Source organism: Simochromis diagramma, unplaced genomic scaffold (assembly GCF_900408965.1).
Source record: "Simochromis diagramma unplaced genomic scaffold, fSimDia1.1 OVJJ01000501.1, whole genome shotgun sequence".
Classification (NCBI taxonomy): domain Eukaryota; kingdom Metazoa; phylum Chordata; class Actinopteri; order Cichliformes; family Cichlidae; genus Simochromis; species Simochromis diagramma.
The window spans coordinates 4937429-5139556 of record NW_024387320.1 but is presented as its reverse complement, the minus strand read 5'-3'; the positions used below and the strand labels follow the sequence as shown (position 1 = coordinate 5139556).

The window sequence follows — 202128 nt, the reverse complement described above, 5'->3', positions numbered from 1 at the left end:
GGAGAGAGATTTTAATCCTAATGCTTAGAAAACAAACACAGCCTGAATGGCGCCGAGTGCCTGAGAAATCTGAAACCCTGAATAATATGTATCCCCGTCTTTTTCCTCCAAAGCAACAGCCACAACCTGTGGTTTGGGAAGGTTTTGACATGGAGAATCATATAACTGTGTGTGTGCGTGTGTTTGTGTGTACGCACTGAGGCTCACAAATAAAAGGAACGCTTGACTGCTCAGAAAAAACGAGGTCTGAGACGGAAAGGCCTCTTCTACCTTCCTTTAAAAAGCTATTCCTAACTACAGGAATGGCTTTTTTCAGGATTTTTCACATTTTTCAGGATTTCTAGGGAAGAACATGTGATGAATTTTTTTTTTCTCTCTTTTGTTTTCTTTTCCAGCCTTGGTGTCACAACGGGAGAGATTTAGTCATTCTTTCTGATTGGGTGCAATTTGCCCCCTTCAGTACCTGAAGGGGGCACTGTGCTATAAGAGTTTTCACCAAGAAGGACTAAATTCTCTTTCATCTGCAGCTGCTGTTGCTTGCACTACTGAGTATGATATCCAGAATCAGAGAGGAAGTGATGCTGCCACAATCGTTTAAAAGCAGAACTCTATTTGCAATGTGCTTTAAATTTTGGAGCTTCATTTCTAAATAAATGACCCCCAATGTTTTGATAAGTAGGTTGACGCTGTGTAAAGACAGCTTTGGCGAGCAGCACCTGTTGCAATTTGCCATTTTAAAGCAAAATGCTTTTCGCACATTTTAGAGAAGCCATCAAGCACTAATTCACCTGCAGCTTGAACTGATGCTATAATTAGTCACGTAATTGCAGACACTGTCTCACCAGACCATGGCTGGCAGGCACCATGTGTAAAGAGCAAAGTGCTGTCACGCTTTCAATTAACCACAGGGATTAAAGAAAATGCACTTCAGGTAAATCTATAAGTTCCCAGCACATCAGTATGGACCCGTGAGGCTGCTCCTCATTCATAATAGCACGGCTTTTTAAGAGGCAGTGGAGAATCTTTAAGCAGAAAAGGTGTAGCAATTTAGTAAATCAGTAAAAAGTCAACAGCGTTTATGCAGGCTGTGATTACGTTATGATTACAGCTCTGCGGGCTACATAAATGATGACTGTGCTGGATTGGTTTAATTGCAGCACATGTCTGTGGTGGTGGAAATGATTAGAAAATGTTACTAGATTAAACTGAATGTGGTGCATGTAACTCTCATTCATAGTAAGTATCTGTAAAGGCCATAGCAGCCGTTGAGACGTGAATAGGTTTCATCCATATACAGTCATACAAAAAAAGAAATGCATTCTCTTTTTCAGTCCTGAGGTTTTATAAATCATCTGGTTCTTATCATGGTCTAACATCACTTAACTACAACGTCAGATGAACAATTACACATACATGATGAAATTATTTATTTAACACAAATGAAACCTAACTGCAGAAGCAGCGTGTGGAAATACTAAGTGCACCCTGTGATTCAGTAGCTTGCCTTTAGCAGCAATAATTTGATTGTTTACTGTATGACTCCGTCTCTCACATGTTGTGGAGGAATTTTGTCCCAGTCTTCTTTAAAACATTGCATCAGTTCATGGAGGTTCAGGAGCAGTTGTTCATTGAGCATTGGCAGTGACCCATTGAAACATCTGGATTCTTATCTTTTTCAGACATTCAGCTGTAGATTTGCTGCTGTGCTGGAGATCACTGTCCTGAAGTAGCTCTGCACATTATGATCAAACATCTTCACTTCTTGTCTGTCATACATCCAAAGACAGAGGTCTGGTTGTTTTGTTCAGACACAATTTTACCAAGCCTAACCCGTGTTGCCATGTTCTTTTTGGAAAGAAGAAGCTTTCTCCTGGTAGCCCTTCCAAACCAGCCATATTTGTTCAGCTTTAATCTAATTATAATATCATGAATTGTAACAGTCTGAAATGCATCTCTTGGGTTTTTTGCAGTTTCTTTGAGCATTGCATGGTCTCACCATGGGGTGAATTTGCTGGGACATCCACTCCTGGGAAGATCGGCAGCTATTTTAAATATTTTCCAATTGTAAAAAGTCTTCCACACTGCAGAAAGATGAACATCATATTTGTTTAGAAATGGCCTTTTAAGCCTTCCCATATTGATGCACACAACAGTTTCTTCTGTAAGATCAATGCTGATGCACACCTGAATGCTTCAGACCAGCAAACTATCAAAACTCCTACTATAATAGAGACACTCACACTCGCTGCTGATCAGTTAATCAACGTACCCTCTTAAACCAGGTGGAGGCAGTAAGGATCTACTTAGTTTTTCACATTGATTCTGCAATTTGGTGTAATTTTGCTAATTTTTTATGCCCTGATTTGTAGAAGCTTAGAATTTAAAATGGGTGTACTTTCTTTTCCCCAAGTGTACAGTACATGTACACATTATATTCACACATGGCGTTTCCCATTTTTTAATGGGTTTCCAATTACCTTATCTTTCAGTCATTGGACTATTACGAGTGTGTAAAATTGGTACTTTAGCATACACAGTCTGGGAAAGCATGACCAGGTTCAGTAGTTGCAGCCTTGTTAATGTCACCTGCAGTAACTGTGTTAAATAAAAATCTATTGAAGGAGTAACAAACCATACCAGCACTTCCTCTGTTCATTATGCAAAGCACAGCTGGCTGTTTTGTTGACTGACAACAGCTTATCACCTTGCTTCTGCAGACATGAAGTCATTTTTTCAACTAGATCCCTACTCGTCTTCATTGCTCTAATCCCTGACTCACAAAGGGCAATGTTGATTCAAAAGCGACTCAGCTGTATAGGCAAAGGTCTTTTTTCCCTCTCCCCCACCTTTTTATTCAATAAGACAAGATTCCCATGGATGTCTAAAGTAGTGTGAGGTAAATATGACACATTGACCAGAGCAGGTTAGTTTTCTCTATATGATGAACATGACTCACTGTGAGCAGTGCTCTCCCACTCGTATTTAAGGTTTCACAAAGAAGAACGCTTTTCTTCTTTTATTAAAGAGCAGTATCTTTGCTAGGAAAAAGACCACCGACTTAAAAACGTAATTATCCAAGACATGAAAACAATAAAAAGCAAAGTATTTCTTCTCACCTTCCAATCGGGACCACGAACATCCGTGATTTCGCTCAATGTCCTTAAAGAACACTGATTCATTTTTGTTTCCTCTGGATAGTGGATGAGAAAGGAAAGCACTGGTGACAAGATGCATTTGAATTGCTTTTCCAGTTGGCAGGGAAAAGAAAAGGAGTGCAGAAAGTGTTACACGTCTCTAAAATGATAAGACTACATGGTCACAGCTGGGGCACCCTGATATGCTTGAGACCGCAATATGCCGGAGGTGACAAGGGACCAAGTTTTCTGTCCTCATATTAATTCATCGTGCCTCTGCCTTAAATCTGAGCGTGAGTTGGAATACAGATTTTCAGTTAAGCATTTTCTACTCTTTATGTGGTGTTTTTGTGTGTATGTTTTGAGCAGCAGAAGAAGAACGGAGGAGCACAGTCATTTGCCAAGACTGAATTTGATCAAATCCACATGCGAGGGGTTATGCTCTACTCACATTTTCTATTTGGAGCCTGCCGGATGCTGCTGCACTATTCATCAAAGTAGCACTACCTCTCGGTCTGCTGTATATGCTCAAGAATTGTCCTGACAGGAGGACAGATGTGTGCAACAGTACATGTGAGTGCATGTCACCTTTCCATAAATTGCCAAGTCTCTGTTCCCTTCGCTTTGTGCTTACTTGTCGCCCAGGATTGAAGTTAATTAGGATTTTATCAGAAGAAAACTTAAAAGAAAGGATAGCACTCTCTCAGAGCTGCCCTTTTATTTGATGTCAGGAGATTCATTTTCACGTTTGGACTGCACACACTGCTACAGAGGCAGACAGTGTTGCACAGAGATTGTGTTTGCACTGTCCACCCACAGCATCCAGCCCACTGCTACTCTAGCTGAGGCAGAAATGTCTTTTACCACCTAAAGGTCATTACCATTTTGCCTGTTTACACCAGGTACATTTGAAATATCATAAGCGACACAACCTGTAAACATCACCCCTTTTCACCTTCACGCCACTTCTATTCTCCATACCTACAGATACAAAATACTTTTTTTTTACAGTTCTGAAAAGACCAGCTGATAAAATAGATGGATAAATGGATGGATAGAGAAAGTGTCATTTCCTCAAGTTCCTCAAGTGGCAAGTTGAGGGTGGATCTCAAAAGTGACAGAATCCTTATTGAGGTTTAGCAGTCATGTGACTACTACCATATTGGCTCAAAATGTTACAAGGGAAAAATGTGTATTCTCCAACCAAATGGTGAGCGGTTGGCAAAGGCTGATGGCAGAAATCAATTTGCGAATGCCCCAATCAAACAGGCCTAGAGACAGTCAGCAAGCGTCATCGCTCACTAGGAAAAGATGTGCATTCCCTGATTGGTGGGCAATAACCTCTATGCGATTGCTTCGGTTGCTAGCAGATTGCCATGGTTTGCATGGAACATGCTGACTTGTCTGTTGGCCTTCGAAGCAAAAGCTATGTTTTCAATAAATTGTCGGTTACAGCGCTGAGGCAGAGCTTTTACTTTGAAGGTGAATGTTTTCAGTTTTCAGCCTGCATCTGACTTTTTCAACTTTTACTACCGTTGACATTATCCTGCAGCTTTTAGCAAGCTTAGTTTAGAAGCTGCGTTCAGCCTGTAATTTTGTTGGCCCAAGCAAGTCTACAATGAAATAACATAATCTAATCTAGAGTTGATAAAAGCATGCATGACTGTGTCTGGATTTCTTCTGAATAAGCTTGAACTAATTAGATTTTATGGGATGACTTATATTAAAAAAAAATGCTCTGGATTTATCATGTAAAGAGAGTTTGCTGCTGGATAACTCCGTAGCTCTACCCTTTTCTCCAAATGTGTTCATGCTCTCATTCAAAAACCAGGATCACATACTGAAGGCTTCAGAACAAGTTCGCAAATAATCTTTTTGTGTCTTTGTTTTATACACAAAAGTTCTTCTAACTTTTTATGTTTAATTATATTAATAGAGCAAAAGAAAAACACAAAACATTTTTGGCTCTAAACCTTTACTCAAGCTTGAAAGGAAAATTGGTTTCTTAATAAACAAACAGACCTTGAGTGAGACCTTGAACTGTGAAAGAAATTACTCAAGAATAACAACAACGCTTCATCCGGAAGAAGAGAGAGCATAATTTATGAACACAGACAAGAGGATGTACAAATCAAATTTTAGAAAAACTGTAGGCAGACGCTGGAAAGTTACACTTAATGACTTTGTTTAGGTCCAATTTAAGTCATACTACACATGTAAGTCAAACGTATAGTATTCTTATTAAGATGTGGTTAAAGTGATAGTGAGGCAATATATACTTATATTGGGCAAAGTTTGAAATTTCATATTAGGTCAAAATGAGAGGAGTTTTTATTATATTATATTATATTATATTATATTATATTATATTATATTATATTATATTATATCAAACAGTTATGGCAGTGTGATTCTGCACAGGCCGGAGGGAGCTGAGTAGAGAGTGTTAGTGGATGTGCATGGTTTCTGCTCATTCACAGCTGGCAATGCCAGCATCCACTTTTGTTCCTCTCTCTCTTTCTCTGAATAGCCATATGGGCAACTCAATAATCCTCTGGATAACCCGAAGCCAACCTTAGGCTGAAACAGCCTGATTAAAGCCACACTGACAAGAAAACATTTGCAGTCTTTGCTTTAAATGGTCGTGTAACACACACGAGTGAATCATGACTGTATATGTAATATTTTGCTGTTGTAGACTGCAGTTTCAGTGATTTTAAAAACACAAAAGAAAAGCAGGTGAATGTCTGAATTGGTTTGAACAGCCTCACTCTAATCCTTGCTTTTATTTGGCCTTAAATAGGATCCTTTTGTGGAACTCCAACTACTCTAGACAGATCAGTCTGTTGTGCAGATTATGCAACTCTATGTTGAGCTTGGTATAACAGACAATTTGGCTCCACGGTTTTAACCACCCAGATGCAGGAGGTCATGTTACAGAGGACTGATTACCAAAATCTTCTTATGTAAAATAAAAAGCTGAATAAAGATGCATAGACAGGATTTGGATTATTTCTTTAAGTCACAATATTTCAAATGTCACTATAAAAATTATGTAAAATGAATTATTAACATATATTTGTTTGTTTATTCATTTGCTGTCATAGCACCATCCTGTGCTGTAGAGGCAGCTGTTTACAGTGAAAAGTACCAACAAATCTCCCCCTGCACACTACCTTCTTATCACCAAACAACTGACAGGCGCTGTTGGGTGACACAGTGGAGCATTTAGCATCTAAACAGTCAGATGTTTCCTGACCAAGAATGGAGCTAGAGGAGCAGAACTGCTTTACATTCATCACTCTCCGGGGACAAGACTCCAGAAAAGATGCTAATTATGCTCTGCAGCTGTGCCATGGATAAATAAACAATTGTTTGCAAACTAAATTTAAAGCACGGTAATTTCCATCTTGTGCACACAGTTATTTTCAGCTCTCCCAAAGGCGCCATTCTCTCATAGTAGAAAGTAGAAAAAACAGTCACCTTGAAGCTGACAATGTGATTTTGCGCTATATAAATTGAATTGAACTGAAAATTATTTGTTTAGTACCAAAGCACAACAACAGTTGCCTCTAGGCACTTTATATTATATTTATATATATATAGCCTATTTAGACCCGCTTGTGAACTCATGCCTGCAGCTGTGCTCGATGAAAGGTAATCCAGCAGGATGTGTAACTTTGGTTTGCTTTTAAAGCAGGTCAGTCCACATTTCTCCCTTCTTCCGCTCTATAAAGCTCTCCAACAGGAAGAATATAGTTTGGTCAAGTAGCTCCATGTCAGAATCTAAATGCAGCAGGGGGGTTTCAGGTTTCGAGTTAGTGCGGAACATTTCTTTGAATGTGTGTAAAGACCAGACTGGTGACACACCAGTTTGAAGCATATTTTTAACAGCACATCTTTTCAGAGCTGCACACTTCCACAAAACAACACTTTCAGTGCCTGACTGTGACTCTGCTGCCTGACGTGGATGAGCTGTGTGTGTACGCTTTTAGACACCAATATAAATTTGGCTTCTCTACGCTACACTAGGATGCAGCACGCTGTGTCCTGTTCTGCCTTTGGTTGATGTCAGCCTCGTGTTCTCTCCTCTCAGACATTAGTAGCACTTATAGATGTTCTCAGAGTGTATATTTTGACTAAAGATGTGTCATCTTTCTGTTTTCTTGCCCTGTCAAAACATTTTTTTCTCGCGGTCGTGCTGCGTGTCCTGTAAAAGAATCTAACTTTATCTTTACTGCGTGTTTAGTCATAAAGACCCACTGAGACAGGCTTATGTGCCATGGAGCCACAGTTGTTGAATTTAGGAAAGCTATCACTGTCTGTGTAGATAAAAGCAAAGGTTCTTTCTCATCCACGGTTTAGTTCTCCACTAGAAGTTTAGACTCTTGACTTGACTGAATATACCTGTTGTTGCTCTGACTTTGAAGAAACGCAGGACTGATGGGTGAATAGATTTCTAAAAAAGAAGCAGGCCAATCGAAATGGGACTTTATTGTTACCGCTGCAGCAAGCGGGCAATATTTCATCTGAAAAGCACCACTAGAACGTGAAGCTGTCAGTCCTGTCTTTTGTTTGTGGCCCATTCAGCATCATTATCTCCCTTGCACTGCTGTAATTACTGTATGGTGAATAGCTTTCCAGAACTCATCATTTCCTGCACTGTAAGCTTCTTGTTTTGTTCAGGCTACAGCAGAGGAGCAGAGCTATTGTCAGTATATTGATATTAACAATTTTCATGATGGCAACACAGGAGGAGGGTTTGCGCATATGCTCTGTGTACACAAAGAAAGAAAATGGACATCGAGGAGAAATTGGAGGATGAAATAGCGCCGAGAGTCTCTGAAACATCAAAGAATTGACCTCAGCTGTGCTCTTTGTGAAGAAGAAACCACAGAGGAGCACGATAGCGTGGGGCCTGATGCAGGCATTAACACTTGATTTGTATGAAAGAACTCCTCTAATTTCTTTACAGTCAGACTTTCAGTAATTTAATTTGGACTTAAAGGTTGCAAATGGGTTAGTTCAACTTTCTAGGCCTTATGTCCCGAAGTCCCAAGCGTACGGGTCGTTGATACGCCAGCTGCTATCTTCTTCATACTTGACTGCAGACCCGCGGGGAATGAGGCTGAAGCTGCGGCGGGAACAGGACGCCCTTTAGGGATTCCTCCAGAGCCATGGCCCCTAAATCACTGTTTGACAATTTGTTTGTGTTGGATGAACGCTCATCATTCATATTCACATTCTGAAGGCTGTCTGTAGAGATAGGAAATTAAATTCCAATAGCGTTCTTTCTCATATCCTTAGATATTCAGCATAACTACAAAACCTGTGTCATTGCTCCAGTGCACACAAGGCTAAATGAAAGACTTTCCACCTTGGGGGGGCAAAGGTAAATCCTGTGCTGTCTTGTGTATTTTATTAGCCGCTCTCACGATTATCTCAATTAAATTCTGACTTTGCATATGAAAACTATACTCCCTGAAGATCATGCTGACATGATTAAATACTGGCGCAGACTTTAATTAATGTAAATATCCCTCTGCTAGGCTCCCTCGGTATGCCTTTTTCTCTGATTGACTACACCACAAATTCCACAGTTGGAAAACAAAGTTTGTGTACTCAGACCACCAGTTGCCCCCCTGGTTGTATCCTCCTCTTCCTTTATTGTCTGTTTGCAGTTTAGCCATTACCTCTGTTCATCATTAAACCCTGTGAGTGCTCCGGAGTCATACACAAAGCAAAGAGAAAAGCTGAGCTTATTAGAGTGTTTGGCTTGTTAACTTGCTAATGGCCTGGGTGTTTGCTCTAGGTTATCATGAAAACTTCACTTATGTCCATTTATCTCTAAACTCAATTTCATGCTCTCCTGAGCTGATACTTTATGTCCTCAGGAGGAGGAGATATGAGGGTTTGAGCGGAGTGGATCATCCTTGTGCCACGCATGCTACATGTGGATGTAGTGTTTGTGGAAAAACACTTTCAGGAACGACCAAGAAAAGGTAAAGTCTTCAGACCCACAAGAGTGTCGCTGCGTTGCTGAGACTTTTTTTTTTTAGTTCTTCTACTTGTGTTCTTAATAGTGAGAACTATTTAAAAATGGGAACAACTCAAAGGTATTACAAAGTATTATGATTGTTGCATCCATCCATCCATCCATCCATCCTGCTGTCTTAGAGGCAGGGTACACCCAGGACATTGCAGGATTGTTGTATTTATTAATAATTACTGCAGTGATTATGATAACTACATATGCAATATACTGTATATTATTATGTTATTATGAATTTCCTCTTACTTAGTGGACTGGATGATATGCTTTCCTGCTCATCAGTGTGTATGTACTCTTTAAGACGTCAACCCTCAACACATCATTATAGCCCCCATAGCCTCCTTGTAGTTGCTATGGTTTCCATAGATGAATTGTTTCAGCCTTTGAAGGGCCTTTGATTTTCCATCTATAGTACTATATACAGTTTTCTTTTCTACCTGTGAGATCTCAGCTGTGTGGCAGTCAGCAAGTAGCAACAAAACATCTTCCAGCTACAAGTGAATTCTCTTCCTGTGATATTAGTTTCTGTAGTGCGACAGTCCTGCAGCTCCGTTCATATCATTTTGGAGAATAATCCCTTTACCTAATTAACAACAGCCACGAAGGCGGGCAATTTTTGATAAACACCCGCTTCTCATTGTGATGCCAGCCACTTGAGGATGTTACACTGAGCATTTTTCTCCAAACTACTGATTGATTTCCAAGGCTTTGGCTCTTTACGGCTTCACATGAATCATACAGGCTATTTCGAGCTCTCGGATCTCAAAGGGAGTGGACATAATTTGAGTTATATATCCATCAAGCACACTTCATTTGTATTTTAAAACACTAAAAGCCTAAACACTTATTTGTAAAAAGCATGAATTTGTCTTCTTTAGTTTAAAGGGATTTGGGTTGCTTTAAAGGATTTAAACAATTAGCCTGGCTAAGCCCTGCCCAAATCGGCATCAATACAGATAATAAATATACATGCTGTTTCGTGGTAAATCCATAATAAAATATGGTGTAAAAGCATCGATTTGTGGCTTTATGGAGTGGTTATGTGCTGGACTGCTTCTTAGTTGTTTCTTAGTTAGTGAAAACATCTTGAAGCCTTGACTTGAGCATTTTGCGCGTCACCATTTTGGTGTTTTGAAATTGGAAATGACAGGTGAGAGGTAGATCAGAATTTATGCTCGTGATGTAGGCTGCAAAGCATTCCCTGCATGACTGGCTTTTAGACTGACAAAACAAACTCATCAGAGAAATGTGAGGTCATGTATCAAATGAGTTGAAGGGTTCTTTTCTTACAGACTTCCATATAGTCTGAGACAAGAGGAGTAGCTTTTTGAGTACAGTAGTGATTTAAGGCACTTAAATCACCACCAATATCGGATTTTTAAGACCAACATTTGTCTAACATTTTTCTTTAGTCTTAGCACAAAGTTAAAGCGGGCTGCATCCTCACACTAAACTTCTGTGCTATGAGTGGAATGAGTCTTCTTGTCGAGCTCCCAAAAAGAATGGATTTCCCAAAAATGTTTAACAATTTTATTATATGTTTAAAACTTAAGTGATGTGATTTTAATGATATTAAAAGTAGACCCACATAACCTTTTCTTTATTAAAATGTGTGGATGCTTTGAAGCAGAGACCGAAAACGCTGTTTGTTTGTTGTAGCTCCTCGTTTTTTGTGCTCATTAATCCTCCCGTGCCCTTTAGTAATCTCCACCAACCAGCCTGATTTCCTAACTGAGAAGTGGCAGCTGTTGACCTCTTCTGTAGAGACAGATTTAACTCTAACTGATTTGAGCAGGTTGATTTATTATACTTTTTTCCAATTGTAGATCTTGCCAAAAAAAAAAAAAAATCAGCTTATTCACCAGCTGGATCGCAGCTGCTGTAGGCTGTATTTCCTACAAAACACCACCCTCTGTCTTCCTGACAAACCCTCTTCAATCTAATATGTAATCAATACCACTAATTTGCTGTCCCATCAGGCTTCATCCTGTCTACTGAATGCGTTGCACCGGGTCAATGGCTACCCAGGTGGGGGAGAGATTAGCCAGCTAAGCGAACAGGATGAAGCAGAAGATTCACCCTGGGTGAAGTTGGTTGCTTACTTCAGTTCTGTAACGGCTGGTGGGAGGCTGATGGGAAAACCTGCTGGAGATCAGGGCACAGCTGGGTCGTGAGGGTGCAAACACACCTGCTTTCTGGTAAGAGTGAAAAAGAAGGAACAGCACAGAACAGATAAATGGGCAGTTTTTAAGCCGGCAGATGTTGTTGTTGTTTTATTAGTTTTTCTTGTCTCTTGCATCAATAAAATTTCATCTGTTGAAATCATGTGTAAAGTAGGCAAATCAATATACAGTATTCAATATGTACCAACCTGTTATAAGGCGATGATGAGAGTGTCAATTACTTTACTCATTTCCTGGCATTACCATTAGGCCATTACATAATTTCTTTATTATATAATTGTTCTTGTTCATTAATGGCGTTACAGGAGAGGGAGCCAAGTACCAGTCAGCTGTGATTATACCTGTAACTCTAATAAGCATAAATAGCCCGTCATAAGCCAATGAAAAGGTCGGCTACAAAGCACACCATATCACATAGCACGTTGCTGACAATCATGTCGCTGCACCAAGATTTAGTCGTGGATGAGTCACTGAATTTCAGCCCACCTCTGCATTTCAGCATCATATCTTATACTTATCACCTCACACTTCCTAATCCATATTTCATTGCAGACTGTATGAAGGATTAAGACTTTCTCCAGTTGAAACAATTCCTTGTTAGAAGACAAGAAGGATTTTTCCTATCTGTTACACAAAGGTTTTTGCACTAGAAATTTGCTGAGTTTCAGAAGATCCCTTTGAAATTCTCTTCCCACTTCATAAGAGGAAAAACCTGGCTGTGAATGTAGCTGCTTTGCTAACAGAATATGGCTGGTAGAAATCTTTTCAGATGTTCCACGTCAGCAATATGAGCTGAATGTGGTCGACTAAAGAAGAAAAACGGGAAATGAGACAATATGATTGCCTACAACACTCTGAGAGTATTGGAGTAGGAAACCGAGGCCGGTAATTAGGTCTCTGTAAATTCAATTGACTTCCTCACCGATTCGAGCAAGCATTTATTGTGAGGGTTGAACTGTGTATCACACGGGTCAGTCTGTTACAAGTAGATATTCATTTAAGTCAAATCGCCAGCTGTCTCCTTGAATTGAACTGATAAGTTACGCATATTTAAACTCGAGCTTCATACACATACCCCACAGCCGGGCTCTCATTCCCAGGATCCCACCGCCAAGCATGCAACAACAAAGGAGGCTGACCAGTGAGGGCTCAACATCAAAGCAGTTTGGGCTTGGTGCACCCCGCTCCTGCAGCACAAATACAGCGAATCATGCATACAGAGGAAATTCAGTGGATATCATAACTTGATGAAAGTGTACACAAAAAATGATCACATGGAAACACTTTCACGTGTTTCACTGTTTAGCCAATCACACAACCACACACTGACAGAAGTGATTAAAATTCTGTTTGTCACACTCAGAGCTTCAAAAAGAAACATAACAAGAAAACTAGATGCCACCCTGGCATCGTGTGACCTTTACACCTCCTGAAAAATCTTCCTCAGCGGTGGTGTTGCTTAAATGTCAGCTGCCTCAGCGCGATCCTTGTTTCAGAGTGAAAAAGAAATGCACTGAGTGCAACTCCTCAGGCCACCTGTCCTACTGCCGTCATCAGCCACAATATGATGCCTCATTGTACGGCAAATATTTACAGCTTGGCTGCGTCTTCAACAGTCACTTACACAGTATCATGTTGAACCGCAGTTCTAGTTAATCACTGCGCTGAGCAAAGTAAACAAGCGCATTAATAATTAAAAGAATTTAGCATGGCAGTAGGCGCCCCAGCCTTTAGATAAAGAGTGAAATCCAAGCTGGCAACGTTTTCTCAGTGCTCTTAAATCTTTTTCCTTCCCACCATCTCATCTAATCCGGCACTTGGGTTTGATCCAGTTGAAATGATGAAGGAGACGCTGCCTTATCGCACTCAACCCCCTAAACCCACTTCCATTTCTACTAAGGTATTTTTCTTTGCAGCAATCTCATGTAAGATACCCTACCTGCTCCCACTTTAAACACAGAGGAGAGATTAAAGTTGTGACACTACATCTTCGACTGCTGGTGTAACACAGCGTTGCATTAGTGTTTACTACTGCAGGGTTCAGATCAATGATTATGACAGCACTTTATCATAGTCAGGCAGTCAGGCACTGGTTTTCCCAGCAGCTCTTCGAGTGTCTGACTGAGCCAAGCGTCTTTCCGGGTGCGCTGCGGGAGATCCAACTGAGGGACTGTTGCAAAGAGGAGAAAATACAGTTTTTGAGTAAATACAAAAGTGGCTTTTTGATTGCGGACTGCTGAGCTCAGTGTGATAATGGCCAAGATTGACACACAATTAAAAGTTTCTCTGTGAGAGTTGGGTCAGTGCCGTAAGAATAATGAGCGCCATGATGTCTCCTGGGTGACTCATAAAACAGTCTGAAATCTTGACTAGCCTTGAATTCTTACAGTAAAAGTGGAACTTTCAATTTAATTATGCTTGAAATATAGTGACTTTCATTAGGTGTAATTACCATCAGTATGGAAAAGGCTCATATCAGTGTTATTTAGTGTCCTCTATTACAAAAAATCAAGGGTCCCTTTTTTCCTCATCTATTTATTATTGAACATTTACAGAGAATACAACTTTTAGGTGACGAATGAAACATCACATTTTTGTCATAAACCTGGAAGCCCACTAAACTAAAGGGCTTTGTTCATATGGCAACAACTTTTCAATACTTCTGCAAATCTCCTGTTCCACCACATCCCAAAGGTGTTCGACTACATTATGAGCTGGTGACTGTGGAGCTATCGGAGTACAGTGAACTTATTGTCATGTTCAAGAAACCAGTTTGAGAGGATTTTAGCTTTCTGGCATGGTGTTTTATCCTCCTAGAATCAGGAATCAGATGATGGGTACACGGTGAACGAATGATGCTTAAGGGTCCTTAAGTGTGCAAGAAAAAAATCCCATGATTTTTTCTTACACCCCATGATATAAAAGCAGGATGGATCCATGCTTTCAAGTTGTTTACAGCAAGTTCTGATCCAACCACCTGGATCAATAATCAGAAATCAAGACTCATCAAACCACACAACATTTTTCCAATCTTGTATTGTCCAATTTAGGTGAGCCTATGAGAACTGTAGTTTCCTGTACTTAAGTGGCAGGAGTGGCATGTGGTGTGGTCTTCTGCTGCTGTAGCCCATCTACCACAAGCTTTGACGTGTTGCTTGGCCACAGATGCTCTTCTGCATAACGAGTGGTTATTATAGTTGCTGTTGCCGTCTTGATACTCGTGTCTGACTATTCTCCCCTGACCTCTAACACTAACAGGGTATTTTGACCCAGAAACCTGCATATTTTCTTTTTTTCAGACTATTCCCTCTAAACCCCGCAGATGGTTGTGTGGGAGAATCCCAATAGCTCAGCAGTTTCTCAAATACACAGACCAGCCCATCTGACTCCAACTAACCTAAAATATTCCATCTTTGACATGCCACCAAATAAAAATAAATAAAATCAAAAAGTCTTACAGGATCAATTATCATTTTCAGTACTAGAGTCCACACATGTAGAAAAATGTGCACTTGCCACACATCGATGAAATCTGTTCACAGTGAACACACAGAAAGATTTGTGAATTTTCCATTTCATTATGCGCTCGTTTCAAATGCATCTTTTTTTTTCTTTAATATTGTGATACTGATACAGCATCTCTCCTTAATTACTGCACTTAGTGGATGGAAATATTGCATAGCCTATCCAATCACAGTGTTAATTTACAGGCATTCGCAAGTCGGTTGTGTCTCTCACTTTGCTTTATCCCTCAACCAATGAGTTTGAAGGTTGTGAGAAGAGAGAGAGAGATTTACTGAATCTTCATATAGGAACTGATGTACATGCCCACATGCCTTTGAAGGATTGTGGCAGCAGTTACATTCCTTTTTTTAAATAAAATCTCTGGTGTGATGTTTTTCTAACATTAAAATAACTCCATTGATGCTTGCCAGAACAGCCACTCTAAGCTTTGCCTCAAGGAAGAAGCAGAACATTTGATTGGGATTTTCTGTCAAACAGAGATGCATCTCTGTGCATGTCTACCAAACAGCGCTGGTAACGTTAAACAGTTTCTACGCTCGTGTCTCTGCTTAAGCGAAACTTTGCTAAATTTTAAGCACCGACATTTCATCAGCATCCTCAGCAACGGATGCAAAGTCATGTATATGTTAACCAGTATCTGCATGTATGAATGCACTTGAAAATTCGAGGTTGTCTCAGGAAAAGGAGCCTAGTTCGACCTAGTTATCTAATCAAGCTGTAACCTGTAAACAAGTTCTGCAGAAGAGGCAGACATCTGTCAGAAAAGAGTCAAGCAGATGTTGGATTTTTTTTTTCACCACTTTCTAAGGAAGTATTTCTATAGCACTCCACTCTCCATCACCACTTAACTGTGCTTGGTTCTGAACATGGAAGCAGTCACTGCTGTGATCACATATATAACACCACAGACTTTCAGCACAGCTCATAGTGTAGTTCTGCAACGCTGAAAACAATCCCCCCGTGTTAATGCTTGCTTTGACTATCTACTGGCTGCCTGTCAGAGTGTAACTCCTCAAAGAGAACTGTTTTTATTTATTTTTTAAATTTTGTTTTTAATATATAAATTAATAGGAATCCACCCAGAAGAAAGATAATCCACCTGTACTGTATCCCTGCTGCCTGGTATTGATTTTCTGTGTGTTACATAATATCTTTAGGGGCTTCCATCAACTCCTCCGATGTTTATTCTCCCGCTACAAATAGGGGATTGTCAGACAGCCAGTGTGCAGATGAGCAACACAACACAGCTCAAAGCAAGCGGGATGAAATCACCTGTGAAATGTGTGTACAGAATGTCTTTTTTTTGTTTTTTTCCCCATCAGTTCTTGCTTTGAATCTGATATGACAGATACAGACGTGTATTCCTTTTTATCTGAACACCGCAGCTGTCTCAGTGTTTGTATCAGCTTCTGAAAGTACTGTTGTGATTTGTAGCCCTGAGACTCATATCCTTTAACGTTTCCTCATTTTCATCTATTGTTGTTTGCAATAACAAGCAACAACGGGAGATTTTTGTTCTCAGTCTTGACTAGTGTGAATTCCAGATAATGTTACAGGGAGTTAGAGGAAATAAATTGATGCAATTTTCTTTGTTTAGCTGCGCAACGTTCTTCTGCATGTTATATATTTTAAATAGAAAAGAGAGAAGAGAATAGATGAGAAAGCAAAGGCAAAGAAAAACACCTACAGCAAAAAATGTGCATTTTTCCAGCAGCTTTGAATTCACTCATGAACGTGTGGTTTGAATGCAGAAACTCAGTAATTTGAGTAGTTTTAGGCTGCTGATCACTGCGGGTTTCTGTTTGTAAGTGAATCATAGCTGAAAGTTCAGTTTTTCAGCTTTAAAAAAGGAAAAAAAATAATAAATAAATAATATCCTCAACTTATTTTTGACATATTGCTGCACTCTATGGTCTTTTCAGACCGCAAATAATCAGTCTGCATCAGTTGGCTTCTGCAGGAAATTCTATCTTCGGTCTTCTGCCCCACAGAAATGTGCAAACTCAAACAAAACATAGAAAAGGTCTGGTCTTAATCACGTAATAATAACGTGCTCCTTTTCCATGAAAACCAAATTCGTTTTTGAAAGTCAGTTATGCTTTGAAAAGCATTAGCAAGACTTTGGCAGCATCACAACTAAAATATTTGGACATGGCTCCAAACTTTCTGCATTAACCACCCTACAGAACATCAGAGGGTTCATGCATTTTTATCTTTGCACCAGTTTGTTAAAAAATACTTTGAACAAATGCGTTGTAGTATTCAAAGGCGAGAGCCCCACATGGATGAAGTGACGAGCTTCTTTGTTCTTCAACTGCTGCAATGCAAAGCCCTTTTTCACTACAAGCCTCATTCACACAGTGCACAATTATTCTGACCAAGAACAACAAATTGACGTCAGTGTTATTAACACATGACATCAAAAGTCTCTTAAAAATTAAACTAGCTTACATGGGGCTGGGAATGGGGTCTAAAATTACCAATCAATCAATCAATCAATCTCATAGGAAACATGTTCACCAGCCTGCTTAATACTTACTTGTTAACTTGTTAACCATTTTTGTAACCAAAATTTACACTCTCTCTTCAGTGTAAATTTTGACAATGCTTTGCTATTTAACCTACTACTAGCATTATACTAGCACTATTAAAGGGCACAGATTAAGATGTTTTATCTTATTTACTTGACACCAAAACAAAGCTTGAGGACAATCCGATTGTTAAGTCTGACGTCACTAGCCGTGTCTGGGTCTAAACTCCGCTGCAGGTCCATATATCAAACGATCACTGTGGCATTACTGAGAGTTGAAAAACTGTCTAAAGTCTTTCATCTTTAATAAAATGATCAGCGTTCTGCTCTACCAGGTGTAACAATTGAGTTTAACATCCAGGCATCCATGAAAACGGAATTTATGACATTTAACGGAGTTAGAAGTTAGCAGGGAGTTAGCTCGCTAGCTTCTATCTAAATACAATATAGCATGTCCTGACTGCGGGGTTTTGGAAACAAATTAAAACGTACAGCTTTGCTATCACTTCCAGCATAAATGAAGACAGAAAACTAAACAGCAGTGACGTTTGTAGGGTTACTGAAGTTGGGCTAGCTGGTATATAATGATGTGCTACGTGACTGCTAGCGACACAACTATGTTAGCATAATATAAACAAGCTAACTTTTTTTCCACTCGATAAAAGTTAACGTGAGTGTTCTCGGTGGTCAGGAACAAATGTAATCGCATGGCAGGATGCTGTAAAAGGACCAAACTTCAGCCAGGAGAACAACTGAGATAATCCATCCACAATACGAGGTTAGTCATTCATATACTGCTGCATGGGCTGGGCTGTAGTTACATCCTAAGGTTTTAAAAACTGAGCTTAAATAAATGATTAGTGGTAATAAAAGCCGAGGGAGGTCAACAGGGATCACTGACTGTTTTAGGAGCTTTTTGAGATCAAATAGAAGAAAATACATAACATTAAACATGTTAACAACACAAAAGCCATATTAAACGCAGACTACTTTAGACCCGGAAGTAGGATTCGTCGCGTCATCACTGAACAACCGGATTTATGTCCAGAGCCATTCCTCAGCACTCCAGGAAGTTAGAGCTAAACAGGATATGTCCCATTTTTTATGCTAAGCTACATTAGCTAGCTAGCGGTACTGACTGAGTAGCTGCAAGACTGACGCTAATTTTCATTTTGAGTGAGCCACTTACGTGACTTCATAGTAGAGTGCAGTTCTCAGTGAATGCCGTCTCACAAGCTAACTTGAATGGCTAAAGGGTAGACTGTGAATGAAACACAGGATGCTGTGGTTTCTGTAGAGGCTTGTAATTTAAGTTATTGCTGCCACAGAATCACCCAAATGTTTAAGTAGACTAAAACTATTGTTCAAATGGATTTGAAACTAACAGTAAAAGGCTCAGTGTAGTAAGTGAAAAATCTGTGGAAGAAGTTATTGCCTTTTCCTCGGTAAGACCACGATGCAACAACATACACATAGAACTGTTGCTTGACTTCTTCCATAATGCCACTTGTTCACCTCTTTCCTTCCATTTCTGTCCATTAATCATGGCTATTTCTAAGCTCAGACGTAAGCACTGACTTGATACTTTGGGTTTTTTTTATTTATGCCTCTGCACCCTGTAATTCTGTCTCCTGTACACAAAATTGCTTCCTCTCAAAACCAAGCCAGATGTGGAAAACGTGAAACTAGACCAACGACTCCAAAAGCCTGTCCTCCGAGTTCATGCGGATACCACATTCGTGCAGACGTAACCGCATCATTGGGGATTCTACCCTGATACAGTTAGGAAAGAGAAAAAACTGTGTAAACATGCATTATTTGAAATTTCTATACATCAAAAAATACAAAATATAAACACAGAGTTGAAAATATAAAAATATATAGTATATCATGCTTCACTGTGCAAAAAAACTAAACAAAAAAACGTCTGGTGATTTAAAATTTCAATGTTGAACTTCCGCTTTTGAATTTGGTGTAGTTTGATTTAAAAGATTAACTCAAGGTCTACATGCTAGCTTTTTCTAAAGCATTCAATGATCCTGATAGAAGTGAGTAATGTGTCTTTATTGTTATTGAGGTTTTATTTTGAAATATAAAAAGCTTCTACAACTGAGCAGACACCTTACTTGCTTAAAGGTGCGTATAGATTAGGATTTCAGCACTCTTGCAAGTGTATTGCGTGCTTTTCTGTGCAACATGACTGCAAAATGGTAACAGCTAATGAATCGTCGACTATGAGATGTGGCTGCAATTCCTCCACTGTGTCTCCTGCTGCACTCTCCTGAGTGGAGATATGATAACAGCACAAACATAATCATTGAAGCAAGCGTTTGGGTCTTTCAGGTCAACATTTTTTTTATTACTATTATTTCTTTGCATCATAAACATTTTGTTTGGCCTATTAACCTCCATCTCTTTCATTTGGATCTGTTCCAGTGTTGCACTGATCGGATCATTTCAAGAGACGAACGATAGATAGATAGATAGATAGATAGACAGATAGATAGATAGATAGACAGACAGACAGACAGACAGACAGACAGACAGGTAGATAGATAGATAGATTTTTGAAAAAGTAAATAAAAATAAAATTTAATACAAAATACATTAATGAGGATGGTATGATTGGAGTAAAATCTAGATGTAGATGATATATATTCTGTATGAAGCACACACAAGCTTTTTGCATATAATAACACTGTAACAGAGGCTATCCACGGGTGAGGAAAAACAATAAAATACAACTCTGTTAAGAAACCATGACTGACTAAGGCACTCAAAAATGCATGTAAGAAAAAAACTGAAGACTAGAAAAAAAAGCAGAGCGATCTTGTAAGAAATATAACAACAAACCAACTAACATGGTGAGAAATTGTGAAATGGCTTACTACAGCGAAGCTCACAAAAATCATGTGTGAGGGCACATATTTACGACCCTCAAAAACACGGTCACGGGATTGTTTACAGCCTGAAGCAGCCAAGAGGAAGTGACGTAGCGTGAAGAGGACGGGCATGCGCGGTGAGAGAGAAGACGAGCGGAGCAAAACAAAACACACGTGTCTGGACGAGAGAAGACGCTAGGAAAGACCCGAACAAAGTGTAAACGAGAGGTTAGCGAGACAGTGTGCGGTACCGCAGCGAGTCTAGGCTGGGTTCCCGTCCATGTATGAACTCTGACTCCGGCTACAGCGGCCTTACGGGTGCAGCGCCGGGGCGAAGTGTCGGCGGAGATAGCGCTAGCAGAGGGGCTAATCGAGAGCTAAGGGCTAGCGGCCGCTCCCCTCCAATCTGCCTCAGTTTCCCGGCGTTGCCGGTAGAGTTTGACGGTGAAGAGCGTTTAGAAAGCGAGACAGCACGGCTGGCTGTCTGGCGAAGGACCAGCGAGTTTCCGAGAGAGGAATTGGGCGGCTTCGCTTCGCCCGGCCTGGGGACTGCCGTAGCTCCGATAGCCAGCGGGACCGCCATTTTGGGCCTCAACGTCGGCGGTGTTTGGAGTACCCTGCCACCCAGACGACGCTCCGGATGTTCACCCTGCTTTAACGGGCTGTATGTAAAAGCTTCGCCTACCCGTGAGTTCATCACACCCCATTTCAGGAGGGGCAAAGGTACTGTTTCTGTGTTTTTTTCTTTGTTTTGTGTGGACCGGAGAATGGACATTCTATTCCGGCTGTGGAAGTTCTGGACAGCCTAACAGACTGTAACTCCGGTTAACGACACCTACCCCTAGAACTATCTGTCCGTCCCACCCCAGAGACAATTTACTGGATTAAACTGTAAAGACTGAAATGTTCTTTTGGTGTGTCGGACATTGTAAATGATGTGTTGAGACTGTGTCAGCCATTTTAGACAGGATAATTGCTGTGTTAACTTTTACTGTTCTTCTGTATTGTGAGTGCTTTCTCTGTGACTAAGGTGGGTTGTGCGGAGTCGAGGACTCCTAACACTGGGTCCCACCAGTCTGTTTTGATTTATTTTACCTCATTTTATTTCTTTCATTTCTTTGGTCCTGGGGAGGCTCCTTGCTGTTTTCCCCTTTGCTCTCCAGGGCCCTGTGGACATTGTTAACCAAGTTTGGGGTTTTTTTGAGGGCTCTCCAGATAAATAAAAGGAGCCACATGGTTTAAAAAGTCGTTGTTGAATGCTTTTGTCCGACCCAGGTTGCCTTGGAGTAGGGGCGCCCGAGTTATTTGGTTGGGCACAGGACGACGGAGTTAAGTGGGACCGTGCTAGTATTCCATGTGCAGGCGCTACTATCATTGCAGGTCCGGGCCTGGAGTCCTCCTTTTGTGCCTACTGTTGCCAGGTAACTAACCCCATTCTTACTGAAGTAAGTGTCCGGGTCAGTCGTGCTAGAGGGGGGTTACGGACTTAGATCCCACCACCCGCTAGTCGTTCAAGGCAGCCTGTGCGCCCCTCTACCCCTACATAGCCGGGCTAGTAGCCCCTCACAATTGGCGTCACGAACAGGATTCACCCATTGGCTCGGGGTCGTTATAGAGGAGGAATAGAGTTAAGGCAAACATGTCTGAACTAGAAGATTTGAAAAGGAGCTTTGATGAACTACAGGGGAGGCTTGCGGAGCAGGCAGGTGCCTTACAGCAGGCACGAGAAGAACAGAGAGAAGCTCTTTCTCTCGCAAGGGCAGTGATTGATCAACAGGCCCAAGCTTTAAAAGCCCGGCGGCAATCTATGTCCACCGAGACCGCAAACTGGCAGATTTTAGTGGTTGCCCTGGAAAGAGTGGAGATGATTGTGTGGAAGAGTGGATCGCGGCAATGCGGTCTGCGTTCCAAGTCATGAAGGTGCCAGAGGCGGACCGTGTAGAGCTGGTCAAACAACACATAAAAGATGAGGCCAGGGCAACTGTTAAGTTCATGTTGGATGGGGCAGGAGAGTCCGTCGAGGGCATATTTGAGGTTCTCCTTCAAACCTATGGAGACAAGGTCCCCATAGGTACCAGGTTGAAGGAGTTCTATGAGAGAAGGCAGATGTCCAGCGAGACGGTCAGAACTTATGCCTATGACCTACAGGAGAAGCTGGCTTTGATTAAGAGGCGAGAACCCAACCGCGTTCCCGACTCAGAGACAGTGTTGAAGGAACAGCTAGTGCTGGGCTTGCGGGATGACCTTTTGAGGCGAGAGATGAAAAGGAGGGTCAAGGAGGAGAAAGGCCTAACCTTCATCGGGCTGCTGCAAGCCGCAGTTGACTGGTCCGAGGAAGAAGAAGCCCAGTCCTCTCTCGCCTCCCAAAGTAGGCTCAGAACTAGAGGTGCGGTGAACGCTGCAGTACCGGCCGAAGATAAACCATCCCCCCTCACCCTGGAGATGCTCCACGAGGAGGTTAGGAAACTAGCTGCTCGTCAAGAAGAGCTGTACTTAGCACTACAGAGCAGGGAAAGAGGGAGCAGCCAGCAGAGTGCACAGCGCAGGCGAACACCCCTGAGGGACGGCGAAGGGCGATATATTTGCTACAGCTGTGGGGAGCCTGGCCACACTAGCCGGCATTGTACCAAAAAGCTAGACGCAGGGGCTCTGGCCCCTATTCCCATAGACCCGGCGCAGGTGGCATTTTCTGGCAATCCAAACGCCAAGGGTGGGGCCAAGAAACACCCCACCACACCGGCCATAGGGCGCCAAGCAGCCGAGTGTCTTCTGACAGAGGTGGAGGAGAGCCTCCAAAGGAGTGCTCTTGGGAGGTGTCGCACAGTCCACCTTAAGATAGGGGGGTGGACACCACCTGCCTCTGGGACACGGGGTCAAATGTGACGGCTATTACGGAGTCCCATTTCCGTAGGTGTTTTGGGCCACAGGAGTTGAAGTCAGCAGACTGGATTGAGCTCACAGCCGCAAACGGGCTCGATATTCCTGTCTTGGGCTGCTTGGAGGCCGAGGTTGAATGCGCCGGGAGAGTGGTTGGTAAGAAGTGCATTTTTGTACTCACCGACACTCACCCTCAGGTAGACAAAGCTAATGGGCTCCCAGGGATCGTGGGGATGAATGTTATAGAAGACCTCGAAGCGCTCTTTATCGCAGATGGGGGTCGCGTCCACATGGATCCCCACGCTCCAGGCGAGACAGAGGCCACCATCCGTCGGTTGATAGCCCGAGCGAGGAAGGAGTTCCCGCGCATGGGTCCGGGGGGCAAAATCGGGTTCGTCAAGGTGGCCGGCAGGGAACCCGTTATCATCCCCCCGAGGAGCGAGAAAGTGGTAGAGGGCCGTTGCGGGGTCTCACCTAGGGTTGAGTGCCAAGTGCTGGCAGAGGCGGCAAAAGAGATAGAGCTGCCGCGGGGACTGTTAGTTGCCAACACTATTGCGACAACCAGTGGTGGAAGAATCCCTCTCAGAGTGATGAACACAAGCGAGAGGGCTGTCAAGCTGATGCCAAGAGCCAGGCTTGCCGTTGTAAGCAAACCACGAGCTGTGCTCCCCAAAGAGGTTGTACGGGTAGAGGAGAGAGAGGGGGCACTCGTGGTTAAGCCGCTGGGTCAGGGTGAGAGTATAGCGACAGGGGGCGAGGTTGGGCAGTTGCCGGTCCCTGTACAGGCTAACACCCGGGACCTCACGGAGCTACAGCGTCAAAAGCTTTGTCGGCTGTTAGCCCAACACAAAGACGTATTCTCGGCAAGCGAAGTCGATTACGGCTACACCACCACGGTGACACACAGTATCCCCACCGAGGCACCCCCAATCAAACAGAGGCACCGAAGGGTCCCACCCCATGTCTTTCAAGAGTTTAAGAGGCATGTTCAGGAGCTCGTTAGCCAGGGGATCCTTAAAGAGAGCTCCAGTCCATGGGCCTCACCTGCGGTGGTGGTTATTAAGAAAGATGGAAGTGTTCGATTCTGCTGCGATTACAGGCGGCTGAACGAAGTGACGTGCAAAGACGCCTACCCACTTCCCCGCATCGAAGAGTCGTTGGATGCGCTGGGCAATGCGCTGTTATTCTCGACCCTGGACCTGACCGCAGGCTACTTCCAAGTGGCCATGAGCGAAAGGGACAGGGGAAAAACGGCAGTTACAACACCATTTGGCTTGTTTGAATGGACTCGGATGCCATTTGGCTTGTGCAACGCCCCAGCCACTTTTCAGCGGCTGATGGGTATGGTACTGGGGGACCTCAGTTTTGATATACTCCTTGTCTACCTGGATGACATTATAGTCTTCTCCCGGGACTTTGACAGTCACTGCGAGAGGCTTGAGACAGTGTTCGAACGTTTGAAGCAGCACGGATTGAAGTTGAAGCCGACCAAATGCTTCCTTCTGCGGCCGGAGGTTAAATTCCTTGGCCACGTGATTTCTGCTAAAGGCGTCCAGGTAGATCAAGAAAAGGTCAAGGCCCTGGAGGCATGGCCGGCTCCAAAGAGCGTGCGAGAGGTGAGGCAGGTGCTTGGATTCATGAGCTACTACAGGCGGTTTGTGCCAAGGTTCGCACAGTTGGCCAAGCCTCTGCATGCCCTGGTTGGGAAAGGGTTGAAAAACACGTCGAGGGGCACCCAGATGTTTGTTTGGACCAGTGAGTGCCAGGAGGCACTGGACGAGCTGAAACGGTGCCTGGTGTCCCCTCCAATCCTGGCCTATCCCAACTTTGGCCTACCCTTTATATTGACCACAGATGGGAGTCTGCACGGACTCGGGGCTGTGCTCAGTCAAAAACAGGAGGGCGTAGAGCGTGTGGTAGCCTACGCGAGTCGGGGGCTGAGAGGCTCCGAGAAGAATGACAAGAATTACAGCGCATTTAAACTGGAACTTCTGGCGCTTAAATGGGCTGTTACCGAGAAATTCAGGGACTACCTGATGTACGCCAGATTCACGGTAGTCACGGACCATAACCCGCTGCGCTACCTGGCAACGGCTAACCTCGGGGCTGTCGAACAGCGGTGGGTAGCACAACTCGCTGAGTATGACTTTGAGGTGTGTTACAAGCCCGGGCGGCAAAACACGAATGCAGACGTCCTCTCCAGAATCCCTGACCAAGAGGAACCTGAGCAGGAGGACACGGGAAAGGACTTTATCAAGGTGGGCCCGGAAGAAGTGCGTGCGTGTCTGTGGCCTGCTAGGTTGGAGGAGGATGGTAGGGCTGATCTGAAAGCCAGAGTGCAAGCGACTGCTGGGAAAGCTCTCGGTGGGCACAGCTGGGAGGAGGTCGAAGTGGCTCAGAAAAACGACCCGGTCGTCGGGCCCGTGTATCGGGTGGTTGAGAGGGGCACGGAGATGAGCCATGCCGATCTCCACGCGTTAACACCGGACGCGAGGCGGCTTCACCAACAGCTTGACCGCCTTAGGCTTTATAAGGGTGTACTGTATAGGCATGTCAGTGACCCTCGTGATGGGGAGGAGATCAGGCAGCTCATTGTCCCAGGGGCCTTACAACGTAAGGTATATGAGAACCAGCATGAGCATGGGGGGCATTTCAGTGCAAAGAGCACCCTCGCGGTGATGAGAAGGAGCTATTACTGGCCTACCATGAGTAGAGATGTTCAAGATTGGGTTCAGCAATGCAGGCGGTGTGCATTGGCAAAGGATGTCTTTCCCAACCACAGGGCCCCCATGACCTGCAGCAATGTCACCGCACCCCTGGAGGTCCTTGCTATGGACTATACGGTGCTAGAAAAGTCTTGTGGGGGATACGAAAATGTCCTTGTCCTTACAGACATGTTCACCAGGTTCACAGTTGCCGTCCCCACCAGAAACCAAACTGCTGAGACGACAGCAAATGCTTTGCTGAAACATTGGTTTACCTATTACGGGTGCCCGGCCCGGTTGCACTCCGATCAGGGGAGGAGCTTCGAGGCTAGTGTTATAAAAGAGCTGTGCAGGGCCTATGGGATTGCCAAGAGTCGCACCAGCCCTTACCATCCGCAGGGGAACGCGCAGTGTGAGAGGTTTAATAGGACCATGCACGACATGCTCAGGACACTGCCACCAGAGAAGAAACGGGATTGGAAAACGTACTTGCCAGAGTTGGTTATGGCTTATAACTCTCGTGAGCACTCCTCCACAGGTTATGCGCCCTTCTACCTCCTGTTCGGGAGGGACGCCAGAATGCCCTTGGACCTCCTGGGAGGGAAAGACATGAGGGAACCAGAGGCGGACAATCTGGACGACTGGGTCCGGGACCACCATGAGAGGCTTAGGACCGCCGTGGAGGTAGCAAGCTCGGCTACCCAGGAGGCCTCTAGGAAGAGGAAGAGGATCTACGACCGGAAGTCCCGCGGCGCCCTGCTTCAGTCTGGTGATCGGGTGCTGTTGCGCAATCACAAACCCAGAGGCAGGAATAAGATCCAGGACAAATGGGAACCCAACCCTTATTTGGTGGTGAAACAAAACCACCCCGACATTCCTGTGTTCACGGTCAAGCCAGAGAAAGGTGGCTCAACGAGGGTCGTGCATAGGGATCAGCTCAAATTGTGCACCTTTCAAGCGCCGACATGGCGGCCGAAGCAGGCCAATAGGCTGCCAGCCGAAGTGGAGTCCGATACCGACTTCATGGAGGTTGTTTGTGTTCCACCACTCCCATGTGAGTCGAACCCGAGCGCTCTCGTTGCCCCAGGGGCAGACGAGGTTGGCGACTGTGTCGCCCAGGGGTTGGAGCCGGATTTAGCGGGGGAGGTACAACCAGTTGTGGCCCTAAGTGAGCCAGAGGAGAGCGATGAGGCCCCAGAGGCGAGCGATGAGGTGCACGAGGAGCGAGGGGAGGTTTTGCAGTTTGAACGCCCTTTGAGGCGAACCCGAGGGGTACCTCCTGCGAGGTATAGAGATTATGTTACGAAATGAAGCCATGGATTACTGTTATGCTCATTTGCAATGTAATGTGAGTCATATGTGAATGGTATAGAGTGTTACTGAACATGTGAGTTAATATGTGTTATTCTGTGTTTGTTACAGGGATGAACTGCTTGAGTCGTCGCTGGTGTGGCAGGGTTTAGCTGGGGGGAAATGTGAGGGCACATATTTACGACCCTCAAAAACACGGTCACGGGATTGTTTACAGCCTGAAGCAGCCAAGAGGAAGTGACGTAGCGTGAAGAGGACGGGCATGCGCGGTGAGAGAGAAGACGAGCGGAGCAAAACAAAACACACGTGTCTGGACGAGAGAAGACGCTAGGAAAGACCCGAACAAAGTGTAAACGAGAGGTTAGCGAGACAGTGTGCGGTACCGCAGCGAGTCTAGGCTGGGTTCCCGTCCATGTATGAACTCTGACTCCGGCTACAGCGGCCTTACGGGTGCAGCGCCGGGGCGAAGTGTCGGCGGAGATAGTGCTAGCAGAGGGGCTAATCGAGAGCTAAGGGCTAGCGGCCGCTCCCCTCCAATCTGCCTCAGTTTCCCGGCGTTGCCGGTAGAGTTTGACGGTGAAGAGCGTTTAGAAAGCGAGACAGCACGGCTGGCTGTCTGGCGAAGGACCAGCGAGTTTCCGAGAGAGGAATTGGGCGGCTTCGCTTCGCCCGGCCTGGGGACTGCCGTAGCTCCGATAGCCAGCGGGACCGCCATTTTGGGCCTCAACGTCGGCGGTGTTTGGAGTACCCTGCCACCCAGACGACGCTCCGGATGTTCACCCTGCTTTAACGGGCTGTATGTAAAAGCTTCGCCTACCCGTGAGTTCATCACACCCCATTTCAGGAGGGGCAAAGGTACTGTTTCTGTGTTTTTTTCTTTGTTTTGTGTGGACCGGAGAATGGACATTCTATTCCGGCTGTGGAAGTTCTGGACAGCCTAACAGACTGTAACTCCGGTTAACGACACCTACCCCTAGAACTATCTGTCCGTCCCACCCCAGAGACAATTTACTGGATTAAACTGTAAAGACTGAAATGTTCTTTTGGTGTGTCGGACATTGTAAATGATGTGTTGAGACTGTGTCAGCCATTTTAGACAGGATAATTGCTGTGTTAACTTTTACTGTTCTTCTGTATTGTGAGTGCTTTCTCTGTGACTAAGGTGGGTTGTGCGGAGTCGAGGACTCCTAACACTGGGTCCCACCAGTCTGTTTTGATTTATTTTACCTCATTTTATTTCTTTCATTTCTTTGGTCCTGGGGAGGCTCCTTGCTGTTTTCCCCTTTGCTCTCCAGGGCCCTGTGGACATTGTTAACCAAGTTTGGGGTTTTTTTGAGGGCTCTCCAGATAAATAAAAGGAGCCACATGGTTTAAAAAGTCGTTGTTGAATGCTTTTGTCCGACCCAGGTTGCCTTGGAGTAGGGGCGCCCGAGTTATTTGGTTGGGCACAGGACGACGGAGTTAAGTGGGACCGTGCTAGTATTCCATGTGCAGGCGCTACTATCATTGCAGGTCCGGGCCTGGAGTCCTCCTTTTGTGCCTACTGTTGCCAGGTAACTAACCCCATTCTTACTGAAGTAAGTGTCCGGGTCAGTCGTGCTAGAGGGGGGTTACGGACTTAGATCCCACCACCCGCTAGTCGTTCAAGGCAGCCTGTGCGCCCCTCTACCCCTACATAGCCGGGCTAGTAGCCCCTCACACATGCAAGACCAAAAAACTATACTGTCCCAATAATTTCCTGATACAAAACAAAAGATATGGTTTTAATGAATTCCTTGTCAGTGCTGGTCCTTGTTTGGCCAGAGAAAGTGCAGCGACTGAAGGGGAGGACTTTCCTGGATCCCAAATAGAAAAATGTAATGAACTCTTATAAGATGTGGAGATGAGAAGGAAATTATTGATGTGGAATAATCATTTAAGGGCAAGAAATCAGTGGGCTGTGATGGCACTGATATAGACTCACAGTCACTTACATTAGGCAATGTGGGTTTAGACCAAAAAAAACATGCACTACTTTTTTTTTGTTCTTTGACAAAATAACAACTGCAATATGAAAAGAAAATGTGTGCCCTGTGCCATCATACTGGTATGTTATTAGACATAGGGTAATCAGTCAAACCACTGGTTAAGATAACCTGAGTGCATTTAGCCAGATACGGTATCTTCTGGAGAGTAAGACAATGCAGGATGTGGGGGTTTTGTCATATTCTTTTCCTTTTTGAAAGTCGCAGATGACATTGTCCTTCAGGTCCTTTTGGTTTAATAGAACGTGCATGCAGATTAGTTTGAAACATTTTTTTGTTTTTTCTAGCACATGTTAAACAAATCTGGTTCTTGACTTGTGATCGATTCTAGCCAGAGTGACATGGACGGTAATAAAATCTATACACAAGTTGTCACCTGGACACCTTAAAGACATAGGACAGACACAGATGAAAATGCAGATGTGACACGGCTTTCTGCTTGTTCTCAAAACATTAAAACAGAAATAGTCACTTGAGTTACTATTCATTTACGTAACTGTTTTTCCTGTTCAGAGGACTGGAGTCTGTCCCAGTTGTCACAGGATGCACCTTAAACAAGTCACCAGTCAATCGCAGAGAAACAGACAAACAGACCAAACAGTTCATGAAGAATCACCTCTTAACCTAATGTGCATGTCTTTAAACTCTGGGAGGAATCTAGAGCAACCTGGGAAAAACCCATGCAGGCAAGGAGAACACATGCAAAGACTCTGGGTTTGATTGAACACAGTCTTCTTCTTACTAACCACCATAATGCCACATTGTGAGGTCATCATCCTAAATTTCTGGCACGGCGAGAATTTTGTCCTGTGTACTCTTTGGTTGCAAGACCATTAAAACGCCCAGCTGTAAGCTGCTCTTACAGATAACTACTGGTTACATGTTTTGTCACCACAATCAAAAATATCACAGTGAAGCTTTCATATTGCTCATCTTTCATCTGGGCCACACTTATACTTGGCATAGCCAGTTTAAAAGGGCATCTGATTTTAATAACCGTAGGAATGCAGAGAAAACTGGAATGAAAGGCTTCACCGTGAGACGAGCGGTCCCCGGTAAGTAAGAAAGATTTTACAGAAGTGCACAGCAGCTGTGGAAAAAGCATTTCTATTTGATGACTGTAATTTTCAAAAGAATTCAGCTGCGGTGAAAGGTGGGAGGTTTCATGGCCAAGCGAATGAACGGCGCAACATCTCAGCTCAGGTGATTGGGACACATCATATTAGTCTGAAGACTGCTGATCAGAAATGATCAGAAATCTAAAAAGAGCTGAAATAAGACTGCGACGCGCATTAGGAATTCTGCACAGTGCCAGAGACATGATCTTCTAAATGTGAGATGTGAAGTGAGTTGCTTTGGTTGTAACAACGACAGCAGTGGCTCCAGCGGCAGGTGCTTTGTTTCAAGGTTAGCATTAGTTAGTTTTCAGTTTGTAATTTGGGTATTTAGTGCCTATGAACACAAGTACGCACATGGAACAAATAAATAATCCATATTGCTCTCAGTAATCTAATATTACTGCCTTTATGGTTTTATAATTTTTGCTACTGTTGTTCTCATGATGGCAAAAAAGATCCCACCAATGAGTCATTCGCTACTATGGCATTCAATCCTTTAGCTATGGCCCCTTTTCTCATTTAAAATCCACAGGGTGTGATGTTTTCTTCACAATACCTCCCCTGAGATGCTGTTTAAAATGTAAATAAAAGCTCCACGCTATGAGGGCCAAATCATTTGAAGTCAGATTTATTATAAAATGGTAAAAACAACAATATCCAATCATCTATCCATCCACTTTCTTCCACTTATGCCATTCGGGGTTGTTATAGGGGGCTGGAGCCTATCCCAGCTGTAATAGGGGAAAGACTTGTGATACACCCTGAACAGGTCAACAGTCTGTCATAGGGCTGGCAAAGAGCAACAGATAACCATTCGTGCTCACATTCACACCAAAGGAAATTTGGAATTGCCAGCTAACCAAGCACATGCATGTCTTTAGAGAGTGGGAAGGCCGGAGTACACTGAGAGAACCCACAAAAACCCACAGAGAACATCCAAACTCAACACAGGTGGATGACGAGACGGCCTGTGTTGTTGTGTTGTTCAACCCCCTCCTAAGTTGTACTGCTTTGAAGGCACCATTAGTACTGTACAATACACACAGAGCTTTGAGCAACATGTGCTTTCATCCAGAGAATGACGTTTTTTTGTGTTTCATAAAGCCCAAATATTTTAAAGCACTCTGCTTGCAGTTTTTTGGAAGAGGCTGTACTTGTCAGTTGATGTTGGTCGCCTCATGCTGAACTGATCCTAGTACGACCTTTACCATCACAAATCATCTGACCTGTTATTTATTCAAATAATTGCAGATTCAATTAATTTGCTATCAAACAAGTGGGTCCAAATGGTAATTGAATTAGGCCAGTGTAATGTAATTAAACCAAATTAGCAAAATAATTCATGCCCAATCACATCGTATTCTGTGACTAAAAGGTAGATTAAAGTTGGATCATTCCTACCGAGCATTCTTTTTCTTTATTCAGTCATTAACTGAATAAGGTTGGACTGACTTTTATGTATCCATTACTGTATTTGCAGGGCATGGTGACCAGGTGTTTGAGCTGCCAGTCAGATAACTACAATATTCCCTGTCAGATTTAACCAAGGACCTTTGTTAGGACTCGTATCTCCTCTCCCTCTCCTCATTTCCTGTCAGCCTCAGCTGTCCAATGAATACAAAATTGCAAGGAAGAAAAGAGCCTTGACTGTGAGTGTCTATGTAAACAAGTAGACGCACGCATTTAGATTTCTATTTTGTTACTCATGCAGATTTTAAATGCCTCTATTTTCTGTTTGTGCTCAGTAGAAAAGACACTGAGCAAAATTAAATGTTTCATTTTTATGGGAAGAAAAAAGCTTCTTCTTTCACTGCGGAAAAAAAGCACTGCAGCATTTAAGTGGACTTCAGAAGCTCTGGTTAAAAAAGAAAGCTGCTAGTGCTTTTAATTAATCATTTATTTCTGCACTCACTTGTAGATTTTTCCCTTTCTCTTGAGTTCTCCAAAAGCCTTGTGAAACGCTACACTGTTATGATTTCACATAGCAGGGAGCGCTATCCTCCTGTGAGCCCCGACGGATCCGTATCCCCCCGTTGTGAAGTCAAGTTTAAAATGTTTTGCTGAATTAGAATAATGAAGCCCGTTGTCCAGAGTTAGGTTTGTGATGTGCTAATGAAACCGACTTTGATCTAAAGCGATTGAGGAGGCGTCCCGGGGAGATGCAAGCAATCTGCTGAGGTTCATATCAGGAAGCTGAACGGAGAGAGAACAGCAAATATAACAAGAAAGTGTGTTAGAAAGGAAAGAGCACTAATGATCTCTGACAGTCCAAAGTCATATATCTCTGTGGCTGACCTGCCACCTGACTCAATCTCTGACCTTCCTTCTTCGTTCTCTGTTATCCACTCATCACTCACAGGGAAAAACCTGAAGGCCCATTTATTTCATTTTGACATCGCTGAAAGGTAGCACATTCATGGGACGTGTCCTCCTCAGTATCTGTCATTCATGTTTACTATCTCATACATCATACAGTACTGCATATTGTTCTCATCATGCCTTTATTTATTGCCCCAGTGCTGCACCAAGTAGAATCATTCTCTTCATCCCCTTCTGTTGTTTCTTCACTTTTCTCTCTTGTATTTAGAGTTAATAAGAAAAGTACAGTCAGAGCAACGCTTTTAGATTTCTGACTTCTGTGTTTAATAATGACCCTTTAAAAATTTGTAACAAAATACTAAAATGACTTTGTCTCTAGCCTGAATGAAGCATTACCAGAATCTAAAGCAGCATAGGGTATTGTATTACAGTGGAGACTAGTGAAAACTGTCCTAAAAGACTCTCTTTTGTGATTTCTTATCATTTAATTCAAATTGCAGCTAAGAGCCCTCTCTCGGGAATTGCAAAATTATGCTCTCTGTCTAAAATGTATCAAAGTGCAGAGTGGGGCTGGGTGTGCACGTGGTGCAACAGCTTGAATGATTGGCATAGCAGTGAATAACATCGTTTGCCGCACATGTCCGAGTGGGTTTCCACCCACGGCCCCTGGGCATGCAAGTGTTGTGGAGTCTCTAAATTGCTCGCGCTGCACCGTGTGTAAATGTGGGTGTGAATCCATCATTGTTTTTATGCAGAGCTCCATGACGAATGGCTGACTGATCCAGGGTGTTTCCCAACTTCAGAGCAGTTATTAGCGTGTGGTGTGTTTCAACTTCCCAGAAAAAATGAGAAAAAACATGAAAGAAATTCAATATAAGCTCTTGACCTCTTTTCCCAGATTTGTTTATTACTCAGAACTCACCCGTGCGAGGGTCCGCGTGAGCTTTATTCAAATTCAAAGCACATGAATGTTTATAACTAGTATCAGATAATGCGGTCATATCTTATGAGACATCTTTCGTGTGCCCTGACCATTTCATCCAAGATTTCCAAGACTTCTTTGTATTCCAGGACGGAACTAAATCATTTTAGACAAAAATGATTCTTTTTTTAGCCAAATAATTTACATTTATGCAGCTGTGTAACAATATCTTAGTCACAGTAGTAAGTTATATAACATTGTGTGTGAAAATTTGTCCCAGTAACTGCAGCTGTTATTGCTGTGGTATGTCACACATTCATTCGGGCTGCCTCGTCCCTCGTCTGTTCATCCAGCTGTAAATAATCAACAGATATGATTGGATTTCATGCAGTATGGACAGCGTTACGCTTAAAAATGAGCCTGGGTTGCAAAGCTGCTATCGTGTTCTGTAGGACACTGCTCCTCAAAAACTCCTGGTCTGGCATAATTTCCTCTCACGGGTGATAACATGTGAAAAGTTATCCTTCTGAACAGGATTGTACAATATTAATTGAAATGGAAGCGTTTCTTCACTAGTCTCCACTGGGCTAATGGCTCTTTTCTGACTCGGTTTCCGTTCTGGCTCCACACACCCAAACACACACATATTTTTCCTTTCTTTTTTCTTTTCTTAACTGAGCCTAGGAAGAGAGACTTTATTTTTCCCTAATGTCTTTGTCCTCTGTGTGAGTGCAGCATCATTTCTCCCTAATTTACACTGATTTCTTTGTTGAATAACTCATAACAAATGGTTCAAAGTAAAGTATCTATCACTTGGCTCTCAGGCTTAACTTAGGAGACATACAATATAGGGCAGCTAAACTGGTATCAGCCAAGCAAACATCGCTATAAACATTGCTTATGAGCTCTGATAATATCACCATCTTTTCTTCTCTTTTAATGAATTTGTTCTTTTCAGATTAACTTGCCAGGTCTGAATTTAAGACGGTGTCACTTTGTTATATCTGGAGTGTATTTTTAGACTCTGGGGGTGGATGCACATGCTTATTCGCAAACATTTCCAGTTTAGCTGTGAGCCGGTGTGCATGCAAAGGTAAAGCTAACTTAGTTAAAGTGCTCAAGATATCTTACGGTAGGAAAGGTTGAGATATTGCTAATAACAAAAATGACCTCTTGGTTCAGTATCTCAGCGAGCCACAAGAGAAAGCCTGCATGAGCCATCTTTTGTTTTTGTCACCTGTTCCTTTCCTGATGTGACACATCTAAATGTCACACAGGAAAAGACAAAATTACATAAATGGAAAAAGCCTGTCTGCATAATTATCTTTAAGAGTGCATTTATTATGAACCATTTATATACAAACAGTAATGTCTAAATTGTCATCCTTGTGAAAAGAACCTTTCTCCAACATTCTTGAACCAAATTGAAGCAGAGTGATGCATTTAGCAAAGACGTTCCCTTTGGGTGGATGTCCCGGACCCCTACAGAGACTGTGACTCTGTAAGCCCCCGATTTCCTATAATCCCACCCGTGGCCTTGAATGTGGGGACTTTTTTTTACATGTCTGTTTTGAATGAAACGTATAATCCAGGACTGGCTGTACGCTGGCCAGTCAAAAAAAAAAATCCGTCCCCCACAGCCGAGGTACACCAATCGAATCTCCATTCATCCACAGTCCCTGGCGGACTGAACCCTCCTATTTGTGTGCAGCTGGACCCTTTCATTATTTACACTTGAAATGATAATGACATCATGTGTGCACAGCTGCACTATTTGCATCCACGCTGCGTGCTGATGAAATTGTCTACCAAAATGGATAGGTAGGAGGGAAAAAAGGATGCTCCTGCAATATTTAAAGGCTTGTCTCTTCAGATGTGGAGCTTGTTTGTTGTTTGTTTTTGGTTTTTTTGGGCGGGGGGGGTATAACAGGGCAAAGGTTACTGGGAAGCACATAGCACCTTATAAGGGCAGTTTGCAAATGTGATACAATAAGTGGGAGGCAAGGAAAGTTCAGAGTCAGGATTTTGTAAGTCATGCGTGAGTGCAATGACAGGCAGAGACACTACTCTGTAACACGTCGCTTCTGGGTTAAAACTGTGTGACAAATTTTGTCGAGCTGGCGGCTCCACTGCCACGACGGAGTGAGATTTCTGTGTAGGGCATCTCTCTTTGAGGCTGACTCTTTGATTCCCCCACTGAGGATGGTTTAAAAGGTTGGAGAGAGGTGAATGCCACTATTTTTGTTGTTGTGTAATCTTTGTGCAGACATTAAAAGGAAGGTAGGATGACTGGCAAATGGCTGAGAATAACAGAGTTAGAAGACTTTATTTGTAATGAGTAAGTTTATAACAAATACAACTCTACCAACACTTCACATACAAGTACAATCGTGTCAGTGATAGAACTGCTATAAGAGCCTATTAGATAATACAAAACTTGGCCAAACAAGTGCTCGAGCAAGCCTAGAAGTCACAATGACACTGAATACTAATTGCTGCTGGTCTGTTCCTGGATGCCACTCAATTCACACAGCACTGAGTCAGACATGACTGAAACATTGACATGCAGTTCTATGAGATGGAGATGATGTTTGCAGTGCTTTGAGTTTTGCTCACTTTGAACCTCAGAACAGCTTCATCTTTTCAAGCCATCTTAACAAAATCTTGTGTGTAAAATAATTTGTTGGGGGATGAGGGAGCATTTTGTGTCTAATTTCTGGCAATAATGGAGCAATATGGTACAGTCACTCCTTAACAAAAGTCACCAATCAGCACAGAAACTGCACTACTCTTCGAAGACATTCCTCTGTGGTGTGAAATGTAGGTATATTTACACGGACGTGGCGCGAATGGTGTTGGTTATTCCCGACAGAAAACGTATTCAGTGTAGCTTGTCCAAATTTTGTCCTCATTGGGATCGTTGCTGGTGTAGGCACAGGTGCCCGTGGAGCTGCAGGCCACCATGTGGAACCCCGCTTCTGTCAGCTTGTCAAATGCCTGCTCTAGAAAATTATACTTGAGATAGTACCGGGATGTGTATCTCTCAGGGGGCCTGTCCGGGTCTCTGCTCTCATTCAGCGTGTCCCCAAACACTTCTTTGGCCAGAGAGGTCTTACCGCAAACTGTGATGCGCGCCACTCTCCTGAACTTGGCATCGGTTTGGATGTCTCTGCCAATAGTGTACGAGCCGCGGTATCCTATCGTGATGTAGCCGGACTTTCTAGAGTCCAGAGACGGGGAGCGCATGGCTCCGCTGACAGACATGGTGCGTAAAGTCTCCAAGCCGCCGGAGGAGCCGCACTGCTGCCCGCCGTCTTCTGTGTCGCTCTGGCTGATCTCCTCACTGATTGAATTCTCTTTACTCACCCGGGGATTGAGGCGTTTTGCGAGGTCCCGAAGCTGGAAAAAGTCAGCCTCCCTCTGCAGCCGACTTTTCTCGGGGAAGTAGTCCGGGAGGACCAAGTTGAGGTCTCGGAGATAGTCGAGGATGTAGCGGAACAAGAACCCATCCCTGTCCAAGAAGAAGCGCCCTTTGCTGTCTCTCGCCAACTCCTTTGGTGACTTCTTGCTGAACATGTTCCACAAGAGTGAGTCTGGGACGGCGATCAGAGTTTTGTGTCTGGTGACATAAACCTGTCCGCCGACATTCAGCTCGATGATCTCGGAAAACTGGGCGCCCGAATCCCCGCAGCTGGACACTCCGCGCTCTGTGTCTGCCAGTGCCATCTTCTCTGAGCTGCTTCACTGATGTGGAATCAGTGGAAACACTGAGACACCACAGCGGCAGCAGCTCGTTTATGAAGCTTGGGCTTACTGCGTGCGTGCGTACCGGGAGGTGACTGCTGAATTAACATTTAACTATTGAATGACTGTGAAGAGTGCCAATGCTGCTCTCCCTCCTCATCCACAGAGAGAGAGAATCTATGTATCCACCAGAAACGTCACCTTCCTCCTGACCTTGTAGCGCAAATACCGATGTGATAAAATTACAGCATGTGTGGGTGTTTTTTTTCTCTCCAAATGAATGCAAATCCATTAGGATCACACACAAACCAGAGACTATGAAACTGGTCCAAGTCATTCCCTTAAAAAGATGTTTGGAAAATATGGAAATAGTGACACCCATTGCATTTCTAAAGGAAATGCAGCCAGCATTCAGCGCATGCTCACACATTAATTACAGTTAAGGCCATAACATTTTGTTAGTGAGTTTTGTCACTGTATCTCATCACAGTGGATTTTAAATCTAACAATTAAGATGTGATTGAAGTGTATACTTTCAGCTTTAATTCAAGAGGTTTCACAAAAGTGTTACATTAAGTGTTTAGAAATTATGGCCATTTTTATACACAGTTATTTGTTTTCAGAGGCTAGCATAATTTTACATGTAAGGAACTTTGTTAACACTTGGATGAACATTTTTTGCAGTCGATCCCTACATGAAATCTACAAGCCTATCTCCACAAGAGTGTTCTTGACTTGGCCAAATGTTTTGAAGGTGTTTTTGTTAACCAGGGAAAGAATTCTGTGATCATCCACATCCTTTGTCTTCTGTTGTGTTCCACGCTGTTTCACGTTTCTGAGCTCACTAGAGCCTTCCTTTTTTATTGTCTTATTTTGTTGTGTTATTGGTTGATTTTTCAGCCTAACAATGGCCTCCTTCAGTTGTATTTACCCCACACCAAGCATTCCAAGATACGGTACCCAAAAAAGGTCAACACTTGAAATCAGCACCACGTCTTAGTTTGTTGTGGACAAAAAAGAAAAATGTTTAAATGTTTAATGTTTAAATGTCCAGTCACTTTTGAACCTTTGGAAATGGGGAACCAAGTATAAAAATGGCTGTAATTCCTAAACAGTTAATACAGTCCTTTTATTTCACCACTTTAATTTAAGCTGAAAGTCTGCACTGTAATCACATGCTGATTTAAAATCCACTGTGGTGGTGTACAGAAGCAAAATTACACAAACTGTATCGCTTTTTTTAAATTTTAAGGTCTAACCATCCTAACCTAATTCTAAATGCTAATTAGTAACACACACACACACACACACACACACACACACACACACACACACACACACACACACAGAGAGAGAGAGAGAGCTCTCTAACAGCCATTTAAAGAAGGAAAGAATTACTGTAATTAGTCGTTTCAAACAACAGTTCTTAAGCAGTGTTTTCAGCACTGCATCATATTCCTTCAATGCAGGTCTACTACTAGCCCACTTCATACTTTATTCTTTCACAAAGTGGTTCTAAAGTGGTGCTATGACCCGAGCAGCCCAAGCCGAAGGGGGAAGAACGTAACATGAATGATCCAGGTGGGGAGGGTTGAATCACAGATAAAAGGTTCTGATGGGTATAATTTATTAATTGAGTAAAACCTTTTTAAAAGAATAAATTCAAACCTGTGATACCTAAGTATACTTTCTAAACAAAATGAGAAAATGAGAAAAACCAAACAGAAGGAGTGATAGCTTTAATTCTAGTGTAATCTAGGCAGAGAACCAGCTTATTGTTGTGCAGGAGCAACCTGAGCCAGTCTCGGGGGCCAGACATAAAACAACACAAGGCACATTCAATTTCAACCTCTTAGGAGAATCAGACATGGCAGGCTGTTTACACAGTCCCAAGAATTACATGAAGGCAGAGCAGTCAGTGAACACAAATCCAGACATCAATCATGGGCAAACACTATAAAAAAACATTTAAGCTACAATAGAGGAAGTAGTGTCTAAAATTCTTGCCATATACATAAGAAATCAGTCACATTGCACTATGTGACATGCAAGATAGATGCATAAAACATTAATATAACCCCTAACTTATTACAAATCTTAAACTTAAACTATAGTAATGAAATGACTGACTTTCTGTCTACAAACTAAAGTTCTCATTAAGTCACTTACAAGCAAAAATATGCCAGAAACACATTTAATAATCATCCAGTGCAATATTTGCTTTGCTTCTTTTATGATATTGCTGGTGGTGATTTTCTTGGGTGTGTGTTGTGGGATATTTTGGCCATGGGTGACATTTAGGAAGTTTCAAAGTTGCACCATTTTGTGAAAGCACGGAGCATTAGAGTCACAGTCATGTGGACCTCCTGTCTCAGGGAGAGTGATCCACCAAAGCCTTGTTCTTATAGATTTTTATGTTATTGCAGTTTTTAAGAGCACAGTATCTTTTTTTTTTAAATTTAGTTAGGTAGAAAGTTTTATTCAGCTTTATCTTGGACATAATTACACAAATCTGAGCAAAATGTTACATAGTGTATCAGCTTAATCTGTATAATACAAAAAGAGCAGCTGGAAAGGAAGCACATTATGGAATTACATAATTAAGCCCTTCCATGTAAACTAATCTTTTTGAAAAGAGAGAAACACAACCAAGTTTTCCTCATTTTTACATGAAATGGATGAATTTGTTTCACTTTCATTTCTTCAAAGACTTTGGTTTACCATCAGAGTTTACCCGGAAAACAAATAACAATCAGTGATAACCATTAATAAGCCCACGTTTATATGCAAACTGGACCAGATGGAGATTTGGGGTTTGCAGTTGTGAGCGACTGGTAACAATAAAACTTAAGCCACAGCTTTTGGTTCAATAATCAGCGGCTGAAAATGAAAAACTCTTTATCACGTGATTTTCACCTATTTCATTTCTGCATTTATAAACTTCCCCTTGCACATCAATGAATTTCCATTACTGGGCACCATTATGAAAGTTGAATTAGTGTATGTGTGTGGATGTGCACAACTACAGTATATATCTGCATACACACACATGCATCTATAAATATATAACCCACAATTGTTGGGTTTTTCCCTGTATGTATTATTGTAGGGTCTACCTTACATTATAAAGCGCCATGAGGTGGCTGTTGTTGTGATTTGGCACTGTACAAATAAAATTGAATTGAATTGTAAGATTGGACACAAGAAAAAGCATATTGCATGTTTGGACTGAACATGAGTTTATGTATATGTAATGCATATATCTGAGGGCTGATAAGATGAGTCTGAGCAGTAGATCAGTGCACTTGCACAAGTTATTTACATTGTGAGTTATAAAGTGTACATAAGGGTGTGTGTCCAGAGGAGCAGGAGATTGAATTGGACAGAAGAAAATTGCATATGTAGGATGAATATAGTTACTGTGGGATCGAGTTTAGCAGTCTTACAGTTTTAGGGGCAACATTTTATTTTAAGTCGTGTGATTGAATCATGTGTGCCTACTAAAACACAGAAAACTAAAACACAGAAAATGTTGTCAATTTCAAAATCAGCTGTCACAAGATTTTGTTGTGTGCAGATTGTGCAGACTCCCCAGTGCACTGGCAACCAGCATAAATGAAAAGACAGCATTGAGTCATTGCGAAAGTTCCCACTTCTCATCCTAGTGGGTTTTTAGCCACTTTGGAAATTTGGCAGTCCAGCCCTCAGACAGAGTAATTATAAAAGCCAGCTATGCTTGGATGTTTAGTCACTTGAAGAGCTTGTCAAGACTGAACAATGCTTCGCAAGGTACTGTTGGTTGCTGTATGAGCTTTAATAAAGGCACCTTTTGGAAAGTATTTTTGGCTTTTGGTGACCTGCAGTATAGCTTAGCATCTTAACTTGATTATAGCCACAATAAGCTGCACCTTCTCTGGAGAAGTCTGCATGATTTGAACTGACTAGCCCCGTGGAATGTTTTTCAGGGTATCACAGAGAGCTTTGGAGCTGGGATCCATGCCCTCAACACCTCACAGCTGACAGATGGTGTGATTAACAGGAGCAAAAGGATGATGCTGGACACCCTCGGTGTTGGACTGTTAGGAACCAGAACAGCTGTCTTCAATAAGGCTCTGAAGTACAGTCAGGTACAGTGAACTGCATTTACCCTATAACTGCAAAAGCAACTGCTGACAAATATTTGCTTATGATGTGGGTAGATGTAGAAGATGCTCATTTAATTCTACACAGTAACTAGTAATACATGAGTACTCTGTATCTATTGTCAGTGATCACATAAAAATCTTTATATGGGCTCATCAGAGGTTGTTTGTGCAGCTGAAATTAAAATACTCTTCTGCTCATCGGTGGATTTCCTTTACAAATGATCGGTCCTGCTAACTAACTCGCTTCATTTGTGCCCTGATTGCAATCTTGACAAATTATTAAGTTGTTTTCCATGACATGTTGATGACTGATTATCCAGTCAAGTCTTGCACTTCTTTAATAGTCCGCTTTGTGATTAGAATCTTCTTTCTGCTGCTAGTTATTTTTGATATGCCATTTATACTCATATTAATGTGCCTCCAGTTGTTCACATCGCGGGAAAGGAGCAGCGTTTGGGGTCAATCAGATATAATTCTGCCTCCTCATTACGCTGCATTTGTTAATGGCATCGCTGTAAGTTTGGATTTCTACAAAAGCAAAAATCTGCAGAAAACAGGAATTATGATCCAGCTCTGCTTCGATCCCTGATCACGTCTTTGCCTGACTGTCTATTAGGTTCACTCCATGGACTTTGACGACACTTGGCACCCTGCGACTCATCCCTCGGGCGCCGTCCTACCTGCGCTGCTGGCCCTGGCAGAGACACTTCCCAGCCAGCCCTCTGGTCTGGATCTCCTGCTAGCCTTCAATGTTGGCATTGAAGTTCAAGGCAGACTGATGAGGTTCTCCAAAGAAGCCTACAACATCCCTGAAAGGTATCAATTTTGGAAATATTTTCAGGTCTGGAATAAATTTATTCTCCAGCTCATTTAGATTAGAAAGACTAGAGCATTTGATTCACCAATACCTAGTGCTGTCAAGCCAAGAAAACAGTTTTGGTTTCATTTTGGGTTTTAGAGGTGGATGTGGTGACGGGGTTCTGGTTTGTGCTCACATGAAAATACCTTATAAGGAGAAATCACAAAAACCTTTAAAAATGACTAAACTGATGATTAAAATACATATGAACTGTTTGATTAATGAAGCAGTGATTTCAGTTAATCAGAATCACTATGTCACGCTTGAGTAAATCTTGTTGTTTTGCTTCTCAGATTCCACCCTCCCAGTGTTGTTGGAGTGATGGGCAGCGCTGCAGCCTCGGCTAAGCTCCTCGGTCTGTCCCCTGAACAGTGCATTCATGCTCTTGCCATAGCAGCCTCCTCTGCCGGGGCGCCTTTAGCCAACGCTGCCACACAGACCAAACCTCTCCACATTGGAAACGCTGCTCGGAGAGGCCTAGAGGCCGCTCGGCTGGCCCAGATAGGACTGAAGGGAAATCCAGCCATACTGGATTTGGACAGAGGGCTTGGTGTTTACTACAAAGACTACAGTCCCTCCGCTATGGCGGATTCTGCTGTGAGAGCATATAAATGGATTCTGGAAGATCAGGACGTGGCATTCAAACGCATCCCCGCTCACCTCGGGATGCACTGGGTTGTCGATGCAGCTCTAGCAGCCCGGGAAAAGCTCCAAAACGCAGTTGGCAAATTTGACCTCAGCCAGATCCGGCATGTCACACTTCGGGTGCCTCCATCCAAGTACGTTAACTGCCCGTTACCTGCCACAGAACACCAAGCCAGGCACTCGTTCCAGTTCAACGCCTGCACCGCACTGCTGGATAACAAGGTGACCGTGGCGTCTTTCGGCGACGCTAAAATCGGCCGATCCGCTCTGAAGGAGCTCCTGGGCAAAGTCAGCTTGGAGACGCCGGAAGATAACCTGCCCAGTTTTGACAAGATGTACTGCGAGGTCGAGATAGCGACGCACCAGGGGCCGAGCTACACAGCCAGATGTGACACTTTCTACGGCCACTGGCGGAAGCCGCTGACTCTGAAGCACCTGGTGGATAAGTTCAGTGTGAATGCTTCGTCTGTGCTGTGCACAGAGGGAGTGGAGGGGGTCATTGATGTTATAGGAAACATTGAAAGGGTGGCAGATTGCTCAATATTGGGTTCATATCTGAAAATGACAAGTAATCAAGAGCACCTTGACAGAATGAGGATTTTGTAATTACACACTCATATCTTTATATGAAGCTTTGTATTCTTTTCAAGAAAGTATGAATTAAATAATAACCGTGTAAATATGTTGTACATACTTTTTTCTCTTCTGTGGTCAGAAATAAACGGAACCTTTTTTCTTGTATTCGTTTATTTATTTATTTGTTTCTGAGAACATTATCCTCACCTGCAGCTGATTCTCTAAAATGTGACAGATGTGGGGCGGAGCCACGACAGCAGCAGTAAAACTGACACGCAAACTCAAAAATTCAGCTCACAAGGAGCTCAGTTCTGCTACTCTAGATTATCTTTTAATCACTTCAACACCATTGTGCAACCAGCTCAGCAGGCATCTACCGCACAGCTTGCAAAAGTCTTTTCCTTGTTTCGACCTTCTACTGATTACACTCAGGCGAGTTTCAGGACGCCCTGGACCATCGATCCGATTCCATCAAATATCTCGTGGATCGGAGCGTTGCACATGAAGGCACAGGTGGTGACCAGCTTGTTCTTTTCGTCCAAGTGGCTCTCGCCGACGCCCTTGCTCACGTGCTTGCAGCCCAGCTGGTTGATGGCCGCTGCAGTGTCAGCGGTGTCTGGATACCTGAGAGGTGGGGGAGAAGAGGCACTACTTAATGTTTTGCTGCTCAAAGCCGATTTCTGCAAACATCTTAGGAACATTTGAGGTTTTGCTTTTAACAACAGGAAATTTATATTTATATGTTTTGGAGATGCATCAATTATGCCTGCAAACTGCATTTACAGAGGGACTTTCCACCTTAACATGGAAAGAACCCAACAGTTTTTGCTTCCTATTTACACAAACACACCAGTGATTGTCCTGTCAATCAAATATTTAGCATCCTGCACAGTGCACCAGTGGGTCTCACTCATTAACTACCTAATATCTAATCTGCCAATCACATTACAGCAACATTTAGGCATGTAGACACGGTCAAAGACTGTGTGTTGAAGAGCTAAATCACTCAAAACAGCCGATATTTTATAAGAAAGACCTTTGTTTACCCAGCACAAAGGGGAAAAATAACTAGCATCCAAATCAGATATCTACTGAAACACGCATTGGTTACTGGTATCAGCCACATTTATGTAAAAGCACACTTGCAAGAAGACATCGGCCAGATTAAATGTTTACATGGTACATTTTTTCTTCCTATTCTGTTAATTTTTTAAAATAATTTTATAATATTATTTTGCCTGTAAACAAAATCATGATCTCAACTGATTGTTGGCTTTGACATCTGTGAACCGATCAATTGGTCCAAGTGTCAGTCAGCCACCACTCTGACAAAGACGGATCCTCTCCTAAGTCCTTTTTAATCTAACACTGTAATCAAATTAATTTGTCATGGAAACAGGAAGAAATTGTGCAACAGGACAGGCAGAGTGGCTGTAAACAAGCCCACGCCCAGCACATGGTAGTCTCTGGAAACAACTGTTTGCACACAACAATTGCAACATTTAAAAGTCCAAATTTAGAACGCAAACAAGGAAGTCCATGTTGCATTTCTCACTTGTCGTCCTTTTCGATGCCGACGGTGACCTCGCACCCGGGGATCACTTTGGCAGCCAGCACAGGTGAGATGCAGCAGAGGCCGATGGGTTTGCCTTCGCTGTGGAACGCCTGCAGAGCAGCCTTGACCTCGTCATTTACAGAGCAGTCCTTGCCCTGCACTGCCCACGTACAGAGATTCTTCGCAGCTCCAAAGCCGCCTGTAAAACACCAAAAATGAGGAAGAGGTGTGATTAATGTCTGGATGTACATAAGCCAGAAATACAAACTTCAGTTTCGACCTTACTCAGACCTTCCCAACATCTTTTTTCTGTAGGCTTCGATTGTACCAGCGAAATACATATGAACACAAACCTGGGAAAATAACAGCGTCGTGCTCTTTCACGCTGAGCTTAGACAGATCCTGGATGTTTCCACGGGCCAGCCTTGCGCTCTCCACCAGCACATTCCTCTTTTCCTGAGAAGGCGCACCTTTCAGGTGATCTACCACATGCATCTGGTCAATATTGGGTGCGAACATGTTCACCTGGAGGTGATAAAAGCAGCAGAGACGAGTTCAAAAACAAAAAAACAAAACAAAAAAAAAAAAGCACACCAGGCAACTAATAATGATTGTTAACATCACAAATCTTGAAGCTAACTCAACAGAACTTCTGTCAGAGCAGCATTTCAAAACCTAAGAATATCTGCATTTCGCAACACTTTCCCTGACTCATAGTGGACCTTTGACTGATGACTACTCTTGTAAGCTTGAGACATGTGTCTGGGTCATTCCATGTTAATTCCTGAAAATGAAACTTTGTAAGAGGAATTTGAGAAAATTTCCAGTCCCAACTGTCATTTCTGTCCTTGAGGGAAAAAGAGAAATCTTTCACGGGATGAAGGCAGCTCTGTTTTTAAACATTTATCTACCATTGTTGTTGTGAGGGGTTAGCTAGGTCCTTAAATATGTAGGGTAAATATGAGGTATGGACTCTAAGGAGTGCAATTTGTAACAAGGTAGCAACATGTGCAGTAATAAGACATGTTGCATAATTGAGAAATTCTCTTACACCAATCAAAGTAGTAATAACAATAATACAGTGATATTAATAGTTGTAACCACTTAGTATTACTAAACTGAAGTCCTAACACACGAGGGAAGAAAGTGTTTCAATGCATGTCTTATAGAGGGTTACCTGAAGTATGTGTGCTTTTCTGTTACTGGTGGCTCTTTGAAGAGCACCAAACCTTTTAATAGGCAGGACAAAAATTTCTGTTATGAGATATGCCTGACCAGTTGCTTTGGTGACTGATTAGTCCAGCTGGAGGGTTACGATTGGTTATATTACTAACAGAAATTAAGAAACGCCTCAAGCCTCAAAACTAAAAGAAGTCTCATTAAAACATAAATAAAATTAAAATCCCATCATGGTCAGCTTGCACCTCTACATGCAGAGCGCTATATAGACACCAGGTGGATGCTTCCACTCAGAGGCTCTAAGTTATTGTGATAAGTTTTTGAATTAATTTCCTCAGAGTGCTCCAGCCAAAACTGCAACACTTATAAAAAGATTTAACTGCACACATAGGTAGAGTTGAAAGGCCTTCACATTTCACTGAAGCTACCCATCAGCAGCTCAGACAGGACCATATACTGATCAAACTGGCTGCCTCAGGGACCCTTTCAAACGTCCAGATAATGAAAGAGTTGCCTTATAAGAAACAACCAATTAAACTCAGATGAGGCATCCTTCCTGCTTAACCAGTGAAGGCTGTTATCGGCTATAAAACATATCAGTACTGGTGCATTTGTCAAATATGAAAACTTCATTTCTCTGGGAATAATGGAAAAAATGATGGTGTCAGCAGCAAAAATCTTGTTATGTCAGGACACAGTTTGTTCAGCAGAGTGCAGCATTTTCCCTCAGCAATTACTCTAAAAGACCCACGACAGCTTGAAACATTTGCTACACAAATAATAGCACACCATACTTACTGGTAAAAACAAAAAAAATGGCGGACCAGATAAGCTTTACTAAGAGTTGGGTGTTTTTTTTCTTGGGGGGCAGATAACTGTTGAGGTTAAGGAACTTTAAATACTTCGGTGCATTTCAGTCGTTTATTATTCAGCAGTTTGCACAAAACATTCTGCGAGGCTGTTCGTGTCACTGTGCGCAGTCTGGTTAACAGGTAGAGGTCAAAGGACGCTCACGGGTCGGACTGCAAATAAAAAGTGCAAAAATCGTAGAAACTGCCCAGCACGGAGCAGTGTAAGCGGACATACTGGAAGCTAATGAACATTTCTGATGTGGTGTTCCCTCCAGGGGCAGCGGCAGATAAAATCAGCGTGTCACACTTACAGTCGCACCCCCTCTGCTCAGATGGACCAAAACAGCGGAGGCCTCGTGGATCTCGCTGCCGTCATAGACGCCGCAGCCCGCCAGCACCACAGCCACGCGTTTGCCCATCTGCGCTGAATAATAACTGCTGCTCACGGTCTGGAGGGTCCTAGCTGTCAGTAAGTTACGACCACAGTGCTGCAGAAGACTGAGCATGGCGGACTGTCAGCGGACAAAACGCCCCCGGATGCCGCTTCTTCTTCTGCGCTTTAAAAAATAGTTTGACGCGCCCTCTTACGCCATCGTGTGTCCTCACCTGAGCACTACAGCTTTTTAATAATTGAGTAATACTTAGATTGAACTGCTAAAACTGTGTTTTAAATATAAAGGTTACAAATATTTTGGTAAATATTGTAAAAAAAAAAAAACATGACTCAAAAAACATGTTTTAGAAAGGTTTTTAGCTAAATGTGGAAAAATTGCCATTAATTTCAGCATGTTTCAGTTTAAAAACGGCGCCCCATATTCTTGTCTGGTGTGGTCATGTGATTTGGTATCATCAACAAAACCATGTGATCTGTAATGAGGAAGTTAGAGGCGGTGAGTCATGGGAAGATAGTCCTCTTCGTACCTGCTGTTTTTTTGGTGTTTGTGTTTTTACGGCCTTGACATGTTTCACACGGAGGTCGTTCTGGGATTCAAACTGCTCCTCTTTCTGCACGTCGTCGCTCAGTTCAGGATTAATGGACAGCAGAAGTGGCCCGTACCCTACAGGTATAAAGACCGCACACCTTTCCACGTTCACTCCGCTCTTTAGCGTTAAATCATGTGACAGATAATGAAGAAAACTGGAAAAGGCGATCAAATAAACCTCGTTTTCAATTACGAATGGTCGCTTAGTCCGTTTTGATCAGTACAAAGTTCACAACTTTTATGTTTTTTTCCTAGAAAGCGTGTCTATTCCGATGTTACACGTTCACTGACATGTTAAGAAGACTATTTGTGATTTTGTGTGTTCTTGTTGTCCCAATAAAGCCTTGTTTTAGACAGCAACCCGAGGAAGTATTCGTGGTACGTTCACGTGACTTAAAAATGTTGGAATCTGGAGTATCTCAGTTGTGCAGCAGAATTAGTGGAGTGGGTTTCATACATTTCCAAAAACGCGCCACAAAAATTTATGTAATGGCTCTGTGACCTTCTGTCATCAGCAGGCAGCAGTTCATCTAAAGTGGATGTGCCAGAAATTTTTGCTGCATTCCTGGCTGTTTCTACACTTTAACCTGCATTTGTGGATGGTATGGTGATACAGACATCCATTTCTGGAAGTGTTCTTGAGCCTGTGCAGTGATTTCCATGAAAGAATCATGCCTGTTTTTAATGCAGTGCTTCAGTATTGAGTTTTGACCTTGGTGTTTGTGCACAGAGATTTCTCCAGATTCTCCAAATCTTTGGATGATATTGTGTCTTGTTGATTGAAAGTTTGAATTTACACTAAGGAACATTATTCTGAAAATGTTCCCAATTTGTAGACACCTTGTTTTGGGGATTGGTGAACCTTTCCCCGTCTTTACTTTTCTCTACGAAGCTCTTTTTGACCCGATTATGTTACTGACTTGTTGCCATTTAACCTAATTAGCTGCAAAATGTTCTTCCAGCTGTTAACCTATTTTTCCAGCCTTTTGTTGCCCCCATCCCAATTTTTTTTCCTAAATTGGTACAGTCTTGTCAGTTACAACGTCTGATATACTTTCTAAGTTGTATTGTGAATACATTTTTTTTGAGGTTTGCAAATTATAACAATTTTATTTACATTTTAGTATAAATTAAAACGGAGTGTCACAGCTAGTTCATATTTGAGTTGAAATATTATCCTAAATAACATTATTTAGGATAATATGCTCATTTTTGTAGAGCAACATGAAGTAGATTTGGGCTCGCAGTGACTTTAACCTTGACCAACCATCTGACGTGTCTCATGTCACCCACAGGCGTTTCGATCGTCGGCCTGATGTGGACTCTTACTGTCAAGCTCTCTATCCGTTCTGCCCCACCGGAGACCCAGATGGACGGATTCCCTACATGAGAGACAGCGACACCATCTCGGTGTATCGGCTGCAGACTCCAGTGTGGGAATTCAAGTATGGAAGTTTGCTGGGAAAGTTTGTAAGTGTGTAATTTGAATTCTGAAATGTCTTTTTACAAGTCAGGGATAAAGCAAAAAGCACCAGGGCACATTGTTCTTTTCGTATTTAATATTTTATTCTCTAAAACAGAAGTGAAGAGGCCGCTGTGTTCTGGCTAATAAAAATAGTCCCTCTGTTAAAACAGAAGTGAAGCTGCAGCTACATTATACATAGAAACACACACACACACACACATAAAACCAGAGTATGTTTCTGTTCTCTTTACAGCACATCATGCATGATGCTGTTGGGTTCAGCAGTGCAGAGACAGGAGCCAACTACACCATGGAGTGGTACGAGCTGTTTCAGCTGGGCAACTGCACTTTTCCTCACCTCAGACAAGACGTGTACGCACCTTTCTGGTGCAACCAGGGAGCTGCCTGCTTCTTTGAAGGCATCGATGATTTACACTGGTCACAGAATGGCACCTTAGAGAAAATTGGAGTAATCACAGGTAAGACTTGACATCTGTGCACAGAGAAGCCGAGATAAAACTAGATATGTTACATCATCAGTGGATATGACTGGTGATAATGTGGATTTTACTACAAATATATCCTGCAGAGCATGACCCTGAAACAGCTTATTTTGCTTTTGTAGTTGTAAAACTACAAAATTTGTACTTTGTATTGAGTCAGATACACATCCAGGGTACTTGGTAATCATGAAAACTGTAGAAAGACAGCATGTTGAAACAGAAATTCTGCATTGACTGTTTCACTGGCTTCAGGAGGCCCTGGATAGCTTCCAAAACCCAAAACAGGCAGTTCTGGTTTTGTGACTGATAGCTTGTCTTGTCCAGGGAGAGCTAGAGCACATCCAAGAATTAAATGCCTCGAACATATAAAATGTTTTTTACACTCTTGTCTTCTTGGACTTGGACATGTTTTTCTTTAATTCTCCAGGGCAGCAGTTCAACGACATGGCCCGCTGGGTGCAGGAGGACAACGAGACTGGGATCTACTACGAGACGTGGGCAGTTCGGTCTGACCCCAGCCCCAACGCCACGGTGTGGTTCGAATCCTATGACTGTTCCCAGTTTGTCCACCGCACATACAGGAAGCTTACAGAGCTGGGAGCCAAACTATCCAGCCGATCACAGACCAACTACACCAAGATCTACCTGTACAGCGGAGAGCCCACGTACCTCGGCAATGACAGCGCCATTTTCGGACAGCCTGCTCTGAAAAATCTGGCATTGGACATCCGTAAATTTTACCACACATTTAGGCCACACCAGACATTCGCAGATGCCATGATCAGTCTGCTGGAGGCTTTTGAGACTGTCGTGTTGGAAAGGAGCTTCTACCTCTACTACAACTTTGAGTACTGGCATCTGCCAATGAAACCTCCATATGTGCGGATTACATATGAAGAAGTGCCTTTGCCTTAAAATCCCATTTGACTACTAATTTTTTATTTTATTGGTAAATATTATTAGCTGAAAGGCTAATGACAACAATATTAACATAAACTTCAATGAATGGTTAATTTTTTTTATTCTATTTGGAAATGGCAGTCAAGAAAAAACGTTTCAACTAAGTTGTCACATGACTATGAAGTCCTTCAAAAGCTAAATACACCCCACGATTCAGTGGCTTGCAGAAGTAACTAGTCATTGTTTTCTATATGACTTACATATACGTTACATTACTGCATCATTACATTATTCATCAGTGCACAACCTTCCTAAGGTCCTGCGTAGCCTTTTAATCAGCTTGATGTCTGAACTGTGGCTCGGTCATAATAACAATAACAACAAAAATTCAGCTATTTTGTTGTAGACTTGCTGCTGTGCTTGAGATCTCTGTCCACTTGGAGTATGCAATTTCAGCCAAGCTTTAGCTTATATTCTAGTCAGATGGCCTCACATTTGTCACTAGAATACTTTAGTATACAGAGTTCATGGTTGGCTCAGTGACTGCAAGGTCCTCAGGTACTGTGGCTGCAAAACAAGCCCAAATCATCACCCCTCCACCACCGTGCTTGACAGCTGGTATGAAAGATTTATGCTGATAACATGGTGCTGTGCATTATGGCCGCTTTGGTCTTATCTGTCCAAAGGACATTGTTGCAGAACTCCTGTGGTTTGTTCTGATGCAACTTTGCAAAGCTAAGTCATGCTGTCATATTCTTTTTAGAAAGAAGAGCTGCTCACACTTGCTGATGTTAATCAGTTAATCAAGTGCATTTGATTAGCATCACCTAGCTGCTACTTAATTCCTATGGAAGCATTCAGGGTGTACTTAGTTTTTTGGAGGACCTGAGTCCTGTGAAAAGTTTCCACACAACTGTAGCTGTTCGAAAGGTTTCAATCAAGGATAAAACCTCACTTTCTTCAAGAGAAAATAGATTTCAATTCAGTATTTCTCACCAAGGAGCATTATGTACAGATCTGCTGAGTGCATTTCCTGCTTCATAACATTCTGTGTTTGTAATACCAGTTTAAAAGGTTTAAAAAAAAAAAAAAAAAAAAAAAAAAAAAAGCACTTCTGGGCCTGTATCCCTAAAGAATCTTTGTGCAAAAAGTGGCTCCTAGCGGCCAAATTCTAAGAAAATTCTCAGAGTCATGACGTTTTCTTAGAATTTCCCCTAAAAGTGACACGACAATCCCAGTTAATATAAAAGCTATTCCTCAAGATTCCTAGCGCTTAAAAGGGCTCCTAAGGCGAGATCTGCTAAGAGCAGGGAAGAGGACTTTTAGTGGCTTAGGAGTTCCCCTAAGCAGCTGCACAAAATGGCCAACAGAAGAGGCAGGAGAGATGTCCTGCAAACACTGGATGACAGGGAATTATTGAGATGCTACAGATTGGATCGTGCAGGAATCATGTTTGTGGTGGATCTCCTTAGAGATGCAATTACTTCACCAACTTGACGCCACAACGCTATTACACCGGAGACGAAAGTAATCACAACCCTGAGGTATTTGGCAACCGGGAAAATGCAACAATGCAGCAGTGATGACTTGGGTCTGCAATCACAGACATTGCTAAAAGCTGAGCCGTGTTACCCTCGTTAAGACCACACTGGACTTGTAACGTTGTGATTTCTACTTCATTAAGGACAGCCTCTTGAGATAGGCCATCTTGTTTTCAACGGGGTCCATATGGGAGTGAAAGTACAAAATATGCCAGCTAGGATATTAATATGAGCAAATAAGACACAAATCATTATTTGAACAGGGTGTAATGAGTTTAAGTTTTCACATATTTTAGATTCTAATGGCTATAACCCCTACAGCTTACTATTCATTTTCCAGATATTTTCTTGAATGTGAAATATTATTTACAATTACAGTCAGCATAAGATTAGAGTGTATAATATGTTTATTGATTTGAGGGTACATCCTTTGCTCATTATCACCAAAAGCTCATTTCCATCAAACTTGTAGGATCAACCAATCACGGCTTTTGAAATGATGACTCATACCTAGCAACGGGGTCAACCACACCTCCTCACTAAGATAGGATTTTCCATCCATTCCTTGCTCAGAGTTCACTGAAAATGTTCTGGAATCACTTCTAAGCTAAAACTCCTGGCAAGGAATTTTTAGGTTAAGTTAGGAGCTCTCTGAGAGGATTCTCAGACTCTTTAGGGATACGGGCCCTGGACTTTCCAGTGTTTAAATGTTCGGAAACATTTAGCAGGACTTTTCCTGGCCGAGAAGTGGCGTTTGTGGGTTGACTACATGTTTAAGTGCGATCAGTCCACACACAGTAAAAGCAGGGATTCTGGGTTAGCTTATTTGACAGAAATCTGCATTTTCCTGTTATTTTTGGACATATGATGACCAAAAAGAGACTTCTTGGTAAATAAAGATGCATGTACAACCCCACCCCTTTACTTCATTTCTTCTTGTTATGTAAGAAATAATAATTTAAGAAAACTGTTCATAATTTTCTCATCTCAAATGCATCCCATTTTTATAACGGAGTTCTTTTATGGAGTTCAACTATGTGTGCCTTCGGTTAATAAAGAAAAATAATTACATGAAAGTTGCACAGAGTACATTCACAAATTTTTATTACAGTGTGAGATCACATGTCCAAAACAATTTTAATTTCAAGACAGGTGACCAGTAAAGCAAAGCTTTTGTCATACAGAAGCAAAACTAGAGGAAAGTGTTTAACACCTGTTAACTCCCAAATAAAGTTCAAATAATAATTACTGACAATCATTTGTGACAAAATTTAAATAATGCTCTCTCTCGGTCAGCATTTACCATGTGAAGCTTTTTTTTTCCCCCAGCCGAATATTCCAATAAAAGCAAATACAGACAAGCTCTCAGTGAAAACAGGCTTCACGTTAGGGCCACTGTTTAATGCACTGCACACATTTTCAAATAAAATAACCAGGAGATGTGTTACTGTACCCTTCAGATGCTATTGTACATGAGCAAAGATATCCACTTCTTCAGTGATGAGAAACAAATACTGTGAAGAGGCTATATTCATTCAATAACACTAAGAAGCACCTCTTGCAACAAGTCTCTCAGTTATTGTATATGAAATAAAACTTGAGTAAAAAGGAATGAAATCTGGCAGAAATAAACTACATTTTTATTGACATGCAGTGCTGCCTTAAGGTTTGTCCACTACCAAAAACCTTTAAATATTTAATATGTATACGCCATAAATGCATACTCTTTTTCTCCATCTTCCTCCCATTACCCCAAGCAGTTGTGTGGCAGATGACCGCCCCTCCCTGAGCCTGGTTTCTTCCTGTTAAAAGGGAGTTTTTCATTCTCACTGTCACCAAGTGCTCGCTCATAGGGCGTCATGTGATTGTTGGGGTTTTCTCTCTATTACTATAGTTTTACCTTGAAATATAAAGCACTTCAAGGCAACTGTTTTTGTGTGTTTTGTTAAAAACGCACACACAAAAACAGGGTCTTCTTCCACTACATTAAAGGAAAAAAGTAATAAAATCCCTCCAAGGATCGAGAGTTTGTGGTAGTGGACTCAAAACATTAGGACCACCTGTATCCAACAAAACCACGGCGACAATAGGTGGAAGCTAAACCCAGCTAAACAAAGAAAAATACCACTGCTGGTTGCTTTTGTTTAACTGAAAAACTGAAATTCATTAAAAAAAAAGCATAATCCCTATTAATCAATTACACAGTTTTTAACTTCTCTAGTGGCTATAGTATGAAAAAGATCCATCTAGTAAAGGATAACTTGCACTCTGGTTTTATAAAAGACAAGCCATCAGTTAAAGAAACTTCAAACCCTGACAGAGGGTGAAATAAAGAAATACATTTCTACTCATAATAATCAAACACACAGCGTTTTTATATACAGATGCATTTGACTTCCTTCTTAAAGGAAAAAAACAAAACTGTTTCACTCATCTGACTTGCCAAACCTCTTGACTGAAATGAATGGATGTTTGGAACACAAGAAAAATCTGCAGACAGTGTTTATAATGGGTGAATACTGCTTCCTCTCATGTATACAAGATAGCATGATGAAGAAACAAATGTGGACTAATTGGAAGGGCAGATATCCACAACAGAGAACCAGGGTTTAGAGCTTGAACAGGCAAATGGCAGAAGATACAAATGAAACCTACATAAAAAATATTTTCATTTTAATGCATCTGAGAAACACAAAAGGGTTGGATTTGCATTTCCAGCATGCACTGTAAGCCAACAGCCATACAGACTAGTCTACTGAATCATTACAAATTAATCTGAGCGTGAAGAACTGAGACCGCTGATCTCTACCCTCCAAATTCAGACATTTCTGTGCACTATTTACATAGAATTATTTGATTGTTTTAATTAGAGCTTTACAACTTCAATATGCAGCACTTGGGGATTTGACTCAACAAAGCCCCAGTACAGTATAAATAATCATCATATTTGGTCTCAAGGACCAGGTGTATTCCATCTATCATTTGGTATTCATCTAAGGTGCTTAAGAAATCTAAAACTGTACATAAACCTTTTTCCAAAATGAATAAAATCATTTGTCAGGCCAATTTGTGTTTGATGCAGGGGGAGAAAAAAACCTCAAAATATAACTTTGAGAAAAAATAAAAATCAATGACATCAATCAACACTCTACACCTTCACGTCACAATTTAGACACCCACCCCACCCCACACCCACACACACACACACACTTCTTTTTCTCTCCGCCATCTTCCATTTGTTCAACAGTCGTGGTTTGTGAGACACGACTGGAGCTCCCCAGGCGAGGAGGACAAACAACACAACCACTGTTCTTTAAATTAGGTTAAAATGAGGTGTAGGACCCAGCTACTCTTCTGCAAAATTCAGCCACACATGACAAATACACCTTCTGTCACATCCTATGTACAGATAACCATGCGGTCAATGCCATATTGTATTACAGAGTGCAGAGCTGCTATCTCACACCGGATTTATGTAGGCCAAGTGGTAGCGTAACAACATGCAATTGTGCACCTAATTGTCCCAATTTACTGCTCAATGTTGGAAAACATGTAAACACCCACCCGCACATTCACACATAAATGCACATACTCACACACCCCTCTCACAACACAGATTATCATACCCAGCCTATAATGTACATATAACTCCATTTGCAGTTATAAAAACATTGCTTTTTAGTTAAATTTCCTCTTCTGTGGGTCGAAGCCAGCTTGCTGAATTCCATCTACGGATTAAGCCGAGCAGGAATTCTGTGGCATTTCCATGATAATGTGATAACATTGTGTTGTTGTCGAGTGCCACATTACATCCCTGCACTGCTAACGAGAGTTCAGCAAGTTCATGCTCTCCATGCTGTCATCGAGCTTCCCAGCTGAGGCTTTTCAACGCAACATGGAGGCAATGATTGTTCCGCACCACAAACCCGACATACTGAACTCTGAGCACAGGCTTCACTCTCTACCAGGTCGGCATCATGTCTGGGAACCAGACCCGGCCCAGGTGCTTCGACACCTCCCAGTGAATCTCATCCAGGGAGTATTTATGATCTGGAATCAGTACCTCCTCCATGATGGACAGCTGGGACAGTCGGCGGCCGCACATTTTGACGAACTCCACAAACGCGCTGCAGGACACTTCGCACTCACCCAGGCCGATGGCTGACAGCTGGGTACAGTGTTTGGCGATACGGATCAGCTCCTCATCCAGAGGACGCAGGCCGTTGGCGCACACGACCAGCTCCACCAAACGAGGGCAGTGGAGGCCCACTCGGCCCAGGACCTCTTTGCTCACTGAGCGCCCGAAGTAAAGGTGTGTGACCGGGATTTCCTCATTAAAGAAGGGGCCAAACTCGTCCTCATAGAGGAAGAAGTACATGACCAGGTTAAATTTGGGCGAGTGCCGCATCATAGCGTCCCAGCTGCTCTTCTTGATGGTGTGGAAGTGCTGCCCGGGGTTTTCGCTCACCACATCAATTCGCAAGTGTTCCAGGTGGACGTGCTTCTCAGAGGAGAGCGCCAGCAGGAGTTCATCACTCAGGAGGTGGTAGTTTAGCGCTAGCTCTCGGAGCCCGTGACACTGGTCTGCCACACACAGGATTCCTAAAAGCACAGGCAGATCGTTTCAATTAATGCGACCAATTCTCAAATCATGTTTTCACTTTCAAAGAACAGGTTGACTGCATCCCCCTGACAAGTTGCAGTTTAATCAGCAATCATATTAGCTCAGAATTTCAGGAAAAGGGGATTTCTCTCATATAATCCCAGATGGTCCCTCATCAGACCTACAAATTGAAGGATGGTCTAAATGTACTGAGTCATTGAGGTTAAAAGTTAGTCTCCCACTACCAGTTTTACAGACATATAGTTTTTACTCTTCTCAGGTTTTTTTAAATAAATAAAGTTCAGCTATCAACTCATCAGTTATGTCAAAACCTAAACAATTTATCTCTCTGAATAAAGTTCTGTGTGATTTTTCAATCAATGCAGCGTGAAGTATAAAAGTCTTGAGCCACCTCTCGTTTTTTTATACCTTCCTCAAAAATGTAAAATATGTGCAGCAGTTTATTCAAACATTGACGCATAAATGGAAACGCCACACATAAGGCAAATACAGAGTCTGTGCAACAATAAAGGTGATCAACTTTGGTATGATCGCTTTTATTCTTCAACACAGCCTGAACTCTGTTATGCAAACTTTCCTGAAGTAGCCTTCAGCAATAGTTATCCAGGATTCTTGAAGGACATGCTAATTGTTATGTTTGGATGTCGGCTGCCTTTAATGCTGTGGGATCATCTCAACAGAACACTATGTAAAGATGTGTTTCAACAGCTGAGAAGGCCAATCAATGATTGATGGTTTTTCTATCCAGGCATGTTATGTACACAAGATATAGTCATCCTTTGAGTTAGGCGCCTTTTTATGCTTGAGATGATTCATAGGTCAATGTTATAAACAAAAACATTACTTGGAAAACGTTCAGGTACAAGGACTGTAAAGCAGCCAATGTCTGAAGAAAAACTTTGAAAAGACCTTCAGAAGGTCTGACGAACTACTGATAATGCCCCCCCCCCAATGACACCCAAATTCTGTCTTTCTTTTAAGCAAAACAAAGCAATGAGTGGTGGCTCAAGACTTTTGCACAGCACTATACTCATTTTCCATTCATGCTGGAAGTAGAAAATAAATAAAAACACATGCACTTAGGCTGTACCTGCAGGAGAGACGTGAGGGCAGCTGCTCATTTTCAGCAGTTTCAGGGTGTCGCTGTTGTTGGCCACCAGCACCTTCAGAGATGGATCATCAACTGGCGTGTCGTCAATCTTCAGCGAAGACAACGATTTGGAGTTGACGAACACCACGGTCAGGGCGGAGATGAAGTGAGACTGTGGAAGGACAAACATGACACATTGAATTGTAACGATCTTTAAACCTGACTGACGTCTTCGAAATGTCAGATTTAATCAACTGTGTCTGGAATGATCTTTTACCCAAACATAATCTGTCCCACTAACATACAGTTTTTTGGTGGGCCTGGTACGTCAGGCAGACCTCTGTCATGGCTCACACACCACTATTTGTAATTACTGAGACAACCTTAAACTTAAGAATCTGCTACATATAACAATACAAACACAATCTGCAATCTGAGTACAGTAAGAAACCCTAATGTAATCACAATTAGTGGGTTAAGATTACATACAAATTTAATTTGTAGATTTAATCTGTAGACAAGGTAAACAAATTTGAAATAAAGAAATGCGAGGGTGTGTTCATTTGTGTCTACTGCATGGGTGGACCTCTGAATTAATCTTAAGCTTTGGTGCTGCAGACAGCTAGACTGCATACATCTGTATTACAAACTGAGGACAAGGAAATGGGGAAACCTTTTTGTGCAAAGCATTGGAAGGGTGTCTATTTGACTTTATGGTACATATTATAATAGCAAAAAAGTATTTATGATGAAAATGATGTAATATGTTATTATTTTCCAAAATGTGGAAAAAACAAGTCTTTGTTTTTTTGCATTCAGCTTTCTTTTGGTTCAAATGCTTCAAACAAATGTCCCCTCTGACAGAATGTGAGTAATAATGGCAATTTTGAGAAGATTTTATTATGCCAAAAGGTGTTTTCGCAACTTGGCAACTAGCACCGCATTGTGAGAAAATCCAAGAACAACACGTCCTCTAATATTTATCCACAGTCACACAAAAAGCAGCACAGGCTGTGAGAGGCTTATGCTGTCTTTAAAACAGAAGCTAAAAAGAGCACACCCTGGTGAACGAGTGAGGCCGTTTGCACGTTTCAAGTTCTATGACGTCATCACAGGTTCTTAAACAGCTTTTGAATGTCACAAAGATCTCAAGAGTTCATAAACAAGTGATTTTTTTTCTACTTTAATTAACCTAAAAGTTCTTAAACTTGATTTTGAAATATACAAAAGAATTCAACTAAGATTGTTAAAAACTGGCTCAGGAACTCAAAGGTTTTAAAATGCGAACTGTGACAACAGTGGGTGTGTCAGTTTCTACAAATAGCAGAACGTGCAGCAGGTTCCAATCCTTGATAAAACAAACACACCAAAAAAAGAAACGTCCAGCCCTTAGACTAGTTTGCTCAATGACATCTAGAGTGTCATTTGCCATGCATAAGAATGCTGCTTTTGAGACCCAATCTCAGATAAGATGAGACTGTGGATTTTGCTTACAAATCTAAAGAGCAGGACACTGTAAAGACCCAGACTCCTCATGATTGTGTTAATTATACCTTTGGAACCTCCATGAAACTGGGCCTGGCTGTAGAGATGAGGCCCAAGGTCTTCAGTGAGCAGTTCACCAACTGTGAAAGAATGTCACAAGCCGCCTCTGCAGACTCCATACTACTGTCAACCTGATAAGAACAAGGAAAAGATTGCATATCACTCGAAAAACATCCAAGAAACATTTTTAAACCGAAGCTGCTTATGAACGTTTGAACCCAGAATGAGGACACACACGTTTACACAGACATTTTTACCTTGAAGCTGACATACTGCAGGTGATCGGAGTGCCTCTTTATGATCTGTTTAATAAGATCTGGATGTGTGGCTTTTAGGTAAGAGCTGGCTGGCTGGTTGAGCTCAAACTCAAAGCATCTCCACAGCTCAGGCATGTGGAAGGCTTGGTTCCACCCACGGCACACCTGGGAGGCATAAGCCCGGTCCAGCAGTGGCAGGTACTGGAAGATATGCAGCAGGAGCTCCTGAGGCAGCCGTGCCCAGTTACAGTCCAGCGACTCAGCCACATCTGGCTCCGAATCCTCGCTCAACTGATTTCGCACCTTCTTGCAAACCTCCGCTGGACTCTCACAGGAGGAGTCATCGCTTCCCTCCTCTCCTCCTTTCATCCGTTTCATCTTTTACAAAATAAAATGTACTGATTAATAAATCTACACATGCCCATTACTTTAGAAACGTGTGCCAATTTTCTGAAAGGTGTCTAATCAAGGACGTCACGAATCAATAAGCTCTAGCTGCAGCCCTGCACTAACAGGTGCAGATTAAATGTGCATGTTTATCACTGACGCACTCTGCAAAATAATTAAAACATTCCTAGCAGCTACCATATTGTGCAGATGGTGAGTCTGCAGACATTCCAGCTTTTTAAAAAAATCTCAGTCCGTTTTCATCCCCTCATGTTTGTGTTTCTCTGAATAATCATCATTTTTCCAAAGTACAACAATTAAAGCCTTTAACTGTTGGATTTGTACCGCGCGTTAACTCTCACACTAAAGTTGCACCGCATGTGACACTGCATATTTCACAGGAAACGTGACTGAGGTGACGTTACAAACACAGCCACACAACCGTACTTAGGGAAAAATAAACAAACGTTATTGGGCTTGTCAGTGCTATAGTTACAATGAACGCACACAAATGCAAAAAAAAAAAAAAAGTGGCTCGTAAAGTTAGCAAGCTAATAGGGGAGTAAATGCAACCGCTAACCAAGTTAACGATTGCTTATTTATTAACGTAAAAGTGTGTTACAAGCTAACAGAGCGACTTAGCTAACTGGTGCTGCAAATTCACTTGATTCGCTGCAAATATATCAAACCCCACTATACTCACTGGTCATTCATACCAAGTTCTATTAACATTCATTATTTATTTACTAGTGACTACAGTGGCTCTTACCTTGTTGTTTACACACAGCTAGCTTGCTAGCTGTTAGCTAGAAAATCCGACAACTGACTCGACTCTTCAGCCCGGGCCGACGCTGGTAAAGTTCATCAGCAGCAGCCAGGTAACACGCATCGGAGCACGATAAGAGAGCCGTCGGGAAAACGAGAACGAGCGAGAAATGTTTTCAATGAAGAAACACACACCTCCGCTCGGCTGACCTAATTCCTTCGCGGGAGTTACAGAGCGCCCCCCTTCTCCGCCAAACCCGAAATGGCGAAATGTTGTCGTGACAGCAGCGGTGCATTATGGGATACATAATGCAAAATGGCTGTTGGTAAAGATCGTCTCCGTTTGAGTGATAACTCACCCGAATCCTAATAAAATAAAATCGTATACATTTCCTGTTGGGAGCCTTCATAACGCAATGATTATTTCTAGAGAGCAACAAAATATAATACTGCTTGTTTGAGAAGATTGTTTTTGAATACAATAATACTGTTCCAGAGAGAGAGGTCGACATAAACTACAACTAAAATAACAAAATCCATCTAAAATGCACGATGATAGTGACAAAGTGGTGAGGTGGGGTTTGCTGATCCCCTTCTTGTTGGCAATGGTGATAGGTTAACCAGAGACTGATGTTTAGGGAACAGGTGGAAGAGAGCCCTGAGGTGGAGGTATGCTCTGGAGGGAAGAGGGGGTGAAAGCTAGTAGAAGACTACAGATTGCATGCGTGTTAATAAGAGGGAGAGGAGAAACAGTGGAGCTAGCAAGAAGAGGATTTTAAATGCCTGTGTCCAACCATCCAAAGCAATGGCCAGTGCACAAAAGAGGTGAAGAAGAGAGGGCAGGCAGGGCGGATAACTGCAAAGGGAATGTTTACAAGATGGTTTGGACTTGCTGATATTAACAAAAAGACAGGAGGTTGAGGTGAAAGAGACGCTTAGATTTTCACTTCATTAGAAATGAGTATGTCAGAGGGACAGCTCAGCTGGAGACGTGTAGTGAAGCAATATATCCACAATTCCTTCTTGGAGAGTGGATATATTGGACAAAGGAGGTTGAAAATGGAGCTGCCAGACAGGAGGAAAAGAGGAAGACCAAAGAAAAGTTTCAGTCTGGTCAGAGTATAGCCCTGCACACAGCAGAATTCATCCTGCTACTGCTGTCAGCAATAAACACCAGGGACGCCATACTGAGAGGAGCTCTGCAACAGACCTGCAACCTATGCATGGTGCCAGTCTCTTACTCATCTTCCAGCAGTGCACAGACTTGCATGCACCTTTTTACTGCACATGTGCCCAAGAAACTTCAACAGGATAAAATAAGAAAAAGTTAGTGTGCTTCATTAGTTAATGTGAATTCAGCACTTAAGGTGCAAGTCTGGAAACACACAGCTAAACCTTTTGAAATGCATTAAAGGTGTGTTATTTAATGCTGCTCAAAGACTAAATCTTTCAACCGTCACACTATTATAGTCAGTATGACAAACCTAACATTTTGAATCTATGATAGGATAACTCATTCTTTTACAGTTTCCCCTCTCTTCATTTGCACCGATGTTTTAGCTTTTCCTCTGAGTCGTGAATACAGAAATGTGACCACTCATTAACGGATGACACGGTGTTTACTTTGCGAAAACAGAGAACCTGGTTTATTACCATTTGACTCCATCCACCACAGATATTACAGAGCAGATTCACAAGTATGAAGCTTTTTTTTTTTTTTTTTTTTTTTTTTTTTTTAATTTAAACAGCAGCTGTTTTGTTTCCATACTCCACCCCCCTGACCTCCCCTCTCCCTCCCATTACCCCTGCCTCCTAATAGGGAAAAGCATTACAGGTGCAATATTTTATTTGGTGTGAAGACTGGCACCCTCAAATCATCCAGCTGTAGTCAGTCATACTGTGAGAGGGGTTTTTCCTGTCTTACTATAAGTTTATCCTTTCTTTTTCTTTTTTTTTAAAATTACAACCAGGATTTACATCCACCATCGTTCACTGCAGCCGCCAGGATCCATCTTCTCATTTCCAGACAACAGAAGAGATGTGACATTTAGAAGAGGGGGGGAAATTACGACCGTCTACTGTATAAAAATGTACAGTGGCTTTATTGACATACATTCCATAGGTTAAACAGCTGCAAAATAGGAGGCACACCCAGTATTGCACTTCATTAAAAGTTCTGGCTCAAAACATAACCCAGAATATCAAACAAAACTGAAGTGAAGAGTAGCAACTTCGGAATACAGCTATTTTTGAATAGTATCATTATATACAAGATTAGATAAATCGTACACTATTTTCCTCCCAAACATAATGTTCTTAACAGTCTTATCCACCAACTCAACTCCTTTTTTTCTTCTTCTGTCAACCCATGATGCACTTGACAGCGGAGAATACTGTACAAGTTTACGAAAAAGTTTACATACAACAATATTTTAAATTTATAGTTAGGAAGCTGGAAACACGGCCTGCTCCATATATTCTTTTTTCAACTTTTTTTCAGACCCACGCTGATCCACAGTTGTCTATATGCAAATTAATTCATATTCAATGTTTAAACTTGTATTGTTACACTTGAGTGATCAGGAGGTGTGCAACGTCTATAGAAGCCGAGGGAATACAACGGCCGCATGCAAACACGTCACAAGAAATTTATTTTTTTTTTTCTTCTTTTTTTTTTTTCTTTTTAATTCAATTGTTCTTTTGTCCCCCTCCCTCCCCTCACCCATTCAGGTCACTCTGAACCCAAACGAGTTACTGCTCGCGGTCGCAGCGGATCCAAGGATACTGACGGTGGTGAAAGAGCAGACCTGAGGACTCTCGGCGTAGAGCAGAAACCTGGTCCAGTGTCCAGGAGTCTTGGCAATGCAAGAGCCAAACTTGACGGCTGAGCTTCAGCAGCAGCAGCCAGAAATCACAGTAGACAAACTGGTTTTCAGAAAAAGTCTTGTTGTTTAGAAGGTGTGGGCGTTCCTGCACACCCCGCAGCCAAGAGCAAACTCTTCCCCCGTTGGTGGGTGGACTACATGCAAAGGGCATTCAGTGCCTTCCAGCTGCTTGCCTTTAGGCCCTGTGACAGAGAGGACAACATTTACACATTAGCATTAAACCTTCTGGTAGGCAAATACAAAAAGAGATCAAGCTACTGTACTCTGGGCAGGTGCAGGGAGCGCAGGACAGGATGTCGAAAATATTTTGTCATCCTAGAGTTATACAGATGTAAGAACATCATGTTTCTCAAATAGGCCTGTCACAAAACCTTCCTTTGTTCTTTAGTATCTGTAAAAACTGCAGATACTGTAGACAACAACAGCAACAACAACAGCAACAACAACAACAGCAACAACTGGAATGGGAGATGCAAACACAGGAGCAGCAAAAGGTCAGCTGCGTCTTTGAAGCAGTGTGATCAGGTTACAGCCGATCATTATTCAGAGTAAGAGACGGACACTCTCACTGATCTAAACTCCTCAAAGACAGTGGCTCTGTACACAGTAACCAAGGAGACCAAGTTTCAGTCATTTGTTATTAAGTAGCAACTTCCAGGGTTAAAGATTAAGCCAAGCCGTGGCTACTGCAGTTTCTCAAATGAACACGTGAAGTTGACTCCAAATACAAGTGGAAACACACAGACCTGCATGTTAAGAGGAGAAGTGTGCTACAATAAACAGTTTTGGTTTTTGATGTTCCTCTTTCATACCATCTGAACAGGAACTGTTTTTGTTTTGTTTTCATAACCCACTCATTAAAATTGTACTAAAGTTATCCCTTAGTAGGAGGCATGTATACTCTGAGTGACAAGCAGATGCTGAAACAAGTGGATGCTTCACCTTAATAAACAAACTTGCAAGTGCCTTCACAAACTTCACAGTCTAATGCATAAATGGTTCCAAAAGCTAAGACTGCAACGGTCAAAATGTCAAATTTGTGGCCAATTGCTGATAACATGATGACATCCATGTTTATGTATAGAATTATGACAAAATACATAGGAATTGTTAAGCACCTGCAGGACAATGGGGCAATTCCTCTTTGGGGACGCTGGTCATCCTCTGGAAGTCATCATGGCAGGCATTACAGAAGTGTGTGGTGCCAAAGCAGAAGAAAACAGCCACAGAGCAGCAGTACCGGCATTTATACTCAAGGAAGTCTGTTCCATGCTTGGAGCACATCTGATGAAAGGAGACAAAAGGGCTGGGGTTATATTTTGCTTTTCAAGGACAGATGAGCATCATTTTTAAGGAAAGGTTTGGCTTTCTTTCTTTATTGTTATTCACTTAACAACATATAGGTCAGTTAGTTCTACAGATGTCATATTATTCATTTTAAGTGCTCCTCGCAGACACAATTCCCACCTGAGCCCTGGACACATCTGAGCATGCTCCACAGATCAGTTCACTGGGGTCGTAGTCGTCTCCCTGTCCTGCCTCTGCATCGCAGCGAGCCTCTCCCCCAAAATATGCCTGGAAAAGAAAAGCGTCATTTATTCTCCATCCTTATAACACAGTTCCACTAAAATATACTAGGTCTTTCATCCAGGTGGTACCTTCTTGCACTTGTAGCAAACATAGTATGCATATCTGTTCATGGCAAAGCCTGCAGGGTCATTGTGAAAGCGTGCCCCTGGTGTGGTTATTGCCTCACTCTTGTGCAGACCCTCGTACTCGAGCCTCATCAGAGCCTTCCTCCTCACATCCTCATAAAGCTCCTTAATGGGATCGAGCAGGTCCTTGATCACAGAGTGATTGATTTTGTTCTGCAAACAACGAGACAAACAGGCCAGCAAGTGTTGGGTTTACTTCACATGCTAAAACGATAATGAACAAAAGCAGTCGCAGTATGGGAGGCAAACGCTTTTTCAACAAAGCACTTAAACAAACTTGAGTCAATCAAAATTTAGGTGTGGTGAAAATAGTTCAGTCCCTTTGTCTTCCCGTAAGTCAGAGAGGGTCAAGTAGCATTTTACCTTGCAAATGGGACATAACATGAACCCGAATGTGATCCGAGGCCCCAGCCAGCGATTTTCAAGAACACGCCGAGTGCACTGAAGGTGGAACACGTGAGTGCAGTCCAGCTGGAAACGGATCAAAAAGTTAAACATTAAACAGGAGGACAAATTTAAATCCCGATGTGACGCTTTTAATGAACAAAGAGCTACCTGTATAGCAGGAGCAGCAGACAGGGCTTCAGTGAAGCAGATCATACACATGTCATCCGCATCCTGTTTCAGGCAGCCCGTGTTCTTGTCACAGCCGTGCAGACATGGCAGGCAGCTGTCCTCGTTTTTGACTCCTCCACAAGGGTGTCCGCAGGGATGAGTCTTACTGCACGCCAGTTTAGCGTACTCCTGAGCGGCCACAGGAAAGAGTTGGTTAGTGTTAGGAAGTACAGCACAAAATATCTGAAATTCAGCCTGGGCTAAGCTTAGCTGATTTATTTCTACGATTTTTCTATTTATTTGTAACATAAATAGAAAACACACAAAATTACACTAAAACTAGGGTGAAGGGATTTTTCAAGGCTCATTTCTCATCTTAAATTTTTAAAAAGGAAATCAGCTCTGAAGCTTAAATGTTTTGTTTGGTTGTCAGCAAGTTTCTGCAAAAACTACAAAGTTAAATTTGATGAAACTTTGTTTGCCTGTTCTCAACTTTTCCGCAGAGTTCAACATCACCTCCAAAGTGTGCATCAGCTCTCTCAGACTCCTCACCCAGTATTTGTAAGGCTCACTCCAGATAAGTCTTTTAGACACAACTGAGGACCCTTTAGGTGCAGCTCAGGTTTATGACATTGAAAATATTCTATAACAATTTTTTATTGAAACTAAACCAGGTGCTCACAGTTTTAATAAACCCCTCAGTCCACCTGCATAGACTACAAGCACAGACACAGATTTCATGCCATAGATCAAGCGTGGTACCTGGCAGTCTGGATCTGAGCAGACGCTACCCACTGCAGACAGCTCGGTCCCATTTCTCGTGCCACAGAACCTGCAGGCATCTGAGCTGCTGGACGTTGGTTTACCTACAAAATTATTAGGCTTGGTCAAAATAGGAATAGATGAAAGCCCTGAAAATGCAGCTTCAGCTTACTGATATGGCCATATGTATGCAATGTTACCCAACAAAACTAATTTTAGTGTTACCTGTGTGCTCTCTGAACTCCACCATGGCCTTCATAGTCTTTGAGTCAGCCAGAGCCATGAGCCAGAACAGCTTGGTCCTCCCACAGCCTTCATGAAGATCCACCTTTATGGCCTCCTCTTCCTCTTTAAACACCTAAAACACATTAAAAATGATTGATCGTACACTGCAAGAAAAATTATGTCCAGTGCCTCAACTGCTTGTGAAATATTGAGTAATAAATTATACTTAATAATTACACTTAAAGCTCCCCACCTGAGTGGCTACTTAATATCGTTTAATTTGTTTTTATTTGTCTCTAGTAATAAATTAAACCTCACCTGTCTCTGGTGAGAGCGTGTGCGTCTGTGCAGGTGGAGGAAGCGGTCACAGTCAGTGCAAAGGTTCCCACATATGTTACACAGGATGATGGCTGCTGTCTCACCATCATCATGGTTGTCACACATGGGCTGCAGACACAAGACGAGTAAATGAATAATTATGCTTTTGATGATCTGTCTTTAATAATTTGTCATACAGTGTAGCTTTAAGCTTTTTCTCACCATCTGCTTCTGCTGGCCATCTTTGCCCATCCAGCGACCAGAGGACAGCCTGTCTACATGATCTTGGTCCAGCACACACAGTGATGCCAAGGCCAGCCAGAGCTAGGTAACAGCAAAGGAACGTGATATATAATAAATACACAATATTTTTAAGGTTATGTAATTGCTTATGACAAATTTTTCATACCCTTGTGGTTGCAATACAGCGTACAGGAGACCTATGCTCCTCCTCCATTTTGGTCAGTGCTATGATGGTCTCGGCTATTGCATTTTTGGTAACTCTGGACCAAGCGTCTGAAAGGTGCCCCTAATAAAGAGGTAATGTAGAGGTCATTTTACCACATAAGAAATTTAACACAGCGTGAAACAAGAGATGGCTTAAAAAGTCAGCAAAAACTTACAGCTGCCATGTCTTTAACCAGCTTTATGATGATCTCCGCAATCTGTGGAGGAGTGGAGCCTTTCATCCACCAGTGGCTCTCCCCTCTGCGGATATAGCTGAGCATAACAGGAGGGGGCGACATGCTTAAGAATATAACACAGCTGTCATTTTTCAGGAACTACACCTCAGGAAATTTCAAGCATCCCAAATTTTAAAAAAGACAGAGCCTTACCTGGAGTTAAAGATCATTGGAAGCGTGACTGTGGTGACCCCTTTTCCTGCCGTCATTCCGGCTGCACCAGAGATCGTGGTGCCTTTGGCTTTCAGCTGCACAGTGAGGGCTTTTGCGATACAGCCCAGGAACATGTCCAAGATGCCGAGCTTGTTCCAGTCACCTTTCTCTGTGGAGTGAATGATGTCACTGATGTCTGCCGGTGGCAGAGCCTTCACCCCAATGATGCTAGCAAGACGCACAGGCGTCACCTCCGGCAGGACACGTCTAAGCAGTGAAGTCACCTGAGAAGTAGCCAATCAGATGGTAAGCAAGATTATACTTTCAACAGGCTCACAAGGTATTTACATAAATATCTGTAAAACACAAATATCTTAAAACCTTTTATGAAAAAGTGACTCTACACCAAAATTTACAGTCATTTAAAGACAGAATTTATAGACGTCTTTGTTCTAGTTGGATCTTCTTCTGATTTCTTCACCACACCGTTGCCAACAGTGAGCGATTAAGTCAACTGAAAATCTTTTTTATCGTCAACATTTAACACAAAAATTAAACCACAGTAGTTTGTTTAAAGTTTTTTGTTTTTGTAAACCCTAAAAGCACTCATAAGGAATAATTAGATGGGTCCCAATATTGTCTGTAAATTGTTCAACAGTGATGAACAATCACACTGCCAAATCATGTAATTCCACTGAGTGCCAGAAGGTGGCAGCAAAACAGCAGGAACTGTCCAAGCTGCCAAACTTAAAACTAACTACACTAAGCAGCTTTCAAAATACTCAGAATGTAATGAGGAAGGAAGTGTAATCAATACACAATCGATGCTGATGTAAATGTGTTTACAAGAAAGCCGCACAAGTTTCCTCTGATCATTAAACTGAAAGGTTTTTCTTGTGTTGTTAACATCCTCTCCCACCTGTCTCTGTACTCTTGGAGAAGCTGTGTGCAGCAGAGAAAACAGGTCCTGCATGAGCGTGAGCTGCTGGGCCAGGTACTGGCGGCCGACGTTGGAGCCGCTCAGAGCCAGGACCATGGACAGGAGCTCAAAGCAGTAGGCGTCAGAGGAGGCGTCATCGTCGCTGGGCTGAGAGTTGGCGTTCTCTTTGCTGGAGATGGCGTGTTCCCACTCCTCTCTCACACGCGTTGCCTCCATGCGGATGGCTTGAACGATGTGTGCACAAACCTGAAAATGTCACACCACTGAGGTTAGCTGACGGAAGTAATATTTCCCCGAAATGACAACGTAATTTCACTGTTTAACGGTTTAAAGTGAAATTGCTATTGACCTGTTTCTGCAGGTTGGTCAGTTTGCTCCTGCTAAAAATGATTCCCACCATGTGCTCCTTGAGGTCAGCGTCAGAGGGTGCCTGTTCACAGAAATGCAAGATGAGCACGTATAAAACATCAGGTTTGAGGTCACTAAACAAACAGTTAAATAACTAAAGTGCTGACCTTGTCTTCTCCCTCTGGAGATGAAAGCAGGTTTTTCTCCTCCTGCTCTGGAGTTGGCTCTGCATCTCCACAGATTAGTTTTCCAAACACCTACATTTACAAACAAAGTTTAAGAAAGAGAAACGCTTACAAGAGTTTAGAGCTAATTGCAGGTATGTGGAAAAGGCAGATGAGCAGACCTGTGAGGTAATTAAGCGGAAAACTCTGAGAGTCTCAGCTTCACAGTTCTTCTGCTGGGCCATGCTGGCTGAGATTTGTCCGGGTATCTTGATGGCTTCGCCGTCTTTCCAACCGAGGACCTTCACCTGACGTACTCTCAGGGTGTTTTCAGGACCTTTCAATTCCACCTTGATCACATGATGATCCCCTCCAGGAAGCTCACTCGTCACCCAGCCCATGTGACGCGAGTCGAGGTCAGCCTGTGACAGAATCGCAGAAAGGTAGAGAACTGCCATGTTATTTGATGGTTTGTTTCCTACTCCTTATTTCAAAAGGAGAATCATTTAGACATAAACTGTATATGCAGCCCAGAAAACAAGAGCCATTCACTGTGAAGCAAGTTAAATTATAGATACCTGCTTGATTCTGCAGAGGTCTTCTATTGCTTTTCCACACAAGAATGTCACAGAAGTAACTTTGTTCTGTAAATATAAGGGAAAAAAACAATTTTACTCAAATCCATCAGGAAACTGTTGCAGAAGCAGGGTTTTAACCACAAGGCTTGTTGTGCCGTTGCCTGCTTACCCCAATGTCCCTGGAGTTGTCCACATGAACAGACACCTTAACAGCGTTTATGCCTTTCACACAGCTGATGGTGATGCTCTTGGTTTTGTTTTTGTCTTCATCTCCAGACTCCCAGAAGGTCTCGGTGGAGCCGTCTGTTAGGCTGCCGATCATGGCAGGGCGACTGGACGTCTTGATGTCTACTACACTGGTCAGGTCCTTCAAACAGGTGACCAGGCAGAGATCCTGTACGAGGTACAAACATATTTATCAAGTTAAATCATGACAGATGAGTAAGCTCAGGTGCTGGCTGCTAAATACACTGTTAATTTTCTTGCCTGGCTCATTGCTTCATATCCGGACTGCACGCTGATGTTGAAGCTTTCCTCACTGTCTCCATCATCTGACTTGGATAGGATATTGTTGATGTGATGGAAAACATTGCTCTGGTGGAGGAACTGGTGGTCGGACTGCTTGAACTTGAGACTCCAGCACCTTAAACAAAGAGTCACAATCATTTATATTCCCACAGAAGCTCAGAGCTGCTAAAATTACAAAAGGAGGCACAAAAGAGAAACTGTACCTGAGTGCCATCTGCTGTAGTGAGCTGCCACTGGGAAGTGACATCATGAGGTCAGAGATGGTCTGAAGGAGGCGGTGGAAGGTGTGGGGCAGAGGATGAGCTGCTTCCCCAGCAATAACAATGTCAGACAGAGGGTGTTCGCAAACGCCAAGGTCTCGCTCCTGTGCAGAGTCGATGTTCATAATTAGAAAGTACAGTAAAGCCACCTTCTTATCACCCTCCGTAACTTTAAACAACTCATTACCTGTTCTAAATTTTCTTTGTTCCCCTTATTCTCATCGTCTTCCTCATCCTCAGGTTCAAATGGCGATGGCGTGAGCGATGCTACAAAATGCCAGAGAATATCATGCAGAGAGGTGGTCTGGATCACATTGCACAGAAGCCAGTTGAATGCCTGACAGGGAAATGAAAAAAAATGTATTAGTCTTATTATAATATAGAAATGGGTGTAATATTAAAATACTTGCCTACGAACCCAAGATATTGTAATTAAAACAATAATTAAGGCAAGACTGAGTTGTGTTATTCGGACAACTTTACCTCCATGGCAAACACCCTGCAGGCAGATTTCCTCAGTGCATGCTTCATGGCCACCTCTAGGCCCTCCAGGTCATGGTGCTGGATAACAAAAGCCAGGACGGGCCACTGGAAGTTCCTCTCACCCTTACTGAGGGAGCCATGGGCTGAGATCAGCCGGGATAGCTCAGGGGATGGGTGACGTAACAGGGAAGAGCCAACTTCTGTACAGAAGACAAAGTAGTTTATTTATACACACGGTGCAGTAACTCACTCTGGAAGGACCAATAAGCACTTTTTGAAATGACAAGACGCGATTACCTGCATCACCGCTATGGACCCTGCGTCTGGGCACAGGCTTTGACCCGTGCTGGAGAGGGCGAATGTTGCTTGTCATATTCTGATGCGACAACTGAGTAAGACCTCTGAAACACCGTCCGCTTAGCCGTGTCACTGTCTGTGATTGGACTGGTCTCGAGACTAAAAGACACAAACAAACAAATGCTGGTTACCCCTTAAATATTTTTAAGGACATTCAAGTACTTTAAACACAATATCGAAGTGTTGGCTGACAGAACAGTACATGGACATGTTCAGCAGCTACTGAAGCTGTGGGAGGAAGGGACGCATGAATGTATAGATGTTAACAATAAAAAAAACCTTTACATAAACACAAAGCCTTCTTTGTACAATTTAAGATGTGGTTTGCGATGACAGAGGCGGACGTTTTTAATTAAGTGTGCTGGCTGTCAGAATGTGCAGGGGAGAGACAAGCTGGGAACAACTTGTGCAAACAGTGCCTATTGGTACAATTGCATCATCTGTTGGTCAGTTATGAATAACAATGTGGAAACAAATAACCTAACATATAAACCAAAAAAAGGAAAAAAATCTCTGTAATAAGAAATCAGAGCTGCAATTAACTCTTCTTTTAAATAAAAGAAGTAAAAATTGAATTCATTGTCAATTACCTGGGTGGCATTGATTTCATGTTGCTCTCTGGTTCCTCAAACACATTGGGGCAGGCGTCAGGGGTGACTGAAATATAGGGCGCGGGAACAGATGTTGAGCGTAGATACCTCATCTCATCTTGGAAGAGGTTATCATCTTGGTAGGCTCCAAAGTTCTCAGTGTGTTGTCTAAAGGAAGAGTAAGAGACTCAAATCTTTATGAAAACACGTCACTGTAAGGTTTTCTTTTCTATGTCTGAGCTTTTAATTACCTAGCTAGTGTCTGTAGGTAGAGGCAGCCCATTTTATTGGGGAGTTCTTCTGAGACACCCTCCTTCAGGCTGGGGAGGAGGTGGGAATGAAGAGGCCGAGGAGGGTGGTGGCACAGCATGCTCGGTTCAGCTGCACTGCTGAGGGACAGTAGGAACAATGCGTTGGCCCGAATCACCTGGTGGGCCTCCATAGTGGGCAGCGCCCTTGGAGTCTTCACCTGTAGAGGTTTCTTCCTCGACTGCTTCACCTGGAAAACAAAGGAAAACAATGGAGTTTATTTCATGGAAGTCAGTATGATGTCAGAAGCTGATTCAAGGAGGAAGATTTAAAAACAGTACCTTCTCCCGGGCAGCAGTCTGTTTCTCTCTGAGGTATTTCTCCCGACAGCGATCACACACCAGGTACCAGGTGCTGCCTCCTATGCCGCCGTCTCCACAGTTTCCAGCCCAACCACCACAGAAGTGGCCAATACTGTTGTAGCCCTGACCCCCTGCATACCGGCCACAGCCTGCCATAATAACACAAAGGAGGGACGTTAAGAAACAGAAAAGACTTAAAATTTAAAGTGTGTTACAAGATACCACTGACTGTACCTGGATGAGCCTGCCTCATATGGTACGTGACAGGGTAAGGGTGCGATTCTCCACACAGCTCACAGATGGTGTCTTTCTCCGGTCCACCCATTGCAAGTTGGGCCATCTCTCCAAACAGATTCCCTCTTGGACGCACCTCTGCCTTTTCCCTTTTCTTTTTCTCCTTCTTTGCCTTTTTACTGTCTTTCTCATGCTCTTTCTTTTTTAAGATGGCACTGGATCCCGGACTGGGGAAGATCATGTTCTGAGTTGCTGCCTTGATGGTGGCCATAGAAATGTCCTCCCAGAATGCAACCAAATGCTGCAGTGTTAATGGTAAGATTGATTTTGCCCTCATAGAGGGATGGGAAGTCATTTCATAGGAAATTGACTCTCCTTTTCCATCCTCACACTTCTCTGGCAGCGGAGGTTCCTTCAACATAGACAGCACTTTGTTTTTGTTGATGCTGCCCATTTTGGAGATGTCTGGGCCATGTGGAGCAATATTAAACATGTTAAGTGCAGAGGAAATCTCCAAGGAGTGGCGATTCTTTAATTTGCTCTCCTTCTCCTCAGCGCCCTGTCCTCCCAGGGAGCTGCGAATGGGGGCGTGCTCTTTGGTTAAGTCTGGGTTGAATTTGAGGAAGGAGGAGCAGGCCATGGCATCATGGACAATGCCTTCATGCCACAGGAACGCTGCAAAGACTGCGCGTGCACATTCAGCCACCGAGGGAGACATGGCCTGTTTGGCAGGTTCTGTGATCCTAGTTGTGCTCTCTCCTTTAAACAGAGGCCCGGATTTGTCCTTTTTAGAACGCGTGTGTCGACTGGAGGTTTTGCGGCTGACTTTGGGTGAAGAGCGGCTCTTTAGTTCCTCTTCGACAGGGGCTTTGCCGATGCTGAAGTGCACCTTACACGAGCCTTCTTCAGCATTACGGAGCTCCACATTCTCATCATTGACATCCTCATTGGAGAGGAGAGCGCTAGAGGTGCAGACCTCCACGACTTCACTGTGCAAGTTCTCTTGGGTAACATGTGGTGAGGGAACACGGTTCTCTGCATTGCCGGTCATCCCTTTATTTGGGTCTTTAGGAGACAGTTTAGGTTTGGGGGAGGTAGATCTGCCCCTAAGTGGCTCTGTAAGGGGAATCTTCTTCTTTCTCAGTGTGTCTGGGTCCAGAGTATAAGAGTCTGATTTGGATCTCTCTCTTGGAGGATCGAGCTGGGCTTTGGACGAAGGGCTAACTTTAGGTGGGAGGTTCTTGTCATGGTGGGGTGAAGAAGAGTGCTGGGAAGAGTTGCTGGAGGGGCTAGACCTGCCTGACGTGGATATACTTTTTTGTTTGGGAGAGGAAGAGCGAGAGCCAGGATTCGGAGACTCAGACCGGTTTCCTGAAGTTCTACCATCTGCCTTTAGAGCCTGCAGTGTGTTGTGATTGGGCGAGTGGGAGCGGCTGTGCGAGTCAGACCTCAGTTTGGCCGTGTCGGACCGCAGTATAAGGGCCTCGCTAGCTGTCATTCCACCCTCACTTGTTTTGACCCTGCTCTGCTCAGAGGAGCGACTTCCGCGGCTCTCCTGTTTGGCTGAGCGATTCTCCTGACGGTGTTTGGAGGCTGGGGACATCGGCCGTGCACCAGGCATGAGGTTCCCTCGCTCACCTAAACATTAACAGGTGAAACTCAGTTACACCACAAAAAAGGTATCAGTAAGAGTGAAAAACAAAAACGTAATAAGAAAAACAAAGAAAGGTACAGAAAAACTGAATGAAGAGTAAAAGGAGAGCTAATGTCAGGAATGTGAAAGAAGTTATGTCTTTTAATGTAAATGGCAGTGAAACATTTTATTAAAACAAACTAGTGACTTATGTGACCATCTAGATCAGGGGTGTCAAACTCATGTCATGGGCCCATGCAGCCCACGTTGATCTTAAACGGGCTGGACCATTTCTGGCAGTGTCAGCGCAACTACACATTTAAAATGCCTGAGATATCTTAATATATACGAAAAGGTGCAATTTTCAAACAACATGTCTCGGTTTTTCTAAATGAGAATAGATTTTGTTCATTTTCTTTAACACTAATAAAAAAAATTAAATCTACTTACTGTGCACCCATTGTAAAAACTGAATTAAAAAAAAAAAGTATCCATTACTTAATTACTGTGGCCTAGTATAAACAGCAACGAGCCAGTTCTGGCCCTAATGTTTGACACCTCTGATCCAGATGTTTTGCAAATGAGACTGTTACTGGATAATGGAAGCACTGATGAAAGATGAATCTCAGCCCAGTTCAGGGACCACTCCTGATAATACTAGAAATAGCCTTGGTATTGACCAGAAACCAAGTAATTATATACCAACTACAAATATCCAAAAAATGTCTATTCAATGAACAGCTTGAAAATTCCTTTTTTCTAACTGACTTTAAAATCATGTGCAACACTGAATAAGTCTTAAATGCAGTTTTCCCTCAATTTTCTTCCCATTAGACTTTAAATATTTTAAATTCGGCACCATAATTTAAAGCTTTGCACTAACATAATCCCCCCCCCCAAAAGTTGAGCACAAAGCCCTCGATTCACCACAGAGCAGACTTGAGTTCCTACCAACCATCTGTTCAGTCTGAGGGGAGGCATGATGCATGATGTGATTACCCACCCTTTTGCCTCAGAGCGAGAGATGAGAGAGCAGTACCATGCCCAGCCACGGACACATTGCTTTTGTGCACACGTTCGCGAGAAGCAAGGCTGCATGATGAACCATCTACAGCGGAAAACAGTGGAGCAGGTAAACAAACAAGACATGGAATGCAAGGAGGCCACCGCAGAGAAAAAGAAAGAAGGCATAGAGGCAATGGAGTCAAGGAGGTGGAGTAGAAAGTGGCAAAAGGACAACATGTTACAGTGATGAGGGGATCAACAGACAGACAAACTGACTGGCGCGTAGAAACACTTATAGAAGAATAACAGAAAAACAAAGAACCCTGTAAATGTCATGGACAAAGTTGTGCACACGTTTTAGTTAATTTGTGAAATCCTCTCCTCTTTTGGGGCCAACAACACAACCTTTGGTAGGAGGTCTTAAACGGACAAAGGCTGCAGAACTCACAGTTTAACTGCTTAAGATACTTGGTTATAAAGCAGGTACTTTTTTTGGGGGGGGGGGGGGGGGGGGGATATTGATTTTATTTAAAACTGTATTTCCTGGAAAGGCACTGATTGTGAAGATTGGATTGCCCTACAAAAAAGCAAGATTAATAGATTAGTGAGCTATGTCGAGCTCAAAACCGGAGTTTTCAGTATCATGAAAGTGATCCACTTTTTACCTGGCTAAATCACCATGGTAACTTATGCTGAACCTAACCTGGTCCAGACCAGATTATGTTCAGTTTCAAATAAAGTTTGGAAATCAACTGAAAGTGCCATGTTTTAACCAGTTCTTTCATTTTCAGCATGTTTTAAAGTACAAGATTCTCTACTTGGCAAATGCAACTTGTTAGCCTACACCTTATCATCATGAATGAAGCCCAGCCATAAAGTTACAGCACTGTGCAATGCACTGTCTTTGGAAGGTACATGCATTTCCCAAGAGGAAATATTCTTATACAAAACATCCCTTTTTATGTGAAGACAGAACATGAAGCAGAAAATCCAGCATAACAGACACGTGATAACCATGGTCATGAAACTCATCTCCGACTGGGGTTTTAGGTTTCGTCAAGCCAGCTCACGCAAAGAAAGCTTGACTTTGTTGAACTTCCTTCATAGTACATCCATCTCTGAGTTGATACAGTGTTTTCAGTAATGTTATTTATTTAGTTTCATTTAGAAAAGGTGGCCACTATAAAATTATTGAAGGTTGGAAGATTGCTAGTATACTAAAACAAGAACATAAATTAAGAAGTTGAGCATTAAAAGAATAAAAACATTTCCCTGCTCTCCATGACATCTTCAGGGCTCTGTAACAAATAGATAACAGATTAAAAACAACAACAACAACAAAAAAAAAAACAAAAAAAAAACAACAAGTACACAGGACGCAGTAGAGCAGAGGAAAAGACCAACAGGGAGAAAGGGTGCTACACAGGCAGAAAATATTAGAGACAAGTGAACTGATTTTGGATGGTGTTACAAGACAGTGTCTTTTGAATTGCAGGGCTTTTAAAATTTTGAATTATCCACTTCAAGCGCAAACTTGGTATACGTAGAATATCATTAGTTAATAGCTGATTTTTATTTTATTTTATTTTTTTGTTTAAGCCGTTCATTGTTTAAAAAAAACAAAAAAACAAAATCCCCCCCAAACCTAATAATTGCTATAAACAAACAAGTGTTCAGACTTCTGTTTGCATTTTCTGTCACAGCCTGGGCTGTTTGAGGTGAAAGTGAAACAAGCTGTTACTAAAGGATGGAAGATGCAGATTTCATTTCAAAGCAGCAATGAAGCAGATGAAGAACAGGGTAAAAGGCACGCTAAACAAGAGAGCAAGCACAGCAAGCAGAAAATTAAGCAACTTGGCCAATTACTTGAGCGCATGGCAAAAATATCCCGTTGACTTGGATATAGAGTCTATTAATGTTTGAAATCTTGCTTAGAAAACAAGTGAAAGTACCAGCTCATGGATTATTTAAAGGTCATGTCACCTGTTTTTTATAAGAAACAAGATTTAAGCATGGAATAGACTTGTCGGCTTGTTAAGGATATTTCTGCACCGTACAACACAACTGTGCCGATATGTGTCACATATCATCCTGTTCTCCCCCAAAAGTACAGATAAATTAAAAACAGATTACAATTCCATGAAACGAAAAGTTGGGAGGAAAAGGATCAAAATCTGTGCTAGCAAGCGCTGTCAGAAAGCTGGACAGACTTACTCAGAAGCTGTGGTTGTGGCTGAGACAGTTGGGAGGGGGATTGTCCAAACACAAATGGGCTGTGGACAAGGGAGGAAGAGGAGGGAGGTTGGGCAGCTTGCTCAAATATGGAGGAGGAGGGAGCTGCTGAGAGGAAGGGCCCAGACTGAATGGAATTCAGTATGGCACTCAACCGGTCACCTGCAAACATGGAGACAGAGGAAGGGGACAAACTAAAGCTTTTACTATGGTTTAAGGATTCTAAATGGGGGATGTAGGTCAGTCACCTATTTTTCTTATCAATCATTTCAATCATCGGCCAGGAGGAGGAGGAGTTATTATGGGCATCCGGAGTCCCAGCAGTCGTGTTCATAGATGGAATTGGGAAACTAGCATGAAGCCTAGGTGGGCTTAATACTATTCTGGATGAACTGAGCACAAAAACTTCTAGTATGGTCCTAGGTTTAAAAAAAATAAATCAAAAAAGACAAGCCAAGAAGTATATAAGGAAGAAACTACAACTCCCAACAAGTTTTTTATTGAAGGGGGAAAAAATCAAACTGGTTACTTTAAAAATCTGCCCAGTACAGGGTATCTTCTACCACGTAACTCCAGCAACTACAGATGGTTTATTCCTATTAGCAACAACAAATTGTACTTTTTTCACCACAGCACAGCAGCACTTCCTCCCTTTTCCTGACAGTTTATGGAAAATGTATATTGTTCTTTTTATTTTAGGGCTCAGTCTTACAAAAAACCTGCATGTCCTCAAAAGAAGTTCCAAGATCCTCATCTTGGGAAAATCTCACCAGATAGCTTCTCCTTAGTGAAAGGTTTCACTGCGCACCAAGCTGCACAACTTGGTCGATACACATTCCCAGAGGTTTTTTTGTAAATGTCTATAAAATACACTGTAAAGTGAGGGCTGATAACCATCAGCACACCATTTCTTTTTTGAAGGTTTCTCTGTCCTGCACACTCAGAGCCCACTCACAATGCCGCCTCACAGCATGAAAACTCAAACCCAGAGGTGGCTAGTGATTCAGACTTTCCATTAGATGGCTCAGTGGGGGCTTTCAACTCAGTTGTAAAATCGAGGTGGACATGCTTGTATTAGTTGAGTATTTATTCTAGACGTGCATTTCCACGCACATTTTCTATGTTTCAGTAAATATTTTCAGCGCCACTTTATTATTTTTATAATCTGTATTGAATTACAGATTTAACACCGCTTCTACAGGTTGGTTGACTATGTACCTTGTGTAAATGGGAAGGATTTTTCAGGTCAAGGTAAATACAAACATTCACGACAAACTACCATTGATTACCCAAGCCCCTGTTAAAAGGATGCAACTACATCCATTTCTCCACATTACAAGCAGTCTTAACTTCATCCAAGTATAACGGTAATCTATAGGCACTCCTTGCCAACAGACATTTAGAGAAGAAAGCTTGACAATGTGTTTACAATCTGCATAGCAAAGGTATTATGCAGGAGCATTAGAGTTGCAGATTTATTGCATCTGACATCTAGACAAGTAAAACAACCTTCAACTTCAATCATTGTGCATAACATAACCAGAGTTCCATGATTAGCATGACTAAGAATCCTAACAGGGCAACCTCCTTTTTGTGAAAGAGCAAAGCCATTTGAAAAAAAAAACCCTGCTACTTTGGTAGCAGAAACACTGACTTTAATTGGGTGATGTTTGCAGTATTTGGCAATATATTGTAGAAAACATTGCAAACAAACATTGAAAACAAAGCCCCTAGTAGCCCAAATGACCAGGGGCACACTGACTGGCCCATGCAAGCAAATTTATGCCTGACAATGCAGAAATATCAGGCATGAAATAACAAAAGGTAGACACAATAAAAAGCATGCACAACAAAAAGAGATGAAAGATGGCGCCCGTGATTTGAAAAGACCGACCGACTCCAACTGCATCACTGAAACTAAGGTCTGATACTAGTATACACTGTGACTGCAAATTTCGGCTTTTTTTGACGTTATAAACAAATTAAATTTGATAAAGCAACATATCTGCATAGCAAAAATGAATTAAATTGTTTCATTTTTATACGCAAAGAGTGGCGTTTGGTGAGTAATGGTTTATTTGAAAGGATTTTAGTGAGAAGAGCAACTAAAAGTCCTGATGCCTTTGTTACAATAAAGTACAAGATAAACAAGAAAAGGAAGCAAAGAGAATTTATATCTTGGAAAGGTGATCTGCACATGATGCATTTTTGTAAAGGTAACTCTACTCCAAGCTGACCTTACCTTTGTTGTTGGAGATGCCATAGTCAAAGCCCTGAGCTCCATTTGAAGTTGAGGCTCTATTGAAGGCCTGCACAGAGAAAGGGCTGGGTGGCGGGGTCTGGTTCCCATGCTCAAGCAATGCTTGCTCTGAAAAAGTCAATTTAATAACATTGTTTCATCATAATCTGGCATTAGGAGGGCTTAAATCTGGGTTAGAAACCATTTAATCAGCCACGCCACCTACCATCATCGTGGCGAAGGTATTGGTTTCCACCACGGTCTCTGGCCAGTGACCAGGCCTCTCCTTCATCACTCTCACAGAACTCCACTACACTGTTCTTATCCAGCTGTACCCAGGTTCCCTCTGAGTTGACCACCTGATACATAAGCAACACTATTTATCCATGCTCATACATACACACACACACGCACAAACAGCACATGTGAATCCACTTTCAAAATCAGCTACAGTCAATTTTCTTATTCACCCACCCTACATCCACCGTATCCACCACATACAAAAGGTTCTACGCAAGATCACTGACATGCAAGTATTCATCCCATCTGATTGACACATACAGAATATAGAGCAGCAGATCACAATAAATTAATTTGGTGTATTAGCAGACACAGCTAGACAAAACTGATGAGCTGAAATTAAAAAAATAAATAAATAAATAAATAAATAAAAACAAAACTTACTCTAAGGGCTAGTTTATTGAAAGGTAAATGCATGAAGCTGTGTTTTCTCAACTCCCTGAAATATTATCATTTTGGAAATTCAAAAAACAAATCAGAAAACACACAAACAGATGAAAGTATTAGTATGTGCAGGCAGCATCTCCCAGATCCACACACACTAGTAGAGGCGCAGGAAACTACTGAACAGCATGACACACCACCACCGCAGCCAATGACAGGTCATAACCAAAAGAGGAGAGGCTCCACATCGCCAGGCAAGAAATAACTTAGGTTCTTATATTGACAAAAATCATTACAAGAGCAGGAAAGGTACAGTCAAGGCACAGAAAGGCTCCAGCATTTTGTGATTAGGCTTCCACTGAGAGACCTCAAGCCAGCTGAATGTGACACCCTGAAACTGCAGTGGATTCATAGACAAACTGGAATTAGTCAATCAAGCAGAAAATTGTTGCTGCCACAGCAATGGGTAGAAAGATAGAGAACACACACACACCCAGAAGCAGCTCATGTATTCCCCTTTGAAAGAGAGATTACATTTGAAGGCCAAAATCTACTAAAAATCAGTATAGCTTGATCCAAGCAGTCTGAATAATTGAGCTCCAGCCACAGAAAACACATTTGATTATTTGGGGTGAGTGCGTACCTCGCCTATGGCCTTGACCTTGTTGCCAAGAACTAACATTCCAATGGGGATACCCCTAAGGTTTGGGCAGCTTCTGATGTTGTGACCAGAGGGGCCGGTCTTCACTACCTTATAAAGCCCCGGACCGCCGCCCTGCCCTGCTCTGTTCTGCACCCGAATGGGGGCCTCGTGGGAAGGGCAGCTGCTCACCTCCTTTATGTTCTCCTCCAACTGGCCCCTGACCTCCTGCAAGAGTTAAGAGCATGGATTAGAGTCAGTGCACATCAATAAAATAGGCTGCAAAAATGTTCAAGACCAGCACAGGGCTCAGACTACAAAGCCCAGAAATGTGAAGGTGAAAAGCACTTAGCAGCCTCACAGGGAAATGCTGTAAAAACCATGCAGTTCAGCCCTCTTTACGTGTATTAAGTGCCATCTTTAAGGTCTCAAATAGCATATTTGCTTTTTTTTAAACCAACGGTTCAGTGACAAAACCGATGCAACTCACTTATCCGTTCACTAACTATGAAGCTGCACACAGCAGCCAGCCAGCTGAGCTTGGCACAAAACTGGAAAGGAAGTAAGTGTATCCGTCGTCACAGTAAAATCATACAGCAATTTGCCCCTGATATTAAAAATACACTGTTCACCCACAAAGAATTGACAAACACTCACTTTAGCATTTTAGTAATCCAGTTAAAAACAACCAACAACTTAAATAAAATGCTCTCATTTTCAGTTAAAGGGGGGCATGCTATGGCACACACAGAAACAGGACTAGATATGGCAAGCCTTTCAAACAAGACCTCATGCAACAGTCTGAACATTATTATCTTCATCTCCATGCAACATACAAGCTTTAATACAAACAATTACTATTAATCCTAAATGTGATCACTGCAGAGTCTTCAGTAGCCACCAATATGATGTATTATCACGGTACAGACAACCATGCAAATACAGTTTGACCTCTTATACCTCAAATTCACACTGTGGGACAACTACAAAGTCACAAGGTGTTCGAGGATACAAGAAAAGAAACAGGCGATAGGCTATGGGGCAGTCAAACTATGTTCCCTCCTTCACACAACTCACCTGTGGTGGGAATATAGTTAAGGGGGTCCATGACAAAAAGCCGATATCCCTGACTCCTTGGCTAGCATTAAAGACATTCTGAGCAACAAATTGTAAAACAGTCAAGAAACAGTAGACGACTCAAGAAAGGAGAGAAAAACGGGAAAGGGGAGGTTCTAGTGTATTTTTTTGGAAGAAAAAAAAAAAAAAAAAGCTCTTGGCTCTTGTGGATTTTCCAGGATAAGTCAAGTTAGGAAGACAGATTCAGACAGGCCAGTTAGTTGTGGAGCACTGAAATAAGCCAATGAGTGCAGAATTAAAAGCAGTAACAAAACAAAACATACAAAGAAAAAAAAAAAATGTTGCAGGGGCACTGAAAATTCACTCCCAACACCTTATTGCAATCATGTCCAAATCCATGACCAAATGACTTAAAAAATGTAAAAATAAAGACATATAGAGAAGAAACTTCCAAAAAAATTCCCCATTTGGATGATGTAGTGTGTCATGCTGTTCAGACAGAGACCAGACATGGAAGCCTCCTAGCACTGCATCCCAATGCAGAGGTGGAGTTACAGAGAAGTAGAGGTACAATTATCCACTCAAACCTTTCACAGGCCAGTGACTGCTTCATGACAGAAAACCACCATCTTTGGATACATTCCCATTTAAAACTGCATCAATTTCTTGAATTATACCCAGTTGAATGACCCATTTGAGTCAGTGGCACTTTTAGGGTGGTTTTTGCGGCATGGAGCAAAATGTGTGGGGGGGGAACTCCTTGCCATCACATGCTGCAGTGAGCAACTCTTTATGAACTGTGAGTGAGAAGCGATGAGTAAATGAAGACTCAACAGTGCAGAATAAGCAAAGGCAAACAGCACACAAGTGCTCGTTCACTACATTTTTCCTTGTCTGACAGGCCCTGCATTGGGGTTTACTTTAATGCACTAAACATATACCGCCTCACCACGTGAGCCAAGAGTCCACAGCTAAACACATGATGGTCATGTAACAGTAAACCTTTTGCCTTCAAACGTGAGTTAATGCATGCACACTCCAGCTGCTGTTCCTTTGCACAGTGTGTTAGTCAAAGTTTCATACCGAGATATTCCATGCACAAGAAACACCCCAGCAGGTACACTCTGATAAAATACTCTGATGATTTACCATGCTTCAACGACAAACCCAGGTAAGTCCTTGAAAAGCCGTTATCATTAAACAACACAGATGAGCTCTTCCCCAAAATAAACAGTGCAGGAGCCTCTAATCGTAAACGGAGACAGGCTACTCAGCAGGCCGCCTTCTACTTACGTCGGCTGGGACCAGTAGGCTCCTGCCCAGGTGCTGGTTAAAAGAGAGGCACCAGGCTTCAGTGTACCCATTCATGTTGGGAACATACTTCTTTACAGTTTCATCATTGAGCCTGAGCCACACACCATCATCATTGTGGATCTAAGGGAAAACAAGCAACAGAGTAGAGCAAAGGCATGCCATCCTGTTACTAGGGAAGTAGGAGGGGAGTGCCCTCATACATACGCACGGCATCTCTGAGGCTGCCCAAAGTAATTAGATAACGCCACGCTCATGGTGAAGCAGGATGCAGGTGAAACATTACATGAATGTTTCCGGTACTAACGACAAAAGATGAGAGCAGATATTGTGCAGGGCTGACAAATACAGTCAATACATGCCACATTACATTGCAGTTATAAAGTGCGTAGTAATTTAAGAATTCATCGTCTCATTTGGATTCATGAGGATGGTGTTCAAGCTGTTTATGGAGCCTCAGAGTGCCTTGCAAGAGCAATAAGCAACATAAAGAGCAACAAATTTATGAAGTAGTAATCATTATTGAAAGAGGTAATTACAAAGAAACTACAGAAATCATGTAAAAAGACTCAAAATTACTTTAATCTAGAAAAAAACCTCTAGATTTTACAATAATTCTGAGTCGGCTCTTATTGATTCAAACAAGAAGAAACACAGAAACAGAACAAAAGTGGACCCTGGTGTCCCACATAGAATACTATGTCTTCTGCCTGGTCTAAAGTCAATTACCTCGTCAATGAAAGTGATGGTGCCATTGACATGCACTATGCCTATCTGTTCACTCTGCAGGGAGGGGTGACTACGCACACGCAGGCCTGCGCTGTCCTTGGATACAAATTTGCGGACCTGAGAGAAGCAGAGGGGAGATGGAGACCGTGAGCGGCAGGGGTAAAGAACAGAAAGGAGAAAAATAAAGTCAACAAGAGCAGTAGGAAAAGAAAAAGGAGAAAGCAGTTGACAGTGATAGATCGCATGCTTTAATCCAGACAAAGCCTGCTTCCAAGTACAAGCATACACACAGCAAAAGATGACCAATCTTAAGGAGCTTCATTTCATTAGCACCTGTTATGAAGTTTGTTGTGTGTTATCTACACTGATGCATGAAGAAAAAAATCAAAACAAAACTTTTAAAACATGTCCAAAAGGAGTATACACAAGTGATTGAAAAAGGCACACATTGTTGCTTGTTTCCCCCATTATGGATTTCAAAACTCAAAAGGCCACAAAATGATGATGACCCCAACGTGCATAACATCAGGTAGATGCAATTTCTGCATCTGAAGCAATTTCCAGTTCCTACACCATATTAAGTACTCGTCAACGTACACAGTCTGTATACATGCACGATAGAACCTAACAACCAGACTCACAGTGCTCAGACTTAATGTTTGCCTTCATCTAGTTAGAGGCATCACAAAAGAAAGGACATCACACCGAAATCTACCGTGGCATTATAAAAGAGTTGGATTTATTTGCTCGTTTACTTTGTGACCAAAATATCGTGGACTGGACTGAGGTTCATTGCTTCCTATGAACCAGCAAATCGTTAGTCAGCAGAGCAAACCAAACGAGGAGGCGCAAACAGCCAAAAGCTACACAGAGGTGATATACAATTCTCAGTATGAACTGAAATACTAACAAAACAAAAAAAAAAAAAAAAAGAAAGAAAAACTTTTCAAAAGGTCAAAAAGGATCTCTGTGTTTCTGATGAAACTGATATCAACATACTGCATAAAGCAGCTGGTTCAATCCGTTAGAATTTGGTGCTGGCAGGAAATCCTGTTGCCATCTCTGTTGAGTTGCATTTGCCGGATGACTGCAGGCATGGTAATGTTCAGCGTGTTTGTTCATGTTCATGTCCTAGTTGGTCAACTGAAAGAAAAACTCACCTTGCTAGGCTGAGGCTCAGCTTTTGGCTTGACCATCTGAGTCCCAGGTGGTATCATGCCTTTGGGAGGGTCTTTGACTTCTACCTCCAAACCAGCATCTAAATGATTTAAAAAGGATTTACAACTCGACTTTGTAAATTCACAAGAAATTTATTGCCTCCACATAAATTTCATGCTTCTATGGGGAAAGACTTAAGAGAACGCACCAGCTTTTTGAACGCGCGTTTAGACTGAATTACCTATTTCAATGCCATCGATGGTGACGTGGATCGTATAGAGGCCGACTGCTCCTGGAGTCCAATTGGCACTGTAGGTTCCATCAGTGTTGGCACGGATGAGCATATTCTCGCTGGGTCTGTGTGGGCAATGAACAATAAGTAGACTGCGTCTCCTAGGAAAGTCTGTTCATTTTTCTGCACCGTCTTACCTCTTTGGGGTGGGGGAAGCAAAGCGCAGCTCTTCAAAGGAGTAGTTTTCATATGCCTAAAACAGACACAGATGTAACGTAAGAGCAACAGCAAATACACTAGTTTCCCCCCCTCTTTTTTTTTTTTTTTTTTTTTTTTAAGTCAAGTCACATTCCCCATCTATGATACAAACTCATGATGGGTTCAACAATTTGCCTTTTTCCCCTCTTTACACTTAGTGTAACTGCTGTTTGGTTAATTGAAAGACAGGCACCAATCAGATATTCATTAATGGATTACGCTACAACAACTGAAAGAAAAAGTAGCACACTGTAATTTTAATTCAGCTTCTGTAGTTGTCCGTGAGCTTGACTTTAGCTTTCTTCAAAGTGACATAACTGGGCTACTGAAACAGGCTTTCCATTTAAGTACATCATAAGCTGGAGAGCATGAACACCAGCCTTGTGACTAGCCTCTGATTGATGGCAAAGGAGCACTTTTTTCCATTACTACCATGCAACAAAAACGCACAACTGCCTTTTTGAATGTTTTATATAGCAAACTAAAAGGCTGTCACTCCCAAGGTAAGCCATTCATTTTTGACTTTTTTTTATCCTCCTCAGATACACAGAAGCCGTCCTTCAGTAAAAGTCTGTCAATGCTACTCTAATCTGAACCACTTGGTGGAAGAATTTCTAAGCCCTGTAACACCCTTCTCTCATTCTCATACACAGTAAATGGATTAGAATAACATGGAGCTTTTACAGTCTTCAAGCTACAGGCCATACGCATCCATTTATACACATTTATGTGGAACGTTTTTTCTTTTTTTCAGCTTACATCTGTACTCACTGGCAGGTGTATTCAGATTTTTTTTAAATTTCCCAGTATATTGTTATAATCTTCTTTAGCTATTTCAATCGAAGCTCTGTTTTTAAAATAATTATTATTTAATGTTACCAAATGTTAAATGTTGTATTTCAGAATCTAACCACCCAGCTCCAACTTGAGCTACAGAATCTGCAACAGGCTAATATACACAGGTGAGGTAGCGAGTGGTGCCCCAGTTACACGATGCTGACCTTCATCATGGTAATAGCAATGTACCGAGCCTCTTTCACAATCATGGGCTCATAGGTGGCTTCCAACTTGGGCACTGGCAAACCTCCAAAGGTTAGGTCGGGTCCAGAGGAAGAAGGGGAACAGCTTCCAGGTAGTCGCTGCAACTTCTTCACATTTTCTGGTTGCACTGACTTTTTCTGTGAAACAGGTACGGCCTTCACCTCCACCTACAAACAAAACAAACACAGTGACTGACAAATTCAGTAAACTACTTTTGCAGGTTTGGCACTTGAGACACAATTACATAATTGTTTCTTTTTTTTCTTTTAAGAGAGTTTTCCTGACCTTCATGTTAGGAACATGCACCACATCCCCATACTGGTCTTTGGTCTGAACCACCACAGTGGTTGGCCACCCACAGCGTATATCATCTTTGTTCAGAATCAGGGATGTCTTCTGAGGATCTGCGTAAGAGTCTGGCTGTAGCCATCTGCATTGGTCAAACAAAGAGGGAACGAATATGTAGTAACAGCCCAAGTATTATTTATCTCAAAGAATTGAAATTCAATATGAATAATTTTCTTCTGAGGTAATTTTCATTCATTTTGAATTTTGCTTTCTCGTCCAAGGATGGAAACATACCTAGCCAGACGTCCCCCACTTGAATTCTGCACACAGGTGATGAAGTCCTCAAGGAAGGAGTGCTCATTGGTTTGGATGTGCAAGGGTAGATTCCCCTCAAGGGCCTCCAGGATGGTGGGAGAGTGAGACAAGGCCAGACCCTTCCCAAGGATCCCTGAGTGGGCCTTACACACCTGAGTGGCAACAAAGTTTCGAAAGTTAAGTGCTTAGTAGAGATAGCTTCTTCTTCTTTTTTTTTTTTTTAACTTAAATTATCAGGGAAGGTTTAACTTAAAAGACAATATACCTGAAGAGAGGCTTCCTCAAGAATCTCAAGATCTTCCTCCAACTCATTGCCTACAAAAAATGAAATCATGATTATACGAGTTATGCAAAAGGCTGCCTCAAATGCACTGATTTTACTTTTTTCTGTACCTATAGGAAGGGCCAAGTCTTTCTTCATTAGAGCCGCAGCACACACACTACCCAGGTAGGCCAACTCCTTCTCCAGTTGGATAATACCCTGAAATTTACAAAACATCTGTCAGAAAGGTATTTATTACTTTTTAACAGAGGACATACAAAGTGCTGTAAAACTACAGGCTCAGGGTGGGTGGCACAATTCACTGAAGAGCATCTGTACCTCATCAGGACCGGGGTTGAATTCATATCCCACAGCCACACACTTAAAGCCGTAGAAGCAGGCTTTCTCATCTTTCACATAATCTGAGGCTGTTTCAAGTGAAAAGAGCACTTCATTTCCTGGAAACAGATAGAGCAGAAATACACAGTAATGCATCTAACATGAGACAGTTAGGCAGAGCTCTGTAAAAACAATAATTTGTAAACTAATGGCTGCCTGCTGCGGCAGGTGGCTCAGTGAAGCATCATTAAGTAGAATAAAGTACACAAAGGATGCCAACAATTATCATCAACGAGCTGCAGCTGGCTTGCATGAACATATGTTGGATTAAGAATGTTGTCACTACTCAATCAGAGCTCATACTTAAGTATACAACAGATTTCATTAAAAATGCTGCTAGCTCTCTCACAGTAAACAAAGAATACTGGTCCTCCTACAGAATATGCATCGTCTCTGCCTCTGTGGACGCCGTGGTATACAAGTTTTTTTAGGCGTCTTCCAGCCCGGAGTTCCCTTCTGTCGAAAGTAACGCACGATCCAGGGCAACATTTCACTCCGCTGCCTTGAGGAAGTTCATTAACCACTAAAGACTTATGGCAGAAATATAATAATCCTGCAAAGAATAATACCACTGTAGCGCAGAGGCTGATACACCACATGAGTTTTGAACAAAGGTCACTGGCGATGAAATATTATGCCAGTCATAAAGGACAGATGCATAACTTTTGTTACTAATTCAATAATGTTCATAACTGATTGCTTTAGTTTTGTTAAATGAAAAAAAATATTGGTCATATACAATCTGACCAGTTAAAATTTTTTACATCATTCATCAGCCAAACTTGCTTTAAATATGTTAAAATGAAATAAGATTAGAAAACAAAAGCTGTCAAAGGTTGTGTCTACCAAAAGGTACTAATAATTGTAATATAAATAATAACACTATTTATATGTTATATAAACATCTGTGCCTATTGTACATTTCTGTATTACACCCTAAGGTTAACCAAAATGCGGTGGTCATCAGTTTAGTTCAGAGTTTCCCCATTGACTCCACTAGTGTATATTGGCTTTTCTAAGCCTCTTGGTTTAGAAACATTGGAGTTTATTGGGATTCAATAACACTGTTGTAGCTTATTGTCCAATAAATGTCAACTTGCTATCCTGCTGTTTTGTTGGGGTTGGTCTGCTTGTTTGTTTTCACCTGGCAGCACGAGGACAGTGGTTGGCCAGCCTGTTGAGCCTGAGAACTTTTTGAGCTCAGTCCAGGTGTTGATGGTGTCGTGGATCAAGGGTTTGGCACTTAGGTTAGACAAGTGGAGTGTTCGGCTTGGGATTAGCAGACGCAGGACATCCTCTGGTTGTGCAGTGCCACACTGTGGATCAAACTCAATCGTGGTCCAGCGGACGCAGTCCGGGAATGATACCTGAAGCATGGTGAAGCACAAGGGAAATCAGTTGCAACTTAAAATTCTAGAATTTTCTCTTAACACATTTTAAAACCAGTAAGCATGGCAAGAGATGCCTTACCCTGTACTGAGTGACCCCAGCTTGTTTGTAAGGGTGGTCACTCTCAATTACTGCATAATGGTTAGAGGTGGTACAAGCGGAGAGGCCCTGTTCAGGCTGGTTGCCAGTAGTGCTGTCTGTGGATTGGTTTGGGTTAAAGGTGGGTGGGGCGTATTTTTGGTTCAGGGCAGAGACAGCGGGTAGCAGCTCTTGAACCAAACCAAACACCTCAACAGCAGCCTGGATGTGAAAGAACAAGCAGTTAGCCGCAGTGCTACACCAGAGAGAAATGTGGTATTTTAAGAAGACAGGTAAACCATCTGAGTGTGAACTAATACCTTTGGTACAGATGCAGCCACGGGGCCTATGTAGGCCAGGATGAGGGGCAGGAGCATAGAGAACAGGCTAGAAGAGCTTAAAAGCTCAGGAATATCATCCACTGGAGACAAGAAAGGACAAAATGAAGAAAGGCCGAAATACAAGCAACCAATGTTTTTGTAATAGCTGTGTAAAATTTGCTATGCTTACCATCAACAGCAAATGCCCTGTGAAGGAGATCCTTTGCAGCTCTAACCACAGCACTGACCACAGACAGAGCTCTGCTACAGTTTTTGTCTTCCTCATTGGCTTTGCTCAGCAGCTGAGACTGGAGGTCCCCATCATACTCACTCCTTCAACAATGAGACACTTAAGTCAGAAAACAAACAAAAACAACTTTTGATACAAGCAATTACAAGATGCTAGCTTTATGCATACCTGTAATAGAGAATCTGTGGGATCTGTCCTCTGGTCTGGTTGGTCCCATTGCTACTCAAGCTGCAGGTGCTGAAGGTGAAGGACACACCATCGGAGCACTGCACTGTGGTCATCCCTCCGTCCCCATTAGCCGTCCGGCTACCGTAGTTCCGTAATCGCACTGCATACTTCACCCCCTCCTGCAACACGGTAAATTTATTAAATAAATATTTGCTTTTTAACTATAGACTGTACATAAAAATCTGTACTGTCATTTTAAATTCTTGAGTTTGGCACTTTGCACGTTGACACCTCTTTATCTCTTTTTTGAGCATATAGTGCCAATTTATCAGCTAGCTTGGCAAGCTAAAGGCCTTCTTTAGAGTATAAGGGCGTATCACCCTAATGTTTCAAATACAATTAGCTGCACCACAAGCCATATTATCTGTCAGATATCTGCCTTAAAAACACTCATAAAGGCACTAACGACAGAAACACAGCTGAGAGGTCTAGTTTAATGACTTAGCCTCGGAAACATTACATTATATTAAAGCTAACCATAAATTAAACAGATCAATATATATTAAAAAAAAAATTCACCCCCTACAGAGCAGTCACAAAGAGGAAATTTGTTACTAGGGCCAAACACATTTATGTACCAGGTCGTATACCGCTTATGTACCTTAAGTGGCACAGCCTTATCCAAGCGAATTTCAGCAATATCACTAGGGGAATCGTCAGTGCTGTATGTGCCCTTCACCAGCTCCAGAGATGTCCACCTGTGAGAATGGGCAGAGTCCCCTGGGTGCTCTGTCTGCGCCTGAAGGTCGAGGGAACAAAGAGATTCACAAGAATAAATAATTCAACTGACTGGAAACTAGTTCAGCAGCACCACAAAACAAATAAAAAAAAGCAAAAAATCTTCAGTCACTTACATCATCAGCCAGCACCTCTAGCTCATACTCATGGATGCCCCCTCCTCCATATACGCAGACACCCACAAGCACAACGCCTGGCTTATCCACTGTCAGACAGATGGCATCCGGCGAGCCATTGCCTGTGTTCCAACTGCGGCCCTGGCTTGTTTTGGTGAAGCGGTTCGGAGATGCTTTCACTGAGTGGAGCGAGTTCAGCCCATCAACCTAATAAAGGATGAAATACTAAGAAATATAGCCAAACACACGTGACGACGAAGATAAATAGAAAGACACTAAATGTTTTTTTTTAAATATATAAAAAAATCACAATCCATAATTTTAGGTAGCAATACTCGTAATAAAGTGTAAAATGACCAAAACCCTCCAAATGTCCAGAGTTCAAGCAAACACTGTAAATGATGGATGGAAAAGGTAAATAATTCAAAGGTTGCTAAAACATACAAAAGGCATTCACAGAAAAGAATAAATGAAAGTGAAATAAAACCATTTCATGCTTGGTATGCATTAGTAACTACTATTTATATCAGCCTGTGACTGCTGAGAACCAGACACAGCTGCAGAGGGACCTATCCAGGTACTCTGGGGAGAAATAGTTTCCGTGACAACAGACTTTGGGGGAGAGGGTAAAAAAAAGAAAAAAAAAAAAAAAGTAGTTGTTGAGGGCAGTTGTCAAGTAACGTTACTATGGCAACAAGAGCTAAAGAGTCATGACTGCAGTACATGAGTATAAAAAGAGTGTGATGATAATTAAATGTAGAGTTTGAAAGATGGAGGTCAACAGATGTCTGCCACTCATACCTAATGACTCAGCATGCTGTAAAGATAATACAGAAAAGCTCTGGGCTCTCTCTGGGTGTTTTTTAAAGCTGCAGTAAGGACATAGTGTCTGTCACTGAGAGAAATTACTTCAACAACAATAGAGCCTTGAGAATATGAAGAATATGGCACAAGACAGGACAAAAGAAAAAGAATGAGAAAATGCACGAGTGACAGATTTCTTTTCAAACGTTGGCTGAACTGTAGTGACTGGGATGCAAATTAAATCCCTTTGAAAACTACAAATCAATGTGATCAAAAAGGTTGCTTTGTCAAAGCCCAGAACAATAAGCATGTACAGATGAAATTTCTGGTGATGCGAGTGGGGCTTTGCAAGAGCACACAAGGACCGTAGCTTAAAGCCAAAACAGTAGCCCCACATACAGGCGTACTTGTGGGAGCATAGGTCAATGGCTACTAGAGCACGTTACCTCAGAGCCCAGGGCAGAGGCGGTGAGCTCAGAAACGATGGAGGCCAGCAGGCCACAGGTGTTGGAGACCAAATGTGGTGAGAACAGTTCAACCTCCCTCCTCAAACTCTTCCTCACAGGCAGCACCACAATCACCAGCATCTTCTCTAGTACTTCCCGGAAACTGGTCATGCCCATCAGGTTCTCCTCCGTCTAAAAGGTGGAAGCAATATTACTAACTTAATATGATTGTTTTGATTTCTTTTATAGGCCATCTAGGTATTTGGATGAGAATGTGATAGTGATCAAATGGAGTTATCTCAACATGTCCACTGACTGTATCGATAAACAACTAAACATTAACGCAGTGCCAACTCACATGGCTGAGCTTCTCCATATGGGCCACCAGCAGGGGGAAGCGGTGAGCAAGGGCCGAGTCATTCTCTGTGCTTACTTGTTTGACCAGTGAACGCAGCAGCACCTCCCCATCATAAGCAATGGGCAGGATGGAGGTCAGCTTGACCGATGTGTTACACAGAGCTGACATTACGGCTGCCAGGAGACGGCTGCTGGATGTACGGAAATTAGCCTCAGCGATATCCTGAAATACAGCAAAAATAATGAAGGTCAGATTTTTTCCCCCCTCTTTAAGCCTTCATCTGAAATTATCTGAACATTGTTAGGTAGAAAAAGGGTTTGAATAATCAAAGTACAGTAAAATGTCATCTAAAACTAACAGATTTTTTTTTTAATGTGTCAACAAGCTGTATGAAATCATCATACTTGGTCCAGGCAGTTGAGCAGATCACACAGGCAGGCCCACTGCAGAGCCGGGGTTGGATAGAAGGAGTGGAAGCAGGCGGTGAAGGTGTTGTGGCACTCCTGCAGCACAGCTTCCAGCAAAGTAAGAGGCTGAGACAAGTAGCCTTGTGGGTCATTGTCCAGCTTGGTCAGGCAGTTGTCCATGCCTTCTGACAGGATCTTCTTCAGCAGACTGCGTGTCTTTCCTACGCACTCTGCCAGCTTGCTTGACTCCTCCACCACAGCCTTGGTGCTGGCTAGAAATCAAACACGGGAAAAGAAGAGATGTAATCAGAAGACACAGTTTAACTAAAATGCACTTTTTAAGAAACAAAAATATCACAATCACTGATTGTCTTCTAACTTTTTAATTGTTTTATAAATATAAATCTATGTACATACTATATATCATTTGTTTAATGTATAGTAACAGTTTGAATAAGACTCTTTTGTTGTTGCAAAGAAAGACTTTGACGTCGTCCATCTATCAGTCATCATGCTGTCAGTGATAAAGTGCTTTGTGTTCCTACCTGCAATGGGAAAAATCTCACAGATGTAGACCCTGAGCAGGCGGAGGCAGCATGTGCCAACAAAGCGCAGTCTCTCAAGGTCGAGCAGGGTGGCGGTGTACTGGAAACCCTTCAGCCCTCGCAGTTCCTCCACACCCAAAACCAAGGTGGTCCAGCTCCAGTGAAGGATACTCAGCAAAGACTCAAAACACTCCTACAACGAGATGACACAGCGTTGTTCAATTTTTTTTTTTTTTAAGTGACCTGTTACATAACTTGCAGAGAGACACTTGGACAGTACTCACCACTGAGACTGTACGAGCAAATGAGCGTTTAAGGATATGGACTGGTTCACTGGTTTGCTGTTTGCCTTTAGATGCATTGCCATCATTTGAAGGAAGCCTAATGTTAAAATATGAAAAGAGAATAAAGCTTATTTATTGGACAGGCACCAAAAAAATTAAAACAACCCCCCCCCCCAAAAAACATGCACCACTTTTAACAAAATGAGAGTACTTGCCTGTAAAGCAGCTGAGGTATCTGACCTGCGTTGACATCTGTGCCATTATTTGACTTCTTTGAGCTTTTGAACTGAAAGACAACACTAAATGGGAGGAAAAACATGTGCAATGTAAAAGAATGTAACAAATAGAAAAATAAACCATCAGCTCTACTGATTTATCATGGTGACTGTAAATCAGTTTTACCCATCATCAGTGGTGATGGTAGCCTGCCCATGGGAGCCGCAGTCACTGCTGGGACCAGACACTCGGGCCCACGCCACATACCACCAGCCAAGCTGCAGCAGCACCGGCTCATCAAACATCATTGCATATTTCTCCCTAAAAATAAGATCATCATCAGTTAAAGCCATTTAAAATGATTCTGCAACATTTTCTTTACTGAAATGGCCACAAAACTAAGTGCTAAAACCACTTTCGAAAAATACACACAAATACATTAACTATACCTGGCAGCACAGTCATAAGCCAGTACATCAGTCTCAGCCAGCAGATCACCGTCTGTCTCATGGTCACCACCATCGGGGCCAAGCTCAAACAGCTGCACAACAACAGAAACTGATTAATATATTATATAAATTTAAAAAAAAGAAAAATACTGCCCGTACTAACCCTTAGACCCCTATAAGATACACCTATGGTAGTAATTTCAAAATCCTACATAACCTTGTTTTGACTTATGGTTTTCAAAAACTTGCACATCCATGCAATTAAAGCATTTTTTTGTAAAAATATTTCAAGGGACTGCACACCTTGATTTTGGCAGTGTACTCCCCTCGTCCCCCGAACAGGCCCAGCCCACCCAGCAGGATGTCTGCGTCGGCACAAAAACGGATGGCCTCCACAGAGTGGGCCGAGTAACCCCAACCACCACCGTGACCTGCAACATCGCATAAGGGAACAGTCAGGTTATGAAGGTCACAAAGATGATCACTTACTTTCCATGGCATTTTTTCTCACTGAATGTTACAGATTAAGCAGCTGCCTAGTTTGATATATTGATGTTGATCTCATCAATATATCAAACTAGGCAGCTGCTTAATCCCTTCAATCAGTCAGTGCAAGTCCTGTCTCTTTCAGTCATTACTTATGAACAAGAACTAACTCTCAAAGCGGTTCACAACACTGTAGTCCTCCTTAGAGTAGACCTTCATCACGGCCTGGGTTTCTTCCTCAGCGCTGGCTACACCCATTTTCAGTTCCTGCATGGCAGCCAGTGTATCCAAGCAACCTAAGTGGAAAAAACAGCATAGTTCATCTTACTAACAAATGACAATCAACAGAAGTGGTCATAGCATTCTTGCAATCACATCATTTGTTTGACTGAGGTCAAATCAGTTTTCTCTTGAACTGATTAAAAGGTGATACTACAGTCTCCCATGAAAAACTAACAATAAGAGTTCACTCAAAAAAAGAAGGAAAAACAAAAAGCCAGAAAAACAACTTAACATCCTAATGGGATTCCTACAGTTATATACAGAATAACATTTCTATAAAAGCATAAAATTAAGTCCAACTTGTTAACAACCAGTCTATCACATTGGATAATATTGAATGAACAGCAGCTAAAACTTGAAACACCCGGGAGCTACATAGACTAAGCTAAAGCCCCATCAGAGAAGTTAAGTCAATGATTTAATAAAAGGTAATTACAAAAAGATCATAAGGCCCATAAGCAATTTGACACTGTAAATGCCTAGTGTAAAGGATTACCAAGGATGTGTAGGGCTCCATGAGAGCGAGTGGTGGTTGCTTGTGATCCTGATGGTAATGCAAGCTCTGGACTAAGGATGCTACAGCGAGCCTGCAGATCTGTTGCCGAGGGCATCCTGGCATCAGCTATCACTGCATTGTAACACCACATCTCTCTGGTGGCTGGCAAGAACCTAGAAGCAGGAGGAAATAATGACAGGGATTAAACATGCAAGGAATTAGAAATATTTCTGGACTAATGAAAGTGCAGCAAAGAGTTGAGATGGAATCCAGCTTAACCCTTGGTTAATATTAGCATAGACCTCACACTGACCTCCATATAACATCATACACTGGGTCCAGACAGAGGCCAAATCCTTGCAGGTCCTCCTGCTCAGAGTCATTGAAGGTTCTGCAGCTTCCATCCATTTTGTTGATAAGCAAGCATTTAAATGGTGGTGGCTCAGACACAGAGGAGGGCACGAGGCCAATGATGTGTTTGCTGGCAAAGATCTCTGAAGTAGCTAGGACATGGGAGTTGATAAGAGCCTCATCGATTCGCAAGAATGTCTGGTCCCCACTGGCTCCGATCCATGTAGCTTTTCGTCCATATTTGGCACCGATATTGGGCATAGGAGACGGCTTGGCATTCCAGTAGGGCATGTCCAGGATCGGCCGACCAAGCTGCCCTTTCTGGAAAAGCAAGGAGAGTGTTAAGTTTCAGAAACAAAGTGCACAAGAAATCTGCAGCACTTGCAAAAGCAATCGTGACCGATTAAAACAAAGGTTACATTTGTTACATTTAAAAGATTACTTTTGCAATAGATTCTGTTTACTCACCGAGAAGCTGCCAAATGTGAAGACCTGCCCATCCACGAGGAGAACAGCTGTGTGGTTACTGCCTGCTGTCACCTGCACACTCGGACCAGGAAGAGCCTGCACCAGAGTTGGAGAGCCCCTAAGCAGGGAAAAAATTTAATGAATTTGTGTGTCCACAAAACTGCAGTTAATGTATGATTGTAATGTAGTTTTCCCTCTTAATACCCATGACATTTGTCTGCTCTGCTATAATTATTTAATGTTTAAATAATACTAGAATATACCTGGATAATTACAGAAACTATTCTATGGCTAACGAATAATTACTTTTACTTGAACATACATCTATCACATTAAAGAAAAAACAAGGTCATCTGACAAGAATACCTGGAGTTGACATCCCCATGTCCGAGCTGCCCGTGCTGACCATACCCAAATGTGTAGACATCTCCATTCTCCATGAGCACCACTGTAAACCAACATGACGATTACTGTACTCTTACTAGTTGCTTTAAACAACTTCTATAATTATCAAGGTAAATCTAACCTAGTGATTGCTATGAGGGAAAAGCACCCACCTGAGTGGTGAAAACCACAGCTGACCTGAACTGCTCGCAGTTCACAGTCAAATCTCACAGCCCCCGGGGGGTAGGTTGTAATTTTGCTAGCATCCTTCTCCCCACGCTCACTGCTACCATCTATAAGGCAAACACTGAAGTCAGCATATTTGAGCACAGAACAGAGAGTGAAGTTTAGTAGCAGCTTTAGACCGCTGAGGTGGAAGCCTCTGCACAATCCTCGAAAAAACAGAGCTGGAGGGAAAAGAGGTCTTAAAAAAAAACGAAAGGAGAAAGGGGGGAGAAAAGGGAAAAAAAAAACAAAACAAAAAAAAAAACAACCCGATAGCAAGGAGTGACACACCGTCATAACAAAGGCTTTTGATAACCAGTTCTGTTGTAGCTTACCAACAGTTTTGAAAAAAAAATTGAGGGTTTTTTTTTTGTCTCTTATGAGTTAACAGGAAGTCTGGTTTACCCTGAGCCCTGCAGGAGGTCACAGCTGTGGTGTGTGAGAGGAGGAGGTTGGGATAGAGGAGTGCCATGCATTACAGTGAGTACAGTGACTGAGAATATATTCAGGATTCTTGTTTTTTTTGGACCAAAATAAATATTGACTGGCTCATGGTGCCAAAATTAGAGGGGTTAAGAAATTAGTTCATTGTCACTACACTTAATATTAGAGAATAAAAAGAGTGCTCCTAAAAATGACATCTTAAGCACATGAAAGCAGGTTTGGAGGTCAAAACCAGGCACTACCATAATGCCTGTGAAAACCATGAAGAAAAATGCTTATTAGATGCAACCTAAATGACCTACACTTACAAATGCACTTCAAACATCAAAGCAAAACAGACTAATAAACCACTGAGTGATTAGTGCCAGTGGGACAAGTTATGCTTCTTATGTCTTTAGATGGCACATATCATTATAGTTTTTTGCTTTACATCTGCACACAAAGTGATATATTTGACATTTTTGTAGCCAAATGACATTTTTCTTAATAAAAAAAAAAAAAAAAAAAAAAAGGGGGGGGGGGGTTCAACAGGTATTTAACAGTCACATTATATTATGTTCTCTGTCCTCCAGGATTATGCTGGTTAGACGAGGGGGGGGGAAAAAAGAAGCAAGGATCCATCTTCATATCCACCAGTTGTTTTTCCAAAGGAAAGTGATGTTTTATTCAAAAAAAAAAAAAAAAAAAAAAAAAAAAGTTTAAAAACCCACAAAAAACCCCTACAAATATATGGCCATATTCTACTGATTTGATTAATGTCTTAACAATTTCAACACTTGAGTGTCCAAACAATGAGTGTCCAAACAAAGCTTAATGTTAAGATGACACATCTAAGCCATTTCCACGAAATGTTTCACATTTAAAATGTGTCAGACTTGTCAACTGTCAAAGCTTACTCTCCCCAGTGTCTCTGCTTGTAATGCAGTAGCTTTATCTATTTGCTATGGGAGTGACGGTAAATCCAGTTAGGCAATGACATAGCTTTCTACCTTCGTCTTACTAACTGCATCGTACTCCGTGGATGAAAACTTTGAGACCTGGTGAAGATACAAGAGTCCTGCCTTCAAAGAGTGAGAGGAGGTGGGCGGGACAGCCAGATTGGGAGATAAGTCAAAGGGGTGTCTCTGCACCCGTTGAGTTAGTGAAGACCGTAGTACCTTTGTGCTTGTCCCGTTTATGCCTTAGTGCCTGAAGGGGTCTTATTCTGGCTAGGGCCTGCTCACGCTGGTTCATAAAAATGGGACCGGGGAAAACAAGGGGGCCTGGGGGAGAAAGAAACTTTCACATGCATGCACAATGCTCACAAATGGGAAACAACACATGATAATACTACACCACAACCATACACATATGCTAAAAAATGTAAAAATTAAATAAATAAATAAAAGTAGAGACACAAGCAAGGGGGAAGTCACCAAGGCACGACACCCAAGCTCACAACAGCACCTGTAAGTAACCTGAAACTTGATTATTTATTTATTTTTTTTTAAAGAAAAAGGATGGACATACAGTTAAGCCTATTTGTTACATCCATCTCCATAGTCTCTCCTATTTGAAATGTCTATCACAGAAATGTGTCCTTTCTACATCCCAAAACAAACACTTCTTCATTAAAGTTAGTCCCCTAGCTCTGAATCATACCTCTTCCCTCCTCCAACCTATGCCGGCGATTGATCCTTTGTCGTTTCTCCTCCTGGCGGATCTGAATGTGCTCCTCGATGTTGACTCCTGGAGGGGGAGGGACAGGCACAGCTGAAAACAAAAAGGCCGCAGATACAGCCAGCCCAGACAGGATGCAGGAGGAGGAGGGAAGGCAAAGCAGGGCGGAACAAAACAAGACACACATCAATGAATGATGGAGAGACATGATGGAGAAGCAACGACTCTGCACGACACAAGGATTATAACCAAGGATGAGTGACAAGTGCGCAATGTATTCAAGCAAATGCAACAAACATTATGACATGTAGCATAAGCACCATGCCTTCATAAGCTTAGCATACAGTGCTTACATTAAGCCCTGGACAATCTTTCTCAGGTATGTACAGCTAAACATATAGCTGCTACAGTCACATCATCTATATGCATTAAGATTTTAACATGCATATGATTTGTCAGTCTTTGCAGCTTTAAGTGAAATGTAAACAATGCAGGTGGTTTTTAAGCCAAGATGGATATACTGCATGAAGGACAGAGCATAGAGGATAAAAGAAGAGCATATTTTCATGAAGGCGCAACAACCAGCGCAAGTAGCTCTCCAGTTGTTTTACATTTCCCTGACCTTTAAGATGGGGAGTTGTTTAATGATGGACGATGTATCTGATTTCATACTTTGCACAGATTTGGAGATAATGTGATTAAAGCAGGATTCCCATTTACCTGCACTTTAATCTATGACCGATTTCTACTCTTTGATCACCTTCTTATTAAAATGGTTGAGACTTGGTACTATGGATATAGAATGAACAGAACAGAAGTGGCTACACATGAATCGCTTTAATCTCAAGTTATTTAAATGTATATCAAATTATAAATAGCACTATTTCTAAGTTGGCAAACAGAGTGCTTCCTCTCTTAAAAACCAAAAGGAACGGCTTTATTATTAATACTGATCCTAAAGTAGAACCAACAAGGACAACAAAACTGAGTACACTTGTTATTAGGGCTGTTCGATATAACGATATATATCGGATGACGATATAAAAACGTCTATCGTTTCATTTTACGCTATCGTTTGTTTCGTGGTGTTGCAAATAAACTGTTTACAGCAATATTTTTTCACTGTTTTGATGGTCAGTATATTTATTTCTTAAAGTTCTCTCTTTCTCTTATATTTAATATAACCACAATACGGACGGACAAGCGACTGTTTGTATGTGTTGTTGTTAGCAACAATGATGGTAAAACCATCGCGTGGCTCCGCCGTCCGCTTGTTTATTTTCCACATAAACCTTTCACAATAAAGCTCAAGATCCTGTTGAGACTTTTCAAAATAAACTGAATCACGTAAAAGAGTATGCAGCGTTTACGGATGAGAAGCAAAAAAAAGAGCCGTCAGGTGCTAAAAAATAAACCTTAGACTCAAATGTTAGAACAGGCTTTTCCACGCATCACGCCGTGTAATAAATAATCACAAAGAAAACGGCGGCCATTATAACTTATGACTAAAAATGTATAGTTTCATGCATCTGTTAAAACACTGGACTCCAGGCACATGACGCCCAGCTGGAAACACTTCACGCAAGTCAAGCTGCCCGAGATTTACAGAATTTACAGAAAATGTTAAAATTTTATGATTCATTTCGTCATCGGACGATAGATGTCTTATATCGGGATATGAGATTTTGGTCATATCGCACAGCCCTACTTATGATGTCCACTAAACCCAACTGCATAATCATCAAAATACATAGACCTGTGAACATTGGATCTTTCTCAGTTTGGGATTTATGGGCTTTATCTGTGTTTGCATTATTCCTCAAAAAGTAACCAGAAGCATTAAAAAACAAATAAATAAATAAAGCTACTGCACAATACAGGAAGAATGCAGCTAAACCAAAGCCATAGTATCACTAATGAGAAGAAGCAGTGGTCATCCACTGAGAGCAGACACTATGGATTGTAACTCTGGTCATCAAGAGAGAAAACGAACAATGCGAGGACACTGCATAACACCAGGCTCTATGGATGGTGTCAAAGTAGAGAAAAAATAAAAACAACAAGCTCCTTGCTATTTGGCAAAAAAAAAAAAAAAAAAATCTACAAGATTAAACTTTGCTAAAGAACGAGAAAAGAAATGTGATGTCTATTGAGAGCACACATTCTTCAGTCAGATGACATCAAGATAAATCTGCTCAGCTCAAATAAGACCACAACTACAACAGTCAATGCAATGACCAGCAGCGAAGCAGTGAGGTGGGAGTGCGATAATAAGGGGCAGCATGAGAGCTAAAGGTCTTGGGGAGAGAACATTTATAGATGGCAACCATAAATGCCTGTGGATATACTAAAATACTGGCTGACAAGATAGCACCCAGTCACCAGAACCCTTCCAGCATAACAACAATTCGAAGCACACTGCCAAAACCACACAAGAGGAGAAACTATCTCGCCTCACTCGAATCCAACAGAACACCTTTGGGGAGTCTTAAAGAGAAAAATGGAGCAACATAACCACTCTAGAAAAGAGCAGCTAAAAATATTTGTCTCTGAAGAGCAGATTTTTCTTTCCAGAAATTTTGTGCAAAGAGCTGTGAAAAGCCATCATTCTAAAAAGTTGAACCTTTTGTTTCATAAAAAAGGAAGAACAACCTTACTGTAAAGCATTTACTGCAAAGTGAATCGTTTGATACTTTAGCAACACTGCACAGGCGTGTACTCACTTCTGTTATGTTGACAGAATTGCAGCCTCTAATTTAGAACTGCCAGACCAGAGGGTAGTGCTGTTATGCACCGCCATCCTCTGTATTTACCACGACTGGATGCCACAGAATAACCACATATACCTCTACTCTCAGCAGTCCATGTAACTTCGTGTTCTCCTGTTTATGCGGGAAATGTTATATCCTGCAGCTTAACAATGCTGCGTGCCACTGTTGCTCTCCCAAATGCAGGTGTAAACCATGCAGATGACTCAAGGACTTCTTGGAAATGCCGTTTCTTTATTTCTCACTGTGATTGGCAGAGCAATTTCAGAACGACGAGATATGTGGCACGCAGGGAGTCTTTTTTTTTTTTTTTTTTTTTTTTTTAATCCTTACTTGAATATTTCATTGCCCACTCCCTTTGCACTTTTACACTCACATGAACCAAAATAGCATGGGCAGTTCTTTGGCTAGCTCCTTGCATTTGTCACTGCGCCAACACGATTAAAATCTGGGCTTTAAGTAATATGCTGGAAGACATCATTTAGCATACCTAACAACAGGTCCAATGGAATCATCTCCTTCACAGCGTCAAAGATGCCTCTCTGCCTGGCCTCCTGACCATCGAGCTCCCTGGCACAGGCTTTGCAACAGCCACACGCTGAGCAGCCAGACTCTCCAGATCCACAGCCACAGATACTGGTTCAAAGTAAACAAACAAAACAGATATTCATATCACTTTTTTTTTTAATGCAGTTAAAAAGATCCCATCAGTCACGAGTATTTTTTTTGGTTCCTAAGAACACAAATGCTGTCCTGACATAAGTCTCTTACCCTCCCGGCACTCTGTCTGGTCGTCCACTACTGACACAACTGGCACCGTAGCCAGTGCAGTCTCCACACACTGTGCAAACCATGCACTGGTCCAATTTCCACTTGTGCATGCCTGGCTGGCACATCATGCTCTTCTCTTCTTTCTCCTCCAACTCATCCTCTAGGTCCTCATCCATGGCTGTGGCCATGTTCTCAACACCAAATGCTACAACAGATATGTCCACAAAAAAAGAAAATCATCAGATCGATCAGAATTTAAAACAGTACTTAAATGGAAAACTCAAATTGAGTGATTTTATTATGTTTATCTGTCTGTGTGTGTGTTTGTCCATCTTCTCACCTTTTCCTGCCTGGCTCATGGCTCCGGTGTCTCTACCACACTGGCCTTTGTTATTCACCCCAAACGTCCACACTTCACCGTTTTTGGTCAGAACACATGTGTGAGCCTTACCCATGGCAACCTGAGTTACAAAATGACCTTTGAGGTCTGTCACCTGACCTGTAGAGAGGAAAATAATATTGAAAATAAAGATTTTAGAGAATGAGCAATTCTTTTGGACACAAATTTTAATTATTGTAGAGCGTTGATTAGACCAGACAAGGAAATGTTTAAATATCTATGCTCCGTTTCTGTCAACTCACAGGTGCTGTCACTGTATATAGCATCTTTGCCAAACATGTAGAGTTCTCCATCCTTGGTGACAATGCTGCTGCTGCCATTGTTGCATGCTGTGTACACGGCTGTCTTGGTCTCCAGTTTGATCATCTTCTTGGGCTTGTACGGCTTGGGCTGTCTACGACTTTTAGCTGAAAAAAAGAACACAACAGACATCACATTTAGCTTCTCAGCCAAGTTGGCTTTCATTCCGGTTTTAACAAGGTGAATGTTTGAAAACAGTCATCTCACTAGATTCTCCATCTTCCCCTTTGCTGGCAGACCCTGTGAAGAATACACTTCCATCTTCAGCCACTAGCAGCGCATGAGAGCCATCGTGGCCGACTGAGAACTGGACAATCTTCGGAGATTTCGTAACGGGCAATTCCACCCATTTCCCTGCTGATGGGCCACCCTGTTTTATACCCAGACTCTGGTATTTTCCTGTATAGTAGATCTAAAATAAAACACAAGGAGACGCATTTAAACACATGCAAAAAGACTGAAAACAGTTTGGGTTTTAAAAGAAAATTTAAGATTACAAAATGTTAGTCTGAGGCTCTTATACTAAAGTTTGTTTGTGTGTATGCTGCCAATTCAAATACAAGAGCTTTTAGTCATATATGTAAAAGTCTGGTGTGGTATGCAAAAGAATTTTTATGACTCAGATTATCCAGGACTCACTTTGGAAACAACTCCACTACCTCCAGTAGCATTTGAGAGAACAGTAGCATGCATTAAGCATACCCAATCTGGGTCATGAGTTAAATGCTTATACTTTCTTATGGATAAAATTCATCTGTTCCCATTGTACCCATCCACTCTGGGTAATATGCAGATAAAACGCGTTGTGAGTTTAGGTCTCTACACAAAGGAATGTGTAACACACAACTATCCTAGACTGCTATCTATTGCAGAAGAGAAGCACACTGTGCCACACCTACAAAAAATAAAAAGGCACAAACAATCACACACCCAAACCACATTCATAGTTAGCATTCTCATCTTATTATACAAGAGAGTATTGTAAACCTCTGATTGCTTAATTACTTGTATTGACATTTTTGATAACACCTGTTAATTTAACTCTTATATAAATTCAAAAACTATAGGAAGCTTCTCTTCCAGTCTGCCTTGTTGTGCCTCCCTGAAGTTGCTGACATTGTACTGTAGGGCGAGACTCACTGCATAGCTGGCTGAAATACAGGAACGCCAGTTCAGAAGCTTTTTAGCTCAGCCTGCCTATAACCACTAATAAAGGCTGTGTCCTGACAGCACAAAAAAGGCAGACATTAAGACATAAAAACAACTCTGTAATTTTGTATTATTTAAAGATAATTTAGCTAAGAGGGCTAGCAAACATTTCCTAAACATAAAGGTCTGTCTTATTAGGCTTTTGTGCAGCTTGATGTTGGAAAATCTGACTAAGGCTAACTATGTACAGATGTTATAAACTGCAGGAATGTTAAATTGTACGATGGGCTTAATGCAGTCAAACAAGCAGAAACACAACTGAGTCCTTCCCCCACCACAGGTTCACCCTTCAAAGTGCCTGGTCTGTCATTGGCAAGACAAAAGCTCTTAAGCTCAGCAGCTGAAGCTGTTCCAACATTCATTTTTGTTAAACATTTCAGATACGCCACCAGTCTCACCTTTCCTGAGGCAGTTTTCATCAGAGCAAACTCCCTGCCTGCTCCAAGCAATGCTGCCTCTTCATCAAAGCCTGTGCCTGAGAGAAGAACATAGCATTTAGAGCCAAAAACACAAGGGGACAGGATTGGAAGTACTGTGCACCATTTTTTTAAAAAAAAAGAATCCCATTAAGTTATGAGCAATTTTTGACACATTTGCAACCTTGCAAACACAAGTATACTGCAGAATGCTTCCAGCAGGTATACAAAAGCATGTGAAGCTTTATTACACATATTATCTGTATTTTGCATCACTTACTGATGATGTGCAGATCCTTCTCGAGGTCAAAAAGAGAGATGCCACAAGCGTGCAGACATTTCCTTGCCAGCTTAAGCTGCAGTTCCTGCTGCAGGGCCGGGTCTGAACTCATAGTATAGATCCGTACTACAAAACCATCCTGCAGGAAAGAACACAGCTTAGCTTCATGTCAAAACACTGCAACAGTGTCACGTATGGTCCAGGCCCATTTAACAAAAGACACTTCTGTTTAGAGAAAATGCATCCCTGCTCCCATCATTACAATGGGTCACACCCAAAGTGAATAACTAATGAACTGCATGAAGAATCAATTACTCATTCATTACAACTTATTAGCTAGTCTGCTGACTTAGCCTCTGGGGATAACGGACAATATTTTGGGGGCTTTTAGTGTGGACATCTAGCCCAAAGCTTCTATCTCCATCTGCTCATCATTGTGTATATTAAAGCACATTCAATCACTCTTTTGCTTTTCATGATAGCTGTTTACATGTATGCAGCCAAAGCCCTCTCAAATAAAGTCAATAGATTTTGGACTACAAACAGAAAACAAAAAGTTTTAGGTGCAAAAAAAATCTTGTCCATTCTTCACAGGTTCTACTTATTAATCAACTCAGAATTGTGTTTTATATATAAATTAGTGGAGAGAAGTACTGAAATCCCCTTCAGTGACAATATTAATAGCATGGTGTAGAGCGTGACACGCTGGTTTGATCAGATTGATTCATGGCAGAGCGCAGGACATATGACTATGGCCGTGACGATTTACAGAAAAGAAAACAGTAAAAATGGGAAGACCTCGAGGAAATAATTATAAGATAACAGGGATATAACTGAGGGGTGGATGCTGGGACGTGGGACTATTCTGGTTTTCACTGCGTGGTGATAATGACAGACTCATCTAATGTGCTTTAATTTCCACAGAGCAGAGCACATGGGCCTCAAATCATTAAACTCCAACTATAGGTGGTTTAAGCTGCCGGCTGATCACTATAAATGCATATAGCTTCTGAGCCCCATGCGGTACTCCACCCCCTTTGATTAGTGTAGAAACAGCCTTGCTGCAATGGCAGATATATGGATTTCAGAGACTCCCCTCCCCCACTCACATTACAGAGTGCTTATGCAGATAACTGCTTGAGAGATTAAGCTCTCCAGAGAATACCCACATGTGGTGCCATTTGCCTCACTGCCACACACACATATACACAACACACACAAACACAGCTGGACCCCCTGTACGGCACAGCTGGTGATCAGCTGAGAGTCTTTTTGGAGTGAGGGAGGGACAGATGCCTCACTGGTCCAGTCAAGTTGAAAAGTTAACCTCATTTTAACTAACAAAAGGAAACGAAACAGATAGCACTGTTAAGAAGGTAAGGATGTCATTGCACAAGTGCCTGTAAAAATGATTTGTCACTATGAGAATTCATACCAGCTGGTATGAAGTGGCCATCTTTCCCCATTTAATTCAAGTTTGACAATTCAAAAGAGAAGCAAAACAATTCTTTGTATAGCCCTTTTTCCATTTTTACCTACTTGGGGCGGCTTGGTACGGACTGACACAGGTTTTAAGGTTTTCCATTAAGTGGTAATATCTGGTACCAGGTACTTTTTTTAGTACCTGAAAGCGATCCGAAAATGTGACGTCAGACTGATCAGCACATCTACCATTGCCTTGATGTCTGCTTTTGTTGTAGCGTTCATGTCACATACAAATTATGTCACGGGATGCTTGGCCGTGTTGTTATAACGACCCCACACACTTAGGTTGTACTCAGTTGCAATGGAAAACACACTGAGCCGATCCAAGTAGGTACTAATGGAAGACGTGCTTCTCTGAGCGAGTCAGCGACTTGTTTTTTGAATCTGGGAACTTCAAGGTCCAAGCGTGGTACTCCACTGGTAATCCATAGATGCTATGCAGAGCAAACCAAACAACATATACCGTCCACAGCAGCCACCGTTTTTTTGCTTCTCTTAATGTATTCTTGATATCTGATCGCACGCCATAGCGAACACTGCTGTTTTTCCGTTTGCAAATGTTTCAACTAATTTTCAGTCAGCCTACATATAGCATCCTCACTGCTGGCCTCTGCATTGGTTGAATTCCTTAATCCTGCTTTCTGCAGAGCCTAAAAGCTATGCAAATGGCTATAAATGCAGGGCCATAAATCCAGCAGTTGCTTCTGTTGTCAACAGCAAGTTTCTTGATGCTTCCTGTGTAGTCATCAGATGAGTAGGGCAAGACTTCCTGTTCCATCTGCCAGTCACCGTTAATGAAAGCAGATAAATTTCAAAGGCTTAAAGCTAAATCGTTGTTTGACAGATGATTTCACAACTGCATTTAGGCGAAATACGCTGCCTCTCTGCCTTGTCATGTTAATGGACAATCTAAGCCTGTTCAAACATGATTTGTCTATTGACCATGGACTATAAGCAAACTACAAATGGAAACCAGATAGCTTCCTGCACCGAAAGCCTTTTACCTTGACTATAGATTTATATTAATGTGAAGAAATTTGCAACTATCTTAATTCAAAATTCAAAACTACAATTTCATTAGAATTAAAAAGAAAGTGGGTGCATAATAAAGCCAGCTCTCTCCCCTGTGTTTACAGCAGACTCAGCAGTACAGATGCACAGCTAGCTTCTTCAGGGTTTAGTTAAACATGCAGGAAAAACATAGATTTTGCATACTGAATCAGTTTCAGTTTTTAAGTTCACCACATTCTTCTAAGACTCTAAAAAAGATGAAGTGTGTTACTGTAAAACTGAATACTGATGGGCTTTAGCAGGAACACTAAACTTACATCTTTGCAGGCTGCAATCTGGTTAATATATTCTCCATCAGTGAAGATGATGTTCTGTCCATCTGAATGCTGACCTGCAAAATTCAATGTGATGGTTAATATACCTGATATTTTGTTCACTGAAAATTTAATGCCTAATTGAGGTGTTTAAATACAAGTCAATAAATCACCTGGCATTGCAACCGTCCCCTCATGCTCCAGAGTCTCAGGGTTGATCTTCAGGGCCGACATACTGTGGTTACTTGTGTCCCGATACAACAAATACCCCTGAAGACAAAACACAGATTATCAATGAAGTCAATGACTAGCTCCAATCGTGTTTATATACACGTGTATACGTACATATATACACACACATACATGTATATAAATACGTACATACACGTACACATATACACATATTTCAACGTTTTCTTTATTCTTATTCAACAAAATGTAAGAAAAATGTGTACATGTCAATATTTGCATTACTCACCTGAGCAAAGCCCAGCCAGGATCTTTTCTCCTTTCGGTTTCTGATTCGAGACGTGGAGTTGTACACGTGGCCCTGTGAGGAATTGAATACACACGAGAAGACAAAAACTAACAGTTACAAGCCTTAAATAAAGTCATACAAAACAAAAAAGGTTTATTTGATGAATAATGAAAATGATCTTAATTTTCACTTTTAAAGCACTGCAGTAACAAAGTTGGAAGAAAAAGCATGTTGCTCCAAACAATTTTTTTTTCCATAAACTGGGTATTTTTAAAAAATAAATAAATAAAAAAATTAGAAGTTTTTTGAAGCCAAGTCATTTTCTGACGCTGCAGAAAGCTTTTGAAAAATTCAAGCAATATAACTGCGCAAAGCTCTTGCTACGCACCCTGACAGTGCCGCTGTATCCAGAGCCCACTTTGTAGAGTCCATCCTTGCAGAGCAAATACAGGAAGGAACCATCAGTCTGCAGGAGGCAGCGCTCATCTTCATCAATGGTGACCTCCTTCAGGACCCACTTGTTCATCAAGGCTGCACGTTTGATGCCATTTCCAAACCAATCCTGGATCTGAATCTTTCCCACCAGAACAGCCTGTACACTCCTCTGTAATGCGTTCAGTATGGTGGGAACCTGGTGAGATTTAGGAAGACAAGAAGGAAAACTTGCAGTTTCCTGTACATTTTTTTGTCTGTGGCATTTTCACACAATCTCCCATGGCAGCCATTACACATACTTCTGATCTTACTGTTAACACAAAGACAAACAAACACAAAAGAAAAAAAGAAACAGAACAGACCCACATTTCCCAAAAAGCCTGACTGCCATTGTGATGATTCATAATCCAGTTAATACATAAAAGATAAGCAAAGAAGGGGAAAAACAAAAACAGCCCAGTGTTTATATAGGATAAAATGTGTGAGCCTACAAGTCCCGCTATGCCTCAATCACATGTGGAAATTGCATCCAAATGCAGAAAAAGGAGAAGTATGTTTTCAGTCACAAACCCTTTCCACTTATCAGCACTTGCTGTTCAACTTGGCAAAGAATTCGAAAGAACAGCTTGGTATAGAGCAGAGGAAATAAAAAAAAAAAAAAAAACAGTGCAAAAGACAAGCTATGGACAGAAGCAAACAGAAGAACGCCTAATTGGCGGAAGAATGCAGTCAGGGTAAAATAATCAAACCGGAGATCAGAGCAGCCTGACATTTTCCAAAACTCAATTTGTGCTGTCCAGACACTGCCCTGAGACTCCCTGCACTGAGAAACGCATGGAGCCAGGTTACTTTATCCACTTCAGCATGCACTTTGGTAATCAAAACCATATTTACAAATATGGAGCACATGAGAGAAGGGTTACATGTTCTGGTGGAAAATGTTTAGAAACTGAAAAGATCATATTCAACGGATTCCAGCTTGTGCTTAACCAAAGAGGATCACATAAATGTCTACTTCCAAGACATCTGACTGAGATTTAAACAGATAATCATTTAAATATTGTGAAATCTCAGAATGCACTTGTTCTAGAAACGCATAACAAAAAAGTACAAAGACTAGAGTGGACTGACACTCTTCTTACATTGTCTTTGATTTCGAAAATGAATCGTAGACATGTAAAAAGAGTTAAGACACACGTGTACAATCAGTCAAATTTGTTTGAATTAGTTGCTTACCTGTATTGTCTGGCAGGCATGACTGCCATTATTTGTAAGAATGGCAGAAACTGCCTGGAGGATCTTCCCCGTGTCTCCCCAGGCCACCACCAGACTGAAGAGGCAGGCACAGGACAGCGCAGTGATGGCCTGTCCCGTTGGGTCATTGGGTCCTGTGCTCCGAACCGTGGTCTCCAACAACAACTGGAAAAGAGACTCTGGCAAAGCAAAACAAATGGTTGGAAGGTTGGCCATTTGAGGAAACAATTAAAGTGTAATATCTAAAGATGGCTGAACAAAGTAATAATAACAAACGTTATATATTTGGTAGATTCAAACTAAAAATAAGCATTTTATACTTCAAATACAATATGCTAATTACATTGGAATGCATTAGACAGTACACATACTGCTTTACCTAACACATCAGGTGGCTCAGTCTGGAAGCCCTCAGGCTGTTGTCCCTGCAGCATGTCCAGCAAGGCCTGCAGGCTACGCAGGCACAGCAGAGGGTGAGAGAACCGAGTCTCTTTTATCAGCTCAAAAACCCCACACAGGCCAATGCCAATGATCTGCAGATACACCAAAGGAACACAGTTTCTATGAGCTAATCAACAACGCACTCCAAGTTAAATTGCTTTCTTTTATATATTTTAAAACAAACAGATGAGCATGCCCTAAAAGGTTTGAAGTGGATGTTTACAGTCAATGCCACTACATCTGATCAGGGCCCCACAGCATGCAGAGGACTACGAAGGACTTAGATTTTGTATAATGACAGACCTACTTGGCTATGTGGAGAAAAGTGGAAGGCATTCCTCTCTCAGAATTGCTTGTTAGGGAATCACATAATGATTCAAATGTCCTTTCTTGTCTCATTGAAGAACTTGTTTTGTGAAAGCTTAAAATCAGTGTAACGAATATAGTATAATGGATTTTTTTTTTTTTTTAATGTACAGGAGGATACAAATGGCACAGCACGAAAAAACTAATGGAAAATTGCACAACACATAATATTTTTTAAAAAGACTTTCAAGATTTTTGTAGCTGAGACTTCACTGACGCTTACGATCACAGTGTTTGTTAGCCACCGTTATTGAGCTGAAATTAAAGATCAAATTGGCAAATATATCATCAATACCAATCATTTCATAGGTATCAATGATAAAACAACATTTATCTTAACAAAACTGATTAGTCAGGATTATTTTTAAACAATGAAGTGTGAAACAAAGAGTGAAAGATCACTAGATCGGGACCAGAAGGAGACAAATCCCTGAGAGGATTGCATCATAATGGGCATCTGGTTTTTAAAAATAAATAAAAATAATAGTAATATTAAAAAAAAAAGTCAAATCCAAAAATGCTGTGAACGAGGGAGCAGCAGCACTCAGTATTCATAAGATGCAAGTATTTTCATTGAGCAAAAATTTTCTGTCATGCAGATTTAGAAAACTAATTTAGACAGTTTTATTAGAAATCAAACTGTAAAATTTGCTCCCAGGTGTAAATGTCAGCCCGGCAACAGCAGGGGCACAGAGTGAATTTATTCTTCTAACAGGCACACGGAGAAAAGGACATAGTTGGGGAAGCCTCACAGGATTTGGGGTGGGGGTTGTTTGAAATCTCTGGTAACACAAACCTCAATTATGACAATAAAAACGATAAGCCCTAAAGGATCTCACAGATCCATCAAAAGAATACGCTGGCTCGCTTTAGTAGGAAGTGCAGCTAACAACAACATAAGCGGCTGATATTGCTCTTCCCTGCTTATACCTTTGGCAGCTTCACGGCTGGTTCGCGGTACTCCTCCTCCTCCTCGCTGTCTGAGTCGCCGCTCTGTACCGAGCTCCTGGAGGCCAGCGCCAGGGAGGCCTCTCTTTGCTGCCAGTCCAGCACACAGTGCCGCACGTTGCAGTAGACATTGAATGCAGAAGGGTTGCTGTGTAGCTTGATGTCTGGCACGCAGAGTGCTCCATCTAGACTCTCGGCCTGTGTGGAAACAAGAGTGAGGAGGGTCGGTTAGAAAATCCTCATTATAAACCACATTTATAAACTGTAACATCAATATTTATAGTAAAATTCAATACACTTTGGTACAGTAAAATAACTGCTGTACATTGACAAGTAGGTAATCCATTCCTCCTTTGTGTACCTCATGACTCAGTTACTTTAGAAGGAATTTAATTTGGCCCACTGACGATACCCTCCCCACTTCTAAAGCACATTGCCTACTGACCACAACAAATGAGGTAAGAATCCCTCAGAGAAAATCTCCCGAAATCTACACCTCAGGGACTCTGTGCAGATGTTTTCTATTACATGCAAGTTGAAACAAAATTATATAACCAAAATAAATTGGGAGTGTAAGACGTCTGCTGAACACCATATTTACACGGTTAGTTCCATCACCGTCCTCTCACGTGGTGACTGTGAAAATAAAGAACTCTTCATTCTGCTTCAGACTCCTAAGGACACTTGCTTTGTACAGACTAGGCGAGCGTTTCCCAATTTCAAGAACCGCTCAAGACCATTTTCGCGGTTGCAAAATTAATTACACAATATTCTGCATAAACAGTGCGCAAACATGTCCTTTAGTCCACTTAGTTCGAGCTGAACTTAAAAGTTAAACTGAAAAAATGCTTAAGGATGTCTTTGCAACAAAAAAGGTGGTGAAATTAAAGTTTTAAAAGGCACTCAAGAGACAGACGACAAATGAAATAAGCTGGCATGGCCAAGTTATTTCTAAAAAAATAAATAAAAAGATAATAATAAACGTAAATCATCACTGTTGTGCAGTGAGGTGAGAAATTTAAAGCAGATAATTCTTCAATTAAAAATATTTTTAAAAATCCTCATTATGTTACACAATTATAATTAAAAGGTTCAATTATTAACACTGAACAGGCAAACAGTCTACAATCTCTACCCATGCCTACTGGGATTAGAAACAAAAAGACATTTTAGAGAAGTCTTGCTGATGGTGCCTCTTGCATGTTGTTTAATTGTGTTACACTAAGTGCTGTTTGTAATATCAAGTCAGCCATCACTGATGTAAACGAGTTGGACCAGTCAACAGGGAGAATTTGCATCCTAATCATTACATCAAAGATTAAGGACTCCAATCCAAATAATCACTGGAGAAACTACAGCTCACAGAGAAACTTGATAAACTAACTGATAAGCTTTCACCATCCCACCAAGCAAAGCATTTTGATCTACAGTCCTGAGGCAACCTCTAGAGAATCACATTGATCGATTGTCCCTCTCTCCCAGTGTTGCGCTTTTGGCATCACCGTCACAGAGGGTGATGTCATCTATTTAGGAAGAAAGGTCATTCATTTTCAGCTCAAATCAGCCTCCAGCCCTCATCTAACACTTATGTCTCCTGCTTTCCTACCTAGCCTCTTGTGACCAAGTGACTGTGCAGTATTTACAAAGGAGCACATTGTCTGCACGGAGCACTTAAAGCCTTTTTGAACACAGAAGACTGTAACAACCCATGAAGCAAGGAAAATATGATTTCTGAGGAGATAAAGTAAAAACCGAAGGGTAAGGTACATCAAAATCCTGCAAGCTGAAGCTGAGGGTTTAATGCAAGAAGCTCAGCAGTTTTGGCCTGTCTCTACAAGAACTGGATACCAAGACATTTATTGTTTGATTAATATTTATACAATTTTTTTTGTGTCTTGCTTCCAAACCGTTCAAGCTTCAACCCTATATTAATAAGCATGAAGACGTTATTAGACTAGATGGTCATCTGATTAAATGTAATTCAAAGATTTGGAGTTAATGCTAGATAAAAGAAACCAAAATCTTTAGTGCAAAGAGGTACTTAAATTACAACATAAAGTCGTACCTACAGTTTGTTACTTTATAAATGTTCTTAAATACAAAAAAGAAGGGGGAAAAAAAAAAAAAAAAAAAAAAAAAAAAAAATGTGGTTATATCTTGTATCAATTATGTGAATAAAAATGATTTATATGATCAAAACAATACGTTCTGATCGCTATAGACATGTCTCCATCTACATAAAGCAATTGCAGTAGCTTTTATTTAATTTTTAACTGTTACTTCTGCAGCTCATCTCTGTATGACAGCACTAGGCTTTGAGACATATTTGAAGTAGCAGCCAAACTCAATATTGTGGGTTCACATGCAGCACACTTCACCAAAATAGCTTTTTACACCATCACTACAAGAGCCGCAGCAGTATAATGATAAATTAAATTTTTCAGAAGCATTACTCATCATTTCATGCCATTTGAGAGAGCAGTGTGGAGAGCACCATCATGGAGAGTGGTATAGAATTTCCATATATGTTTGCAATACATTAGCAGTCCTAAGCTACTGCAACCAACCCTTTACTGAGCAACAAGAAGTCATGGACCACAGATGAAAGATAAATTGAAGACAAGGTATCCTGACTTTTAGTCCATAGCATCATGAATTTCCCAACAGATGTACTCTAAAACAAGTTCAAACCAAACCCCAGTCAGCCTAGCAACTGTCTGTTTTAACTCAAGCTTTTTAACTCAAGAATCTGTACGTGCTAAAAGGTGGCCTTTGATGTAGCATTTGATCAGAAAGACAGAAAAAAATAAAATAAGCTGTGAATTTTAAACCAGCTTATGTGTCCACCATCAGTTACCATGGTGATCTAGCCAGATTAAGTGAGAGCTATCTTCAGCTACTTCCAACAATGTAAACTCTGACATGAAATTCAGCATACCTTGCTAACCCATTAATCAGGTTTTATACCACGTCCCTGGTCTTTTGACAGATCACCTCTGTCTGCTAGACATCCAAGCCTACCTACCAGTGATTTACATTTGTGATTAGGGTGAAATGTCTCAATCAGCAATTTATGCAGGAAGCATTAACAAAAGAAATATCAACTCTCTAGGACTGCACTAACTTTATAATCAGAGGTGCCTCCACTACACATGTTAAATCGAATGTGTGGTGCTATACTTGCTGATCATTGTCATCATGTTTTCTGGCTTTGTCCTGCAGTTTCTTCCTATTGGTTGCACATAGTATCATAAATAAGATCAATCATCAGCTCAAAGAGCATCTTTGATTTGAGGTATTTAGTTCTGTCAGCACATTCCCCAAAGAAGGAAATGAGCAATGACGCTTCAGCCTACAATATTTATTAAAAAGAAAAATGAATTTGCAGAATTGCTTTTGTTCAATTTTGAGGAAGTCAAACAGGAAATCTCTAGACAGACTTTCTACAAAAATCTGTGATTAAGATTGATATAGACCTTTTTGTAATAAACAGATCAGTGATGGGAAACAGCCTCAAAATTCAACATTTAAGGAACTTTGCTATAATTATATTTATGATGATATAGAAAATACTGGACAACATTTTATCAATTACTGAAGCTTGCACGGCAGTAGCATTTATTAGTCCAAATGAAATGAAGGCCATCTTCCAGCCTTCTTTTCCAATGAGCCGCTGTCATTGATGACAGAGTACCTCATTCAAAATGTGAATCTACTGCTTCAAAGTGCCAGCAGCATTACAGAGAAATAGTAGTGACACAGCATTATATGCAGTGTCACAGAATAAGTCAAATGTAATGTAGGCACAAAAGTAGTAAGATAGCATCTTAACGTTTTATTTTAACCATGACTAAAGTGACATCTCCTTGTAACCATTCAAGAATTGCGCAATACTGTCACATATTAAGACTGAAAAATATTTTCCACCTGGTTTTTTCTTGGTTCCAGCTTTTAATTGCTAAAGCCCTCCTTTTCCACCACACAACCATGTCATTAGTTTCCATCCACGTTTGCTCTTCCTTTTGACAGGAGCGCTCCAGCAACGCTTGATTGAGTCACTAGTTTACTTTTAGGTCAATCACCAGTTCTATCATCCCCCCTTTTACATCCCTTCAGAGCCTGGATATACTGAACCGTGTGTTTTTGACTTAAGTGGTCAAACAAGTTTGTTGTTTTCACCTTTAGCTAGAAAAGCTTTATTGTATATTTGGCAAAATACTGTGCTTTATTGAAGGGCATGCCTTCTTTCTTTTTTTTTTTTTTTTTAGGTACTAAATTGTCACTCGAGGTTGATGCACTGCTCTCATTCTCAGACATGTCTGGGATTGTGTTGTCATCCTGCCCAGGGAATTATTACTTTGCTCTGATAACACCTTATAACCTCCTTTGTTTTTAACCAGTATTAACCCAAATAATATGGCCCAGCTACCCACACCTACTGGTGACATTTGATCACTTCCTTTCCATTTTGATACTTTATGCACATTAATGTGCTGTGGTATTTATTTCTTCTTCGTTTGCTGAAATGCGTGCAGAAATAGAGACGCTATTGATTATATTTGCCATGTCATTCGTCAAAATTATTTCACATTTCCCATGTATCAAAACATTCATACAGCTACAATGTCAAAAAGTAGTTCAAATACAGGAAGCGGTCACATTTATTTAGTGCGGCAACTAAAGTACATGCAATTGAGGACTGGGACAAACACATTAACTCTCAACAGTCCCCAGACTTTATTTCCTTCACATTTATTTATTCATTCATTCATTTTTTAAATGAATTCAATCCAGGTTTTAGATGCCTAACCTTCCCCAGCACTTGCATTATTTCACAAACCACCTGAGAAAGCTGGAAATAGTTTGCAGATGCAACGGTCTGAATATTCTGAACTGGAAATGTGCTCTTTATGGACATTTCCAAACTGTATCTTGCAAGTGCAGAATAGTTGTATATGAATATAACCTTAGGATATATTATTTAGATGTGATGTTTTAGGCATTCCTTTCTTTGAAATCATTAAAGTATTACTTACACAAAAAAAAGAACTGTTGCAAGAACACTACATCACCTGTGGTGTGTGACACAGGTAGCGGAGTTCCTAGTGTACAAAGACAGCATCACATTATCTGCCATAGCATGACTAATTTAGAAAGCCCTCACATCTCTTAAATCCACTGAATGAAATGTCTCATGCTCACTGCCCGTGTTTGTCTTTAATAAGACATTATTATACAAGTTTGACAGTATTCTTTTCAATGTATTACTTTGCACCATTATGTTGGTATTATAATGACAGTTTTTCTAAATGGCACAGAAAACACATTTCACTGTACACAAGACATTACATCATCCTCTTCATTAGGATGATAAGTGTTTATGCTCTGGCTTTATGCTCACTCTACTTTCACGTTTGTAAGCACAGAAGCAGACAGGGAGGGGGGAGAGAAAAGCTTTCAAACCACGCTCTTGTCTGACTACACGAGTGTCAGAGGCGTGAAAGAGCAAGAGTGAGCACAACACATACAAATAGAGCACGACTGCCAGAGTAACAGCCCACATTTTTATGCCTCCCTGCCAGCCAGCCTTGCCTACCACACAGAATATCTTATAGCGTTGTGAGCAATTCAACCTGAGCTGACTCGGCCACTCTACGCTGGATTGCTTGTCTGGAACACTTGAGGAGAAAGATGACGAAAGAAGTCAGAGTAAAGCCTCTTTTCTCTTCTGCTATTATCATGTTAATCTCTGTTGCTTATGCCTGTAAGCTCCTCAAAAACATAATTTTTAAAAAAGTCTAAGAAATATACAAGAAATCATGAAAGGAGACCAAGCTATCAAACACGAGAAAAAATAAATTAAAAAAAAATAATAACATGAGACATAATCAAAGGTGACTGTGCTTATTGCAGATTTTGTTATTAGGTCTCACTGAGTTTCACACCTTTTGTTTGTTTTTAAGGAGTGACCTGGCCAAGAGGGCAGCAAAAATTGTTACAAACAAAAACCACAGAAACCAAGAGTTGGACAACTTTACAACTGAGTGAAGAAAATGCAGTTTTTATGCAATAAAAAGTCAACTTAAGTCGAGTTAACTGGGACTGAACAGCACCAAAGGCAGACTGCAGGAACTCATGGTTTTGTAGGACAAAAAAAGATGAGCAGTCCAAGGTCAAAATGTATAAATCTCAGGATTTGTTAACAAATGCTGGCCCTGCAAGGTCTCCACCTGAAAGAGAAACACAACAGCATCATCTGATGCAGGCTAGGATCCCTCTTTGGAAGGAGGAGACTGAAGCAGGAAACAGTTGCCGTGGAGATGTGGAACACATTAGGTTGCTCGGCAACAGGCCATCATGAACAAGTCAGAGCCACTCCCATGTGTCTCTCATTCCGCCTATCCACCACGTCAGCTTCTTGTGTGGACGGGCTTACTGATGCCCGATCGGCCCCGACTTAACGAAAAACAATGTTTGTGCCAAATACCCTCCAGACAACACAGGAGCTAATCTCGCCTTTAATCTCATCCTTAATCTGTTCAATTCGTTCAATAGAGTCAAGCCAGCTAAAAAGACATACCAACACATTTGCAAACATGGAAGTTACGAAATAAAACTGATGTTTTCAGTCACACGAGGAGAGAAATTGAAATACATAAAGTATGTGTTATGCTTATTAAATATTTTAAGGAGCACTGAGAGGGTTATGAGTGATTATTTCCTACTACTTTTTACAGAGTAGTAGCAATGTGAATTAAGGATTTACAAGTACAGCAAAGGTTGTCCAAGTCAAAGTTTAATATTGCCTAACAGCTTTTAGACATTAAAGTGCCTCTTACCTTTGTTCTTGATTTGACTTTTGACTTGACCTTCTGTCGCCTTTTAAGTTTCTTCTTACTCAATGCCTTCTTTCCCCTGGAAGCAAACAGTGATCCGTTAGTTATGCAAAACTGTGCTCTTTTTAAGCAAAAACTCTGGACTTCTTGTTAACATTCAAACGATGTAGAAGCTTGCTCAAGCTATCATCCAAAGGTGGAAGTGTAAAAATGAAATGTGCACAACTGGATCACTTTATTTTTAAAGCAAAGGTCAACATTGTACTTAAAAAGACAGCACATAGTAACACTTCGGACATGAGGGAAGGTAAACAATTCTTCTTCATGCAAGGTTTCAAACTATTTCATTGTCAAAATCTTAAATTCTTTCTAACGTCCCACACAGCTGTGTCGATTTCATTTTTGTTTCACTCTGCAGAGCGAGCAAAGAGATCTATAAGCACAGTTCATCTTGCTTAACCGCCATAAGTGCGTCAGGAAATTCACATTCACTGTTGCCTCTCATATCAAACCTTCCCAAAATAGGCACTAGTTTGTTTCTGCAGAAATTCCCCTTTGATGCCTTTGAGCTGTCACTGAAATCTGTTTTGCAGTGACTTTTTGTGGCCAGTCTCTCTTACAAATCCACCTGTCAATAAGATGTAATACGAAGCTAGAAATAGAAACACCACTAAAATTAGTCACCACAGTTACTCACTACAAAAAAAAGCATAAAATATTTACAGGTTTTAAGTGTCCTATTTTTTTTAACTTAATAGCATAGCTGAATATTGCTTTCCAGCACCATACAAATAGCATGATATCAGGTCTCAATCAAGGCTGATCCAGATACTCCTTTTTAGCAACTTTCTCCAAAGAGCTTCCAAAACAGGCCAACTGAGCATGCCTATGACTTTTTAAATAAGCAACTTCTTAAATAAGCACTTTTTAAATAAACAACTGGTGGCAGATGTTAGTTGAAAAGGACATGAGCAACCAACTAGACAGACTGAGGATTTTCTTCTGCCTGCTCCTTCATATACACCAATTAATTCAACATTTGTTTATAAAAACAGAGTAGCGTTCAGCATTATGTTGGTCCTTGGTTGAAGCAACCATTGTACACACTGAGAACAGCAATTGGATTTGTGAGGGGAGGATGCAGCGATGATCCAGCTATTCAGTCTACAACCTGACTTACTAGAATGACGTAAGTGTATTACCCGCTTATGCTAGAACAGCAAATGAGTTCAGCAAATTCCCCACACATCCTCACCCAAACACGGCTCACGTTTCAAACAAGTGTGAGCACAGTAGCAATAAGCAGTTACTGTTTTGAGTTTGTTTGTTGTTTATTTTTTAAATACACAGCAAGCCAAAGTCAGCCTCGTGACTTTTTTTTCCCCTCTGCCTTTAACCGGTTTAAGTTAAGGTAACCTGGTGAAAGGTCGGATGCTCCCAATAGCTAGCTCACAATGACGCCGTTGGGCCTAATTAGACACACAACACCACTACTTGGCCGGTAATAATGGGTGACAATGAAGTAAAGTGACAGTTTAATAAATAAATAAACACATAAGTAAACAAATATATTACACAAGTGGGGCGCATGTTTGCATTTAGCCGGATCGCACCTCACTCAAAACATCACAAACTACTCCCATGACAGCTAGCCGGCTAGCTCGTTTTGGACGCGAACCCACCCCACAGAGAGGTTTTTCTCTAGTGGACATGTCTCGAGTAGAAAAAGCTTGCATTTTAGTCACAGTGTGTCAGTTCATAGCCGAAGCAGTTTGCACCGGGAATGCAAAGCCCTCGCATCAGGGTGAACTAACGTAACGTTAGCTTAGATGGCTCCCATAAGCTAAGGAAGTCGAAGTCAAAATTGCTACCTAGCAAGCTAACCCCGCAAACAAATTATGGAGTTCCTGAAATACTACCCGTAGTTAAAACACGCGCTTGTGTGACAAAATATGAGATGCAACCAAAACCATATATAATAAGAAATATGCGTGGAAGTTAGCTCATTGGTATTTACTGACGCACCGCTGAGCAAGGGTTACTCTTAGCTTCGTTAGCCTGGTTAGCCCTACGAATGACAGCCCAGCCTCCGCGATATTTTTGATTTCATTTTATCCGCTCACCTTCCTTGATTTATCCCTTGCTCTTTATCGTTGATGGCGGTGGTATAAATCCGTCTGTATCTCTCCGCCAGGGCTCGTCCTGAGAGTAAAAGCTGGTACCGAGTCCGACAATCCGACTGGACTCCGGGTGTCGGGCAAGAACCCATCCCCGAACCGACGGTGGAGAGGTCGGCTCCTGCTCCAGAAATGACCCTGACACCCAGCCCCATCGACGGCGATAAGGAGGGCAGAATCCCACCACCGGCGGCCGCTGCCGCAGCAGCACACATCATCGTTTTGCAGAACAATGCATATATATGTATATATCACACAAAAGATATCACAGCCAAATAATCTCTAGCCATCAGACGCAATCCACGTGTCGATGTATCCGCCACATGTCACATCATTTGTCCGCTACGAGCTGCGAAAAAACAACAACGAGCATCCACGGTCCTCAGCGGTTATAAGCGCAAATTGTAGCCAATCTGGTGGTGCAGCTAAAAACCCAGTGTAGTCTTGCGATCCGGCCGCAGCGTCAACACGGTGCTCGACTCCAAGGATGATCCTCTCAAATCATAACTGAAATTTCTCGCGAAAAAGCAGAAACGAAAGCATTCATTTAGAAAAATCGCATTGTCGAGTTTCGTTTTTTGCTTCGTTTCTTGAATATTTCTTGACCCCGGAGAGGCAGCACCCTCAGTTGGGCTGCCATCTTAGCTCCATCATCCCTCCCCTCCCTGGCCGAGCCTTGCGTCGCCAGCATGCCGGGATATTTTCATACGTCTGAACCGAGCGATGCTATCATTGATTTAGCTGATCAATTACTTCTCTGTTTACACAATCGCTGCAAATGCGTAGTTCACTTTTCTTTTTTACATCAGATAAATAATCGTCGAGGCTAAGGACGGCCTCATAGATCAAAGGCAAATCCGCAGGGCTATTTTTTGAACACTGTGCACAGTTGGATTGTGGACATTTAAATTGTAGAAGTCAATACAGCAAGGGCCCCTCCCAGGTTGATCTAAAATTGGCACACACAAATACACAGATGGATTGCTCTTGGAATCGTTGTCCGCAATAAGAGTGGCCTTTAAAAACAGAGTTGCATATTTTTAAAACTGCTTTGATTTTTTTTTTTTTTTTTTTTTTGCGTGCTGCACTATTCCGTTTAGCATTGCTCCATTTACACAGTGAACCCTGTGTAGCTGTGAACCCTGCCCTTTGATCTACCTTCTTGAACTTCTCCTTAGCTGGCACCAGGACTGCAGTTATCGATCTGCCGTCCCTCTTAATTGATCTTCACCGTGCTGCTGTGGGGGGATTATTCACTGAGTGTGGTTGTTTTATCTTCTCATTACTGCCTCAGAGTAACGCTGCACATTACCGAAGTGCGTCAGCTATGCATTACCCAGATTGCGATGGTGATGGCAATATTTTAAAGGGTGACACAGGGGTGCAGGGGAGCTGCAGGGAGAGAGATAAAAAAGAAAAAGAAAAAAGGAGAAACACTCTGTTGGGTAACATCAAAATGGAAGCAAAGGCCAAAAAAACACCCTACTGCAGTATAAGGTGGAAAAGGAAACAGGTGTTTATACTTTCATGTATGATATAGCAACGGATGATGCAATTACCAGGTCATGTTTCAAACATGCTTCGCTGCATTCCCTTTAAATGTCTGTGCAGGTGGAGGGGTGATGCATTTATTTAGGGAGAGAGAGCGAGAAAGAATGACAAAGGGGTACACAGGCCCTAGTGGTGCTTTATTGGCTGCACAGTATTGCAGTGGCCCAATGACAAGAGAGAGGTAGGTCTACTGTCTCTTCTCATAGCAACCGAGAAAGCATCCAGAGATTATCAGTGTCAGAGTGCCAGCATGCATCTGCCATGACAAAACCTGAAGAATTGTGTTCTCACAGCTGTCATGTGAAATATTAGAAGTGAAAAGCAGCTCTCTTGAAGTGCATCATAGCAGTTGTAATGGTCTCTACGTGGCAGGTTATGAAAAGAGCATGATTCGGTATTGAAGATGCAGTCGCATCCAGAGGCTGCTCCCTTATTAACCCCTGGTTTTCTCAGCTCTGGCCAGTTACAGTAAATACAGGGAGGAGGGGCAGGCATGCCTGGGCAGAGTAGAAGTCCATATAGGACACAAACATGAGCAGAGCTGACAGAGACGATATCCAGCCGCCTCAGATACACACACACACACACACACACACACACACACACACACACACACACACACACACACACACACACACACACACACACACACACACACACAGGAGATGGAGCTACTATTAGAGTCTAAGTAGGTTGTTAGGTTTTACGTTTTACGTTTTAACTCTGATCTCCTTATATCATAGTGTCTCAGCATCATCAGTATTGACCTGACATAATGTGCCTTGACAAAATCAACTATATGGATAGAACTATGTCAGCCTTCATTCATCCTGGGAAATGAAATGTGGTGTTTAAAGTTCAAGCAATTAGTTTCAAACGTGCGTAATCTTTTTCAAGCATCTGTCGTATTTTGTTTCTTTTCATTCATTGAGAATATTAACGATCTAAACCCCAGTAGGACTGTGTTTCTAATGGCAGCTAATGACTCCTAATGTGTTTCTCTACATGACTGGAGAGGAAATTAATTGGTTCCTCGCACACATCGATGTGCCTCATTTATGCTTGAATGAAAGTGCTGATGTTGACTCAAACCTCTTATGTTCAAATTGCTCGGATTAGAGTGAAATGCATTCACTGCATTATTATATGATTTTTACGATTGAATTTCTTCTAAATAGTGCAGTTGTTGCACGTTACAAAATTCAAGAGACCTGTGACACTTTGTGACTAAAGGGGCAGCTGAAAGTAGCTTCTGCATTTATCTGTTTGGTATTGACAGTTCATATTTACAACTAACTCTTTCAGTCATCTTGATAGCACAGGTTATATTTATTCTTTTCTTCTGACTCACTAACAGTAAATCTTAAGGACATGTTTTGCCTTGAGCAACTTGTCTCACATTTATATATTTCCACGTAGCTAAGCAACCTGGAAAATAATTTCTATCATTATAGCTCTAGCGCCACCCAGTGTTGATCTTTTACTTAAACGTTGTAAAGACTGCAAAGAGAGCAGAGACATCTCGAACTCTAAGGAAATGAATCTGAGGGTTCTCAAGCTGCTCATTAATATGCAGACAAGTTCAGCTAGTTAAAGACAAATCATAATCATAGCTGAGAGGGTATTTCCTTCAAAAATGTGTCTTTTAAAATCTTTGCTTCAGACTGCTTTAACCTTTAATTCAGGTCTGGATAGTCTGCATTCCTCTCGTACTGTCGCTATTACTAGGAGGATTTCACCTATCAGTATTGTGTTGTCACACCCATGGATGTTATGCACCTTTCATACCTATGACCATTCAAGAGACGGCACTCCCAATAATCAAGCTCACACACAGACAGTGTGACATTCATGCTTCAAGACTGACTGTCACTTGACATTCTTAAGCATCGGTCTGAGACCTCCCAAGTTTGTCATTGAGCAAGTCAGGTATGTCAGTTTGGCTGGCAGAACACATTATTTAATCAGCTGAATTACACGCCATATCAGAAGAAATCTTGTTCAAAGTCTAAATGTTTAAGGCAACAGAAACAGCTAATCAATCATCAGTAGCCAAGCTGCTTTGTGACCAGGCCTCAAAGGCATAAGGTCTGAGTTTGGGTTGTTGTGAAATTTTATTGGACCTCGGTGATGTTAGATAACAAGTACCTTTATTACTATACACGTGTAAAGTATCCACTCCCATCCAAAGTGCTATAAATTCAAGGGAATGTTGATACATGGTTATATAGCGGGGTAATCTTTTTACTCAGAGGTTCAAACACAAGACCTGTCGGGAGACTCCAATTCAATGAAGGAGGGCACCAGTTTTGAAATTTTAACTGTACTTTTGGTTTTACAGCTTTTGTTACTGATAAAGACTTCCCCCATGGAGGTTCACGCTGCATGAAAGTAATTAGTAAATGAGAGAAGATAACACTTTTTCAATATCTGCTAAAGACATTTATGAGGAATTTCTGGTTTTCACAATGGGTCCACAGTAAAAAAAAGAAAGAAAGAAAGAAAGAAAGAAAGAAAGAAAGAAAGAAAGGATTACTGGACAGTCTGTGCAATGAGCTACCAAAGCCTTTTCTGTAATTTTACACATTTATTTCTTACATTTTAAGCCCAAAGATAAGCAGATAAGTTTCATTTACTACAGCAGCATTTTCTTAATCATGGAGAAAAATAGGGACATACTGACAAACTGCACGTCTTTCATTATATTAAGTTAGCGCAGGGGTTAAGTGTGCGGTTTCACTTGTCCGGCCCACTTAAGATCAAAGTAGGTTGTATGTGACCCACAGTGTAAAACAAGTTTAACATCCCTGTTTTGCATGTTAAGTTGGTATAACTGGTACCTTTGGCAACTCCTTCAGAAATCTACATTCAACATTAAAAACACAGGATTCTGGGTGAGCTCCCTTCATTCAGCTGTCGGGCTATTGCAAAGGCTCTGGTTTGAATCTGCACCATGCCATTTGGTGCTGTCTTTCTCCAAGCTTTACTCTTAACTGTTGTACTAAATGCTAAAACACCTCCAAAAATATTCAAATACACCCACAAGCCACTTCATTTACTCTATCTGCAAAACTGAATGCATAAAAACACCACCACAGGCAGCATTTACATTTAAAATCACAGGCAACCGAGTACACTCTCAGTAAGGTGATAATTCTATTGGGGTAATGAGGCTGAGAGAACATCAGCAAAAATATAGAGGATTCTTAATAGGTGGAATTTATAGCAGAACTACCATACTGGATTAATTTGGTTAGAAGTGTACCTAATGAAGTGAGTGAAGTGTGTGCGCATGCTTTATATTTCTATCTTCAATTTACATTATACCACAATGAGCATAAAAAAGCCACAAGATTACTCTCTAGTGTTAAAAATATATTTATGCATGTTCAAGCCTGTAGTAGGATTAGGACAGAGAGAATCCCACACCCACATTGGAGGTTTGCTTCCTCATCACTCAAGTTGAGCTGCAGGTCTTTCAGCACTCCACCCAGTTCCATGTTCTCGAAAAACAAGCAATTAGGAAACACTGATGACGGAGATAAAAACATGTAGAATGAGAGCGACAGAGAGAGAAAACCTATTCTCTGATTCTTCCGTAAAGCCACGCCCGTGGGTGGCCTTGAATCTCCACTCCCTTCAGGTTTAAAGCAAAAGGAATGACAAGGGTGTGATTGTGTAGCGTGACAGACAGGTGTTGAGCGCCGAGCTGGAAGTGAGAGTTTTCCATCAAGTCAAAGAGGTTTCTGTGGCGGTATGTACCCTTTCTCTGTGTGTGAATGTTTTATCAGTCTTTTATTTTAGCTGAAACTGTCTGAAATGATACTTCAGAGGTATTAAAAATACACTCGATAAATTGAGATTGTATATGAGACGAGTTTTTTGAGATGGTGTTTTGCATTGAGGCGTAAAGGAAAATAAATCAGAGAACACACTGTATGTCGGGTTATGTAATGATATCATTGTAGTGTTCATGTCAGATTGCATTTCTTTTGAGGAAATAATGGTGCCTTACAGATACAAAGAGGAGTCAGAACAGACTGATTTGCAGTTGTACACTCAAAAACAATCACCCTAAATAAAGATGAAGAAATTATTTCGAGTGAAACGTGATGAAAGCGATAAAATCAAAAGTTTTTTTTATTCAAAACATGAATCATAATCAAGGAGAATATGCTTGGTAAAAACAGAATGTATAAAATCAAGTGAAATTCATTTGATCAGATTCCATTAAATGTAACATTTTAAATTGTACTTATGTAACAAAATTACATGGAAACTTTACATGTAATCAAATTACTTAAAGTCAGCATTTTGGGCATAAACGTTTTTTGAGCATATTCTGCCTTTAATGTTTTTTCTCACAACAGTTCAGATCCGATCAACCACTGGATGAGAGATTTGATCTGTTTTATGATATCTTATCTGAAAACATTTAAATTATCTTTTAGAAACTAGAAGATTGTTGTTGTTGTTGTTTTTGTCCGATAATTAAATATCCAGAAACACATAACAATGACAAAAAAAAACTAATCGGACTCATGAACAGACAAATATGCCATTTACAGTTATAACTTCTGTTGGGGTTGTAAGTCTACCTTGAGGTTTATGATGTATGTTCGTGCTGGAGGGTGCAGATGAAAGGGCGCAATCTTTATCATCGATCGCCTGTGGCCTGTCACGCCTTTCTCAGCAAAAGATCTCTGTTTTGATGACAAAGGCGTGTTTGGAGAAGGTGTGTTGTGGGTGGGTGTGTCTTACATGTGGGTACAAATCAAGACTAACCAGTTTAAGCTTAATATTTCCTGAGTCTGGGGTTAAACAGAACTTTTGATTTACTACAGATGCAGTGTCAAACCCAACAAGGCAAGCTCATAAATCCAGTCTGTCCATGAAGGGCATGTGTGTGCTCATGACACAAGTATACAGATGGCAGAAAGCAGTGATTACTTGTTCACTTCATTATGCAGCATAAAGACACCAACGGCACATGAAAGGTTTTAGCCTAGCGTGCCACCCAGTGGCTAATGAGCTGTGCTCCTTTTTTCCCCTGTTTTCTCATCAATGTTCTTGTTGTTTCACACTTACAGGTAAAATTTCAAAATGAGCGCTTACAAAACTGGTAAGTTGAGAAATATCAAAGAATAAAATTTACAAATCAAATTCTAAGTAATGCGGATTTTTAAAATAGCAGATGCAAGACTGAAAGGTTCCAGTAGTTATATGACTCTGCTGCCTATTAATTATGTTAATAATATACTTAATATATTTAAAACATGCATGAAATTGTTTCCCTTTGTTATTACACTCACTGAAATAGGTTAGATTATTGCTTGTAGTCAAAATGAGTATGTAAACTAAAAAGAATTTGTCAAAAATAAAAACAATGGGGGAAAAACAGTAAAATAGACTGAAGGATATATTGCATATTATAAATATATAAAGATACATATTTTTGTATATTAATAGTGATATAAATGATACAGAAATTCGAATTACAAATAATGAACCAATCAATTTTAAAAACAGAGTAGTTTATTTCATCTAAGACTTAAAATACTTACAAATGCACAAGCCCAGTACTTATGTTCGCCCCATACATGCTATATTTTAATTTCATTTTTAAGCGCATCACAGTGAGAGAAACCACAGCTCGAATACAGCAATGTGCAGTTGTTGCAGTGTGCAACAGTAAAGACAAGACCTGAGATGCAAAAAAAGAGTATTCATTGATTAGAAAACTTTATAAATACCTTCCTCGTTTAATTTTCAGGAGCAGTGTGCTAATTCGTTTTTAATTGGCTCTATTATGTTCTGTTAAACAGGTATTAACTTTTAAGTCCTTAAAAACAGTGTGTTACTTAATTAAGTAAATGAATGATAAATGTGTAATTTTTTCTGTCCTGTATTACCAGGCAAGACTTCTCTTCTAAAAGACAACAGCTGGATCAGAAAACCAGATGATGAGGAAGAACCTGTTGAGTAAGTACAACAAGGATAAAAGTTAAAACACAGATGCTTACGCACACATGCATTTAGGGAATGGCAGAATTGTTGGGTGTGACTTTTGGGTCAAAGCTCAGATTTCTTTCAACCTTAAAAAAAGGCCTTCTCACATTCCTCTTGCGAGTCACAGCATTGAGTCATCTCTGTGTAAATAGTTTTTTTTTTCTCCTACAGCCAAGATCCAAACTTCGCCAAAAGTGTTCTAGGTCAATACAAATCCAATGAAACTCTTGCGAGGTAAAACAAACATTTAAATTCACCTTAATTTGCAGACAAATGAAGGAACACTAATATGTTCTGTGATGACTGGTTTCAAGTTAAGAAAAGAGTCTCTTATTCTTTTGCATCCTGTAAATTTTTATGCATTTCTCACAGTTTAGAGCCTGAAGAAGAAACAGCCACCAAACCAAGCAACACAGCTACATCTGTGCAAGAGCTCAGCAAGAGGTACCATTTGTGTGACATATGTGATATATTTAAATAAAAGCCATATAAATGGCAGGAACAATAATGAGTCATTTCTCTCACTGAAGGTTCGGTGGAAAGCAGAATGACCTGAAGACCAAGTTAGTACAGTTTTCTTCTTTTACAGTCACAGTTTTGTTACAGTTGTGTTATTATTAATTTGTGCACTTCAAGGCATGAGATTAAGTAAGAGTTTTTTTCTGTTTTGCAGCACTCCTTCTTCCACTAAGACCTCCTACACTAAAAGGTACATTTTTGTAAAACAACTCATAGCACAAAATTTACTCTTTCTGGAATTTTTGAATAGGAAATCACCTGAATGATCTGCCTCTTTGTTACAGTACATATTCATCTGTGAAGGCAGATTCACCCACTGTGTACGTAAAGCTCCAGTCCATTGCATCTAATGCAATAATCAACAGAGGAGAAATTCATATAATGTGTAATCTTGTATTTTGCATGTCCCTGCAGCACCACCACAACCAAGACTACTGTGACAGAGTATCCAAAGACAAGGTACACAAGGAATGCATGAACACACCAGCAAGTTAACACATTACAATGACACGTTAAGTAAATGGGTTTCACGTCTCTCTTTTTTCAGCACCAAAACAACCACAGTCACCAAGGATGGATCAACTACTGAGACCACTACTACCACCACCCAAAGCGTCAAGTAGGGAACACTGCATCAAGTTACATTATTACACATGCAATCCGTATCATATTATTGACATTTATTTGCCTTTATAGGTCTCCTGTGACTAAAACTCCAATCAGCTCTGGGACATTCTCTGACCGGGTCAGGACTTCCAGCAAAGGGTAAAAATAATGTAGTGATTTATAGTAGATGCAATATTTTAATTATTTATTTCAGTATGAGAAACAGCATCATCGTCACTCATCAGGCTGTTGAATCTGAAGTCGAGCAACTAACAAGTATATTTAGTAACATGACCAACATCAGTTTTAATCATTACAGGTTAGACTACCCAGGTATACATCAATTTGTTAAAAAAGAGCTCCACTGAAACTAAGTACAACATTTAACAATTGTTTTTATGGAATGAAATCAATCATAATGACCCTGTGAAATAGTAATATCAGACTGTACTTGCCAGAACTTATACACCAGTCCTGTGAGAAGGAAACTCTTGACAGGACTCTTTGCAATCCTGTAAAACACCTGTAAAAAGTACCCGCACGGATTCATTAGCTTGTAGAACAACCTTTAGCAACAAAAACTTGAAGTAATACATTTTCGAATGATTTTATCAGTCACGAGTCTTTAGTCGTTTGTGGACAGTCTTATATCCTGCAACATCATGTCAGTCAGGTTGGGTGATCAATTAAGTGTATTTGATTATCGGTTCCTTACTGCAACTTGCCCTCTTAAATTTAATGAAAATATGAAAGGTGTAATTAGTTTTTATAGAATATACAATTTCACTGTGTATGTGTATAGCTAAAACTAAGATTTAGTAGTATACTGAACATTGAATATTTTCATACTGACTTATTGCTACTTTCACTTAGAAGTCATAGGCCAGTAAAACTGAGCCTTCAGATATAATAAGTCACAACAGCTTTTGCTTTACAAGCTAACCCAGTATTTTAAAAGCATCTTAAAAATTGCAGCACTTAGATGTATATTTAGAGTTTCTTAAAGAGGCCACATAATAAGCACATCATACTACATGAGAGGCTGAGTTTTTCCCCATCTTTCCAAACAGGCAAGAATACCAACCCTACTCACCTACCTTAACGACACCCAAAGTGACGGAGACAACTGTTACCCTCACCAAAGAGTAAGACGCAGATTATTCAGTTAGTGTTGTATTATAACCCATGTGTCACCTGCAATTTCAGATTTATTTATATTTTTATTGTTCTGTGCAGTACGGAGGACAAAGTTTACGACACGCACCTCCCCTCATCCATCCAGGATGATCTGTCACCCACAGAGAGGTGAAGCCCAGAACTTAGATTATATTGGTCATGGCACCAGGCTTTCAGTAATTACATTCTCAGTAAGACACATTTTTCTCTATGCAGCAAAACAACTATCTCCACAACTAAGACTGTGACAGTGAAAAGCAGCACTGACACAAAGTGAGTACCATCCTAGCGCGCGGGGAGGGGGTGTTGCATACTGTTAAGATGACATATTCAAATTAGTCAGATAAAAGTCATTTTTTATATAGCAATAAATTAAATTTGTTATTCTACTATCTGATATTGCACTGTGCCATGAGATGTACTTTTGTCCAAAACATTGAGCTACCACAATGTAGTTGTCCCACAGTATTAGTCTCCTTTAGTGTTTAACAAAACATAGCTGATCAATAAACCATTTAAAAATAAATAGTATACACAACACATCTGACAGAGCAGTGTGAGTGAATATGATTAGTGTTTTTTGCATGCAGTAACTTTGGAGTAAATGTTCAGGAATCTAAATATTCCTGACATGACTAAGTTTGCTGACGTCATGACTCTATGTAAATAACTTTTATTAAACTCTGTAATATGCCAGAGATTTAAAAAAATATTTATTAGTATCATAAAGTTTAGGGAGCTTCCAAGCTCGACGCAGCAAAATGTGATTAAAAAACGACTAACAATGTCTCTTACTTTTGTCTGTTGTAGTGCTAAAGACCAACTCTATGATACACTCATTCCAGGTTCAGTCAAGGCTGATGACAGGTAATGCATACACTCTTTCATTATGAGTCCTCCCATTTAGCCTTTATACACGCTGTAATAAAAATATAATAAATTGTTGCAATTGTTATTGAATTTAATGATGTCGAAAGTAGAGTTGCTGAAAAGCACACAATGCACGTCACAGTATACCTTATATGTTATATATTAGGTATGTTCTTATAAATGGTGTATTGAGATCATTTAAAGTAAGTAAATTGATGCTGTTTAATTTGACACTATAATCATACGTTACTGATCATTATGTAATACCTGATATTGGCTTCGTCACAGCAAATCAATCGTGTCCACTACTAAGACTGTGACAGTGAAAAGCAGCTATGATGAGTAAGTTACTACAGCACAATACACAAACAGTGGCACCGATATAAATACACAAACAGTACAGTAAAATGTTTGGTGTTCTTTTTACTTTTTCAGTGATGTTTTTAAAGCCAAAACCCCCACAAAGACTTCCTTTAAGTAAGATAAACCTTGTATAAACCTCAACTGTTGTACAAAAGAAAACAGAATTAAAAAATAAGAACTGCACATACAGTATAATCACTAACTTTACATTTCTGTCACTGCAGAGCTGAGGATCAGCTGTATGACACCCTGCTGCCTACTTCCATCAGATCTGATTCCTCTTCCCCAGTCAGGTGAGACATCTCAGCGAACATTTAGTCATTAAAAAACAAAACAACTATTTCACCATTGTGGTGGATGAAACCTCACATTTTGCCATTTTAGCAGCTCAAGCGTCAAAAAGACAGAGACTGTCACTGTGGAGAGCAGCAGAGGGTAAGCAGTAGAAATGAATGACAAAAATGACCAAAAAATTGTGTAGTTTGTGTGTAGTTTTGTCAAATTGACCTTTTTCGTTTATCTTGTCATTTAGAGGAGAAAGTCCCTCTCCAGTGTCAACATCTTCTACCCGCAGCCTCTCCAGGTAAACTAACAGAGCACTCCTGGATTACCCATTTACTTATTCAAATTATTATTATTCTCCTTTAGAATTTCTGTTTCTGTATACCTCATCAAACTCTAATTTATTTAATCATAACAATATTTTCTACATCCAGCTCTTTCTTATCAAACTAAATCCATTGCCTCTTTATAGCTACAGTTCATACTCCAGTGATATACCCTCCACTCGCACCACCTCCTATACCATAACTACCAGGTAATTACTATCACTGTCTCTCAACCTTTTGTTATAAAAATATAGTGCAGCGTGGTTATACTCTTTGTATTATTCCTGATTTGTTCCCTTTTTTCATACTCAGTGATGACTATAGCAGCAACCGCAACACTTATACTTACTCCAGACCAGACTCCAGGTATGAAGCAAAGCAAACAAAGACATTATAAACAGTATGCACTAAACATATTCTAAACTCCACATGCGATCTCTGGGCCATGTTATCTTTTTACAGTTATGAGTACACCAGTATCACAAGTCCCTCCGTCTACTCTTCTACATCATACAGGAGCCGCAGGTATTAAATTATTTTTTGAACAAACGAATCCAACACTTATCACTAGCACACAAACACTGTACGAGTTAGTAAAACAACACTCTTTCATTAACTCTCTCAGCAGATCAGATGACATTCTGTCAGAGCCAACCTACTCAAAGTCTTCCGTGAAGAGTGCATATGCAGCTCCTGAAAGGTAGGAATCGGGCAGCAATAGCCCTTTTTAGACACTGAAAACATTTGTGTGGAAATAAGTGTGCAGACTGACTGTCATCTAGAAGCTCAGTGAAGCTGTACTTGGATACAGTGCTGCTTTGAGCAAAGCATGAATATTGGCATGCTAATGTGCTGATATGCAGATTTTAAGCATCTATCACATTAACCACCTTAATACAGCATGTCAGCATGTTAATAATTGCTTTTTAGCAAATACACCTAAAGTAAACCTAAAGATCAAGTGTTTGTTTAAAAACCTAACTAGCTGTAGGGGGCATTGCTCAGCATTCAAGGCAATCAAAAAAAATTCGAGCTGTTTGAGGTAGAACTAGGGGACCATTTATTTCTGCTGTAATTGTTTTTGCACCAGTCCATCCAATTGTTGGTGTTATAGTTTGCTGAAAGTTAAGAAGGTAAACTTGATATTTATCCCGTCTTCCTCCCTGAGTTTGGCTCTGCCAGAGTTTTCTTCCTGTTAAAAGGGAGCTTTTCCCTTCCCACTGTTACCAAGGGTTGCTCATAGGTGGTGTCTGACTGGGGTTGGGGTTTTCTCTGTATTATTGTATGGTTTACCTTAAAAGATAAAGTGCATTGAGGCGACTGTTGCTGTGATTTGGTGTTATATAAATAAAACCGAAACGAAATTAATAGAATTAAATCAAGAACACATATATACAGTCACTTTTCTTTTACTCTAATATAAACGCTTGATAAATTTTTGTCCCACACAGGACAGTGCTAGAGAAAGATCTGTGCACAGTCTGCCGTAAGCCCTTCACTGGTGATGCCAAGATGGTCCTGGATGACATAAATATGAAATGCCATGCTTCCTGCTTTAAAGTGAGTAAAATAATTTTAAGATGGGGCTTTCCTTTCTTTGGTCAACAACAAGCAGTGGTTGAAAAACAACTATGTCAAGACTTTACCAAAGTAAAGTCTTAGTATTGTTTTGAAATTACCAGTGACTCATGAACTCCTAATTATTAAGACCTCACAGAATATTTTTGATGTATACAGCCATTGTTGTCTCAGGATTCTGTTTCCTCATGTGAGCATTTGTGTTTTGGCAGTGTGAGGTGTGTAACATTACTCTGGGTAATCTAAAGGCTGGGGACAGCTTGTGGATTTACAAGCGTATGGTGCACTGTTCGAACTGCTTTGAGGTCACCAAAGGTAAGTAATTATTACGATTTCTTCATTTTCCTGGATGTAAAGCTCCAGTGACTAAATATTTGTACCGTATGTATTACTCTATTTGTTTTCATTTCAAAAGGTCTTAGTTCAAATTGTACATCCTTCCCCCACAGAAAAATGGCGACGCTGATGCTCCAAATATACTTAATGGATTATTGATTATCAGCTTTGGGTGTCGTGGGATCTGATGGACTAGCATTACAATGAGCTGACAAATCTTTATGTGGGTGTTTTGTGAAATGACAGTTACATTTTAATAACATGAATGCAGTATATAATAAACTATTTAGTAGCTATGTTGCCTTGATATTGGTGTTTCTGTATCTACCTCTGTGCACCATATCAGCTCTTATTGTCTTTGGCTTGCATTTTGTAGGGAAACTTCATTCTAAAACGATACATTGCAATATTGAGGGCCGGGGGCTTTTTCTTTGTGCAATAAAAGCTATAAAGTGTCTTTATCTAATAAAATTAAAATATTCTACTTCTTTTAAGACTTTTGTGTTCATTTTCTTCCTTAATTATATACCAGTGAAATGTAATCTACCCATTAAAGTCATAATTTACAGTTAATGGAACCTGATATATTTGACAATTTTAGGATAATTATACAATATATTATCATAAAATCATCTCATGTCTTCTGCACTGTTTGGTTAATTTAGTGGGTTCAGGAACTTGATTTGGGTTACGGTCTTCACTTATGTGCAAAAATATTATGCTTTCATATTTTATTAAGACTTTTTATTGAAGATTTTGGGTTTACGTTATTAAAAAAGAAACATTACATCGATTTTATATATCCACTGTATATTGGATACATATTTTAGTCTTCAACATCTTTTCTGCATGAGATATGCTTCTAGCTTTGCCATGCAAATCAATTAGCCCAACTAATTTGTATTCAAGAAACTATATCATATTTTATTTTAGTGACATAGCCCATAATAAGCACTAAATTATGCTAAATTTGAACTTCTAAAGAGGCCGAACATTGTAATGACAGCATCAGACAGTTGCTGCAGATTTATCAGTTGCATATAATGACAATCTCCTGTTAGTACTTCAGTGGATGAGAACTGGTGACTCTGGAGGTCATTTGAGTACATTGAACTTGTGGTCATGTAACAAAAAAGCAGTTTGAGATGATTTGTGACATGGCACGTTATCCTGCTAGAAGCAGCCATCAGAGTATGGATACACTGTAGTCATAAAGGGATGTCCACTTTTGATGGTCCATGCAAACTGTAGGCTGAGCTTAACGAGTGACACCTGGTGTGGTCTTCTGCTGCTGGTCTGACACGTTGCGCATTCGTTACAATTTGTGACTCCGCCATCTGAATACAAAAAAAAACTGAGACTCATCAAACCAGGCAACATTTTTCAAATCACTATGGTGCATTTTTGGTGAGTGTGTGCACCCTTTAGGTTGATCACGTTGTATATTCAGAGATGCTCTTCTGCATACTTTGGGTGTAACGATTGTTTATTTCAGCAACTGCCTTCTTATCAGCTCAAAGCAATCCGGTTATGTTCCTCTGACCCTCTGACATCAACAAGGCTTTTTGACCCACACACGTTTTGCTCACTTCCACCATTTTCTGTAAACACTGGAGATTGTTGTGTGGGAAAATCCCTGTAGATCAGCAGTTTCTCTAATACTGAGACTAGGCTGTCTGACACCAACAACCACGCCAAATTCAAAGTCACTTAAATCTCCTTTCCTTTCCAATCTCATGCTATGTTGCAACTTCAGCAGGTTGTCTTGACCATGTCTGCATGCTTAAATGTACATGCAAACATAACTGCATTAACAAGCAGCGAAACGGGAGTACATATTGAAGTGGTTGCCATTGCTGTAGCTACTTTTTTGTTCTTTTTAAAAAAATAAATGACTATTTTTTAAATGTCCCCCACAGTTGTACTGGGCTACTTATATTGTTTGTTTGTTTTTGGGGAAGGGGGGGGGGGGGGGGGTCGTTTTTTAGTGTTTTTTTTTGTTTGTGTGCAAGACCGACAGTCTAGCTTGAGAATAACATTCAGGCTATCCGCTCTGTGTGTGCCTATAATAAATACTTCCTCAGCAGTGGTGCGATGGGAGTTGAACTCCAAGCTGCTGACCAATCAGATGGAGCCTGTGCAGTCATCCCAGCAGCAGCAGCAGAAGCAGCATCAGTGTGTATCTGTGAGAGTGTGTGTAGCAGCTTAAAGGGGGGAATCTGGACACCCTCTCTGAATAGAAGAGGACCCTCTGCAGGCAGGCCGTGCTTTATTTTTCCGCCCATCTCAATGTGTTTTTTACCAAATGGAAGCAGAGGTGTTGAACCCCCAGATGATGGCAGACGTCAATGGCAACAATAAAATTACCAGCGCGGAGCTCGAGGTGCTCAAGCTGCAGGAACTGGTGCGAAAATTGGAGAAGCAAAACGAACAATTGCGGACTCGAGCGAACGCTGTAAACAATTGCTCCATCGGCCCTCATCTTCAGACCTCGTTGTCGTGTCTGCACGGGGGTACGGCGTGCGCGAGCGACAGCTTTTCTGCTAAATATGACGTTTCAAGTGTCCCCGCACCTCGAGGCTCAGCGGAGGAACCTTTCGCCTATTTTCAGCCGAGCTCGGCGTCTCCTGATGCCGCTGTGGAGGACAGCGGCGCCGCTGGAGACACGACTGTTTTGGATGAGGTTGAGATTTTGGACCTCAACGTCGTGCTCCCCGTCTTAGAGCCTGATAGCTGGTAACTGCTCTGTTTATGTCTACCAGTTCATTACATGCCTTGTTTGAATTTACAGTGAAAGTCAGTTTCCCCCTCTGTTGGTCTGACCCTAATACATGCTTCATGGGCCACATGACAGTGAACCAGCCATCATTTTGAGGCAGTGTATGTCATGTATCGTATGTATTGATTGCATCTGTTTTGGTGGAACAGACTTACAGACTCTGGCAAATAGAGTGATTCTTACACGAGGAGCAAAACAATAAAAACCAGATCTGACACAAGCTTTGGGCATCCCAGCATGCACTGTGCGTGCAGCATAGGTATCTATTCAGAGTAGGCAGCGCTGGATGAAATTAGAAACAATGACCCCCCTTCAGCCTCTGATCAAACAGCTCGGCTTTGTGTGTTGTGTTCAGCCATAGGCTGAACTACTTTGAAGCACAGGCTGTAGACTAAGGCATCTGACTGCTGAACCGTTTCCAGCTTTATGTATCTGGTGTGACGATGTGGAAAATGTAGCACACAGCTGAATGCAGTGCTGATGAGATACAGTTCAGCCGCTGTGCTGGTATAGCTTTACTACATTTAACACAATTACCCTTCCACCCCCAAGTCAGTGTAATGCTGTGGCCTAGTTGCTGGAGGGAAAAAAGCCCAGTTCTGTCTGGCAAGTTTTCTTTTCCTTAGATATTTAGCTTCAGGCCGGGAACCTAGTATACTAGGATTTACAGGCACACACACAGTGACAAACGTGGAATTTCTTGGGATTTATTTAATTTCTTTTCTGGCTGACGATAAAGGTCAATTAAATTATTTTCACTCATGGTAGAGGATGAGGTGAGATGGAGGCAGAAGATGTGCTGTGGCGATCCGTAAAGAAAGAAGAAGAAGAAGAGATTTGCTGATAAATAGGTTGATAATTTCATGTACTACATAAAAATAAATTCCATCTAATTGATCATTGACTAAATTTCACAACAGAAAAGATAACATTGCCATTTGCAAGTCTATGCATTTGGCCCGTCCATTTTCCATTTCAGTTCCAAGTCTGGGTCCCAGAGATTCTTCCCATGTTGTAGAAACTTTTAGGGCATTTGGTTGGCATTTGGATTGTATAAAAATCACACAGCCACAGTGGTTTTATTTCACTGGGTAATAGCAGCTGAGAAATGTTGGGGCTGTAAAACACACTCTTTGAGATCTTGAGCTGCTATTTATTTTCTTTGCTCTCTAGCAACTATTTTTTGATTGCACTGCAAATACACAGCAGCCCTGAGTTAATTTATCATCTGTGTTTTGTGTGTAAAAAAAAGAACATGGGCTGCCTGTAAAGGTGACAAGATCTAACAGTTTTTTTGCTGCATTTTCCAGGCTGTATGTGAGTCCCAAAGCTAAGCTGCATGGCCACAGTTTCCTCAGCCCTCTCCAGTGGTGCAGGCAGGTACTGGACCACCCGGGGCCTGAGGTGGAGCTCGCTAAAATGACCCTCTGTCACAGACTGGACCAAGGTACAGTGTACTTAGCCCCAGGTGTGGCCACATCCTGCCTCGCTGGCTGCTGAAATGTGATCATAAGCTGAAAAACACTTCACACAAAATGTTTCCATGTGCAGCAGAATTTCTTCTGCAGCGTGTGAACCGTGGGAGGTTTTCACTGCACAGAGCTCACCGGCTCCAACATTTCACTCGCTCTCTCTTTAAAGTTGTGAGTTTTACTTCACCCTGTGTTCCCAGTGAGTGGTTATTTTTGGAGTAGCAGAGGACTCACGTGTACACATCTCAGGCTGTACTTAAGATCCACTAAAGATGAAGATATTTATACATGAATTAAAGAAAGATCACCTTGGAAGAGCTTGATGTGTGTTCATGAAAGGCTAAACCCTGTGTTCACTGCAAAATAATGCAGAAATAATTATAAAGCTTTCATTAAGTTATCATCATTGCACCATCTGAACCTCTAATAACAGCCTGATTTTACTGGATTTTATGAAAAAAGTATATTTTAAGTGATGGAATTTTTACATTTTAAATTTAAATACAGGTTATAAATAAAAAAAAAGTATAAAGTGTAGCCTGCGAAAATAAATTATTAAAAAAACATATTTGATATACATTTTGCGAGACTTATATGTCACCTAATTACCTATTTTGATGAGTAACTCATAACTCAATCCACTCATAGTTTTCACATACAGCATTATGAGAATTAAGCATGAAAATATTACAAATATTGTGCTGTATGAGATTTCATAATGGACGATCCAGTCTTGATCTGATTTTATCTTTTCCTTTATCTGTTATATGATCATAACAGTTTGATTATTGTGATTATCTCGAATCGATAAATCTGTTATTATTGTAGCTACTTAGTCTTTGAATCAAAGTGACAGTAACTATGATATTAAAACATAGACTATTGATCTTATATTAAAAGCATGTATATTAATAACAATATGCCCATGAGCACATTAACAGCCTTTCAGTTTTGGCCTGTGCTGGTCTATATGCTTTATGGCTGATCAAAGTAAGATGACTACATCTCACAGCCTTAAATTTTCTTTCTCCATAGCTTCTTCTGGGAAAAAACATTCCCATAAAACACATGCTGATTTTAACTCTGTCACTTACATATATGTCGTACAGCTGTTGTCACTTTCTTGAATGACGAACTAGTATCACAGGTATGTCTGCAGTTTGCGGCCGGCCTGATTGAATCACTGCAGTTTCATACTGATTCTGAGTTTTTGCCAAATCTATGAAAACCTGCCAGATCTTCTCTGCCAACAGCAAACAGCTCATTCTGCTTTTGACTCTTGTTTCGTGTTGTTTATTGGATTGGATGATTGAAGTCTGAAGAAACAAGACATACTGACAGCTTAACAATGTATTCATTTAACAAACAGGGGCCTTTGTAGCATGTATAGGAAACATACACGGCCACAATAGCCTTCCACCTCCTCCTCACATGCTGGTCACCAGCTTTTCACAGGCGCAACCTACATACTCAGCTGTGCTGCTCAACACACAAATGCATTTTTCTTGCAAATATGGCAGCATTTAAGGGGAAATAAACAGACTTTCCAACAGTTATCGTCAAGAAGCATTGTTACAACAAAGAAATAGGCGACCAAACTCAAATTTCCTTAGTTTTTGTGCTAAATGTATATGTTAATACTGTTTTAGCAAAGTCATTGAAACAAAAATAGTTTAAGGATTAGATGGTTGAAACCCAACTTAGTTACCAACAATATTACTGCTGACAATGACGGTGCATTTAATCCCCCATTGCTTTCATTTTAACACGGTCTCTGTCATTATCCTCACAGTTTTTGTTTTACTAACAGCTGCATAACCTTTACTCGTGGCAGACCAAAGCAAAGTCTTTGCATGCTATAATATCCTTTTCTCTAAGCATGTTTCCACTAAGTGGGGCAAGGGGTTTATTGAGGTTTCAGAAATGACAATGGGACATATGTACGAGCTAACCTAAATCCAAAATCATTACGGCTCATATACTTGCGTGCTATCAAATATATATTTGCTGCTGGGCCCAGTTTCAGATCTGGTGCTTTATAGTTTCTGCTCTCATGCATGGGGATATGGTTACCATAGAAACATGCTTACATTAAATGGGTTGTCGAGTCAGATTCGCTCAGCACTCCCTGCACCAAGAGCCTGTGCAAGAGACTTGTACTTTCAAAGCTTATACTTTCCACTCTATATGCTGCTCACCTGCGTGCTTTGACTTTAATATCCGAAAGAATTTCCTGTGATGGAATATTTTCATATTAATTGTGGGTGGTCTCCACACTGTGACCTGATAATGCATATTTGTTAGTGTCTGTGTTGATGTTTTTTGGTGTGTGTTTGTGCCGTTGACGGTTCTCTTCTTCCTTTAAAGCTGTATTCGGGGAAGGCTGGCTCTCCTCCTCGGGGTCATGAATACATCCTTGTATTTGAGAGCCAGCAGCCATTGTTGGTGCAACTGGCTGTGAATGCTAGTTTCATCCAGCGGAGTTTGAGCTTATTTGTGTCAGGAGTGCCGAACGCTCCACTTTGTCAGGTGTAACCCTCTCAGACTACCAATCAGACACACTGAATGCACGTTATGTAACCAAGCTGAATTTACTCACTGCTAGTTGGCATTAATTAACAAGGATAATAGTATCATCCTCTAAAAGTGTACCCTGTAGCTAGGGTTTTTTATATTGCAACTAATTGCTTTAATGGCTATTTATCAGAAATTAATAGATATGACAGCAAACAATCTGGTAACCCAAACCCAAATGCTCTTAGTTGCCGTTAATAAAGTGCATGTTATTGTAGTGTTGAACCATAAAATGAATAAAGTAATGAAAATCACATTTAAGGACTATAAATGAACCATGTACACCAAAAAAACTAGTTCATAGTAAATCTAATTCTGATTTTGGGAATGGGTTGTAGCCTACATGCACAATCCCTGCTTATCCTGAGACCTAGCCAAAAAATAACTGCGGTTTAGCCCAATAAGCCGCAGTGGTTAGCTAAACCTCGTCTTACTGTATGAGCCTCTTCTGTCCGAGCTCAGACATTTGCAAGGTCAGTACTGATCTGCTAGAAGCAGATTAACATTTGGCCAGAGTGTCTTAAAATATATAACCCATGTACTGTATGTTTGTGCTACATGCTAAAGCAATCAGACTAACATGCCCTTCCCTGCAATCCTGTCTCTAGCAAAGCGGTGGCGAGGAGTGTCCTCCGTTCGTCCGTACAGCTGCATAGAGGGGCTCTCCACCCTCAGCTGCCCCATCCTGCCTTACACTAAACCTGCTGCACTAACCGAGTCCTCAGGTAACACCAATACACGTCTGATTCCTGCTAACCACAAAACAGACACTCTTACATCTGGTAGGCTTAGTGGGTGTGAGTCAGTATGTACCTACAAACTGAAATCACTAAACAAACTAATTTGTTAAATGGTAAGTTTCACTATTTAAAAGAGCCATTATTTTTTGGGGGGGTGGGGGGTTATTACGTTTCTTATTATCTCATTTGTAAGCATGCTGTCAGAGTTGGCCTGTGGATGGAAATGAAAGTTTGTTGGTTGATTCCCCGATTTGGCCCAAACTGAAATCTCTTAAAAACTGTTTGATTTGATGATCTTCTACAGACAAAGATGAATCCTAATGGGTTTGCACATTCACACACATACATAGCCAATCCACTGGGTCTTTAACTTACAATATAAAGTGCCTCGAGGTGACTGTGATTTGGCCCTTATAAATAAAGATGCTTGGAAGTGATTTCAACAATGGTACAGTCATACTAGATGAAACAGTCTTTGGAGACTGTGGCACGATCAAAGTGTACAATAAACTTGAACATGATCTCATTGTTTTTGAAATGGAGACGAGGACCACGACTGCAATTAGTTGAATTTAACCAGAACACAGCCAGCAGAAACGAGTCCTCTATTGCAAAGTGACACCTTGCACACAGGATGGCAGTCTGAGACAGATTGCCTCCCACCAGACCTTTGCAGTTGACTTTCCTCTGGTTGCCCAGAAGTTGAGGGAGTTGCATGCTTTATGCATCTAGGGCCAATCCATTGGTTGAAAGCAAAAATTATCAGTGCAATCACCAGGTAATTGGATGTTGCCATCCAGGTTTTACTCTAGTGTGAGTGGGCGATAATGAAACATTAAAAAAACAGTTTTCTTTTTTAAAGAGTCATTGTAACGTAATTAATTAGTGAATTAGAATTAATTGAAGCATGCTAACACAGTGACACCTTGACGGTAATGTTTAATCTCATTTCTCTTTAAATTGGGCAACTTTTGCAAGGTCACTCAAACCTGCGTCTCTAACCCTTTGAAAACAAAATCTAACAACATCACAAAACAAAGCAAATGACAGGAAAAAATTCACATAATGCAAAAGCTAAAATTTTGCATTGGCAACATTCAAAGCCTTTTAGCCTTTAGGGCACAATAATCGTCATTGCTCGTATTAAAACCGTTTCTGCTGACCTCATAGTTGTTGTCTCATCCAAAAGTAATAACAACATAGAGCCAAAAGCATCTGTTGCTTCCAAAATGCTTTTGGAACTCGCTACATAACCCAGATTCTTAAACAACCTGCTCCTTGGAGTTTACAATCAGATTACACCAAACTGCAGGGAGGAGATTATAAGGTCATACCCTCAAACAGATGGAGGCGAGCACTTTCAGACTCCACCAGAAGACAGCTCCTTCAGCTCGTTCATCTGTGTTCTATATTAACACAAACAGCAGAGAGTGCAGGTTAGGCTAGTCATCAGTGATTGAATTTCTTCTCTCTCGTGCTGTGATTTTCTCCTTTGAAGCTCCGTTGCCGTCATCTGGTCAGTCCTATCTCCAGCCGAGTCTCCCTCTCAGGGCCAGCTGCAGCCTCGCTGACAGAACACCCACCTTCCTGTCAAACTCCACTCTCCACAGTAAGAAATCACCCGCAACACGTCTCCTCTGCCGTGTCATTAATTTCTGCAGTTTCATCAGGTGTGAGTTACCATCCATCTGCGACAGTTATGTACACATAAATTTCACAACTCAGAGACTCGGTCAGAGAAATGCTTTGAAAGTGAATGTTGGGATGTTGACGTGCATGTTTTTGTTTTGTTTTTTTTAGACGCGGGCCGTCGGCACGCGGCGATTACCCCTCAGTCTTCCCTGGACAGCGAGGTGGGTGTGTCAGAGCTGGAAGATGACTCGATCTCCATGAGCTACAAACTGCAGGACATGACAGATGTGGAGGTCATGGCACGACTTCAGGAGGAGAGTGAGTAGACTGTTTAGATGTTTCATACAAAATGTGAGGGAAAATAGGAGAAATCTGAGGAAACGCTGCTACAGATAGAGGTCGTGATGGGTTGGAATGGTATTGTCAGATTGTGTGTGTTTTGTCCACTTTATATTCCGACGTAGAAATGTGGTCGGTGGTTTGAATTATGGCTTACGCAAAGGACAGCAGCTGCTTGCAGAGGCACTTTGCTAGGCTTTGTAGAACTGTTACAGCAAATAATTGAGTGAATTAGAAAAGCAAAATCTAGGAAACTGTTAATGTTTCTAGACTGCTCCTCTTAATTTCTTCTCATCTCTGCTAATAAAAATGATATAAGCAGAATGTTTTTCGAGGCATTTGAAGCAGGGAGCCATCGCAGCCAAAATGTTTACCAATGTGTTAGAAAGCGTGGGCTACAGTCGAGAAAAGGAAAGCAAGAAGTACGGCACCCGACTCATAGCGCACTCCTACGCCTGTGCATCACAGGACTGGAAAACAGCTCTGCACAAGTGCCTGAAACTGTGTGAAACTGGAAGATCCCTGAACAAAACATCACAGTCACATCACAATAACCATCATATAAGTTACTTAGTGATGGAGGAAAGGAAGGTAACTTGGTCAACTTGAGTAAAATACTGTGCATTTAACTTGTTTGAGTTTTGGGTTAAATGATTGGTATGAACTAACCGCACATATATAGAATGCAGTCAGAATATATGGATGAATGAAATCTTTATTTTGAACATTTAAGTATCAAATGTTAATAACTGAAAGAAACTCACACAAGAACAAAATAAAAGACAAGTATTATATTATTGTGATGAAACCCCATTGACTGAAATCCCCCAAATATCTACCATTTCCTGTTCACTTCCTTTCCCCCTATTTAATTTATCATATATTTGTGTTCCTGATTTCGATAGCCGAATCTTTTCCATACCATCGCTCTAAATGCATATCTAACATCAGTCTCGTTCTAACATGAGATTATACATATTCATGCTGTGATCTATGATTATATATCTGCACCTATCTAAAAATATAGTTTTTTATATACAATTACCCATAATAGTTTTACAATGCAGCCATTATATCAAACTGCAGTCAGAATATCCAGTCAGTGTCACAACATAGAATTTAATATTTAACACATTGCTTCACACTATGCTTCTTCCTCTAAAATATAAAACATAAGTGCTAAGTTAATGTGCGATGAATGGAGTCGAATGTTTCTGTCCTGTGTGTTGCCCTTGACAGACGGCGACTAGGGTGACCCTTCCCTCTTGACCTTAGGCTCACGCCCCCCGCGACCCTGAAAAGGATAAGCGGAAGCGAATGGATGGATGGATGGATTAAGTAAGGCAGTTTGTTTACAAAATAAACATTTATTATTTGCATCTAGATGGCAGACGTGGTCTGAAAAGTCTGCTGAGAAATCTGAAAACTTGATTGTGGAAAAGTGTGACATTTTGAAACATGTAGAAACACTGCTCATAGGAAACTGATTAACTGACCCTTTGCCAAAGCAGTATGTGCCAATGCTGTCCTTTTACGAGAGTGAAAACACAGTTGGAGTTCATGTCATCCAAACATAAGAGAATATCTGAGACATATGAATCAAGTCTTTCGGTGTTGATTGGACACCAGCAGGTACAGTGATATGTGGCATGGAGCTGCAAATCACTCTTGCCTCAGCATAAACAGTCCTTAATCAGACACCAACTGTCACACTGAAGTTCTTCTCTACGTACCTGCAGCCACCCACAAATTTGTTGTAAGGCATGAAAATTGTTTGACATTGCTTTAAACACTAATACGTGAACGCCTTTATATATACACTACAGCAGGGGTCCCCAATCCCAGTCCACGAGGGCTGGTGTCCCTGCAGGTTTTAAATGTGTCCTTGATCCATCACAGCTGATTTAAATGGATAAATTACCTTCTCATCATGTCTTGAAGTTCTCCAGAGGCCTGGTAATGAGCTAATCATGTGATTCTGTGTGTTGACCCAGGGTGAGATCTAAAACCTGCAGGGACACCGGCCCTCGTGGACTGAGATTTTTGTGTTTGTTTGACAGCCACTCTGGTTGTAAACAGTAATGCACTGCCTTGTGGAGAGACTGGAAAAGATTACTGTGCAACATTGCCAATAAATGGCTGACACTAACATAAATGTTTGACCTTTACGAAGTTGAAAGGAAGTGATATCTTGATGCGCTTGTGTGCTATTAAATTATGCAGGACATTTCAGAATAAACTTCTCTATATCAGTCTGGTCTGCCGATTCAGTAAGTGAATAATGAATGAGGGGCGCCTCCAGAAGGAAATGTATCCTATACCACGTAGGGTTCGTGCTTTCCTCGGACAAATGCATTGATTTGTCGCCCCTGTAGGCCTCCGACAAGACTACGCCTCTACCTCAGCCACAGCCACGGCCAGCCGTCGCAGCTCCAGCTTCTCCTTGCACACCCTCAGGCGCAGTCAGATGGATCTCGAGGAGGAGGACGAGGAGGACGAAGGTTACGACCAGCTCCCACCTCCCCAGCCTCGACTGTTCCGCACAGGCTCTATGCAGCGGGGCAGCCTGCCCCACTCTCACACCTTCTCAAGTTTCAGAGACTGCAGACGCAGCTCAACCACCCATCAGTTTTCACTCAGTGGACACTCCCAGTACTCTGGACCCTCTAGCCTGATCACAGAGACACAAACAGCATACACAAATAGCACAGGTGAGTGACCTGATCTGATCTGGGAACATGTCTGATAGATGACTGTTAAAAACTCAGGGATCAGTCAGTATCTTTGGACTTCCAGTAGACCACACTTCTTGTTCTATCAGCATGTCAATCTTTATAAATGCTGAAGAGATTTTAAAATCTGATAAATGTTAATCAGGTGATAGCTAAGTGTTTCAAGATTGCATTTCAGCAAATTCAATCATTTTGTTCTTCACACACTGTTTATCTGCATGCAACCAAGGCCCGCTCAGATGTAATTAGACTAAAAGAGGAATGCAAACAGAAAGCTATTAAAGCACAGTTGTCCCTTCTCTACAGATTGCGTGTCTTTATATGCAGATATCAGTCTATAGAGATAACTGCATGACTGTCTAAGACTGATACTGCTGTTACTTTAAGGAGCAAGTATTAGACTTTCCCCCTCTTTAAAGTCCTAAGTTCAATTAAGTCAGTATAGATAAAAGAATAGTGCAACATTTTGAGTGGACCACAAGAAAAGATTCATTCATTAATGGATATGACGTGTCATTCTGCTTAAATTTAAAGTGTAAAACTAAGATGTGTTTCTACAGGAGAAAATGCTATGTATTAAATATTTGCTAAAAGCGCTTACTTTCATATTCACCAAAATGTCCCCTAAAAAATCCTAAAACTTTGAAAAGCCAAAAAAAAAAAATGCTAACTGGGCACCTGCAATACCTGATCAGCTTTGTTGATGTTGTTGCATAGACAAGCTGCGAAGGAGCATGCCCAACCTGATCCGAGCTCCCAGCATGCCTAGTGTCCCCAGCATTCCATGCCTGGCTTCCCCTGTCAACCCACCCTCCCACGGTCCCTCCTCTTTGCCAACGATGCCCTCCCTCCGGAACAGCCAGAGCTTTGACTCATCGAGTGGGCTTGCACGACTTCAATCCTCCAGTAAGACGCCTGTTTTTATGTGTGCGAATGATCAAAGAAAGGAAAAAAATCACTTTTATAAACTGTTAACGCTCAGCCTAATGATGACAACTTAAAATCTAGGGATTGCAGTGACACTTTTGCTTCACAATATTCCTTCAGTTCCTTCCCCAGGCCAGCTCAGTCAGCGAGTCCAGAGTGTCGGGAGTTTCCCTACAACAGCGCGACACACTCTAAAAGCGACAGCCTACGTAAGCCCCACAGTCCAGCAGGGACCCACCTCCACCTCTCTGTCCACCTCTGCCAGTCTGAACTCCATCTCCAGCAGTGCCGCGCTGCCTCAACCCCTCAAACCCAGCAGCAGCATTAGTTTGCTGCCACAGGCCCTCAAACCCACCAGCACCAACCAGTCAGCTGTCCCCCGCAGTTCCCTCCCTCGGCCAGCCTCCTTCATAGGAACAAGTGGCGTTCCACGTCCCAGTAAAATCACCCAACCCACGCGCAGGTAAGCACACATATGCTAACTCCTTTGGGTTTAAAGGAGAACTACAACAACATGAGTACTGACGAGCATGTGCAAAAAGGCACTTGATAACTTCAAATTTAGACCTGATGAGAACGTTATCTCAGGGGATCACCAGAGGTGGTAAAATTCATCCTCTGATGACAGTAAAAGAATCATTTTCTGAGCCATGAATTGGTTAATCAATTGAAGTATATGATGACAAACCTGGTCAGACTATTAGTGTTTTCAGCATGTGGGTGAGTGGTAATGTAGCAATCTTTAGGTGTGGCATCGGTGGTTCAATGGTAGAATTCTCACCTACCACACTGGATTCACAGGTCTGATTCCTGAAACTTTTAAAAGAAACAGACAAGATTCTTTGTGGGATGATGGATCTTTTTATTTATCTTTGATTAACTTATATGCTTATATAATATTGGGGTTTTTTCTGTCTGCAGTTTGCTTACTCCTCCAAAGAGCCTGGCTGCTCTGAGTGCCCTGAGGGACGGCAGCTGGAAAGATGGCTGCTACTGAACCCAAATAAGCTGAAATTTGAGAGGTGCACAGGGTATCGCTGTGTAGGCACCAGCTGATTTAAAATGTTTCTTTCAGCAGGTCTCTAGACTTGGGCTGCGACCTGTGAGAGTGACAGATATCATGAATATAAGCACTACTCCTTGCTGAAGGACAAAGTGAGGACTGTTGAGCGTGCAGGTCCAGCAGGCTGGATCTTAACCTTGACTTGACACACCATGAAACAACCAGGCAATACTCTGATAATCAGCTGTTAAATGTGAAACAGATCCTCTCTGATATGTGTTTCTTGGTTTGTCGTTGTTAATTCTTGCATTGAGCAGAATAAACGTCTCTCTCCAACCGAAAGCTTAGAAAAATATATCCCATGCTTTTGTACATGCTTTTAATGATTTCATATGATTAGTTTCGGAAGTACTATTTTTTTCAGGCTGTGGTGTCAGATATGAAGTTGAACCTGAAGTTGGAATTTTGTTACTTCCCGTGCCTGTAAAAAAAAAAAAGTGAAGAAGAAGTAATGTAATTTATGTTAGTTATACTTATTGGCTGGACCTTGCAGCACTTTGGATCAGAATTCTGATTAACACATTCAGTATTAGATCCATTAATGACCTTGTACACACTTTATCTTTTGTTTAGTTTCTTTTTATTTAATGTTTACATTCAATTCCGAAATGTTCTTTGATAAGCGTAACTGCTGCAGTGATATTGCACAAGGAGCCCTCATGCTTTTAATGGATGGCAAGAAATTAAAGAGGAAGTGAATTTTTAAAGTGAATAAAAGCATTTCAAAACGTTTTTTCATTCTTCTTCATTAAAATTGTTTGTAAAGAATCGAGGGGGAAAATAGGTAAATTGCAAAAGGGGAAAGGGATTGCAGCCAGTGATGAGCTGTGGAAACCCTACCAGGAGCATGTTGCCCACGAAGGCATAACTATAGGCTCTCTAGGACACAGAAACGCCTCAATTCTTTTTGTTTTTATGTCTGAACGCCTCCAGTTGTTTTGAGCATCTCCCACTAGTACGAGATGCCTGAGAAGACCAAGGAAATTATGTCTCCTGGCTGGTTTGGGAACAGGTGGCTGGGGCCTTAGACTTCTGCCCCCCATGACCTGGCCATCGAAAAGTTGCGAAGGGATGGATGAATGGGGAGTTGTAGCTCTACTTACTGCAGTTCAAACTCTATGCCTTCTTTAACTCAGATATGACTCAGCTTAAAAGCATTTGGAGTAATGGTGGTCTAAGGGTGAAACCATATTCCTGTATTCTTCCCTAGTAAAAATACAATACTAAACCAAGTTCAGTCCTATATTCCTTCAAGTCTAAAGTATATCTGAATGCTAATATCGCTGATATTATGGAAGCTACTGCTCAAAAAATAAATGTAGAATTCAGTTTTTGCACATTACAGTTAGGGGGTTTTGAGGTTTTGGAAGATTCACTGTGGCAGCTGTTAGTGTCACAAGGTGGTCACAAAGTGACTAATGTTTAACAAGTGAGTATGTTGATTTTAAATCTCCAGAGTAACACTCAAACACGCTCTACTTTAACATACTGTACCTCAGGAAAGGTGACTAAAATCTCTTATCTTTTATCTTTTGCGCAAAATCATTAAACCAGACCTGAAGACAGATATTGAGTGCACAGTGCTGACCTTTTGGAGTTTTTGATAATGCCCAACAAAGCCCAGGAGGTATGTCTAATCTGCTTTCTTCTGCACTTTTGCGCAGATCATTTATACTAGATCGTTTTTCTCAAGGGAATCCCCCTCCCCTCTTTTTTATTTTTTTTTTGCCTACAGGATGCTGTGATCAATCTAAAGACGCTGCAGGAGATTTCCAGGCAGCTTGGTTTTGAGTGGACAGTTTTGGCATATGAGCTTGGCTTCAACAGAACTGAGATAGGACGCTTCCACGCCAGCTCTACAGAGAAGAGTGTCCAGGCCAAGGCCATGCTGGAAAGCTGGTAAAGTCTGTGTGTATACTTTTGAAAGTATCGTGTGCTTTGTTTAGAAACTGGTGTTTCTAAATCAAAAGGCAACATCTGATTATCTTAGCAGTGTTTAGTCCAATTTTATACGTCATCTATAATCATTGTAGTCTAAAGAAATTGAAGTAGATGCCCAGCAATCTCATGTGAGAAACTTAAATAACTTATTTGTGTTTTGCCATGGTCACTTGGGCTCTCTAGACTTTTATACAGTTCTTTTTTTTTTTGGCTTTTCATCAGTGAATTTCTCTTCTTTCCATGAAATACTTTTTAGAGGTCCCTCTTTATTCACAGGTACGAGAAGTCATGGGACAAGCCAAATAAGACCAAGCTGCTGCAAGACGGACTGGAACGAGCTGGCAGACGGGACCTGGCTGAGAGACTGCATTGCCTTCACTGGGGTCACCAGAAACTGAGTCAAAGGGTGGAGCTTCCCTCTGCCTTCCCCTTCCTCATCACAGTCCACAGGACCATCGACAACCGAGACGCACTACGTAAAATCAACGACCTAAGTCGTAGATTCACTTAAACCTGGGTGAAAACGCAAGTAGCTGTGGCTATGTCTGTAATTTGTGTTCTACATGTGCATATGTGATACTGCAAAGAAGCAAACGGACTCAGAGTCAATTAACCAACAAATCATGATATATGCTACTTTTTGTACTGCAAGAAATTAAAGCTTTGCAATAAGGATAAAGGCTGTCTTTGGAATCCTTTGATTTTAAAAAGTTTATTTATTTTAATTGATGTACAAACGACAAAGGTCAAGACAGTTTATGTGGATCAGCTGTGTATATATGTTGTTATAGTTGGCTACAAAGAGCACAGGTGTAAATGGAAAAGTCTGCAGTAAGGTATGGCTGATGGGACCATTTTAAGGAGAGATAATTATTGGTGGATATGTATACTGCATTTAAACAAACATCTGACCATAAAGGGCCAAAATGCACATGTGGCTGAATGATGCATATACTAAACTGCAGTGCAAGGGACATGATTTTTTAATGATGGTATGAATCCATATATTTCATATTTTTTATGCATAGTGTCTGGCTGTCACATATACCACAGAGAAGAAGCTCTAATGTGTTACAGCAAATCAAATAAATAGCCCATGCCAGACTATGAGACTTCAGTATTAATCATAAATGGGGTTTGGGGAATTATTAAGCATTAAATTAAAATATTATAGTTTTATAGTGGCAATATGTGTTGGACAACTATCTAACTGAGAGCAGGGACTCATAAAACACATTTATTGATTCACGCTGAGAGTTGGATGAAAGGATGACACCACAGATGATGATACCGCCTTCACCTCAGCTTAATAATCTATTATCTATTTTTATTATTTAGTTTACGAAACTTCTATTTGTTAGTTTATTATTATCTGAGGACAAAATGTAAAATTTTACTGTAAAAGGATTACATTAATAATTTTGCTTAAAGGCAGTAAGGACCGAGACCACGTGAGCAATTAGAAATAATACATAAGATTAATTGAATATATGGTAATGATATAAAAATGAAATAACACAATTACATAAAAATACAAATAAACATATAAGAAATATAGATAAATTAAGATTATTACAAAATAGTATTAGTTTCTAAAAAAAATATATATAACACAATTATATAAAAATACAAGTAAACACACAAGACATAGAGGTCCATTGTTTAATTTCCAGAATTATCCGCTTTAGCAAAGGGGAAAGTAGTGGGAGGAACCATATTATGTTCCAATCAATCAAATTCAGTTGACCCAGTTGCACAAACCAATCAGAGGGCACTCTTTTTTTAAGCAAGGTTGTATGAGTGCGCAACGAGCCAGTGTGGAAGTTAATCAAAGAAGCCTTCAAAATAAGATTTTTTAAATTTGTTTAATTTTATTTAAAATACTAATTTGCGTATTTTAAAATGAGATTCGTGGTCAAAATAGAATATTAAAACCCATCCAGAGCGTATAGCACTGCTTAAAAAGATGAACTAAAAGAACGCGCGATATCTATACGTACAACTGTACTTTATTGTGGAAGTTCTTCTCGGAATATGTAGCTCAAATCCTGGCCATGTTGACGTTTGTGCCAGCTGCTACACTCAAAACAGAAAACAGCAATGAGGAGGAATTTAGTGAAAATGAACGTTATCGGTAAAGCAGCTCCTTGGAAGTGGTGTGCGGGTCTTTTTCTACTTTGACCGTGACATTATGCTCATTTACAGGCCGACAGCTGCCGGATTTCAGACATCGCTGTTGCATTTATCCACACTGCTTATGTTTGATTTTCACGTGTAAACGGACGTGTCATTATCAGAGCTCGGGGAACTTGGCGTTACCGAGCATGTTTACCGCATCACACGGTGCTTTTTGAAACAGTGGCCGACGTGAAATAGCTAACTAATCGCTTAAGTTGCAACAATGGCCTCGGCGCTGAGTTGCTTCAGTGGTCCCGAGGTGCTGGAGGACGCCAATCACGCTCGGGGTTTGATGGACGGGTTGAAGTTGCTTTACGATTGCCGGCTGCTCGGGGACGTTACTATCGGAGTTGAGTACGAAGAGGAGTCTTTGGAGCACAGCGGCAACCCCACCAGAGGTGCCATCGACCAACTTTTCTTCTGCAGCCGCAACGTCCTGGCAGCTGCTAGCCCCTACTTCAAAAGCATGTTCACCGGTGGGTTAAACGAGAGCGTGCAGGAAACTGTGGTCATCCGCGGGGTCGATCCTGAGTCTATGTCCGTCATCATCGATTACTGCTACACGGGCAGGGTGACCATCACGGAGAGTAACGTGCAGAGGCTGTATGCAGCGGCCAACATGCTCCAGCTGGAGTACATCAGGAAAGCTTGCTCCAGTTTCATGACAAGGAGACTGGACTTGTCTAACTGTGTGGGGGTACTGAAATTTGCTGACACCTATGATAACCCCGAGCTGAAGGAGAATGCGCAAGCTTTCATTGCCAGGAACTTCGGCCTGGTGTGTAATGGGGGGGATCTTTGCGAGCTGGACCTGAAGCAGCTGAAGGAGTTGCTGTCTCTGGACACCCTGGATGTGGATTGTGAGAAGAAGGTGTGCTCGGCTGCTCTGCAGTGGATCGAGGCGAACGCAGTACAGAAAAAAGAGGATGCGCTGCAAGCACTAAAGTGTGTCCGCTGGAACTTGTTCACTGAGAAGGACAAGTGTTACCTGGAGAGCCTCATGGCAAGGCCTTTCATTGAGAAATACCTGGCATCATTTTTTAACAAGTCCCCCGAGGACGGCTGTGTCATGTCTGCTACTCTGGATGTGCCAAAACACAGAATAGGTGTGAGCGCAAAAGAGATGATCCTCTTCTTTGGCCTACCTAATGACAACATAATGTGCTGCGACCCATACTCAGAGGACCTGTACTTCATGGCCCCTCCTTTAGAGGATCTGAGCAGTCAGGATTACAAACGCTCCACCATGGAGTCCTTAATCGCCTGTGCCACCCCTGAAAACAACTTGTACTTGGCGTCCCACCTCTCGAAACACTTCTGGCTTTACAACCCTGTGCTCAACAGCTGGCAGGAGTTGGCAGAGAGGCCACTGGGCAGAATACATTCTGGAATGGGCTACCTCAACGGGCATGTGTACCTTCTGGGAGGAAGAAACCCGGTGACGGATGCCAGACTGAAGGAGGTGGAGTGTTACAGCGTCCAGAGGAACCAGTGGACGTTTGTGGCTCCTCTGCCTCATTCTCTGGGTAAAATGCAGGTGGTAGCCCTACACGACCACTTGTACGTGGTGAACAAAAGGCGAATGCTTTGCTACGATCCCAAGAGGAACCGCTGGCGCCACTGTGGGTCGCTGAGGCGAGACAAGCTTCACAAGGCCTGCGTGTTCCAGGACCAGATCGTCTGTGTGTGCGACATCCCTGTGGTGAAAGCCTACAGCCCCACTAGGGGTGAGTGGAAGAGGCTCGGCGACATTCCCATCGACAGCCGAGCTCTAAATTATCAGGTGATCCAACACAACGGCAAGCTGCTCCTCCTCACTCAGACTTTACTGCAGCACAACAAGAACAGAGTCCTCATCCACGAGTACGACCCGGCCAGGGACACGTGGAAGAATATCATGGCGGTGTACGTGTCCACGCTGGGGCCCGTATGTGTTTCAACGCGTGTTTACCCAGCGTGCCTTAGCTCTGCCCACAGCTTCTCCACAGAGGAGGACGATGACAGTGGCTCCAGTGCAGACTGGGATTTTGACGGGCTGACAGATGCAGATTCAGACTCTGGCAGCTCTAGCTCATTCTCTGATGAGAACTGGTAGTGAAGTGTGTTGCAGTGTCAAAATTAATTAAATTATTGGGTTTTTACAGGTTGGTTTTGTCTAACGGGGAGCATTGAAGTATTTATTCAGTGTTAAAACAGTCAGGAGAAGCACAGGTTGTTAAAATAAAATATTTTCATACATCTGATCAGTATTGTTAATATTGGGACACATAAAACCAGAGAAAATGTTTACTGTGCCTCTTTCACAGCATTTCTGCTGGGCAAATACAGGGGTTACTAATTGGGAATAATTGCAATTCTTTGCAATAATTGCTGGAACTGAGCCTTCACTTAACGCTGTTACTTCCAACCTTGCTTTTCCTGGTTCAAAAATGTCAGAGAATCTGTGGGACTACACTTGATCCATGTGGAAACAGAGTGGCAGTGAAAATGGATTAGCAGTAGTGCTTTGCGTCTTTTGCGTGCAACACCTAAAGGTTTCACATGGATGCCACATCTGTAATGCTTTCGTCACATGCTTCCTGAGGACCTTCTCTCCTAGCTCGTAGAGCCTGTGAGAGATTTGTCCACGCCAAACTCGAGCTGAGATATTCGAGTGATGTCGCTTGACAAAGCTGTACCAGAGAGCTACAGAAGAACCTAAAGCTCTACGAATGTGCCCACTAGTACTCCTGAGTGGAGAGCCGCTGTTAAGCTTTAACATTATGTTACATGAAGAGTTATTTGGGTAAGCCTTTTCTCTTTAGAGTGAATAAATGAGCATGCAAGCTTAAGATCAGTGTGAAATCATGGCTTGAGTGTTTGTCATATCAGACATCTCAAGTGCCTCTTGTTTATGACTATGAAAGAACTGGTTATGAACCGGGCTTTAAAATTTATGGTCCTTTTTATGTAGTTGATGCACACAGCGACATCGCACACACACAGGTGGTGCTCCAAAAACTGCTACGTGAAGTCTAGGAGCCAATGTACTGTACACTCTCTCAGGTTTAGCCCATTTGCGATGACAGAGGTTCCTTTTTAGATGTAGTGCGATCACAATGTTTTGGTGACAAATGATTTTGTTTGAAATCACAGAGTGTATGTGTGTGTTTTCTTATCCATACTTCATTTTTAATGTGTGTGTTGCAACAGTTTTTTTGGGGGGGAGGGGTTTTGAGTATTGCTTGGGTGTGATGATTTATCTGCTTGCCAGAAGATTGCAGAGAAGCCATTGTCCCAGCCAAGCAACCCCTACGCTATTTGCACTTACTGAGATAAATGGTGGAGATAAAATATTACATATCCTCATCAGCAGAATAATGAATCACACAAAACAATGACCATACAGTTGAGTCAGCACCTCTGAAAACACTGAAGAGTATAATCATGAGTGACTCTTAATCAGGGGTTTTTATCAAGCAGCTTTGGGAGCAAAGGGGGAGGAACTGTGGGTAATGACATGCAGCGAAGGCGTGGTAGAAATAGAGCTGCTGGTTCCAGAGCTGTGTTTACAAAATAAACTGTTAAAATAGTGGAGTCCCGACTGTCTCTCTGATGAATAATGAAGTTTCTTGAAGTAGATGGGGTGCTTGACTGTGGATTATAAAGCTGTTTTTGGTAAATGTGTCAAATAAACATCAGTGTATGCTGCAGAGCTACAAGTGTGTGTAGTGCTGAGTTTTACAGAAGTCGTATTTATTGCCACTGCATGGTGAAACTGGAAGGTTCGGGTTCTGAAGAGTGGTCTTGTGAGTATTGTGAGTTTAATATGGTGCAAAACAGAAACATGGTTCTAATTCTAGAAGGATTGAGTTTTAATAGAAAAATGTGTCATTAATGAAACTATTGGTAATACCTTTTTCTTTTTTATGAGACATTCATGATGTGTTGACTGATTGAATTGCTACAGAAAAGCAGAATGATTTTAAAAAAAAATCTTATGTTTGTATTTATTTGAGAATGTCTCTGTTTAATGGATTTCCATTGTTAGATGTTCTCTTTGTTTCTTTTTTGTAAGTTGTACAAATTTGTATGAGGTTAATATATTTGTGCTCTTGGAGGATACCTACTGAAGTGTTTGTGGTTGAGTGATATGTCTGTATGTAAATAAGTATAATAGCATACATGATTTTAAAAATAAAAATTTATAGATTTAAAAAAACTTTTCTGAAATATTTTGTACTGACTGTGCTGAAGTCTTGATCCACCCCTCATTTCTTTTTTCCAAGCAGTTAGACTTTCTAGTCTTTTTTTTTTTTTTTGTAAGTGTTTTTTCTAAGAAATAGCGGAGGGTGGGTTGTTGCTGTTCCTTGAAGGCAAATCGGGATCGGAGAGATTGGCTGCCATGAGGTCATTCTCAAGGAGGGGAAACAGAAAACAAAATCGACACAACTGTGCTGTCATTTTTGTGTATGGCCAAATGACATAAAACCTGGACTGAAAATCTGTGTATTGCGAAGTGATGGATCCAAATTTGACATTTTTCACTCAAGTCATCATAAATATTTACAGAGGAGATCGGGAGAGAGGTATGACAGTGAGCATCTACATGCATCTCCAAAACACAGTGGAGGCTCTGTGATAAACTGGGGCTCTACTTCAGCCAGCGGTGTTGGGGGTCTAGTCAAAACTCATGAAAGTAATTATGACTGCAGTAAAGCACCATCAGATTTTTATTGGAAAGTATCTGAAATACTGACTTTCAGACTTGAATTCGTCTATTTTTTTATTTTTTGTTACCACTTATTCAATTCAAAATACGATACCCCCCCCCCCCCCCCCCCCCGAATAATTAAAAAGAAAGGGGAAAATAATCTCTAACCATATTCCACGTTACATTTTTTAATTGTTCTTTTCCTTTAGCAAGTTCTCTATCGGATCTCTACAGAATAATGTGTACAGCTAAATAACACAAGAATTTGATGAATTGCCTGTATTCTGCACGTAGCCTACAGCTACATTTAAGTACATAGGTTCAAAGGTACTCCTTTGGAGTCTCGCGATATTTCAGAGCTGTAGCGCCGTCCAGACCGCGAGAAGATGAGCAATGGCAATAGAAAACAAACCTGGGGAGGAATTTGACACAATTTTCAGTCGAAACGATTCCCTGGAGCTCTCCTCTCACCACGAATACGACACTACACACGCTCGGATTTTCAAGATAATAGTAATAGGAGACTCAAATGTGGGGAAGACGTGTTTGACCTACCGGTTCTGCGGGGGCACTTTCCTGAAAAACCCTGAGGCAACTATCGGGGTCGATTTCAGAGAGAGGACGCTGGAGCTGGACGGAGAGAGTATCAAGGTGAGAAGTCCTACATTTTAAGAAAGGCACACGGCAGATACCTGTGAACGTTCACTGTTTTTTTTTGGCTATGTTAGGTTTATAGGTCGGCTCACAGAGCCTGACCTGGAGTCTGTTTTCAGCCTGTAGGCATGTGATGGAGCTTACTTTGACCAGTTGTTAAAATGAAGGCTTTGTCACCCCTATGAGGCCATTGTCATTGTTCACAAGAAAGGGAATAACGGAACTTGGTGTAAAGCCAGTTCATAGTCATTTCTGTTCTTCCACATATAAGTGTTTATTTTCATTCTATGCCTGCTTATAGTCCTCATTTGCCTGGAGATTTCCCCCCATTTTACGAGCTTCCAGTCAAAGTGAAACAGATCATGCCTCAGTCTGATGAAGTGATCCAGATGCAACACAATAACAGGTCACCCAAGTAGATTTTTAATAGTTTTTCCCGCAAATTTAAACCCATTTTTTGGAGGTGCTGTCAAAAAAGGTCTATTTTGGAGCACTTTCCACAGCAGACAATTTGACTCATCACAGTGGGAACATGCAGTCTATGATAATGACACTAATGTTAGCTCTGTCTGTCGGTGTTTCAGTAAACCATGACAGTGAGTGAGTAAAAGGCAGTGAGCCAGGATGCACATTACCCGATTGCCGATAAAAGGAATTCAGCCATCTCTGGTTTAATAATTTAAACTTCAGGTTCTCCTTCTGTAAGATGCCCAAGTGTCTGTTGCAAAAATGCCCTAACTATCCTAACTTAACCAACATTTGTTTGAGCAAGTGCAAAAATCCAGCAGTTTTTTGAGTCTGTGGTGATAATGTATGGCTTATTCTGCTGTGCAGTATCCTTCCATTGTTTCCCTGTAGCTGCTAAAACTTTGTTTTGAAAAAAAAATCAAGATGCATCATGCTGAATCATTAAGAAAAAAAACAGTATTTAACTCTGCAAGAATAGAGATGTATATTTACACACACACACACATACACACACACACACACACACACATAAAGCATATGTAAGCACTTCTTAGTAGGAACAAACGTTGAAGGTTGGAGCTGAGCAGCATAAACAAAATAGGGAAGCTGGAATGACGCTTTGCTGCCTCCTATTGAACTGACTGGCAAAAGCACAAATATAAAATAACACTGGCCATATGCTTTAAATAGGACTCTGTGGCATCATTTTTTTCTGCTGTGCTAGTTACAGATTTGGGACACAGCAGGTCAGGAGCGCTTCCGGAAGAGCATGGTGGAGCACTACTACCGCAGCGTCCACGCTGTCATCTTTGTGTACGATGTGACCAGCCTTTCTTCCTTCGAGAGCATCCCCGAGTGGATTCAGGAGTGTAGCCGGCACTCCGTGGGGCCCCTTGTGCCCCGCATCATGGTAGGAAACAAGTGTGACCTGAGGGACCGCCGGGAGGTTCCCACATCAGCCGCACAGTGTCTCGCTGACAGCTACAACTTCCCGCTGTTTGAGACTTCAGCCAAGGACCCATCTGAAAAGGAAAACGTGGATGCTATCTTTCTGACTTTAGCTTACAGGCTGAAGAGCCACAAACCCCTGCGACTAAAGCAACCCAGTGAGAGCAATTTGAGGCAAATGTGGAACCAGAGAGAGCGGGAAGCAGCAACTTGTCAATGCTGAGGTCACCTACATCCTCCATGGATGTACTTGGATTATTTAATACTATAATGGCAGTCCTTCAGGAGTGTGCTGAGAAAAGCAGATTTCAACAACACGAGGCTTAAAATTTACAAAGCACTCTCAAATCAGTTAGCTAGAAATGATAGAAGCTTGTTAAGATTTTACAATTTTCCCTGCCTGGTATGAGGCACAGCTAAATTAAATAAACAAGTCCATAAAATGCATGAATGCATATGGAGGTATGCCGAGTATTTGTAGCCCAAACTGCACTTCAATCGCCGAGTCTGCAAACTGAAGATTGCAGAGCGCACTTTAGTGGATGCATGATCATAAATGATATGCAGCCGTCGCCAGTACAGCAGCATTACTGCACTACAATGTATCTGCAGCTCTCAATGCAATTAAAAGACAAACTTAATGAAGAGAAAATTTGATTTTTTTTGTGTGTGTGTGTGTAAAGGGACCAATAGGATATGCTGATACTGTGACAAACACTGCAATTGTGCAATTGCAATTGAAGTGATATTTTAGTTCTTAAAAGTGCAGTGTGAGACTTGGTGCTGTAATTGAATGTATTTGTGTCAGCTCATGCACATAGAGAGCTGTCTGGAAAGAAAGCTCAAGAACACAAGGGATAAAATATAGCTGCTCCACATAGTTCACTTGAAAAGCATGCCGAAAAAGAAACTCAGTGGATCTGAGGAAAAACACCACAGCTGACTGTTTCATTTGTTGCATGTATACAATAATAATAATACACTGTACAGATGCAAATCAATAAAAGTGGTTGTTTCAGTGTCATCTTTTCTGAATGTTTCTGGTGTTGTTTGCCACTCGAAGTGTAATGTCACTGCTCTGTCAGTTATTGCTTCACAGCAATTATTTTTCATCTTAATTCATGACCTGTAGACAATCTAGATCCACTTTAATTTCTGCTAAGGAAAAAAAAAGTCTCACTTAATCACCTGAAAAGGATCGTGTTACATGATTAAAAGTTCCAAAACTACAGCTACAAGCTTTGTAGTGAAATTAAAGACGATATCTTGCAGTATTTGACACGTTAGCGGCGACCAGTGGCAGACTTGTGCACGACATAGCTCTTGATAAATTAGCGAAAACATGTAAACTGGCAAATCCTTCACTTGTAGCTAATTTTGTAGTTATACATAGAATACATCTAACAATTTAGGCCTTACTAGGTTAGATTTTTCACTGCGTTATTAGTGTTAATATATAAGCAGCGATCACAGGTCGGCAGCCGAGTTGCTTTCATCGGCGACGTCTAGGGTGTCACATTTACCAGCCTGCAGCAAATCCGTGAAAGCAGCACGGCAAAAGCTGTTTGTATTCCTCGCGCGGCGTCTCTCCGCGGCCATGGTAACACTGTCCTCAATGCTGGACATCTGATTAAAAACATACAAGCGAGGGCTTTTCATACAGGTATGAGATTTTTTTTTCTGTGAACACGCAATTAAAATTTAATTTAGCTCGTCGTGAGTGTTTTTGTCTACGTGAAATTTGAACGCAAGCTGGGAGGATTAAGTACCGTTTGGGTTATTGGCACAGGATTCGTTTTGTTTTCTCGTCTGTGGCCTAGTAGCAAGCTAGCAAAGGGCTAACGCCGGTAATATTACGGGGTGTGTTAAAAACAAGCTGATTTGAACAGAGGTTTCATTTAGTGATCAGGTAAAGCGCCTCGGGCAAATGTGTTCATTCAAAACCGACATCAGCTAGCTTAACTAACGTGCTTTACCGGGTGTAGCCGTTTCTGAGTTATCTGATGGGCAGCCGACATTCAAGGAGCTGCCCCATCTTGTTATGAGATTCGGTTATAATGAGGACACTTAATAATAATAATATTAATAAAAGGAAGAAAATGTGGAGGCTTTAGATTGAAGCACTGAACTAGCATTAACCTTTGAACTCTTACTGTTTCACTAATCAGGTCATGCAATTGCTTGTTTCTTTTTTCCATGTAGCTGTTATAAAGCATGAATCTTGCAGAAATATGTGACAACGCCAAGAAGGGCCGTGAGTACGCCTTGCTTGGGAACTATGACTCCTCCATTGTGTACTACCAGGGCGTCATTCAACAGATCCACAAGCATTGTCAGTCCCTCAGAGACCCTGCACTTATAGTCAGATGGCAACAGGTGAGTCCCCTGGTATATTAGTTACTGAACCTGAGACTTCAGTTCAACTGTACGTAGAACTTAATCCTGGATGAAAAGCTTTCCTTTAATGTCAAAGGCTGTTTTTTTGTTTGTTTGTTTGTTTTTGTTTTAGGTGCATTATTTTAAGAAAGTTTTCATTTGTGTAATTTCTCATGTTTGTTCCTATCTATTAGCTTGGTCGTCTCTGGTGGACAAAACACATGTAAAAGCATTCTGTAATGTTGCTGGTGTAAATGCAGAGACATTGTAAGAGAGAAGCATGGCAGTCAAAGAATCCTGAATTTAAAACTAACTACCCAAATTGTTACACACACACACACACACACCACACACACACACACACACACAGAGATATACATATATGTGTGTATATACATACACACATATATATACGTGTGTGTATGTATGTATGTATGTATATGTGTGTGTGTGTGTGTGTGTATATGTGTGTGTGTATATATATATATATATATATATATATATATATATATGGCCTGTGTGTGTGTGTGTGTGTGTATATTGTGTTTTACGCCCTGCTTCATGAAGGACTTTTTTGTTTTGTTTTGTTTTCTTTGGCCTAACATTGTGCATTGTTTCGTTTTTGGTTTTTTTTGTATGTTTTTGTTAGTTCAGCTGCTGTATTTTCAGCTGGATGGTCAGTGATGCAGTGCACTTCTTCCCTTTGTTTCCAGCTTAGTAAGGAACTGACTGAGGAGTACGAGCAAGTGAAAAGTATCATGGCAACGCTGGAGAGCTTTAAGTTAGAGAAGCCGACTGACATCCAAGCCCTGCAGCCAGAGGAGAGACTAGAAGATCCAGCTGTGTGGCCCCCTCCCATCCCTGCAGAGCACAGGTGTGTGGATGTGTTGGAGCTACGTTTTTAGCTTCATGGATTTTTTTTCTTCTTTTCCTGCTGTCAGTTAAAATAAATAAGTGAAGTTTTGAAAATGTGAGCCAGCAAACATATTTAGCGTTATAGTAAGCATGTTGCACTGTGATCTAAAAAGGTTTGGGTTATAATTTTGTTTTAAACTATTCTCCAATCTCACCCATTATTAAACTAAATGCTCAGTGCAGTGTCTTAGCCTCACTTCCTAAATTCTGGAGGAAAAATTGTATTATTCTGAGTCCATTAATATATATAATATATATAATACATATAATACCAGGAAAGCTTAGAAAGATTCTTGCAGACTGCTATCTTTTTGTCAGTTCTCTCTTTTGTTCTTTTCATGTTGAGTTTAAAACAACAAAAACACAAAATATGGACTTTTTCCCCTTTAACTGCAGATTACAAATGCTTTCTCAGTGACAAACTATCTGTATTTAACTTACTGTACATCAGTTTTGACAGAGATGATTGTTACTGATGCTACCCAGAAACTCTGTGGAACACAACATCTCCATAAGGAAGCGCTCTTTAAAGTACAAAGAGACATATTTTGCATAATCACTTTCATCTCTACAAGCACAATGTGCCTCTGCAGAAAAGTAGCAGAGCTCGTTTATAACTAATGCTCTAAAGGAACTTTTGGTAAACCGATGGGAATCTGTGGTTGATGGCTCTCTATGTAGGTGTGTCCTATTATGATCACACTATTATCCATTGGTATATTCCTGCACGTGTGTCTCTGTAGGAATCCTGTTCCAATAAAGCGGCCCAACAGTGGAGTGAAGCAGCAGAGGAAAGAGTCCCCTGGCCTGCAGCATCGAGGGGCAGGGCCGGGAGGCCGTGCTCAGGCCAACGCTAAAGCAGACCGGCCGGGATTCACAAAATGCAAAGATGATAAGGTTCAGACTCCAGCTGTGTCATGGTTTAGTGAACATATTGATAAATAGGAAATGAGTAAGTCTGTGCTCCAAACACATCAGGTTTTTGTTCTGTTTCTTTTCCACCTTTTTGTCTCCATCAGGGAAAGAAAGGGGGAGATGTGCCGGGGGATGAAGGGCATAAGAAGTTTGATGGCACAGGATATGACAGTGACCTAGTGGACTCGCTGGAGAGAGATATTGTGTCCCGTAACCCTAACGTGCACTGGTATGGAAGTATCCTCTGATACTTATGTAATACTTCTAAGGTTCTGCAACGAGGACACATTTCAACAGTGCTGCTGGCTAATTACTTTGGTAAACTGCAGGAATGACATTGCTGATTTGGAAGATGCTAAGAAGCTCTTGAGAGAAGCAGTGGTGTTGCCGATGTGGATGCCTGATTTCTTTAAGGGCATTCGCCGCCCTTGGAAGGTACACACACATACACACACACCTGTGATTTTTCACATATTCTCTACATGCAAACTTTATCTAGTTCCTTACTGGGGGTTTTAAAAAATGAGCGAGTAATTGCAGAAATCTATAAAGATGTTTTTCAGCTGTGAGATACTCACTTTGTTCTGTAGCACACCTACCATTTTGAGTATCTTGCAGCATGTTGCACCAGCTACATCAAAGTTTGAGCGTTAAGGTCAACACCAACTTCTACATCAAGACTAGTTAGCTTCACACTAAATCTAGTACTTTATTCAAGTGCGCCATTTCTGTTGACACTATCACTGTCAACTCAAATCAGCCTCAGTTCGGTTCTGCAGACTTTTGTTTTATCTTGCTCCTTTCTGTCCACGTGTTTCCAAACGTTCCTGTATAATTTCCTAAAAAAATATCGTCTCATTGTATCTGATCCTGTGAGATTTGGCCTCATGCAGCACATTTCTCTCTCTCACTTGACTAATTAAAATGTCAAACTTATCATTTCTCTTCTAACGTTAACAACTCTGCCGTGGGATAAAAGATTCCACCAACAACTTAACAGTTCCAAGTAAATACAGCATAAAATCACGTTGAAGTCGTTCGCAGTCAACATGTGCTTATTTTAAATAAAGACAATAAATAATAATAATATTTTGGCTCACCTAACAGTAACAGTAAATGTTAAACAAGTCGTGCCTGTTCAGAATCAGAAAGTGACGCCTTCCTTTATATTTCTGTCTTGTGTTCGTGCATGCAAATTTCCATAAAGTCGAGGTTCAGCGAGTGGAGAGGGAGAGCACGCTAACACAGACAGCTTGAGAAACATCACAAAAAACCATTAAATAATCAAATAGTTTTCATTTGTGATAACTTCTGCCTCAAATAAATGACTGATGAGGAAGATGAAGACACATTTTAAGAATAAGAACCAGTCTGCAAATGTCATTTGATAAAATGGAACAACTTGCATATGTAATGTCATTCATATTATCTCTAAACAGGTAACCTCTACCAATACACTGCAGAATGCAGTTGGCTAAATTCAGAAAGAGCGGTAAGCTTCGGAGATTGGCTGATCACGTAGCCTGATCACAAGTAAAATGCGGCAACTAAAATATTTTTACAAAGTCAAAGTCTCCACAGACTCCACAGAGATGGGAGGCTTCTTCTGCATCAGCCTCGGTTAAACTTTCATCATGTGCGACTGCTTCCCCTGAGGCCCAACCATGTGAGGGTTAATACTTTATGGGGGGAGTTATAGCAGCACAATGCTTTTCATTTGTCTTATATAGGCATGCATAATTAAAATTCTTCACTAACTTTAAATGGATGGATAGTCTTTCTTTTTCTTTTTCTTTTTTTAATCACTGAAGGTGAAGTAAAATTAAAGAGCGATAAGTCACTTGCAGAGGAAAACAGGTTAATGGTTGTTTTCTCAGCACACAGGTGAGTGGAGGTATGTGTTTTGTTAGCACGCACATTTAGGTCTACGCAGTTCCGTTTTGTTCTGTGCTCTGCAGCACGTCTGAGTGTTTCTACTCCTAATGCAGGTGCACATACGCTCCCATCTGCTCCTGCTGAGATTCTGATCAATACCCACCGCAGTACTGTTTTATATTCCGAGTCGCTCGACTCAGTCCTGCAGTCAGCATAAGACACACTAGCCTAGATTGACTGAGGCATAAAAATAAAATTTCTTTAAAATGAAATGGATTATGCCAGCCGTGCTTCCTTTTGTGGTTTCTGTAATCTCCGTAGCAAAAGGCGCCAAGCAGATATAGAAGTGTTAGACGGCGGAGTGGCAGCGATATTAAAAAATGGTTATAGAGGAGATTTAAATCAGGGTTTGACACTTTTGTTTAATATCACAGGCTTTTAAATAACATGCAATTATCCAGTCTCAAACAGGGATTACAATCTACGGGAAGGCAATCCATTCACATTCAGACTAATATCCTATTCTCACAGGAGCGAGCTTTAGAGGTGCTGGTAAATGGATTTTTTTCTTTTCTTTTTTTTAACATCTGGACTGAGCTAGCTCCCTCCCCTCCAAATCTCCTGTGTGCTCAACTATCGTAATGTTTAACTTGGTATCGATCTTCTCATGTGAGTCTTGACAAGGCAGCCATTAAGTCTATTTCCCAGGAAGTTCTTAAAAGGAATGTGGGAGCCGCATACTGATATAACAACTGTTAATGGTCGTAGTGAACTGAATACTGATCTTCTGTGTTTGCAGCCTGATCCTTTCTCTGTGTGTGCGTGTGCGGGTTCATTTGTTTACTTGTCTAATGTTTTAAGATTGTGTGACATTTTGCTTTTTAGGGTGTATTAATGGTCGGCCCTCCAGGTACGGGGAAAACCATGTTAGCCAAAGCCGTGGCCACAGAATGTGGGACCACTTTCTTCAACGTGTCCTCCTCCACGTTGACCTCCAAATACAGGGGCGAGTCGGAAAAACTTGTCCGTCTGCTGTTTGAAATGGTGAGCGTGTGTGGAAATAAGCATTTGGGTCTATGGGCAAAATGCTGAACCCTTGCATTTTATCTCCTTCCCTGTGAGTGTGCGTGTATGTTTTTTGAATGGGTGAATCAACGTGAAATTACGAAGCACTTTGGATAAAAGCAGCACAGAAGAATACAGCCGCTTCCTATTTACATGTGTGTGCACTGCAGCGGAAAGGAAACTCACAATGCGAAACTTCTTCCTTCTCAGGCCCGATTTTATGCGCCAACGACCATCTTTATAGACGAGATCGACTCCATCTGTGGCAGGAGAGGAACATCTGATGAACACGAAGCCAGCCGCAGGGTCAAATCTGAACTTCTTATTCAGATGGATGGTTAGTGGATTAGAGAAATGGGTGAAGCTGTGCGCGGCTTGCTGTTACAGTTAATCAAGGATATTGCAAAAATTTGAATTAGAAGCAAACGGGACAGGTGTCATAATGCATTTGTCCCTTTGGCGCCTCATTACAGCTAAATGACTTTTTGAGATACTTTGAAACTGAATGTGTTGCGTAAACAAGCTGAAAATTTTGTTTTGTTGTTTTTTGCGAGCAGGTGTTGGGGGAGCCCTGGAGGGTGACGACCCCTCTAAGATGGTGATGGTCCTGGCTGCCACAAACTTCCCTTGGGACATTGATGAAGCTTTGCGACGACGGCTGGAAAAGCGGATCTACATCCCTCTGCCCTCAGGTGACCTCACCAGGCACAGACTGACAGCACAGAAACTAAGATGACTGATGACTTTGTAACACCGTGGACTTCTAATCATTGTTTTATGTGCCTCTCTACTGCTTTTCATTCCCATTTCTCCTTAACTGGTTTTCAGGTGCATTGCCCTTAAATTAAAACAATTTTTGTGTGTATTTGGATGTAGCTGTTGGTCGTGTCGAGCTTCTAAGGATCAACCTGAGAGAGGTGGATTTGGCTACAGACGTAAATCTGGACCTCATTGCTGAGAAGATCGAGGGCTACTCTGGAGCAGACATCACCAACGTCTGCAGGTGTGTATGGTTTAGAAACTGATTATCAGTTTATGTTTCATGTTTTATATACAGAACACAGTAAAGCAAATGCTGCTTTGTGTTCTTTGTTTCAATATGCTCGTACCTAAACTATTAAAATATTGTTATCACTGCACGTTACTGTTGGGGTATCATGTAATAAGTGGTGAGATGGCAAACTGTTGCTGTGGAGCTAAAAACTTCTGATTGGCTCTGGGTCTTTAGCAGAGTTCCCAATTTGCGAGTGCTGTGTAAAACTTTAGACTTTGACTTATTTTATATTCTCCTAATTCACTTTATCCAGAGTGGCTTACGAATGCTGCTGTGCAATTTATCTTTTTTAAAAGCCTGAAGCAAGAGTAGTGCTGCTTCCTCAGTGATTGTCCTGCTAGCACACTGGAAGCTCAGGCTTTTCCTCTCTGTTTTTCACAAGTACTGCCACAAAGCAGTTTTCGTACTCAGCAGCCTCAACCTTACAGAGCTTTTGGAAAAACTCCTTCCGGGGTAGGGATTTTACCTTGCAATTTGAAAGGTGTGGGCCTTTATGTCTCTCCTTCTTGGTCAGTGGACAGTTAGGGTTATATCGCCACCTATTGCTTTGTCATGTTTTGTAGCCTGCACCTGCATGTAGACTAAATTTAAGTTACAAATCGTTGTCTTTTTAGTAAACCTCCAATTTTTGAATCACTAATTTTTGAATCACTGTGGTACTTTAATCTGGCCCTGAGAAAAAATAATTTTATCTAATTCATAACTGCAATGCCTCCTTTTAGTACCTTTCCATATAAATACCAATCAACTCAGGAACACAGGCTGCTAGTAATTTGCTTCATCTCTACCTAAATGTATAACTCTGTTATTACTTGCTTAATAAGCAAATTATGCAAAGAGTAACTGCACACACGATAATGATAATTTGACTGTCAGATCATGAGGTCACGTCGTCCCTGTTGTGTTTTTATCAGCTCTGTCTCTTCAAACACGCAGCACTGTTTTGATTGTAGTGCAGTCTAGCAGTTTTTTTAGTGTAAGACTTTTATCCTCACTGTCCTGTCCTTGATGTGGGGATCCTTTCTGCTGTAGCACTGCCAGGAATGGCAGGCATTTCATGCATCCAAAGCTGTCTCTGCTCATCTCTCCCTCACATTGTTTCATTGACCTTGGATGCATGCTCATTGTCCAACATACAGCATAGCCTGCAGGATTTCATCACAGCTCAGGCACAATCCTTTCTGACAGGGCTAAAACACAGCAAATGTGTAATTTAAAACAGTGCAATTATGTTTGGCGTGCCAAGAGTAACTGTCTTCTGTCTGCCTCTGTCCACTCCCTGCTTGTTTCTTTACACATACGTCAGGGACGCCTCCATGATGGCGATGCGTCGTCGAATCCAAGGCCTGAGCCCCGAGGAGATCCGAGCTCTGTCCAAAGAAGAGCTGCAGATGCCCGTGACCATGGAGGACTTCACACTGACACTCAAGAAGATCTCAAAGTCTGTTTCTGCTGCAGACCTGGAAAAATACGAAGCCTGGATGGCTGAGTTCGGGTCAGTATAGAGATCGTGGTGATTAGAGCCAGAGGGGCGAAAACCTTGAAAGGAAGACTGATAGCTTTGAAAATATTGAAGGCCTTGAAAAGCAGCAGTGGAGTGAGCGCTTGTATTTCAACAAGGCAGCACATCAGGGATCAGAAAGACTGGTGCCTTTTAGGGAACATGAAAAAGGTGGCTTCACCCCTGCAATTTCACTTGCTGTCCAGAACTGTGTTTGTAGAGATGTCAGTCATCCAGCCCACTCAGGTGACCTGATGAAGGCTGGGTAAACCTCTCACACTGGGAACTTTTATGTAAACTACCAGCTTAATACACACAGGGAATGTGCATAAGGTTTTATACACGAGACCTCATGCAAGAACAGTTTTACACTGCAGAGCTTTCAAGTCCAGCATCTAAGAACACCGTTTGAAACAGTGTACAGCTGTTTTCACACAAGACTCCCTGGAAAAAGTCGAGGGAATTAGATCTGAAAATTATCCATAGTTGTTCTTTCCTACATGTGGCACACAGCAGGAAACAGTTTCCAGTCAGATTTGCTGTAGGTGAGGGGGCCATCTGAATAAGGCAGGAGGCAAGACACAAAATGTGTGAATACACCAGACGAACATTTAGCTGCGCTATTCTCACATTAGTGCGGGCTGATTTCACACAGGCTTGAGCTGGCAGGTTAAAACTGTCTCCGATCACATGCGCCTCTGTGAAGTAATGTCTAGAATAATTCAAGGTGTGAAAACAGCTAAATGAGTTAGATATCCTATCAGACACACGTTGCACCCGGATAGTGACTTGCAAATAGGTCACCGTCTTACAGAAATATTGGTGAAATTACTGCAGCACAGCAGGCAACATTAAAGAAAATGTCTTTCAAATTAACAAAAAATAAGATTCAGTTTTTCTCTATATAAAGTGTACGAGTGGACCTCTCATGAATTTCATTTCAGAATGTGAGAAGTTCTCTTAAATCCGTCACTTATGGACAAATCTGTTCTTGCACGAGGCCCCCGTGTCATAAAAAACTTCTTGAGGAGCTCATGTATTTATTGCTGACTGAACAAACTTGAACTGAACCTCAATATTGTGGTAGGATTAGAATAAAGTGTTGCACTGGCACACGGCGCAATATCTTTGTGTCTTTTGACTGAGTGATTGTCTGTTCTGTTAAGTTTTATGTTGTGTTGTTAGTTTTAATATCTGTTTTTAATTAATGTTATGTTTCAATGAGAAAAGCATATGTAGTCGTACCTTTGAAAAGAGGACATGACCACTGGAACCGTGAATTATTTTTTCTGTTTGTTTATTTGTTTGTTTTTAGTTAAATTAAAGAAAATACTTACCTCACCAAAAATCCTTGACTTCTTTTTTTTAATGTAAATACTTAAACTTAGACAGGTTACGTCTTGTAGAATAGAAGGGACACTCAAAAAAGGCAAACATGAAGCAATTATTTGACATTTAAAATGTTTGGGTTTTTTTTTTTTAAGTTTATTCATTCAAATATTTAATCATTAAGGAAAATATGCTTTGTATGAACCAAATAGATACCAAGCAAGTAAATTCCATTTGACCAATTTCAAGTTAATGTCATGTTTTATACTGTACTTGTATAACAAAATTACATGGGGGAAAAAACAGAATTTTTTTTTGAGTGCAGATGGTATGTTTATATTTTCCTTTTTGTTTTTATATGTAATTCTATACCGGCTATTCTTGGAAATGCTGCTGCTAGTCACAAAAAAAAAGAAAGAAAGTCCTCTTACGTTTTCTTTGTCCAGAAAAAGCTGCATCACACTATTGGCTGAACAGAGATGGATCTGTTGGCATTTGAGCCAAGAATGAACTTTAATGAGCTGTAACCCAGCATGAATAAAGCATCTGTAGATGGTGTAATAGTTACCGTGCTTGCATGTCAAACAGATCCATCCGTGTGGCATAAAAACATTTTTTTTAAAAACATTTAACGTGTTACATGAACTGGCACGTGACAAAACTGTAGGTTCTTGACAGCAGGAGCGGTGTTTCTGCTGCTGAATAATTTAGATATCGATCCAGGTTTCTATTGAGCGCTCAAACGTGCTATTTAATTTAGAATCCCAAAAGTTGAGGTGTCTTTGGAAAACTCTGCAAAGCTCCTGTGCAGGTTAAAAAGGCATGACAGCAGGTGTGATGTTAATGCAGCAAAGTGTAGATTAGTCTGTGTATTGGGTTAGAGATGGTACATCAGCCTGTTTACTACACTTAATACACTATGACCACCGTACGATTTGTGTGAGCTGTAAGATTTTCTAAGATGCTGGCTTTTGTTCTTCTGCTTTTCCTGTGTAGTGCTCAGGCACTAATAGGTTTTTCTAGGTCAACAGACGTGCATTTGATGTCTGAAATGTCTTTTATTCAGACATCACACAAATTGGTACAAAGCGCAGTCCTAGCCTTGACTGTTTGTTCTCCGATAAATGTTAAACAGATTTTATTGCAGGTGGATTTATTGTTAAGCGGCGTCTGTATGCTCGAATTTTCCAACCGCTGAACTGTACTGGAAGCTAATTAGAAAAGACTGGTCAAACGGAAAGAAAAAGGAGATTACTGTGCCTCTGCACTCTGACAACAACACTGACAACCTCGAGATAAAAACCTTCACAAAAGTGCAAGGATGGCCTTGACTAGACTTTTGAGTGACCTCACAAAACATGTTTTTTGCCACAAGCACAAACTAATTATGAAACAGTTTCACACAGAAATGAAGAAGCGGTGTCATTTTATACAAAAAAACTAAACAAAACATCATCAGTAGGGCTGTTCGATATAACGACATATATCGATGAGATATAAAAACGTCTATTGTTTCATTTTACGCTATTGTTTGTTTCGTGGTGTTGCAAAATAAACTGTTTACGGCAATATTTTTTCATTTGATGGTCACTGTAGTGGCTATATTAATTTCTTAAAGTTCTCTCTTTCTCTTATATTTAATATAACCACACTACAGAGGACAACCGCCTGTTTTTATGCGTTGTGGTTAGCAACAACACGGTAACACCATCGCGTGTCCCCTTGTTTATGTTCTACATAAACCTTTCACAATAAAGCTCAAGATCCTGTTGAGACTTTTCAAAATAAACTGAATTACGTGAAAGAGCAGATTATTTACGGATGAGAAGTAAAAAAGAGCCGCCAGGTGCTAAAAAATAAACCTTAGACTCAAACAACAGCTTTTCCCCGCAGCATGCCGTGTAATAAATACTCACAAAGAAAACAGCGGCTGGTACAACTTATGTCTAAAAATGTATAGTTTCATGCATCTGTTAAAACACTGGACTCCAGCTACATGACGCGCAGCTGGAAACACTTCCCGCAAGTCGAGCTGCCCGACATTCACAGAATTTACAGAAAATGTTACATTTTTGTGATTTATATCGTTATCGGACGATAGAATTCTTATATCGGGATATGAGATTTTGGTCATATCGCACAGCCCTACTAATCAGATACTAAAATCTCGACAGTAGTCTTCGGTCCCCACCCTGAAGGTGGGTTGACCGTAGCCTATAGTATATGTTGTATTAGAGTCTAAATCCCAGATTTTATCTGCATTGTGCCAACATTGCTATTTATTTTTGCATGATATGACATATCCTTCTTTACAACAATACATAACTCTATAAAGGTTTTCAAACTCTTGTATATGGAAATTTTTAGTAACATTCACTTGCTTGCCAGTTAACTGTGTGCATCTATATTTATCTGAAAGGACTGTACCCATACAGCTGGAGAGCTCACTGAAGGTATCTGTTTAATATATAATTACACAAAAGTAGTTTTTTTCCCCAATATTTCCATACTATATATAGTACTGTGCAAGAATGTTGAGACATGTCTCATGTCATTATATTTTGCCAGAAAAATTGTCAGTTGGTAAAGTGATGTTTTGAAACGCGCAGACATACATGGTAGTAAAGAACATAAGGTAAGAACAGAGTTTTTACAATATTTGGTGTGACCACCTTTCTTTCTATGACACTGTTGAACTCATTGAAGCAAGCTCCTGTAGGAGTCTATAGGAATAGTTCACTTTTTGAAGCTTTTTGAAGGGCATTCAAAGCTCTTCTTTGGATGTTGCCTGCCTTTTTTTCTGTCTTCTGTCGAGATGATCCCACACTGCTTCAACAATGTTGAAATCCAGGGTCTGGGGAGACCAATCCATGGCTGATAGTGTTCCACTGTGTGTTTTTCTATCCAAGGGATGCTTTTCATTGGCAGTGTGGTGCTGAAAAATGAAGCTATTGCGAATTAGATGCTTTCCCCAGATGGTATTGGATGTGTGATCAAAACCTCATGGTACTTTTCTGTGTTCATAATTCAATTAATTTTGACAAGATCTCCAACACCAGTGACTGAAAACTCAAATTTTTACTAAGTTTTTCTGCCAGAGTGCTCAAAATGTTAGCTTTCAACCATGCCCATTTTAATAATCAATAAAATATTGTTTTAGTGATGTGTTTTCTTGTAGTTCACAACCACATTCTTGCATGTGTCTTTCAGTATCTTAGGCCATTCCTTTTTCAGCATAGGCCACTCAAGAACCTTCATATGATTATTGGTGAACTATTTCTGGATAGCTTTGGCCTTGTGTCTGGGACACAGTTACACGTAAACCCAACCCGATTGTTTTATGTTCTCATCAAGGATCTAGCTCACACTTTTTGTGATCCTGTGCCTGTACTAAAGGAAGCAAAATTGAATTGCATGCACTCCTGTCCTCCTCTATATAAAGACTGCTACCATGTGGCCAAACAGCTCAAGTTGTGTTTTGCCAGATCACAAACTGGATGACTAGAAAGCTTCACCCTTCTCTAAGCGCTGCTTTCCAAAAGCTAAACAGGTGCACTGCAGTCTCTTTCTGGTTCAGGCTGACAAGTTCTCCAAGATGGCCTTGAAGGTCATTCTTAGATTACTGCTGACTTGAACAACCTTTTTGGACCAAGGCTGAGGACACTTTGGGATTACAACCTTGACATAGTTGGAGTGCTCTTGAACTTCTTTATGAAGGAATGCGCAGTGGTCTTGTGAACTTGGAATCCCTTTCTAATAGCCTTGTAGCTTTGAGTGACCCACTGAGGTTCTTCACCTCAGGTAACATACCATTTAGTATTTGTTTTGCAGTGGGGGCTTGTACTGCTGTTAAAGCCCCACAGACGATTTGGAAAAACTAAAAATCTAAGGGTTCTAGGAACTTTTACATTTTCAGTTGTAATTATAATATACCAACATTTTTTATTTAAGCTTCTAGGAAATTTTGCACTTTTGAGTGCAAAACATGAGTACTTTTGTACTCACATTTTGTATTATTCTGTCTTATTCTATCTCAATTTTTCCCTTCCAATCTCTCCACCACCACGAGCATGACCAAAGAGCTGTCAAAGGATGTTAGTGACAGGATTGTAGAGCTGTGCAAGGCTCGAATTTGCTACAGGACCATCATCAAGAAACTTGGTGAGAAGGTAACAACTATTGGTGTGATTATTTGGAAATGGAAGAGATCTAAAACTATCAATCGCGCTTGGTCTAGAGCTCCGTGCAAAATCTTGCCTTATTAAAAGAGTGCCAGATCACCTGAAAACTACACTGGAGGAGTTTGTTAATGATCTGAAGGTAGCTGGAACCACAGTCACCAGGAACACCATTGGTAATGCACTACAGCATAATGGATTGAAATCTTGTAGCAACCGCAAGGTTCCAGTGAACAGCTGAGTGATTTAGACAAGGCTTGGGAGAAAGTGTTGTGGTCGGATGAAACTAAAATCGATCTCTTAGGCATCAAATGTGCCTGCTGTGTTTGGGACTTTGGGGGTATTTTTTCTGTTAAGGGTACCATAAAATGTACCATAAAATATTGGACAAAAACTCCCTTCCTTCATCCAGAACACTAAAGATGGGTCATGGTTCTTCCAGCAAGGGAAAGAGAACTGGTCTCCAGTCTCCAGACCACAATCCTACAGAAAATCTGTGGAGGGGGCTGAAGCTTTAAGTTGCCAAGCAGCAGTCAAGAAACCTAAAGGATTTAGAGTTTCCTTAATTGGGGAGTGAGACAAAATCCTTACTGAGACACGTGCAAATTTGGTGATCAACTACTACAATAAACATCTTACTACTGTACTTAGCAACAAGAGTTTTTCCACCAAGTACTAAGTCATGTTTTGCTCAGGGATTAAATACAAATCAATTTCTAACTTTTGTATAATGTGGTTTCTTTTTTTCTGGAATTTTTGGTTGATATTCTGTCTCTCCATAAAAATTAGAGACTGTTCATTTCTTTGTAAGTCAGCAAACTTAACAACACACCAATGCATGGTACTCACTTTACCTGAATAACCTTTGGAGTGTAAATTTTGACTGGTAATGGAGTATTTGTTATTTTCACTCTCTTTAAGAAGCTTTTACTGGAGTCACCCCCGAGGATCTATATTTTTCTTCCACCACTGAGGAAATTCAGCATTATTAAAAACTGTTGGCCTCATGCAGTAATCGATGCTGCTGTTTGATGCTAAATGAAAAAAGAGCAGTGATCATGATGTGAGAGCTGTGAGCAGGTCTAGTGACGCCGTGCGGCTGCATCAGAGCAGGGGCGCAACGCGACAGCTCGCAGGAGACGTTTCTGTTTTTTTCCGCTCCCGTTAATTTTTACCACAGCGGGTCCAGCGTAGATCCACAATGGAGACCAAACCGGTCATCACCTGCCTTAAAACTCTCCTCATCGTCTACTCGTTCGTATTTTGGGTAGGTAGCGTTTTTCTATCCTCTTAAACACAAAAGAAATACCCTGCGGAGGAAGATGTCAGTCCATCTCAATCCGCCGCTGCTCTGTTTTTGTTGTGCGCGATGAAGGAGTGGACAGTGCCAGCATCATCGACGGATCCATTCCGTCGTTTGAATAAACGCTCAATTTTGATATTAATCCACACAGGTGAAATAAAGCCGCCTATTTCGGCGTCTGTGGGACATTTGTTATCTACTAGCGGGCTATGTAACGGGGGTTAAGGTTACACACAGCCCGTTTTGGCTGCTGGGCGTCAGTGCGTAGCTTATATCACATATAGCATCATGGTTGGTATCAGTTAGCGAGGTGGATGATGTTAACATCACTGCGATGGTTTAACTCCGGCGTTAAGGGCCTGGTCTGTGCAATGAGGCCCTGGTTAGAGCCCATTTTCCCCGGCCACATACTATAGATTTCGGGGTCGCTGGTATAGATTCTTAAAGGGCCCTCGCACCGTCGGTGTAGCCTCAGTGGTGGAATTTATTTTTACTTCATCGTCAGAAACAAGTGCACATGATGCTACTCTGTTGCGCTCCAGACTCAAACGTTACATAAAGGACTACAAATTATGAATAAACTACCAAAAATATGCGATTAGCTGATTCATATTAATGCGTGAAGGCATCAAATTTAAAACGAGTGCATTGTGTACTAATTACTTATTACTAAAGGTGGCACTCACCAGACATCCCGCTATATATCGTCGCAACACTTCACTCTACCATATTGTGATTTTTAAAAAATTATTTTTTTTACATTTTGTGATGTTCATTTTATTTATGTAAAGGTAAAGGCCCTACAGTAATACAGGGAAAGCCCCAACAATCAGACGCCCCCCTGTGAGCAAGAGATTTGGCAACAGTGGGAAGGAAAAACTCCCTTTTAACAAGAAGAACCCCTCCACCATAACCAGCCTCAGAGTGGAGCAGCCATCTGCCACGACCAGTTGGGGGTGAGGGTAGGGAGACAAGACAGAGGACGTGCTGTAGAAGATAGCCAGAGATGAATAATATCTCATAATTAATTGCAGAGTGGTGCATAAACACTCGGTGAGAGAAAGACAAACACTCAGTGCATCATGGAAATCCCCAGCAGCATAAGTCCGTTAGAGGATAACTAAGGTTTGATTCAGGGTTTATGATATTAAATATTGCGATTTTACAATCGCAAATAAGGTCCTCAAAGTTAAACACTCAGGATCTGTTTTATCCAATAAGATAACGTTATCTCACTTCTTTTTGTCTTCAAAATGATATTGTCAACACTCTGACTAAAACCTGGAATAAATGTTGTAAGACAGCATCAGGGGCTCAAGTTAGCAATTAGATGCAATCTGTTTCTGATAATACAGCGTTTATCGGTGATAAATGATCAAAAATCACACATCCGTTGCTGTCTGCATAGACATAAACCCACATTTAACTATTATATTTGTGCTCACCAACCTTTCTGTTCTACAGGAATGTAACCAGGATACAACCAGGGGCACCAAGTTGTGTCGAAACTGCACTAATTGATAAAGAGTCATTCAGACTGATGGTAGCATGTTGGCAACCTGTCTGCATTTATAAATTAGACAGCAATTTGAGATTAAATGCAGTCAGTCTGAGTCAGACTGCGACTGCCTGCAGAAAGATTGCCTCCTGTCAGATGAGACGAGTCTTCTTCTTCATAGTGTTTTAATTAATTAATTTATTTTGTGTCTCTGTACTATGCTGTATCGATTCTTGTCCTTATCCCTATTTTTTGCAATGTAGGAGTCTTGCTTGTGATGACATATTTTGGCATTGTAGCCTTCCTCACACATTATGTAGTGCTGTGAAATACTCAACTGCAGAGCAAAAATGAGCTTAGAAAAGTAAAAGGTCTGTAAGCTCTGTCAGCCTCACATTGTTTTACCGCTACTTCATAATTATTGCTGTATTTCAGTGTTGCTGTTTGCAGCAGCAGAACTAGTTTCACTCATTTAAATGTAGATTTGTGTGGTTTAACTAACCACATAAAAACTGTTGTGTGTGTGTTTTATATGCGCTTTGTCAGCTTTTAAATCATAATCTGTAGAGCTGCATAACAAATATAAGTGCGGTGTAGTCAACAGGATAGTATTTCTATCTGAAATAGTGGATTGTAAATACACAGTGGCAGTGTCATATTGAAATACAGCATTCCTGTTAGCAGTAAAATACCTGCTAACTTTAAATGTGACGTTAATGCAGATACTGCTTATTAGTTTTGTTGACTCCCTGTTTTGTTGTGGTTGTGAAAGGATGTAAATATCCAGCACTTTGCTGAAAGCGGTGATGCAATAAGCAATTACTCCAAATTATTGTTTTATGTAGCAAACACTTAGAAAAAGAGTATTTTTTGTCTGCCCAACAGTCCATAAACTCAAAATATTCAGTTTAATATAACATAAAGAGGGAAATTCATTAAATCCTCCCACCGAAGAAGACAGAACAAGATATTTAATTTATATTGAAATATCATTCAAATGTGTTTCAATATACATCAGTCAATAATATATCGACTACATAATTGTTTTAGGGTTTTTTTATTTTTCCAATTTCAGTTGCTGGCTATGCAGAAGACTTGTAATTTTAGGGTTGTCCTTTGGGTTTGTGCTGTTGTGTTGTATGATACAGTGCTGTGCAAAAGTCTTGAGCCATCTCTTATTTCTTTCTTCTTTTTTTTTTCCTGAGCAGCCAGACTGTTATGGCCCGTCTAGGCGCGGCCAGACCACAACATAAAGGGTGATCCATCCCCGTCCAACCCCAAGCAGCACGTCACACACTTAATATTTTGTGACAGTGATTTATTTACAATAAGTGCAGTTAAACAAAGGAAGGGAGCATATCATAACTTCAGGGTGAACCCAAGGCCAAAACAACAAACAAAAAGTAACCTATCTCAGGGATAAACACAACTTACCTACTCAAAAGAACTAAACCAAACGACAATCACTTTCCTCCCTGCCTAACAAAAACAGGAGAAAACTGATCAACCAAAAAGGCGGTCCACCCCTACATGCTCTTACATTAACATAATATTTGACACAGTGAACGGTCTGCCGGTTGGGTTGGGCCGAGGATGAATGAATTGGCAGTCCCTGGCGGTCTCTTCTTATCCGCTGCCTCCCAGTCCTCAGCCAATCGGTGTGAGCCATCCACCCTGGATGCACCAATCCCGGAGGAGCACCTGGACACTCAGATTCACACACAATTACGGTCACAGTCGTAACACAGACCTTCTTGTCATTTTTTAAAAAATGACTTCCTGAAGGTCTTTCAAAGTTTGTCATTGGACACTGGCTGCCAGCCCCTGCACCTGACCATTTTCAGAGGAATATTTTTGTTTGTTAAGCCACAAAATAATTACCAATGAGCAGTGTTGGGTAAGTTACTTTAAATTAGTAACTTAGTTACATTACTAGTTACTTCTATCAAAACTAACTCAGTTACTTCAAGTTACTTGTTACTTTCAAAGTAACTAGTTACTAGGGAAAGTAACTTTGGTTTTACTCAGAAATCTCTTGTTAATGTGTTGCTTCCGTAACTGGATACCCAGCAAGATTCTTCTAGTCTTCTAGCTTGCTTACTTGCCACAAGTGCACTGTGCCACCTACCAGAGGTGGGACCAAGTCATTGTTTTGCAAGTCTCAAGTAAGTCTCAAGTCTTTATCCTCAAGTCTCAAGTCAAGTCTCAAGTAATGTCAGGCAAGTCAGAGTCGAGTCTCAAGTCACTGGTGTAAAAGTCCGAGTCAAGTCACAAGTCTGAAATTTCGAATTTCAAGTCCTTTCGAGTCTTTAAAAAAAAAAAAACGAAAAAAGCATGTTGCAGTTATATGCTAAATGTAAATATTAGACCATGTAATTTTTAAATCTGTGTTTTTCTCAACACATGACAAAATAGTGAACTTAGAAAATATACACAAATTGTGAAATTGCACCTCTTTAAAATGCAGCTCAATTAAACCTAGCTCCAAGAATAATTTTCACCAACAGTTCTGAGATAAGCTGCATGTTATTCTTGGATGCGGTTGTAGGACCGGCTTTAAAATCGCATGACAAAAATATCATACATAAATAAATGATTTTTTTTTTTAAATATCATTTTTAAAAAAAACTGCATCACCAACGTAGCCTGGAAAACATTTGCTAGTTAGATGAAGTCAGCTATCTCATCGTAGCATATTTATATGCATATTTATAATTATACGCTTCTTGGAGTGAGTGCATACACTCGTGAAGTTTAGTAACTTCCGGTCACTGCAACAAGCCCAGGTACAGTTTACCGACGGATGGGTGCAGGACCTTGAAATGCACCGTGTGGAAAGTAAAGACCATCGTACGTATCATAAGTTTACCAGTCTCACAAATTGTCGTCATAAATACACATTCGTTAACAGTTTATTAATAGGACCTTTGAGCTCAACGGTAATTAATTAGTAGTGGAAATAATTTCTGGTTCATCACAGAAATGTAGCAGTGACAATAATACTGTATGCTGTAATCGCACTGGGCAATTAGTGATACAAAACAACTGTTTTACCCTGTGAATAAAAGTATATGTTTTTGTCAATGTACCATAATAACAGAAGCGAAACGCAATATTGTGTCAGGACAATTCACTATTTATGCACAATAAACAAAGGAGCATAGCGCGACGATTTCTGTTCAGCGCCAGACTTGCTTGTAACCTATATCACCAATTATGTTAAGAAAAATGACGCATTAACTACAACAGCAGACTGACCTTTGTGGAAATGCTTGGAGCAGACTAACCTGTGAGCTGGAGTGTTCTGGGACGTTATATTTGGTCTTTGAATGGCTGCAATCCAGTCGCCTCTTTGTTACTTCGGAAACATGGCTCGAACAATTTCTCTTCAACGACGTAATCCGATAACAACCGATCTCTTTACCCGTCGGCTTCCCATGGCTGTCATGCGACCGGCTATTGCCGGTCTTGACATTTTTGTGTTTCTTTTTATCGCTGTATAACTGATTTTAATTGAAAGCCTGCGTGCGCTAGTACCGCTTGCCACGAGTTCCCAGAATCCTTTGCGGTTCTACCCGTGAATGACGTCACATTTTCAATCTCTTTAAAATATGCATGTTAAATTTTATATTTGGGGTAAAATATCAAGTCTTTCCAAGTAAACCGGTTCAAGTCCAATTCAAGTCCCAGGTCATTGGTGTAAAAGTCCAAGTCAAGTCACAAGTCTTAGAACATTTTTTCAAGTCAAGTCTAAAGTCATAAAATGAATGACTCGAGTCTGACTCGAGTCCAAGTCATGTGACTCGAGTCCACACCTCTGCCACCTACCAATAGAAAGGAAAAGATAATGTGCACATTTCCACGAGAGAAATCCCACGCCTGGACCGTTGTTGACCGCCGCTATGATTCTAGCCTACGTCACAGCGTCATGTGCGCTTTTTACATCCAACACAAAAACTGCAGTCGTGGTGCTTTCGATTGTACTCAGAACTCGGAAATTCTGCCTTCTGAATAGGAAGATGTAGGTAACACCAGACTGCAGATGAGCTGCATACAGGGCTGGACTGGGACAAAAAATCGGCCCGGGACATAGGAAAAATTATAAAGCCTTTGAATGAAAACAAACACTGTTGTGACAGTGATGTACACTGTTTCTGATGGTATATATGTATCAATCTATCAATCGTTTGTTGCAAGACTCAGATAATTATTTTTTAAAAGCGAGACATTTTAAATGAGAATAAGAAAGTATTTCCTTGTGCCCCCCTTTCCCTGTTAATGCCCTACCTGGCCCCCTGGTAACACTTTGCTAGACCCGCCCCTGCACAGTTACCAGCTGTCAGCTACATGAAAAAAGGATCCTGGTGTAAGTTGTCTCTCAGAAACAGTTCATAACTTCCCTTCAACTCATTCATGTTAACTAAAAGGTAAACCTGTTTCTCCATCACCTGTTCAGCTCTGATGATTCTGTAAAGACATCTCCTGGTTTCATCTTCATGTTTCCCTCTCACCACATAACCAAACCGATATCATGGCCAGCAGGTTTACAGCTGTGGCTCCAGCAAACATCAGCTGATACTAGAAATTAATATTAAATAAATTCTAACAACAGCTGATCAAGCTTAAACGTGCTGCTGTTGTTTAGCGCGACATCCGCTGGTTTCTCCTTTCTGGCGCAAAGTGGGCGATAAACAAACAAGAGAGAAAAGCCGATCAGCTGATCATTGATCAGTTTAATGATTGAAGTAGAAACAGGAGAGGGAGGGTGAGAGAACGAGAGAAGAAGAGGCAGCTGTGCAGCAAAGACACAGAATAACTCCAGCTTTGTGTCTTTTTCATTGTAGCTGAAGTCCGGGACAAATCGCGTTCCTTTTCACCTCAATAAGAAACGCGTAATATTTTCTCTGAATACGGGACGATTCCGTTTTTAGGGGACGGTTGGCAACTCTAATAATTAACCTTATGAACAAAATAAAGTTCAACATCAGTAACATAGCACCCACCCAGCTGTATAGAAACTCCCTCATGCTAGCTAGTACCCAGTACGAAAAAGTCAGCACAACGAAAATAAACTTGGTTCATATCTGATACAGATGGACTGCAGGTCATAACTTCTTACCTGAAGTTCAGTTCACCTGACACTCGGACCGGCAGTCGCTTCGGGTCTCTCCTCTTGCCTCCCCTTTCCCTCATCCACCTGCTGGCTTCCACCACTTGCTAATGTTACTGAATCTGTGGAAGCTCCACGATAACCACCACACAAAGTAACGAATAACGAGCCTATCTAAATCCCAGTAACGAATAACGCATTCCTGGTTTTGGCATGATAACTAGTTACCGTGCTCGTTACCACAATAATAACGTAGTTACTGTAACGCGTTACTTAATAACGCGTTAGTCCCAACACTGCCAATGAGTCATTCAACTATAATAAAAGGCACCTAACTCACTTTGTTAAAGCACTTGATTTATTACCATTTATTTATTAATGAATCCATGAAAAATGCCTAAAAGGCTATCAGGAACTAGACTAAAAATCAGTGGCAACACATCTTATAGAACAATAAATAAAAATGTGAAATTTTTGGTTAAGATCATGGACAATATGTATAAAACAATGAGTGTCTACAGCCATCTGTAAAACACAGCGGAGGCTCTGTCGTGGTTTGGGGTGGCTTTTTCGCCAGTGTTGTTAGAGATCTTGTCATGGATGGGCCTCCCCAGAGCTCGGGCCTCAACAAGAAATAACAAGAAAACATATCTAAGAGGGGTCAGGCTGTGTTGAAGCATAAAGGTTGTCATACCAAATTCAAGCTTGTTAGAGTTGTACAAACTCTGTTTGGCTTATATTCTGTATGTTTGAGCATGTTTCAAAACATCACTGCTCCTACTCTTTTTCCCATTTTCCTAGCATGTTATAAATATATATATAAATATATAAATGATGAAAAATGTCCATCATGTTGACTTGACATCTTTATAAAGTGCCACATGTTTTTGTTAAGTCCTATATTTTAGGAATATGCATGTTTCTGTGTGCGGACATCCTCCCCCTGTGCATGGCCCACCTTCTTTTGTTTGAATATTTTACACGCTTAATAATGACAGCGCAAATACAAATTATGCAAACCAACACAGCGCTACAAAAGCCTTAAATTTGTAGTGCACAATCAATATTTCTGCCAGCTCTTTTTTCACTAGGGTGTTAAGCAGCAAATTCTTTTTCCGTTTCGAAAATAATACAAAAAAATTGATTCTGCTCAGTTGTATTTAACACTCCTTATACTTCTTTTCCCGAGGATTTGAAACGGCAGATCACTCAAGGAATCGCTAAAACCAAATTTTGAGATAAATTAGTTTGCGATTAATCCGTGAAGTGAGGAGTGAAATGCTATCTCTGTTTGATTTGCAGTGCTTTGGATTTGCCTCTGTTTACCTTTTGATTATCAGCCCAGTCTTCAAATATGATCATGCAGGGAACAGTACAAAACAGTACAAACATAAGGCAGCACTGAACACAGTACTGTGTGACTGATTTTTTTTAGCCATAATTGCGCATTACAGACTTATTCCCGTCTGTCTTTTTGGTAGCAGCCAGATATAGCCAGGGGGAAATGATCTAAAAGCTCCCCTCTGCACTCACCCTGAACATTCACCCTAGAAAGCTCAAAAAAAACAAAAAAAACAAAAGCTTCAATACTTTCCTTTGAGCAAAACCTAAATAAATCCTAACTGAATTAACCCTAACTTTGTAGAACGTCGTTAAAGCTGAGATCAGCCCTTCGAGTTAGGATCTGTAGTTGAAAAACTCTTGAATAGAAGAGTTGTGCTGTGTGTCTTCCTACATTGTAGACATGCACCGGTGTCACGCGTGTGAACTTTTATATTTAGTCTGGATTGGATGGTCTTTTAGCACTCCCTTACATCAACAGCTTCAGGTTTCATGCTTCGTGCGCCAAAAGTGCAGAAGAGTCTCGTGGCTCACTTGGTGTCCTCAGCCCCTTAGGGCAGAGCTCGGAGAGAGCGCTGGCACCACATTTAGTGCAGGAGAAGTGTTTCTATGGGTTTCTCGTGGCAAATAATGTCATAATTGGGAAGAACACACATACATGGGTGTGCACATACTGGGCTGGGGAACGCAGAGCAGGTGGTGGAGTCATATATTTTGTCATTGCACCTTCTGTTTCTTTATGAGGCCGATGAAGGGAGGAGGAGGAGGAGGGAAGAGAGAGGAGGGTGACCTGTTTTAAACTCTGTGCTGGAACCAGGGTGGCCAGTCGGGCATTGAATTTCAAACAAAACGCCCGAGGGTGGGTGGGTGGAGGGGGGTGGAGAAGGAGGAGGCAGAGGTGTTTGAAATTCAGCAGCAGAAGTGAAGTCGAGACGATTTTGCCCCATGCTTCTCTGACTTGATTTCCCAGTTGACTTTAAAATTAGCACTTTAGCAGTGACAAGATGATCATTTATTGGTATGCAGCGGCAGCGGCTCTTTTGAGGAGAGACATTTTGTCGCTGATGGCCATAAACAGTGAGTAGATCGTCATCAAGAGGACTGTTCTCCGGAATGACAGTCTGCTCTGGCTATTAGATTCACTGTTAATAGAAAGAGTAGCTGTCATTACTAAAGAATCTAATCATCAGCCCGCAGTCCTTCAGTTCAGCTGAGCAGGGAACTGAAAAAAAACAGCTTGCTTACATATGTTAAGTTGCATCAGTTTAGCCAACACTTTGTACCTTCTTTTATTAGGTCTGCTATTATGACAGTATAATAGCAGGCCTGTCCCATTTAGTCATAGTGTTTAAACTTTTGCATCTGTGGAGCCTCTTAAAAATGCTGCTTTTTTCTCTCCTTCCACATTTCGAAGCCCATATATCTTTCTTTATATCACATTGTGTTATCTGAATGCTTTCAGTGTCCTCTGGTTTTCCAGTATAGATTTAAATTGAGAGTGCGGAGGGGAAAAAAATAGATTTTATGAACCAGAAATGTTCTCTCCACTGTATTGGCTTTCAGGGGGTAATGTTGCAAATCACTGTCCACAGCTGCTTTATGGCACTATTGGATTTTTAAAATGATTTTTGCATCAGTGAAGTGATGAAGTGCATTTCTTTGTCAATTATTTAATTTGAAGCGTCCATCTATAAAGTGTCCGAAAACAGTCTCTCAACGAAATGTAATTGCGTCGATTATTATCGCATTACAGAGGTAGGCGAATCGATCATTTTTTGCTGATGGTCTAAAGCAGGCGTGTCAAACATACGGCCCAGGGCCCAGAATCGGCCACGCAAAGCCTCCAATCTGGTCCACTGGATGACTGAAAATATGATGGCGAACATAAATTTTTGTACTTTACAAAAATGACAAGTTTTACCGCTTGTTCCTCTGATAAAGACCTCCTCCACAGCCATTCATAAGGCACCAAAGCAGCGAAGTAATAGATAAACAGTTGAATGACTGTTTTTCACTGTCTATTATAGAGATTTCTGTTAAGAAAAAGAAGAAAATGTTCATCAATCAAGAAAAACAAAGAGTAATAATAATATAGTTTCACTTGTCCGGTCCACTTAAAGTCAAAGTGGGCTGTACAATTGAAAATGAGTTTGAAATCCCTGCTCTGAAGTCTCTCATTTGTAGAGTGTTCAATTCAAGTTCATAAGGGCGACAGACAGCCATGCATATGTCACAGGAAGTTGCCTAAAAATGTGTTGAATTTTATTATTTAGTCAAGATTAAATGACTGTAAAAGATTTCTGTTTTAAGGTATTTCAAAAAAAAGAAAAAAAGATCATAGTTGTCAAATGCCATCCTGCTTTTGCTCTCCACATGGACTGTTTACCTGCAAGCCTGCTCGAACATAATTAATTTACATAATATAGTCAATAGAACCATAAGCACACACAGATGGAAACCAGAAGGCTTCTGCTGCCAAAAGTCTTTTTCCTTGCCTACTTACACCTGATTATACATATAATGAGCATTACTCTATTACTAATAATTGGATGAGTGTATATAATATGAGTTGTAGTGATGAAGCCACAGAGATTCTGCAGCTCTTTAGCGTCTTTTAGCTTTTTGTTTTGTGACTTTAACAGTTTGGTTTAGTCTCACTGCTTTCAACAACCTTCTTTCCAAATCTGTGAGACTGGTATCAGCCAAAAAAGCTGTGATTGAGCTACATTTCACTGCATGCTCGCCATCAAACTGGGGTCAGATAAATTATGCAGCTCAGTGGTTAATATTGTAGAGCAGATAACAAGACAGCTATTTGATAGAGACCAAAACAGAGCGAGAAACTGAATTAATCATTCATCAGTTCTTGCCTCATGTTTGTACTGAGATCAACTTTAAAGTTACAATATGTCAATTTGTAGTGCTTTGTGTGTTGTTACAGTGCAAATGATTTAAAGACAGCACAAGTCAACTTATGTGCATGCACGGAGTAAAGTGCTGAAATAGTCATTGTCAGACCCAATGCTGCTGCATGATGCATCGAACACTTAATGGGTAGAACCATCCAGCCGTCCATTTTTTTCACACTTATCCAATTCAGGGTCGTGGATGCGTGGAGTCTATCCCAGCTGTCACGGTGCGAGAGGCGGGGTACACCCTGGACAGGTTGGCAGTCTGTCCCGGGGGTTATTGGATGAATCACTCATGCAAATTATTTTTCCAGCCTCAAACAAGGAATTTGAAGATACAGCGCTAGTTCAGTTAAAGTGCTTTGCCTCTCCGTAGGCCGTAGCTGACCTCATTGTCTGGGCGTGCCATGATGCTGATAGGAAAATTCATAAGCGCATTTTTGCATGAGCAACAATTACGTTGAGCCATTTTACTCCGCAACTGCATTTTATTATTATATTCTGAAGCTACAGGTCAAAAGGACACCTAAGGTTTGCTCAAAACCTGCAAACAAACAAGTCAGAACAAAGCAGCTCAGTCAAAGCACAGGCTGGCTATTAGTCACGGTGAAAGACCTTTGTCGAGGCATTGTGTGTGCACCCTGCCAAGGGGGCAAAGTGTAAATGTTGTTAACACCACCATTAACCTGCGGAGGCTTTTCTGAATTTACAGGCAGCCCTGGTTTCCGTATTGCTGTTAATCATTTCTGTTTCGCTTCTGCATCAGTGACTAATAGCTAAGAGGGAACCGCAGAGAGCCGAGTGTATTTCTCTCATTAGCTTTAAAGGTTTCAGGCTGCACAGAGACATTTTGTACAGGCTGCTCCCCCTCCAGTCAGAGGGCCTTGGCAGCAGGACGGCGAACAGCCTCCTCTTGGAAGAAAGGAGGTTAGGATGATGAGTTGGCCCTCGCTGGAGTCAGCTCATCAGCAGCCGTTCCACACCCCGCTCTCTTTCTGATGCCAGCAAGACATACCCAGCTGAGACACACGCCGCTTCAGCTGCCTCGTACAACACGCTCTTTTATCCGTAGCCTTCATTTGAAATGCTAAGAGAGGCGCAACAGGAGGAAGCGTCTCGCCTCGGATCAAAGAGCTTCTTTGATTTGTCCTCTTTCCTTTTCTCTCTTCCTCTGTGTATTGCTGTGTGTGTGTGTGTGTGTGTGTGTGTGTGTGTGTGTGTGTGTGTGTGTGTGTGTGTGTGTGTGTGTGTGTGTGTGTGTGTGTGTGTGTAAAGCAGGTGATCGCCATCCTGTACTCCAGATAAATTTGTGTCTTCGGTCTCCCATCTCCTCCTCCTTACTCTAATTGCACTCCTTTCTTGTTCTGTATTGATCCCCTTCCTCCTCCTCCCTGTCGCCGTGGCGCTAAAACACAACTTTTTGTAAACCATAATATCGCAGAGGTGCAGCAATAAAGGCCTGCTCCGCAAATTTCATTCTTGTTCTCCGTGCTTCTCTGTTTAACATCTGTCTCGCTCACAACCTCCACCCTTTAGATAACAGGAGCTATCCTGCTGGCGGTGGGAGTATGGGGGAAGCTGATGTTGGGCCCGTACATCTCTCTGATAGCCGACAACTCCACCAACGCCCCATACGTCCTCATCGGCACCGGGACAGTCATCATTGTTTTCGGCCTGTTTGGCTGCTTCGCCACCTGCAGAGGAAGCCCATGGATGCTGAAGCTGGTGAGAGGCTGTTGGAGGAGGAGGGGGAGGGTGGAGGGGGTGTTATGTTGCAGTGAATGGTGTCGATGCTGATTAATTAGCTTCAGGTCACATTATACAGGGAATAATGGTTGACCGCTATCCCACAGAGGGGTTGCTGCAGGGCACTTTGTTCCATTAATGACAGTCAAGTAAATGTGTTGGAGTGTGTGTGTGTGTGTGTGTGTGTTGTGTAGTAGTACAACCATAGGCAAATGATATTCATCTAAAGCAGAGGGTTTTCACACTAACTATGCAAATCTCCCTCCTCCTTCCCTTCCTTCTCTGCAGTATGCCATGTTTCTGTCACTCGTCTTCCTCGCTGAGTTAGTGGCGGGCATCTCTGGATTTGTGTTTCGCCACGAGGTCAGTATGCATGTACCAATTTTCTTTCTTTTTTAAGACTGTAGCTCAGTAAACAGCCTTTCTCTGTTAATGCCTGTGCTTACGATCGTCCCTAAATCGCAGATCAAGGGAACCTTCCGCAGAACGTACACTGAAGCGGTGAAGCACTACAATGCCGAGGATGAGGCGAGCCGTGCCGTCGATAACCTGCAGCACAAGGTGAGCCCTCATCCTCAAGATTAAATAAATGAGACATCGTCACTTTAAAGTGGTATTTTTCTCCACCGCCACCGTTGGAGTCTACAGATGCCTATGACAGTGGAGCAAAGGGTTAAGGATGATTGTGGAGTTCTGGGGGGTAGGGTAGGACTACTCACGAGACCCACAGGCAGTGGAGTTAAAGAGGGTGGAGGAGGCTTGCATTGATTTGACACTGCAATGACAGCTGACAGCAGCAGGGGAAGGAACAGTTTTAAAAAATCTTGACAGGACGGAAATGATTGGCTCGCACATAGGGACTGTGGCAAAATCAGATTGATTTAACTGTGGAAAGAACACGCCTCTGCCAGCTGATGTGATGCGTTTGGAGCAGGAAAGGAGCAAGAGATGGGATGAGAAAGAGAGAGAGGATATGAAAAAAATAGTCTTAGCATAAGCTAATAAAGAATGAATGAACAGCTAAAGAATCCAGCAGCAGAAAATCAAAACACGCGACTAAAGCTAAAGGTTTCACAGATGTCAGTACACGTTTTATTTTTCTTATTGCCAACAAAGCCAGTGAAACAATTGTTTTTTAAGCACTGTTTGTGTACAAAAAGCCACATCACATTATAATCAGATCCATGACTCGAAGCCCTTTACAGCACAACCCACATTTGCCTGGCTTCAAAGAACCGAGGGTCAAACCGTCGGCACCCCAGTTAGTGGATGTCATGCAGTGAGAAATTCATTTCCTGTAGACCGAGAAATCTTTCTAGAAAGATTTACAAAGTGTCTAAATCAGGCATAAGACTATTAACAATGGGCACTGTTGCTTAGCTGCCATACACGGCTCATGCATTTGAAGTGTGTCGGTCTGATGCTGAACTCACTCCTTTTTAAGCAGCGTTTGCTGAAAACGAAATGACACTGCGCTGCTTGGTGGTGTGGTGGTTAACACCCATTGTCTTACAACATTACAGTGTGTATGTTCTTCCTGTGTCAGGGTGGGTATTCTGGCTTCCTCCCACAGTCCAAAAAAATGCTTACTAGGTTAATTGGTGACACTGAAGTGGGTGTAGGTGTGAATGGTTGATGTACATAAGAAGATGTGGGAAATTGTTGAACAAAGGAAACTGTGTTTTTGACTCGTCGTTAATGTGAATTTATTGACGGATAATTCTGATCTTTCTCCGTTTCCGCCTCTCTTCAGCTGCGTTGCTGTGGCGTTTATAACTACACGAGTTGGATTGAGAGCGTGTATTATCCCTCAAATGGCATTCCTGCCAGCTGCTGCTTCAACTCCTCTGACTGCCACCTCGAAGACCTTCGCAACGCGACTGTAGCCCCGAGCAAGGTGTACCACCAGGTCAGTTTTTGTATTCTGCTTTCCTCCTTCTCATCTATCTGCTGTCAGACAGTCGATAAATCTCACAGGTTAGAAGGTAGCTGTGTTTACATCAGACGTCCTCACGTGCCTTTTCAAATCCCTGCCTTCTCCATATACTAACACCTGCCTCAGATACGTTCCCACATACCCTTCTTGCCTCTGATTTGCTCATATAACATGTCCCCGTACCCTCTGCGGACTAACCTGCCCCCTGTGTTCCAGGGCTGCTTTGAGTTGGTCACTTCTTTCATGGAGACCAACATGGCCATTATCGCAGGAGTGACGTTTGGGATTGCGTTCTCACAGGTAGGACTTGAGGTTTTTGCAGGTGACGGCGTGCACGTTTGGTGTTTGGTGTATAAATAAATCCTCAACGCGCCGATTTTTCTGTCTTTCAGTTGATTGGCATGCTGCTGGCCTGCTGTCTGTCCAGGATCATCACAGCCAATCAGTATGAGATGGTGTAGCTGATGTGAGGTGGCAGGTAGGAGCCATTAAAAACCAAAGATCACCTCTCCAAGTAAATTTAAAGAAAAACGTTGTTCTCTCTATTCTACAACGTGAACTCTTCTTTATCTTTCAGAGAGGGAGTTGAAGAGAATTAGAGACGAAGACTCTTGACACACGACCAGAGTAAATTCCTGAAACTCTACCCAACATCCGAATTGGAATTTACGTCCCTCCGTCTCTCTGCCTGTGATCTTAATGTAATATCTTAATGTATCTTACTGTAAAGCACCATTCCATGACTCACTTGCACCACAGCTTTCTATACCACACGTTCCATCGCGGCTCGATGTAGAAGTTGCTCACCGGCACGTATCTCAGATCAGGACGGCCCACGGCAAGCAGGTAGACCAGAGTTGTCTTGAGTGGACAGCGGTGTTGGTCTCGGGTAGATGAGCGGGCTCAAACTTGGTTTCTCAGTTGGCTGCAGCATGCTTAAAAAAAACACTGCACATGTTTGTACTAAATGACTTTGCTAAAGCTTGAGAGCAATCCTTTTACTAGGTAGGTTCAGTTGTTGCATTTGACTTTGCTGTCGCTCATCCTTGTGTATCCTTTGGTTGTGACACTTTGTGAATTGATTACATGCACTGAGGAGTATGTTTTAGGTTTATATGAAAAGTGAGGAAGCCGAAAAAGAAGGGGAAAGATTATTTTTAACCTTAAGACAAAGCATGATATATTTTTCTTGTCTAAAATAATGTATTTAGGTAGTTTAAATATGAATGGCACAGGTTTAATGGTATTTTGAAACTTTAGTGTGGGATACAAATACCAAACTACAAAATAACAGTCAACTTTGCGCACATTTTACAGTCTGTCATTAGTTTTACATGGAATGAAATGCAGTCCGTTCAGCGAGTCATACCTGTGAGGTCAGTCTAAAAGGCCTGGTCACACCAATTGCCATTTAGCATATTAGTGTAGATAGCATCTCTGCATCTAAAAGAAAAGGGGACTCTTTCGAGGATGCCAATGTTCCCATGTCGGACAGAGAAGACAGACGGTTTGAAAGAGGATTTAAGGAAGCCATCTATGTCCACTGTGAACAACCAACGTTGAACAGAGGTGGTGGTTTACGACACCAACTGTCTATAATCCAGTTTTGAGATCCCTTCCCAGACGCCTTAACGCCCACTCACATCCTGGGCCTTTTGACCTCAGGAAATCACATGATAGGGTGGGGCTAGGTTTCACAGTGGGTTCACCTGAAACCTTGGTCCACACCTGTTTTCACACCTTGGCTCGTGTGATTAGGTAGAGGATCAATAGAGGTTCCATGACCTTCTTGGGGACATTACCATAGGACTTCACTAGTTGCTCTTAAAAGTGAAGAAGCTTCTCAGATGAGAGGTGAAACGTCTTCAAGGAAACTTAAAGAAGTCCAGACGCTTGTCTTTCCAAGCTCCTTAGATTAGTGTAGATGCTAACTCAATCAGTTTCTACAAAACACAGATTATACCATTGAAAGCTGTCTGATAACTGTATCTACATTTTTTTGGTTGGTAGATGAGGGTTAAAATAAATATTAAAGAAAAAAATTGGACTATCCAGTTTAAAATTAAAAAAAAAAAACAGAAAAACATGCAAACGTCACCTAAACATCTTTTCACTACTGCAAGTTCATTTAAATGTACTGATTTTGCTTCAATACTGGTGTGACCGGGTTTTTTCAGGCTCTGAATTAGACCTCTAGTAATCAGTAATCGTTAAGGTTACTGCTCTTCAGCTTCCTTTGAGGAGCAATCAAAGGCCACATGTGCTTCAGCTGGGGTTTTTTGAGGGTCATACTTGTAAACCTGAATATGAATTAAATACAGAAAAAAGGCCCTGACTTTTACACAGTCTCTGCAAGCCCATTTAGAGTGTTGCTGATATAGAGAACAGATGGAAAACAGGATGAAAGTTGCCTGCAAGGGGAAACAAGTACTTATATGACGCATACTGACACTTTAGTGATGTTTTAGTACTCGTGTTCGTGTTATTATATGTAGAAAATGTAGAAATTACTGGCAGATTTTAGCTTTAAAGAGACCCATCTTACTTTTTGCTTCGTTCTAGTGGTTAAGAGCTCGCAGAGCAGCGCTTTACAGCTTGCTAGTGTCATGTCGAATCATTAGGGTCGCCAATTGTTTTCTGCTGGTTTGAGCTAACGTCAGCGGTCTGCTACGGCAAAGGATGTCAGATTTAGCAGGAAGACACGTGTTCATCTACTGTATTGTGTGTGGTGCCATGCAACATGCTTAATCATCGTCATCATCAGCTGTAGATATGTATCGGAAATGTAATTTATATGACATACCGTTTCTCATTCTAATATGCTAATCAGTATAAATGTTGTGTCACAGTTTTGAATCCACACTTTGTGCTGTATTTGTTTAATAGTTTATAGGAAGACCCCGCACTGAAAAAAAGAATCGTGGCCGATGTTTCGTTGAGAGTAACGCGCAGTTTAGCTGTGTATTTATTAGAGTTCGGTTGGCATTCAGTTTACACTTTCACCAAGTGGTTTTTTATCTCTCTTTCGGTATGCGTGTGCGTGTGAGACTTTGTTCCTCTGTAGCTGACTATCTCTGTAACCTTGAGCGTGCGTGTAAGCGAGAGAGTGCGAGCGTCTAGACTCTGTGGATCCTGTTGTTATTCGGTTTTGGTCAGTATTTGGTTGTGGCTTTTCAAAGCTTGTTGCTTTTGAAACTGTATATTTATTTAGTGAATGTATGTTTTCCAGCACCCTTAAACTTACTTTACCTTTCTCTGAACTGATATTTTCCTGTAAATACTAAATTGTAATACCATCCTGCTTACACATGGGGTCACTAGACACCCGAAGAAGAACTGCACCATGCCGTCTACTATCGACTAAGTCACCATCAGTGGTCTTATTATCAATAAATATACAGAATAACACTTTTGTTTGCACTGTGGTCATTTTTGCTTCAACAGAAACGTAACTGGGGATTTTTTTCTTTTACAGTACTGTGCAAAAGTTTGAACCATCCCTCATTTATTTATATGCTGCAGGGAAAATGGCAACATACATTGACAGCCACTCTTCCATTGACACGGTTTCTGATGAGTCTTCAGTGAAGAAGAGTAAGGTGCATCTCTAAGGTTTCTTTTGGACTTTTTCAAATTTCTTAATGTGACATGACTTTGAGATACCGTTTGCATGCTGTAGATATTATTTGTTTTGTGACATGCTGCTTGTAACAAAATGCCTAAAGATACGATTTACAATTTGTTCCGGCTCATCCCTTGAATTGGGTGTCTTTTTTAAGCTTGAATAAGTCATGGGTCGGTGTTAAGTGGAAAGAAACATTCCTCTGAAAACGCTCAGGTGCAAGGACTGCACTGGAAATGAGTGAAAAAGTAGCCAATGTCCAAAGAAAAACTTTGAAATACCTTCAGAAAGAACTGCTCCTCAAGACCACTTCAAAAAAAAGAAAGACTACAATAAAGTCTATTTTAGTTTTTATTGCTTTTGACTTTTAAGAATTTTGCACAGCATTGTAGCCATTTCTGCATCATGATTTCCTGTTGTTTCCATAAGACTTCTTCTAACAATGTAGATTGCCATCACCAGTGTGTGAATGTGTGTGTGAATGCGTGGATGACTGAATGTGTAAAGCGCTTTGGGGTCCTTAGGGACTAAAGCGCTATACAAATACAGGCCATTTACCATTTAACACGAAAAAATCCCCACTCGGTTCACTAAAAATATTCACTTAAAATTGGGAAATTATATCTAATCCATATTTGATTCACTAGATAGCTCGTAATTTGACCAGTGTATAGGGCCTCGGTTTAAACGAGAAGTAGAGAAAAGATCAGATTAAAAGTAACAACATGTTAAACGTAGGCTAAATAGACGACAAGCACCTATATGGTGTTATAATAAAATACCCCCTAAAAAGTCAAATGAAAATAAAATAAATGAACAAAAATGTAAATTTCCATTGAACGTGATCTCATCCTATAAATAATTTCACTTATGTTCTTCCAGTCCTTTCAAAAGCTCGCTCTTCCCGCATCGCTGCACACTCGCTAACGGCGCAGGTGGCCGTTTCTTTTATCTTATCACGCCGTGCTCGTCCACATGATGGCGCCTGGTTATCAGCTCAAAACGGAACTGTGGAGAGATTTCACCGAGAGAGAGAGAGAGAGAGAGAGAGCGTGTGGAGGGAGGGGGGAGAAAACACGGAGGGGAAACCGCATTTGTCAAAGCGCCGCACACACATCCCCCGGTCTCTGTGTGTCTGTTTTCCTCCCCTGCTGCAGCTGCTGCTGCTGCGGGCTGCGTCGGAAACAAGGCCGGAAAAAGCGGTGCGACGATAGGGGAAGAGAGGCTGGTACTCGCGGGGAGACCGCGCCGACCGACTGGGCTCGCTCCAATCTCGTTACGCAAATTACCGGCAGAGCGGCGCGGCAGTGGGTCCGCTAATGGAGCGTGCGTGCCGCTGCCTCCCGCGCCCTGCCTCGCCCTCGCCTCCGCCTCCCGACTGCACATAATGGGTTATAGGCTAGAGGGAGGCATTCACTGGGGAAGCGCTATTACTCACACGCACGGCAGACACACAAAGCGCCGCTCCAGAGCGCGTCGGTGTGTGCGCAGTGCAGCGGGTCTAATTATGAGGAGATAAGTCTGCTTATCGTCAGTCCACTTTAAAAAAAAAAAAGAAAGAAAGAAAAGAAAAAAGAAAACACAGAACATAAGGAGAATTTAGAGTCTTTGCCTTCTGAAATGAGCCAGCGGACGGAAATGTGACCGCTCTGAGTGCGCGGTGGATCAGCAGGGCGGTCAGAGAAAACTACTGAGGTCAGGAGTTGTTGGGGGGCCCCTCTCCACCCACGCCCCCCCCCCCCCCCACCCCCAGACTGCAAATTATAACCAGACTCTGTGGGAAAGCCTCAAGTCTCTTTTAATATCCTTTAAAGCCCGTTTGTTGGGCTGTGTTAATTAGGTCAGAGTATTGCAATAAAGTTCAATACCTGAAGCCTCAAAATGACCCTACAGTTGAATCAATGTCCCTCTTAAACAGTTTAGAGCAATAACGATCATGGAAAAAAAAGTTAACTGCTACAACTGCGTTCATTTTAGCTTAGTATAACCATGCCGCATCCTATTTTTCCCCTAAATGCGATGGTGTGCACGAGACTCTTTCCCTATGAAATTGCATCTACCTCACTTTAAGCCTTCGTTTAAGCAGCTTGACTTGACCTAGTTATTGTAGTTTGGCAGAGACTTTTCTCAAAAGCATCGGGACGCTACCAAAGTCGGAAAAGCACAGTGACATATTTAAAACTGAGGACGGCTTTCCTCCGATGAGCTTTAGCAGTCGCATTGTCCTGTGCCGGGGACATACGTCATTGTTTTCATGGGTTTCATGACTGCACTGTTCAATTTACTCTGCAGACTTTAGAGAGTTCATTGCACAACAAACAGTCATCAGTAAGATGTTTTATTCAATAATTCAAAGACGCAGAAATCTGAAAAGAAAACCAAAAACCAATCTTAACCAAGGTCACTGTGGCAAGGTGTTGATACATTCAGCAATCCCGAAATTCTCCTCCTGACGCTCAAACAGCGTCATTATTTTTAGGCCTTTTAAAAACACAAAAGTCCACAGCTTTGAAATGCGTGTTAACGTAATTCTTTTGGGGTAACTAAATAGTCCAAATGTGCTTAAAATTTACAAATAAGTTACAATATTACATGAAATCCAACAACTGTACAAAAACAGGGAAATCACTCACTGCAGTATTGTTGTAAAGTTTTCAAACCCCTGTCGTGGTATCCCAAGTATCTGAAGTCCTTCTTACCTGAAAACATTATGTCATTAGAAGGTTCCCATTTATTGTCGTAAATGCTAATGTGCTACATTGGACGCTGCTCCTGATTTGTCTCAGTGATGGCTGCCAGCCTTAAGCGGTGCACGAGGTTCAGTATGAAAGACAAGTTGGGTTTTTTTAAATGGCTGATTAAAAATCGTATCAAATCCACGACAGGAATTTCTTTGACTGCTTTCATATGATCTTATTATGAATTTCATTTCCAAAACTTGCAGGGGGAGCATTTAAGCTTCCTTGCCTTCCTCTCACACACACAAACAGACACACACCCACACCCTACCGTCTGCACCCCACGGTGACGCCTTATTTACTGTCTTATAAAGTAAAATAGGAGGCCTGCCCCATTCCACCTGTCTGTTTGTGATGGGAGCTGTTGTCGCTGTTGTTCTCGCAGCTGTTGTTGTTCTAATTGCTGTTGCTGCTTCGCCTCAAGCTTCCCCGCTTAACTCAGACACCCCTGCCTCACACTTTTCAGCAACATGCAGTTGTGATGACAAGTACTAGAGTTCCCACTCAAGCTGCCTGTTCCTATAGCTCAGCACACCACTCTAACCCTCTCTCCCAACCACCTCCCCCTCCTTCTCTATCTCCTCTCTCTCCCTTACTCTTTGAAGCCTCGGGGATGATGATGACACCCGCCGTAATCGGTGGATGCTCAGCTCCTGACATGACACACAATCAAGAAACTCTCCCGAACTGATCCGGGTTTGGTTGTTGCATTCAGACGCGGTACGTCCTCTGACAAGTGGAAAGGCCTTTCACGGGAGAATAGAGGAATTCAGTGAGGCGGGGTCCATGACTGACAGGTCTGTTGAGAAAGCAAAGCCAGCTCCAGTTTCACATCTCTCCTCTGCAGTGGTGCACATTTGCTCTGCTGACCTGCTTCTTTTTTTTTTCTTAACTAGATCTGGGATCAGCTAATCTTCAAAGCAGCACTAAGATTAGTTCATTTGTTTTCATGAGGCTTTGCAGTTTTGGGACGGGAGGGATGTGGGACAGGGACATGGCTCCAAGCACATTTGCTTTTATCCAGAAAAGGTCCTTTGTTTAGGCATTCACATTTTTACTTCTTCAATATTTTGCCTTCACTCTACAGCACAGTACTGTGCAAAAATCTTGAGACGCCCTCCTTTCTTTATAGTTTCCTTCCAAGGTGCTAGACTTTCTTTTAATTTGTGATAGTGATAGTTCTCCAGGCTTCTCCAGGGTTTGTTAAGCCATTTAACACTGACCTATGAATCATTCAAGCACAAAAATTGCACCTAACTCAAGGAATGAACCAGTGTTGAGGCAACTTAGCAAAGAAATGGCACTTTGTTACTAGTCGCATGTTGTAAAAAGAAATCATTTGCCTCCATGTCTTTAGTTGACTCTATGAAAAACACAGTTTTACACATCTCGGCATGCTGTGCAGAGTGTCCTTAAAAGATTTTCGAGGAAACTGGAAAACTGAAAGGAAAAAGAAGAAATGTCAGGCTTAAAACACAACAGATAAACAATGACAAGAATGACAATGATCCCAAACACACTGAGAATGCAGTAAAGGGCATAGATGAATATAAAAACACACAAAGGAACACTGTCAGCCATGGACTGGCCTCCCCGGAACACAGGCCTCAACATTACTGAAGCAGTGTGGATCATTTTAACAGAGAACAGAACAAAAGGATTGTTAAAGAATGTCAGAGATCTCTACCTGAAGACTACTGTGTTGAAGAATAAAGGTGGTCAAACTATTGATTTTCAAGCTTGTCAGAGCTGCACAGACTCTCTTTTGGCCTTGTGTACTGTATTTCCATACATGTTTGCACGTTTCAATAAATCTCTGCGCCTAGTTCTCATTTTCCTAGCAAAATATAAAGAAATGAAGGCTGGCTTGATACTTTTGCATATTGCTGTATTTATTTATATGTTTAGGGCACTGAAACAGATGATAAAACACAGAGTACAGTGAAAGTCAAAAATATACAAAAGCAGCATTACATTAATGCTTATATGCTACTTTTTGCTCATACTGCATTTCACAGGGAAATATCATATTTTGTCATGCTAACCTTTGCATTATAATTTAAAAAGTACAAATTGGTTTTTGCTTAATATGAATAAGTATGAATCAATATTATGTTATAGAGCAATAGAATAATGACACACAACCTTTCTGCTTACATAGTGAGTAGTTTGATTCTTATACTTTAAGTATGTTTCATTAGTAACGCATAAATTTTTTTCTTTACATTGCACTATTGAAACCCTACTTAAATAGGAATACTTCCTCCACCACTGGGTGTGCGGTGAACTGCGATGGAAACGATATGACAAGTGACATAACAAAGAGAAGTTGTAGGTAGATTACGAAACACAGAGAGACAGAAACCCAGCAAACAGGTTTTTGTCTTCACATTCTCACAATTCTTGCTGAGTGAGACTTCTTGAATGCTGATGCATTTACAAAGGATCTAGAACAAACCGTGCCCGCATACATCATCTCCAAGACACACAGCATGATTCAGGCCACCCCTTTATCCGTGCTTTAACTTCCGACTCATCCTAACATCATTCATATGAGCTTATCCCTGTTTTTATTTAACACATTTTGATTTAATGCCTGTCAACATGGTGGAATTTTATTTTTGCTGACGGTGGTATGTGGAAAACATGTTTGTACAGTTTCACCTTGGCCAGAAGTGTTTACCAAAGCTCAGATTTCAGACTCCCACCGGGTGCACCTAGTGTATCAAGTACTAATGCTGGGCTATTTCTGATGCAGGGGCTGTGTGGGAGTTCCCCTGTTTACCAGCAGCTGAAGGGCAGACGAAAATCAGCTACCCACCACCACTGCTGGAAACCGGCTGGTGCAACAGTTCAGATTTTAAGCGTAATCTCACAAACCTTGACAGCGCTGCACCTGGTTTATGGACTAAATTACCCCGAGAGGAGTTCAGCAGGCCTGTTATATTTCTGTTAGTGTGAGACTGGTACTCAGTAACGAGTAAACCTGTACTCTAATCACATTTTTTGTTACTTTAATTGCATTTTTGTTGCCATAGATGCACAGTATCCATGGTATTTCTGCCTATTATGGGTATTTTGTACACAAAATACACTAAAAAAAGAAATTGCTTTATGAAAAAACAAGTTGACAGTATTATAGACTGTAAGCATACTGTATATGATTAGCATAAGAGGACACCAGGCAACTTCCCTGTGCTATCAAACCAAATAAAACCTGATCCACAAAGAGAAAAAGGAATTAAAATTCAAAGATAATTGAGCGATAGATGTTGCAGGACATTACTGCCCCCTCTTTCTTAAAGCATTAATTGTGTAATGACTGTTTGCAGGTGACACACCCCAACGTTGAAACACCCAGCTTTATAAAGTATTTAACACAGGCTACACCCCCTCCACCTGCAACAGTAAACACTTATACTAACGTTTAATACAGATAAAGAACCACTGAATACTTCTATTATACTACTGCTGATGTCACTGCTGTAGACTTGCTGCCTGTGCTTTTTTACTCCAGATCATGAACCCAGTGACTCTACATTAGTACCAGTTCTACCGGAG

General features: G+C 41.4%; 13 protein-coding genes across 18 annotated transcripts; 9 read left to right on the top strand and 4 right to left on the bottom strand.

Moving 5' to 3' along the window:
- Window positions 1–35471: 35471 nt before the first annotated feature.
- Window positions 35472–37533, bottom strand: kctd12.1 (potassium channel tetramerisation domain containing 12.1). The gene has a single exon (XM_040005820.1). The coding sequence runs from the start codon at window positions 37306–37308 to the stop codon at window positions 36442–36444; it is 867 nt and encodes a 288-aa protein (XP_039861754.1). The 5' UTR covers window positions 37309–37533; the 3' UTR covers window positions 35472–36441.
- A 3466-nt stretch (window positions 37534–40999) lies between these two features.
- On the top strand, window positions 41000–43697 carry acod1 (aconitate decarboxylase 1). The gene is made up of 5 exons (XM_040005802.1): window positions 41000–41115; window positions 41292–41453; window positions 41896–41985; window positions 42088–42287; window positions 42624–43697. Exons 1-5 carry the CDS (start codon window positions 41104–41106, stop codon window positions 43579–43581), a joined length of 1422 nt encoding a protein of 473 aa, XP_039861736.1. The 5' UTR covers window positions 41000–41103; the 3' UTR covers window positions 43582–43697.
- Window positions 43698–43703: 6 nt separating this feature from the next.
- zgc:162944 (uncharacterized protein LOC569993 homolog) lies at window positions 43704–47695 on the bottom strand. Its single transcript, XM_040005821.1, has 4 exons — window positions 47448–47695; window positions 45460–45631; window positions 45107–45305; window positions 43704–44175 (listed from the first exon to the last, which is right to left on the bottom strand). Exons 1-4 carry the CDS (start codon window positions 47640–47642, stop codon window positions 43980–43982), a joined length of 762 nt encoding a protein of 253 aa, XP_039861755.1. The 5' UTR covers window positions 47643–47695; the 3' UTR covers window positions 43704–43979.
- A 305-nt stretch (window positions 47696–48000) lies between these two features.
- On the top strand, window positions 48001–54705 carry cln5 (CLN5 intracellular trafficking protein). The gene is made up of 4 exons (XM_040005819.1): window positions 48001–48200; window positions 49415–49589; window positions 49838–50063; window positions 50515–54705. Exons 1-4 carry the CDS (start codon window positions 48097–48099, stop codon window positions 51000–51002), a joined length of 993 nt encoding a protein of 330 aa, XP_039861753.1. The 5' UTR covers window positions 48001–48096; the 3' UTR covers window positions 51003–54705.
- On the bottom strand, window positions 53616–61485 carry fbxl3a (F-box and leucine-rich repeat protein 3a). The gene is made up of 5 exons (XM_040005803.1): window positions 61201–61485; window positions 60045–60423; window positions 59796–59918; window positions 58243–58414; window positions 53616–57130 (listed from the first exon to the last, which is right to left on the bottom strand). Exons 2-5 carry the CDS (start codon window positions 60420–60422, stop codon window positions 56490–56492), a joined length of 1314 nt encoding a protein of 437 aa, XP_039861737.1. The 5' UTR covers window position 60423; window positions 61201–61485; the 3' UTR covers window positions 53616–56489.
- A 1448-nt stretch (window positions 61486–62933) lies between these two features.
- mycbp2 (MYC binding protein 2) lies at window positions 62934–123176 on the bottom strand. The gene is given in 83 exon segments (XM_040005834.1): window positions 62934–64263; window positions 65200–65365; window positions 65549–65656; window positions 65740–65949; window positions 66160–66267; window positions 66352–66540; window positions 67114–67217; window positions 67339–67471; window positions 67657–67785; window positions 67879–67980; window positions 68066–68185; window positions 68280–68376; window positions 68493–68776; window positions 69412–69678; window positions 69782–69862; window positions 69948–70037; window positions 70127–70366; window positions 70523–70588; window positions 70692–70916; window positions 71009–71165; window positions 71254–71414; window positions 71498–71647; window positions 71794–71993; window positions 72091–72124; window positions 72126–72249; window positions 72741–72908; window positions 72992–73239; window positions 73331–73500; window positions 73586–75223; window positions 80698–80823; window positions 80921–81053; window positions 82022–82246; window positions 84389–84529; window positions 85136–85252; window positions 86296–86393; window positions 86535–86650; window positions 86723–86778; window positions 87785–87991; window positions 88110–88254; window positions 88407–88579; window positions 88693–88742; window positions 88821–88908; window positions 89029–89147; window positions 90233–90455; window positions 90559–90777; window positions 90876–90976; window positions 91066–91208; window positions 91294–91472; window positions 91955–92092; window positions 92208–92414; window positions 93458–93649; window positions 93816–94037; window positions 94220–94494; window positions 94768–94960; window positions 95052–95148; window positions 95267–95350; window positions 95454–95588; window positions 95717–95808; window positions 96020–96147; window positions 96373–96498; window positions 96981–97153; window positions 97294–97652; window positions 97800–97917; window positions 98166–98247; window positions 98357–98476; window positions 100010–100114; window positions 100494–100604; window positions 103770–103915; window positions 104051–104255; window positions 104391–104549; window positions 104693–104857; window positions 104958–105162; window positions 106358–106434; window positions 106656–106794; window positions 109469–109542; window positions 109639–109735; window positions 109944–110015; window positions 110332–110574; window positions 111615–111811; window positions 112012–112165; window positions 113370–113585; window positions 120227–120302; window positions 122347–123176. Coding segments are annotated over 83 exon segments (13998 nt in total). The 5' UTR covers window positions 122619–123176; the 3' UTR covers window positions 62934–64147.
- A 4405-nt stretch (window positions 123177–127581) lies between these two features.
- Window positions 127582–136510, top strand: scel (sciellin). Of its 3 annotated transcripts, none has more exons than XM_040005797.1 (27): window positions 127582–127705; window positions 129042–129073; window positions 129867–129933; window positions 130132–130194; window positions 130333–130404; window positions 130491–130523; window positions 130634–130669; window positions 130764–130799; window positions 130894–130938; window positions 131027–131098; window positions 131176–131244; window positions 132156–132230; window positions 132322–132390; window positions 132478–132534; window positions 133072–133128; window positions 133420–133473; window positions 133567–133608; window positions 133719–133787; window positions 133882–133929; window positions 134027–134077; window positions 134249–134311; window positions 134415–134468; window positions 134565–134627; window positions 134728–134802; window positions 135554–135662; window positions 135893–135995; window positions 136130–136510. In XM_040005797.1, exons 2-27 carry the CDS (start codon window positions 129055–129057, stop codon window positions 136144–136146), a joined length of 1518 nt encoding a protein of 505 aa, XP_039861731.1. In that variant the 5' UTR covers window positions 127582–127705; window positions 129042–129054; the 3' UTR covers window positions 136147–136510. The 3 variants fall into 3 exon arrangements, with proteins under 3 accessions (XP_039861731.1, XP_039861732.1, XP_039861730.1); XM_040005798.1 differs by having other exon boundaries at window positions 133879–133929; window positions 134731–134802; XM_040005796.1 differs by having other exon boundaries at window positions 127583–127705; window positions 133879–133929.
- Window positions 136511–138144: 1634 nt separating this feature from the next.
- On the top strand, window positions 138145–151006 carry slain1a (SLAIN motif family, member 1a). 2 transcript variants are annotated; one of them, XM_040005793.1, is made up of 9 exons: window positions 138147–138752; window positions 140106–140242; window positions 143450–143566; window positions 145080–145190; window positions 145382–145531; window positions 147928–148263; window positions 149002–149190; window positions 149332–149674; window positions 150133–151006. In XM_040005793.1, exons 1-9 carry the CDS (start codon window positions 138322–138324, stop codon window positions 150206–150208), a joined length of 1890 nt encoding a protein of 629 aa, XP_039861727.1. In that variant the 5' UTR covers window positions 138147–138321; the 3' UTR covers window positions 150209–151006. The 2 variants fall into 2 exon arrangements, with proteins under 2 accessions (XP_039861728.1, XP_039861727.1); XM_040005794.1 differs by lacking the exon at window positions 143450–143566 and having other exon boundaries at window positions 138145–138752.
- A 121-nt stretch (window positions 151007–151127) lies between these two features.
- Window positions 151128–152825, top strand: wu:fc50b12 (uncharacterized protein LOC103911624 homolog). Its single transcript, XM_040005833.1, has 3 exons — window positions 151128–151901; window positions 152010–152173; window positions 152492–152825. Exons 1-3 carry the CDS (start codon window positions 151881–151883, stop codon window positions 152724–152726), a joined length of 420 nt encoding a protein of 139 aa, XP_039861767.1. The 5' UTR covers window positions 151128–151880; the 3' UTR covers window positions 152727–152825.
- Window positions 152826–154242: 1417 nt separating this feature from the next.
- kbtbd7 (kelch repeat and BTB (POZ) domain containing 7) lies at window positions 154243–158226 on the top strand. The gene has a single exon (XM_040005795.1). It carries the CDS (start codon window positions 154617–154619, stop codon window positions 156486–156488), a length of 1872 nt encoding a protein of 623 aa, XP_039861729.1. The 5' UTR covers window positions 154243–154616; the 3' UTR covers window positions 156489–158226.
- Window positions 158227–159413: 1187 nt separating this feature from the next.
- Window positions 159414–162180, top strand: zgc:101559 (uncharacterized protein LOC492776 homolog). Of its 2 annotated transcripts, none has more exons than XM_040005824.1 (2): window positions 159414–159737; window positions 160939–162180. In XM_040005824.1, the coding sequence occupies exons 1-2, from the start codon at window positions 159480–159482 to the stop codon at window positions 161377–161379; spliced, it is 699 nt and encodes a 232-aa protein (XP_039861758.1). In that variant the 5' UTR covers window positions 159414–159479; the 3' UTR covers window positions 161380–162180. The 2 variants fall into 2 exon arrangements, with proteins under 2 accessions (XP_039861758.1, XP_039861757.1); XM_040005823.1 differs by having other exon boundaries at window positions 159422–159737; window positions 160933–162180.
- A 150-nt stretch (window positions 162181–162330) lies between these two features.
- On the top strand, window positions 162331–172249 carry katnal1 (katanin p60 subunit A-like 1). Of its 2 annotated transcripts, none has more exons than XM_040005800.1 (11): window positions 162331–162819; window positions 163359–163532; window positions 164246–164406; window positions 165191–165344; window positions 165467–165591; window positions 165692–165797; window positions 168123–168281; window positions 168513–168639; window positions 168860–168994; window positions 169179–169305; window positions 170663–172246. In XM_040005800.1, the coding sequence occupies exons 2-11, from the start codon at window positions 163371–163373 to the stop codon at window positions 170859–170861; spliced, it is 1455 nt and encodes a 484-aa protein (XP_039861734.1). In that variant the 5' UTR covers window positions 162331–162819; window positions 163359–163370; the 3' UTR covers window positions 170862–172246. The 2 variants fall into 2 exon arrangements, with proteins under 2 accessions (XP_039861734.1, XP_039861735.1); XM_040005801.1 differs by lacking the exon at window positions 162331–162819 and adding an exon at window positions 162864–163065 and having other exon boundaries at window positions 170663–172249.
- Window positions 172250–177459: 5210 nt separating this feature from the next.
- Window positions 177460–193695, top strand: tspan7b (tetraspanin 7b). The gene is made up of 8 exons (XM_040005822.1): window positions 177460–177631; window positions 190062–190250; window positions 190560–190634; window positions 190737–190832; window positions 192025–192180; window positions 192424–192507; window positions 192600–192685; window positions 192785–193695. Exons 1-7 carry the CDS (start codon window positions 177566–177568, stop codon window positions 192666–192668), a joined length of 735 nt encoding a protein of 244 aa, XP_039861756.1. The 5' UTR covers window positions 177460–177565; the 3' UTR covers window positions 192669–192685; window positions 192785–193695.
- Window positions 193696–202128: the final 8433 nt, after the last annotated feature.

Bases quoted from the DNA above. Each gene is read 5' to 3' on its own strand.
- katnal1 (XM_040005801.1), top strand. From the start codon at position 163,371: ATGAATCTTGCAGAAATATGTGACAACGCCAAGAAGGGCCGTGAGTAC. The intron at 163,533-164,245 runs GTGAGTCCCCTG...CTTTGTTTCCAG, and splicing joins TTATAGTCAGATGGCAACAG to CTTAGTAAGGAACTGACTGA. The intron at 165,345-165,466 runs GTTCAGACTCCA...TGTCTCCATCAG, and splicing joins CAAAATGCAAAGATGATAAG to GGAAAGAAAGGGGGAGATGT.
- kctd12.1 (XM_040005820.1), bottom strand. From the start codon at position 37,308: ATGGCACTGGCAGACACAGAGCGCGGAGTGTCCAGCTGCGGGGATTCG.
- scel (XM_040005796.1), top strand. The intron at 133,788-133,878 runs GTGAGACATCTC...TTGCCATTTTAG, and splicing joins GATTCCTCTTCCCCAGTCAG to CAGCTCAAGCGTCAAAAAGA. The intron at 133,930-134,026 runs GTAAGCAGTAGA...CTTGTCATTTAG, and splicing joins ACTGTGGAGAGCAGCAGAGG to AGGAGAAAGTCCCTCTCCAG.
- zgc:101559 (XM_040005823.1), top strand. From the start codon at position 159,480: ATGGCAATAGAAAACAAACCTGGGGAGGAATTTGACACAATTTTCAGT. The intron at 159,738-160,932 runs GTGAGAAGTCCT...CTGCTGTGCTAG, and splicing joins TGGACGGAGAGAGTATCAAG to TTACAGATTTGGGACACAGC.
- cln5 (XM_040005819.1), top strand. From the start codon at position 48,097: ATGTTTCACACGGAGGTCGTTCTGGGATTCAAACTGCTCCTCTTTCTG. The intron at 48,201-49,414 runs GTATAAAGACCG...TGTCACCCACAG, and splicing joins AAGTGGCCCGTACCCTACAG to GCGTTTCGATCGTCGGCCTG. The intron at 49,590-49,837 runs GTAAGTGTGTAA...TTCTCTTTACAG, and splicing joins GAAGTTTGCTGGGAAAGTTT to CACATCATGCATGATGCTGT.
- slain1a (XM_040005793.1), top strand. From the start codon at position 138,322: ATGGAAGCAGAGGTGTTGAACCCCCAGATGATGGCAGACGTCAATGGC. The intron at 140,243-143,449 runs GTACAGTGTACT...TCCTGTCTCTAG, and splicing joins CTGTCACAGACTGGACCAAG to CAAAGCGGTGGCGAGGAGTG. The intron at 145,191-145,381 runs GTAAGAAATCAC...TGTTTTTTTTAG, and splicing joins GTCAAACTCCACTCTCCACA to ACGCGGGCCGTCGGCACGCG.
- tspan7b (XM_040005822.1), top strand. From the start codon at position 177,566: ATGGAGACCAAACCGGTCATCACCTGCCTTAAAACTCTCCTCATCGTC. The intron at 190,635-190,736 runs GTCAGTATGCAT...CCTAAATCGCAG, and splicing joins GATTTGTGTTTCGCCACGAG to ATCAAGGGAACCTTCCGCAG. The intron at 192,508-192,599 runs GTAGGACTTGAG...TCTGTCTTTCAG, and splicing joins TTGGGATTGCGTTCTCACAG to TTGATTGGCATGCTGCTGGC.
- wu:fc50b12 (XM_040005833.1), top strand. From the start codon at position 151,881: ATGCCCAACAAAGCCCAGGAG. The intron at 151,902-152,009 runs GTATGTCTAATC...TTTTGCCTACAG, and splicing joins TGCCCAACAAAGCCCAGGAG to GATGCTGTGATCAATCTAAA. The intron at 152,174-152,491 runs GTAAAGTCTGTG...CTTTATTCACAG, and splicing joins AAGGCCATGCTGGAAAGCTG to GTACGAGAAGTCATGGGACA.
- acod1 (XM_040005802.1), top strand. The intron at 41,454-41,895 runs GTACAGTGAACT...ATGTGCCTCCAG, and splicing joins AGGCTCTGAAGTACAGTCAG to TTGTTCACATCGCGGGAAAG. The intron at 41,986-42,087 runs GTAAGTTTGGAT...ACTGTCTATTAG, and splicing joins CATTTGTTAATGGCATCGCT to GTTCACTCCATGGACTTTGA.
- zgc:162944 (XM_040005821.1), bottom strand. From the start codon at position 47,642: ATGCTCAGTCTTCTGCAGCACTGTGGTCGTAACTTACTGACAGCTAGG. The intron at 45,632-47,447 runs GTAAGTGTGACA...TATCACCTCCAG, and splicing joins TGAGCAGAGGGGGTGCGACT to GTGAACATGTTCGCACCCAA. The intron at 44,176-45,106 runs GTGAGAAATGCA...CCCACCTCTCAG, and splicing joins GGCATCGAAAAGGACGACAA to GTATCCAGACACCGCTGACA.
- fbxl3a (XM_040005803.1), bottom strand. From the start codon at position 60,422: ATGAAACGGATGAAAGGAGGAGAGGAGGGAAGCGATGACTCCTCCTGT. The intron at 59,919-60,044 runs GTAAAAATGTCT...TGTTCTTATCAG, and splicing joins TGCAGTATGTCAGCTTCAAG to GTTGACAGTAGTATGGAGTC. The intron at 58,415-59,795 runs GTATAATTAACA...GTCCTTCCACAG, and splicing joins GTTTCATGGAGGTTCCAAAG to TCTCACTTCATCTCCGCCCT.
- kbtbd7 (XM_040005795.1), top strand. From the start codon at position 154,617: ATGGCCTCGGCGCTGAGTTGCTTCAGTGGTCCCGAGGTGCTGGAGGAC.